This window comes from Patiria miniata, unplaced genomic scaffold, assembly GCF_015706575.1.
Source record: "Patiria miniata isolate m_02_andy unplaced genomic scaffold, ASM1570657v1 HiC_scaffold_6, whole genome shotgun sequence".
Taxonomy (NCBI): Eukaryota; Metazoa; Echinodermata; class Asteroidea; order Valvatida; family Asterinidae; genus Patiria; species Patiria miniata.
Genome location: NW_024037073.1, coordinates 4,867,942 through 5,156,299, shown reverse-complemented (window position 1 = coordinate 5,156,299; position 288,358 = coordinate 4,867,942). Strand labels below are relative to the sequence as shown.

Here is a 288,358-nt window from a genome sequence, read left to right as displayed (position 1 = left end):
GACAAATGAAATTGTTAGCAGGGTTCCCACAGTCATGGAAAAATCCTGGAAATTAAAGCTATGGAAAGTCATGGAATTGTGTTGTTTTACAAGGAGTCATGGAAAGTTGATATTCCAAGGAAAAAGTCATGGAATCCTGCATTACCCATATGTGATGATTCGTAATATTTGGCTATGGCAGTCTTCCAGATTGCATTCCAGTTTACCATAATTCCTCTTTATCGTTATGTATGTATGTGTATGCTCTGTACTTGTTGCTCCTTTGTGGTGCTTCTCTGTTGTGGTGCTCAGTGGTCTTGTGTGAAACAGGAAGGCCGAAAGGGAGTGGTGTTCCTTGCCTCAGTGTGAACGCGGGCCAGTTTCCTGGCCAGTTTCCAGTAAAATGCCAATACAGCGTAGGAACTGGTCATGGAAAGCCCTAATTTTGTCCTGGAAAATCATGGAGAATTCATAGAATTAAATTTAAGATTTCTGTGGGAACCCTGTATTACAATACTCTAATTACAGTTCGCTTGTCTATGACTATACGGTAGTTGGGGCTGTATATAACCACCAGAGCTTCATCATATGCACTTACCCAAGAGTCAGAATAACTTCCTCTTTGTCACTGTTTTTGGGATACTTTAGCAAGGAGTCCAGAGAAGGACATCCCTGACTGTAAGAGATTTTTAGATGCCTATTACTTTGAATGTGGATCGTAAAAGGATCCTAAATTCTGTGGTGAGAATCAGTGAGTTTGTTGGCCAATTTTCAAATCTTGACTTGTAATTTTTATTCCTGTTTATTCCAGTTTATGGTTTGATAAGTCAGCCACCCTAGCTACTGAGTCTGAACACATCAAAGAGCATATAAGTTTACTCAACAGGCAACTCCAAATTGAGGTAATCAAGTCAGTGGGTTTTTGGTTGTTGCTTTTTCTTTAGAAAATAAAAAATACAATTATTTTTTCAACTGATATATTTATTCTTTGACTTCATGAATGAAATTATGTTTCTCCCGTGTGTCATTTACATTTTTTATTCTTACCCTGTTTCCTTGCACTTCCTCCCCATCCTTCCCCCCCCCCCCCGATCACCCCCCCCCCCCCCCGATCACCCCCCCCCCCATCCCTCAAACACACTCACAGACTCACCTTACATGCCTACTGTTGAAATTGCTTTGTATTCGTGTAGTTAAGTAAAAACATAGAAAAAAAGTCATCTTACTCCCACTGTGAACACTCTTTCAACCCAATTTTTTTTTCATGATTTGCTTGAGTGTTCCTCTTCATTTTGCCATGGATAAAGCTAACCCAAAACTGCCTCTGAACCTGTTTCCAGGGAGGGGGAAAGCTAGTGTGGACGTGTGCAAGTCCACAAAGCGTTCACACTTCCTGCACCCTGTGGACCTCTTTTGTTCACAGGTCCACAAAGAGTATGTAAGGTTAGAGCACACACACACACAAAGGGGAAGAGGGTGGAGAGAAATCAGAACACAGAGACAAAAGAGAGTTTATGTAAATAACAATAAAAACAATAGCCAAATACCTGATGGCTTTAAAAAAAACTGTACATCCTGATTTTTCTTTCAACAGGCAATGGATGAAAGAGCCCAAAGGGAAGGCAAGCCACCGTTCAAAGAATTCCCCCGGAAATTCACATTGTACTTCAAGTCGGTCATCACCACCCTCTTCTATTGCTGCTACTATCATTACGGTGAACCAGAGGTCAGTTGGAGGCCACAATTCCAGACACGTCTCGTGATTTTCTTTCTTTTCTGATCCATATACTGCTAGTGTTCCATCGGATGGTAGGATTGGAGATTCCTCAGTTTATCCATTGCCAAAATCCTTATTTCCCACTTCTTATTATTTATTCCAGTTCAACATTTCAATGTCAACAGATTCCTTCTTTCCATTAAAACCCTGACCTTACCAACTCCATCAAAATCCATCCCCCCATTAGGGGGATTTTGGCAGATATGCCATGTGTATACCAAGTCCATCAAAATCCACCAGCACCAGTGGTGGATTTCAATGGATTTGGTCCTGAAGCATTATGTGAAGCAGAGTGAGTGATGGATTTTGACGGACTTGGTCTTCTACTTAGTAACATTAGGTAGGGTGTTAAGGTTTAATGCATTTTTTTTCTTTTGAAGCCAACACTCTGAGTTGCCCTTGCTTATAAGTGATGGCAAAAATACTACAAAAACAACATTTGTGATGCGATCAAGCTAAATGAGTTGTTTGTCGGGAAGTTTCATTTGGAGATACAGGCCAAAATAGGGCCACTTCATCACATCACTTCATCACATCTCTTGTGTTCCAACCTCTATAATTTTTGAACTAAAAATGGTATCAGCATGCGGTTTTCACAGCAGTAATGCTGAGATTGTGCTCTTTTCAAATCCGTAATAAAAATTTTTTTGACCAGGGTCGACAAACGACTCATTTAGCTTGATCGCATCACATTTGTCTTATTGATTTCCCTAAAGAGTTTCCATTTTCTCTGGCCTAAAGCCACATCAAAATCGTATATATTCCTTCCACCTTGCTGTAGACTGTGATGATCATTAAAACATACTTTAAGCTCTTTACATTTTGAAAGGATTGAAAGCATGTTAGAATACACCAATTTTAAATAGTCTATAAAAAAGGACAAGACACAACCTTGTTAACCAAAATACATTTAACTAGGGCTGAGTCAGTTGAATAATTCACTACTCGAATATTCAAATTCACAATCCCTTGAATATTGAGTATACCATCCTAGAAATGCAAGCCTGAGCTTGGACCTCCACTTTTGTCATGAATATTCAATACCCTCTGAATATTCAGTATACCTCATTATCTCTGTCAAAGGTCAGCGTTGGCAGTCCTCTAGGGATGCGCCAGTTTCACAAGTTGACGGAGAAGCAATACTTGTTTACAGTGTTGTTGTCTCGTATCATGCTGAGGCGGTGGCTAGACCTGGATGGCTTGCTGACATCAAAGGTGGGTTTAAGTCCGAAACCAGACCTTTTGAATCTTTGTATACTTTGCAAAGAATGACAGTATTACATCGTTTCAAATTTTCAGACTTTTTTTCAATTGACAATCACATCCCTGCCACATTTCCTTCAAAATTTTGATGTTTAACAAAGCTAGAAAAAAACCTAAGTGTAGCCCTCACGTTACACTTAACAGAAAAAAATAGAGAATTTTCCCTACCCAAAAAACAGTGGTCCACCACGCTTGGAAGCTGTGTGCCTTGACGACAAATGAGCAGAGCCATACCTTGAAATAAGCAATGCCACATTGGTTTATTGACCCTAACATTCCTACATCCTCCAGTTAAGGTATTCCTTATACTATTGTTCACCCCATCACTTGTGATCCGATTATTTATTGGACTTGTGATTTGGCTTATGATTGACTTGTGACTTGAATTGTGATTGACTTTTGACAGACTTGTGATTAAACTGTGATGGACTTGTGACAGACTTGTGATCGACTTTGTGACAGACTTGTGATTGACTTATGACAGACTTGTGACTAAACTGTAATGGACTTGTGACATACTTGTGACGGACTTGTGACAGACTTGTGACAGACTTGTGACAGACTTGTGATTGACTTATGACAGACTTATGACAGACTTGTGATTAAACTGTGATGGACTTTTTACAGACTTGTGACAGACTTGTGATTGACTTGTGACAGACTTGTGACGGACTTACTAACCACCCTGATGGACTCAATTTTTGTTATGACTAGAATTGGAGAGGGAAAGCCACCATGAAGTCAGCCGTCAAGTTTGAGCAAGTTGTGGAAATCCTTGTGCAGCAAAATGCACCACATGATGTAAGTAAATTCAATATTGCGTTTTGCCCTTCACCGAGTGTTTTATAAACACAGCACCCGATGTCACGAAGCGCTGTGACGCGTCACAACTCGAGTTAGGACGAGTAACACATCGCAACTCGTGACGCATCGAATAATCCATTTCACGAAACTTGCAATGAGTTGAACGCGTCGTAAGTTCCTTGACAATGGCTTACAACATGTCGCAAGTTACGACGTGTCTAGTGGTCATCACAAAATAAGAAGCGTCTTTCCTTAGCCAGTTTTATGCCATAAAAATACACAAACGAGACTACAATACCGAGACAATGCGTGTAAAGTTGTAAATGGAAAATGTATCAAATAATTTTGAATTAGCCTAGAATATTGCAGTTGAAATTTCAAAGTAGCTATACAGCCCACTGAGAGCGTATTTTCCTTTAAAATTGCATGACACGGCCGCCATTTTAACAAAGTTCGAGAGGAGATCCGATGACTCTTTGTTGAATGTCAGACGACTATTTACTGTACGCTGACTAAATACATAAAACAGTCACTGTGTTGTGCTATAAATACACCTACGACGCGTATGACGTGTTTTGTGAAGTGGATCGCAGGACGCGTTGCAGCTGCGACGCATCGTAGGGATACGACGCATCGCAGCGCTGCGATGCATCGCAAGTTACGATGAGTTTCATGAAATTGGGTGCTGTATACTCAGTGTTGTCCCGAGTGATTGTCAGAAAAAAAATCACTCAGGTGAGACACAAACCAAAGACCTCCTGCCTACTAGTGCAGACGTCTTACCCCTCGACCACCGAGCTTGCCGGGGTCTGTTGGCTGGTACGAATCTTATATAGTAGCGGGTACCGCAACCAAACTATTCATAAGATGGAATTAACATTGGGGTAATGTAAATTCAATATTGGGTTCTGCCCTTCACAGAGCATTTGCTCAGCGAAGGGCAAATCCAAATATTGAATGAACATCACCCCGACGCAAAATTCTATCTTATGAATGATGTATGTAACTGCTTTTTCATAGCCTTTGAGCATGTGCATTTTGAGACACATCTTTGAAAGTCGTACCCAGGAAATCTACCCTGCCTGGATACGACAAGAAAAGTCCTCGGAGGAGCAATGACAGGGTCGATTTCACAGAGCATGGCTTGTTTTCCCCTGTCCTGACCAGGCCCTGGACAAGTACCTGAAATACATTGAGGATCCGGAGTCTCGCATCTCGTTAGCCATGAAGCTCACCCGGCATGCCGTGGTGGTAGACGCGCTGATCCAAGTCAAGGACCGCCAGCGATTGCTCAAGTACCAGAGCAAAGTGCCTGGGGGAACACCCGAGGCGAGACGCATTGAAGACGTCATGAGGAACTCGGTGAGTACCTGTGAAGCGGTACAAATGTTTGAACGCTTGAGGATGCTGTAATGATGCCATTTTTGGGGTACAGACGTGAAACCACGTCAGTATTTAACAAAAATTGACTTGTTATACTTGGAAAGTTACTTTTTTACAATATATAATTCTTTAAAATTGAAGTTAAGTAACTGAATTGCTTTAGTCAGAAAGGTATTTCTACAGTTTGTATCCAGAAAACGGCGTTGGTACAGCCCCTCATTGACACAAAAAATTGCTTATTTGGTAGAAGGGGAGAGTGGCTAAAAATTGATGGCCAACATGTGATACCATTGGGTTGCTGTCCAATGCAGACAGAACTTGACACTGTCTGACATGTGGTGCTGTTGCCGACATGTACACAATTTTTTTTTCCATTAGGAATGAACATTTCGCTTCAGATGTTTTCTTAGAAGTTCTGTACTTTGACAACATGATCAGGTTTTAGAAGCCTTTAATTTTTCACGGTTTAAAACAACGTTGAAAATCTTCCAAATTAGTCTATGTTTGCCACATTAAAGGGACTGATCTTTAAGCAAACATTCCTCATGTATTTGTATTTTTCGTGACTTCGTGACTATTAGGCTTGCAGAAGTAACAACATTTTTTTATGTTCTGGTTTTTTTCCTGTCACATTTTAGACAGTCAAGTGGAAGAACTGATCTTCAGCAGCTTCATTCGAGACCATTCCATTCATCAACTTATGAAGAGATTTAAGAACCAATTAACATCCAACTCCAAGTATTAAGCAAGTTTTATAGCCTGCTCATATCAGTCATATTGAAACACAAAAGGTCAAGGGTCTTTCAGAATAGCAGCTTTGGATGCTGAGAAGTGACACCAACTATTTTCTTTTCTTTCCTTAACCCTAACTGTGATTTACTTGAAACCTTCCTCACTCCTGCAAAATCCAACACCATATGGTAAACTCAACACCCAAACTGTTGGACTCTGATTATGGTGGTATGCCTGACCCCATGTAAAGCATAATCGGTTTACTAATGCAGTACTCACTCCAACAGATCCAACAAAACATGCAGTTGGATTTTGAAGGGTTGGGTGGTTTAGGGTTAACATATTCACTTCTGTCAACACAACTTTTTTCACTTGGTGAGTTGCCGCTTCCATTCTGTCGCGATAATCAGTGAAAGTTGTTTATCACAGATGTTACTTGAACATGAAATGGCTCGATAGTAAATTTATTTATCTGTATATTTTGGTTTGCTAATATTTTGGCCGCCTGTGACGTACTTGTTTGAATTTCATGCACATTAAACCAAAATCACATTATTATTGTCAAATTTTGTGCTGCACTGGTAAAGGGTTAAGAATATGTTCAGCCACAAACAAAATATTCCTCACCTCCAAAAATTAATCCTTGAGTGCAATAATCAGGTTCTTTCTCAAAGGTGCGTAGGATCGTTTGCTTCTTGTGCATTTTTTCCTCATTTGAAGCAGCATTGCTCAAAATCTGAAGCAGGGTGAATAACAACTCACCTGGTGAAGTTTCAGTTCAGTGGATGCTATACAATTTGAAAAAAACAGAAAACGTGCACATTTGATTGGGTCTTGTAAGTGGATTCCTTTGCAAACGCGTAAAAACAATTGTGCCTTAGGGGGTTGGCATGGGCGTCGCGAGGGGGGGGGCGCTTGCCCCCCCCCCCCCGGAAAAGCGGGGGAAAAAAGTGCAAAAAAAGAAAAAGAGAAAAAAAAGAAAAGAAAGAGAGGCGCGAAGTCATAGTGGTGTAAATTTAATGAGTTGGGGGGGGGGGCAAATGTCCCTGCCCCCCCCTCTTAAACTGAGAAATCGAGAATATGTTGAGAAATACAGGAATTTTTTTGGAAAAATATGTTTTGCCCCCCTCTAGAAAAAATCCTGGCGACGCCCATGGGGGTTGAGTGCCCTACTTTGAGCCCCATCCAATGTTAGTGGTTTGTCTAAGAAATGATACCATTTATGGTGGAATAAATTTGCAGGGTACTTGGTACAAGTCCAATCTTCACTTTGATCGAGGATTTTCTTGTTGAATCGGTAGGTAAATTGCGAATGATCCTACGTTGCTTTAAGTTCCAAAGTATCTGAATATATGGTGGTTCAGTAAGAATCGAGACTTCCTTGACTGGAGTATGAATGTGTGCTTGACACGCAGCTTGCCAAAGGTATTCATGACATGAATTTGGTAAAGAAATTTGCAAAAGGACTCGGATTAGTTCTGTCCAAGTCCAATTGCAAAAGCTCATTTTCAGCGTACCTTTCACTGATTCTTACCCTAAGTACTTTCAAGTATTTGAATTTTGTTTTTATGGGAGTCTCCCATCACAAAGCCTATTTAAGGGCCAGTCAAGGTGAGGGCTACACACAGAAGGGATAGAAAAGGAAATCTAAGAAATATTGAAGTAGAAAGATAAGTATTTGCTTTGCTATCTTAGAATTTGCTTTGTTTGGAATGACGTGATTCGGACTCCTTCCGCAAATACTCAGACATTTTGAGCTTATGTCTTCGTTCAAGTACTCACAGCAAATTTGTTTATACAATGGCAGACCAATAAGAATGTACTGTTAAAAGGAGGGACTTCAAATCCATCTTGATGCCCAGGATAAGTTGTAAATTGTAAGTACTTTGGATCATGTCGGTAATTGTCACTGGGTGTATGAAAGTGGAAAGTGAAGAAATTCTGATAAATGTTTGAAAGACCCATTGCCTACAGCAGCCATGTTGGAGGTAATTTTTTTTGATATTTTAATTCAGTAGCAATGAATACACAAAAGGTCTACTTGTGTATTTCTGTGAAACAAAAGCACTGCATCTCCAAGATGGCCACCATGCAAAGGGTCTATGCACACACAAAAAAATTTCCTTTATTTTGAGGAACAGAATGTTATCATATTTTATGACAAATTATATTGAGTTGGTGATCATGAGTATTAAATTATAAATTCTGAGTATTAAAATAAATTTGTACGAAAACAATTTTGATTTGCAAAAAAAAAATGTTTAATATCAAGAATAAACATACTACATGCATAATAAACATATAAATAAAGGAAAAACGTTTGTTTTTATGTGGCTTTTTTGGTACAGCGTTGGCACTTTTAAAAATGACCAGTAGTTTTAATATCCCCCCACAATTGTTTTGGGTCATACTGAGACAAGAACATTGGCAAGTAGAAGTTGACAATAATAATTATGCACACAACTTGCAGGAACCCAACTTTACTGAAGATAAAAGTGGTGTGGTTTTTTTATCACACGTAACTATAGTTGGGAAAAATTAACTTTGTATTTTAATGAAAATTTGATGGGTTTTTGACACTTTGTCGTATTATAATCAGTGATATCAGAATACCCAATAAATACTCGAGGCCTTTCAATATGCAAGACTTAAGCAATTGTAATATCTTAATATTCAGAGAGCACTTTTAATAATACAAGTTTGTAAATGGATAAACATCTTTAAAACATCAACTGCAAGAATGTGCATATTTTTGAAATCACTGTCATGGAAATGCATTCACACAACATGAAAAACCAAAATCTATCAAACATGATACATAAACATCATGTACATGGACAGATTTTCTTTCCTTCGAAAAAATTTTCGTGACAAACTATCCATTGCATACATTGTAATATGTATAAATAACTTAGGAATACTTTAAGGTAGATTCAGAATTTTTATATTTGACTTGTAGCCTCTTGTCTGGAAATATTTTTTCAAACCTTTCACCTCCATACATTTAAGTACACATGTTGCATAGCAGAGTGGTTTTAATTGGTTCTCTAATTTTTTTAATTTTACAAAAAAAAACAGTACTGGTATCATGGTACATGCAGAATCAGTACAATGCAGCATATGTGTGAAGGACTTTATACATGTACAACACCTGAACAAATCCCCGTCATCTGATTGGTGGGTCGTTGATCACATGTCATTGAATTATTCATCCCAGCCCACAGCACGGCCATGCCAACCTCGTCCCCAAGGTGTCGAGCAGTACGCGCCCACCACTACCTGCTCTCTCGCCCTGGTATTGGATCATTTGCATGTGCAAGATTTTTGAACATGTATGCAAATGAGGAATAGTCTGGTGCCTGCCTGTGCGTTACATTTGCGTTTGTTTTTGTATGTGGTGTCTGGGGTAAAAACAGAATCAGTTTGTCGCAGCGCGAGCATGGCGTGAGTTACGAATACACAATTTTATTTTAATTAAACTGTTACGATCTTATCGAAACAACATGCAGTATCACATGTCATATTAATATTAACAGATTGGAAAGGAAAGGAATATTTTCCAGAAGGCGTGGAGGAATGATCACGAAAACACGTACTGCATATTGTGAATAACACCACCAAGTACACGATATAAATCGAATTCTAGCCAATTGCGGTATCGAATCAGGATACAGGAAGAAAGTTTCCTATCCAGGGCTTACTATTGGAAACGAGGTTGGAAATAAAGTAAGCACTGGGGACGAGGTTGCGGCTGTGCGACAAAAATATAACTTCTATTCCACGGTAAATAGAAGTCCCATTACACGGTCACACTTATTGTTGGCTCTGACCAATCAGATGACGAGGATTTATGCAGGTGTTGTATAAAACAAATAATGAATGTTTCACATTCGCACAATGGAAAGAATAATTTCATTCGGTGACAGGTGGAACGTTCCATTCCACGAGGCGATGATTCCATCTGTCGCCTCATGAAATTATTCTTACCATTGCACTCATAAACATTCGTTATATATAACATCGAATATATTTAGATCGAGAACAGAAAATTTAAGACAACAAAGATTACGCACACAATTTGCATAGGGTGGTCCAACTCCCTAGAAAATGTAAGTGTATGTATAACTCTATTGAGAGCACACTTCACTCAGTATGGGCTCTGTACATAAGTACCCTATCAACGGCCAGAAAAGGAGAGTTGGGGGTGACCTAGAGTGGTTCCCGATCCATCCACTGTGTATTCCGAATGTAGCCAAAGTTATTGGAGGCAGGGATTAGTCTCGGAGACCATCGCAAGTTGAATTCGAACGTATTTACACGCCGACGAACGCCTGACGCTCGTGTGAAGACGCGGTGGCTGTAATTGCTCATTCAGAAAGTCGTGCCTACTTCGCGCGCGAACCAGTACAGTACAGTACACGCAGGCTGTGTGTCTCGTCCATGGAGCTCTCAAAAGAAGTAAAAACGTGCCCTCGCTTTTGGCGCACGGAGCCCATTTTACGAAAATGGAGAAAATCCATCCACCAGATTAATATTTTTTCCTGAACAATTTACATTTTTTGCAAATAAAAATTGTCAAGAGTTCTCAAGATATGATGTGATGGGCAGTCCACATTTGTGCACAAATAATGGGCTTTGTGTTGTTTTAAAGCAGATTTTTTCAAAAGGTGAAAAATGGAAATATGCACATGAACTCTTCATGTATTTGTGGTGTTTGGCTGTGTATCAGAAGTTAGTTGGCTGAAAAATTTTGCCTTTGCGAAAATATAAATTTTTAGCAAAAATAATCCCAGCGCGAAGTGGTCAAGGGGGTACTTGCGCCCGGAGGCAATGGGAATTCACTGCTGGCTGATTCTGGCCCTGGTCACTGTATCTCAACACTAGAGGGCGTGATTTGCCACACCCCCTCGGTAGTGACTCCCGAGCATGGTAGCGTCCCCACACAGGGGAGTCTTCTCTAGCACGCCCTGGGCCTCCTCAAGCGAGGTGTGAAGCACATCCATACAGATCTTGGTCAAGGCTTCGGGTAACAGCACCTTGCTGACGTAGTCAAAATACTAAGTCCAAACGGATTGGGAGAGAGAAACAAAAGAAACACTGTTCAATATTTTCTCAAACATTTTATCTGATTTGGTTTTATTCACCCTTAACTGAGATATTGTAATGGCCGATTAGTAGTCTGGACATCTAGCAAACATAAACTGTGTAAAAGTTCAGTGAGCCGATAATACCATAAAATGGTGCCCACAGGCGATGACATGCAAATTTATCTCAGTCAACGAGTTGCATTTATTAATTGAATGCATTTATTTCTTGATTGCAGATATCTTTTTTATATTTGTTAATACTTTTTAAAAGTGACAAATTGTGACAATTATGAAAATTTTGAAAATTTCACTCCATGATAAAAGTAATTTTAAAGTTGGACAATTAAATTGAATGGAGCGGGGTATGAACCTGTGACCTCCGGATTGTCGTTCCAGTGTCTACCAACTGAGCTATCCAGCCATATGTTGGCAGTTCCCTATTTTGCCAATGTCTTTGTTCAAGGGGCGCTAGTAAACCTGTATATGCCATGTAGCCAGTGATCACACGCAAAGTCACAATGCTGCAAACCTTGGAATTAGCAAATGGGGATCACTCAGAGTGGATACAGCTTTTTGCCAAATATACCACAAAGGGAAACTGACCAGGTGCATGACAATGATTTTACAGTTGTAAAATTGACTGCAGCTGGGTTAGAACAGGTAACAAAAGTGTGGGACAACTTAAACTTATGATTGACTTGTAATAGATCTAAGACCTGATGACGTCACGCTTTGTTTACTGTGCGCTTTCTTACGAGGGACGCGTCCCACCTGGCTCTCATAGGAAAACGCACATGTAAGCAAAAAGTGACGTCATTAGGTCTCAGGTCTATTGGACTTGTGATGGACTCGACTCCAGCTCTGCATCATGTCCTACACTGGATGGTGTGAGCATGACTACACCTTTGAACTCACCTTGTTGTGACTAGCGCAGTAGATTGTGACTAACTCACTCATGACGCAGTCCACTTGCTCCTCAGAGTACGGGCCATACCAAGCCTCGTAGGCCAAATTGGCTATGAACAGAGAATTGACACAAGACCACTGATATTACACAAATCAAATTCTGTAGCATTATCTGTACTATTAATATTTTGTAATGTACTGTAAATTGTCTCCATACAGGAACATCTGATGGCACTACGTGGCCTACTTACAAGAACTTCTGGGAAAGGAATTATAAGAGCATATGCTCTTGTGTAACATACACTCCGAGGACAGACACAAAGAGAGAACAACAGATTCTTTGTTGTCCTCGAACGAACATCTTTTGTCGAAAACACTTCTCGAAAGTAAGTGTGGCACCCCGGTTACTGGTAAATCTGTAATTGACTGGACCCCCCAAGCACATGGCAATAATGGTACTTGTAGAGCTCCCAACATTCAGATTTCAGAAATAGTACTTTTCATCGAGCTGGTATTTATTGCTCGGCGCGTTACCATTTAACAAAAAGGTAGTCAAATCCCGTCACAACAGTACTAAGTAGTTCCCACAGAGTGTAACCCATTTCATTCTATTTTTTCTTAATGCTAACAATAGATCTTGTTTTTGTTTGTCCACACTGATACTGTTTGGCAATTTTGCTATCGGGAAACATTTTCCTGGGCCAGCATGATCAGAAGCAGCGATGGCTAGGTTGTGTTCAATAAGAAAATCAACAAATGGTACCTCGGTATTTATTATATCAATGTGTCCAAGCTGAAGTTGGTGAGTTTGGGGGTGTTTTTTAACATTTTCTGCTGCCCGAGCATGTTTATCCATTGCGATGTGCTTCTGGCAATCATTTTGGCCGGCGTGACTCACACAAAAATCCGCGTTGCACAGCGTACAAATACCGAAATAATCTGAACGTTTGCTTCAAAAATCTCTGTCGTGGCTTCGGCTGTATTTAGATTGTTTGGTAGACATATTTCCAACCTACACTACCACTGACTAACACAGAAAAACAACTTGATGAAACGAAGCATTCCACGGTACGTAACGTTAAACCAAGATGGCCGGCATATACATCCCGACCGCGGGACAACTCGACCCGTGGGACAACTCAACCGGCGCCTCGCCACCGGACCCCTACAAGCCACGCCACAATGTGTACCTGCCCGGCGCCCATCGTGCATGCCGCACCGTGCAAGTCGAGTTGTCTCACGAAAAGCATGCCTGCGCAGATTCTCATAGCGCACTTAGTTTCATAGACTGGCTACCCGTCCTTCGGACGTTATAAGCGAACTCCTTGCACGAACATAAGGCTGGAATGGCGTTTTTTTTCAATGAATAATTTTTTGAAAACGGCATCGTCAAAAAACGGATTTGAAGAATGAAAGCGTAAAAGCGTAAAATGGGTGGAAAATCGTAAAAAGTACGCCAAAATCGTACATGTTGGGAGCTCTGTACTTGTATCCAAAACGGCCACCTCAAGATAAGTGATGTAACAGATGCTTACCTCGTGTTGACCCACCTTGCTTGTAATCAGCATGCCTCTTGCAAGGCCTCTGCAAGACAATATTCAAGTCAACAAAGGCAACAGTAAATTGTTTTTATCAAACGAGCAAGGAAACATAGGGGGGGGGGGGTTGTTAGTAGGCTCTTTTTTGGCAGGATATTTGTGGTATAGTACACATTGTAACAAAACATTATTTGCAATTGAAGAGAAAATATTGAAATTGAATATATATGGACTTTGCTGCATAACTATGGCATATTGGAGGAAATGTACCTTTTTTACATGATGAGTGTCGTTGGCTTTCTGATGGACAGTGGGAATACTTTTATTGTAGCAGGGTTAACCAAAATTTGGATTCAAATACTTACAGGCAACAGTGATGCCGGTGACCTTACACAAAACATTTCCCCACATTACCTTGTCTCTAACAAGGAGTAAAAGTGGCACTCGTGTCGGCAAAAGAGTATGGGTTGGCAACATGTGATATTTTTTTTTTCCATTTATTTTTTCTAAGTGATTTTTTTTCTTTTTCTTTTTTTTTATAAGGAAACTGTTAATGCAAGCACCGTACTAAAAACTTGCAGTGCAAAACATATATTTTAGGAACAAAAATTATACTTTTTGGAGGTTTTTACCTTTCCGACAAAGATTTCCTTGAGGTACCTCTTGTTCCTGCTCACAAGTCTCTGCAGATGAAGGGAGCTGAGTTTACTCATACCTCTGCAGGAAAACATCAAACCCAAAACATGGAGACAATATTAACCCTAACTCCCTAGCATGATGTACTAGTAACCATACCCATCCTGGCAAATTCCAAGCCCAAATGGGAAAACTGCACACACATATTTCTGACTTTGATTCTGGAGGTGTGCCAACCCAATGTAAAAGACTGTCAGTTTAGGGGTAACTGTACCCATCCTGACAGATTCCAACAAAACATGCTGTTGGGGTTTGATGGGTTGAGTTCTGTGTTGAGAGCTATTTTACAATAAAGTGCCCAACCCAGGATTTGACTCTTTCCAACTGCTGCAGTAAAACCAAATTTTGTCACGTCACATTTTGAGTGGTATTCAACCCATAGACCGTTTTCAGTGATGCTGCCATCTTTGTGGTCGCGTGGTAACCCTGGGGCATTTCATTGTAAATACCGTATGTACCATCATGCCATTGTATCCTGAGCAAGCATAATGGAAATCTTTTCAATGAAATGCCCTGAAAGCTTACCCCGTGAACACAAAGATGGCGGTATCCGTGAAACGGTCTGTAGCTGTGCATTAAATGCATACATGAACCTGTATACTTGCGCTTGCTGTGCTGCAACTCAATTGATTGTAAAAATTGAGATGTAGTCATTGTGACAGCATGAAAATAAAGCTCCCTCGCTAGGGTCTTTGTTCTTCTGTGATATGCATTAGTAGACTTGTACAAGTTTCCATTGTCACTTGGTTTAAATAACAAAAGCTGTCCACCGTGAGGGCGCTCTTTGCAAGAGGTCTATTCACTTATCCGTCCATTGATTATATGCAGCATCACACAAACATGTTTCATCCGTACTCACATAAAATATTGAAATTTGAACTATGTACAACAAAAATTTGTAAGACCTGCTGAGGTAGCACAAAGTGAATAGACAAAATTGGCATGCAGAAGTCAATTTCTTTGTACATAATTCGTTGAGAAAACAAAATGGGCTTTCTGATGCAACCTCTTGGCAATGCAATGTATTGTGAACTGCTCCAGTTTAATTGCCATGAAAACACGGCTTCTGACTACCGGCCTTGGAACAAAGAGATTGACTTAATTGGGAGACCATCAACGTAGGGCTGGATACCTCAGTTTGTAGAGCGCCAGTACAGTGTTCGAGAGATCATAGGTTTACATCCGTCTTCACTAAATTTCTGTATTCAACTTAAAAATTATTACATGTATAATGCAATTATTATAATGGATGACAACCTTGTAATTTTTGGTAGTCTGTAAATATAGTCTCTGTCATTGTGTTAATATCTTATAGTACCTTTTGTTTTTTACATCAAATTTTATTTATTTTACATTTGTATATATCTGTGGTCTTATTGTACATGTATAATGCACACTGGAAATCAATTTTCATGTTTTTTTACGTGACGAGTATAATAAATTGAATTGAATTGATTGAATTAATAAGTTTCCCTTTGTGTTTTATTTGAAATGTTTCTAATGTTCCTAGCATCGTGACTTGGCGTGATACCTGGCTACATGGCATATGGGTTTATAGCTTCTGACTAGTGCCCCTTGAACAAAATAACACTGATAAATTGGGGAACCGCCAACATAGGGCTGGATAGCTCAGGTGGTAGAGCACCGGAACGGCAATCTCTTTGTTTCAACTTTCAATTTCTTTGTTCAACTTTAAGATTAAGAAATGGGTATTGATTAGTATCCCGTAGACACTTCAACAAATGGACTTACTCAACATCTTGCGTGATGTTCTCCAGACAATCTACATCTCCATCTGAATATACCTCCTCTGCGCACAGGTCCACTATCTCATCAGCAACAGCTGCCATCTCAACATCATTAGCCCTAGCAACCACATCGCTGGCAACTGCACCGAGTGTCTGCTTTCCGGTTCTTGGGTCAAGCTTGCCGCCTCTGCTGCGCACAGTCTCTGCTTCTCCATTGGTATCACTGGCTCTCTGTCTCTTCACTGGTTCCCGGGTTTCTCCGTCTGAAACGGATGCACTGGTGTGAGCTGACGTGGCTGAAATCTCTTCCTGGGCCCAATCTCTGTTCCGCTTCCTTTTCTTGGGTTGTTCCGGGATGCCAGCAATCCCTGTCGCCAATTTTGAACGTCCCCCGAGTCTCAAAGCCTCATGGTTTTTGATGATTTGTCCCAATGCAGTGTCACTCTTGGAGTCAACACTAGATTTCCCTTCAGCTTGTCCATTTATGAAACCGGCTTGAAAGTCTTGACTGCTTTGGGCATCTCCTCCTGTGGCTCCAGCTTTGTCCTGATGAGACACCAGTTTTGCAGATATCCCATCAGGAGTGTCATAGCCACTCTCTGTGGAGTCTGGCTCTGTCTGTGCTTGCACTGCACGATCCTGCCGTTTGACACTGAAATAAGAATAAGATTTTACTAAGAGGTAAAAGTGTGAGGAGGCAGTTATAACTCTGTGGTTTAAAGCTGGCTAGGGCCTGGCTACCGATAATGGCCTGAGCCAAAAGCAAGGGCTATTATTGACGACCAGTCCCCCTAACCATTTTTTATAACATCACGTTTATAACTGCTCCATCACACTAATATCCCCATTCATAAATATCTTTTTCGATCAATAACCATAAAAAATTGACAAAATTCCGATGATGTTTTGTTCAACATTTTACTAATGTTCAGGAAAATTCTATGGTGCACGTCCTGGGCGTGGTTTGCTGAACATTTTCTTTAATGAAGATCATATCAGTGGTTTCGGGCACCCGGTTGTAGGCATAATGCGCAATACGCGCATGTGGCACGGACTGTTTAAGACCGGTCTTAATCAAAGCTGACCAGTCTTCAAACGGTGGTTTAAGACCACCCAAGTGGCAGGCGCTTGACCATTAGGCATGGGTAAACTGTTCCAGGTATTTATGAACGGGTTTTTAAACTTTTTACGACTCCAAGCCACTGTGGGCAACGTGTCACGCATATGTCAGGTGTCACGATATGTTGACAATGCCAAGCTCCTCATCAGCAGCTAGTTTCATGAAACAGTGCAAACTTTCCGCTATGCGTGGGATTCGTGCTACGCATTTCAATCAATTTCACAAAAATTGACAGAGCTGCGCAACGCTTTGAATATTTTAAGCATCAATGTTCCCAATTCCACTTAGTTATGGCGCTAGGATGCCTGCCTGATTTGCATCACATCAGATCCAGCAGGGAATAAATAAAAACTTACATTCTCTTCAGTTTATTCCTCTTCTTTTGAGCAGATACTGTTGCCTTGGTGATGCTCTCCGTGTCAGGATTGGTCGCTGACTGAAAGTAGTTGCTGACGCCCACTGGGTTTGGGTCGGTCTCCCTGTACATGGTGTGAAGTAGCTGGGCGGTGGTCTGAAGCACGGTGGAGGGGTGGTACTCACAGACGTAGACGTGCAACGTCTCAGGGAATAGAGTGATGTGCTCGAATTTTGCCTCTGCATCAAATAATCAGATGGGTGTCAATTTATATGTTGCGATGCAACTAAGGCTAAGTGCATTTTTTGAATAATTTAGTATTCGATTATTCCAAGTTGGACTTGAACGAATATTTGAATATTCGATTGTGGAAATGCAGTGATCAAATTAAACATGCTGATTGGGATTTGCGTTCACCTGCGCTTGTCAATAATTGACAGGGCTTATTTATAATATGAAGAAGAGGTAGAGGAGTGGCTGATATTAGACTTATTTTACAGAAGAAATTGAGGTAATATTCTTTATGAAAGCTCTCAAATTATGCATTAAAGTGGCTTTCAACAAAAGTGTGGCATTTGACAAACAATAAAACCACAATTTATACGCTTATCATCATCTCCTCAAACTGCGCATATTTTTCTAATATTTGAATAAAAACAGGAAAATGCGATTATGATATTTCGTTGATGATCAAATATTCAAATATATTTGTTATATTTGGCATAAACCAAGAGCACTTTTGAACAATTGCATACTGATGGTATTTCTCATGGGCTTTTGGTTGAGCCTGGGTTAGTCTTGGTCCAAGACTGAATTTCTTTTTTATCCCTTCTCTATTTGCAGCTGGTCCCTGACATGCCTGGTCAAGCTGCCGTGGCAGTACAGGGCGCCATCAACAAGATTAATCATATACAGTCTGGGGAACGTTGGCACTCGGACTTTAGAAATTCCAAGCATACCTCACACACCCCATAAGCGCGAATACAGTGCGCAGGAGGTATATGCAGAATTTCTTGGGTAAGAGTGCAAAAGTTTCACCTTGTTGACAGCATCCTCCATGCTACAGTGGCTTGACCCTGATCAGGACCAGCTGCAAATAGCAAACAAAATCCAAATCCAATCTTGGACCTGTATATTTGTTCTGGATCCATATGAGCTCACACAAGTTAAATCACAAGTCAGGTTACAAGAGACAGGTGACAAATGATGACAAAAATTTGTAACAGATCATTTGAACAGCTTACCATTTGACTGAATGAGTTGTGATTAGGTTTTGAATGATATGCGGTGACTCGGTACCATCTTATCTTGTATCACGGAATTTTGCATCAGGGAGATGTGTGTCAGGTTTTGCCCTGCACCGACATAATTTCATAAACAGAACCTGCTGCTATATTGGATTCGAGCCAGCCAGCCAACCCTTTCAACCTCTGTGATCGAGTGGTTCACACGTCAGCACTGGTAAAAAGGAGGTCATGGGTTCAAGTCTCACGGTAGTCAGTTTGTGAATTTTTTCTTGCTAGCTCTCAGATAGCACTGAGTATGCAGTGCTCATTAAATTATGTCTGTAAAGGGCAAAACCCAATATTAAATTGCTAACCAAGAAGGGTTTCAGGAGTGTTTGCCCATTGAAACAGGGAAAATAATCATTGTAAAGCGCTTTGATACCCTGTTGCAGCGTACAAGCGCTATATAAATGCCTGCTATTATACGTGTAATGGTACCATTAAGGAGACACGGTATCGTAATTTCTTTGAACGATGGGAGACATCGGACATTAGGGAGACATTTTCATGTCTCCCTAATGTCACAGCCCCCCTTTAGAGGCACAATTTTACCGTCGCAATTAGATTATATTTGTTGCTTGTGGTCTAATTAGTAAACATATCGAAATTTGTGGAAAAAGGACAAGGGAATATTGGGTTAGGACACATTTAAGTTTGAAAAATTGTGTGCACAAGTCTACGGGGATGTCTCCCAAATGCCCAATCCAGGGTAATGGTAATTATCATTATTATTACGATAACTCCTATAATAAGTTACTGTACTCATGTGGGATTAAACATTAGAACACATATAGTTATATGCATGTATTTACTCATAAAAAGGCATCGTTGTGTGACAGGCCTCTTGGTAAACTTGTAGCCAATCTTCACTGTATTACCTGCAAAATAATTACAAACACATTGAATGCAAACAAATCCAGAAATCCATTAACACGTTATATATAGGTGGTTAAACAAAAAAACCTGTATTTCAAATGTGTACATTTGTTAATTTTCACAGGAGTGGCTATAATTGATAATTTATTAGGTATTTCCATATAATGAACTACACTGGACAATCTGCACTCAAATAATTATTGGATGATGCCAGCAAAATGTAGCATTTGTTTGGGGGAAAAGTAGGGGAATTGTGGGATAATGTTGTGAGATGGGCTAAGCTTTGCAGTAACTTCAGCTATGCTAAGGTTTGGTTTTGTTTAATGTTATTGGAGTTCTTATCAAACCAGCACAAGTCAACAGAAGGAAATTACAATTAAGTCATCCAGTCTCAAGTAAAGTCACAGGCTATTCCGATAAAGCTTTGTTTGTCCCCCCCCCCTCCCCCCCCCCCCCCCCCCCCCCGTTACTCGTGACCTTACTGATATTTTAATCTCTGATGGACTTGTGATTGGCCCAATAATACTCCCCGATTTGGGGAATGTATTTAAGCAGGAGGGGGGGGGGGAATGGGATGATTGGGGGGGGGAGGGAAATATATCAAGGTCTTTTGTTGTTTGGTTGGCTCACCCTGCAGCATCTTTGAAGGTTCTGCTTTAAGAACTTTTTCTTTGTCATCCCTGCGTGCCCGCGCTGCTCGTTTCTTGGCGTAGAACTGGCGGATCCTTTCAGCGATTACATCTTGCAATAAAGCAATTGTTTCCTGTAAATGGGGAATTTGAAAGCTTAATTTTTTTACTTCCGAAATATGATTAAACACTTGGGCATTAAGTAATTCCCTTTGCAAAGTCCAATCACAACGTATACCACATATATAGATATTGGGATCGTCCCAACTATCATGGGAACTGTCGCAATATAGATGGAATGATCGCAACAGTAGTTGGTACCACTGCTATAGTTGGGGCGTAACACTTACATGCACTTGTGTATAGTCCTGTACATTATAACAAGATATCGCTTCGGTACAAAAATTCATGATGATTGATGCTTTTTTTAATTGAGACCACAAATGTATTGCTATAAACGAACAAAGCAAAATTGTACATGAAACTGCCAAGAAAACGTCATGATGTCATGGATGTACAAGTAGCTAATTTAATTACCAAAACAACACAGATTCTGTATGACACAGATTCTGTATGACACAAGAATCTGTGTGACAAAAGCTTGTTTACTTACCTGTCGGTGTCTCTCTTGAAACCAGCTATCGTTTCTCTCTTGATTGAGGATGCAGAGATCTAAGGAGACCAGCATCTTACCTAGCTGAGAATTCAAAACGACAAAGTGACATTTATTACTGTAATGATCATATATGGGTGATGTGACCTGATATAAATTTTCAATGGGCTTATTTTTATTGTCTTTTTATTTGTTTCCAATAAAATGTAGATGTAGAAAGGGTTACGGCTCCTTTGGACACAGTTTTGTGTTAGCCGAGAAAATGGCAGAACCCATCCACCATCTTGGAAATTCTGCAATCTTAGGAAAAAAAAGATGAAAAAATGGATGACAAACAGCCTGCCTACAAAATTTCAAATTGCGCAATTATTTCTGAAGCACGCAAAGTTCACTGCACAATTTAAATTTATGCGGGCACTTTACAGTTTGTGTAAAGGTGGTCGTAAATTAGCTGGAGTTACCCAGCCCTAAATTTTATCATTGGGTTGTCATGGTTGTCCTAAATGACAACCCAATTATAAAATTTAGGGCTGGGTAACTCCAGCTAATCGTAAATTGACACCCTTGTGCAAATTTGGCTGGACAGGCCCAAAATTTTCACGGCGCTGTTTCTTGGCACATTGATACAGGCTACAGGCTGACAGGTCTCTTCACTTCAGCAGGCTTGCGAGCTAATTGGTTTCATTAATAATGGAAAGATTCCCATATCTGGCCATCACTAATTTTTCCCTTCAGTGACCCATCAGCCATCAGAAAATAATTAGGCCTAATGTCCTAAAACTAGTAAAAAGTAAAAAGTCAAATTTGGTCATGTTACTTTCTACTTAACTTAGTTAGCAGGGAAAATTAGAGACTAGTATTTACTGAGAAAACATTTGGAAATTTTCAGACCAGTCTCATACGGTTTGTGCACTGGGTGACAAGTGATGACCAGATATGGGAATCTTTCCTTAATAATAATTCTGACCAAATCTATTTTTGCAGAAAGCCCCCCCCCCCGGCTGAAATCTCCGCCCCTAACCGGTTCAGCAGTGCATGTTCAGTCCAAAACGTGTGTAAAAAAAGAACCTGTACTGTATAGGCCTATACGTAGGCCTACATTCGTTACGTTATTATTAGTCCCAAATTATACCTTCAAATAGTGATGCATTTCTCGTCCATGCTTGTTCATTACGCTGTAATATCATTGCAAGTTCACTTTTCAAATTCAAGAACATCAAAGCTGCAGCTGAGTCATGCCCACATCGTGCAAGATATAACGGAGTCCAAATCTCTGGTCAAGAAAATGAAACTCCGCGCCCCAGTGGACTTTTTAGTCAGAGGCCAAAAATGTTTTTTTTATGCAGCCTCATATTAAGTCGTGCATGACATGAACAAGGTACCAGACTGTCTGTTACATCATTTCGTAGGCAGGTAAGAAATGTTGATTGGTCATTTGTGTCGTTAGAAAAGTTCTGTTTTGAATGCCTTTTGCCATATTGCTCTGTAGAAATTATTAGCATATTATTTTCACCATTTTTGATTGGTCGTTATGTTGAAAAGACGTGAACGTCAGCCCTCGACGTCCATGAATTTACAGCAGTCTATGCCTTCCTCGATCGATCATGCAGAAACAGAATCATGTCATTGTCAATGCAGCCCAGCCAGGCCGACCAACCGGCAACCGGCCTAAGTCATGGCAAATGCACTTCAGAAATCTGTCACTTTGTCAGATTTATCAAAAATCGGCCAAATTCTCCAGAAATACACTATCTACACTATGATAAACACTTAAAATCACATGCAGATTTGTAGTATTGCCTTACTCCTAGAACTATGAGGCTCCACGTAGTGGAGCCTCATAGGTTCAGAAGCCCGCAAAATTGTTGTCAGCACAAAACACTAATTAAGTACAAAAACGTCCATCCCAAGCAGGCCGTTTTTCACAGAACCGCTGCACAGTTTGCCCCTAAACTCCATACAATACCTCATGACATACTCACGTTATGTGCACCCAACAAACATCGGTGGATTCTGTCTGTTTTTCGGCAAAAATGATGAAAAATATGCCCTTTCTGCACTGAGCCAACCTAACACTTGAAACGAGCACGCGTGCAGAATGATCGCAGTCATTTTCGGTTCGATCGCTCGGAGCGCGCCGCGGGGGGTACGTATTTGCACTTGTACGCATGGGCATACTATCGTTCCGCTCACTGATTTCTATATAAAGACTGGATAGCTAATAAAGAGCTGCACAATGTACGAATTTGACGCCATATTGGTGAGACCGGCTGGTGATCTACAAAGGACAAGTTGCCGTCTTTATAGACAGCATGATTTCTTTTGTAACGTCGCGGCTCACTTGACTTATATTTTGGCCACCACCACTGACCAACTGACCAAGGTTTACTACAATTTTTCTAACGTAGTGGTTACTTTTATAATGCCGCAAATCACTTTTTTGGCGTTTTTGAAAAAATAATCACTACGGAAATGTGTTCCTTTTAGAACATCATAATATGTGTACGTGACCAAAATGCGCGTCAACTGTTGATACAACGCGCGCGTATTTACGCGTAGAACGTTCGTATTATGCGCGGCCATCTTCGTGAGACCGGGGGCGAATTGGTCAATATGCAAAGTCTACTGTGTGAATGTTGTATGCATATCCGCTATCCAGTCTTTATATAGAGATCAGTGGTTCCGCTCCTACACCATACCCCCCGCGGCGCGCTCCGAGCGATCGAACCGAAAATGACTGCGATCATTCTGCACGCGTGCTCGTTTCAAGTGTTAGGTTGGCTCAGTGCAGAAAGGGCATATTTTTCATCATTTTTGCCGAAAAACAGACAGAATCCACCGATGTTTGTTGGGTGCACATAACGTGAGTATCTCATGAGGTATTGTATGGAGTTTAGGGGCAAACTGTGCAGCGGTTCTGTGAAAAACGGCCTGCTTGGGATGGACGTTTTTGTACTTAATTAGTGTTTTGTGCTGACAACAATTTTGCGGGCTTCTGAACCTATGAGGCTCCACTACGTGGAGCCTCATAGTTCTAGGAGTAGTATTGCCTTAATTAAGGTTCAAATTACATTATAAACAATCTAATCTATAGTCACATAAAGATGTTGTTATGTTATGCAATTGCGAAAAAATTCAGGCAAAATGTGGTTGCTTCATGACGAATTCCGGTGGTTCTAGCCCAGCCAACTTGTCCCAGAAAAGAAATGTTGCAACCTGACGCCACTTCTGTGGTTGTGTACAAAGTCTGTGGAGAGTCAAGAAAATTGTCTAAGTATTTCCTAACAAAATTGGAAATGTTTCTCCACTCCCAATTAATTTCATGTGTAATCCTAATTTTTGCAATGACTGACCATCATTGAGATGATATATGACGAAAAAGTGGCATCAGGTTGCAACATTGTTTCCCCTGTCCCATAATGCAAGGGTTTGTTTGAAAAGATTGAAATTTAAGCTTTTTTAAACAAATGTATCATCTTTTTTCAAATTTGCTATGTTTTTCTGTCAAATAACCGTTTTTGCATTTCTGCCAAAAATCTGCCCAAAAAATCCATTCTGTCAAATTTTCAGTAAAACTTGTTTTTTAACAAAACATCTGCCACAGTTAGCCGAAAATCGGCTAAAACGGTCACTGTGCACCATGTGCACTGTAAATGACAATAATGTGCAACTGACAGGGTGACCAGATGAAAATCGCAAAATTCTGCTAGCTGCACTTCAAAATCCTGCTAGATTTAACAAAAATCTGCTAAATCATCCTCACCATTACACGAAAAACTTTATAAACAAGTTATACTCGCATGCAGATGTTATAACCAGATATGCCTAACATTTCCTCAAAAAAAAATCCCAATTTTAAAACAAAATTGTCACGTGACCAGCGAATGTAAAATCAAGAAATTGTCGCCTCTGGTTATGTGATGCAAAAATCGACACAGTACGGCATGAGCTAATTATACCTGAAGTTTCAAAATGTTTAAGGATATAGTCCATTATTTTTAAATTTGTGCATTTTGTTCGTTGGAAGCAACAAAAGTGCTCAAAATCTAAAGAAGGGTACTGAACAACTAACCTGATGAAGTTTCAGCTCAGCTTCAGCTTTATATTCCGAGAAAAACAGCATTCTAGGATCTCAATTTCAAATCAAAAGTTGCTGAATCGTGTTTTGAATTGGGATTGAATTCAGCGTCCGAGACACGTTCTCACTGAGCCCATTGCAGCTACGCGATGTCGCGCACTGATCCGACGAATTATAGCAACCGCGCGTGCGTGTGCATCCTGCCAGTGCTTGCGCGCTTAGCCGAGAGAGACAAGTGGGGGAGAAGTGGCTTGCCCAAGGACACAACATACGGCCAGCAGCTGAATTTGAACCCATGACCCTCTGAGTCATGAGCCCTACATTGTATTGGTATTATGCATTTGTCCTGTACGCTGCGTTACTCCTACGCTGTAAGTTCATCTCAATAATTAATACTTTTTATCCATTCCCACAGAAAACCATCTGCCATCGTTCAGAATGAGCTTCTTCAGTCGTTACAGGGTGCTAATAGTCGGAGTTGTTGGCCTTGCCATAATTCATGCTGGCTGGTACCACATAGCCAGCAGTCCAACATTCAACCCCACCCAAAAACCCTTGGACATCACTCCTGCTTACTACAAGAGCAAACGTGCTAAGCAAACTGGTCAGGCAGCCGAGGCTAAGTAACATCGCATCCAAGGTAGGGCTGTGACTTCATATTTTATTTAGAAAAATAATTAAATAGAATTGGCCAAAGAAATTGACTGGTGCGGAGTTTGAACCTGCGACCGCCGGAATACCGTACCGGCGCTGTACCAACTGAGCTACTTCGCTCTATATTAGTGGTTCTCCATTTTATCATTGTCAAAAACCTGTGTATGCCATGTGTAGCCACGGATCATGCCCATAGTCACGATGCCAGCAACATTAACAATGCTGCAAACCTGGGAAATAGCAAACAGGGATCACTCAGAGAGGATGGCTTTTTATTACAATATTTACATGATTCTACTTTTTACCTAAATTAACAACAAGATACCAAAAATGTACATGCACATAATTAAAGTCCATATGGTGCAGTTGACCATCGCTATATCAAACACCACTATACTGAACATTTGGGCTATGACAACCATCCTTTTTGGCTTCCAAATTATATGCAAAAGTACATCAAGCATAATTGGCTTCCGAAAATCACAATAACGAATGCCCATTATACTGAACAATATTTTGTGGACCCCATCTTGTTCATTATAGTGTAGTCGAAACTATTATTATTGTAATCAACCATCTGTCGACTGCTCATACACACTCACTTGCACACACATGTTTACGTTACATACGTAGTGTGGACATTCCATTGCTTTCGTGTAGTTAAGAAAAACCAGTGAAAAAAATCATTTTTCTCAAACTGTGAAAACTCTTTCGACCCAATTTTTTTCTATGATTCCCTTTAGTGTTTCTCTTTATTCTGCCACAGATAAACCTAACCCAAAAATGCCTCTAAACCTGTTTTCCAGAAATGGGGAAACACTGTGTGGACTTGCCCAAGTCCACACAACGTCTCCTCTACCTGGTTTATGTGGACCTCTTTTGTTCAGAAGTCCACACAGTGAATATAATGCCTACGCACTACATTGTATGCCCAAAAGATCATTGCTTTAATAGTGACAACCACCGACAAATTATTTTGACATTTGATTCTTCCTTTTGGAGAAAATTTGGTTGCTTTTGCTGATTTAGTCCATGTCTCTGTTCAAGGGCGCTAGTCAGAAGCCTTTATTTGATTGTGAGCATAAAATAGGCTTGCAAGAAAATGAATTAACGTGCACACTTTTTTTTGTAAATTTTCAACAGGTATTTGTACATATTCACCACAAGCATGAAACTACCAGTCTGGGTGGCCAAACACAAGCTGCTGTCGGTGGGCATGGCCTTGCTGACCATTCACTTGACTATCTACACCGTCCAGAAAACGGCCCTCAGCACTTCTAAGACCAGACGCAGCCTGACCGGGCCATCACCGCCTGCTGACAAGGAAGACTAGTCTTACTTACCAGCAGTCAAGGTAAGATTGCTTTACGATATACAGTGCTTAAATATGCAGTTAGTGGTGCATTTATGGGCTGTACGGGTACACGGGTACCCTTTGAAGTAAAACACGGGTACCAGAGTATCCGTAAAAGAAACCCAACCCCAAACTTCAAATCCCGGAAGTTGTCTAAAGAGCATTTACAGTATAAACTGAAACTTTCGCGGGCACATAAACAAAACTTTTGTTTTGGTTTTCCATAAATCCCGGTTTTCATTTCGAAAAGTCCAAAAAAATAGCAATAGACCCTTGTCTGAGAAGAAGTTACTGAGTAATTTGTAAAGTTGGTTACGGATACCTGTTTCCATAATTTGGAACTGGTTCCTGACATCAACGGCAAGTACATGTACTCGGGTACCAGGTTCCAATGCACACCCCTATTTCCAGTGTTGTTAAGGCCATCACAAGTCTGTTTGTCCGGTCACAAGTAAATCACGCATCATATCACAAGTCCAGTCACAAGTAACAGGAGAGAAATATCTTTTGTCACAGTTTATTGGAGAAGCTCAGACTTGTCTTGGAACTGGGTGACTCATGATTGACTTGAAATGAACTTGTGACAAATTCACTCGGGTTAGCTACTCGACCGGAAGTGTCTTTAAAACATCATTTCTTAAAATATAATTGTTTACCAAATTGATGCATGCCAGTAAGCTGTTAATATAATGTTTAGATTAACATTTCCATTGGTTCAAGAGGGCCAGCCAACAGTCCTCATTGTAAATCGATATTAGGTTTTGCCCTTCTCTGACGTAAACACTTTTTACTCAGTGTGTTACTTCCTGAGTAAAAGTTAGAAAAATCGCTTGGGTTGGCCTCAAACTCACAACCTCCTGCTTTCTAGTGCAAACGTCTTACCACTCAACCACCAAGCTATACGTCGGAGAAGGGCAAACTCACTGACTCTCTCTGTTAAATTAGATTTCAATGAGTCTCTCCTTTGCCCATCTTTTTGACTTTTTTCTGGTCCCAAAGGATAAGCCTACAGTCCTCTTTGTGCGTAAGTCACTGAGTGACTGATGGACTGAGGCTGTGTCCGAAACAGGCTTCCAGAGCTGCGGCTACGTCTATTATAAGCGCATCCCCATGCATTTTCAACGGGCGCAGACCTAGACCTAGCTCTAGACAGCTGATTCTGATGCAGCCTATTTCTCACTAGTAAATTAGACTTGCATGAGCCTCACCTTGCCCCAAAAAATTACTCAGATGATAACCTAGACTCCTATTAAATACCAAATGAGCCTGGGACCAGCTTTACTAGTCTTGCCCAGTCTTGTTTAGATTAAATTGTATCTTTTTGGCAACTTTTCAGATGTCTGCTATGTCACCAGGCATCCCTCGCGTACAGCAGCAAAAGACTCTGACAACTGTCCAGAAGCTGTCACATAGTGACGTTGCTCAGGCCCTAGAGACATTCAAGCTGTTGATCCAATCATGTTATGGCCCTGCTGGGCATCTCAAGACAATCCAGAACTCCTGCGGTGGTCAGGTGACCGTTACCTCCACTGCATCCGTACTCGTGAGACAGCTCTCTGTCTCCAGACCCTTCCTGCGACTCATGTTAGCCGCCTTTGAGGGCCACGTGGCTTCCTGCAGCGACTGCGGCCTGTTCTGTGCCCTGCTGATGACAAACCTCATCCAGAGCTGCAGCGAATTAGATCTTCACCCCGTTCTATGCATTGACATCAACGAGCTCATGCTGAAGCTGTGTTTGGACTATCTGAACTCAGATGACTCCTGTCGAGTCGACGTCAACATCGCAGACTCGCAGACAATGATGAGTCTTGTTCGCTCGGTCATCTCCACAAAGCCTGCTTGCGGGCTAAGTTTGAGAGAGACTGACCTTATCTGTAACCTTACTCTTCAGGCTTTCCTCTATGGTCTACCATCCTCAGAGTCGAATATAAGCATCCCGTCATTAAAGTACGTCCTTGTCGAAGGCAGGACTCCGATGAATTCACACATTGTGGAAGGAGTTCTCATCGAATCTCCACAGATTCCACCATACACAAGTAAAGGATTTAACCTTCCTAGGCAAGACGATGGCAGCATCAAGGTAGCCCTCTTCAACACCTCCTTAGCTGGGGGCGGAGAAAGCTTCCCAGATGTTCACCTAGAGACCGGAGAGGGTGTAACCGTTGATAGAGCCTCAGAGAACCACCTCCTTACCCTTGGAAGCTGCCTCGTCCAGCTGAGGGTTGGGCTCTTAGCTTGTCAGAAGGTTGTCCATCCCTGCCTCAAACGCTTCCTGAGAAGCCACGGTGTCTTGACAATAGACAGGTTGTCCCTTGTCCACATTGATGCTGTGCAGATGGTCACAGGTACGGAGCAAACTCTGTTCTCGTCCATTTTTTCCATCTGAATTTTCTTAATTCATTATAAATTCTAAAAACAAAAATGGATCCCAGCAAATTTCAGCAGCTTCTTTTATAACCAAAACAGAGCTGTTGGTTTTTTTTAACAAAGGATTTTTGCAATATTTTGGACTCTAATTGTTTGGATAATGTAGGATTTTTCTTGGATGTAGAAGAAACTAAGTTACCCCTTTGATGAGTTTGATTTTGTGATCTTTAGCCAGGCATGATGTGTTTCTTACCCTGACTTCTTGGTACCATGTCATTTAAGCTGCTAAGCAAACAAACAAGTTGTCCTTGCAGTCAAAATCAATCAAGTGACTGTTTTCAACCCTTAAGAATTCCCAGCCCACACAAAGCAGGATTGACTGGCTTGGACTGATTAAGTAACCTGATACAGCTGTGCTTTGACTCCAGAGAGTGATAAAACAGCTGTGACCACAACTTGCCTGCTTTGTCTGTTTACCCAGTTTGACTAGATACAGTGCTTGCTGGACATACATATGTATGATCTGACTGCTGGTGACTAGCCTTTGTTAAAAGTATAGCAGGGGAAGTGGAAGTGAATTTTGCCCGACTGACTGCTTAAATAGCAGGAGGGTTAACACCTGACATCTGAATGGCTCTGCTAACAGCAATTCTGCACTCAAGATCCCCATGGGTTCCATGCACGAACAAGAGAGGGCGCTAATTTACCACTTTTGAGAGAACCAGTCTTTTCATGCATCTGGTCTACACAGTGGACCGGTTTTAGCCGGTTCATTGGTGTTACGGGATAATCCTGTATGAGCACTCTCTGGCTCACAAGTGACAGGTCAGTCAGGAAATCAGTCATTCAGTGAGATAGATACAAAGAGGACCTTATTATCATCATCGTTATTTATTCCTTTAGGAGCCAGACCACTAGGAGCTGTACAGTCAACCATTCCAGAAGATGCCCTCGGTGTTATAGGGAATCTGACCCACCTTGTGTTGTATGGCAAGAGTTACATGCATCTACAGAACCGCTGCCGTCCAGTGTGCACCTATGTCCTGTGTAACCGCACAGAATCGGCCTTGGAGGAGTTAAAGGTTGGTCATGGTTTGTTAAATTCGCTGGGGTGAAATAAGACACAAAGGGTCGTACAAAATGAAAAAGCATTATCAATTGTGTGCCTTCATACATAGAGTGATAAGCTCTGTCACTAATAAAGAATTAACTTTTATTGACTTATCATGTCCATTTTTGTTCAGACAAATATATTCAATAGATAACGTCTGATTTACAATTGTAATTTTACCCTCTGTGAGAATCCCCCCACCCCATTCCCCCACCCCATTCCCCCACCCCCATTCCCCCATCCCATTCCCCACCCCCATCCCCCACCCCCGATCTCAAAGGTGCAATGACCAGTTGCTGTGACCATAGACTGCTATTATGAATATTAATATTCAATGATATTGGATAATCATAATAATAAAAACTCCATGCTTCCATCTGTGAATGAGTAAGAATGAGTGTGTTTCTCCTGCACATAGTCAATAGAATAACAGACAGTTTTTGGTTCCCACTCCCAAATTTGAAATTTTGCCCGAATGCTATGTCACTTTCCTTTTTTAAATAAAGGAAATAATGCAAAACATCAGTCTTAAAACTCATAAAGGCTCTGCGTGCTTTAAAAAAAAATATTTACGGTGATGATATCAGTAGAAGAAAAAAATTTCTTCTGATTTTTCCGAACTTCCCATCCAGCTCACAGTCATGCCAACAAAAAGTGACAAGTGAGGTACTGCCTGCAATGCCCTCCACAATGATTGGGTATGCGTTGCAGGATTCCATGACCACAGGGCATTTACAAAAACACTCCAGAGCTGTAATGTTGAAAAATAGGGTGGGAACTCTCTGATCAGTCGAATGGCCAGGCTATTCATTAACCAAAAAGACTGCTAACGAGTGAATGCAATTACAACAGCAAATTGGGGATGTTCCAGTTATTTTCTTTAGTTTGTGTCACAAAAAAAGTGGGAGACTTAATTTTTTTAAGGTTAGTTACTCAAATTTGGTTTTCAAAATCATAACTGAAGAATGGAATTAAAACCAACTTTGAAAAAAAAATCTGGATTTTAATCCCACCTTGTAGTTCTCATTTACCACCTAGTCTGGTGTTTCATGTTCCACAAGAAATTGTCAACCAATGGATCTGAATCTTCACCACTGATACCGTGGCTGATTTCTGTTTGTGTAGATTGCCTGCAGTGCTGCCCACCATGTCCTTGCAATGACCCTGTCTCGTCCCTTGGCCCTGCCTGGGGCTGGCTGCTGTGAGGCCTGTCTGGCTGCTCACCTCAAACAACAGGTGAAGTCAGCTCGTCTTTATTGCCTCTTTTCACTTCCTTGCTCTTTATTTTGGAACACCAAAAGTATGACTGCCTGTATAGGCCTAGGGTATAAACGATTTCATTGATGATCATGATATGAGAATGCATGCTTTATTGTTTTGCCATGGAAATGTGTATCTGATACATGACTATGATTAAACATAGACTATTTCACGCATTAGACATCCCAACTTGTGGAGAACACATCTTGTTATTGTGGACAAAACTAAAATCGTGTAAATAAATGCACTGGTCTCAAAAATCAAGTGAGAATATAAATAAGAAGCCTGTGGTATTTTTACAGAAACAGGTACACATATATGAAGATGTAAATTGGACTTCTTTCAATAATGTTGTTTATCAGTGCCGTGGTCAAGTAACAAGAAAGCAAAAGAATAAGTACATGTATCAAGCTCGATCAGATCTCAGAAGCTGTTGACCAATGAATTCATGCTTGTTCATGCATGAGTCGCATGATTGTGCCATGTAATTTCAGGAAGGAGTAATGTTTTAAGTTAAAAAAAATTAGGTTTTGATCCGAGTGACCCCATGATGACCTTTGACCCCAGTTTGGTAATGTGACATGCTTGGGCTGGGATACTGATACTTTTGACAAAGTTTGGTTGAAATCGGTCAAAATATGTAGGAGCAATAGATAATGTCAACGTGTGTTACTAATTTACTAACTAACGGGTGACATGATGTACCAGGAAGTGACGTACATTTGTGGACTTTGTGCACACTATACATCACTTCGTGGTGTGTCCGACGATTTAATGAGTTGCTATCCAGCAGCTAAAAAGAAAAAGCCATTTATGCAAGTTTATGACAAATCATAAGAGAACATGTGTGCATTCAAATTTCAGCTTGTATTGGACTGAAGCAGAAAAATGAAACTTTTTCCTGAGCATTTTTGAAAAAAAATAGGCCTAATCTTTATATTAAGCATTAAAAAAAATATACCTTTAGTCAAAGGAAAAAAAATGGTCGAATAAGTTTCATGCTAAGAAGATATTAATCTTTTTTGTCTTGATTGCAGATAAAAGCCAAAGAGTCAGACATCTTAGATGATCTTGGATGTTCCAGATTGCAATTCAAGATGGCAGCTGACAACTTCATCCACTGCATTGAGTCGGTAGCGAGGGCCCTGGAACATGGACAAAACAGCCAAGTCACTGACGATGTCCATCACCACAGGTGGCTCCTCCCACTCAGTCAGACTAGCCCATCTGATTGGCTAGGACAGTGTGCATGTGGAATGAAGTCCTTTCAGGCAGGCAGCGATTGGCTGCTGTTGGGCTGCAGACAACAGACCAGTGACGTGAACCACCAATCGGGTGACCTGATACAAAACAGAACTCTGGACAAGCAGCCCAAACAAAAGGAGCTAGGAAAACTGCAAAGCAATGACACGCATTCACCAAATACTCCTGTTGCTGGCAAAAGCACACCTTTGGTTTTAGACTCCTTTGTTGCAAAGCTCAATGCATTACATGTTGCTGTAGACACAGCCAATGTCATTCTTAGGATTCATCAGACTATACAGGATAGTAACTCATGATACTACGATTGTGTTTGTCGTCTTTTTTTGCTCTAAACCAAAGATGTTCAGCAAAGAGTATGGGTTGCTTGTAGTTGTCTTGTGTACATTTAATGCAAGAAATGGGAAAGAAGTGATTTAAACATTAGGCAAGACTTACAAGGCTTCGGTCTTAAAATACCCACGGATTCGATCAGGATTTCATGTTAATTGGTTATTCTGGAAATCAACCCTCAAATTTTTAAGTTAGATGTTGAAGTTTCAACTGAATTGGTAGTGATTTCTGAGCTTGTCAAGAAAATCTAGAGTGAAAACTCCTGCATAATTTTGTCTTGTTATTATCGTGCAATCTTTAGGATTTCACTGATAACAAGCTGATCATGGCCTTAGATTTAGTACCCAATTAACAGCAATCTCTGTATCACAGGAAGTACCAAACATGAACCTCAAATTCATTCTTTTCAATAATCATAATTATTGTTGACAAATCTGGAGCCATATTGAGTTTGAAACCTGACTAATTAAAAAAAACAATTGGCATTTTCTTATTCAAAAATATCCACCAATTGACAAAAAAATTGACATGCATTTGTGAAATTGTTTGCCGGTAAGGGGGAAGCACTAAAGCATGGTAATGAAAGTATGTTTCAAATTATTGTGAAAGTTCCTCTTGGTTTTAAAACCATAATGATTGCTTACATATTAAGCAGAATATTGGATGTTGCACCCCAGGGTTCAATACCTACAAAATGAATTGCAATTAAAAGTGTATTAAAGATCTTGTGAATCCCCATTTCATCACATTAAGTCTTTTTTAGAGATATTTGTTTTCGATTGTGTGTCAATTATGCAGTATACATTGTGTAATATTTCAGTTATATGAAGAATAAAAATAAAGATTTACATAAAAAAAATAAACAATTTACATGTAGCTCATAGCATTTGTGTTTATTTGAATCAAATTCGTCAAAAGTGCTACCTCTCAACCACAAATACGACTACCAAGGGCGGATGGGGGGGGGATTCCCCCCAAAAAAAAAAAAACCATTTATTTTTTAAGTGGCGTCGCAATAAAGGCAGGCACTGCGTACACATCTTTTCCATAAGAAAAATTTGGTTAAAGTGGTCAGAAATTGCCTCAGATCGCACCACAGAGCATCTAGAAGCCAAAAACATTTCTGGCCCCGAACCCCACGCCGTAATTGTTTGGACCCATATGTGTTTTTTTTCTTCAGACAATGAGTTCCAATGTTAGAATTTTAGACGTGTTTATATTCCTGAATTTGCAGATGCCACTACATGTACATTTATCACATTTAGTGCATGTTACTCAGGCCAGTACACAACTTATGTTGAACGAATGACTTTAACAAGCTGTTTCTTTGGCCCTCGAACCGAAACATGCTGCACCTTTTTATATCAAACAAAATGTTCATATGCTAAAAAGTAGGATCTTCCATTTGCTACCCAATCAAAAATCCTTTTGTGAGGGGAAAGCTCAAATCTGCTGGATAAATTCCAAAATGTATATTCCTGTGCCCGCTAATGAGGCGCCATCTGGGACAAAAACACTCTATGTGTTCATGAAAATAACAATGATTAACTCTGCGCGTGGTGTACGTTAATGAACCACAAACCACTCATTAGCATTTGCTTCGAAAAGAACTGAATTGGTGCGCATAACTAAAGTGTGTATGACTACATTTTTACAAAGGCTCAAAAGTACAGTGAGATGGGTCGTGATTTTGCAAACAATTCGACTGAATAGCCCTCTGCATGAACCCACAAAGACCATCCCATGTTAAACTGATGCGGGTCTACGTATGCGAAGAAGAACAAGTCTTTGTCCATCTGTTTAAATATTAGCGCAAGAAGGCGTTATTGTAATCCGGGCTTCGAATTTGAAACACTGAGAAATCCTAAAGATAAACGTTTCTCATGCTTAGGACAAGTTGAAACTTGCAGCATATCGGACTTCGGAGGTGAATTAAGTCAGTCAAGTCACTATTTTTTTCCACATCTTTGGCAAGTTGAAAATATGAACCAATCTGATTTGATTTTTAAGTGATTTGATTTTCAAGTGAATCACTCTGTACACGTGTTGTTAAAATCTCTGATCAGTTGAAGTCGAAGTTTAATAACAAGTTGTCCCTTGTTTAGATGGTTTTTGAAGCTTTGTCTTGCAACAGTGGAAAGCTGGGAGCGCTTTCCGACAGATTCTGAAAATAAATCATCAGGGTTACTCGGATGGGACTCGAACCCGCAAGCTCTAGGGGAAAAAATGAGTAAGTTCAATCACCCAGAAGCAAATTTACAATAGGCAAGCCATGATATATACCGCTGGTTTCAGAGCGCACAATTCTATTTAATTGATCTAGAATGGCTAACAAATTCGTAGAGTTAGTTGAAGTTGTAACACGATAGAAACGAGTAACCAGTGTAATTCACAAGTGGCAGTCAGTCAGTCAGTCTATCGGATACAAAGATGACTAGGCCTATATACACGTTTTTCGCGAGTCGGCCATATTGAATTGAAAGCCAGGTTAATTCTTCATTTTTGAAACTTGCAAGTAGAAATGAAAGTAACGAAATAAAGTTGAATACTAATTAATACCAGTCTGCTCTGATGAATAAGTTTTTAAAAATTGATTAAAACATATCTTAATGTTTTAAGCCACATTTACAAAAAAAAATTGAAAGTGGCTTGGAACGCACACCAATTATAAAAAAAAAAGTCTGGCACCATCCCATTCAACAGTTTGCAGTTTATAAAATATATTCAGGGAACACGATCGAAAACGGCTTCCTCGTGAGAAGATATGGGAGCAGCCAAAAAAGTCAAGTCATGGCACCTTTCTCCTTAAAGGGAAAATACAACACTTGCAAACATCGAAAAATAAAATGACCAAGTTTTTACGAAATACCTTACAGGATGTCGGTAAATGACAGTCTAAAGCATCCTGTAAAATTATGGCACCTGGTTTGAAGTCATTTTCAAGAAAATTATTTTTTGTTTACATTTCCAACGGTGGTCGGCCGATCACCGTAGGAAAAACCTAACTTTTTTTTGACTACTGCTCCAAATTTACCATTTTTTTCAGTCCAATTTTGTTTGCTAATTGGTTTTATGTTCATGAATGGGTGCAGGTCAGCTAGACTGGTTCCCTTAGCGTACAATTTTCCGGCATCTGTAAATTGATCCATTTCATCTTCAGTGGAGTCAGGGAACCAGACTACTTGAACATTTTTTTTTCTTGGTTTTTCCAGCATTTTCGAAAACAAAACTTCTAACATGTCAGTGTAACAATAATTTGATATATTATACTAACCCCTCAAATAGTTCATTTCTGAAAATTAAAGCATAAGCCAATGATGTAGGCCTACATTCCCTTTAAACAAAAGTTTCAGACTGCTCAGCAATTTCAGCACGCACGTATAGTGCGCCGAACTGCTGTTACAAAGTTGTCTGTCCGTCCAGGCTGAAGCTGACCCAATTTTACAACGCGTGAGTGGACAATGAGACGGAATATTGGCAGGCAATAATGGTCAATTCCGAGCTGGTCAGGAATGACCATTCAACCGCGAATTGGAAATTCCAATAGAACCAAGCTTATCCTGTATTTTGTTAAAGAGAAATCACATGGGCTGTGGAAAGAATATCTGTGCTTAATTGTTTTGGAACATCACTACAGCTTTCCATGGCGAAATGCTTTGTATCAAATTTCTTTGTTACACACTTTTTTTATGGATATGTTTTGTGGAATGAACATTTCAAAAATTCATGGATAACAGGATTCTTGAAGTAAAGATGCACTGTCTTAACAGTTAAAGGGGATCTTACAAATTAAGACTAACTTTGAAGAGCATAATTATACTACAATTTCTTGTGTGTTTAACGGCAAAATGGTTCATTAATTTACCTAAGTTTCCGTTACTCCAATCGGCATCTGAACTCAGCATTAAAAAAAGGGAAGTGAAACTCAATAATATCGACACGATTTGGTAAATTTTCCCTATGCCGTGAAGTCATGAATTACCCCCTAGCCTATACGTCACGTTTACCTCAACGAAACTAAAGCCGACTTTGAAGTGAGTCTTTGCATATTTATACAAGACAAAAAATCCTTTTGTTCAGGTCATTGTCCAACGGAATTCCCGTGTAGTTTCGCTCTCTGACTGAATAATTATCATCGAAACTGCTCAAGATAATTTGATTTTTACCAAGGTTAGTGTTTTTTTATGGGTCTTTGTTAATAGACCCAATGTAGTGTCAACAAGGCGAGACAAAAGCGACCAGAGCTTGTGCCGTTTACAGCTTCAGGATGTATGCTCAGCACAACCCGGAACCTCATACAAGAGATAAAAAATGATGCGGGTAGGACCGGCAGCTGCAGCAAACAAAAGGCAAGGCCCGGCAACTTGTAGGGCTTTACTTGCGGAATGCCATTTGCTTTCGACTTCTTTTGTTTAGGGATTAACAGAAAAACCACCACTCGCGTGCCAGTCGCGTGGCTATAGGCCAATGCAATGTGAACCGAAGATAATGACGATGTGTAAGGGCAGGGGGTGTCGCTTGTGGTTGTGTATAGTCCGTGGTTTCATCCAATCAGATGGGAGAATGGCCCACAGCCGAAACTGCCGCAGACCAGTAGAATAATTACCAAGAGAGAGGGTAAAAAAAAAGGTTCGTTCTTACATTGAGGAATTCCCTCCCCGTGGTTCTTATCATATTATTGATAAAATTGCATACCAGTAGATCCATCTAAAACCGATCGATATGCTAATAAAAAATAAAGACTAGATCGAATTAGTTTGTGAAAGATAGTAGGCTGATAGGCAGCGGTAACCGTCCCAGTTTAATTCATTTATGGAGCAATATCAGCAGTTGGTTTTGGGGATCGACTCTGCATATTTCGCATTAACCAGAATAAAGAAACCTGTTCAGAATGAGTTGGTAAAAATGACTGTAGTGGTTGTGGTTTCCATACATTGAATGGTCAGATGCCAACACTGAATGAAAGGGGAAGTTCGTAATGATGTCCCTTGTGGCCGATGAGCCTCATCTGTGTCGCACCAGACTCGGGACGGTGGCACGCGCCGAGTAAACAATCCAAAACAAAGCCCAGCGCGTGCCAGGCCTTTTGGGACCCGGAGCTACAGACAACAAACACCGACGAACAAAGGGTGGGGGCCCAGGGGGCTACACCTCGGCTTTCCCCCAACCTCTGGGCCACCTTTTTGCATTAATATGTTTTCCTTTTCATCGACGCCTTGGTTAATGATATGCATTATTTGCCACACTGCATACATCAATTAGCTCGGACCGAGTGTACATAAGTAACAGCATCTTCATTTCGGAATCAGTGACGAGACGTGTCATCAAGTTGAGTGAGTATCGAAGAGAAATTGTGTCAACCACCCGGGACCTTGAAGCTCTAGCCTGAGATTCTACATCATTTATTAAGAGCAAACACTCAAATTTAATTCACTCCTGTTCCACCGGTAGACAAAATGCCGAGGGGATTTTTGGTGAAGCGAAACAAGGACTTTGCAGCCGTGTCGTATCGTTCCAGATGCCTCGACTACGATGGTGATCCGTGGGGAGGACTCGCACCAGACACGGGCAGTGGACTGGCCGTGCACGCGGTGCACTGCTTCAGGAGTTACCCCTACGATTCACCGGACTCTGGCTACGGGAGCAGTCCAGCAACACCAGTCGCCGGGGAGCAAACCTTCACGACTCAAGCTCCGTCACCCTCAAATGTCTTGACTCCCGTGAGTTGTCACACATGGAGCGCCTCCTCATCGCATGGACTACTTCACCAAACGTCCAGAAACATTGATGAAAATAATCGAATTTTCAAGCCAATTTTAAAAATACCTACTACCCCAGTGACGAAATCAACTCCGACCAAGTGTTCCACGATTCGAAAACGACCCCGCCCATCCACCGACAGGTCCGGAGACAGCGCCACAAAACCGCGCCGTGACACGGCCAAGAAGCCAAAGGCTGCCCGCAAAATCAACTTCGACAGGGACGACCAGTCCCCGATACTTGGCACTTTCATACGGGCAGCTGGCTGTGATATTCAAGAGAAGGACGGGGAGAGTAAGGCAACGGCTGGATCGATCCCAGACTGCGGTCAACCGAGAGGCCTGTTCGTCTGCAAACTATGCAAGCAGGACTATCACGACCCGCTCTCGCTGGCCCAGCATCAATGCTCCCGTATCGCAAACGTCGTGTACCAGTGCCCGGAGTGCGATAAAGTCTTCAACTGTCACGCCAACTTGGCCTCCCACCGTCGCTGGCACAAGCCAAGACCCGTCAGTGATCTACCTATAAACTCCCCCTCCTTCCTCCCTGCTTCCCCAGAATCGAAGTACCCCGGTACGGGAAGTGCAGGCAGCAGTCCCCGTAGCACACCCAGCCCCACCGGTGACACCACGGGCCGGTCGTCGCCCTACCAGTGCGAGCACTGCGGCAAGACGTACCAGCGGCCGGCCAACCTCCGCCGGCATCTACGGCGTCACGGTGAGTCGGAGACGCATTCGTGCTTCACTTGCGGGCAGACGTTCAACAGCTTGACGGAAAGGGCCAAGCATGTTCTCTCCCAAGCCTGTCAGGACAATGAAGATAGTATAGCTGAACTTTCTGGGGTCCTTTCTAGATAATGAACATCGCAAACTTTACCTGTTGAATTTAGTTTGATGTGTGTATGTTTTATTCATTATTAATTTTTACATTTAATTGCCTCTGGTTCAGCTGTGATGTGAGGGATATCTAACGGCTCAAATTCTAAGAAAGTACATGTATAGTCATACCTGCAAATTTGAACAACTTCAGCAAAATCATTGGTCCACTGTAAGACACATCCTTCCGCACAAAATCAATTAGGCCTAAGTTTTATTTCAATGACTGTTTTTCAATAGATATGGTTTTAAGTAGCACAGTTGTATCCCCTCAAAACAAAAATCGTTAGATTTTGTTTCGATTTTTATTGTGGGTTTCATTTTTTTTAAAGCTGTCATGCTTATTCTACCTTATGATGTCCGTTTCATTCATTTTCCTTTTTTGATTTTTTTTTTCACTCGGTACACTGTCTTGAAATTAACAGCTGTTTTGTGACCAAAAGTTACAGACCCTACTGTTGATTGTCAAAATTGGACAAAGATATACCAAAAATTCGGTGTTCAATTAAAAATAAAAAGAGAAACAAAGAATATATTTTTAAAAAATCTGTTTAAACGGAGGTTGGAATGAGTACACAAACTAAAACAAAATCAAAAAATCTGTTTAAATTAAAATCACACGCAAGAACGTGAATACGAACAGACAACATAATTTTTTTTTTACCATAGTCTCGAAGGCTGTTGCTAACTTGAAATATTAAATTTACTAATTTAAACTGTAAAGTAAGATTTTGAAATCAAAATAAGTGGAGCCTACCACGGCTTACTCCTAAATGGGATACCACCAACTGACATAACTGAACGGTGAGTTTCTAAATTTAATTTGAAAGCTATGGACGCAGTCTATGTGCATCATTATGATTTTTAAACATTGTTTATGAAAATGGATTTTGTAAGAATTATTATTAATTATTAAATCAACTCCGGAATGTATGTGCTAATGATGTGTGTGTTTTGTTTTTCATTTATTTTCTAATTCGAGCAAATTTGATGGCTTTTTTTGTTCTTGTAATACCAGTTTACATATTAAATCAGCATAAATGGGATCAGGTGCTATTGGTAGAGCAAGGCAACACTGTAACTCTCCTGACCAAAAAATATAATGAACATATCTATGCATTTGGCTGAACGAGGGCCCCAAGGGCATTAAGCGATGTCCAGCCATCCCCAACCCCCCTTTGCTTTTCTATTTTTCGCGAAGACCGCTTTACCTTCCTGTATGTAGAGGGCGACAGTCTATTCATGGGCATCGCCCGGATTGGGCAAGAGAGTCCCCCCCCCCCCCCCCCCCCCCCCCAGGAAAGATTAGGGGGGAAAAGGGGGGGAATAAGAAAACGAGGTGCGAAGTCATATTGCTGTTAATTTAATGCACATTCAACAACATGGGCTATGCAGGGGGGTCAATGGGGGTGGGGTGGACAAATTTCCCCTCCCCAGCCCACCCTAAAAAAATATGATCAATTGAGAATTTGCTACAGAAAGTACAAGGATTATTGGAAATAAAGTGCTTTGCCCCCCTCGAGAAAAAAATCCTGGAGACGCCCATGACTATTCCATAGTCAAGGTGGATCCAGTTAGATTTAGCTATACGTTGTCGGAGTCCTATGATATTAGCATATTTGAGGTACGGCCGACTTAATAGGAGGGCGCTGTTTGATTTGGGTAAAGTATTTGAGTATTTTGCAATTTACCCAAACCAAACAGCGCCCTCATATTGTGTCGGCCATACCTCGCATATTTGTTTCCACCGAGGTGGGTGAAAATGTTCATTGGAATCATTGCATCAAAGGCCGAATGAAAAGGAGGGGAAACTAATGATCTTACAAAAATAATTTAGATTCCGGAGCAGCTATAAAAATTGGCAAAGACAGGTCCACTCTATGATCACGTACAATTTTATTTATGTATCATTATTTCAAAAGTGTATACCGCTGCTGCATTTAATGAATACTTTCAATTGTTTGCACACAATTTGAAGCAAGTCCGCCATCTTTGTTCTTGATGTTCTTGATGTTCTTGATGTTCTTCAAGAGCGGATCCAAACACATTTTCTTTTTTGAGGGGGCCAACACAAAAATTGGTCCCCCCAAAAGTGGGTCCAATTTCTGGCCACTTTAACCAATTGTTTTGTTAGGAAAAGATGATGATGTACGCAGTGCCTGCCTATATTGCGACGTCACTTACAAATAAAAATCGGGGTTTTTTTTGGGGGGGGGGTGGGGGTGGGGGTATGGCCCCCGTTGGCCCCCCGGATCCGCCATTGATGTTCTTCATCTACTCCCCAGAAAGTGAGGAGTGAAAATCCTGTTCTCGAACACAGTCGCGTGTTGGTTCTCGTCACTTCGAAACCCCGTTCTCCTGCTCATTCAGCACGAGACGGGGTTTCGAATACGCTCTTACGTTCTCGTTCTCTTTTTTGCACCTTAAACAATTCCACCGAAGAAAAATGGACATCTGTGGATTCCCACTCGTTCGATAGCTCGTTTCACTATCCACTAGTTTCCTTCGGCAGGTCGATGACAGCTGTTCTTTAAAATGCTTTAAGTTGACTAAAAATGTGATATAATCGCACGGGGGGGGGGGGGGGGAGCTGGTAGTTATTTGACACAAGGTGGCGCTATTCATGGTGCTCTTCTTTGATTACCCTTTCCACCCTTGTCAATAAGTGAAGCAAGCGTGAGTTAGGATTTTGGCAATGTTGGTTCTGACCTCTAATTACTTTAATTTAAACTCTCATCCAAACTTTTTATTGATTTGTGATCTATTTTAACACTCTCATTTTCAACGAATTTTAAAAATTAATTAGAATAATTAAAAAAATAACGGAATAAGTTCAAGAAGGAAGTAAGAATTAAAGACGAAATTATTTTCCTAAAGAAAAGACGTAGGCCCTATTTATCCATTCCCGCCGAAATTGCGCCCATTGTTTTTGGTGATTCTCCAATTCTGCTTAAGCTACTGTAACACAAGTTATTTGTTCATAGGAGGTTGTTGTACCAGTCCTAGAGAGTCTTGGTTACATGGAGGTTTATAATGATATGTCTCCTAGTAGCGCGTACACTGTAGCCGGAGCGGACAAATTCATTAAGTTGAAGACGGAGAAGATACTTTCACTGAAGGAATAAAACTCGTGACAAGGATTATAGGGTTAGGTGTGTTTATTGAGAGCACCAACTAAAATCACTTGACAGAGAAAGAGAGAGTGAACGGAGAAAGTGGTAAGATGAAAAGTGAAGGACTGAGGGGAGAGGGGCTTATTAAATACAGGAATGGAACACAATGGATTGTGCGTAACTGTAAGTGAATTAAACCAAGGATGGTAAATACTAGGAATCTAGGATGTGGTTTTACAGGTCTACGACTGAGCCTAGTGTGACCACACAAATGGAGACAGGGTGTCTCTGTGGACCACAACGTAATTTGAAATAATCTTAAAGATGTCAACGGGTAATAAGTAAGGCTACTGTAATTAAAGTTAATTGGGATACTAAATCTGGGCTTACATTACTTTCATCTGTGAAAAAGAAAATGTCCTCATTTTCAAAATAATGAGGGAAAAAAAATGAAACACCAAGAAAAATATGAAAACCATTAAGATGCATGTATAGCTATAGAATAAACAAATTAAATGCAACAATGAATAGAGAAGAGTGCTGATAAATTCGGAAAATAATGAGAACACCTTATGTGTGACATTTAAACAAATAAAATAAGTATAAAATAAGCGAAATTGTTACAACCTAATTACTCCAGGAACTAACTACCTTATAAGGCTTTATAATACAAAACCAAATACTCATTGTTTCTTTGGCAGATAAATGTGGAAACAACAAAAAAGGATAAAAGTATTTATACATGTATAGTTATACAATTGTCTAATCAAGCAGACATGTACAACCTGAAAAAAGTGAACATAAATGAGGTATACTTTAACTACTGTGAAATATGTTAACTACATACTAATAATATGAATCGGTAGAAAAACCAAGATGGATAGGACGGGAGGCTATACGTCCGCTTCTTGTGCGAGTGAGAGGAATACCTATCCCAGTTTTGGGTGAGTGTGGGATGGAGTACTGGGGGGAAGGACATTTCGCAGAAAACAAAGTGAAAGGTGGCTGGCCCTACTCAAGGTCAGTTTGGGGTAAAATACACACAGGACACTCACTCCCGTGTCCATGGTTACGACACGTGGCCAGCGACCATAGACATGAACAGACAAACGTCCCTCGGTGTGTGAACATGTAGTCACTCAGTTTTTAGAGGGGAGGAGGGAAGCTAGTTAGTTTTCGGGGGGGGGGGGGGGGGGGGAGGGGGGGGGGGCTTGCATTAACGGCTACTTCTAGCCGGCGGCACCACACAGTAAAATTCTCTGTGCCGTTACCGAAAAACGGGGCCGGGAGGTCAGCCTTAAAATAACGTAAAGGAGATGTGGAACTAGAGGGCTGGGTGGAAGGAGGGGCCATGGCTAGGGAAGTCGGACAGAACCCAATAATAACAAAAATACTATATCGGGGAACAACTAAAGGGAGTTGATCAAAACTTAAGATACAACAGGAACAAAAATACAAGTAAATATATCCAATGAAATGAGGATAAAAACAAATATATCGGACGTGAGAATAATTAACAACTCACTATGGAAATAGCAAAATCTTGAAAGACAAACAATTGAATATAAAGCAAAGCTAAGGAGTAACGTCAACAGAAATCACAAAATACAATATGGAAAAATGAACAACAAATCAAAGCAAAACAATCAAATGGTAAAGAACAAGATTATGGGCAAAAAAAATACAATGTAACTTGCTATTAGGATGTCAGCTTGGCTCGCCAGGAGATGTTCCGGCAGGAGAGCAGATCGACGAGCAGAGCAGGAAACAAGAAGACAGGAATACAGTTCGATGATCAGGAACGGGTGACGAATTACGGGAAAGAAGAGCTGGATGAGATGGTGGTCGGCGAGCAGGAACAGTTCAGGAAAGAAGAGCTGGGCGAAACGGTGTGAGCTAGTGCACTGGTGTGTGGAGCAGGAACACTCACAGTTTAGAGGACGCAGGAAACATATCAGCCAGACGCAGGAAGAGTGATGGGGCGAAGGGGGCTAGAAGCTGGAAAAGTTTGAAGAAGGTGACTGGAAGGACGCAGGAAAAGTGGAGAGACGGATGCTAGAAGACAGGACACCGGACAGGCAAACGACGAAAACTTGTAGGGGGTATCAGGCAGTTTATACCTGATTGACAATGAAGAGGTGGACGAAATGAAGAAAGTTCTAGCCAGGATGACGATGACGACTGCAGGGATGTGGGAAACAGAAGTTCTGTTTCGTCTCTTCAGCAGCAAAATACACAGAGTTACAGAATATAGGGGCTAGAAGATGAAGATGAAGATATGGAGACAGATGTAGATTTGACGATGCCTTGGGCAGGTGAACCACCGCTGCCACCAATTGTAACACAAGTTATTTGTTCATAGGAGGTTGTTGTACCAGTCCTAGAGAGTCTTGGTTAATTATGCGCTTAAAATTAACGTTTTGTTTTTTCATATTTAACAATATTATTATCGGTTTTAAAGTTGGTTCAGCTCTATGTACAGTTCTAAATCGCATTATTTCCTAAGTTGGCCTTCGTGTAGGCTCCACTTATACTTCAGACAAAACAAGTTTACTTGATTTTCCGTGTAAACACCCATGCCTCCCGCGAATCTCCACGCGATGAAGAGCTCAGCTTAAACCCGAGCCTGGTGATTTGCTGGAATAACTGCATGAGATCCAGGGAATGGGTTCGAGGTGCCTCGAAATAATCCTCTGGCTTCTTCAAGCGTTGTGTGATGGAATCTCCTCTCATCATTCTCGGCTGGAAGTAGCTGTCGAGTATTGGGACCTTCTGGAGTGTGTCGTCGCTTCCCCGGTAGACAAGATTGTCGAATTCCCCGAATCGAGCATCTTCATCAGTCTTATATTTGACGATGATTTCAAGGAATTCCATCTCCTTCGCCGTTCTCTCCGCCTTAACTGCCTTCACTGCCGCTTCCAGTTCCTTGATTTGGTAGTAATCTGCCTCGGTAGCTAGCAGGTCCCAGTCTTGAAAATCCTCCGGAAGAGCGAGCTTGGATCGTCGGAGGAAGCTTAGGACGTGGCGGAAGATGGGACCGTCTCCATCGATGATGTATGCCCCGTGGTCGTCGCGAGCGGACGGTACCCGCCCGCTGAACATTGCCCCCAGCATGGACTCCGGATAACGGACCAGGGACGATGTGGTCGTCGTGTACTGGCAACCGCCGACATCAAGCCTGACAAAGTCACTCATGGTTTGAGAGTTTCTTGATGACGAATCAATGCGGAAATGTGGCTCAATTTATGTAGAAAACAATCACTGCTTTGTTCAATCTAGTCAGGTTTTCAAGCAGGTGCGATATTGATGATAGACGACGATAGCGTTTTGGTGTGCAATGTGCAGGTCATTGATCAAAGTGCAGCTTTTTCTTCAATGTTACCAAAGCCCGTTTTAACCTATTAACTGGCAAATAGGAACAAAGGTAAAACGGGAACAAACTTTGCTATAAGATATCCATGGCCCCTCGGGAAAATCATGACCCCAAACGCTCAATATTGCTGTGAAAATGAAGACGATTCTTCATAACTATAATTTTACTTAAACATCCGTACCTGCGCAACACATTTCCTGGGTCCCGAGTTTCAAAGTATTAAACTCAAGCAAACCATTACTTTAAAAATTATATAGATGCGGAGCCTTGACATGGATTCTTTCTACTATAGCTGGTTGGTTGGTTGGCCGGCCGGCGGGCTGGCTGCATGGTTGACTTACTAAACTGGCTTGTCCACTGGTTGCTGGCTGGCTGATTGGCCAGCTGACTGGCCGTTTGGCTAGCTGACTGGCCGTCTGCCCGAATGGTTGGCGGGCACAAAATTGAGGGGGGCGTGGAAATGGATTTACGTCCCTGCATGATAAGTTAATCTGCATATGTCATAATATCTGCATCTCTTTGGTGATACTTAAGAAGCCATTTTCTAAGATTATTAATTACTGCATGTATGATAATTATAGCACTATAACAATTCATGTACACAGACAGTATAGTCCGATGATTTATGCTGTTTTGTGGGCTATTTCGTAGATTGCATGCGATCTAATGTAATCGGGAGATAATCTTTCAGCCCCATTCTCGAACAGTTCTGCCTGGCTGAACACATTTGGGATATCAGTGTACACGAATAAAATGGGTTTTTTTTTGGTGGCTTATTTCCTGTATACGAAAGAAACAATCCTTCTTCCCTGTTCTCGAACAGTCAAAACATTTGGGATATCAATGTACACGGAGAAATATTGTTGTGGGTTATTGCCTAAACTGCATGCGATCCAAACTAACAAGGAAATAATCATGCAGCCCTGTTCTCAAACAGGGATATCAATGTACATGAAGACATTTTTTTGTGGGTTGACTGTTTCCTTGATTGCGTACGATCCAAAGTAACGAAACGATCACATGCCTTCGAGGAAGCAATATATAGCAAAGCCTCGTGACTGAAACCTATAAATATAATAAATGATAAGCATTACTGAAGAGGCCACCCTGATCATATTTGTTTGCATGCTCTATCAGAAGTTCAGCCAGTTGAATAACTGTTTCAGAGTACACACACGGAGTGGTACAAAGTTCAAAACTGGCACGAAAATATAATAGTTTTGTTGAATCATCATACGATCAGAGTTGAACCGGCGATTTCAGCCATCAGTCAAGATGCGTTTTTCCTGGCTGCAACTGGCGGTCTCTTGCCTCATCGTAGCCGCATCGGTAGCCGATGAAATTGACAGTAAGCACCTCTTGTTTAAGTTATCATTATTTCAAATGCTATGCATGGTATTTTTGTTTGCACTAAAAACAGTACTTGTTCTAGCGAAATAGATTTGTCCACAACAGGGGATAAGGGAAAAGCTGTAGGCCTAGAAATTATTCAACATAGGCTTAACCCAAATTATAACCACCAAATGTAAAACTACTTTGATTTAAGTCACAGTGAGATTCAAGATTTTTGCTATCGCGGGCATCGCTTTATTGTGCGTGTGTGGTTGTTTGACGCCGCCCCACCACCGCTGAACCACCACCACCATCGCGTTGTTCATGTCACTGCCAGCAAAACAAGCAGGGAAAAGACACTCCTAGTCATCACTATTTACTTTTTTTACATTGCGAAAAACGTGTATAGCAATTAAACATCTTTCTGAACACCTTCTTGCAATCACGTCGTAAACACTTTTAAAATGGGCCTGCTAAACAAGTTTAGAGCAATGATGGATAAGGTTTAGCAATAGAACATTGATGTTTAGGATTTTTTTTCGGACGCGTAGGCCTATGTTTAGCTTCTAAACATGTTTACAAAGTGATAGCAAGATTGTGCTTAATTGCTGAACACAAATGTTGGAGCGTATATCATGTTCTGCTTGCTACTTGGTACTCGGTTGGTGTCCTCCAAAATATTCCACCTGGGGAATTTAAACTTGAGGTCTGGTGAGAGTGGTCGAAATTTAGGTTTTGTCGCAAAGAGTATTCTTAAAGGAGTCTGGGTTGGTGAGCGCCACTGTTGATTCTGGGAGGTCATTCCAACTTTTTCAGTGTTCTTGGGAAAAATGAAGAAGTATATGTCGGCCTGGCCTGCCGTGTCGTCGTCGTGATATTCCAGTTTTGGAGGTGATGTTTATTTAGTATGGTTGATGTCCAATGTTCCATTCAGGATTCAAACAAGTTGGTACTATATTTTGTTTTGGGGAGCGGGTTGGTCATGATTCATTGTTTTATAATGACATACTGCAGTAATGACGACAGATATGTCAAGACGTCTATCCGTGAACACAAAACAATGCATGTAACTGACAAATAATGTATAATTCTGTGGTTTGAATTCAGGCTTTTGGGATAAGTATATCGCACTCATCCAGACCATGGACAAGTACGGCTACGGGGATCCTACACTCATAGATCAACTCCACCAAAATTCATCCAATGTAAGTCAAATTTGAGGTGATAATAGGTATCACTCCCCAGACAGAAAATGAAAATGCCAACACAGAAAATAGACAAGGGTTAAAACAGTGTTTGAAAGAAGTCTAAAGCAAGATTGAAAATGATTAGGAATTGGCCACACAAATGACGAAGTCAATCTTTCAATCAGTTTTTGTATGTAATTTATTGAAAAGAGGTATATAAACCAGCTCCCGAAGGCAACAAATTATGTGGAGTGCCGTGGCCTCGTGGTCTGGAGCACTGAATTCACGCTCTGCGGGTAATTCTGCAGGTTGTGGGTTCGAGTCCAGCCTGCGGCTATGGTGCATGTGCCCGTGAGCCAGGCGCTTTGTCACTCATTGCTTCTCTCCACCCAGGAATAAACGGGTGCCTGTTAGGGCAGAGATGCATGGTCATTGTAATTGACTTTAGCTGCTTTGCGCCAAAATGGCTGCATCGAGCTGTATACTTCCCAGGGAGCTGAGATTGTCTTTGGAATGTTTCAGTGGCCCAATGAGCAAGGTAATAATGATGTAGCGCCTTGAGCACCAATACTGGTGGATATGTATGCGCTTCAAACACGCATTATTGTTTCATATTTCTATTAAAGCTAAACTCCAGCCAAAAAAAAAAAAAAAAAATCTTTTTCTTGCTTCATACTATTGCCAATATTTCAATAGTTGGTAATAATTCTTAATTCGTTAATTCTGAATCAGATTGATGTCAATTTCGACTGTAAGCCGTCTGTGTCCCCGGAAAAGCCGACTTCAGGTGAGAACCAAAAAAAATTAAAAATTCAAACTTTAATGGCATATCTCCTGCGTTTTACGATCCAAGTTAAATGTATATACAGTCGACTCTCGTTAGTACAAACTCTGTTAATACAAATATTAAAGCCTTGGTCCCGACTGTGCATGTATGTGCACAATGAATGGGACTGATATAGCTCTTAAAACAAAATTCTGATATAACAAACAATTTCGCTAGGTCCGAACGAGTTTGTGTTAACGAGACTCGACAGTAGATCTATATTCTGAACATTTATCCTAAAGGTAACCTATACCGAATTATTATCAAAGAAGTTTACTTGGATTTAAGTCCGTCCTGGTACTAAACACCCATTAAAATTATTCTGTCTGGCTTGTTGCCGTCATTTATTAAAGAAATCAGTTGACTGATTGTGTGTGTGTTGTTTAGCTTTTTAAATAAAGAGTGCTGTCGACAAAATCGCATACAAGCATTACATTCACTGTGCGGACATCTAAACAAAAGATGTCCACATAAGCCAGGTAGCAGCGACGTTGTGTGGACTTGCCCACGTCCACACAAGGTTTCCCCCTCTCTGGAAAACTGAGGTTTAGGGACATTTGGGTTAGGGTTATCTGTCGCAAAAGGTGTGATTCCACTGAGCTGAAACTTCAAAGCCTGAGGTTTTGAGCGCTCTTCTTAGGATTTTTAGTTATTATTGGAAACGAACGAAATGCATGAATGATATATCTTTAAAGAGAGTATTAAGAAAATACTGAATGCATTCGCAAATAATGTTGTTTTAACATTTTTAACATTTGGGATATATAATGTGCACGGAGAAATATTGTTGTGGGTTATTGCCTAAACTGCATGCGATCTAAACTAACAAGGAAAGAATCATTCAGCCTTATTCTCAAACAGGGATATCCATGTACAGGAAGACATTTTTGTGTGTGTTGACTGGGTATAGGCAAATAATGTTGTTTTAACAGTCAAAACTTAGAAAACTTCAGGTGTATTTCATTTTATTACCTGATTCTACTTATTCCTTTAAATTATTATTGTTCAACCAGATTTGTCTTTCTCTCTGCAGTGAACAAATTGCGTCCGGGTGACATTAACATAGTCGGTGCGTTGGGAGATTCTCTCACTGTAAGTACAAGTCTCGTTTGTGGCTTAACTTGTATCAGTGTTACTTGTGCTCCAGGCCTCAGCCCTCGCTAAGAATTCTGAAAAGTTAAAGACCGTTCATTCATTAATTTGAAAGCATGACAAAACCAGATGAGTGCCTCCTCTGAAAATATGAGACCCCGCCCCCCCCCCCCTCCTCCTCGAAAATTGGACCGTCTGCCAACTATCTCCGAATTAGTCCAGTCATGGGTCATCAGCAAAAAGCAGTTTATGCATTTAATGAGGCCACATGCAGCACATGACTGTCATGTCTTGTCTTGATATAGATCAATCAGGTAATGGTTCCGGCAGTCTAGTTGTGTCACCAGACAACAGAAGCGAAAGTGGTACAGAGAGTGCCTGATGTAACCCGAACAAAACAGGAAACTCTAGCGAAACATTTGGTTTCTATACAATTCATGATGAATTGACATTATTTTGTAGCATTCCCACCAAGTTCACGGTCATGACTTCTCTAGCACCAAATTGTTGGTTGGAATGAGCTTCACTTTTCATAAGACGACAGAAGCGAAAGTGGAACAGAGAGTGCCCGATCTACTTTGCAAACAAAACGGGAAACTCCGCGAAACCTTTGGTTTTTACAATTCATGATGAATTGACATTATTTTGTAGCATTCCCATCAAGTACACGATCATCGGCGGGCTTTTTCAGCACCAAATGTTCGGTTGAATTGAGATTTACTTTTCATAAGACGACAGAAGCGAAAGTGTTACATAAAGTAGGTCTATACCATGATCTTCTTTGCAAACAAAACAGGAAACTCACGCGGAGCAGTTCGTGCAATCATGATGAATTGACATTATTTTGCAGCATTCCGAAGTAAGGCCTATTATCTGCGGGCTTTTCTAGCGCCAAATTCCAAGTTGGAGTGAGATTTGCTATTCAAACTTATCTTACAAGTAAATCTCCGACTCACCGTGGAGATTAGCACTGTGAATGTCACCTCAAAAGCCAATCATATTATATCACAATATTTTCATATCATCTGTTTAGTATTATTCATTGTGTTCTTCCTTTATTTTAGGCAGCCAATGGCGCTGGTGCGAAAACACTAATTGGGGTTGCCATAGAGTACAGGGGTCTATCAGCTCCGTGAGTAAAGATATAATGTCCAAGATTATTGCAAGGGATGAAAGGTTATGAATTTTAAACGAATAACAACAATTAAGAATTTGCCCACTGAATTACTCGATGCATTGTATTGTTATACCTTGGAAAGTAAATGAATCTGTAAATGAGACATTTGAGACGTATGGTTCCAATTTGTGACAAATTTCCGCGTTCGGTCAAATTATATAGGGCATGAACTTTGTACCTATTACCAATTTTTGTACTCGCTATAGAATCGTTAAAGGGGTTGTGATTCCTTTACCAACTTTTCACGTCGTCGTAGTTTGGATCTCACATTCCTTGTTCTGTTTGATTTTTTTGGTATTGACAGGATCGGAGGCGACAAGGACCTTTCTAGCGTCGTCACACTTCCAAGTAATCCACAATTTTTCTTACATTTTTAAAGAGTTAGTTTGCGTTTAATAAGTTTTCGCCTTCATTTGGAGCACTTTTTGTCATAAAATATAGTCATAAACCAATTAAAGGATTAGGCCTACACCTTGAATTTCCTTTAGATCTTCTAGAGCTATAATCCTTCCTCGGTCTGCAAACTATATTTATTTATAGATTCAGTAAGTCTTTCCAAAATGTTAGTGGAATTATGAAAAGTATCCTAGAATGAGTGATTGTTAATAATTACCTGCATTTCAATGCAAAAGAGTCAATTATTCGCGTGGTGAACAAACAAGAGAAGAGTTGATACTCTCGCATCGGTTGTCAAAGACTATTGACACTTTTTGCAAACATTCAAAACTGAAACTGCCAAAGTATTGTGAAAAACATTTAACCTACTATTTATTGCAAGTGAATGATAGGATCATGCATCCTGTGATATATGCTGTCATATTTAAGGAAAGAGGAATTACCATGTTTCCGCAAACCTTTCATTATTTAGGAATTGCCATCATTTTCTCGTGATGGTTGGGACTAAATCATCTTGAACAATATTTTCAAATACTGCCCCACAATTACCACATTTAATTTAGTCTAAACAATCGGTCACATATCCGTGAATGAAAATTACTTTCCCGAAAATCGACCTGGGGAGCATACCACTGGAGGCTCAATAAACAAAATCCTAATGTTTTAATGAGCATTTTGGACGGGGACTAAGAGAGGGCTTTCCACGAAAACCTTATTTTACGTCGAAAAAAAAAATGAAGACGAATTTTCACAGCTTTTCTCAAAAAGTATTTCCATTGAGCGGTTATTTCGACAGGTTAATATTTGAATAACCTGCTTTAGACTGATTGTATTGTTGTTCCTTGAATCGGTAAAAAAAAATACTCCCTTTTCTGGCAAATGGTGCGGTTAATATCGCTTGTTTTAACTTTGCAAAACTTATTTTCCTCATCATTGACAGATGTCGTGAAGAAATACAACCCGGCTGTCTATGGCTTCTCCACGGGTACGGGAGGCGTGAGCAACCCAAATTCCAAGCTAAACGTGGCTATACCTGGAGCAGTTGCTGAGTAAGTCAGTGTATGGAATAATGGGCCTTGTCTTTGAACGAGTGGGGGCGCCATCTTGGTACAAACAAAAACCGTTAATTGCATCAATTCAGTAAGTTAAACTTAACTTAAATATTTATATCGTAAAAATGCATTTTTTTTTTAGCTGTCGCAATAATATGGGGAAATTCAGTTTTCACGGCGCATAGCGCCGGAAAAGAATTTTATGTGTTTGGTATCAAGATGCGCAAGACTCGAGAATAAAAGGTCAGCACAGCTCGGGTCGCGAAAAAAATTGCAAGGGTATCGCGAAAAAAGTTGACGAAAAAGTTATCGATTTTTTTTGTACAGAGGGATGCCAGGTCAGGCCAAAACTCTAGTAGATCGCATGCGCAACGACCCAAACGTCGACTTCGACAACGACTGGAAGTTGGTGACTCTGTTCATTGGCGGCAACGACCTGTGTCGACAGTGCGAAAACCCGGACCGTTTCTCAACGGCCAACTACGTGGCTCACGTGGAGGAGGCTATACAAATTCTGTCTGAAGTGAGAGAATTCGAATTAAACTCTTACTCGATAAAAGGAGGTTTTTTTCTTCAAATAAACCACATATGAAAATTGACTGAGCGAATTATAACCATAATTTTGAAAAGTTGATCGAAGAAACGGGAGCGGAGTTTGAACCTTCGACTTTCGGATTTTACTATTGTAGTGCTCTAACAACGGATCTATCCAGCCGTATGTTGGCTGTTCCCAAGTCGTCAATGTCCTTGTTCAAGGGGCGCTAGTCAAAGGCCATAAACCTGCACATGCCATCCCGTAGCCAACATTCACACCCAAAGTCACGATGCAGACCTTGGAACAAACATAGGGCTGAATCCATGATAGCTCAGTTGGTAGAGCACCGGAACGGTACTCCGGAGGTCGTAGGTTCAAACCCCGCTCCAATCAATTTCTTTGTAGAATTTTTCAAAAAAATGATATATTATATCGATTTTCTTCAGAGTTTAGATTTTAATGGGGGAAAAGGACTTCATATCCCGGCTTCGCTGGAGTTTTGGAATTGGGAAATTATGTAACGTTTTCAAACGTTATAGACCGGCACAAGGCTTGTTGAATAGTGGCGCCGGCAGTTCGATCATGAGCTCCGGCTCGGACCGAGAAGTTGTTCATGTTGGGCTGCACTGTGGGATAGTTTGCACATGACAAAACGTTATATCAGAGCATATTGTCCCATAATGCTCTGCAACATATAACCGATCACTGCATAAGTTCCGGTCTGTCCTTAAAAGGGCCGATTTGCTTCAGCCCATGAACAGCTCAGAAGTTTGTAAAGTAAAGTCCTAAGGCTAAAATGGCATAGTTACTTTGGGAATGAATCTCACGCTGCTCTTGGTCAATATTGGTCAATATTTACGAACTTTCCAATTCTGCAGTATGGGACGCCTTAATTGACAGCACCCATTGTGTTGAACACTACATAATCCAGCATCGGTCATCATCATTGGAGTGATACCTGTCTATGTTTTCCACTCAGGTGCCCCGAACGTTTGTCAATGTCATCGGCATATTGGAGGCGTGGCGTGTCGCCGAGCTGACAGGAATAGTCTGCGATGTACTTCATCTGTAAGTGTCCATTTGCATAGGCCTAACGATACATGCAAACAACTTGGGTGCCGACCATGAATAAATATAGTTCTGTCACCATGACAACTCAGAAATGAGAAGGGAAGAGGGAACTTTTTGACACTCTGAACTTGACGTTTAGCTAAATATTTTACTTCTTTTTCTTTTCTTCTTTTAATCTCTTTTTATTTATGAGTACAAGTCTTCCTCTTGAGTGCAGTAGGCACCGTAGCTCGAAAGCCTGAAGAAACATACAGGACAAAGAGAAGAAACTACAGTTTTAGAGGTGGGAGGAAAACCCCAGAAGAATATTCTGGGGAAAACCCACGACATCAGGTAGGGACTGAAAACCCAATCCTCTTGCAGGAATCGAACTCGGGCCATAGCGGTGGAAGATGAGTAGAGTAACCACTGCACCAACCTGACTCTCCGTTCATGAGACAGTGCAACCCATAAATTGTGGATGCCATGTGGTATCCACTACCTCTGCCTCCCTCAATCGTTGAATGAATATTGGTCCTTGATCCGACTTTTGCATTTCATGTTATACGGCTTTGATGAAGACAGGAGAATAATTTTTGAATGATTTTTGGAATGATTATTTAGTGCTCTGTGCCCGTGTGGCATGAGTGAAGACGGCAAGGAGATGATGAAAAAAGCCACGACAGAGTATCAGGTAAAATATATCAACTTTCAACTTGATAAATTATTCACAAGATGAAATTTGCATGGCGTCTCTTACGCAACTTTGCAAGAGCTTGCCCAAATCATGTGATTAGCAACAGTGTCTTTGGTCTGGAGAATTCAAAGTTAACACCAAGCATTCTGAACAAGTCAGTTGGTTGGTTCGAATCTGATGTAGCAGCGGGTACCGCAATGAAATTATTCACAAATAAAACATAACCAAATCATTAATCATCAAGTTTTGTTGTCACACCGGAAATGTTTTCTGCACCTATAATATCCACGACAGAATTTGCTGCAAGATAGCATCAACAGCGGGAAATTCGACAGGGAGGATTTTGCCGCCGTCTTCCAGCCGTTTTTCCTGGACACAATTCTACCACGACACCCGGTACGTTCCTTCAGTAACGGTAACATTCACATTTCGGTGTACAGGACTTTTACCTATCTTTTGCAACTGCACAGACGAAGATTTTGCCAATCAGTGGTTCGGCAAAATATCGACGGCCGTTATTGCAAAACAAAAGTCAAATTTGCAACATTTTAAATGTATATTAATTACTTAAACTAATACATTGCATTTTTAATACACACTGATAAAACTAAATGAATATTCCCCTCATGTAAGAAAAAACAAAGGCGTTAATATTCCATTTTTGTGTAAATCTGTTGACATCCATGAAAAGTTCTTGTTTTCTGCACATGTGACCGTTATTAATCGTTTTAGAAACATACAGAAGTTGAAAGAATGCCATAGATCGTACCGAAAAAGGTAGTAAGGCAAAGTTACGTTTAAAAGCGTAAGCACTTGAATTCGCTGGAAATTCGCCGGAGAATGCAATCAACCATTGCGAATTTCCAGAGTGAATTCTTTACTTTAGTCACGTCGATGTGATGAACCGGTCTCGATGACTGCGAACTCATGTCACAAAAATGCAAAAGGTAAACACACAGCGATACGTTTGAGGTGGAAATGCAACATTGTCAGCAACCCTGCCTATACCCATTCAACATGTAATGTGTGCTGTGATTTTACTCTTCAGGACGGCCAGCCGGACTATTCGTACTTCGCTCCAGATTGTTTCCACTTCAGCGCTAAGGCTCACGGAGCACAGGCTGTCGCTACGTGGAATAACATGGTGAGTGGTTGAAATAAAGTTCTAATGAACTTCATGTAGGGGAGACTTGGGTGTTTAAAGTCTTTCTTTTTGCAAACATTAACATTTCGCTGATGACCACCGTCGTATGGAAGCTTAAAGAAATTAGACATACGAGCAAAATAGACCTGTACCGTTTTCGCGTCTGCGCCGGACAAGTTAACTCGATTTCATCTCAATCGGTATCATCGATAGAAACCGTCATTTCCTTTTTATCAGACATAAGTATGCTTTATGATGCCTATTTCAATTTAGGATAAACATTTTAAGTATTTGTGATTTTAAACAATTTTTCTGTATGCTTTACTGCTTCTATTGTTATAAACATGCAGAAAAAAGTAAGTGAACGACATCTATGGCATGCGAAGCTTCATAAAAGAATTACTCTCTAAATTCCAAAGAGTAAAATTAGGGACGTTTTAGAGCGAAAATCACTCTCATTTTCGATTGAAATAGTCTGAAAAAGAACCACTTCAGTCGAAGCTCGAGTGAAAACTCGATCTTTATGATTAAAGAAATTTCACTCTAAAACGTCTGGTCCCTAGTTTCCGACTGTGGGAGTGAATCTTCACTCGAATGGAGTGACTTTTCACTCTTTGGAATTTAGAGAGTATGACAACAAATCAGTGTTAAATACCGATCCTTTCTTCACCTTACCATTCCATAGCTCCAGCCGGTGGGGTCCAAGGATAAAAGCTGGAATCCTGGCGAGAATATGCGCTGTCCATCAGAGGTAGGTGGGCCGGGAAAAGTTGATTTGTTTTGTATCTTTTCGTGAAGAAAATTATTCCGAATTGGCCAACTTCTCCCAGAATTACCATCAAAGAGACGTGCCTATTTCGAGTATGCGAACTGTTCTTGGAGTGAGTTTTCTTTGAATAAAGACAGAAAGAGCAGAGCTTGCCGTCCATGTTGTTACATCGATAAATGGGTTTCACTGTCAGCCCTGTGATTTGAGCTACCTATTTGTGTTAAGTTTCTTACCTGTGATACTTCTCATACTTGGTTATGTTATTCTAATTATTAGTTTGTCTATTTTCTTTCTTGAAAACCAAACTTCCAATGTCACATCCATAGCGCTTTAGGGATTATCCTTATAACATAATGAAAGCGATTTGTTAAAATTTCAACTAACTGGACTTCCTTACTTCGTCCATATTCTGTGCATCTCTAATATTAAAAAGAGAGAGATGAATTTAAAAAAAAATTCAATTTTCAGTCCACCGTATACTAGACTATATAACAAGACGACGTTTGGGGCAAGGATGAAACCTTTGTTTTTTTTTACAATTTCCCCAAAAGGACTTCCCGTATATTTACACGAACGTGAACAGCAAGGAATCTTGGAAGGACCCAGGAAACGAAGATCAGGACCCAGACCAAAACCAACAACAAAACCAACAACAAGATGACCAACAGCAAAGTGGACCATCGGTGGCCAATGAGGGCGGGCTGTCGAGCGGCGTGGTGGTACTCATTGTCATTTCGGTCTTGGCTGTGGTAGGGGGCGTAGCCTTGCTGGCGTACCGGCGCGTTAAGAAGCCTAAACATCTATATGTGCAGATGCAATGATTTGTGGGTTTCCTTCAGAAAACAAAATTGCGAAGATGGTGTTTTTTTAGCGCTTTTGGGTGCAATATCGTAGTTAATTCATCATAAGTCACCAAAAAGCCGTCATAAATTGTCTCGATTTCAGTACTGTTTAAGAAGTGTGCCACCTCGTAAAATAATGTCCCAAATTGTATTGCTAAATACCTCCAATTGATTAAGTTGTAAGCCTTCCAATGGAACCCCACACGGAATCATCGGCCGGAGTACTATTTAATAGATACTAAGTTCAAAAAGATACTACCCCAATTGTGGTGTACCACTAGAAAAGCAGAATTTGAAATCGTTTATCTTTACCTGAATAATAATAAAGACATGTATAAGCAACAGTTAGATTTGTTCAGCTATATACCCAGTTGTTTTGCAATTTGTACAATCGAAACAATATCAGATTAGATTGAAAGACTTGCATTGTAAAGAGAACAATTTGAGTAAGTTTGCCGTTGCACCAAGTAACACACATCTTTGGTGAGATTGTGAGGCCTATAGACCATTATCATGTTGCGGCCATCCTGAGATTCCCCATTCAAATCAACGTAACCATAGCGAGGCTGGAAGGAAAAATAGTCTGGTTCCTTTTTGCACAAAAACCATTATCATTCAATACTGTTATTGCATACAGGGGACATGTCTGAAATGGTGGCAGCATGATAAAGGTCTATAGAACCGGGAAAACTCAACGTTCCGGACGGTATGTTCTGCCCAACCCGTCGTCGGGAGACTAACGGAGCATACTTTCCGAAACGGCGAGTTTCCCACGGTTCTTTTAAGAAGCAGAAACATCACTTTATTGTTATCGTTCAAAGTAAAATACCAGCAATAATATATGTTGTCCTGTAATTTAAGAAACAGGACGTCCATCATACAAAATTAACCACGCGATTCGACTGGTCAGAAATGCTAAAAGAGTCAGTGACTTTGAGTGTGTGTGCTTCGCCATCTGATCATTATTTCCTGTGATGTAATCCAGGAATTGATAGATTTACTGAAATATGAAGACTTTCAAAGACCAAAATCTCTGAAACCAAGGCTTAAATATAACGTCATGTTTTTTTATATATATAATATATTATTATAATGTAATTTGTGACCATTATTTCCAGCTATCTATACTCCAAAATAGTCTATACAGGGTGGATCAAAAAAGGAAACCGAGATATTATGGCTAATTGGAACAGAAGGAGGGCACATGTGAATCAAAGGGAGATATCCTCTGTTAGGCTTGAATCTCCTCTTTAAAGTGACACCCTGAACATGTCATTACATTCACGGTTGACTGAGCAGTGACCAATTTTATGAAAGGGTCTATTTAGAGAATTGCGCCACTTTTCAATCGAGGTTTTTGTGGTGTCATTTGTCACAGAGTGAAAGGTTATGGTTGCCAAACAAGGCAGGTAGGGGAAAAGAAGAGATTTCACCGTGAAAAGTGGCTCAATTCTCTAAATAGACCCTTTCATGAAATTCAGTCAACCGTGAAGGTAATGACATGATCAGGGTGTCATTTTAAAGAGGAGATTCAACCCTATCTCCCTTTGATTCACATGTGCGCAACTCTGTTCCAATTAGCAATAATATCTAGGTTTCGTGATTTTTTTTATCCACCCTATATATCTGATTGCCAAAAGCTTATTATTTAAATAACTTAAAAGTTAAGTTTCTTTTATGATATGAAGCGATATGAAGCGATATTTTGTTGTCGAACTTGCAAATTGTGTGCACGTCGTTGTTCATTAGGGCTTACTCGTCTTACTCCTCTCGGGCTTTTCAGCCAGTTCCTAAACTATGTCCTGTGAATGTGATCACCCATTTATGTAATATTTGTGTATTTTAAGAACTTTATGGAAACATTTAAATGAATATTATGAATCATTTATATTTGGAATGACGTGTAAAACTGGTTTTCATGCAATACACTGTGATAGATTAAATCTTTATATACATTTTATCATCATTATTAAACGCAACAGCATACAAAAGCGTCAGCTATACGGTGATTTTGTTCCTAGGAGCTGAGCCGATAACCACTAGGTCTTGGATCAAGTTGTGTTAATTTGACAGCGTTCAGTTAGTGTTGCTTCTGGTTCAAAGCCCCCCTTTTTAAAGTAGCATTTACCCAGCGGCTAGCCAGAGTGCTTATCCTTGGGGCGAGTGGGGGTCAGGGGGCGGAGAAGGGGGGGGGGGGAGGGGGTGGATGTTACAGTGAAGGGGCACCCATTTTTCCTGTGCTGAAAGTTGGACAGGTTTTTATTCACTGCACCCCCGGCCTCTGTAAAATCAAAAAAGTGTGCTCTTGTATTGTGTTACGCTCGAGGACAGACAACAAAAGGAGCACAAAGGAGCCTTTGACCCTCGGACGACGGTGCCTATTGTTAAAACCGGTCCTCGATCGTACGGTTATGTGCTTAGTCTATGGGAAAGTGTTATATTAGAGGGACAAAGGAAAACACAATAGTTGTCCTCAGGCGTATAGTAAAAAAAGACTGAGCTTGTCTTACATACGCAGTGTGGACTTCCGAACAAAAGACGTCCACACAATGTAGGTAGCACCGACGTTGTGTGGACTTGCCCACGTCCACACAGTGTTTCCCCATTTCTGGAAAACAGGTTTAGAGGCATTTTTGGGTTAGGTTTATCTGTAGCAGAATGAAGAGAAACACTAAAGGGAGCACAAAGGAGCCTTTGACCCTCGGACGACGGTGCCTATTGTTAAAACCGGTCCTCGATCGTACGGTTATGTGCTTAGTCTATGGGAAAGTGTTATATTAGAGGGACAAAGGAAAACACAATAGTTGTCCTCAGGCGTATAGTAAAAAAAGACTGAGCTTGTCTTACATACGCAGTGTGGACTTCCGAACAAAAGACGTCCACATAATGTAGGTAGCACCGACGTTGTGTGGACTTGCCCACGTCCACACAGTGTTTCCCCATTTCTGGAAAACAGGTTTAGAGGCATTTTTGGGTTAGGTTTATCTGTAGCAGAATGAAGAGAAACACTAAAGGGAATCATAGAAAAAAAATTGGGTTGAAAGAGTTTTCACAGTTTGAGAAAAATGAGTTTTTTCACTGGTTTTTCTTAACTACACGAAAGCAATGGAAAGTCCACACTAGTCATGTGAAACAAGTATGTCTGTGTGTGTGTGTGTGTGGGGGGGGGGGGGGAAGGGGGGGGAACGCTGTTCAAAACCGGCATTATGGTCAATGTCGCAAAAATCACGATTTTCCTGAAAATTAAACAACAAACGTGAAAACAATGTTTTTTTGTTTTTTTTATTAATCCCGCTAATCATGGTTACTTAGGAATGTGCTTTTCGATTTTCGGTTGCCAAATTTCCAGTGGAGGCGACTGAGGGGCGACTTACGGCTCCCATCCCTTGGTTATGCCGCTGCAATTAACGTCCTTTATTCAAACAGCTCATTACAGTACTGCAAACATTCATGTGGAAATTGATCAAAGAAATCGAAGCAGCGATTGGACGGATGCATTGGTCCTTAAGATAGGAACATCACATGCTTAACGCATGTTTGAGCCAGACTTTTTCGTCTCTTACTTTGTGGGCCTGTACGCAGCTTTCAGAGGGTGTTCTTTGCAATATTTGAACGATAGTTCACTCATATCTATCCCAGTGATTCAAATCCATTGCCCTCCGAACTACGTTTCAACTTTCAACCATTGTAATTCCAGTGTAATTCGTGAAAATTCCAAACCTTAGCTGGCTATCTGTGCATGTGAATGAAACGTATCTGAGATTGGGGGAAATAGTTTAGTCAAACTTTTTTCCCCAAGGATTGCCCCCCCCCCCCCCGAAAGAAAAACATTATGGGCAGGAACTCTGAGCTCTTTCGAAAAAAAAAACCAGGGCCGAACACAACACAAACTCACACTCAGTGGTGCTGTACAACATGAATGCCCCAAGTAAGGGCGTGTCCTAATTACTTGTGTAGGGCTTGAAATTACACACGCGCCTAGCCTATGGAAGCGGCTGCAGCCACTTCCCCATAGGTCCGTGTGCTATTTCCAGCCTTAGCCAAGTGATCCGGGCGCAGCTTACTTCTGATCGGAGAGAACTAGAAGTTGGGTGATTGGCGTAAAATTTCCTTTAAATGAAGGATATATCGCCAAGCTCTTCAGCAAAGTCTTTCCTCTAACGAACTATCAACTGGTTTGTTTTATTTTAACGGGGAAAAAAAATCCGTTTTTATTTTGGCGTCTGCAACCCTCTAAATAAAGGGCTTGTAGTAAATATTGCGTGTTCCTTTTGTGCCTCTTCTGATGCACAAAAAGATACGGCTGATAAGTCGACATGTGTGCAGCAAGTTATTCCAGAATTTGAACGTTAATTATTTTTGTTTCATTCGATGACTCATTACAAATTTGTTTTTCTACAAGAGGAATTCAAAAAACACACACTAGTTTTCAGGGTGAAACGCGAAAATAGCACGGAAGGTACTTCTTTCAAGGACGCTCTGCGTCCGACTTCGGCATTGTTGGAACGTTGGCGAGAGCAAGTCGGCTCCGCTATTGAGGAATAGCGCCCTCTGTAGTCTTGAGCGTTCCAGCAAACATCACCATGAACCGGTGATCTGAGAGCATAGCACACGACGGTTTCGATCCAACTCGGACCCAAACCAACTCGGACCCAAGCCAACTCGGACCCATGCCAACTCGGACCCACTACCAACTCGGACCCATGCCAACTCGGACCCACTACCAACTCGGAACCACGACCAACTCGGAACCACGACCAACTCGGACCCACAACCAACTCGGACCCACTACCAACTCGGACCCATGCATGACCAACTCGGACCAATCGTTTTCAATCATTCGACATCGTTTTCAATCATTCATTTCATAAAGTTTGTCCACTTCCCATCTGTTATTACAGTGATGCTGTTTAGTATAAATTTTCATTGTAATTGTAAGGTAAATTATCTCATATCTGTCATGTCTGTATTGCAGCAGTATAACATTTTTGTCGTTGTAAAGCGCATTAAAATGCTATTTTGAAATGCGCTTTAAAAGTGTAATTAATTATTTATTATTTTTATTTGTTTCCATTAAAACATATTATGCTTTAAAAGTTTAACCAATTATTTATTTTCATTCAAACATATTAATTTACATCGTTTACACCATCTTGCTAAATTTAACAGCAATTTATTTCTTTTTTACTCCAAACTTCAACATAACGAGTATACAAATTAAGAACAGATCTTCATAGAAAAATAAAATTGGAAAGTATGGCATTAAAACAAACACTTTCAAACATAACATTATTAACTCAATAAATATAAGTAAACATTAGAAATCAATAAATAAAATAAAGGTTCCATATTAAACAAAAAAGTTAAATCAAAAGAGTATAAAAAGTTACATTTGTAATCGGATTCGTAAAAAAAACCCACAAAATTCAAAGCCAGCATGTGAATTAAAAAATGATCAAGTTTAATCCCCTACAAATAGATGCAATGTCAATCATCAAAAAGGAGTATTGGAGCTCTGGGAAGATTATCCTTCAAGGCCTTACAGGTAGCTGCCTGTATGTTCCACTATGATGTTCCACGGGGGGGGGGGGGGGGGGGGAAGTTAAATCAAAAAATTATTAAAAGTTAAACAGATTCATAAAAAAAACCACAAAATTCAAAGCCAGCATGTGAATTAAAAAACCCCAAACAATTACATGAAATGAAAGGCCCAAATAGTTATTTTAAATTAATAACTTCCTCACTGAAACAAAATGTGCCACTTAAAACCATTTGTTACACGACACAAAGGCCTGCAAAAACAAACAAGTAATTTATTTTTTACTGAAAATTATAATCCTTTGATTTTCGTTTGGAAAAGAAAATCGAGATTTTGAAAAAGCACGTATATATCAAGTTGTACAAATGAAATACGATATGCCTAACCTATACTATACGCTATTAATACCTCTTGGTTTAGCTTCACAGGTCACGGTTTCAAAAAGCTAAGCACGTTTAGTTTCATGACGTTCAAAACAATAAGCGTTTAGCAACAGTATTTACTGTACGCATCATAAAATACCGCTCCACACAGCGGCAATACAAGAAAACAACAAAACTAAAAGCCCCATTCTGCCCAATGTAGTTACAGAATATCTTCACTTTATAAGCACTAACATTAAGATCACCTAAAAAATATAATCTCTAAAACTAATGATTGAGTCATTGCTGGGTCCGAGTTGGTCGTGCTTGGGTCCCAGTTGGTAGTGGTACCGAGTTGGTCGTGGGTCCGAGTTGGTCGTGGGTCCGAGATGGTAGTGGGTCCGAGTTGGTAGTGGGTCCGAGTTGGTAGTGGGTCCGAGTTGGCGTGGGTCCGAGTTGGCATGGGTCCGACTTGGCATGGGTCCGACTTGGTTTGGGTCCGAGTTGACCTGATACCCACACGACATGCACAATATACGTGACTAAATCAGACAGTAACACAACAAACGGAATGCAAAGTGCTGTCTGCTGAAACAACGCACAAATGTACACATATTTCAATTAATTCTACGGGAATATGAGCAACCGTAACAATCATGGGACCGGGATAGAGTCGTGTTATGCAACAGAACCACTGACGGAGAGGAGCAGCAGAGAGACTGTGCATTAAAACAATAAAATCAACTTGCTGTAGTGTTCAGTCACTCAGCTCATGTCATGGCTTCGGTGAAAGTTGCAGTTCGTGTCAGGCCCATTAACAAAAGGTAAGCCTTGAAAATATGAAAGCTTGACATGCTTGATGACATCAAGATTTGTGTGCAGTATGCGTGATTACCATTGTCACTTTATTTATGAAAAATACGACTATTGAGTATTGTATTGTGGGTCCTTCTTACTTTTTGGGAGATAAAAAAAGCAGCACGGTGACGAATATTGACCGTGAACCAGTCCCTGATTGATTGTTTTCAGTATTGTACCGGTGTCATATGAAAATCGGACTCGTATGAAAATCGGACTCTTTTTGCCTTTTATTGGTTAAACCCTCTCACGTGACCGGTCCCTCTCCTAATTATCTATGCATGAGCATGCGCAATACCACCAATGAGTCCGTATTTCATAAAACCTAAATTCATGCTACACCGGCATGGCACTGAACATGCGCAGTGACTGTTTTGGGGACTTGGTCATTTTTACCATGACGAATTAATGTCTGGTTGCGTGCTTAATTGTTGTTGTGACTTTGTGAAAGTTGGGAATCAGACCTATTACAATTTTGGACGAAAAAAAACAACCTCCAGAGCCACAAATCAGAAAAAGAAGATGAAACTCTGCAATAAGGTGTTTCACGGTAATGTGCGCCATCTTGCCCGTGGGGCAATTTTACACGCGTTGCTGTGTACGCGTCATCATTGGAAAGCTTTGGCGCTTCCAAGTCATCATGAGGTCATTCCAAAATGTGCCTGCATCTAGCAACACGTGTTCGTTTTGCCTCGCGAACAAGATGGCGCATATTACCGTGAAACACCTTATTAAATGTTGATTTAAAACAATAAAAGAAAAAAATTATAATTTTTGGGGGCACAAAAAATAAAGTTTCAAAAACATCAGTCACACTGGGACTTGAACTCAAGTGGCGTTGCTTGCGAGGCAGGTGCGCTATAATTTAATATCCTATATGGTGTTGGCCTACTTGTACGGCATGAGGGCGCTATACCATCTGCCAGCTTAAGAACGAAAAAAATGCGAGACAGGTTCACAGCTGAATAAACACTTCATAAAACTAACAATCTAATTTCTTCGGTATTCTCTGGAAATGGACAAGTTTGGTAATCCTTACTTTTAGGACACCTCTATTTTGTACGATTTCTGTTCAAAACTGACTTTTGCAGATGACTGTCCAGTACCAAAGTGACTTTTGCAGGCTGAAGCAGTCTTTTTTCTTCATATAAACTCATGTTAGTTGTAATTTTGAAAGCACTTTCAAAGAAAATGTGACTTTCCTACCTTTTTTCGCAGTCAGACGTGCATGTTGTAGTTCTCACAACACGAGTGAAAGCCCTACATAATGAAAGGCCGATGCTGATTGGCTGCTAAAAAAAATAAATAAGATGTTTATTTTTTATCAGCCAATCAGCATCGAGCTTTCATCGCATCGAGCTTTCACATTTGCCATCTTGGTTTTTGAGTCTGTTTTCTGGTTGTCATCGTCGTCTTTTACCCCTGAATTTCCCTCATAAATCAAAGCCCTGCCCTCTTTCCACAAAATTAAACCTGCTGATATTCAAGAAGGTGTCATTGCCAATTGTTTAGATGTGCCAAGAAATATCAGAATGTCACTTTTGAGTGTCATTTAGTCAACCGTTTTTGGTGAGTCTTTCCCTTCCTATAGGAACGGGGTCCTAAAAGGATTACCCAAGTTTCTGATTACCAAATTCATGTTGTTTTTTTTCCAACATGACAGATCATCAAGTTGAGGTTTATTATAATTGTGGTTACAAACACATTTTTTCGAGATACTGCATTGTGTCTACCACTCCGACCCTACAAATCACTTGTTGACAGATGCTTGCCATAAATACAGTTGACTTTCGTATAATACAAACAATATTAATACAAATTCTGGTTATAACAAACATAAAAGTTTGGTCCCGACAATGCATTTATGTGCACAATGAATGGGACCCGCACTCCTCTTCAAAATTCTGATATAACAAACATTTTGGTTAGGTCCGACTGAGTTTATGATGAGAGTCAACTGTAGGCAGCAGGGGACTGTGCCGGGACTGGTTCTACTTCAAGTCTGAAAGTTCTTTGACAGCAATACATACCGGTACATAAATAATGTTGGAAAATTGCGTTGGTAAGACTAGGCAAAACCCCTATTTTAAAATCAGGAAAGTTCTACATTGTAAGTAGGCCTATTTACTCACAAAATTGACGTAATTTTTGTTTAAACATAGCCAGTTCAAAAAATCGAAAGAGTTAACAAATTTCTGAGTTATTGCAATATATTATGCGTATGATATCAGTCCTATAGAGAGATGCACAACATGACCTCACTGAGGTCAAATCTTGCTTTTACTGTGGGAAAGAGGCTGTGCACACCCTCTATTCTCCTTTCATTTGAGTCAAAGAAGACGATGACAGCTTCTAAAAGAATGATTTCATGAGGAAACATTGTACATATATGCTGATTCATATCTATCTATAGGTCTGTTTTTGCCTAGAGTCCAAAAATGTTGGACTCTCAACACGGTGTACGATGAGAGTCCCAAAACTTAAGGTATTGAAAACATGCAATACAAAAATGAACAACAAAATTGACTGTCACTTGACTTGAAACAACCAGCCCAATACATCAATCATCTGTGTCAAAAGAAACATCTGGTACCAGTCTTTATTTCTACACATCTCTCCATAGTCTGCCACCAGACTATACTGAAGAGGTCAGTCTTTTCAAACAGTTGGATGCATTATGTACGGTACTATCTTGAAATTTAAATCAGTTGGCTTCACTCTCACTTTACAAAATATTGAAGACAGGTCTCCTTTAACAATTGAATTGAGACTTCAAATTTGGTTGGTGAAATACTGAGGACCTTGTTTGCTTCATGAAAATTTGTGGAGAATTTTGTCGGCTAAAGTGTGAGTAGGCCTAAAGTTGGCCTGAATTTGCTTTGCATGTTCTTCTGCACTCAAAGTGCCAGACAAATGGCATAATGGAAAACATTTTCTTTACCTATTGTAAATTTGTTGGTCCTGTATTTATTTTGTTGACAGAGAAATCAACTTGGGATCCACCTGCATTATTTCAACAGAGGGAAAAAAGACCAGCATAACTAATTTAAAAGTAAGTGATTGACAGACTGACAGCAATATTCAGTTATAAAATGTAAAGCCTGACGCATACCTTTTTGATTTTACCTGTTCACCGGATCACCCACTGAACTACGTGTTTTTCCACCGTTGCGGTTAGACCGCAACGCTACCCGCACACATGCCTGATTCCGTTCTGTAATCGGTCACATGATTAGTCACATGATGACCAGTCACATGATGACAAAATGGCAGCCGTCAGTTTTTAATCATGTGACTTGCTTCATGATTTGATTGGTTAACGTATTTATCGTGTCCGGTGAAATTGAAGTGCTACCCTTACACCTTCCCGATGACATGGATCCGGTGAAATCAGGTGTGAAAAAAACCAAACAAACATGTTTGATTTCATACGGCCGCCCGGTATACATGTACGGTCAGATTGGTCTGAATTTTCAGCGCACATCTCTGTACAATGATCCAGTGAACCGGTAAAATCAAAAAGGTGTGCGGCGGGCTTAATTGGTAGTTGTAGGACACCAGTCAATTCAGTAATTTCCCCTAACTTATTGTTTCATTGAGACCGTAGAGTTTGAGTTTTTAATAAATGCTGTTAAATAGAGAAACTAAAACAAAAACAAACATACATACATGTACACCAAAAAAATGAAAATGTATGTGAAATTGAACAATAACTTTGAAACTATTATTGAATGTCTGATTAAAAATCCTTTACTTTCACTAACTCCCTACTGTCGTTTACTAAGTACTTGACCAAATCCACCAAAATGCATCACTCACTCTGCTTCCAATACATGACGTAATGGAATCCACCACAGTACTGGTGGATATTGATGGACTTGGGACACATGGCTTATGACAACGGCAGTACAGGATGCTAGGCAAAATCTATCAGATACCCCTAGCACTGCTTCAGTGCCTCCAGGCCAAACTCTATCAATATTTTGTCAAACCAGGCCTGCAGAACCAAGTCACCCAAAAAGCACCAAAATGGGGGGGGGGGGGACTTTGATGGGATTGGGTAGGTCAGGGTTAAAGATTTTCTATGGCTAATTGGCCTTCTTATTGAAATTTGCTTCATTTTCAATACAAATTCCTTTCAAAAAAACCCCCAATTTCTTTATTTCCTCATTTTCCTGCATGTGTTAAAGTTCAACTTTTTTTTTTTCAAACATGAATTCACAATGTTTAACACAGTAGTTGGACTTTTGAACCCTGAATGTATGCAAACTAAGAAATAATGTTTGGATACTTGAAAACAAGAATGCCACAGACAGTATTAACTTATATTGTCACAAGAATAAATCTGTAGTGTTATCAAATATCAGGCTTAATCGGCCCAGAGCCCCTTGTTCCAGGGTAGTGTATTGTACCATGGAGCTATAAAATATAATGTTGTTTGTCTGTTTGTTTAGCTCCTAGTAACACTGCTGACTGACCAAAGTTTTACCATATAGCTCCATGGTTTTACAGGCATATCTAAAGATCAAATTTGCTTTTCATGCATTTTGTTCGTTGCCAATAATGACACCACTCAAAATCCAAAGAAGACTACAGGTTCAAAACCTAACCTGTTAAAGTTTCAGCTCAATGGATATTACACTTTTCGAGATAACAGTGAATTCCTTGCTCTATGAAAAAGCATGCAGAGCCTTTTGATCACAAAAACACGATAAAAAAAACCTAGCCAACTGATCGATTGTAGAGTTTCTTTTAAGTGACAGCAACGCAGACAGAATAATTTCAAGGGGGGTGTTAGTACCAGTACCAGTATGAAGTACGAAGCATTTTGATAACAATTTGGTAGTTTACTTTTGGGATAAAATGATCACGTGTGCCTTTAAGTGATCACCAAAACCAAATCGGATGGCTAGACATGTAACACACAGATGGCATTGTACTTCATTTTATAATGTTTACACCAGCCAAGCACATACACTACCTGTAGAGAGTTTTTATGGACAAAATGGTTTACCAGGTGCTGAAAAAATATATCAACTTCAATTTGAACCAACACCTTTGACACACAACACGCCTTTGTCCGGTTGCTTTATTGTATACTGCACACACTGTATATAAGCTAAGGGTTGTTTATGTTGCATTCTGTTGATGACATTGTACGTGTACAATGTACCTACATGCATGTTTTTAGGACAAAATTGTTATTGTTCATTTTTGCGTGCGCATCTGTGCATGCCTGCTTGGCCTTACATGGGACAATCACAATTTCCAGACCATCTGGTTTCTGAATCAGCACGCAATAATGAGGAAGCTGTACAGTCTAATGATGGCACGGTCCAGTGTTGAGAATGTTAACAAGCAAAAAAAAATTGTTTTGTTTTCCTTTTTTTTAATCATGGGGTATAGACCATTCCAATTTACTACACATGTGGGTCATTTTAAACTTTTTAATTTGCCTCTCCAGTACGTAGGCCTGTCATTTAAAATGAGTTCAAACTATTCTCCTTTGATGGTTAGGTTGATTGCTTTACATATAAATTATAATCACGCTAAGTTAGGGGGAAAAGGCATTAAGGAATGCATTTTTTACAAAATCATAGATGTCGGGTGTTACAGGGGCAGGAAAAAAGTGGACCAAAATTTATAGAATGACCAGTACAGTATGTTATTGTGTATACTAATTAAAGGGAATGTACATCATTGGCTTTTGCTGTACCGGTAATTTTCAGAAATGAAATATTTGAGGGGTAAGTATAATAGATCAGATATTGTTACACTGACATGTTTGAAGTTTTGTGTTCAAAATGCTGGAAAAACCAAGAACAACAAAAATGTTCAAGTAGTCTGGTTCCCTGACTCCACTAAAGATGAAATAGATTAATTTATAGATGCCGGAAAATTGTAAGGAAAGGGAACCAGTCTAGCTGGCCTGCACCCGTTCATGAACATGTAACGAATAGCAAACAACATTTGGACTGAAAAAATGGCAAATTTGGGAGCAGTAGTTGAAAAAATAGTTAGGTTTTTCCAACGGTGGTCGGCCGACCACCATTTAGAAATGTACACAAAAATACCATTTTCTTAAAAATGACTTCACACCAGGTGCCATAATTTTACAGGATTCTTAAGACTGTCATTTACCAACATCCTAGTAAGGTATTTCGTAAAAACTTGGTAGTTTTATTTTTCGATGTTTTGCAAATGTTGTATGTTCCCTTTAAGCCTGAGACCTAGATCTCTTAATAATGATCATGTACATGTATATGATCATGTGTACAGGTATGTATACAAATCAGTTGATGCAGTGTACCTTGTCTAAGCCCAAGGCCTATGTGTGGGCCAGATTGCCACTGCCAGATGTATGGTACAATGTTGTGTCAAGGTGGAATGAAAATAGGTCTTTGTTTGCAGCGCAGATACGTGTTCAGATGTGTGCCTGTTTAGAACTACATACTACATGTATACATGTACAAGTCACCTTGAACAGGTGTTAATACCCCCATTGTTTATTTTGTTTTTGAAGTGGATAATGTATTGTTATAAGCTGATACACTTTGAAGGGAAGTGATCAACAGTTAGCATTGAACCAAGTACTTGTAGCTGACAGCTTAGGACAAATTGACCACATGTGTACACAGTAAATAAACACCCCTTCTTGGAAATCAAAAAGAAAATAAACCTGGTAGGCCCTATTATTTTTGCTAATAAAAACACATCATAAAATCAGAACAAAAGTTTCTTTGTTGCAAAAGTAAAATTCTCAAAACGTAAAATTTTGAGTGACTCTGGAAGATGACCAAAAAAGCTGGAATTAATCATTCCCAACAACTTTATAGTACTGGTCATGTATTCAGTGTAGAATTAAGTTTCTCAAAAATTGAAAGGCTTTTGAATATAAATACAATGTATGGACCACAAATATGGATTGTGTTCTAAGTATAAATTTGTAAAGTGTTGGCACTAAATTTAGTACATTTTCGAATAAATTAGTGTTTCATTTATTCTAACTTGGACTTGATCCAATATTTAAATTTTTTTTGGGGGGGGGACTCAATGATCAAGTTTTACATGCACTAGCCTAAACTGGTCACTGATCGGGATTTGATTGCACCTGCACTTGTCTAAAACTTAAAGGGAATATACATCATTGGCTTTTGCTGTAATTTTCAGAAATGAACTATTTGAGGGGTTAGTATAACAGATCAAATATAGTTACACTGACATGTTTGAAGTTTTGTGTTCGAAAATGCTGGAAAAACCAAGAAAAACAAAACTGTTCAAGTAGTCTGGTTCCCTGACTCCACTAAATATAACATGGATCAATTTACAGATGCCGGAAAATTGTAAGGTAAGGGTACCAGTCTAGCTGGCCTGCACTCGTTATTGAACATGTAACCAATAGCGAACAAAATTTGGACTGAATTAATGGTGAATTTGGAGCAGTAGTTGAAAAATAGTTAGGTTTTCCCAACGGTGGTCGGCCGACCACCGCTGGAAATTTTTACAAAAATACCATTTTCTTGAAAATGACTTCACACCAGGTGCCATAAGTTTACAGGATGCTTTAGACTGTTATTTACCAACATCCTAGTAAGGTATTTCATAAAAACTTGGTAGTTTTATTTTTAGATGTTTGCAAATGTTGTATATTCCATTTAACTCTTTCAGTGCCAAACTCGTACATGTACGAGGTATATTTGTTAGTCCAATAGCGCCAACCTCGTACATGTACGAGGTAATGTTCGTAAATGTTCGTACTTAAAATTGCCAAACCTCGTACATGTACGAGGTAGAGTAAATATGTTATCAAAAGGGGGCGCTCTTGCTCTTTCTAATGGTACCATTTTCATGCATGTACGACCTGTATTTATTTTTTCATTCGAGTTCTTGAGAGAGGGCGCAGCACTAAATCTCGTATTTTCTGCAAAAAGTGCGGAATCTCCCTGTGTTCAGGCCAGTGTTTCAGGGTGTATCACTATGTTTGTGACTACTTTTGACTTTCAAATATATCAAGGATATACCAGAGAGTAACAACAACAAATTTAGTGAGTAAAACTTATTTACTTTTTTTTTTACAGAATTTTGAACAATTAACAAAAACGCTCGAAGTTGGGCGCTTTAGGGTTAAACTTTTCAAATTTCGCGGGCACTGAAAGAGTTAAGGAATTTTTTACGGGTATATTGAAGTATTTTGTCAAGGTAGTGGAACAGATATTTAACAGCTCTTAAAGAAGGAAACTTGAGCTGATACTACTCATGGAAGATCTCAAATCATGACGTAAAGTGGCTTTCAACAAAAGTGTGGCACTTGACAAACAATAGAACTCACACTTATGTTAATAGTTGAATAAAAAAAACTGCTATCTGGATATTTGGTTGATGATTGACCAAATTTTCTAATATTTGGTAAATTCGGCACAGCCCTAGCACTGTAGGGGATCGAAACTCTGCATTAAGGGGAAAGAAAACAAACAAAAACCGAAAGAGACAGACAAACTCTCAACAACATACATTGTACAATGCGCACTATTAAAAAAGAAGAAGAAGAATATCCTTGACAATTAGGCATGATGGGTGAATTGTTGTTTCAGTGGGGAAATGTCATCCAAAAAAAACAAGTTCAGGTTGCACTTCCTGCTTCCTACCGGTACAACTATGGAGGAAGGAATAGCGAGTGCAGTTCTATGTACTACCCATATGTTCACAAATAAATATATCAAAGTATTACAATATTTACAAATTTTTACATGTTTTTCAGAGAAGTGAAAACGGTAGAGAGGCCCATAAAAAGTGTAACTTGTAAAAGTGGGCCCCTAATACCTTTGACCTACCGGTAAAAAGGAATATTTATACAGTGCTTATTAAACACCAAGTGATAACAATATAACTCGAAGCAAATGCTGCATTTGTGAAAAGGTTGCATACAATAATACTAGTAAGGACAGACAAGGGACCTTACATACATGTACATATGTAAGCCAGCATGGGTATTTTGTAGAGAGTAAAATAACTAATGACATAAATCAACAATAACCATTCAATAAGATAGATACGCTTAAAAGTTGAGAGATTTGTACAATTTCTTAATAAATCACTCAGAGAGTTCCATAGCTTGGGTTTCTCATATCTGATAGCTTTTTGGCCAAAAGAAGTACTTGAGTTAATGGGGATGGAAGTGAAGAGCTTGCCCAGTAAATGAGTACATGTATACATTCCAAATGTTTGAGGGTAGATAGTTTATATTAGCTCCCCTTGGTATTGGAAGATTGCAAGTAAGTTCCGAGTCGAATCCTCCCGAAATAACTATTAGGCCTACCATATTTTTTTGTTTTCAATTCACCAAAACTTTGTCCAGTTATGCTGTTATCTCAGCAAAACATTTTTGTTTAGTGTCAACATTTTTCTGATGCGGGAATTTTCAATTTGAGTAAAAATCACAATGCAGTCTGTGCAAATTAATTTTAATAATTAACGACAGGTCATTTTTTTCAAAAAAATGGGAGACAAAAATGTGTTTCTGCATGTAAAGTGCTATTGCACTAAGTAACTCTTTTTTTGGTCATACATACATGAAGGGTTTTTTTTTGGGTGTGAGTATCATTGAGTTGATTAATGAGACTTCCAAATGTATGCAGAACTTTGTGTTTTGGTGGCACTGCAGTAAAAAATTAGGAGAATTGTAGACCAAAAATTTGGAATTCTCAATATTGTGTATTTGATGCATTACATCATAATACCTGTATGCCTTGTATTGAAGATATTCTAAAGCAAATGCTAGATGGTGCACTACATAAGAATCATAAATTGTAAACCAGGCTGATTTGAAATGCTAAGAGAACTGGTCTACCTATAGCATGGAAGGGGAGGGGGGTAATGTGTCTGATTTACATAAATTTTGGGCCAGAATGACGAATGAAGATTACTCCTCACAGTTAGATTATCCACGCATTGAAAATTAATCCAAAATGTGTTACATATACACCTAACTACTATGCCTTTTGTTTAAGACATTTTATTGTAAGAACACGCTCTGTACAACAATCTGTGAAAGAACAAGCGTTTAGATTTGTGACACAATTTGCAAAACAAGGGATTGAGATCCTCCTGCATGTACCACTGCTTTTCTGAAAGTGTTTTTGTGTGTTTTATTTCCTAGTGGTCCCACTTAAAATATTTTTTTGAGATTTTTTTTCCTAAAAACCTTGCAAGTGTAATAAGGGAATAATTTGTTTTAATGGAGCAGTCATAAACACAAGGTTTAAACCAGATAGGGCTGTGCATGGTTGCAGAAAATGGTTCGAGACTAAGTTAAAAACCCCCCAAACATTAACATATTTTTTGTTTACAATTACACACAACTCATTCAACCTCCTTCCCCTTTTTATCTGCAGATACCAGCCCATTCTGGGGAGGGAGAGGTGGGACTAGGACGAGAGCGAGTCAAAACATTCACCTACGACTATTCCTATTGGTCAGTCAATCCATCCGACCCACAGTTTGCATCTCAAGAAAGGGTAAGTCACCTCACTTATTTTTTTTTTTGGGGGGGGAGAAGGGGTTTGGGTTGAAGTGTTCTTTCAGCAAAACAAAAACAAATCACATTGGGATGTGTGTGAATTGTTTTCGTTTTCCCGAAAGAACGCACCCCTTTTTTTTGCGATCCGTGGACAGAACTTTAAAAACCGTGTGTTTAAAATTTCGTAACTTGAAAAGTATATCAGTGAGTGATTTGAATGATTCTTGTACCAGTTGAAAGAAAGCTTATGAATTGGGCTTTCATATCCTAGATTTTGAAAGTGCTACATGCAGAACTTCACTAAAACAGTAGTCCCGGCATTTTTTTGTTTTTTGTTTGTTACTGTATAGGCCATTTCACATTTTCACCCGAGGGTGTACCTGTACACTTACATACATGTATTTGCACACTGAATCGCTACGTGCCTTTCAAAACATTTTATTGTTGTCTTTATGTATGCATGTTTGATGTGACTTGATGAAAAAAAAAACGATTAAAATTGTACACAAGGCATCCATATTGATATAAACAACACAGCAACCTGACTGTTTTTAAATGAAATGAATGATTTACATGTATGTGCAAAAGTAGCCTACTCTAAATTTGTCAGTAATGTTAAAACTTAACTGTTTGAATTGGGACATGGTTTCACTATGAACACCACAATCAAGTCTGCAAGGCGGTGTTTCAAAGTACGAAGGTTACTTGATATCATTGGACTATTTGCTGTTGATAATTCAATGCAAACATGGTTAACTTCAATGCAATCATGCGCAGTCTTTTTGCAGTATGTCTGTTTGATTATTTGCTTTAATTTTTAACCGAACTAGATATTTAGTTCAAGTATCTACCATGTACAATTGTAATTGTAAAGGAATTACCAAAGTGACATAACAATGGAACTCTTGTTGCACATGAATTATGTACATTTGTGTATGTGTACGTGTACATTGTATACATTTCAAATGTATACAGGGCGATAACAATTGGGACTCGCAATACTGTGTATGAGAGTCCAAAACATGCAACTCAACAAAATAGACTGGCGCGTGACACAATCAGTCCAACAACCCTTTACTACTGCATCAGTCAAATGTGTCAAAAGAAACATCTGGTATTGGTACATAGTTTATATTTCTACACAGACATGTAGTCATCACATCACGTCACGTCCATTAGCAACCAAAGTAGTATTTCCACTGCGCGGTATTTGTGTGCTAATGGATGCTGATGTGCGCGTTGCGTGTAGCGCGTATTGTTCCAAAGACAGCGCGCCGCAGACTTAGGTTCATACATTTCGTGAAGGGGTAGTTTGGAAGAGAGAAATACATTTTCCACCAATTTTGTATTGAAATTGAAGTTTATTTCAACTGTGTTTAGATTTAAATAATTTAAAATATTAAAATCAAGCAGAATCTGTGGGTGAAGTGTTATAAAACAAATATTGAATGCTTTATCTCGTGGTGAAGTAAAACTAGCCTCCCTCAATGATCCATGGACCATTCTATTTTCCCTCGGCTTTGCCTCGGGGAAATAGAATGTCCATGGATCACCTCGGTAGGCTAGTTTTACTACACCACTCGAAGCATTCAATATTTGTATACCATCTCTTTGACTCATGACAATTTTATAAACACTTTGTCAGCTAAAGATTGAGTAGAGTTGGCCTGATGTTATTTTGCATGTTTTTCTGCACTCAAGGTCCCAGTCTGGACTTTCATCAACGAATTCTGAAACTTTCTCTTCCAATCTATGCATTTTTTTTTGTTCATCAGGTCTTCAGTGATCTGGGACAGGATGTTCTCAAGTCAGCTTTTGAGGGTTACAATGCCTGTATCTTCGCTTATGGTCAGACAGGCTCGGGCAAATCCTACACCATGATGGGAGAACCAGTAAGTTGACCTTCAGAGGAAATTGAATGCCATTTGAAAGTGACCTGAGTGACCTGAAATAAGACAAGGAATAAAAGTTAAAAGTCTAAGAAGAAGGCCTGACGCTTTAAGTTTTATAGCAGAATATTTCTCAAAGGCAAAGTGATATCAGAATAAGTGCTTTCATGGTAATGTGCGCCATCTTGCAGATTTACGCGCGTTGCTGTGTATGCATCGTCGATCAAAAAGTTTTGAGCTTCCAAGTCATCATGCGTTCATTTCAAAATTCGCCCGCGTCTAGCAACGCATGTTCTTTTCTGTCATGAACAAGATGGCGCTTATTACCGTGAAACTGCTTATAATAAGAGGTATGTGTAAAGCTGGGTCCGAACATAGAGCTATATTAAATTACTAGAGTGCTAACTTCGTGTACAAAGTAATGCCTGCTGGGCGCATCCATGTTTGTGCACAAACCTATGGAGACCTAGACATTTTGTACGGCTTTTGTACGGCTATTTGCATATCTGCGTTTGTATTCCATACCGGTGCGTTATCGAAGCCAATACGCCCAAAACCGAAACGCACGATCAGCAAATGAGCGTGCCATTTTGCTCTACGCAAACAGCGCAACGCGTGTGCGTATTCGCTGCAGATGCTTTTTGCCGTCACGTTTTTTGAACCGTCACTGACACGCTTAAGTTGTTTGCGTATGTTCTACTTGCGCGTTGCATGTAGAGTACACTTTCAAAATTCAATCCATCTAATTTCATTATGTTCTACAAACACGCACATGAATTCAAAATGTCTGTGCCCAGAGCAGCTTTAAAGCGTCTCCGCGCGCAGAATGTGGAGTTAGCGCTCTAGTAATTTGATATAGCTCTATGGGTCCGAATCACTTGGCTACGGCCAGGAATAATCAGTGCACCTACAGTATATGGAAGCCACTGGCTATTGGTTGTAGCCACTTTCCATATAGATTCATGTGATTTGGAAACAACCATGCATCATGTATTCATACCACATTTTGCCTTCTAGGCTCTCTAAATCTTTTCACAGCTTAAAAATGAAGTAATTTTTCACAGATTTTTGACAGCCTTTTCTTTAAACTTCATTTTAGAGTGTGAAAACTCCCACCACTGAATGCATTTTAAAATCAATGATCAGGCGTGCGAGTGAAGGCTTTGCACGCCAAAGAGCACAACTTGGGAGAAGCAAGTTGACACACTATGTAAAGTGGCCAATCCTAAAAACAGCTCTTGGTGGTTCTGAGATGAATCATTTGGCAAACTTGAACTTTTGATCAAAATGGTCTCAGTACCCCCTCAACGGGTACAAAGGGAGAGTTGGGGGAGACCACTGGGAGGGACATTCAAAGGAATTAATGACCGGGCCTGATGCTTACTTGAAAACGCTACGGGTTTGTGTACTTTCAAAGTAAACGAGTTATGCATTCTTGCCGTAGGTGCACAAACCAGTATGTGAACATGGTGTGCCCCTAGCATGGGGTTCTCGAAAGTGTTCACAAAGCATCTACTGTTCGTGCACAGAGCCCTTTATCTGCAATCTTCAGTTTGAACAACTATTCTAATAATCAACTTGTGTTGTATTGACCCAGGCCATGCCATGATACAGTTGAGGTTTACATTTACATGTATGCTAAGGAAAGACAAGCTGGCTTGATTTCAACATTTCAGACAGTTGTGTGTACATGCATGGAGGAAGGAATCCTCCATGGTACATGTATGTTCAGATTGTCTTCTCAAACAAGGACTGAATCTGAAATCAAGTAATTTACTGTCAATGGAGATTTTGATTGTCTGTGGATTATGCACTGTCCAAACAATCATAGAGCAAGCCTTGCTCTATGATACAATGTACATGCATCTACATGTACATGTACCATAGAAAACCCTAAATTCAATATTCTGGTCACGTACCACAGACAAGATAGATTGAGACCAGGTTGAAATCCTATTTTGGGGGCAAAGCACTTGTAATTAAATTTGTGGTCGCCCTGAGGTCGTAAACCTTTGATAGACAGATGGACTAGTGTCTCACAGCATGCTCACAGTAACACCACTGTACATGTATGTGGTCGACAGGATACCTGTATAATCTGTACCTCTGCAGATACCATTTTAGGATATGGCAGATCACTGCGGTCCAGGTTTTATCGAGTGTCTTTTTTTGTTGTAATTTTTGGGGTGGGCCGGCCAAAAGCACTTGTATTTAAAAAAAAAATAAAATATGAGATTGACAGAAGGTTTAAGGTTTCCACTGAATAATAGCCGCATTCACACAGACACTGAAATATTTGGCAAGAGTTTGAGAACTACTGGTAATGAACAGCTCACGTTGTGAACACACATGCAAGAAATTCTCTGTCTCTTTGTTTTCTTTGCCAACCAGACATCACTATCCAAGATGAAGTTGGAAATTTTGGATGCTCCATTTAAAAAAAAAATGGATATTCTATTGTCAAAAATGATCATCATTTACGCATAAATATATGTGCTATTTATTCCCTGCAAGATCACTTAATTGAAAAATGTGTATTATTACTTGGCGAGAAGGCAAAAAAACCCGTATTCCCTGTATATATGTAGACATTCTTGACTAACTTTTAGGACTCTTACTGGTAGCTTAAACAACCCGAAAAGATACTGTATAGAACGTTTGTATAATTGTTTGTCTGTGAACATAGAGTTAATTATGGCAACTTATCTTCAAGCAAACTTGCATCCTCGATCCTGATTGGTCAATCCATGGCAACAACAGTGTGATATTATACCGTATCGCACGATCCATATAGCACCCCGCGTATTGAGCTATTCCAAGATGTGAGCGACATTCCAGCTGCATGTGCTAAACCACAAAAACTTAAAGCGTGATAGTTCCAACTTTACTGTGCGTCAAGTTTGCTTGAAGATAAATTTGTTATTGCGCTCGCCCTTGTGTAACACAGAAAATGTAGTGCGCCTGTGTCCCACATACCACTCGGCCGTCGGCCTCGTGGTATGTGGGACACAGGCGCACTACATTATTCCGTGTTCCACTCACGCTCGCGGGACAACTAATATTGTCTTGCTCTGTGATCAGTAAGAACCAACACACTGAAGAATGTTGTGGTAATCAAATGTGCATGTAAAATTTCCTAATCATAATTTATGAAATCATGAATGAAGAAGGAATTATTTTTTCTTCACACAATCACTGTGGGATTGGTTGTGATAAGATTAAGAGTAAAAGTCACAGGATTATTATGACAGGGGAGAACCATTTATTAATTGGCAGCGGGATTGGCTGTCACAATGTTTGCTTTTTGAACTTCATCAAGTGTTGCAAGTTTTGGTGGGTCCAATCAATAAATTTATCAGTTTTAACCCTAACCCTGCTCAATCCAACAGGATCCAACTATTTTACATACACATCTGTTGGGGCCTTCGGATTAAGCTGTAAACCTGTTGTATCTGTTCCTGTCTTTGTTGGATCCGGCAGGCAACTGAAAAATAAGGCACAGTCGAATTCTGTTGGATTTAGTTCAGGTACAACACAACTTGGCAAGTTGGATTGTGTGGGACTGTGTTAGCCCATACTGGACTACCTCCGTAAATAAAGCCACATTTCCACCATGTACAAAAACGTGTCGAACTTTGTCAAATTTCGATTTTCACATTTAGGCTTAGTTTGTAGTTTATTTTTGCTTTAGAAGCATACTGACCCTCTTTATAGGCTAATCAGAAAGTGCTGCCTTTTTCAGATGTCTAATTTTCGTGAAATTTCATGTTGAAATTTTGATACGCAAATGTGTGCAAACGAATCTGGAAATTTCACGAACATTAGACATCTGAAAAAGGCAGCACTTTCTGATTAGCCTATAAAGAGGGTGAGTATGCTTCGAAAGCAAAAATAAACTACAAACTAAGCCTACATTTGTAAATGTGAAAATTAAAATTTGACAAAGTTTGACTTTTTTTTGTACATGGTGGAAGTGTGGCCTTTATTGACAGAGGTAGTCCAGTAAATTGGCCACATTTATGGGGCTAGGACTGTGTTGGATTGAGCAGGAAATTCATAATTAATAACCGTCAGACTGTTGGATTTAGCAGGGTAGTCCTGGGAAACTACCAGGGCGTTAGGATTGAGTATTCATTTCATGGAGTTCAAGGCAAATGTTTCACTTCCAATTTCTCTGCAGTAACGTGATCATTTTCTTTGTTTTTGTTATCTCCATAGTCATGCAAGGGATTAATACCGAGAATATGTGAGGTAAGTGAGCGCAGAGAATTCTTTCACTTTCATTTCAGTTTATTAAAGTTGTTTATATTTGCAAACAAATGAAGAACGTAATGAACACGCAAGTACATGTATTCATCAAGCAGTCAACAGGTTTTAACTTGGTTTCAGTTTTAGTTTCAACACGGTGCTCGATAAATTCACGTGAGTGCCTCGCGCATTTACACAAACTGTGTCCAACATTAGACAGGACTTATAAATATATGTTTATGATAGATACCATTTTTTTTTGGTGGCTTATTTCTTTGGATATTTTTTGTAACAAAGAAGGGGCAGGGGAATTTTACTCTGGATGTCAGTCCCTGCCACGCTTGAGATTTTACTTTATCAGTATTTGGGTATTTTTTGTTAGGACCAAATTCTTCTTATTGTCTGATGTGTCGTCATGCATTGCACACCCGTGTATAAAACCTGTAGGAGTTGAATTTGTGTGGGTGGTAGTTGCGAAATTGTTCGAAATTTTTTATTTTTTTTAATTCACTTCTTCCGATTACCTGTTAAGCTAAATGTACAGTCTTTCAAATCTTAAGGGCATTTCTAGGATCATTTTGTTCTTTTCCAATAATAACACCACTCAAAATCTAATGAAGAATGTTCAGAACCTACCTGTTAAAGTTTCAGCTCAGTGGATACTACACTTTTTGAGAAAACAGTGAAAAACCATGTAGGCCTACAACCGTTTGATTGTGAAACACTATTTCCTTATTAAAACTCTTTATTTACAACGATCAGTTAATCGACTGATCATCTGAAATCACCTACAGTTCTTGATTTCTTCTAAATGACAGCAAGCCAGATGGAACAATTTCACAGGGTGTTAAGTACCAGTGTGATCTTTAATTCAAATAAGCTTTTTGATAATAATTCACTTTTTGGATAAATGTAAATGATCCAATACAGCCTGTCCCCCAAAAATAAATGCTGCAAGCAGAAACGGGCTCTGTGTCCTTGGAATATTGAAAAATGTTTCATGATGCTTAGGTCTATATAATGTTAAACCTGGGATATTCAGCTTTCAAATGCTATTTGTTTGATCAATTTTGCTTTTGCCAAAACAGAGATATGGTCCGTTGAACACAAAACACTCAAAAATCGATTTGTGCCACTTTCCGTAAGTTGATACTATAAACAGCAGTATTGCCAGTATTATGCACATGTATGATCACGCAGAAAAACAATTAGTAATGAATTGGTGAAGAAACGCTTTTGTTATTCATATTATAATGTTCTTTTCATTATTTGTGACACACTCTCCAAATCATCATAATAAAAACATATCTTCTGGAAACTTAGCAAACCTCAGTTACAGTCGGGCTTGAACAGGTGCCATGTCTTGTCCTGTCATTATTAGGCCTAACAATGTAGAAAGTGGCAGAAATGGATTTTTGAGTGTTTGTGTTCAACGGACCATATCACTGGTTTGGCAAAAGCAAAATTGATAAAACAAATGGTATTTGAAAGCTGAATATCCCAGGTTTAACATTATTTCAGCATCATGAAATATTTTTCAATATTCCAAGGACACAGAACCCGTTTCTGCTTGCAGCATTTTTTTGGGGGGACAGGCTGTAAATGCCTTAAGTTGAGAATCCGTGGGATGCTTTCAAAACTTCTGGTATGCTCTATATTTAATGTTAAAATATAATTTTTTAATTACTGGTTTGACTGTTATGATGCATTTAGCATTGAGTGTATATCACGGTGACCGTTTTAGCCGATTTTCGGCTAACTTTGACAGAATTTTTGTTAAAAAAAAAAAAGTTGACAGAAAATTTGGCAGAATGGATTTTTTTGGCAGATTTCTGCAAAATGGTTATTCGGACAGAAAAACATGGAATTTTAAATGGTACATTTGTTTAAAAAAGAGCTCAATGTTTTGAAACAAACCCTTGCATAATGGGACAGGTTGGCTGATCTAGGTGCGAAGGTTCACTGGGTGACACAACCGCGTTTCGCCTGAAATTTACGCAAATTCATAACATCTTTATGTGACTAGAGATTGTTTATATATTGTAAAACTGGTATAACCATGATTTTAGGTGTTTATAGTGTATTTCAAGTAATTCTGGGGAATTTGGCAGATTTTTGATTAGTCTGACAGATTTTTGAAGTGCATTTAGCAGAATTTGGCCATTACCTTACGGTCACCCTGGTGTGTATCATCCCCAAGAGTGGCTTTTGTGATACGTTTAGCAGGAATCACTCCAAAATCGGTGAAAAGTTGACGAGTTGCAAGTCAAAGAAATATTATATGATCAAAATAATGTATTCTTATTTGGACGGAACTATAGGAAATGGAATTATTGGGGGGGGGGGGGGAGCTGGTAGTACACAATGCATGAGTCTTACACATGTATACTTTACCTTTTATGTTTGATACACTGATGATTACAGGAAAAGATTGGGAAAGAAATGGTTTCCTTCCCTTAACCCTAAAAGGGCCGGGGGGGGGGGGGGGGGCGGAATCCGCCCCCCCCCCAACATTTTCCGTGATAGCCTCTAAAAAAATTTTTTTCGCGACCCGAGCTGTTATGACTTTTTAGCCTCGAGCTTTGCGCATCTTTTGATACCAAAAACATAAAAATCGGACCACGGGTTGCCGGGTAGCGAAAAATTTTCCGGCGCTATGCGCCGTGAAAACTGAATTTTCCCATATACGTCGTGTACACAGAGCAGAATTGCCATTCGTACATATGAATAATTAATTAGCCATAATTCCAAAACCCTTTGACCTATAGTCATGAAATTTCTTGGGTATGTTTAGGAAGAGTTGCTCTATGCATGTGCAAAGTTTCAAAATTTTTCGTCACTCGATAGCCGAGATCTTAGGGGGGGGGGGCGGAATCCCCCCCCCCCCCCCCCCCGGCTGAGAGATGGTCAAAATAACCCGGCCCCTTTAGGGTTAAACTGGGAAAGGTTATTAATGATGTGATAAACAGTAATTAGTTTTCCACGTGGCCAGCAACAAAAAAACAGCAGTTAGACAATTACATGTTTCATGAGTCATCTTACTGTGATGTATTTTTAATGATCATGAAGCATTCATAGATGTTTTTGAGAACAGGTAACAGTTTGATGTGGTTGGTTTTGAATTTTCATCTTGAAAGCTTTATAAAGTGAACTCATCATTTGTACTTTACTCATAGGCCATATTTTTACGGCACGATAATTCATGTACATGTATGTAGATGTTGGTCATTATAGAAATTTAGGGTCCCCGTTTTTTCTGTCCCTACTACATCTGAAATCTATATGACTTTATAATTCTGATGAAAGCAGTCGTCCTCCAAGAGTGATTATGAATAGCAAACTACCTACCCAACAAATAAAGAATTGTTTGAAGTCATTCTTAATGATACTAGAATTGCAAATTACCAAGTACCAAGGTAACAGGGACAGGAAAAATGTCACACTTTGGACCCTCAATTTATAGAAATGTCTCATGTATATATTTTAATGGGCAACATTTAGTAGAGTTATTTGGAAAAGGCATGAAGACTAGATAAAGGAATAAATTTGCCAGATGGGTCCATGTTTTAGGAGGATTTAAACAGTTGTACTTTGGACTGCATTACATGTATCATTGTCATTGACGAGAAACATACGTAGTGCATGCATGTCTGAACAATATGTAAATGTACCATGCACCCTCTGTAATGACCATGGAGGAATATGAAACATGTGCATGTATTATTTGCTAACACACCAATAAATTAATAGGCATGGGTTCGTGTGTGTAGCCCCCTCACATTTATAAAGCAATGTTACTTGTAAGACGTCATTTCTTCCTAGACAATTAAAAAAAACCAACACACAAAGACAAATATGTGTACCAAACACATACATTTAGGCTATATGTGACCGGCTCCACAAAAAAGGGTATTAAGTTGCGCTGAGCATTATTGTGTAATGGCCTGCTCAACATTGAGAGGGTGAAAATTTCATCAAAATTTATTTTCATTTTTTGTCGTGAATGTCATCTTTAATACCTATAGTTTCAGGTTTCATTCACAGAAATGTTGATTTTGATGAACAAAGTGGAAAAACAACCATTTTGTGTTCATCGTTCTGTTGTTCTACAACAAAGCCAGCTATTTTAAAGCCTGTTTTCTCAGTTGTGTAATTAGGACTCCAAGGAAGTAATTAATATGCAAATACATCATATCTCCAGAACAGGAGGGGCTATGGAGCTCTGCTATATACCAAGTGAAAGCTTACAATGTGGGCTTTCCAACCATGTATTTAATTTCACTTTTTTTGCGACATAGTACCCTTCTTTGTGGAGCTGGTCACATATGATGTCATTGTTTATGCCAGCCCGTTAATGTAGTATACCACCATCATTCATTTAAAGCCTTGAATATCTTGCTTTGTGACTGTCCTGGTGTGAGTAACTATATAATATTGGATGGCTTTGAGGGGGATACAAGAATAGATTGAACGAGCTATTCGACTATTGCAATGTTGCTTTCCAGGTTTTTCAGAGTCTCTAGTTCTCACATTTTGTCAAATTCTTTGCTAATCGAAATACACTGATTTATGTTTACCACTGGAAGCCTGATTTAAATAATAATCACAAAAAATTGCAAAGTATGGGATATATTTACCGGTATTAAGCAAACACAAATTACAAGTCCATATGTTATTTAAATCAAGCTGATTTATATTTTTTTTCAAAATAAGTGCATAAATCATTATTTGACTTAGCAAGATTTCGTGCTTTGCCGCTCCATTAAATTGTGCTCTGGTTGTGTTACTCATCTGGAATTATGAAACCAGTCAAGCGTGACTTGTGACCTCATCAACAGTCATGCAGTCACTACCATCATGATCTGTACAATGTAAGGGTAGGAATAACAATTTGGAGAGCATGAATCTTTCTCTATGTTGATTTTTAAAATGAAAACAGGTCAGTGTTCTCCAGCCTGTAAATATAACCTGGTGCCCCGCAAAGCTTTCTGAGGCACCCGCCAAGCTTCAAAAGCTGCCGCCAAGCTTCAAAAGTTGCCCGCCATGCTTAAAAAAAAGGAAAAAAAAAAAGAAAAACAATGGGACTACCCTTACCCTCCAGGGTATATTTTGGCCAGAAACTCTGCCAAAAGTAGTAACATGGAACGTTTGTCAAACTGACAAGTCTGTCCATTGTAGCAATCAATCAGGGCCCAATTTCATAGCGCTGCTTAACAGTAAGCAGAAAAGTTGTGCTTAATATAGCAGAAAATCATGCTGCTGCTTAAGCACTATTTCATTGCGCGCACATGGTGATTTTTATTGTTACATCACTGATTTAAGCAAAGTTTTCTTCTGGGGTTAAGCGTGCTTTTGCTGTGCTTACTGCTTAACGGTCCCTATGAAATAGATGGACGCTCGGTAAGCACAAAGTCGGCTGTTAAGCAGCGCTATGAAATTGGGCCCAGGTCAAAAGTCTCAAGGCCAAACTGCCTCAGAGTCCCTGGTCACTGATGTGTTAAAAAAGATGATGCTGAGCCAGTATTGTACTTAATTAGTAGTGTTACTGTGTTAGAAATGGCTTAAAAGCTGTTATCCGTACATAAATTACATGTTCATCTGCAAATAGCGCCCCCTAGCATAAAGAAATGTATGGCTTCAAATAGCGCCCCTAACATAATTATAGCGCCCCCCCCCCCTCCGTTTTTTGGACGGCGCACCGACCTTTAATTTTCAAAGTTGGAGAACACTGATATACATGTATGAAGTTCACCATAAGAAAAAAAAATGAAGAAAAAAAAGAAGGATATTCTGTGATTAAATCAAGAAACTAAGGAGGATTGTTTTAATTATAAAATTGAACAAAGAAATTGACAGGTTTATGGCTTCTGACTAGCATCATTGAACAATAAACATTGGCAAATTGGGGACTGCCAACATAGGGCTAGATACCTCAGTTGGTAGAGTGCCGGTATATTAATCCAAAGGTCGGAGGTACAAACCCCGCTCCCGCCAATTCCTTGCTTCAAGTTATTGTAGTTTTGTTGTGTGTTATGACCTCTTTGTTGGAGCACGTTGATTCAATAAAAAGCTTTTGTCTTTTTATTTTTGCAGGGTCTGTTCAGTAGGATTAAGAAAGACGATGACTATGGTGTGTCCTTCAGAACTGAAGTCAGGTATTATTCTGATCAAAACTCCTTTAAACCATCATTCATAAATACCTAAGACAGTTCACCCATTCCTATTGGTCGAGAGCCTGTCACGTGAGTGGATTTAAATGGTTTGATAACACAGACTGGTTTTAAACACATTTTTCCGGTGTCACATGAAATTTGGACTCCTATGAAATCTGGTCCCTTTACCCTTTTATTTGTTGAACCCCCACACGTGACCAGTCACTCTCCTAATTAACTTCACGTAAGCGTGCGCAATACTACCAATGAGTCCGTACTTCATAGAGTCCGAAATTCACACTACACTGGCACCCCTGGGTTCTGCGCCACACACGCGCAGTACGCGCAATGCGCTCACCAATATCCATAAAAGGACATTTTTAGTACGACTCGCGCGAGGCACATACCATAAACCTGAGTGGCGTTTTACAAAACATGAAGTAAAATTGTCAAACAAAATGCTTAGAAAATTGTGAATTTCTGACTCGCTTTGACTTTCTGACCGAAAGGTATTTATGAATGGGATTAAATATTTGCTTGACCGGTAGCAAACAAGTACATTTAAAACCGGCTTGGAGCCTGGTCACCAATAATGTCCCTCGCCTTTGGCTCGGCCATTATCCACGTCCAGCCCCTTAACCAGTTTTAAATGTCTTTGTTTAAAACTGGCCAAGCATATATTTATTCCTTTATTATTATCATTAGTATTTAGTTGACAATCAAACAAAATACAGACAGTACTGCAGCAATAATGCAAAATGCATGTAAAAAAGTAGCTGTGAAAAGCAGCAGATTACAAAATATATGGAGTTTAAAAATAACTCTCGAAATATACCTGCACATGTAGCTCATTCTATACACATGTTCAATCTGTAGACTTACGAATTTCAAGGTTTGGAAATTTTATTCCGAGGTCCAGTAAACAGAAACACAAATCTCGATCCCGTTAAACGAAAATTAAGAGAAATACATATAGTTTTTGCGTAGACATACAAAGTTGGCGTTATCTCCTGTGAAGTCAGTATCCTCTCTGGCAGTGGCTGCAATATGCGCCGCAGCACCTTGTAAACCCTTATAAGGTGCTACATAATGGGTCTCATATTTCTCATCAACTTCATTTACCTGTCTTTAATAATAGACATAATTTCCAGCGCCTTGAGTACCTAATTGTTGGTAGATACGTGCGGTATATAAGACCCCGATATTATTATTATTATTATTTGCAGTAAACTCAGCAGAGTCACAGAAAATGCAACACCATTCATAAAGTATATTTCTGCAGACATACCTGCAAATATTATTTTTCGTGGCAACTTTCTAGACGGTACAATTTCCCTCAGTATTTGGTAAAACAGGTCCACTCTTTTGCTCTTAAGTGAGGTTTTTCTTGATAATTCCAAGTGCAAATTTCTGGGCAATTGCAAATGATCCTACAGACATTTAATGGAGACTAGCCATGCACTCCATGCCAAAATTTGCAATTCAGTTACAACGGTTCAGAAAATCCTTTACAAAAATTATACAAGTGAATACTGATTTTCACCGCCCACTTGTACCAATGGCATGATAAAATGCACACAGTATGCACTGTACATGGTACAGTTTGTGTAAAAACAGTCCATAAAAATACAGTCTGTCACGAGCCAATATTTCCCATCAGGTCAGCATTTATCTCCCCAGCTAATGCTGGTACCCGTTTATACTCTTGGGTGGATAGAGGCAAGTGGGGTAAAGTGGCTTGCCCAAGGACACAACAAATGGCCAGCAGCTGGATTCAAACCTCTGACCGTCGGATCATGAGTCACGAACCCTATAACCACTTCGCCACATCCCACAAATAACATGTACATGTATGGCCTTAAAAACAACAAGCGGTTGCAGAGAAATAATACAGATGGCAGAAAGTCACGTGCCATTGATTTGTGATGACCTTGGTTCCTGCTGTTGTGGATTTTGAGAGTCACATGCTTTCACTTTAAAAGCACGACTGCATTTACATGTATATGATTTCAGTTGCGCAATAAATGGTGTAAAGTCATAGATTAACAGAGGATGAAATGACAAAATGGGACAAGTGAGCAAGCAATAGTCAATTTTGGTTTTTATTGAAGCAACATTTGTAGACATGACACAGTTGGTTCTGGCATTTCATCAAGTTTTTAATTTCTAATGCAGTGATGCAGCATTGGCTTCCAACAGTGCTTAATCTACATCTAATTTTGACACGTTTGAAAGTGAAACCCAGATTTTGATACATGTACAATTTCACATTCATATAGAGTCAACACATGCATTAATTTTATAATTGTATGGTGTGCGTGAATTTGAACCGACTCGGTCAGAATCAATCCACAGATCTCCTGCATTTCAAGGCTAATGTTTTACCAATTATATAGGTTCATCTTTGTTGGTATTTACATGTAGATCTGAAACATGTTAACTTAAGGTAGAAAATCCAGATTCCCTGCCTGACCGGTGTACAAACTGTCGTAAATGTGAAGTTTCAGTATGCCTTAGTGACCCGTCAATCAGACCAAGTTCTGCTTATGGTGAGCCGAGTTGATTTCTACATGGGTACCGTAGGTGTGACAGTAGTGTGAAAAGGCCTATACTCCTGAGTTTGAGTTACATGTACATGTATATTGAATCGCCTGGGAACCGCATTGCGATACCAAAAGACACCCTGGACTGAGATTCAGGCAAGTGGGTGGGGGAGGCAAAGGGGGCCATGGCCCCCCCCCCCCAAACGAAACCAATTTTTTTTTTTTTATGTGACATCGCAATAAAGGCAGGCAATGAGTACACCACCATCTTTTCCTCAAAAAAACATTGGTTAAAGTGGTCAGAAATTGCCTCAGATCGCACCACAGAGCATCTAGAATCCAAAATTTGAATCCACTTTTTTGGGGGACCAAAAATTGTGTTCTGGATCCGCCCTTGGATTCAGGGTGCATGCAAACGATGGTCAAGAAGACAGCGTAACTCAGAGGCTGTAAGCCACCACTATAAACCTGGACAGGGGCTGGACAAACTCTTAGGAATCTTTATGATTTTGTCTTGGGATCATGTGCCCCAGTGGTCACTGATTTAAACATTTGGGTCATCCTGAGACCGAAGTTCCCTGCCGAAAAAGTTCCCAGGTATGGAAATCTGCTGGCATTCCTATCAAAAGTTCATGTATAGTTTTACACATTTATCAATTGATCTGTGTCATCTTTACATCTAGCTACCTGGAGATTTATTGCGAGAGGGTCCGGGATCTCTTGCGACCCAGCCCCCAGTACACCTTGAGGGTCAGAGAGCACCCACGAGATGGTCCCTACGTACAGGGTGAGGTTTACAACTCTTGCTGAATGCTCAAGAATTCATCGTTTTAAATCATTGTGCCTGAATATTTTTTAGAATTAAGAGCATATTATGCAAGCAAACATAGATTTTTTTGTGAGAACGGATGACACTTGAGTTAGAAAACGCAAGCAGAAGAATTAAATTTGTGGGGCGCTGTGGTCCAATGGCTTCGGTGTTCGACTCATGTGCCGTGGTACACGGGTTCGAATCATGACCGTGGGAACATGGTGCTTGTGCTCTTGAGCAAGGCACTTTACCATTATTGCTTCGTCCTTCGGATGGGACGTAAAGCCGTAGGTCCCTTGTGTTGTGTAATGCATGTTAAAGAACCCAGTAACACTTATCGCTAAGAGAAGGGGTTTGCCCCGGTGTTTCTGGCAGTGGCTGCAATGTGCGCTGAAGCACCTTGGAAACCCGTATAAAGGTGCTACATAATGGATCTCATATTTTCATCAACTTCATCTACCTGTCTCTAAAAAATAGAGAGCGCTTTGAAACGGCCTTAGATTTAGAAAGTGCTATATAAATGTAATATATATTAAAAAAATCTCAAATGAAGACAACATAACAATTCACCTTTTTTGACAGTTTTCTACTTTGATAATTTATCTAAATTGTATAATTACAGGTATTTCTACAATTTCCCTTCATGAGATCTATATTTTTTTTCACCACATGGGAAGTCCACTGTATGTCTCCCAATTCAGGGTTGTGTGTATGTCTCTCTATTTGGGGTTTGTGTTTAATGATGCATTTCTTTTCTGGCATATTTTGTTTCTTTTGGCAGACCTCTCCAAACACCTTGTGTCTGACTACCAAGATGTACAGGCCCTCATGGACAAGGGGAACATACATAGGTACAGTACATAGCAGTCAGCACCCTCCGCATATCTATTCATTTCATTACAGATACCTAAGGAAAGTGCAAGTTACCAGACCATTTTACAGGCATCTTTTTAAGTGCGCTTTTTTGTTTTCCACGGGGATATGCATGAATAGACCTTTGTATTAGTTGTTAAACTTGAAATAACAAGAACACATCCAAGATGGCTGCTATCTGCAAGTTGTCTATAGGTCTTATTCTTGAGGGCACTGTTACAATGTAATAAATATGTGTGTAAACAGACATGAATCCAAAGTTATTGGATTAGGTTTTCATATTGCTACAGCTCAAAATTTACATTTTTCAATCTCCTGCTCCCCCCCCCATAAACCTGTGTTTGCACCCAGAAATTGACATTATATACTTGTTTACCAGAAAAAAATGACTTTTTTTGGTCAATCATAACCACGTGCCTTCTCAGACGATTACAAATCTTCATATTTCAAGGGGATGAATTTCCCAAAAAAAATTCTTAATTATTTTTTTCTGTCCAAAAAACCTGTCTGGAATACATTACAATGAATATCATTCACAGTTTAATTTTGAAGAGTTTTCTATAGAATTGTATAATTAAATGTAATGATATTGATTTTCGTTTTGCACAGAACGACGGCTTCCACGATGATGAATGATACCAGCAGTAGATCACACGCAATCTTTACTATCACATTTACCCAGGTAAAGTCATTCAATAAGTTATTTGCCATGCTTTTTCACTTCCAAGTTGACCCCTTCGGAGTTTGCCATAATTAAAAAAATGTACACCAAAAAAAATTAACTGTAAATTATACTTTATGAAACTTGATTTTTAGTATACAAATATTGAGTGGCTCAGAGTGCAATGGGAGGAATGTTATCGCAATGTAAAATCTGGACTTTTCCATTTCACGAGGCGAAGCCGAGTGAACTGGAAAAGTCCAGATTTTACCAAGCTATAATATTCCTCCCATTCAATATTTGTTTTATATAACTGACATATAGATCTTTGTCATTTGATATATTTGAACTTTTATTTCACTACAAAATTGATGGGAAATGTATTTCTTCCAAACCACCCCTTCACTAAAAAGTTTGAACCCAACTCTGTAGCGCTGGCTCTTTGGAGATATACGCGCTACGCGCAACGCTGATTGCGCACACCAGTATACATTTGCACACAAATACCGCATCTTGGAACAAGAGCGATCCTAACTGTTCAATAGTAGTCCCCATGGGCGAATGGGACCTTTTGAGCTCCGGCGTGAATGGGAGTAAAAACGAATCTCACGTGATGTGAATTCCATCAATCAAATGACAAGGATCTGTGATTTTTTCCAACTTTCACTCGGGAGGTAACACACTGAGTATACAGTGTTTAAAAAACGTCGGTGAAGGGCAAAACCTAATTTGATTTATATCACCCCGGCGCAAAAATTCCATCTTATAAAAATTCCATCTTATAATGATCTGTATGTCGGTTATATAAACTGAAACATTCATGAATTGTGTGGAACGATAGCAAAGTGTGACATATGATTTGTATACAATTCAACTTTGATTTCTTTTGAGACCTTGATTTATAATTTCCGTTTTTTAATAGGTTGATTGAAGTCACCTTTCTTTCAAACACAGTCGTTTATATTTTGTATTTTATCTTTTATTTTACCAGGCCAAATTTCTTGATGACATGCCCAGTGAAACCATCAGCAAAATCAACCTTGTGGATCTTGCAGGAAGGTAAAGTCAACATTGAAAACCCTGAGTTTTAATACAAAAACAATACAATAAAACTTTAATGTGTAATACAGATCAATTTTTTTTCTGTCAGATTATATATTTCTTTCCTTCCTGTCGTTTTATATTTAGTGAAAGAGCAGATGCCACAGGTGCAACGGGGGACCGGTTGAAAGAAGGCGCCAACATCAACAAATCACTGGTAACCCTGGGCAATGTGATCTCAGCATTAGGTAAGTGACAATTTTCATTGACTTGTCTTGCATCTCAAAATATCTGACAAATTATTGCTTTAATACTTGAAAATATATCGAAGAAGCGAAATTTAGGTTGAACTTCACTTTTTATAGATGGTGTCAAGGAGTATAAACACCAGCATGACCAGCATTGTTGTAGTCGGTGCCATCACAAGTCAGGTCAAAAGCAAATCACAAGTAAATTCGCAAGTCCAGTCACAAGTAACAGGGGATGAACATGACATGCTTTTATAACTGTTCATTTGCAGTAGGGTAACTGGGGGGGGGGGGAGTGCAGAGTGGCAGATTGAAATAGAATGGAGATTTGAAAAGCAAAATTAGGATGGTGATAGAGGCAAAATTGGGACAGTGAAAATGGGTAACGGGACAAAAAGTGTATTTTGCAACTCAATAGTTTCTACTTTGCCCCTTTTCACGATTGCCATTTTTCACGAGCACCCTTTTTCCACAAGTGCCCTTGTTAATGCCCCGCAAATGTCGTGCCACGTTAAAGAGCGCCATCTTTCATCAGTCACTTTCCGGTTTGAACAGCGCCTCCATCGAAAGAAAGTGTACAACCCCCCCCCCCCCCAAACTCCATCCCCCAAACCACTCTCACCCTTTGAATTGACGGAGTCTGGGTGTCCGGTGAAAAAATCCTATCTACCATTCAGCAAGGATGCCGAGTGGCGTTTTCTCGTCACTGCAATGGGAACACCAAACCCTGGTTACGTGCCTGGGTTTTTTTTTTTTACCAAAGAGCACCAAGGAATGGGAAATTGCACCAAGGCAAATGATTGAGAGCACCAAGGCAAATTATGGAGGACACCAATGTACATGAGGACACCAAAAAAGCAAAATAGTACCCCACCTTGTCTGTACAATCCAAGCTTGAAGAAAAAAAAAGAAAAGAAAAAAAAAAAAAAAGCCGCGTCCCCGCGTCAATTCCGGAACTTTGGTCTGACCAGAGACCGAATATTTTTTTTTTTTGGCCTAATGTGCAGAACTTTTTAAGAAATTATTATTCCTTCAACTTGAAGGCTGTGAATTTTGTTTGATTGTTTTTGTTGTTTTTATGACAGCTGACATGTCTTCCATGGTTGGCCACAGTCCCATGTCCACGGCCAACAGGCGCAAATCCAACGTCTTCATCCCTTACAGGGACTCGGTCTTGACCTGGCTGCTCAAAGATAGCTTGGGAGGCAACTCCAAGACCATCATGGTAGCAAGTAAGTAGTCCCAAACAGATTTAGTCCTTTGACTAAACAATGGGGTGCGTTCCAATCACGCGAACGTTTTTGTGTTTGTTAGCTAGGCCCTGGGAACATGCCATCCCCAAATGGAACAATAGTGTCATCGAAAAACTGTTGTCAAAGTGGCAGTGCCCAAGATATCAATTCTGCAAGTGTCACTGTGGTAATAGCTTTCAAAATCCACGGAAACTTTATTGTGACTTGAAGTGAATTTTTTTCCAGTAACAAAATCAAGTTAACTTGGGATGTTGAAAATGGAACATTTCAGCTGTGACAGAATCATCACATTCATTGGGTGTGTCGTGGAATACATAGCTAACGGCTCGGGGGACTGTGTGCCTTTGTTGCTAACTCTCGCCAATGTTTGTGTCAAACAGTCGGTCCCTCTTTACAAGCAAAAGGTTGCCAACATTGGCAAACGTTATAATGCTCACATTAGTGGAACTCACCCATGGTTTCATGGTGTTGGCTGATATTGACTACCTCCCCACCACTTTGCATCAGGAGCAGGTCAATTCAGCCAATATCTCGCAAATGATGCGTACGCATCAGAGAGGTGCAAGTGTTGGTTGTCGACGTGTGCAGTGGGCGGGGCAAACAGGTTCGGTCAATTAAACCACCACATTTTAAAAGTGTCCATGTTCTGGATCTTGATCTATATTCACTTTTCTTGACAGCTATTTCCCCAGCTGACGTGAACTACGGAGAGACGCTCAGCACATTGAGGTACGCCAACCGAGCCAAGAACATCATTAACAAACCAACTATTAACGAGGTAAGATAACACTGAGCTCACTCTCCCCATGGCCACTTCCCCTCCTTTGAAGCTTTAGAATTTCTGAATTCCTAAGCCTAAAATCTAATTTCTGAGTTCCTATTCTTTAGGAAAAGCTTTTTGTGTGTGTTTTTTTCTTTTCCTTTTCCCGTTTTTAAACACTGACCTTTGGTTGGATTTTTGCTTCTGGTTGCAGGATCCCAACGTGCGGCTCATCAAACAGCTTAGGGCTGAGATTGCGCGGCTGAAAGCCTGCCTCACTGGAATGGTAAGATAAATGAAGCCTAGGTACCAGACCAACACACAGGAAAATAAGATGTTTTCCAAAGCAAGGCTTTGTCTTCAGTCTTGGCTTCCTTTTTATTAATCTCTGTAATCATTTGGAAGACTATCATGTCCAAACTAAAATGGATATCCTGTTTACTTTGGCCTCATACAATAAAATATGATGCTCTGAAACTAGGTCTATTGAGTTGAGTCCCCTAGGTAAGAGACCTAAAAATCTCAGGAAAAAGCTGAGGAAAAAATCTAAGGTTGGACATTCATGACAATGAATTTGGGAGTACCCCCAAAATGTTATCCCCATTCAACCAAAGAGAGTACTGTTTGAGAAGACAAAAATGTGACTCTATAATTCATTTTGTAGGTCCAGAAAATCCTTGTTACGTCAAATATTTCTCAAGGATTACTGTTAAAGCTGGCAAGAAACATGAGCACTCCCTCACAAAAAAGACAAGCATTTATGAAACTGTAATAAAAATACTCATTTTTACAGGATTCTACTGATCTCCAAACAGTGGACAAATTACAAGAAAGTGAAGCTATGGTAAGTTTTTAAAGAGGTAAAACAACAAAACAACATTAATTTAATAATAATCATGAGCATAATAAATAAATGAATAAAAATTATACATGTGCTACCGAATTAAAAAATGTCCCATGTGTGGAGTACAGGATATTTGGTGAGATTAGCTTGTTGGATGTTGTGGCTTTGGACATTTCAGTTTTTCATATGTTTGCTTATAAGGCCATGTAAACAAAATAAACAGTTTGTCGTCCCTGCCTGCTTCCTTCTTTCCCGGTCGCCTCCGTTTGTGAATTTATTTTCCTGATAATAATTTCCTTTGCTTACAGGTAAAAATGCTGACAGAAGAGTGGGCCACCAAGTGGAAGGAAACACAGAAAATCATGAAGGTAATTGGTCAAACTTGTGGACATACAAAAAAATTGTAACAGAACTTCACTTTAGTGTAACTTGCAGTCTGGCACCAGTCAAGTGAGTGGACTTGTGCTGTTTATTTTACATGCAAATGGATGACAACAAGAGATGGCATTGACTGTTTTGTTTTGCATTGTGTTGTATGCTTCACAGACTGTACATGTACATGTACAGAGTGTATAGGAAGGTATGCTATAATTTAATAAATTCAGGAAGAGATGAGAGTTAAGAGATAAGAGATCAGGCATAAAGTTGACAGGTGCAACTGTAGCAACTTTGTGTGTGTCTCTAAACCATTGTTGTGGTTGAGACCTTTCCAAAGCCCCAACCCCCCTCTAGATCTTCTACTGAAACTTGATGTGTAGTGATAAATCCTTGAAAATCTATCTGGTGTCATTTTGTACTTGATTCACATCTGATATTGCATCATATGAGCATTCATATGAGGTCTCGGAACAACTCTCTAACTTATATTAATTCTCTGTCTCTAACACCATTTTTTTTTAGGAGCGTACTCTAGCCCTGAGATCAGAAGGAATGGGAGTCGTTCTGGATTCAGCCTTGCCCCATCTGATCGGTGTGGATGATGATCTGTTGAGCACAGGTCTTAAGCTTTATCATATCAAGGTAAGGCAATCACATTAATAATCCAAGACAAGATTATCTGCAATAGGCCCACTTTATCGGGTATTGACTATGAGCAGCTCCTCCAGAATCTTCTTGCATATTAGTTATCAGTTTCTGAACAATGCTGATGATTCCATTGCGAGACATGTTTTTCAGAAAACTTGTCTTCAGCTTTTGTCCAGTATTTAATGAACTCAGGGTTCGACCTCAATTTGATTTTTTGTTCACTAGCCAGCCGGGCTACTGAAACAGACTCTTAACTAGCCCACAGGCATTTTCACTAGCCCGCATGTTTTTCTTTTATAAGAGTGTGTCACAAACAACAATGTGCATACGTGTAAAATGTGTATCCTGAGGAAATCTTGTCAGTGTTTTTAATAAACAGATATAATATTTAAGCCCTATAAACAGTTATTAAAATTTGACACAAATTGATACACGTTTGCTTTCTGAATTTAATGATTTATTTATTCCTGTCCTTTCATTTTTGCTGTATCTCAATAACTTTGGACTTGCCAGCCGGGCTACTTAAGGAATAGTTTGACTAGCCCGCCGCTGTTTTGACTACCATTTGGCTATCGGGCTACCGCTAAAGTCGAATCCTGGATTATTTAGACTATTAATCAACAACATGGTTTATTTTTGAGAAGTATTGCAAGATATTTTTTTAGTTTTATTTTGTCGTAAACTCTCCAGGAAGGAAATACAACGATAGGTCATCAGGATGCTGATCAACCGTGTGATATCGGTGAGTGATTGACCAGTGCGCAATGCCATGGTTCTGCTGAGCTGTGAAAAAAACACTAACCATTAGCTCCAAATTTTCTGCAGTGCTTAGTAAGGATATTTAGCTTACAGTGAGTGGAGCTATGAAGTTGGGCCCAGTTCAATAGACCGTATGCGTTGCGGCCTTCTTAGAGGGCATCTTTTGTTTTTGTTTTTTCAGTAACAATGAATGCACAACAGGTTCACTCATGCATATCCCAGCAACACAAGGGCATTGCCCAACCTCGTCCCCAGTGCTTACTTTATTTGCAACCTTGTTTCCAATAGTAAGCCCTGGATAGGAAACTTCCTTCCTGTATTCTGATTCAATACTGCAATTGGCTAGAAATGAATTTATATCGTGTAATTTGTGTTGTTAGTTCCAACATGCATTACGTGTGTTCATGATCATTTTATAATGTCAAAAATACTCATTTCCTTTCCCATTTGCTCATATTAATATGAAATGTGATATTGCATATTGGCGGGATAAGATTGTAACATTTTAACTTCAAAAACAATCGTGTTTTTGTAACTCAAGGCACGACGGATTGATTCTGTTTTTACCCCAGACACTGCATACAAAAACAAACGCTAATGTAACGCACAGGCAGGCACCAGACTATTCTCCATTTGCATACATGTTCAAAAATTTTGCACATGCAGATGATCCAATACCAGGGTGAGAGAGCAGGTAGTGGTGGGCGCATACTGCTCGACACCCTGGGGATGAGGTTGGCCATTGCCCCATGGGTGCTACGCCTAAGGTCTATAGCCATAAACCATAGACTGTGATATGTTTCTTTGACAGATGGCTTGTTGTATTCGAATTTGAAATGACACAAGTTGGGATTTTGATTAAGAAATCATTGAACCTTTTATTGACCATACTGGCTAAAAACTGAAATGTCATGATGAAGTCAGTGACAGGTAAAAAGTATGTACTGAAATATGTGGATACCTTGGTTCCATGGTCACTTCAGTTTTAACAAAATGTGTATATTTGTAATGGTTGCGAGAAACCCCAACATTTTTTGTGTGTAACCCCAACATATTTTTGTAGTTGTACATTTTTATCTTCAACCTGGCTGCCATAGCACATTGTCTTTACAGCTGTACAATCCAGAGAGTGAAGTTATGGTTGCACATTGGACAGTTTTAACCATTTACTGTATTTGTCTAAACCAAAAATGTATGTTCGCTGTCATTTTTGTTCATGTTTAAGTGCATTCTAAGTTCGATGGAAGAATTCAAAACTCTGAGTGTGACATCTCAAAACTGATTGTTCTATTCATTTTGTGGAACCATTTCCACATTTAAATCCTTAAATGGTCTATTTCTTTAAAAAGATTGAAATATGTTAACCTATTGGTTTTTTTTTTTCTACAGTACTGTTCGGGGTTGATGTGCAGGACAAACACTGCTGGCTGAGCAACAACGGAGGGGTAGTCAGGCTCCATCCCATCAAGGAAGCTGTGTGCTTAGTCAATGGTAGCAGAGTCAGGGAACCGTTACAACTAGCTCAAGGTAAAAAGAAAGCGTGGGCTAAAATGAAGTCTGCATGGAACATGAGAAAAATAATAGGTTTGATTTCTGAGCATGCGAGGGCGCTGTTACGATGTCATTCAGGGGCATGAAAAGACGTGAATCTAAGGTTATTGACGTAAGTTTACACAAATTGCTACAGCTCAAATATTACATTTCTACAATCTTTATTTTATAGTATCACATTTATTGAAGTTATTAAACTGCTTCAATAAGCGTGATTTTTTTGTGTCGCCTAAAAAGGGTAAATAAAGTTTTTGGAGGCACTTAACCAGTCCTGAATTCTGTATGAACGTATGTAAGTTAAAGTTTTGGTTCAGTTTTTAAATTTTTTTTTTTAACTTCTACATACCTCCTTGGATTTTGATGAAACGTGGATACAGTGACCCTTGGTTGTGAAGACACAATTCTTCATGGGATTACTGAGGTCAAAGGTCATGTAGGGGTCATTAGAGGTCATTCTTCAAATATACTTAAATGTTTTTGTCTACAGAATTTAATGGATTTTAATGTAACTTGGATGGAGTGATCCTTGGTTGGGGTTCATCACAACTATTCCGAAATTGGAGGTCAAAGGTCATCTAGTGGTCATTTGAGGTCGTTTAAAAATGCAAACAAAATTGACTTTTTTTTAAGAGCACAAAACATATAGGGATCGACCGCGGAAAATGTTGACACACGTGATGGGTGGATCACTTGTCTAGTGTTTGTACCCTGGAAATGGCGCCCTCATTTGCTCAAGAATATGGCGTATTGGGTTGATGAGTATGGACTCGGTGCGCAAGTACCCCCTCAGTGGTTACAAAGGGAGAGTTAAGGGAGACCACTGGGAGGGACAATTGAACACATAGTTGACAGCGCCTGATGCTCACATAAAGATGCTATGGGTTTGTGCACATTCATTATAAAATTAGTCAGGAGACCTTCACGCCATATGCGTGCGGACCAGTATGCAAGCACGTGGTGTCTCGCTCCCGTGGAACCCTCCTGGGTGGAGAGGGGCAAGTCAAGCGAATCAACTTGCCCTAAGATACAACATATGGCCAGCAGCGGGATTCGAACCTCTGACCTTCTGACCATGTGTCACAGTCACTCACCCTAACCGCTGGGCCTCACTCCCCCATTGCACAGGCTAAATTTAGAATCAGTCATTTCTTTTGATGGATGGGACGGAAAGCCGTAGGTCCCGTGTGTTGTGTAATGCACGTTAAAGAACCCAGTAACACTTGTCGCTAAGAGGAGGGGTTTGCCTTGCTGTTTCTGGCAGTGGCAGCAATTATGCGCCGCAGCACCTAGCAAAAAGGTGCTACATAATGGGTCTCATATGTTCATAAACTTCATTTACCTGGCTTTGGTTGCATTCTCCCCCAGCGCTTTGTATCCTCTGGCAAAAAGCGCTATATAAATACAGTTATTATTATTATTATTATTATTAATTTTTTCCTTACTTTGTGTGAAGGCTGCATTGTGGGTATCGGTGAAACCAACCTGCTGCGTTTCAATCATCCGGAGGAGGCAAAGCGCCTACGCAGAGAATTAAAGTCTAGATCCATGAATGATCTCAGCATGTATAGATCCACTGAGAACCTACTGGCAGCCACACTCCGGAACAGTGGGTAAGATTTAAAAAAAAAGAAGTCTTTTTAATGAGAGCCATTACCGTATAAGTTTGTGTTTACAATTTCAAAATAGCAAGTACTGTATCATTGACCCTTCACTCCTTGATATTTTGTAGTAAGAACTACCCCAGAACCCATAAACTCAAGTATTCTTGGGCTTTGGACATCAATCCAAATGAAACAAAAATGGCTCAGCTGTATGGTACTGTGTCAAACAAGACAAGTAGTGGACCAGGGTAACGTTAAGTGAGCATGTTTAGTGGAATACGGAACTGTTAATACTTGCATCATCATCAATTTTGCCTATTTGACATCAGAATCCTGGAGCCATATTATCACTCATGGAATTGGGGGGTCAAATCAGTGATTTCAATAGTCTGTGAGGTGCAAATGATTTGTCAGCTTTATTTTGTGCTTTTAATTTTCCTCTGATTTGTTTGTTCCTTTGCTTTTTAGAGCTGGCATGGAAAGAAAACAGCAAGAGGAATGGGATAAACTGGAACGCAAGAGGTAAGTTGAAAACAGAATCAAAAGCAAAATTGGATCTTGAACTTAAGTGCAATGGACAAGCTATCCAAAGCTGTCAGCACATTTTGAAAACTGACTTTCACTGACAAAATATAAATGACATTCTTGCATTAGGTTTAGTCTCTCATATGCATGTGAAATCCCAGATCAGTTTCCTAAGTATCAGAGACATTTTTGTTTAAGAATGAAATAATGGTGACATTTATAGCAACAACTTTAAAAAAAATGGAGAATCTGAAGTCAAAGTACAGATCAGGTTTCAAGTAACAGAGATGACGGGGACAATGCATTGCAGTTTTCACAGTTTACTTGTGACTGACTTGTGATGACAAGTGACTTGATTACAACTCTGAATAATTCTGCTTCAGAATTGAAATTCAAGAGCTGGAAGAGAAGTTCAAGCAGGCCGAGTCGCAGCGGCAGCAGTACCAGAAGAAGCGAGAGTCAGACCTGGAAGTTCAGCAGCAGCAGATCGAGCAAGTACGCCTGCAGTGGCAGCATGCCCAAAAGCAGGCCAGCGAGGCGGAGCTGGAGCTTGAAGAAGAGCGCAAGAAGCGGCACCGTCAGAGCTGCGACATCCTGAAGCAGCTGGAAGAGTACAACCGGGAGAAGGAGCGGCAGTGCCAGGAGTTCCAGGAACGCCTGGAACAGCTGAACAGGCAGCGGGAAGACAGTCAGCAGCGGTGCCAGGAGATGGCCGCGACACTGGAGTCAGAGAGGCAGCAGGCCAAAGAGCGGGTCCAAGAGGAGAGGCAACGGCTAGAGGAGACTGAGAGGAGACAGGAGAAGATGCTTCTAGAAAAGGAAGAGGAGCTTGCCGAGGAAAGAGTGAAGCTAGAAGACCGTCTCAGGGAGGAAAGGGAGAGGTTCCAAGCAGAGCTGACGAAAGTTGAAGAGAAGGAAGCAGAGATGAAGGAAGGCTTAGAGAAGGTAATTAAGAAAGGTTTTTCTCTGTCCCCTTGTGGACAACAAATTTTTTGACATCTTTAATGATTCCTGTCAGATTTGTGCTTGTCATAGATCACAGTGGCTTAGCTTTTATTCAGTTTTTGTCAAAAATAGTAAAGAATCATCTTGTAGTGTCTAATGCTGCCTTATTTTGTATCAGGCCAAGCAGGATCTCCAGAAGCAACAAGAACAAGTCCAACGGGAGCGGGATGAAGAACACCACTTCCTGGAGATAGAGCGGGAGAAGCTGGAAGCCTTGAAGGCCAAGCACGAAGTGGCCCGGAAACTAGCCACGACGATGGATGACTCCGTGAAGAACCAGCTGGCCATGGAGAACCAGCAAGTGGCAGAGGCCTGGGCCAACTTTGACAGGCTGAAGCAGCGACAGTTGGATGCTATCGAGGAAGCTGAGAAGAACATTCAGGCGAAGGCAGAAATCCGCATCGACAAAATCTGGCAGAGTAGGACTGAGTTAGAAAATGAGAAGACAGAGCTCAGCATGAGGAAGAGGCAAAATGAGTGTGCAATAAAGGCTGCGACAAGCGAAGAGGAGCTTGCGGATTTGAGAAAGGACTTGGAGAGGATAGAAGCAGCAGAAAAGAGAATAGCTACAGAAAAACTGTCCTTGGAAGCCAGGGAAGCAGATGTAGAAAAGGACATCGAAGCTGAGTTTGTCGAGCTGGAGAAACAGAAGCGCAGGGATGAAGACATTCTGGAAACAGAATGGAGCAACCTGCTTCAGATTGAGGCAGCTAATCTGCATTATCTGGAGCAGGAGCTGTCAGATCGTAAGATGGCCATCGAGAAACAGAAGGAGAAGCTGACCAGCACCAATAAGCAGCTGAAGCAGTTCAACATGACTCGGAGTCGAACGCTCACGTCCCTCAATGATGAGGATGTCGGCATCAAAGACGAGAAAGAGCAGCTGCGGGAGAAGCTCCAAGTCCAGGAGTGCAGCATCCAGGAAGAGCTGTCTGGACTGGAAGAGAGACGGGCAGGACTCAAAGTAAGCATAGTGCAGGACAACGAGGAAATGAAAGAGCAGAGGCGACTGCTCGAAGAAGCCGTAGCCACCCAGAACAGCTTGCGGGAGTCGGAGGAAGAACTGAAAAGAGAAACAGAGAAGCTGACTCATCTCGTGGAGCAAATCTCCCGGGAAAAGCAGGGTTTGGAAGAGCTGTTGCAGACCGAGAGCTTCAGTGAGAGCAGATTCAAGGAAGAGCAACGAAAATTGAATGATAAAATGGAGGTAAGTGAAAGCAACGAATAAAGTCTCAGAAGTTGCATTACATCACACCTCTATTGAGAACACTCAAGTTTGCACGTGCCGATTCTGTATATTTCCTACAATGTCACACAGACAACTTTGCAAATGCCTGCGCCGTCTGGGCAAGCTAGTGATCACTTTTGCCATTTCCCTTCTCAGCAGTACATGGTACATGAATGAACAACCTTCACAATCGTGGTACAAATGAAAGTAGATTTGCAATAAGGCTCTTAAACACTGTTTTAAAAAATTCAACTGTGTAACGATTTCAGACAAAAGTTAGAGCAATATTATCAGTTATACAGTTTTACAAACTGTAACTTGAATTATGTAGAATTCCACTCCTTTGACTTCTTAAAAACTGTTGCCACAAAACAGAGTCACAAATTGTACATCAAATCACTAGCTGACCCAACTGCCAACAAAATGTGCTTTACGTAGCTACACTGGGGGATTTGCCAAGTTGTCTATGTACATCCCCATGCTTGCCTTGTTAATAATACTGAGTAAACCAGTAAAGTTTGCTGTGCATAGTTGCAATAGTGTGTCACAGTTGCAATAGTGTGCAGTGTGTACTTACTTGTATGCATCAGCTCCCCATTTCCCTCAGAGTCCTTGAAGCACGTCAGTCCTTTTTGAAAATTGTTGACATAGAAATCGACAAAAGTGGAAATTGAACCTGTGTCCTCTCTGGACCAGTTTCCAGCAACTGAGCTATCCAGCCCTATATTGGGGGTCTCCAACTCTTGTCAATGTCTGTGCTCATTTGGTGTTAGTAAGAAACAATAAACCGGTATATGCCATGTGGCCAGGGTTCACGCCCAAAGCCACGATGCCAGCAACATGTGCAGTGCTGCAAACTAGTTGTGGGTGAGTAGTGAAGTTTTCAACTCAGGTACTCGCGATGAAATTACTTGCGAGTAGTTGAGTACCTGCGATACTCGTTTCGTGGTACTGAAATCATCGCAAATGGTAACAGGAATCACTCAAGAGAATATAGCCTGCTATTGCAAATCATAATGAAAAAAGGGGCTATGCACTAAATATTGATCACCACCGGTGCTTAGATACTTGGCACATGTAGTACAGTTGCGCTCCTTGACAAATGATGAACATTAATTTGTCCTGTTGGTTTCAGTGTGGTTCCACTTTATTCTTATTTTATTTGCTTCACACTGATTGCTGCAAAATGGCTTGGTAGAAATAAGGGGTTTTCTCTTTGATGTAAATTGCTGGTTCAACTTTGTTTGCACTTTGAGGGGAAAATGTGGGGAAATGGTGATGCCCATTGCTATGCATACATGTAGGTTTTACTTGTCATTGGCAAAAGCTACTGCAGCAGGCTATTGCACAAGAGTAATAAAAACCAAGAAAATTGTCTAGCTTCTTTAAAAAGGGAATTTTTCCCGCATTACATTTTGGACTGAATACCCCATAGAGAGGAATCATAAAATAAGGATAAAAAACGAACATTATGAATTTGTTAAAAGTCGACTCAACTGAAGAAAAAAAATGTTAGATTTGCGATTTATGCTTTTGTTTGAGAAATACAAAGCAAGAAACAAGAAACCTTCTCACAAGGCACTTCATCTATCAGCAGAAACATCGTCCTATTTGCAAAGTAGTGAAAATTAAAAGAAACAGTATCTTACTCAAAGCTTGTACTTGGACTTAGTTTATAGCCAATGTATGAAGTAGATTATGCTTTATCATAAACTATATTTGCAATGTGGAGATATTTTTTCAGCATTCCTAGTCCAGATCTCAACACTTACATACATACACTGAATACTATCAACATTTGACAAAAGTTCAAGCAAAAGCCCACGCTATTTCATGTGAACACTACATTGATCAAATACCATTTTCACACCAGACATGCAAGAAATGTATCCTCCTTCATTGAGAGTTTCCTTTCTTTATTCCAATGCAACCGTTGTCTCCAGAAGACATTTTCAAGTTCAGGGTACATCCTTTTTAAGGTTAGAAAATCACAGCGCATCCAATGTTCCTAAACACCCGGTACTTTTAAAAATTATATGTATTTAAAAGACTTTTCCCCTAGCTTAGTACCACTCATCCAAATTCCTGTCCTTTCTTACGGTCCTTCCCTCTCCATAAATATTTGAAGTACTTGTAGTCCAGTCCTTCTCTGAGTCTGACAAGAAACTCAAATATGTGGTGATGGTGGTGGAGAAATTAAGCCTGAGAAACTAGACAGTATGGTCCAAGAACATGTACGTACACGAATGTTCGTGTTTATGGATGTGGTTATTTGCACAAAAAGGTGCGTTTGTTTATGGTGTAAGTCGAGGACACACACATGCAACATCATCGGTGAATCAAGGACAGGAACCAAATCGCGGACGACCTCGATTAGAAAACGTGTACAAAACCAATGAGAGCTGTTGCGAAAAAGTTAAGGTACAAACAAAGGTTTAGGTAAGAAGAACAAAAGAAAATCCTTGATTTACACCATAAACAAACGTGGGTGTGCTTGTGAAAGTATCCAAGTACGTGTATGTACAAAAAGGGCTCGGACTGGAGTCTGAGTCCAAGTCCTTACCGCATGTTTGGTGTTCATTTCTTGCATTTCATTGCAAGTGAAAGTTGAATCCAATACACTGTACCAAATAGGAATGGGGAAAAAAAGCTGAAGATTGGATGAAAGGCCTGAAAGATGCATTCTTTTTATACCGATGTCTTTCTCGCAGATTCAAAAGGTCTGATTTCAGACTGAAGTCTGAAAAATGTCATGCCTGACCTACATGTACATAACATGTTCACATTCAAAGTGCATCGTACTTAGTCAGCCTTGGTACCAACATGTATACATTTCACACAAATAAACCATACTTAAGTATTACGTTTACACAACTAATAAGAAACGAATCATTATCTCAATAATTTCATCACAGCCAATTATTAAAAATTTCCTAACTTCAGTTCTTTGTTCAACAGACATGTGCATTTAATAACAATTGATCATTACCCAAATCAGTTCTTTTCTAACTGACACAGTGGTTAATACTGATACTGGGTCATTCCATGCCAACTCAACAAATGTTGCACACCATCACCTCTTGGATTTTTTTCTTTTTTGGTGTACTGAAAGATACTTAGGAGAAATGCAAATTCTGAAAATTTGGGGTCTCTACGACTTTTTGTTCTTGCGCAACAGCATTTTGAAATTTGAGTTGGGCGGGGCCAAAAGTGCGTCGCGTCACAAAATTCAATGTTTAAAGGGCCATATATTTAAAACTATACCCCCCAGACATTTCAAACTTGGTAATCTGGGCTATTTTTTGCTGTAGATTTCAAATATTTAAACAGAAAGAAAGTAGCTTGTTTCATTTTTAAGTTAGAGGGGCCCCAAAATGGCCCAAAACCCATCTGGACCAATGTTCGGGGGGGTGTAAGTCAAAAATTGAAAATATTTTTTTCACCAATTTTTTTGCCTGTAATAGCCCCCAATTGAAACTACTTTCATGTAAAATCTTACACTTATATTAACTTCATTGAATGAGATATAGCCCTTGCAAAAAGCAAATTGTTTATTTTTACGATAACTTGACCCCCCCAAAAACCAATGTCAGACATTCCGCACCAAATTTTGCTTCACATATGTTTGAGGTTGGTCCTTAGTGAAGTCCTCTGAAAAGTTTCATGTTGGTGTCTAAATGTCTTCAGTGGATAGCTGGGCTTTATAAAGAGTCTATATCTTACGATGCTGCAGGTTCCGTAACATACAAGTACATGTACTTGTATTTTACGGAACCAGCACAACAAAATCCCTGTTGATAGACTGTTGATAGACTTGGGTCAAGACTACCCATTTCCTGCTCAATAAACAGTTGCTTGTAGACCTATGTGTGCATTATAGGCAAATTAAGTTAAATGACTTGAGAGTCTTATTCTTTCCATGTGCTCATCACACAGCATGCATGTCATGTACATGTATACATTAACCAGTTCTCACTTGCACAGCATAGTATAGCACTAACCTGAACCAAAGAGAAGTGATTCAGTTTGAGTAAAGGGTCTATGGTTTTAACCTGATTGATCTTAGTTTTCATTATGGATAAGGGGAACCTAGTTCATGCAAGAAACTCATCATGCACCAATTGTAGCAGCTGACCTCAACCCAGGAAAATATGTTTGTGTGGTCTATGATGATGTTTGGTACATTGCTATTGTAGAAGATGTATCACAACTTCATGAGGATGTGTATGTCCGCTTCATGTACAGGACGGAATCAACAAATACTCTCTATTGGCCACAAAGAGAGGATAAATGTAACATTCCATTTGTTGATGTGTTGTGTTGCGTACCAACACCAGAACTTCTACATAGCTGTGGAAGGCAATACAAACTTAGTGAGCCAACCATCATGCAACTCATTCAACTTCATCAAAACTACATGACAAGGAATGCATAATTTCACCTGTGAAACTGTAAACAATTATATCAACTGATCAAAAGTCTACATGTACAAATGTAAGCTAAGTTTCATACCCAACTTATTCTTTATGTACCGACTGCTGTTATTCTTGGTACAATGTACGTGTACTTAGTTGTATGTTACGGAACCAGCATCGTAAGATATAGACTCATTATAAAGCCCAGCTATCCACTGAAGACATTTAGACACCAACATGAAACTTTTCAGAGGACTTCACTAAGGACCAACCTCAAACATATGTGAAGCAAAATTTGGGGCGGAATGTCTGACGTTGGTTTTTGGGGGGGTCAAGTTATCGTAAAAATAAACAATTTGCTTTTTGCAAGGGCTATATCTCATTCAATGAAGTTAATATAAGTGTAAGATTTTACATGAAAGTAGTTTCACTTGGGGGCTATTACAGGCAAAAAAATTGGTGAAAACAATATTTTCAATTTTTGACTTACACCCCCCCGAACATTGGTCCAGATGAGTTTTGGGCCATTTTGGGGCCCCTTTAACTTAAAAATGAAACAAGCTACTTTCTTTCTGTTAAAATATTTGAAATCTACAGCAAAAAATAGCCCAGATTACCAAGTTTGAAATGTCTGGGGGGTATAGTTTTAAATATATGGCCCTTTAAACATTGAATTTCGTGACGCGACGCACTTTTGGCCCCGCCCACCTCAAATTTCAAAATGCTGTTGCGCAAGAACGAAAAGTCGTAGAGACCCCAAATTTTCAGAATTTGCATTTCTCCTAAGTATCTTTCAGTACACCAAAAAAGAAAAAAATCCAAGAGGTGATGGTGTGCAACATTTGTTGAGTTGGCATGGAATGACCCTACTTTTCATGATATCTCAAGAACTTTTTTATTGAACTGTATATAATTGTCTACTGAAACCCCAATCCTTGTGTTCCCCCTTCCCCCCCCCCTCCCCCTCTCATGTCATTTCACCCTTGTCTCTTTGCACTGTGCAGATACTAGCCTGGACCCTATGGTGTATTTTATTCTGGGGTGTGAACACATTTACAAGCATGACCCTAATCCTTGCCTTTTCTATGCTGCGTAATCTTGTGAACGTAAGCCCCCCTTTGTTTGTAACCCAATTACAAACTTATACATTGTATACATTTGTTTGTACATAATGGGCGTCTTTTTTTGCTAGTACATGTATGCCATTAGTAGGCACCTGTTGTCTTTAAATTCCACCTGTATTAACAGAAATGCAGTCGCAGGTTGAGCATGACAATAAAGTACCGGGGTAACACCAATTTTTTTGAAGAAGCACTATATGTGGGCCATTCTATAAATTTTGGGTCCATGTTTTTTCCTGCTCCTGTTACATCTGACATCTATGATTTGAGCACTCCTTCATGCACTCCTTCATGCAGTCGTCCTCCGAGACAGATTATGAACAGCAAACTACCTACACAACAAATTTATAATCGTTTGATGTCATTCTTAATTTCTTAATGATTCTTGAACATTTCAAATTACAAAGTACGGTACCAAGGTAACAGGGACAAGAAAAATGTCACACTTTGGACCCTGGAGTTATAGAATGACCATGGTTCTGCTATAGAGTACCGAAGTGTGACGTCGTTTAGAAGCGGGAAGTGTCTTTTACACACATAATTGTGCGCGTGACGTATTCTCTTCGGTACTCTATAGAATTGGTGCACAAAGTACTGGTACCGGTACCCCTCACTCAGCGATGAAGAGTGAGTAAGGAGGGACTCAAATGCCTCGCCACCGTACACTTGGTGCTCATGCATATTTGTTTGTGCACATTCAAAATAAAATTACCGGTAATTGTGCATAAGCAATACATGCATAAGCAATACATGAACTAGTGTATGCATAGATGTATGCAATGTGGCCCTCTAGTGTTCATGCACCTGTCGACTAAGGAGACGAAGACGCCATTTCTGAAATTCCTTAACCCACGATCACCTGTACTACATTGTATTACATTGCTTTTACTCACTGAAGAAGCCATGAAATCATAGAGTGCTTGGGCAGTGTCGGGCGCTGTAGGGAGTAGGCAGTTAATGTATACAAAATCAATGGGTTAATACAAAATTTAAAAATGAAATTCATAGATTGTACTGTATGTTGTTTGTCATGCTCTCCCTGCTGCTGCTTTATCGCATAAGTTTTTGCATTTTGTTTTTGTTTGTTTGTTGCATGGTTGTGTGCTGCCTGTTCTACCCTTTTCAATGTTGCTCAAATATGTACAAATGACTTGGAGTCAGTTGGAGCACACTAGACACAGATTGGTCGAGCCTTTCACATTGTCTCTAAAAAATAAAAAGGATACAATTAATAAAGTACAAATCAAACTGTGATAAAACATACCGGTACTGCCCAGTGGGTGCCAGGGCATTGCTTGGAACCGACACGCTCCAGTCAAAGAAACTATGTTATTTACTGAGCAATAATGGCCAATGTGTGCCAAATGACATGCAATGTGGCATTTGACGGGTCTCAGCTGATCCACTCACTTAGCAAAAATATCTACTACAGGGTGTTCTACATCTACATGTAGATGAAACTTGGCAAATACGTGTAGTATACTCCAATGACAATTAAGGGTCGAACTACGGTCGACCATACTTTGTGCTCACACTTTCTCTAAGAGTTGGTGGATGCATGCATGAAACAGTCAAGGAGTTGGACAACACACAGGCCGTGCTTCATGTTAATGCTGGCAATGTAGTCTTGGTTCAAAGACCTTTGAGGTTAAAATTATCTTTGTACACAATTTTACAAAATCAATTCTCCACTTTACTTGATTCTTACCCACTTTGTTTTACACGATCCCTAGCTCTGACAAGAATCGATTCCGAATTCACTTTTATTTAATTCCTGACTTGCGTGATGGTTGATCAAAAAAGGGACGACCAGTAAATTGTGCCCTCTGTTGATGACAACACCAAAATGCAAAGCCCTCAAAAATGAATCACGACACAACTATCAGATAGAAACGTCTGAGACCAAGACTACTTGGCAGTGCTTTTTTATGGCTTATATACCGGTACATGAACCGGTAGTGCCTTGCAGGCAAGGGCGGATCAATTTTTTTTAGTGTGACTTCGCAATAAAGGCAGGCAATGAGTACACCACCATCTTTTCCTCAAAAAACATTGGTTAAAGTGGTCAGAAATTGCCTCAGATCGCACCACAGAGCATCTAGAATCCAACAATTTTTCGGGGCCCTTAAGCGGGCCCCGAACCCCACGCCATAATTTTTTTGCAAACACTTTTTGGGGATCAATTTTTTTTGGCCCCCCCCCCAAAAAAATTGTTCTGGATCTGCCCTTGCTTGCAGGCCCCTGTGTACTCACAAGCTTACATGTAGCTACCGGGTAACATAATATTCATGGTGGAGGACTACTAATCCTAGGAATTCATTATGGTTTCAAGTGAGCCATTCCTGCCTTGCTTTTTGGTCCATGCTTTACGGTCCCTGCTTTACATGTAATTGTTTTCCTCTTTTGAGTTTTGTGCCCATTGTGCTATAGGCCTATACTTAGCTTTGTTAATTGCATGCATTGTTTTATGCTAATTTTACCCCACCTGGAGCCTGTGAAAATCCAGGTACAAAATCTAGAGGCCTAGTTCAAAAATTAACTACATTGTGAAGATCTATGAACGGAAATATTTTGAACTTGCTGGTATCGTCGCGTCCTTTGGAATTCGGGATGACATTTTCGCTTGGGCAAGGTGCCAGAAGAAATTCTGATACACAGAATTGTGATAGCGGGTTATGTACGTGTATGTACATGTACCGGTATCTAGACAAAGGGCTTATTCTTCTTAACTGCAGTGGACACTATTAATTAATCACTGCTGAAGTATAAATTTGTACCTTACATTGTGCACAGTACTTGTACGTATGTACGTTTGTGTGGACAGGCAGTCACTGCGTTATGGGGAAATGTGTTATTGTTAGGCAAATTAGGACGAGTTGTGGGGACTTTCTGCTGTCCCCACAGTATCTTCGGTCCCCATAGTACCATAGGATAACTCTTGCGTAGTCTCCACAACTGTGGAACAAGACTGCATGGTGTGTGTGTGCTTCAATATTTGCCCCATTCCAGTCATCTGAGAAAGGAACACCATTGAACTACAAAGTACAAGCCACAGCTTTAAAGGGAAAATACAACATTTGCAAACATCAAAAAATAAAACAACCAAATCATTTTGAAATACCTTGCTGGACTGTTAGTGAATGACAGTGTAAAGCATCCTGTAAAATCATGGCACCTGGTACATGTATACTGTCATTTTCAAGAAAAGTGTTATTTTTGTATCAATTTCCAACGCTGGTCGGCCGACCAGCGTTGGAAAAAACTGGCTTTTTTCAAATACTGGCCCTAATTGACCATCGCACTTGTTTGTAATCGATTACACACCTATGAACGGGTACAAGCCAGCTAGACTGGTTCCCTGACCTTACAATTCCCCAATGTATGTAAACCGCTCTGTTTCTTCTTATATGGAGTCAGGGAACCAGACTACAGGGAAATGATTGTTTTTCTTGGTTTTTATAGCATTTTCGAACCCAAAACCTCAAAAAAGTCAGTGTAACAATATTTGCTATATATTTCCAACCCCCCCCCCAATTCCACCCATTTCGGAAAATTACAGCAAAAGCAAATGATGTATATTCCCTTTAAACTGCAATGACGGTATAAAATTCAATTCAGCAATCCCTTTTTGCCTTAACAGTACATGTACATGTCTACATTTACACATATAATGAGTTTTCAGACATATTGTAATTGACCAAGAATGTGAATTGCTGGAAATATTGCAAAGTACATGTCAATGTTGGATTTACATCAATAGACCAATCCACTGAGTCTGTCCCACCCACTGTACACGTGCACAACAACACACCGGCACCTCCCCAATGCTACACTGCGTACTAGTTCCAGCCAAGTGCATCATATGCGCGTTACAGCCATGTTGGGCTAACCTAGGCTTTGATTGATTAAAAAAAAAACAAATTGAGGAGGATTTCATGAAACCTTCCATTACAGTACCTTATGCCCTAATCCATCAAGCTAAATCATGTCGCTTGGAAGTCATTAATACTGAAATGAGTCGTTGTCGACCCCGATCAAAATATATTTTTATTTCAGTTTTGAAAAGAGCATCATCTCAGCATTACTGCTGTGAAAACCGCATGCTGGTACCATCCTTAGTTCACAAATTATGGAAGTCGGAACGCCAAGAGATGTGATGAAGTGATGTGATGAAAGTGGCTCTATTTTGGCCTGTATCTCCAAACGACTCATTTAGCTTGATCACATCACATAATAATAAAAGTTAAAATCAACTATAGATGATACGATAATAAAGAAACAAATAGTCATCAAAACTGACCATTTCAAAAATTGAAAGGAGAATATTGAAATATAAACATGCACAATTGACAACGTAAGTTCTTGGTAATAATTCACACAGATTATATACACAAAGAGTCTGAAGGTGCAGAACATTTAAGATTTAATTCCCATAAATATATACATGCAACCATCATCTATTCATATGCCCCATGTGAATTTGTGATTTGTCAAATTTGCCAAATCCAAACTTGAGTCTGATGTAAATCGCTTCTGATTAGAGAAATTATATTGATAGCTTTTTATATTAATTTGAATGTTATATTAATTATATTGATGGTCACAGGGTGCAGACAAGGGCAGATCCAGAACACAATTTTTGAGGGTCCCCCCAAAAATGGGTCCTAAAATTACGGCGTGGTGGTCGGGGTCCGCTAGGGCCTCAAATTTTTTTGGGATTTTAAATGCTCTGCAGTACGATCTGAGGCAATTTCTGACCACTTTGACCATTTTTTTTTTTTAGGAAAAGATGGTGGTGTACGAAGTGCCTGCCTTTAAAGCGACGTCACTAAAAGGGGGGTTCTTTTTTTGGGGGGGGGGGGCATGGCTCCCGCTAACCCCCCCCCCCCCCCCCCCCCCCCCCCCCGATCTGCCCTGGGGCGCAGATCATTCTTCCATTTAGTTCCTTATGGTCGTATTTTCATGCTGCATTTCTTGACGTTATGAGGTTCCTTCCTGATGTTCCACCTTATGCTTGCAAAAGATCGTACAGCACGGGCATAGTACTTACCATTAAGATTCGACTGGTAACAATAGTTATACCACCATGCCCCGTAGTAATTCATGGCACAGCTACGGGCTGGGTAATTGTCATTGTCCTTGTCTTTGGTTGAGAACAGATTGCCATTGTGCATGCTTGTCAGTGCATCTCCAGCCGTGCTGCTGTCATTATATGAGGCAATTTTGAGCTGATAGTTGTCTCCAGAAATTTGAAATTCTCTGTATTCTGCGTAGACTCTCTCATTGTCCCAGTCCTCTAAATCAACCCGTAGCTGCCAAGTTCCCTGCTCAGTCAGATTGCGCAAGATGTCATTCCCGATCCAGAACTCGCCAGACAAGTTGCCGAAGCCTACCTGGTAGTCGGTCCAGGTGCGGTAGAAGTCAACGCTGCCATCTTGACGCCTCTGGATGACGATCCATCCTCCGCCGTCAGTCTCCATATCGCAGTAGACACGGAGACCATGGCTGAATCCAGCAGGATAGATTGTGTAGATACCACTCACAACATGACCTGCCTCCAGTAACTCCTTGCAACTGTTGTGATGAAACAAAATTGAGGAAACTATAAGCCTACATTTTAAATTATGCTGATATGAAAGATGGCAAAAACAAACTATTTGGGAAAAAGAGTCTCTGTAAAGCTTTGTTTATACCCGTAAAAAAGATTTTTAAATTGTAAAATTACATCAAGCAGAACTCACTCCTCTTTTAAATTTGTGTAACTTATCAAATTGATGAAATGAAGAAATTGCGCAAATTGTAAAATTTAGAAATCAATCAGATCTTACTGAAATCTTTAGATATGTTTCCCACATCACAAACATTGCATGCCTACCTAGGCTTGCTCAGTACGCTGGCGACGTCCCTGTTTGTCTGTATTGCTGATGTAGTAATGCTGCAGTCAACCTAAATGGAGTAGAAAACAATATTATTCGCTCATGCTGGTATTTTGTCCTCTCCAAAATAATTTTGTTCCAGACTGAAAACAACTCGGCCGTGCAAATAGCAAAAACACCATTACTGCACATTTGTAGGGACTGCATGAGTTCCAAAAGACAGTGTTTATAAAGGAAACATGCAATTGGATTTTTATTACTTCAATACGTTTAAAACGGCTTTCTTGCCATGTTACTATGACTCTACACTTCCTTTGTAGCAGAGAAAAGGAGAACATTCAACATTTTAGGTTTTATGGTAATGAAAATTGACATATTCATGAGCCAAAGCGTGATGTCATTCAACGCAGAACAGTAGTGTCTCTATAGCTTTGGGTACAAATATATATCATTTTTTCCTTCATTTTCTTGGAGTAAGTTCCACTTTTTACTTGTTTATCATGTTAAACAGCTTGTTTGGACAATAGTAGTGGCCAATATTTCTTCAAAACCTTTTTGAGGGTAATTTTGAAGGACTAATTTTTGTACTGTTCATATTCACATTTGACAAGGAGTACCCTGTGTGGCAAAAGCAAAATAGCGCCCTTTTACATGTAATCATGAAAAGATTTGCTAATTATTGAAAAATTATCACATTCTTGGTACTTTCAATGAAAACAACTTTTAAGAACTTGTAAATTTTTGCAAAACATAGTAAGGTGCATGAAAACCAGATGAGCTGAATTTCCCCTGCAGTTTCCTTTAAAGTCAATCGATGTGACCAAAGAAATCATTTCCATTCAACATCATGATTCTTTGAGATGAAACAATTGATAAAGGCACTTACAGTTGGTTCACTGAAAGCATAGAAACTGCCAGATGCCATCTTCAGTCCCTGAGTGCTGTCCAAGTCGAGGTGTGACACATTGTGGAGAGCACACTGGCGTGTCTTCAAGAAGTAGTTAGTAGACGTGCAGTTGGGATGATCAAGACACAGATTGAAGCAGACTTTCTGCGTCTTCACGATGGATTGATTGAAACTTGGCATAGCCAAAGCATAGTCGACAAACCCACACATCTGTTGACTACCGAAACTTGGGTGAGCATGCGCCAGTATCCACATGAATGCAATGGGAACAATGATGGAAATCGAATACTGTAACAATTTACAACTAACGGTGGCCATTTTGGATGCTGGCAAGGGCTTTCAATTGAAAAGGCGCAAATTCTTTCAAATCTCAGAGAGAAAATCGTTTTAGTGTTTCTCCATCGACTGTCACACAAGGAGTGATATCTGGTCACACAGGCCTGTATCTCTATCCCAATCATCACTGGCGTCGTGCAACCTGTGCGCCGTTTCGTCCATCATTATCACAGACCTTTTATGCAAATCACGAAGTGATTGTCAGGTACGAAAAATGAACAGTAGCAATAAAGCTGAACATTAGCCTAATCCACCATCCTGCAATAATTTGTAATAACTGCAGAGTGGTAGCATTTGCCCGAGCCCTTGGTATTAAAACACCCAAGAGAACAGAAATGATGGGAAACAGTGGAACGCACGTGATGTACAGAGCTTTTTTCATACGCATTTTGAAAAATTGACAGAAGAGAAAAATTGGTGGCAATAAAGCGGAAAATAAGCCAATTCCACCATCCTGCAATAAGTTGTAATAACTGCAGAGTGGTAGCACCGCATACACTGTAGGTCTGTTTCATATCGTCTTGGTGAGAAATTGTCTTCAACGAAAAATGCCGGGAAAATTACAAGGAGAAACATCTGCAGACATGCGACGAGAACATTCCAATCATATGCAGAAAGTCATATCAGTAAAGAAGCATCTTGAGCGAAAGTAATTCGTGCTAAAAATATACCGCTATTTGCCCAAGCCCTTGGTATTAAAACACCCAAGAGAACAGAAATGATGGGAAACAGTGGAACGCACGTGATGTACAGAGCTTTTTTCATACGCATTTTGAAAAATTGACAGAAGAGAAAAATTGGTGGCAATAACCAACACTTCTTTTTGTATGGAAATACTTTAAAAAAAGGAAAAGAAGATGGCTTAAAAAACACACCAGTTTATTGCTTTAAACGTATAACTTCCGAGTAGATCCACAAAACTCGTTTTACTTTTATGTTATATTGATGATTGATCATACCTGTTCACAAGTCTCAGTAATTTACATGGCATTAAACACCTGAGAAGCATAACATACCAATAGCAGAGATACAGACCATCAGCATCCAGTATGATAGTTCGTCCTGCTTCGATCCACCTCAGCAGCTCTTTCAAGACGGTATCATCCTTCTTGGTTTCCTGACTCATACGGTCAAATTTACCCTGAACGCTGTGGCCGAGTATTGAGACGATGTGCTTCGGTTCTTGGGGAGTGAGGCTTGTTCCAAGCCGGGGCCAGCAGGGGAAGTAATCTATAATGGTTTTGATGCCGCTGTCGTCATACGAAAGCAGTAATGCCAGACATAACCTGAAGAATATTGACTAGTTCGCCCTGCATGAATGGCTGAAACTGATCCGTGGAGCCTAAACTCTTTCCTATGTTGTATGAAGGAATAAGTTTGGCTTCCTTGGGGGGGGGGGTAATAGCTGTGAAACGCATCGAAGGCGCGCCTGTGCTCAGGATGTATTTTGTTTGATGTGTATTTTTTTTTCAAGAATGAGAGGTTAAGGATAAGATTGTTTGAGGCGAAAATGATATAACAACTGCTCAGGGAGGAGTGAGGGTGAATTACGATTTTTATTTACAATTCCGAATATCGGTTACAATGCAGCAAGATCCATTCAATTAACAACTGAGTGTGTAATAAGCTGTTAAATTGCATCACCAATTTCCATTTAATGAATGGCATTTTTCTTCAAGTGGAAAAATTATGTGGTTTACTCCAAGATAGACATGAGAGCAAGCATACAATTGTAATGTGCAAACACAATACACTGTCCTGCTGCTCATAATGCATGCAGCTATGCCCATTTTTCATGGCACTAAGCATCTATTCCAAAGTATGGAAACTGTTTGCTTTTATATGCAGGGTACCAGCTTAAAATGCTATGCAATATATTTGACTTGTGTGATTGGTACTCAGCTAATTTATGCTTAGCAACTCTTTTAACCCTTTGGCTCTTGTATAAAGTTGTATTACGTTGAATTTACACCTCCATGAATCAAATAAAACCACAGAGTGTTCGGGCGGTTGTTGGGCGGTATGAGGCAGGGCGGTTTGGGGCGGTACAAGGTTTAGAGGGGGAAATTGGCTCCTGGGCCCAGCTCTGCTAACTGTTAGCAAACAAATGGCTGCTTACTGTAGCAGAAAATTATGTGCTGATGGTAAGCATATTTCACATGTCAGTGATGAATTTTGGATTTATGTGCGTGCACATACATCCAAGGATGCTCTGTTTACAGGTTTAGCACAAAATATTTTTGTTTGAACTGAATGATGATCATAAGCGCAGAATTCTGTGGTTAGCAGAGCCGCGAAATTGGGCCCTATGACCAATTTCATGATATTGCTTAGCAGGAAGCAGAAACATTGTGCTAACTAAAGCAGAAAATTGTGCTAATCTTAAGCACTTTTTCATGAAGTGGATGTGTTCAATGGTTAAATTTCTATAGTTACATCACTAAGTAAGCAACTTTTTCCTCTGAAGTAAGCGTGCCTATTGTATGCTTACTGCTTATGATCTCCATGAAAAATCGATGGAGGCTCTGTTAGCAGAAAGTTCTGTGCTTAGCAGTGCTGTGATAATGGGACCTGGTCCCTTAGTTCGACTAGACAAGTCAAATCATTGTAGACTAGATTTTTTTTTATCCAAATGAGGCACTGCTGTAATTTTCAAAGAGGAACCATAGTTTGAGATCAATCTTGCTCTCTGTCATCGAATTGTTGGACTGGAATGTTTACTCAGCACTTAACAAAGTTCAGGCTTGGTTTTCTGACATACGTTACCTTGATGATGTTGGCGAAATGGATTTTCTACACACCATTGAATGGCTGAACGAATTAATGCAAATTGCAAAACAACAAGACCATTTAAGGAGCTGCCAAAAATGTCCAACTGATAGTTTAGTTTTCCTCCAGGCAGGATGATCTGGCCATCAAGTTGATTTTCTTTCTGTTGCAGGTCTGGTGCCCTTTTCAACTTCATCTGCAAATATTACTTTGATTTCTAAGATAGTCAGTATTTTTCCTCGGCCATGCTCACCAAAACCTGAAACAAATCAGTGATTTTGACACCAGTGATACAGTGCAGAACTTTGTTATTATTAATCTTATGCCATCTCTTTATTTACATGTAGAAGTCTCTGATATATATATTCCCTGATTCAGGTATTCAAATCTTAGTAAAATGTCATTTTTTGAATCATCAGCCTGGTCTTCTCAAACAAAAATAAGAATTCTTTTGATGAATAACATCTTTGTTCTGAGACTTCAATTCTTCAGACTCTCTGTTCATACTTGTACACATGGCTGCTTTCGTCTTCGGGTCATTCAGAGATTGGAAGAACCATTTGTGTTTGCTGGGCTCATATATAGGGCTAGCCTAGTGTACTCTTGGTACCTGTACTGACTGACGCACTCACTCACTGAATAACTGTCACCTGTGAGCCCGGCAGTGCTATTGTATAGGATTACCCCATAGCTCAACGAATGGTCCAAATCCGGCCCGTTGCGTAGACCAGAAACATGACAAGCCTTCCTGTGAACAGCAATTCCGAATCAATTGAATAGAATTGTGTGTGCTTTGGGACCCGCTTTACTAGGCTTTCACCAATCTCTTTTTTTTTTGGAGTATTAAATCATGTCACTTACATTTTTGCATCCAATTCCCATCTCTAAATCTCCCATCTCACCTCCCCTCCTCACCGCCAAGCATTGTTTTTCTGACAGTAATATTCACTTATTATACCCACTAGACTCTCTGTACAAACAATAGCTAACAGCAAACTAATACCATCACAAGCTTTTCTCATTTGGTTGTGGGCAAATTAATTATGTACCTTACACCACAGATCCACTACACAAGGATAAACAACTCATGTGAGCTTGTGTACAAAATGCAGGGAATGGATTTTCTACTTGCGCGATATGCCGCGTCAACGCATAGAACAACGCATAGAACAATGCGCGCGCGCCATGATCGCCGACAGCTGGCGTCCTAACAGAAATTTGACCACTGAACATGCTGGAAGACCGTAGTCACGTTTGGAGTCTCGCGCATGCACACGCAAGACACCCAGTGCAGTATCACGCATCTAACCGGAAATTCGGGGAAGTCGTTATCCTTGTGTAGAGGATCTGTGCATGCACCTTCCTCCTAACCATAGCCTTGGTCAATGCTCTCGTCGTTATTCGTCCCGTACGCGGTCAATCGTCGGCATATATCCTCACGCGCTATGCACATGCATGTAAAAATAAAGCGCGAACAGCGACCTCATGCGGCCACTATTTTTTTATGCAAATCAGTTGGGGATGATCGATTTGCATAAAAAAATAGTGGCCGCATGAGGTCGCTGTTCGCGCTGTATTTTTACATGCATGTGCATAGCGCGTGAGGATATATGCCGACGATTGACCGCGTACGGGACGAATAACGACGAGAGCATTGACCAAGGCTATCCTAACCAGAGATGCTCATTCTGTTGATTTTTGTGGGTTTTTTTTTGGGGGGGGGGTGTAATCTATGCCAGATTATCTGCTTTTTTAATATGATATTTTGTTAATTCCATTAAGAATTAGTGGAATGGAGTACCGAAGTGAATACGTCATGCGCGCAAAATGTGTGTGAAAGACATTAGCGCGTGATTCAGCCGGTGAACCAATACGCGCGCGTGCTCCATTCGTTTGCACTACGTTTTCTGGTTCTAAATGACGTCACACTTCGGTACTCTATACATGTACATGTCGGTCATTCTATAAATTTGTGGCCCATGGTTTTTCCTGTCCCTGTTACACCAGACATCTAAGATTTTGTAATTCTGATGCACTCCTTAATGCAGTCATCCTCCAAGAGTGATTATGAATAGCAAACTACCTACCCAACAAATAAAACAATCTTTTAAAGTCATTCTTAATGATACTTGAATGGCAAATTGCAAAGTACCAAGGTAACAGGGACAGGACAAATGTCACTCTTTAGACCCTAAATTTATGAAATGACCATATCCAAGCGTTCAGCTGGTTTTGTCTCATTAGCAATCTTGTGGCACTCGGTGCATGTTACAATTTGTTTTCCAAAATCAACTAATCTGTTATTCCTTATTACTGTTCCATTTATTGACAACAAATTCTGTTGAAACAAAAACATGTACAGGTGCCGATGAAAATGGCACCTCAGAAATAGAGGGGCCAAAATGGCATATTGAGTTTTTAATTTTAGGCAACTCGATGAATAATCCTATAGAATTTTTAAAAATGATGTAAATTGTTGCCATCAAAGGAAAAAAGGAATAGATAATTGCCACAAAGTCATGAGATTGAGTACAGATAAAGCCAGCAAATGCTGTTATTGCAGGAGTTAGATTTTGTTCATGCTCACAAAAATGTTCTTTTACAACATCAACTCTTGTTGACTTGCGGTTCTGACCAAATTTTTACTTCGTTGGTGAACCAGATACTTCATCAAGCAAGCGTTTTTGACAGGGTCGTACAATTGTTGATCTTTACTCTGATGACCGTTTACAGAGTCTGAAGGAGCTGGAAGAACAAACAAAAGAGAAAGAGCACGATCTGTTGCAGCAAAGAGAGGAGTTTGAACGAGAGAGACAGGCGGAGAGGGACCAGATTGAGACAGAGAGAGTGAAACTACAAGAACTTGAGAACCAGGAGAGGTCAGAGTCTTGTTTTGTGTCTCAGTTCAGAGTGGATTATTGTAGATAATTTTTAAAGGGGCCATGCAATGGGATTTTGTTTGGCACAATCCTCGAAAATGCACCTTTGTGTCCCATTAAACCTTATTTTCAACTTTCGTTTTTCCACTTTCAGGGGTGTTTTGTTGCCTTTTTTGTTTTTATGCCAATGCAAATTTCCATATTCATGAGCAAAACTGTGATGTCATTCCGGGCAGAAATCTAAAAAGTACAATAAAGAACTTTCCGTGAAATAGCTCAGCAAAAAAAGTTGCTGGAGTTTTGACTATTTTGCTGTCGTGAATTTGCTTTTGTTTGGTGATTTGTTGTTGTGTCAGTACATTGCAGTATTAAAACCAATGAGCAAACCTTTTTTTCACAAACGTTTTCAACGAACAAATTTTGGGTTCACAATTTGAACAGAAAACCTCCAAACTGAACAGTGTCTTCCTGAAATGACATCACATCAACAGTGCCCTCAGTGGTCCGGAAAAGCATGAACATTTTAAAAATGTTTACAGAAGTGCGCTTTTCAATAAAATTAACCAAAAAAGGGATGTCAAATAGTTTTCACATATTTAAGAGGAGTAGAAAGTTGCACAAAATGTGATCCTGAAAAAGAATTCATAGCATGGACCATTTAACACCTATAGATTCACACTATTTTCTCGTCTACTCGTGTTGAAGTCAACGTGGGTATGCTTTGAGTGAAACATGAGTCGGCAGTAGATTTTGGATTTTCTACCTGGGTAGAGCCTCTTAACGCTTGTCCTTGCCAGGGTTGGATTTTACCCGAGTGCTGGACCCGTGTGAAAGCCATGTTGGATTCTTGCTACAGGGTGAGTAAAAAAAAGCGGAACCCAAACACCAAAAGTTATATTTCATATTTAAACAAAAATGTAGCACCAAGAATAATAATGACTGGAAAGCCAATTTCATAAGCTACTGTTAGATGAAAAAATCCGTTCAAAGAATATCACCATTTAAACACAATGACCCTAAAACCTGTCTCGTCCAAAAAATGCGATTTCAAGAATCGTCGTCACAATTGCCTTCAAACATCATCAGCGATAAAATCTCAGTTTAAATGTTAGAAATATTCATCAAAGTCCTTTTGAAGGCCCGTCTTTTAAAAAAAGTAGATTTTATAAATCATAATTGTTTGCATAAACAGGGTTGTTAATAAAGATATTGTGTACTACAGTTGTTGATAGTTGTTGAGACAAGTATTCTGTGTCATTCTCTTTGTTGTTCCAAACAGTCAAAACACACAATAAATTGTTTTTTTTTTTAACGAGACAGGTTTTAGGGTCATTGCGTTTAACTGGTGATATTCTTTGAACAGATTGAGCAATTTCAATATTTTTTTTATCTAAAAGTAGCTTATGAAATTGGCTTTCCAGTCATTATTATTTTTGGTGCTACATATTTTTTTAAATATGAAATATATTTTTGGGGGTTTGGGTTCCGCTTTTTTTGACTCACCCTGTAGTGTAGAAAGGGTTTGCAAATTCTCTTCAGTGGTTGTGAATTCTGATGAAGAACAAGTTAAGTACTTTTTCAATGTTTGAGCATTTCACAGTGTGGGGTAGTGCAGCAATATGCAGTGATGGGGCATGATCACTGCCCAACTAGAGATTGTCAAAACACTTAACCAGTGTGCCCTCTGGCTTTAGATCACATGTGAACTGTATGAGTATATGAACACCAACTTCATGAAGTGGTTTTCAATATTTGGCAAAATCTTCGTTGACAGGATCAGCAAGCTGGTTGAGGAGACGGTCAAGAAGCGACTGTCGGAGGAGAGAAGCGAGCGAGACGAGCAGCTCCATCAGGACCATGAGCGAGATCGGCTGGAGAGAGAGAGGCAACTGGAGCAACTCAAGAGAGATCACCGGCAAGAGATGGAGCAGCTTAAGAAACAGATCAAAAACAGGTGGGAAGACAAGTGTATGAGTCCGTAGCTAGTCTGAATACAGCCTCAGAATCATTGCACTGATGGTTGATTTCGAGTCTAAGACACTGGTGTAGTCAAGTCCCTCACAAGTCCAGTCACAAGTCCAGTCACAGTGGATGTAACCGTTGATGAACAACAACAAAGGAATGCCTTTGTCATAGTTCAGTTTAATAGCTTGTGAGTTGAATTGGGACTGGAGGACTAGTGATGGACTTGTGATGGACTTGCAGGGACTTGTGATGAACTCGACTACAGAATTGGTCTGAGACCAGCCAGCAAGAATTTGATGTCATGAAACATTAGCTGCAAAAATTGCCGAAGTTGCAATGTGCTCAACTTTTCGGAAATCTCAGTGGGAAAACCTGCCGCGACGTCACAAATTCGCGTTCGCATAAATTTGCTATGAACTATGTATGAACTGGCCTTAACTGCTTGTATTTGTTTCAGCAGGAGTGATTCCTATGGGGCTGTGTCACTGCAAGGGAATGGGAACGTCAACTCACCACCAAAGAGAAGATACTCCTTTGTAAGTACTTGGAGTTTTCCCTTTTGTTTAATTCCGATGATAAACTTGAGAAATTGATCAGTATTGGGTTTAGTAGGACAAATAATGTTGAATGTGTATAAATGAGCGAAATTCTTTCACGGACATGATAGGAAATGAAAGAAAATAAAGGGATCCTAATGAGAAGTGTAGTAGTACCCGTGTTGGCTCCTAAACTCCCATTTGTGCAACAGCTGTGATCACAGGTCAGGTTGGTAGTGGTACCATACCAAAACTTCCACACACAGAAATGTAAACTGTGCACTTTTTGGTACATTCTTGGAGGCTGACTAAAAATGGTATAATGATACGTAGAAGTCTGACTGCCACTTCTCCTTAAATTATGTTTGTGTATTATGAAACATCCGTTGTGACCCCCAAAGTTAAGCTACACTTACTTGACCTTAATTATTACTGGTGGATTGGAAGATGTTTCAGGCATGCAACTGTTCCTCAGATCTGCTGATTTCCTCGTTTTTCACTTCTCATGAATGGCATTACAAATTGAAAAACCACTATAAAAAGTCTTGTTTGGTTTGGAATTTCCTGGCTTTTCTAAAGTCCCTGTTGCATGCCTGATGTTTGTTGCAGCGACTTCTTCCCAAACTCGGAAATGATATCTTAAAGGCGTATAGCATCATTTGCATAATTTTTTCAAAAAAAGTAACCTACCAAATTATTATAAAAAACTTACATGGATTAAATATCGTCCTGATACTAAACACTCCATGAAATTATTCCATCTGGCCTTGCTGTCATTTTAAGAAATCAAGAAATGTAGGTGATTTTCAATGATCAATGGACGGATTTTTTGGAAATAAGGAGTGTTATTGTTTGTGCATGGCCATGTTCACTTTTTTTTTTCAAAAAGTGTAATATCTACTGAGCTGAAATTTCAACAGGTTATAAGATGGAATTTCTTTTTTCTTTGCGTCGGGGTGATATAAATCAAATTAAGTTTTGCCCTTCACCGACGTTTAAATACTGTATACTCAGTGTGTTACCTCCCGAGTGAAAGTTGGAAACAAAAATCACTCTGCACTAGAAAGCAGGAGGTCATGGGTTCGAATCCCACACGAGTGATTTTTCCAGCTTTCACTCGGGAGGTAACACACCGAGTATACAGTGTTTAAACGTCGGTGAAGGGCAAAACCTAATTTGATTCAACAGGTTAGGTTTTCTTCTTTGGATTTTGAGTGGTGTTATTATTGGGAACAAACAAAATGCATGAAAAGCAAATGATCCTATATGCCTTTCGTTATTCGTATGATTGTTTTATTTTATTTTATTTTTTTGGCAGTCCTCACCTATCACACCACACACAGAGGTGCTGCAAGACCCAATTATTATCAGCATTCTGGGACACATGTTACGGGGCCACGGCTGGGATGCCCACTATGTCTTTGAAGTACAGGTAGGTACCAGCTCAAAACTCTCCTTGTACATTTATGTAAGTATCCATGTTACGGGGCCACTGGGGTGGTTTTTGATACGTCATACCAGCTAAGGCAGATTATTCAGAATAACTTGTAAAAATGAATATATTGTTTTATCTTCTTCCCTGTGTATGTTATTTTTTTGAGTTGCATTCTGAAAAAAGTAGATTTTCTTCTTAAATTGCTATTTTTTCTGGCAGTACAAAAGTTGTTCACTTTTGAATGAGGCATTAACAGAAAAAAAAGCCAATGTTGAGTTATGGAATAATTTTTCAACAAATTGTAATTATTTCCATCTTGGCAATAATTCAATTCTCGCATGGTAAACTTGTTCCTGCCTCCTTATCAAAACTCATAATGAAGGGACTGGGAACCGGTCTACTCGGCCCATCTCTTTCTGCACAAAAGCAACCCAAAATAAATGCTTCTGGTTGCAGCTGCCCAAAATAGAAAAAAAAGGTGGTTTTTTTTCGTGAAAATAAAACATAAAAGTTGAAAATGTGTCATCAGAAAAAAAAAATTAATTTATTGAAGAGTGCAGAGAGTACATCTTTAATTTCCTGGCCAGGCCTGAACTAGTGTTGGGAAACTTGCAGCATTGGGGGCGTGATCATTTATGTAAATCAGGCTGTAAATATTAACGTCTTTGAACAAAACGGTGGCTTCCTATTTGATACCGGTAGTCACGAGCTCGCGCGGGGGCATCACTGCGTTGCATATCTAATTAGCGATGCTTGATCACCACATGTAGCGCATATGTTTACAACCGTCATGCGAGCGCGCGCGTCTGACTGTAAACCATTTCACGACCGCTGATTGGTTCCCTAGGAAAGCCTAGGGAGAAAATAAAGGAAAATTACATGGGTACTACAGGATTCCCAAGATGCTAGTGTGAGCAGGCGCGCTAGTGTACAAGCACTAAATTCACTGTGTGGACTTCCAAACAAAAGATGTCCACATAAACCAGGTAGCAGCGACGTTGTGTGGACTTGCCCACGTCCACACAAGGGTTTCCTCTCTCTGGAAAACAGGTTTAGAGGCATTTTTGGGTTAGTTTTATTCATGGCAAAATGAAGAGAAACACTAAAGGGATTCATAGAAAAAATAGTGGGTTGAAAGTGTTTTCACAGTGTGAGTAAAATGAGTTTTTAAGAGGTTTTTCTTAATTACATAAAAACAAAGGAATGTCTACACTAGGTATGTACTAACGATCCACTGTCATTCACTAGTGTCCTGGGCCAAAACTAGGCCTGAACCAAAAACTGTCAAAGTCCTTCCATCTTACAAGCTTTTAAAATGAAGTACAAGAACGTCGTTGCTTTTTTAAGGTTCAAGCCTTGTTACTTGTGACCTTTACTTGTGAATGACTTGTGATTTGACTTGGTTTGGATATTTGTGATTTGAATTGAGACTGGATTGGACTTCATTTTTGTTATATTCATGTATTCATATATTCATGTATTTAAGTATTCATATATTCATGTATTCATATGTCAACAGATACAGGTACTGGATGAGAGGTGGCAGGTCTACCGGCGCTACTCCAAGTTCAGGGAGCTCCACGACTACATGAAACGCAAAATGCCTGCAGTAAGTGCACATCTGTATTACTAGACCTAACAATGAGCTCAATGTCATCTGCTTCTCAACATTTAATTTAAATATCACTGGGTCCCAAAGACAAGTAATAGACATGATCCATAATATTTTCTTTGAGCTACAGAGTCCTAAAAGTGCTACTCTTCAACAGCACAGTCAGCACCCGGCAGTTATAGACAAAAGAAAAAAACAAATGCATTTAGGAGCCTTCTTAAAAAATTATTTCTCGCACAAAAGCAAAAATGTCCACAATTTTTTTTTTTAAACTGTCAGTGCAAAAGAAAAATAGAATTTCCCCCCAATATTACATGGCAAATATGACGGCCGTTCTGTGATCATCTTTTGTGAGTCTCTCCCATTGTCAACAGGCCTGCTTGTCCCAAAATGAGACTTTTTTAATTTTAATTTCACCACAAGTTTAATGAATATAGGCATTTGGGCCATATAGACCTGTTGTGAGTGACAACAGTAATTTGTGTGCCTGTCTGTCTACACCTGCTTTGCCAATTTAAGTCAGTCTGGCGACAGGGATCAAAGTCCTGTCAGTGATAGATACATGGAGTACAGATACAATTCGTGTACCTTTTGAAAAGGCCATTTCACTAATGACCAGATAGACCTTACCTGAGCCACAAACATCTTTTTGCCTTCTTATAACATGCAAGCTACGGGGTGAAGTGGTGTTTACCACTGTGGGGTGCATTTTGATTGATATCATGCCATGTTGTTTTGTTGATATGTTTTGCAAATAGCCTTAAAGGGCCACTATGACCTGAAATTCCCGAAAATTTCATGTTTTGGATTGTTTACTTTCCTATTTCAAACATCTGGTTGAAAGGAAACCAACCCAATGTCTTACCTTTTCCCGAGAAAAGAAAAGAAAAAACCCGGTTGTTTACATCGGCCATAACGGTGTACGAATACGTTTTTCCTGTCGTTTTCAGTCAATGTGCGATATACGCTGTGTGTGTCGATTGTAACACACGAGCACCGTGCACGCGAACAGCGGTGACCAATCACCAATGCACAAAATGTGGTTTCTTACACATCCGCAAAAGGTGAACACTTTATGGATGAAATCACAACTAGCACCCAAAGCAGTTCAACTTTTTGTCTCGCAAAAGTGGACCCAAATAACACAAAAACGTCCAGTTTTTGAAGAATAGTTGTGTGGATGTTTATATCCTACTTTAAAAAAAAAAAATTCTTTCTGATTAACATCATTTCGTTCAAAGCGCATTTTGTAGCCCAATTGGGGTGTGCCAGGATGCAGTATCCCTTTAAAAGCCCTCAGGGTTATTTGCACATAAGAATCTGGGAACCTACCAACCAAACTATTTAGAGATCTTTCCTCAAAGTAGGTGTATGTAACTATAGAACTGATACCAAACACGCTGCGGTAATAATCCGGATTGATAAACTTTTATGAACTGAGGCTTATAAGGTTGCAGACCAGTAAATAGAATGGCATAGACTTCAGAGATAACTACGTGCACTTCAAGGTGTGTGAGACACACATCAACTTAAAGCTTATTTCATCATCTTTCATTTTCTGTTCAATTTTTGGGGGGTTAGCCAATGACTTTTGGAAGAAAATTCCATCCAAAGATGCTCACCCCTACACGCAGTCCTGAAGCCCATCACCATTTTGAAAAAGAGCCATTTAAGGGCTTAATTTCATTACAAATGTCACAGAAATACGAGCTTGCTGTCCTCTGCATGGCTTGCACCCTTCTTTTTTACAAACCCTCAAGTTCATGGCCCTCACAATGCTCCTGATGACGAGCAGAGCACATTGTTCGAAACGTCGAGTTAAACCAACCGGTTCTTCTCAGAACCACACAACTCACTAAGAGTTATCATTCACATGGTGTTACCCAAACCTCCAATTCAGTGCTCTAATACCTCAGAATGTGAGGGCATGCAAATCGTGATTTGCCTATTAACTGGCCTGCACCCATAATGAAGAGGGGGGGGGGGTGTTCCAGTGGAGAATCCAGGTTTTTCTGAAGTGGGTGGGTTGGTTGGGGTGTTAAAGTTCAAGATTTTTCAGGGATGGGAGAGTGGTAGAGGGGGGGAGTGGGGATGGGGCGTTGAAGTCAGTGACTGAAAGACACAAAAAGCCTGAAGCAATCTGTCTGTCTATTGAGGTTTGCAGTATAGAGTGATGACATATACATATACATTTTTATAAATTTTTTGAAGTGTGTGTTTGAAATGATCGCTTGATTTTCCTGCAGATCGGCCTGTTGAACTTTCCTCCTAAGAGGCTGTTCACCAACTGGTCTGAGAAGGCCATCACCAAGCGCAGGGCAGACCTTGAGGTAAGATTCATATAACCTCTGCATTTTCAATCTTAATCTCAATTCTGTCTTATGAATTTGGATCTATGCATTGTTGAACCCCATGCATAAACACTCGAGGGCACCTTGTGAACAATCCTAAGGATGCAGCTCCCGATTTCATGAAACTCTTCGTAACTTACGATGCATCGCAGCGCTGCGACGCGTCGTATCTCTACGATGCGTCGCAGCTGCGACGTGTCCTGCGATCCATTTCACAAAATACGTCGTAAGTGCAACGCGTTGTAGATGTATTTAAAGCATAACTCGGTGACTGTTTTATGTATTTAGTCAGCGTACAGTAAATAATCCTCTGATATTCAACAAAGAATTGTCGGATCTCAGCTCGAAATTTGTTAAAACAAAATGGCGGCCGTGCGATGCAATTTTGAAGGAAAACAAGCTGTCAGTGGACTGTATAGCTATTTTAAAATTTGAACTGCAATAATTCCAGTCTAATTCATAATTATTCAACGAAATTTCTATTTACAACTTTACACACATTGCCTCTGTATTATAATCTCGTTTGGGTGATGTTTATGGCATAAAACTGGCTAAGAAAAGGACTCTTCTTATTTTGCGATGACCACCAGACACATCGTAACTTACGCGTTCAACTCATCCCATGTTTCGTGAAATGGATGATACGATGCGTCGCGAGTTGCGACATGTTACACCTCGTAACTCGAGTTGTGACGCGTTGCAGCGCTTCGTGAAATCGGGTGCAGACCAGTAAATAAATTCCCTTAGACACACATGATAACTACCCCTGCCTAAAAAATCAGGACAAATACACCCAACTCTCCAGGGTCTTCAAAACAAGTATCAAATGAAATAGGGTTGCTAAAATAGGGAAAAGATATCTTTCTTGTTTACAAAGACGACATTTTAATTATTATACAAAACACATTCTAAAGATTCCACAAAATTCAAATGAAATTCAACCACGGTATAACAAAACAATGACATAATTTGTTACAGTGTAGGAGAAGTTGATTGTGCCATGCGTCCTCAATATGTTAAAACAAAAAATTGTCACAAATCTTAGAAGAAAATAGATCACATCATTGCAGTGTCACCTTAATTCTTGCAAGGTTTTCTGCTGGTCATTCAAAGAATGCTCTTACACGGAGTTGCGGGGCACACACTTAGACTGTTAATCATTAATCTTTGAATGATGTTGTTGGCTATTAATGCACTAACCAGTGCAGAATTGATGTTGATTGTTCTGTGATTGTGTGCTTGCCCTGCTTGTCTTGTATGTCCGTTCCATCTTTTGTCACGTCTTAATTTGTTTGTTTCAGGTCTACTCTCTGATATTGTTGGGCTTTTAACAGATTGACCCTCAAGTCGGTTGGTTGGATGTTGATCGAGTTATTTTGTTAATGCATGTTGCTTTTTGGCTTTTTCGGCACATTGCCGAAACAGCCTTTGTTTTCGTTAAGATTTTTTTGTTGTTGTCATTTTGCCCATAGCATTTCTACACGTTTTTTGGGGCACTTTGGGCATTAAAATCAATACCATTGCCTTTTTTTACCTGGCACACACTTAGACGAGCACCCACAGATGTGTGCTGAACATTGACATCATCACGTGTCACGTGACGTCACAATAAGCGTGCATATTTTGAAGGCCTATATCTCCAGAACTATAGGTCCGATTGGATTGAAACTTGCTATGTACCGGGTACCTAGACCATGATGTGTTATGGATGAAAATTGAAGCGACTTCATCATGACGTCATCACGTGCCACGTGACATCACATTAAAAGTGCATTTTTCTATTGCCAGTATCGGCAGTTCAATTGGTCTGATAAGGTATGTACCTAAGCCGGGATGTGTTATAGTTGAAAAGTGAAGTGATGCCATGATGACGTCATCAAATGAAATATTACGTCATCTTAAAGGTTAATATTTATAAGCCTATATCTACGGACTATTGGCACTACTATGCGACTTTCTACTGATCTATGTCCCATCAGTCTACAACATAACATAGAAATACAACAAATTGCCGAAACAGCTATGTGTTTGTCCACAAACATAAATCTAGTTGTCAAATTGTGTTTTGCAGTTACATTTTGGGGCTTTTCCCGTCACTGTTACATGTGATGATTTTATACTTCGGATGCACTCCTCAATTCAATCGTCCTCCAAGAGTAATCATGAATAGCAAAATACCTACCCTACAAATAAAAAATCATTTGAAGTTCATTCTTAATGATACTTCAATTACAAACTTAAAGAAGGCCAAATAAAAAAAAAACAGACAAAGATGTTGAGCGTCCTGCCTTTTAAAAAAAAAAGGAACGACCACCTTTGTTTCCCCCAAAATGGCCGCCCAACCCATTTTCCAAATGACCGGCCGGGCTATTATTTAAGACGGCCGCCAGCTTTTTTTTGTTTGAAATGGCCGCCACTTGGACTCAGGAAATGACATACCAGCTTTTTGAGTCTAAAAGTACGACCCTTTTTTCCCCTCGAAAAAGATCATTAAATATATCATTTTTTCGGGCTTTTGTTTTTCAATTAAAAAAAAGGAGACGACCTCCAAAAAGGAAGCGGGCGGGGATGCTTAACATAATTTTTTTTATATTTTGCCTAACAGGGATACAGAAAAAATAGACTTTTGCCCTGTTTTCTTTTTTTCTTCTTTACTTCTTCTTCTCTTTTCTTTATCTGTCTAGTTGTCTTGTCTTAATGTCTGCTCTCATTTCCCTTTCCGTTTAGCATTTTTCTAAATTTTCGATAATTTTGTTTAAACTGTCATTTTGATCTTAGTAAACAAACATGTACTTTGATATGTATTGTAATTTGCAAATGTATGCCTGATATTACATGTATCCTATGCATTAATAAATGAATTATTAAATGTAATTACAAAAAGATACACTAGATGTTAAAGCTATGATGAAATTGCACATTTTTTTTCTGACTACTATGGTGCATGTATTAACAAAATAAAACGAAATTATTTTAAATTTAAGCACTGAAATTGCTATTCTGTTTTAAACCACATGTATAATGCAAAAGAAAATTGTTTAATCTTCAAATATTTAAAATCTATTTAAAAAAAACATGATGATGTCAGAAAAAAACGAAGATCAGAACAAAAACAAATGATTTTCTAAAAAATGGAGGCTTTTTTGAAAAGCCAATTGTAACTTAGGCCAAAAAGGGAATATTATGGAATACACATTTTATAACAATTTGTCCCCTCAAAATCAGTTTTGTCTTCGTTTTAGTGTAAAAATATATCTTCTTTGAAAAATAAATTCAACCAACTTTTGGGGCATTTTACTATTGTTCATGTCGGGTGTATCATCAAGTTTCCAAGCTTTGCAGTGTTTGTCCAAACTCCTTGTAAGCCTCCCTTGAATTGTGACTAAAATCGTCTCAGAGGCAGAGGGGAAACTAGAGCCAAGTTTTACTGTGATACCACACCCAAAGAACGTGTGCACAACAACTGAGTAACAACTTTCCTGTTTTGTATATTCTCATTATCCGCTTTAAATAGAAATTTATAACTAGCATCTCCCTGATGATGCACTCAAAAATAGAATACAAATCATACAAGGCACGGGTACATTTATCTTTCCAAGCAACAATTACAATGAGAATTGATTTCTTTCCAAACCTCTTTGATTTGGTACCGGTATCAATCAAAGAAATATGTTACCAGTCACAACGGTTTGCGAGGCAAATGTTTAATAGCGACAGCATGATGATACCATGCTTTGCAGGGTTTGGCGTAGCTCCCGGTTCCTCCAGTAATAAATGATTACATTCAGCCAGCAGTTGGTAAAGAAGCCAGTTTGTGCCACTGTAAGCCAATTATGAGATATTTGTATGTCGATGGCAAATAACAGTAGTGCAACAAATGCAGGGGTCCAGCAGATGAACACTGCGCCAGTTATCAGGAACACGGTCGTGGCAGACTTGGTGCCGATTGGCCGCCGAGTGTTCTGTTCGTCCAGAGAGTTCCCGACAGGATATTGAGCAGCGATGCGCCGGGCCTGGCGTCGGGCAACTATGAGAATGCGGACATAAACTATTAGGATGATCCCAGTTGAAAGGGCAAATATACAGTAGTAGGCAAAGAAGCACATCCTGCAAGGGAAGACGCAAAGACCTGTGTCGTCTACTTCACTTTTCATCAGTATCCCAAACCAGATGATATACACCATGAAAGTTGCCGCCCACACAGAACCGATCATGACTTTTGCCACCCTTGGTGTCATCAAACTTGGGTAGCGCAGCGGATGGATGATGGCGATATAACGATCAACCGTTAAAAGGATGAGAGAAAGGCAACTCAGAGTATAAAACGTCGGGATCACGATGCCTGATACTGTACAAAGAAAACCTCCCAACACCCATGTGTAATGATATATTAAATCAAGCAACAGTGGTAGTGCAACAAAAATCCCGGTGCAGAGATCAGAAGTGGTTAGCGAAGCCATAAACAACTTGGTCGTCTCCTGAATGCCGCTGGCACGGTGCAGAACAAGAAGGCAAAGTGGGTTGAGAACGACGATCAGAAGGATCGTCAGAGCCAAGAAAACGCTGCCTATAATAACAAGCCACTCTGTAGAATCCACTGTTGGCGTTTCAGTGGTCCATCCGAGTGTCTCATTAACGGGAGAGTTCATATTTGTCACGTTCATCTCCTACCAAATGCTAGTCTGTTTAATGACACTCTTCGTAGGTTGGGCAGTGGGGATGCACGAGTGTTATCATCTGTGTATGCCAGCAAAAGTCGTCACTGTAGTCGTTTACTGTAGATGGAAAGGTTGGTTATTAAACCAAGCAAATACCACACAAAAAGGGTTGTATTAATCAAAACTAGCATTGCTGGGAAGTTGCAGCAAATAGAAAGAGTATTTTACTTTGGAGTAAAGCAAATACTTGTATCCATGTGAATCAATGTTTTCTTTTACTCTGAAACGTTCACTGGACTGGTAGAGTTGAAACTGCTTCATACTGCTGGATTTAAAAAAAAAATAGTTTCTCTTTTGTGCAAGGAAGAAACACACAAAGGCGGCTACATGAAATGATTCAATTGTAATTAGAAATCAGAATGTCAGAATTGTGGTTTTTAAATAAGAATATAATATGCATGGATACCAAACGACCTGGGAATTAGCTTTCGACCCCTCGAGTAATAATTCATTCTAGGCTATACGTGGTATGCATTCATGGATTCAGACACATGAACCATACCGAGCGAGACACGTATTGCATAAGTGCCAGGTGTAAATATATACATCCTACTGATTCTTAGCCAATCAGAGTGTTCTGTCCAATTTGGTAGCAATTCTCATACGTTGTCCAAAAAGCTGAAAACAGATTATTCAAGTCTGTGATTGGAATCAAAGCACATGCATCTTGTGGTCGAGGATGTACATCATATCCCTGCACACTGGAACGGTATGCTGTATGTCTTAATATCCTCCCGGCGCAATGCGGTGCATGCGTGCGTCAATAAAACCTTCCAATTACCGACTTGATTCAAGTCTATGATGAAGAAAATTTGTCTGCAGTCATGTAATGCAACCAAGTAATTTTGTTAAAGCTGAAACTCGAGGTTAAATGATATTAAAGAAAAACACACTGCTCAGTTTCAATCCTAGGTAGGGGCTAGTTCACATTTTGTTTATTGCATAAATACAAGAAAGGAGGATTTAGCATGTGAAAGATCTGGAAAGCATTACCTTGTAATTCCAATCAGAGAGATGTAGGAGACAAAAGAGAAACTATTGTCACAAATCATTTGGCTGCGCACTCATAGCCCAACAGCATGAGGCAGTTGCTACCGCGCTGAATGTTTCACTGTAAAGGAAAAAAGTTTGAGATAGATTGATGCATGTTTTTTTTCCGTTAATGTTTTTACTCCAAACGAAATGCTTTTGCCCAATACATGTATTACCCAATGGGCCTGATTTAGCCCATTCATTGGTGCTACAGGGTAATCCTATACGATAGCACTGCCCAGCTTCCTTCAACAGTGTACAACCAGTCTGAGTCACAAATGACGGTCAGTCAGTCGACTGATCGGTCGGTTGGTTGGTCGATCACACCCAGAAATATCTTACAAAGTAAATTTTAAACAGGTTAGCCTAATTAAAAAGGAAACAAACAGGTGAACAAAATGTTCCAGGTTATACATAAAATCATAGTTTTTTCTGTTTGTAAATAACAAAATGTGTCTAATTCTCACATCAATCATTTTATATGAAAAAAAATCTATTTTACTTTTCATTAGGCCAAAAAAAAGAAGTCTTCGGTTTCTGGTATGCGCGCGCGTCGCCGTAGCCATGCGCGTCGGCAAAATGAAAATTTTTTTTTTTCAATGAAAGATGATGTCTCAAAACGCCAAACTCACTGGTTAGACTGGAATCCTGCTGCTGCACAATTTTAACGTGTTTTTAGATGGGGTTATGGTCGAGAATAAGCTTTATGTGGCCTCTCTGGACTCCCATATATTTGCTCTAAGTTTAGTCGGACACCATTTGCAGTCATCAGCCGACATTTGAAGCAAAAAAAACAGGTAAAAAAAAAAAAAAAGCCGCGTCGCCGCACCACTTTTTGGGCAAGCTCCATACCAGAAACCGGAGACTTTTTTTTTTGGCCTTACATTGCTTTTTTTCTCGCTTGTTTGTATGGTTGAGTTAAATGATAACTCTTCAAGTAACACATTGATAACATTTCATTAAAGCAGCTATTTCTAAATATTTCTGTACAGCACCATAGTACATTTCCCAGATCTTTTAAACCCTAAATTCTCCTTTCTTCTATTTATGCAATACAAAAACAAATTTGCTGACATCTTGCATAAATGTGATTGGAAATTAAGTATCTATTTCCAGTTGTACATTACAGACATACTTTTTCTCTTGTGCTGATAACATTTCATAAATGCAGCCATTTTTTTTGCACAGAAATAGTTGCCTCCCCTTTTTTCAAATATGCGTACCCAACCTTGAAATGTGACCAGTATCTACTTCAAATCTGAATCATTCACTCTTTTTAACTCCAAAAAAATTAAAGCAAATGCAAATATTTTAGCACTAAGTAAAAGCATTTGCTCCATATTTTATCATGATTCACAAAGATGCAGTTGCTTTTGAACAAAATGATGTAAAAGCAGTATGCTAGTTCGTTATTCGTACAGCCCAATAACAAAAGCTCCATTTACAATCTCACTAGCAACCACAGTCGGCTTGGCGATCTACCAATTGTCATGGTCTTCCATGCAGGAGGATAACTCGTTATCTTTATCAAGCCCCGTGTTTCTCTGAAGCACACTACAAAGCTGATTTCTCTGCCTTACCTTGTCAATAAGTGCCGTGTATAATGGTTCCCAAACCACAAGCCAGCTCACAGTGATTTTGCACTGAAGATGAGAGCACTCCTCTAAAAACAGTCTCCGTAAGGCAAACTCATCTCCGTAGAACACTGAACAAAGGCCAACTCAATTTTGCGTATCTAACTACCCGTTAATTGTATGATAAAACCAATTATATAACTGACAAACAGATCCTTGTCATTTGATTGGTGAAACTCACATCACGTGACATTGGTTATTGCTCCCATTCACGCCAGGGCTCAAAAAGTCCCATTCGCCCATGGGGAATGGGAAATACTGTTCAACAGTTACAATCATTCTTGTTCCATTACGCGGTATTTGTGTGCAAATGCATGCTAGTATGCGCGTTCAGCGTTGCGCGTAGCGCGTATTGTTCCAAAGAGCCAGCACTACAGAGTTGGGTTCAAACATTTTCGTGAAGGGGTGGTTTGAAAGAGAGAAATACATTTTCCACCAATTTTGTATTGAAATAAAAGTTCAAATATATCAAATGACAAAGATCTATATGTCAGTTATATAAAACAAATATTGAGTGGCTTTAAATTGTGAAATGGGAGGAATATTATCGCTTGGTAAAAAACTGGACTTTTCCAGTTCACTCGGCTTCGCCTCGTGAAATGGAAAAGTCCAGATTTTACCTTGCGATAATATTCCTCCCATTTCACTCTAAGCCACCCAATACTTGTATATTAAACTTGCTGTCCAAAGAGGGAGGCTGGCACGTTTCCTGCCATTTCAGGAAAAGCCCTGCCGATATTTTTAATCAGTGATGTCAGGCAGTTGAGTGATGGGCTTAATATAAGGGAACAGAATTGACCAAAAGGAGGATCCTTGGATCTGACAGGATAGATTTTTTTTGATGGCATTAGCGTTATTTACTTTTGGGGGGGGGGGATTGTTTTGTCATTTATCAATCAATTAATTTTCTGGGAAGTTGACCTGTTTGGAGTATCAACAACTTTCATGCATTATAAGATCCACCTTTCCCCCATTTGTTTGTTTAAACTTTAATGGTCAAGGTTTTTATTGACACACAGGTATGAGGAGGGCAGACCAGTGCATGTCAGAGCTTTTCATGTCTATCAGGAAAGTTGCAATGATTCAATTCATTTCATATGTTTTTTTTTCACTTATTGGACAACAACACATGCCCCTCTCTAATGGTATTGAATGCTCCAGACCTGCACATCATATGCAAGAGCACGCATGTCGGGCTTCAATCACAGTCAAGGCTGTGATTGTTCAAATTGTCTCACTATGGAGCTCCTCTCCTGTATGTTGTTTTCACAGTTGATCTTGATCTGTCCCAGTTTAAGCATTCTACTTGGAAGTATTTTTCCTTTTTAATATATTTTCTTTTCTATTCCTACTTTGTGTTGCCCTCACCTTGAGCGGCCCTTTATACAGTTCGCGTCGGAGGACGTGATAACAGGAACTGACTGGTTTTTATACACAGGCACAGCTGATGGGTTAAAACGTCAAGATTGCCTCGACTTGCCTCCTGCTGACGTCTGAGCATGCTAATCCCTCGTGTCTTTTGTACACACACAGAAAGTCCGTGAAGTCTATAGAGGTGGACCGTGTGTTGATCTTGAATTGGCCGTTGTGCACATCCTATTGTTCTACAATTTACGCTCCAGTGCACACATTCGGAGTGTTGAAACATATGAGGTTGCGGGAAGAAATATCGTACAAATACTGTTGAAATGACTCTTGTGAATCAGTATATGTGGCGTTTGGCTGTATACCAAAAGTTGGCTGGAAAAATTGTCAGCAAAAATAATACTGGCGTGAAGTGGTTTTTTAAACAGGACCTTGAGGTAGGCAACTCTCTTAAAGCAAAAATGGGATCTTGTTGATGTTTTATTTTCATTTTGTTCTTCTCGTCTTTCAGGTCTATTTGAGGAACTTCATCTCAATGTGCATGAAGGTTCCATCCTGTCCCCTGGCCCCTGGACCTGACCGAGTCCTCTCCAAACAGACACTCTGCGACTTTGCCATGTTCTTCCGCAAAGGAGCCTTTGAGACGACCAAATATGGAACAGGATGATGCAACCATGGTGACAAGATAGACTTCATGCGTTCAGTCGAGTCAGAGGGCAGTGGTTTTGTATCGCTGGGGTATTAAACCAGGTGTACATTTATTGTAAGTAAAAAGAAAAATGGAACCGCGCCCTCTGTGATCCATGCAATGCATAAGGTCCAAGTGGTGTTGACCTTGACTCTCATTGTGATATTTTTACCGTATACCCTCACAAATCGTTTAAAATCCACAAAGAAGGTTGTGTAGGATTTACCAGGATTTGAAAAAGATGGATCCCATTAACAGTTTGTTTTAGTAAGGTGTGATCACCATTGAAAATACAGAGAATGTGCCATTTTTTTTTGCCCCTGTGACATTATGTTCCTTAATGTGCATACTAGGACCTAGGGGCTTATAAATCTTGCAGTACTAGAAATTTGGTGAGGTACAGAGTGCTTTATTTTGCCTCAGCTTCACCTCGGGAAAATTGAATACTCCACAAAGTACATTGGGAGGCTAGCTGTACTACATCCCTCAAAGTAGTCAATATTTGTATACATTGTTGCTCAAAGCAGGCAATATTTGAATACTATATCACTCAAAAGCAGTCAATATTTGAATACTTTTATAGCACTCAAAAGCAGTCAATATTTGCGTATCTCTACCCCGGAATAAGTTAATTATTTCATCCCGGACTATATTTATATTATTGAATGACTCTATTTCCCATGGAATGCATACCGGTACCATTCCATTGCAGGTAGACGACTGCTAACTGAATGCCACTTAATTTCCAAGATCAAGTAACGTTACATGTACATTCCTTCTTCGTTCCTTCAGTACTCAACTCAAATATAATAAAAATGAAGTACAGGTTTACGTTGTTCCTTGATATTAAAATCATTAACTCTGAGTTACTTAGTAGATGGTGAAAGTCCAAACCCTGCTCCAGTCAATTTTTTTTTTCAACTTTATAAAAATGATAATTAAAGAGCTTAGTGTTTCCGTCTGAGGTTTATTTCAAGATAATTTTGTCAAACTTAGCAAATAACCTTATTTGTGTGTGTGCTTGGGAAAAAAGTACCCTCAGATAATTTAAAAACAATTAGCATAATGGTATGAGGATAGAAAGGATAGTTTTGTGTATCAAATATTGGTAAAAGGATACCATAGCATATAATACTGTTATGATCAGAGATAGATATCTTTGGATTATTTTTAAAGCATTATTTGTGCTTAAAAAAAAACTGTTTTAAAGTTATCCTAATAGCGTGCAAAACTATTTGTGAAATGATTCAGTGCAATATATTCAATAATGAATATAACTAGAGCTTATACAGATTTCTAAGGGAGTACATTCTTTGAATTCGCTTTATTCCATTACCAGCAAATTTAGCAAAATAATAAAGAAACAGCGGGGAACCAGTCAAAAGCAACATCCATTGAATTACACCTTGGCTGGTAACCTGTTAAGCGAATAGGTCTTTTGCGAGGTCTCATTCCAAAACCGGTCAACTTTTCCCTGTCTTTAAATTTTGTCATGTGTTGTTTTTATTTTAAAAGCTTTGACCTTTTAAAAAATTGCCATGTCCTCTTCTTAATACAATTCCTTGCCCTTTATTAGTTGATTTGTTAACCTTATTTTATTTTAAATTAACTTTATCATGCTATCAAAAACTTTAAATAACAATTATAAATATATACGTTGTCTCGTCCATTTTTTGTAGAACAAATTCCAATCCTGTCTTCTGTATGTTTTGTGATTTTTATGTGTGACTTAATCTTATTTGAATATATATCACAAAAGGGAATAATTAATGACCATATTCTTGTACTAAAACATATGTCAAGAAAAATCATGTTCATTGATTTGTCTGATGAAAAAACATTGTTCTATTTTGTGTGGCATTGTTTTAAATATAAAAATACATATTATTTTTTTTCAAACAACTCCTACAGGAGGGTTTGGGTTTTAAACATATTTTAATTTTATTAACTGAGAGCAGAATTTAAATTGTCCACAGTTTGTTGCCAGTGTCATAAGGTACATGACTTGGAAAAAAACGCCAACGTACGGCTGGGTAGCTCAGTTGATAGAGCACCGGAACGGTAATCTGGAGGTCGAAGGTTCAACCCCAGCTGTAGTCAATTTATTTGTTCAACTTTATTATTATTCAGTTACATAACACGAACATGTAATGTGTGAAATGTCTGTTGGCCTGTGGAGATTCTATTTGTTTTATTGGTTGAACTTTTAAATGATGACCTTTTTGAGAATTTATTGATAGAAAAACACTAAGCATGTCTTTACACGTAAGATAAAAATAAGTTTGCTTAATTAACCTTGTTTATGAGCAGGGTGTGAGGTAACCCTAGAAGTACTAACATTAAACAAAAAAACACACTTGTTGCGATGCCTTTTCATTGGCTTGTACAAAAACATGCAATTCTTCAATCACTGTGAAAGGAAAACATGTCAAAAGAAATTAATACGTTAGAGATGAGATAGCATATTACTTGCTTGACTGTATGAAGTGTGTGATACTGTCAATTCAGTTCTTTTTTAAGGATTTTGGTTATTTGCATCTTCTTGCATATACGTTGTGCACAGCACTGCTGGGTCCCCTTTAGATTGCTACAGTCTTGTGCAAGGAGAACACATACATGCACACTTTGAATTTCCCCGCTGCTTAAACTTTATTTGAACAACTCATTTGAATATTCTTACTAAATTAACTTATTATGAACTAGGAATTTATGCTTGAGTATGTGTTGTTTAATTTTTAAAATGTGATGAACAATCATGGAAGATGAACAAATTGTTGAAACATAATGGTTGTATAGACTTCAAGTTTTAATTTATATTTTATTCAAGTCAACATATTGCAGGCATGCAATTTTTTTTAGTAGCAGATGATTTCTGTGTTTTTAGTTACTTCTCTTGTATGCCGTTTAAAACTAAAACACGCTGCAGAGAGTCGTGCAAAGCATGGAATTTTGTAACTTCCCAGATGCAGGTCTGTTGTTGGAACAAGACAAGATGTGAATGGTTGATCCTGACCAATGTCAAAATGTGCCTTGAATCATTGAAGTTGATAATTGATGGCTAATAATGTTCGTATTTTACCGTCTTTGTTGTTTTTTGGGTAAAGTGTCAGTCAAGGGAATGCTCATTGGTTTGGAGTTCATGCAACTTGCAGTTAAGATTCCCGATTTCCTGGCTATCATCAGAAATGCTTAATTCTATTTTTGTACCAGTTCTAATTAAGGACATAATATAACAAGGCCCACGATTTGATTTCCACTTACTTCAAGGCAAATTTAGTGTTGTAAATTTGTTTGTGAGCCTGATTAATTAATGACCTTGCAGAAGTGAATCTTTTCAGTTCATGACTGAAATTATTATAGAGGTTTTCCATTGTTGTTTTGCTAGGAGGATTTGAAGTTGGTTCTGAATGGAATAATGACTCATGGAAGATTCTTTGTTATTAAAAAATTGTGGAGTTGCCCGATCCCATTGACCAATCCCAGTATACTACGACAATACACTGAGGCCCCCTTCAATGTGAAAGCATTGTGCATGTTAATGCACAAAGCAACTGCCCTGTGATGGAGTATCTGAACAATAGCTAGCACAATGCTTTTGCTGTTGCAGGGGCCTCAGTAATGGAGGTGTTAGGTACCCCAGAATGACGAAAGTAACTCCAGAATGACATGTACGTTTTGTACATAGGGCTAAATCCAGGCAAATTTTCTTCATATTCAGTTTGCCATTCTAGTACTTTTAATGTAGAGCTAATGTATAGAAATAGGTTATATATTCTATTTATGCAACACCTGAATAAATCCCCATCATCTGATTGGTAGGTCGTTGATCACATGTCATTGAAATATTCGTCCTAACCCACGGCCCGGCCGCATGCCAAAAATAGAAGTTCTGTTCCACGGTAAATAGAAGTTCCATTGCACGGTCACGATATTGGTGGATCTGACCAAACAGATGACAATGATTTATTCAGGTGTTGTAAATCAAAAACAAATAATGAATGTTTCACATTTGTGCAATGGAAAATATAATCTCATTCGGTATTTAACAGTTCCATTACACTCGGCTTCGCTGCGTGGAATGGAACATCCCATCTGTTATCTCATGAAATTATTCTGAACGTTGCACTCATAAACATTTGTCATTTGTGTAATGTTGAGAAATGTGGCTAATTTAATGTACTAATCTTGCCTTTCGATTGACTGATAACTGTTTTAATGTGTTACGTGTGCAATTTTGCATGTACCAGATCGGATTTGTCTATAGAACAAGCCATGGCAAATTCTGTGTGGGTTGTGTACTGTAAGGAAATATATCATGGTTGGAAAATTTCCTCGCCTTTTAAGATGAAATGGTTCTTGTTTAATTCCCTGATTTCTTTAGTTCGTTTGACTGAAATAACCAACTAGGTTTGCTGCAGTCTTTTCAGATATATTATCGGAGATAACCTTGGGGATTATTTTAAAATGGCATTAACAGCAATTTATATGATACATTGAGTGTAATTCTCTGCTTCATAAGATGTACAGAGCTAGAGAAATAAAAAAAAATATTGAAAACAAATAGTTGTCAGAAATATATTATTACTATTGTATTCCTTTCCTAGCTTTTATGAAACACCCCCCTCCAAAATGCCGAAATAAAAATCGCTTTATAAAAAAACTTCATCATGGTACCCAAAGGACAGACATGTGCCTCACAATTTGTTCACTAAAATAAACTGAAAACAACATATTCAACCTCTCATATATCTTTATTAATACCTGTTTTCCTGCTTCAATAACTATTATTTTAAAAGTGTCTTGTAATACTGTGCCGACTTATTCACATTTGACTTAAGCTAACAATCAGGATTTTTATACTTGATTTATTCAATAAATATTTCTCACATCTGGTAAAATATGGTAAACAACAACAGAGCAAGACAGCACCGATTTAAACTTCTGACATACCTTGTGACGTACAAAGCATAATATGAAACACATCTGCGCAGCAGAATTTATTGTAATGTCTGTAGCGATATAGACAATTGTCCAAGCTATGAGTATTCAATACTAAGACTGGTACTATTTATTTAGCTTCCCTTTTACGTAATGGCTCAAAACATATAGGAGTGACCTTTCTCGGTGAATTCTGTAATCGGCTTTAAAATGTGTTTTTCTACAAAAACTTGTTAATATTTGTAGTACAATTTGACCACTAGCACAACAATAATCAAAGTTTGGTTTTCTTTCGTTATCAAGCTTGCTGAATACTTGCAAAGCAAACGGCAATCAACAATAAATATTTATTTTTTTCTATCAACAGGAGTTGGGATGTTTAATTCTTTAAACAAGATGGAATATTCTTCCACTGATAAATACCAAAAATGTGCTTAATTTAATAATAATAAATAGTAACATGCAAAGAAAATTTTGTTTGATCTCAACAAATAAGAGCTTCGATCCTGAATACTTTACTTGACAAAAAAAACCCACTCAACAATAAATATTTTTTAAATTATCTCTAAATAAGAGTTTAAATGTCCTGATTCTTAAAAGAAGTATTCTACTGACTCATGAGATACATACAAAACCTTCTAAACTTAACATGCAAAGAAAATCGCACTTGACAATAGATACATGTATATTGTTATTGATCTATAAATAAGAGTTGCAACCAAAATAACAATAAATATTTATTAATATTTATATAAATAAGACAAGATGTTTTGATTCTTGAAACAAGTTGACATATTCTACCAATTTAAAAGATTAATATAAATACTGCTACATTAAACATTAACGACTAATGGGGACGGATGAAAACATACGGATACACCATACAAGATCTTATGAAGTTGTTCACAATTTTTTTTCATTCTAAAGCACACTCAAAATTTAAATAAATTACTATCATCACTCTTATACATAAGCATTCACAGATATCAATAAGGTTCTTCCTACAAAATAGTAGTAATTTGATACAGGACACTAATTTCATACTGTGGACTTGTACTTTTGTAAAGGCCAGTTCATACTTTAAATGCGAACGCAAAGCGAATTCGATGTCATGAAATACTTGATGCAAAATTCGCCAGCGTTTAAATGCGTCCAACTTTGCAGATTCAGTGTGAGTATCTGAAGGGATGTCACGAATCTGTGTTCGCATTCGCTTTGGCACTGAGTATGAACCAGGCTTAAAAAATGTTAATACATGTATTGGCAATGGTAATTAAGTATGATACTCATTGATGTGGACTACAATATTTGTTCAGAAAATTTACAGTATACATTTTAAGAATATATGGCACCAGATATGTAATATCTGCACTTTAAAAAAACATCAAATCATGTCATTGTAGACTCCCATCACAGCTCATTTAACTTGATAATATAGTTCTCTAAAGTTGGACCCTTACGTTTCAGCCATTTAAAAATTCAGGGTAAGGATTCCACAGAATAACGCATTTTAGGTAAAAAGTCTGTCACAAGCCAAATATGGCCCATCAGGCTGGCGTTTAGCTCCAGTTTCCTTGACCTGAAACGACAGAATATTCTCCCTAACCACTAGGCCACACTCCCCAAAAGTTCCACAAACAAAACTGAAAGTGTGTTTCTCCGTTATACTGGCATGAAACTTTTTCTTGCATCAGCGTTTTGCGGAATGTCCACGTTTTACTTTACAAAAAAAACGAAAAGAAAAAAAACCACACCAGTCTGGTATTACTGCGTTCCTACTCCTTTCACGTTTTAGCACTGCAGAATTTTGCACCGATAGCACTAGCACATGTATTAAATGTTAGGAAGTTGGGAGTAAGTGGAAAGACCTGAAGTGCCGACAGCTATGCAGCTAGAGAGAGAGGGTTCCCGGGACCAAAGTGCTTAATCCACCGCCGCCTGTTCTACGTCGGGGCAGCCACATAGGCTGGTAGTATGGACAGACAGGAAGAATTCAAGAACCTCCAGGCCTGTTGTAACAGCAATTTCTTCTGTGTGCATCGAATAAAGATGTGAAGGCAGAACACGCCAGGAAGTGGCTATGAATGACCATGGTGATCATCTCATAAAAGCATAACAACTTGCCAGACACTGCGTGCGCATTCTGTAACATACAGTCTGGCCCACAGACATATAAACGCAATGAAAATGGGTTTGTCTGATAGAACAAAATTACAGATTAAGGTCCACCGAAAAACAAATATCAAACACCCCTTCAAATGTTGGTTTGCTCCACTCTACTGCAATTTCTGACTTTATGCTCATTTTGTGATGACAGACAGGTCACAAATATCCATTACTCAGCTCAAATACCTTAGCCGTAACTATGTTTAGACAGTGTAGAATTGTGCGGCCGCAGAGGACTGTATCTCTATCTGCCCCATCTTGAACTGCAGTCTCTTCAGCCACTTCAGCAGCACAGAGGAATGGTAGGTGGTGACCTCCCCTTTGGTCAGACTTGGTGGGGCCCAGTTCTCACAGTTCTGCAGTCGCACCTGCAGGCTGCCTGGAAGCTACCATTTGAAAAAGAGGGGAGTACAAAAGTCATTTTGAGGAAATGAAATGATCAATGTTGATTTAAGAAAATGGTTGACATTAACAAAATACTTATGTTATAACACTCGCTTTATCGTCATGACTTTAAATATAAAAAAACAAAAGTTGTAAATGTGAGCAACAACTTTTCAACTCGACCACTATTGGACCCGATATCACTCGATCTAGCTTAGTTTAGTGACGGGCAATTGCTTTTACTCTTAACTGTAGCATCAGTTTTTTTCCTGAAATATCTGTTCTATCCACCTTGTTTTCCAACAAGCAGCAACTAACTTACATCTTTGTTGCTCAATTTGTTAATACTTGATTTATTTTTACATGTCGATTTTTACAATAAGCATAATTAGTCCTTACCTTGGAGGGATAGCTGAAAAGGATAGATGCCCACATTGGGAAAAGCTGTGACAAATAAAAGGATTTAAAATGTCAGTAAAACTACCTGATATTCTGACATAAGAAACAACAGGTCTATCCAATGCAACTGTCAGTCAGTCATAAGGGGGAAAGTTAAAAACACTGAACCACAGGCCAAATGCCCACTTTTCCACAAACACGAAAAGAAAAACAGAAAAACCAAACAAGTTTTAAAAAGCTTAGATACATTCTGGGATTACTATACATGTATTTTGAGTTTACCCTTAGGTCATGCACACACAAACACAAGACTTTGATTGAAACTTTGACCATGAAACGTAGGTTGAAAACATGTCACACAATAGCATAACACCAATACGAGAGAAATATGAGATTATGAGATTTTTGAAATCCGGGCTTTTTCTCCAGCTGTGGCCTCTTATCCTACTTCAGAGTCATTTGGAAGTCCTTACTGTTGAAACAGTCTTAGTCTGAACACAGACTCAAAATGGCAGATTATTGTGGACAGCCATTTAAAGTCTGATGCCAGCCAGTACGTCCATTGTAAGGTTGACCTATGATGTAGGGGTCAACCTCATTTCAATATCTAATCGGATGTGATGTACGGATAGCTCACACTACAGAGATGCGTATTAACCACGCATTCACGAGGAAGCCATTTTTGATCATGTTCCCTGAATGTATTTTATAAATTGGAAACTGTTGAATGGAATGGCACCAGACTATTTATGCATTCCAAGCCTCACTTTCATTTTTGTTTTAATGTGGCTTAAAACATTAGGGTATGTTTGATCACAAATTTTAAATTATGCATCAGAGCAGACTGGTATTAATTTGTTATGAACTTTATTTCATTGCTTTCATTTCTATTTGCAAGTTCCAAAAATGAAGATTTTACCTCGCTTTCAATTTAAATATGGCCGACTCGTGAATAAAGCCCATAAGATCTACAGTTAGCATGGTTAGGAAAATTTGTAAAAGGGCATGGCAACCAATAAGATATCAGAAGCACGAGGCCCTTGCTCGTCCTCATTTAAACATTTGTTATGAGGTCAGGTCTGCGGTCTAGAACCCATTTGGAGCCTGAAATCCCTTGTTAGCCAAACCTAGAGACCGACCTGGGATTTGGTAAACCCCTCATTGTAATCAAAAAGAAGTGACAACATGTACCTTGGTCAGCACAGAGGAGTTGCATTCCTGCAATGCTTCCATTAAACTTAAGAAGTGTAAGTTGACCATGTCTGCCAGCTACAACAAAAACAAGAGATAAAACATGGAAACTATTATTAACCTGAACATCCAAACTCCTCCAACTTTCCAGTGCATCAACGATGGTTACTTCCATCAGAGAATATCAGAGAATACAGGGTGAGTCAAAAAAAATAAGGAAGCCCAAATGGCGCCCCAACTTTTTTTTCAGAGAAGTTTTGCATGTAGCGCTTTCCAGATCTAGGATGTGAAAGCCAAATTAATAAGCTTTCTTTTAGTAAAAGAATCACTCATATCACTCATGTACTTTTGCAGTTATGGAATTTTGAACACAAGCACAATTTTAAAATTTTGTTCACGGCATAACATTTAAGGTACGTGATATTTCAGTCAAATAAAACCATGTTGTATCATGAAAACGATATCAGAATAATCCCACACAAATCGCCATGGTAGCAGGAGTATATACAGGCCAAGACTACAAACTCTTGACATTATAAAGCATGTTGTTTTAACATTTGAATCGGAACACGTTTAAATATAGGTTATGATAAGAGCCAGTTACCATGGTTGTGAGAGTGTTCCTGCATGGCATTACGCCTGAGGACAGACAACAAAAGGAGCACAAAGGGGCCATTGATCCTCGAAGGAAGGTGCCTATTGTCCTCGAACGCAGGTTTGTGTGCTTAGTCTATGGGAGAGTGTTATATTACAGGGACAAAGGAAAACACAAAGCCAATCCTCGGAAGCATAGCAAAAAACGACTGAGTGTTCTGATGTGTGTTTATATTTATAAGTTTTGGTTTTGCTGAAATACCACTTACCTTTATTGTGATCCGTTGACAAAATTTTAAAACTGTATTTGGGTTTAAAAGTCCAAAACTGGAAAAGTACGTGAAGATGTACAGGTTTGTTCAATTCAGAATAAAATTAGTCATGCATACTTTGCCTGTGCGAAGTACCCTCCCACTTGGGCTCTCAAAAACTGTCACAAAGCGCCTTGTACTATTCACACACTAAGTCCATAGATGAAATATTTCTTGGCCGTGAGAGGCGAGGTTACCTACCACTTTTGAATGTGAGAGTAGCTGCAGCACACCGGGCGTGACGCGACCCCAGAAGTCCATGACACTCATCATAGCGGTGTTGTGCTGGTCACTCTGCGGTGCGTTGATTGAAGCCATCTGCTCACAGTACATGGTCCATAACTAGAGCACATCAAAGAGATCAGGGTTTGATATCATGAAACTAATCGTAAATTAAGTAAGACTTGAAGATTTGCACGGTGGAAGTCTAAAGTTGTAAGGTTTGTGGTAACACCATGTATTCAAATCACTTTTGTGACTGTGTGTGGTTCCGAAAAGAGCCAGTTGTGTAACACGACATTTTGGACAGTATCCGCTCCGTTCACAAGTACCCCCTCACCGGCAAAGCAAGTACAGTTGGGGGTGACCGACCGACATCGTCTTGCCTGACTGCAATTCATTGCCGCGAAGCACAGCCACTGCGTGTGCATAGTACAAATCCCCTGGTGTACGTGCATCACACATAAGGAACGGTGCGCGTCAACCAGCGAAATGTCCCGCCCATGGGACGTCGTTGTTAGGTAAAAGGGCGCCCTCTTTTGTCGGCGCACGGAGCCCATGCTTCGCTTGTCTTCAAAAGACTTACAGGGTATCACAGGGCTTCTGTCAATCATAGCAATGAAGGGGTCTATGAAGGATTTCACTTAACTCAGTGCGAGTGTGAAGCACTGGAAGTGTCCTGTTAACCCTAACTTCAACAGAATTTATTTGGGTTGAAGTACCAAATGCTACAAAATACAATTTACCTGGCAGAGAATGAAGGCATGGAAGAGGGATGACATGTGCAGAACCGAGGCCTTGGATTGCTCCGCAAAGCCAGCCAGAATAACCTAAAACATCAAAGTGAGAAAATTAGTAACACCCCAAACTCTGCTAACATTACATTGAGCTGAAGTGACTCCAATTCAAAAGTTTCACAATTGACTAATGGTCAAAGCTGACTAACTTACACCATGCAGATGATTTTAAATTTATGACAATGTTTGCCGTGCAGTTGTGCAACATGCTCACAACTGCTTTCACAGTGTCAACTAAACAGAACTACGATCAATTTCAGCGACAATATTGACCAAATTAATCTACCAAGGCATTAACACAAGGTCTAGCAATCCATGCTTGCCAATTCCCAGGTTTGCAGCACTGGCAGTTATGCTGGCATTTTGACTGGTGGACATGATACCTAGCCACATGACACAGAAAAGGTTATGGCTGATGACTAGCGCCTCATGGACACAGACAAGACTGTTAAGTTCAGTTTGCAGGGTGCTGACATACATACATGTAGTGTTGTGGAGATCACAGTTTTAGATCCTTTGGTCAACACTAGACCGTATCAGAATCTCATTTCAGGGGCTATAGATCAACCGTAGTTGCCCACTTTTTGTGATCGCTGGGCTGGCTTTCCAGCTTTACTGGGACACTCCAAAGCTCGCTGTGGTATTTTACACAATGCATTCCCCTTTAGTGACATTCTAAGAGCTATACAAAATGCATGTATGATGGGTGTTCAGGCATGGAAGCGTTGAAGTAACGACAGACAAAACCGTCACTGTAATTTCAAAATCGTGTATTGTCTCTAGCTTTGACAATTACAAATATGTTGGAAAATGTTGACAATAGAAATAGCCACAGCACTGGACATGTGTTTGGGCATGACCCTCCAATGGAAACTTGCATTGTCAGCCTTGTTAGTACTTGGGTCAATATAGGTCAAGACCCCAATTGGTTTGTACACAGTAGGCCAGGAGGTGAGGAAGAAAATTTTGACCAGTTGTGACCTCTCAAATAGTAGGAGGGTTAATAATTTTTTTAAACCTAAATATTCTTGCAAAAAAGTAACATTTAAAATTTATTTGATAACAAGATGTACTGTGAATTACAAACATAACGGGCACCAGACTACTCACCTGTACGTGATCGGCGATGTGGTTACCGGCCTCTAGTGGGATAGGATGGCAGACGATGCCGGTTACCGATGAATTGATGGGACAGACAGCGGCGTGAGTCAGGGAACCAAGCAAGAGCCAGGACAGCAGACGCACGTGGGCGATGCAGTCAATGAATTCCTTGGGTCTGGGGGTAACAGATCGAACGACATTAGTCACTTTCAGGTCAAAAGTCTCAAAGCCAAACTGCCTCAGAGTCTGTGGTCACCGAATGCAGCAGGATACAACTGTGGCATTGTTCAATGCGACTAGCTGTCATTGTCTCAGAAGCGGCCGTTTATGCACTGGTGTTGGTAGCTGAATGCATCAAAGTGCACCAGACTTTTCCACCTGATGCACTGTGTTGCGTCTGGCAGGGTAAGGGTTAAACAATGACATTTATCAGGCTGATGCTCATTGTTGAAAATTTCCTTCATGAACCAGTGTCCACTGTTACGTGCTTCTTCTTAATAGCATTCAAAGATTTGCATGATGTCATCAGCAATGATGCAGTACAAGAAATGTGAGAGTCATTTCAGCCTTTGCCAGATTTTGGAAGAAGAAAGTGAGGAAAAGAAATGGATGCAGAGGGTTTTCACTGACTGTTTACCATAATTGTTCAATTTGTCTTTCACTGTAAATGCATTCTAAATACTGTGAAAGCTCAAACTTGACTGTACTAGGTCAGTTTTATCCAAACAGGTACACAATTAGGGAATGAAAAGTAAACGCCCTCCTGAGCACATCCTGAGACAGTAACAGTTAAACAAATTTAGGCATGAAACAGAGTACAGTGATACAAATAACTTGACTACTACAAGTCTGACTCAGGAAACAATGTAGTATCCTGATGCCACTTTATAAAAGTATGAAAAACAAAACTTCGATCTTGTTTCTCAGATAATAACTTTTTGTATGAACACTGTAAGAATTACATTTCTCTAAGCGAGATTTGAGATTTTTTGGGGAGAGAATTATTGCCACGATATTGCAATCTACCATGTTTACATTGATTGGAAAGAGGCCCTCTAGTGACCAGGCAAGTTTGTGCTGTCATTAGAGCGCCTCTTCACATTGATGTAAACATGGCAAACTGCAATATTGCGGCAGTATTTTTCCAAACATATCTCTTAGAAAATAGCATTTCATACAATGATCATTTGATAGATTATTAGAAGCAAGATATGACTACTCTGTTGCTAATACAAGTAGCGTAAAGTAGCGTCAGGATACTTCATTTCCCCCCTGATTTCTTACCCCTGTTGGACAGCAGACGGCGGGTGGTACAGCCAGGGTAGGTAACGGTTGACAGCCTTAGAGGCGTCCCGCTGACTGCTGCGGGTAAACTCCAAGGCTATGATCTGGGCAACGCCTGCCTTCAGCTGGCTACCTAGAGTGTCCTCGTTAAGGTTCTGATGAGAGCCTCCTTTCATCTTATCCTGAGAAAAAGAAGGGTGGGTGGGATGAACCAGGGCAGAGTGGAAAGCAGGGGCTTGGTCTAGCTTGGCCAGTCCAGTGTCCTCTGTTACCTCACTGACTGACTGTCACTTGTGACTCGCACTGGTCATGTAGCATCTAGACCACATGTGCGTTAGTCTGTTGCCCCTTGTTTCATGTACTTTCATGACACATACAGTGATTATCTTGATAAGTCCAAACCTGTTAACTCAAAACCCCTTCTACCTCAAAGTAAAATCTTATTCCCATCAATTGTTGTTGAATAAAAAATCCATTGGATATGAGCCAATTGCCTTGAGGTTTGACATATGGAGATTCCACTGTATGTAGACAATACATCAAGTCTCCATACGAATGGGGAAAGTGGATTTCTCATTTTCATCACGCTTACCGCTACAGCTTATTCTACGAACTTTTTAGCCGTTCTGAATATGTAAAATAGAATTCTGTGCACTCTGGGACCAGCTTTTCTTTGCTTGTCTATTTTGGGGTTCAATTTCAATATCAATGGTTGATACTTTGGTTGACATGTTTATCCGTTAAGCAAAACTAAACATCTTTACCAGCATCGCAAGATGATAATTTTAAAAATCAGATCAACATCTTCAGGAAAGGAAACTTTCAAAACGACACACATATGCTAATTGTTTTGAACAGAATGAGCGCATTTTAAAAACACAAATCACACAAATTTGCCTCATTAAGGAAATGATCTGAGAATAATGCTGCATTAATAAGTTAAAGGATGAAGTCTTCATGCGAAAAATGGTCGTCTTTGCAATGAATTGACAAATATTAAATGAGTTTCCAGTAATTGTGTCTGATACAGCAATACTAAGCAATTTATTAATCGACTGAAGAGTCCACAACAAAATTGTAGTGCAACAATCAGAAAATATGTAATCAATCAAGAGACCTTTAAACATTCAAACGAGTTTAAATCTTACGATAAATTTTTAAAAAAATAGGCTTTGTTCTTTCTCAGGGTTTGAACGTCTAACTGTAAAACCAATAAAACTAACAAAAGTTGGAATCTGACAAAATGTTTGTGAAGAGAGCTATTTTCTGTGCAAGCATTACATTCACATTTTGTGTGAGAACATGATATGAAAATGGCACTGAACAGCCCTCACCGGACACATTTTCACCCCTAGAGGGCAGTGTTGTACCCACGTACACGCGACACCATACCTTGACTTTAGTCAGCGTGTGTAGATCCCCGACATATTCGATGGCGTCGTTCAAGTACTGCTTCATACAGTCCACGGTGAGTCCAGAGGAGGACAGCTCGGCGATGCAGGCCTCTGAGATGTCTGCGTCTCCTACAAGGTTGCCAAAGTCACTCATCTTACCGCCAGCATCCAGGCAGATGAACTGCACCAGCTGGATCAGGTTGATGTCCGGCAGGGAGGACTTGAACTTGAGGGCGCTGACAAACTCCATGACGATGCAACGGGCCAGGGATTGGCGCTCACGCTCCTATAGGGGATAATGACAAATCCTTGATTCTTGTGCATTTTCTTATCAACCTGAATCCTGAATTCTCTTTAAATTTTCTAATGTTAACCCTTTCCTTACCGCATTGTTTACTGACTTGGCTCTCCCCGGGACCAAAATGTTTGCTCAGTCATGCGGAAATCACTAGAGCGTGAAAATGGATCACAAGTTGAAAACTCACTTTTTCTACCCAGATTTTCACTGCCAAAAAGTGATTAAAATCATAGGTGTTGTGTGTAAAGTTTGTTCCTTGAACTGTACACTTTTATGTGATGTAAAAAATCAAGTCCATATGACCAAATATAAGAATGTTATACCTGTTTGTTGATCTAGTCCCAGTTATCCAACTGCAAACCATTTCACCACATGACCAAATGGCTCTCCATACCTCAGAATTGTGAGTGGATACTTCTGAAGCATTTTTCGTAAATTTTGGTAATGGTAACACTACCAGTAAACTGCACCATTAGAACGATCTGAAAACACTCTTTTAGATGGTATATGGTTGATGTATGGGAGGCCAAACACACCAACATGCCGCCTTTCTGAAAATTAGTGAATAAATCTGTGTTGAGGGTGTTCTGTGTGTGGTTTGCTGGTCGACTAAAGTCGCCTATGGTAAACGAATCCCGGGACATACCGTTATTTCGTTTTACCGTTTTGCATTTCCTCAAAACAAAAACAGTAAACAAACCATGTACCGTTCTGTCGTTTTACAGTTTTGTAAAACGGTCAAACGGTATTAAGATAAATACGGTTTCTCTGTTTTATAAGTTTAATAAAATTCATTACAGCATAACGATCAATGATTTTTGTTTTACAGTTTTACACAAATAACTTTGAAAAACAGCAAAACGGTCAGTATTGAATACAGACTGTTTTTTATTTCAGTGTCATAGTGAGCAGTCCGTGGTGCATTTTGTGGTGCTGGGCAAGGGGGATGGAGGGGGACCATGCTTTACATGAAAAAGTATTACCTCGGCATAATGCGTGGTATGATTCCTGGCGTGACCCTGACCCCCTTCTCACGCGATTCAGTTGGTGGGGCTTTTAGTAAGAGTTGCAAGCAAAAATGGCGCTGGAAAACTTCAAGGGGGACATTACTTTTTACAATGGATACAGGATGGTAATACGTTTGAAGAAGTTGCAGATATTTGAAGGAAATTGGAGTTCGGCGCGGCTCTTCAATAGCCAGTTCGAAAACTATGTCGTGAGAACGAAATGTGAGGAAGGTAATTTGGGTCCCAGGCAATGACTCGATCCCATGAGGACGCATTAACATTCCTAGGTGCATTGCTTAATTGCCGAACCTAAATCAAAAAATGGTCGACAGGACTATTGACCGTTTTTCATTGTCATGCCCTTGTAAAACAACACTCTGAAATGAAGCAACTAACCGTTTATCGCTTTCAACAATCAAGAAAAACAACAAAAAGGTCACTGTTTTTTGTGACCTAATACCGTTTGACCGTTTTACAAAACTGTAAAACGAAAAAACGGTCAACGGTGCGTTTACTGTTTTTGTTTTTGAGGAAATGCAAAACGGTAAAACGAAATAACGGTATGTCCCGGGATTTAAACAGCAGGGGGCACTTCCTTGTCAACAAAAGTCCCCATGGTAAGGAAAGGGTTAATAAAAATAATATGGATTTGTAGTGCACGTAGGTGCTCACAGCGTGGTAAGATATTATTACCCCCGCTCATCAGGCCAATGAAGACATTCCAAGGAGCATCTTAGCTCCCTGGGGAGTATACAACACGATGCGTCTATTTAGACCAAAATCAACACTTATAACCATCTCTGCCCTTACAGGTACCCATTTACTCCTGGGTGGGGAGAAGCAATGAGTGATAAAGCGTCTTGCCCATGAATGCACCCTAAAAGATGCAACCCCAAGCTGGAAACGGACGGCTTATTCTTCATACCATGAGGATTAGCGAATTCTTGGTTACGTCTCTGTATTGAACTTCTGCAGGCTCCAGTTGTATGATTTGAGTCCCCTTCACATTGAACTTTGTTTCCAGTAACTGCATTTGAAGTTTCAAAGTATAGATAGCACCGCAAGTTTACGATTTTTTTAATTGATTAAGTTATCCTTATTCATTTATCCATTATTGATTAATTTATCCTTTTTTGGCTGCAGTTTTCGTTAATAGACTGAACGTTTTGGCGCACCTAAAACATCCGGAAAAAAACCCGGGTCTGCTTTCATTATATCATATTATTTTTACCTACAGCTTTCATGTGCCCCTGAAAAAGAGGTCATTTCCAGATAAATGAATAAGTACTCCATATTAAATATTTCAGTTACAGACTTGTGAAAAGGGTGAATATTGTCTGTCAAGAATACCGCGCCTTTACAATACTTGTCAGCATCTTCTCTATTGGTACGTTTATATCGTGGTGCTGGCAATGGAAGTTCCAAACTAACTTGTCTGACATTTTGTTTGGTAAGCATGTTGCATTTGTCCCACTTTTTAAAAGAGTTTCGTCTGTTGGAACGAGTGATCAAATAACCTCCCTATCAATGCAGGAACTGACTAATCATTGAAGCCTAGGTGTAGGCTGGGAAACGACGAATGAGCCAAAGTGGATACCTTGACAAAGATGCGATTGCAGAGGGAGCAGATTTCAATGAGCAGTTTGAGCTTGAAGTGGCACTTCTGCAGGACGAAGCCGATGAGTTTAGTCATGGGGTCCAGGAGAGTGCCCAGGGTCTTGGTAGCAGGGCTTTTCAAGATCACCGTCATGATGCGGAACAGGTCGTTGGTGTCACACTGTGGACGGCAGGTAGGAAAACCAGGGGTTAGTCAGTAATTTGGGCTGTTTGTGTTTAACCAAGTCCTGGCCCGAGCCTGGATTTAGATGCAGCAAGTGCAGGCAAGCTGCAGCGGACAAAAAAACTCTCAAGACAGATATGATTACAAAATATAGACAATAATCAATAATGAGCCCATGGCCCAATTTGATGGCGCTACTAAGTACAGATATGTGCTAACAGCAGAAATTATTTCCTTGGCAAAAAAAGAAAACCCAGGATACCAGCCTAAATGCCATGCAATGTATACTATCTCTGACTGGTTACCAGCTCTTCTTCTTCTTCCAAGCTCTGCACCAACTTCATAATGTTGAAGACTTGGGCACATTGTTGAGTTCGCAACTTGCGGATGGAATGCGTAACTGACTCTGGCTATTGCTGCGTTCCAATCACGTCGTGTTTCTCGTGTTCACGAGTTCACGAGTCACATTATAGCGTTCTTATCGCCTGGTATCTTGTATTCACCAGTGGTGAAGTGGAGGCGGGAATTTCTTCTTGACTTGACAAAAATACCAGTGGGGTCAATGTGCATGAAGGCCTGTGCGCGTGCGTGTTGGTGAGTAACATTAGAATGCAATCCACTCGTGAACTAGGAGTAATTTATGATGAACACGATAAACACACCGCAACTGGAACGCAGCATAAGTAGCAATGTCATAACTGAGTGGCTCCATAAAATGGAACCCAAGGCACTTACGTTTTCGGGCATGGCAAAGACCAGCTTCCTGAAGAACGTCTCAAAGAGAGGGATGAGGTTGCCCCAGGCCGTGCTGCCCTCTAGAGGCAGGTTCTCCATGTACTCGGCCAGGTTCATCAGTACGAGCAGGATACGCAGCGAGGGTAAGGTCTTCTTCTCATTCAGACCCTGGGAACAAGGAAACAAACACATCACGTTGAAGTGAAAAACCTGATGCTGATATCATTGCTTGAAAGGGTTCACTAGTGTTGAATAAACCAAAAGTCAAAAGTACATAGGATCATTTGACTTTTGGGGATTTTTTGTTTTCGTCTGAAGCAATAAAATTGCTCACAAAATTGCTAATAACTGACTTGTTGAAGTTTCTGCTCTGTGCTTGCTGTACATTTTGAGAAAACAAAGAAAACGTATGCAAACATTTGTGGGTCTCGTAACTGGATTCCGTTGCTAACGCATGTGATTGTTTTATTCCGAATGATACCATTTCAGGGGAATAATTTCACAGGGTATTTTGTGCCAGTCCTATATTCTTGGTACTAGGGCCAAGTTCGGGCAAGGACCATTAGTCGACTAGTGGTTGATTTGTGATGTACCTTACGCCTGCGCACTGATAGCAACGTGCGAACGTCTCTAGTCAAACGCTGGTCAAAATGTCATCGCAAAACTTCTGGATCCTGGCTCTCTGCTAGCGTTATGAATGCGCGCGGCTATTGGTTACCAGCGAAGCAACCAACCCCAGTAGGCTGGTTCCAAATAGTCGACTAGCGTAGTCAACCACCGTCGACTAGACAGAGTTCGGGCAAACGTTAGTTTAAAGCTATAGTCCATCATTTGTAATTAGAGCATTTTGTTCGTTTGAAGCAACAAAAGTGTTCAAAATCTAATGAAGGATACTGAGCAACTAACCTGATGAAGTTTCAGCTAAGCTTCAGCTGTACATTCCGAGAAAAGCAGCATTCTAAGATCTCAATTTCAAATCAAAAGTTACTGAATCATGTTTTGAATTGTTTTGAATTGCAGCTATACGCGGCGTCGCGCACTGATCCGACGAATTATAACAACCGCGCGCGCGTGTGCGTCGTTCCAATACTTGTGCGCGCTGCGCTGAATAACAAAACGAACTACTAATTTAAATTTTCCTACGGTGCTTCTTAAGAATCACCGTTGGAAATGCCTTCTTTCGTTGATTACTTCAAAATGACAGCTTTCCGACCAGCGTTGGAAATTGATACAAAAATACCACTTTTCTTGAAAATGACAGTATACCAGGTGCCATGATTTTACAGGATGCTTTACACTGTTATTCACTAACAGTCCAGCAAGGTATTTCAAAATGATTTGGTAGTTTTATTTTTTGATGTTTGTAAATGTTGTATTTTCCCTTTAACCACTAGGCCATGACACTCCACTTTAAGGAAGGTACGTTTCCGGGTAATTGCAAATGTTCCTACATGCCTTTGAAGAGCAAATGCAGCGATAGATGAATGTTTGTGATCTTGTGTGCTCATGAAGCCTTTACCTTCTAACTAACAAAAGTTTTACATTATTTTTGTAATTGCTACTGACCTCTAGAAGGAAACTGACAGCATCCATGGGAGACAGGTCACTGAAATCAGTCAGAGCTACAGCCATGGTCTTCAGAAAGTCTCCATCTGAAAGACGACATCACACATCGGACAATCACAGAAATAAATACATGACACATAGGAATGCAATCTTTGGGACATGGTACCGGTGTCACATGAAATGTGGACTCCTACGAAATCTGGTCTCTTTCACCTTCTAACCCTCACACGCGACCTGCTTACGATCCCTAAGACATGTGCAGTACAACAAATAAGTCCGTATTCCGTATTCACAGAGTCCAAGTTTCACACTACACTAGTACTGAAACTAAGTATTTGTTTCATACTTTGAATGAGAGTTGGATATAACCCAGTGCTTGAACCGAGGCGCGGGGGGGGGGGGGGGGGTTAAGCATTACCTTCAATCTTGCTGAGGAAGAGCTGGGGAAAGACTCCGTTGGGAGCAAGTTGATGCAAGGTGCAGCGCAGGAACTGCTTGGCGACGGTGCAACAATGGCCAGGGGGACTTCCAATACTAGACAAGGGAAAATATAGTAAATAAAAACTTGAGTATCTCACAACACAATATGACAAGCTTTCATTTGTACTGTGATAAACATGTGATAAGCTTCCATGTAATAAGCTTCCAATTCAGTTAACAAATTATTCAGAAAGTGAATCTATCACTGTATTAAGCAAGCTTAAAATGAAAGCAAAACTCAGGGAATGAGGAAGTGCCTACTGTTAAAATCAGAAATTGTGATTTACTTTAATCAATGAATAACATGAACATCCTGGCAGTACGTTCTAAGTGTTTTATGAGCACTGTTTTTTCTGATGATTTCATCAATTTTCTGTTATATGATATTTCTCTAAGCTACTCTCTCACCTTTCTGCTTGCCATGGAGAGAATATTCCACTTGCAATTCTAGAAATAAGACAAAAGGGGTAAATATATACACTATTAATAATGTGTTAATCAATTATAATGTATAAATTGGACAAGTACCTTAGCATAGGGCCAACATACTTATATAGTGTAGCTACAGGCACAGTCTGAAATGCATTCAGTGGTCCCGCCCTACTTTCTGTCAATAACCGTTGAGGGGTACGTGTCCTACCCAGCCCAGAGATGAAACTGGCCTTGGCAAAAAAAATCTGAAATTGGACCTGGCACAGCGTCGCGAAGTGCAGTGAAATGCAGCGCAGCGCATCAACGTGGGACCCAGTGAACTTTTCCAGGTCATAGGTCAGTATTTAACCTTGTCTCCAGCCGGAAAAGGATCTGATCAGCATAGGCCAAGGTGTGTTTCTACCATAAAATCACTCTGTTCATGACTGGTAAAAGAGATTAAAACTACTACACTTATGAAAAAAATGTATGTGCTGTTTTCATTGACTTTTCATGGACTTTTTTGGAAATTATAATGAAAAAAAAATTGTGGAAAAATTGTTGAATAATCATTTTGTGGGATTGTTAACAAATCTGAAATTTCAGTGGAAAAGAAAACAAAAATCTGATTTCAGATTAAAATCTGAAAAGTTTCATCTCTGCAAGCCAAGTCCTAGCCAACCCACTCCAAACTAGCCCAAATTATCCCATCCCTACCCAGCCTAACCAAACCCAGCCAAACCTTAACTTAGCTATCACCGTTTGCGAGTTAGTCACACCCCTTAGACAATACTATGGAATTTTGTACGTTAAGTTTGGATTGTCTCAGATTTTGCACGTCCCACATCCATTTGTACATCATTTAATTGGGCAATATTTTACAAGCTGCGTTGATGCAATTCTACCGCGATAGGTTATTTCGATCCAATTCAGACAGACAATCAAATGTAACTCAAGGCTTAACACACACTCCTTACACCTCAGCTTCAACCCAGCCCAACTATTACCTTGCAACCACTTGCAGCATCTCCAGAAGAAGAGGAGCAGCTAACTCAGGGTCTCTGTGGACAAGCGTAGACAGCACAACGATGGCCAGCGACACAGTGTCATCATCATACTCCTCCAGTAACACACCACAATCAGTGCATCTGAGGATCAAACCAGTTATGTGGTCAAACTGAGATAGACAAGACAAGACAAGACTCGCCTCTACCAAACCAGTGTTCTATAACCTGTCAAAATACCCTGGTGCCCGGCCAGCGGATTTTCTGTTCATAAACGACATCCACATATATGGTTGTTTAGCGCCCTCTGCGATACTTTTGTGATACGTACACAGGTATATGATTCTTAATTTCCCCAAGATTTGGCGAGCAGTGCGTAGCTCAGTGGAAACAAGGTCGTGATTTTGCACCGCGAGGTTGCGGGTTCGAATCTCGGTTTTGTACCCAAATTTATTTTCTTTCCTAACCCAAGGCTTTGGAGGATTTTTTTAAAAAGGGAAATAAAGTCTGAATTTCATAATGTTCGAAATCATTTTTTTCTAATTTTATATTTTTTCTCATGTTTTTAGAAAAGTGAATTCCAAAACGCCATAGCGTACACCCATATGCGGGTTTCGTTTGGGAGAAAAAAAATCGCGCCCGGCTACGCTTTCTGTGGCACCCGCCATGCTTCAAAAGTTGCCGCCACGCTTTAAAAAACTTTCAAAAAATAAACACACACAAAAAGCACTGCCTGTTACTTCCTGTACCACCCCAAACCGCTCTGCCTGTTACTCGCTGTACCACCCCAAACCACACTGCCTGTTACTCCCTGTACCAACTAAAACCATCCGAGCACTCTTTGGTTTATGCTTTCTTCAGAGAGTGAATACAATGAAGTACAGATGCCAATGGGTTCAAAAATCTACCTGGTTAAAGCCATGAAGTTCTTATCTTCATGATAGCGTTTAGCCGCCGAGTACACACTGCTGTTTTTCTCGGGCGTCTTCTGGGCTTGGTCCTTCAGCTTCTGAGACCGCTTCTTGCCCTTCTCCTTGCTCTTCCTGGTCATCCCTCCTTTGGTGATGCCGGCGTTGACGCCTCCTCCTGCCGCCGACAGGTCAAGGTTCAGATCCCCCTGCTTTCCCCCGCCTCCCCCTCCGCCCAGTTTGTTGTCGATGCGTTGGGACAGAGCGTTGGAGGAGATGGTGGCCACGCCCATTTTGCGTTGCTTCTTGGAGCGGAAGCGGGGCTGGAGTTTGCTCTTCTCGAACGGGGAGAAGAAGGATTCTACCTTGGCGGACATGAGGGTGGGCTCCAGGGCCTGGCGTTCCACCTTGGCCATCTCGGTCACAACCTAAGGAAGAAAGCCAGAAAGAAACAGGAAAATAAAATTGATTCTTCCCGAATGTAATTAGAACAGAGGCTCATTCAAAGCATGCAGACACTAAGATTGGAAGCCTGAAAAGACTTAGAAAGGGAAGAAGATGAAGAATTGTTTTGTTTAGTAGGGCAGGGAAACCCGAAACCCATAAGATCAAGTTGGAATTGAAAAACTAATCATTTTGTTGGCCAGGGGAGTTAGCAGGGAAGTCATCTGCGACAGAGATGTTTCCCATCCAAAGGAGAATGGAAATATTCTCAGTTGTTTCCAGCGCTGTAGTCAAGTCCATTACAAGTCATCCAGTCTCAAGTCAAATCACAAATTATTCAAACTATACACTGAGACAAATGAATCCTTCATCACCGTTAGTCCTGTATTACTTGTGACCAGACATGTGAAAGGACTTGAGTCAGGACTTGTGATGGTACTAGTGGTTTACTTGTGACCGGACTTGTGATTACTTGTGACCGGACTTGTGATTCACTTGTGACCGGACTTGTGATTCACTTGTGAAAGGACTTGTGATTTACTTGTGACCTGATTTGTGATTTACTTGTGACCAGATTTGTGATTTACTTGTGACCAGATTTGTGATTTACTTGTAAAAGGACTTGTGATTTACTTGTGACCTGACTTGTGACCTGATTTGTGATTTACTTGTGACCAGATTTGTGATTTACTTGTGACCTGATTTGTGATTTACTTGTGAAAGGACTTGTGATTTACTTGTGACCTGACTTGTGATTTACTTGTGACCAGATTGATTTACTTGTGACCAGACTTGTGATGTACTTGTGATTTATCTGTGACCTGACTTGTGATGTACTTGTGACCAAACTTGTGATGAACTTGTGAAAGGACTTGTGATTTATTTGTGACCTAACTTGTGATTAACTTGTGATGTACTAGTGATTTACTTGTGACCAGACCTGTGACTAACTTGTGAATGGACTTGTGATTAACTTGTGGCCAGACTTGTAAAAGGACTCCTCAAAAGAGTTGCGATTTCTTGTGACCGGACTTGTGATTTACTTGTGACCAAACTTGTGATTTACTTGTGCCATCTCAAAACAGCACTAGTTGTCTCATGCTAATGAAACAAGATAAACAAACCAGACTGAAGAGCCATATTGGCTCAAGACAGATATGTCTTTCCTGACTGACCCTGGGTACGGCTTGAGCGCTGACGGGTTCTTCCTTGCTGACCATCAGCGCCTTGGCTGGGATGGCTTCTACTTTGTTCAGGGGCTCCAGGGCTTCCACGCTCTCCTCATTCTCCTCCTCCACTTCCACGATGGTCGACGCTACAAAGCTCAGGTTGGACTTCTTGATGGTCAGAGCAGTCACCTTAAGAGAAATTCAAAAACAAATATTAGGATTCTTATGTCAAAAAGTTAGTTGTATTTATTCCTTGATGAATCTGAACGACCATTAGAGTGCTTGGGCGGTTTCAGATGCAACAGGGAGTAACAGGCAGGGCAGTTTGGGGCGGTAAAGGGAGTAACAGGCAGGGCAGTTTGGGGTGGTACAGGGAGTAACAGGCAGGGCAGTTTGGAGCTGTACAGGGAGTAACAGGCAGGGCAGTTTGGGACGGTACAGGGAGTAACAGGCAGGGCGGTTTTAGGCAGTACAGGGAGTAACAGACAGGGCAGTTTGGGGCGGTACAGAGAGAGTAACAGGCAGGGCAGATTGGGGCTGTTCAGGGTCTAATGGGCTTAAGCCAGGAATTAGCCCACTTTTGGAATTTGACCCTAGCTATTCTGTAACCAGTTTTGATGAGTTCAATGCCAAGATGCTAATTTAGTTAGTTTTTTTTTACACCATTTGCATGTAACTCTTACTGTCAAAAGACCATGTCATCTGTGCTGACAGGCAAAACAGTTACACAGCATTTATTTTATTTTTCCCATATAGTACAGCATATCAGTTTCTTTTAAACAATCCATATTCCTGCTTAAGGTTAGTACCTGTGGTCAGCAGAACTGATGTGCTTACTGGCACGCAGCATCATAAAATGAGAGAGGTTTCGCATCCGAACGGATGTGTACGCATACATACAGCAATCCTAAACCGTTATCGACCAGTCCATGTTTCACATCGTCTACGTCTATGGATAGACTTTAATAGTTATCAGAATTATTTCCAATAAAAGCAGAAATCCAAAATGGCTGCTTCGAATGAAAGCATTGTGTCTGCGGCAACACGCAGACAAATGGCACATATTTCCGTTCAGCAAGTCATCCTCTTTCAATCAAATCATACGAGATTAAATAACTTTTCAGAAAAGAGGGTGAAAATCAACATATTACTATGTGTTTCAAATTGATGCATAGTACCCAAAATAAATGTGCTGTGTACACACTTAGTGGATGACATTACAAGCCCACACAAACTGATGACCTATCTGGCAAGCGAACCATATCCTTTTGCTTGCGATACCTCTCTATTAATCCCACTGAGCCCAATGGTGCAGTTTACCTCTTCCTCGGGAACAAACAGCATATCGGGCTCACACTCCACCTGTTGATGGAGGCCGGCTGGGATCTCTCTAGGAGCCACTGGGAGGAGAGGGGATGAGGGTCCGGCCGAGGCGTTGGATGATACCTCCTCACCGTTCTCTTGCTCTTCATTCTCTCCCATGGCTTGGATCAGGCTGGATTCTGTCAAACCATGCAATTGTAACCTTTCTAAGGATTTGCAGGATGACTTTATACAACGTCTGAATAAATCCCCATTATCTGATTGGTGGGTCGTTGATCACATGTCACTTTGACCTGACGACCCCAAAAGCAATAGGCTTCTTAAGACTACCAAGAGCAACCCACAAACCAAAATTGAAGTTCCTAAGTGAAGTATTGCTCAAGTTTTCGCGCCCACAAAATTTATGTTTTAGCAACAGTGACCTTGACCTTTGACCTGTCGGCCCTAACAGCAATAGGTTTCTTAAGACTACCAAGAACAACCAACAAACAAAATTTCAAGTTCCTAAGTGAAGTATTTCTCAAGTTATCGTGCTGACAAGAGTTAACCTAACCAAAACATGACACACACATACATGTACATACTAGCATATTTGTTAGGGTGTAAACCGAGGATTTTCTTTTGTTCCTCTTCCCTTTTCCTTTGTTTGTACTCTAACTTTTTTGCAACAGCTCTCATTGGTTTTGTACAAGTTTTCTAATCGATTTGGTTCCTGTTCTTGATTCACCGATGATGTTGCACATGTGTGTCCTCGATCTACACCATAAACAAATGCACCCAGACACACAGCAGGAATACACTATCGCAACAGGTCTCTCTCAAATGACGTCATTTCCTACAGACCAGCCACGTGCATCAGCATTTTGAGCGTCAACTTGCATAACGCGCATCAGCTACGTCGTATTTCGAACACATTTCGAGAAGCGCGCATATTTGGAACACTTTCAAGGCTGTGCCATGCGTGCTTGATTGCGTAAAATATGTACTTGCAGTTCTCCTACATACAGAGATGGACGTCTTTGAGAGAGACTTATATCCCCCTTTGGGCTTAAAAGCCAGGGGGATAAAAATGAAGAGTTTACCTCGCTTTCAACTTAAAAAATGAAACTATTTTTCAGCATGTAACCCAAAAATAGCAACGGGAATGCAAGTTCAAGGATTTAACCTGATCGTTTCTTCTCCAGGGATGTAGTGGCTCCCCAGATGTCCTCGGGGGTGGGGGGCTCGGGGCGTTTGGGCTTACACTGGTGTCTCTGGGCCTCCAGGGTGTTGATGGTGATGCGCATCAAAGACTTCACCTCAGCTTTTAGCTCCAGCTGGTCAAAGTTGTACTGAACAACCAAATGGGCAGGGAAACACACGTCAAAGCAATCTTAGACAACCTTGTGCCGTTTTCATGGAGCTGCTAATCACAGCAATTTGCTTAGCATGAAAAGACTTCCTCAGCAAAAAGAGGATTACCAGCCAAATTGCCATTTGATGCTTATTGCTTGTGATTGGTATTCAGTCGTTGTTTGCTTAGCATGAGAATCACATGCAGTTTTGGCTGGTACCCTGCTTTTACTGAGCCAGACTTTTTTGTGTTAAGCAAATTTATGTGCTTACCAGCTCCATGAACTTGGCCCCAGATCTCAGAGAGCACAACATTCTATTCAATTGATTGAGAATGGCTATTCACTGGAAACCTTTTCATGGATCTGGTCGACACAATGGGTTGGGTTTGGCCCATTCGTTCCTGTTACGTGATAATCCTATATGATAGCACTGCCCGGCTCACAAGTGACTATGAGTCAGTGGGTCTGGACCAATATAGTGTTTTTTGTAAGGCGGCGGAACACTTTGCCCCAATGTAAAGCATATTAGCTCAAGTTGTCTACTGACACTCATTCAAATGGGTCCTGTGTTGTCAACCGTAAACTTGAAAAATGGACTCTCCATGGCAAACTCTTGGTGGCGCACTGCGCACTGCATTGTGAATCGCCCCAATTGTTAAATAACACAAGAGGCCCTGAGCTGTGACCTTACCTTGTAGAGTATGATGAGGACCGACAGGAGCCAGGAGTGCCTGCAGTGAGGCTCCAGGAACCACAGGGTGTAGTCATGGGGCTGCATGTCCTGGGGAGACTTCTGGGGCGAGGGACAGTAGGCAAAGAGCTCCATGATCATGGGCAGAAGAACGTTGCCCACCTTGACGTTGTGGTCCAGCATCTGTAGGATGCGAGGGGGGCAGGGATTATCAGAGGAGTTGTGATTGCGTTATCACAAGTCATTACAAATCAATCACAAGTCGTCACAAGTAAATCACAAGTCAATCATAAGTCACTCACAAGTCATCACAAGTCAATCACAAGCCATCAAAAGTCATCACAGGTCATCACAAGCCAATCACAAGTCAATCACAAGTCACCAAAAATCTATCACAAGTCAATCACAGATCATCACAAGTCAATCACAAGTCAGTCAGAAGTCATCACAAGTCATTGCGATCCTTAAAATAATTGCAAGATTTAACTAGAAGCATAACATCTCTCCTCACACTACTTCAGAAAGCAGAGTGTCTAACATTTTTCAGTGATTAACTTATCAAAGGGTTTCTGGCTCATTTCGTTTCATGACATGAGCTCTATAACTTCTTGTTAAGTAACTTAGCCGAAGGGGTCTCACGCCAATTTATGTAAAAGCACTTCGTTTGTTACTCTTTTATTTTAGATTGAACCAGAAATATTCTGCAGTTGGGGAGCAAATCTGGAGTTCTCCCGTTGGAGACAGATCAAGTTTTCTATAGATGCATTTTAGGATTATTAGATCTGGGTCCACCATCTCTGCCTGCCGTAACTGTGTATATTTGGTGAACATCCATGTGCATATTTGGTTGTCTGGTGAACATTGGTAAAAAGGGCTGATAAATTAACTGTTTAACTTCACTAGGACTATCAGTCTCACTAAGGATTCAATTTGTCAGATGTCATTAACCAGTGTCGATCTCAAGACAGGTAGGCAGAACAACAGTGTGAGAAGGCCTTTCAGGATACCTTCGGTGCCCCTGCCATGAAGGCATAGAAGACAGCCGACTCTCTCAGCTGCTGAGGAGCCAGGATGAAGCATTTCTCTACTTGATTGTAACCCATGAGCACACTGAGGTGGCGGAGGACTGTACTCTGCTCCAGACAAAAAGAAGAAGCATTAGTTATTTCATCGTCTCTAATAAAACTCTTTATTTTACATACATCTGGACTTCCACATTCTGAAGATGAACTCCAGTTCAAGTCTTCACTGGGTTTCTTCAAAAATCTGCCGCTTTATGTCAGAAGCAATGTAGAATTTTCAGGGCTTTCTTTCTTTCTTTCACACTTTCTTTCTTTCTTTCTCAATTCCGCTTTAACAGATGCAAGAAGTTTTTGTTGCACATTCTGGGATTGATTCTGCTCTGTGGGATTGAATCTGTCTCAGGTAAAAGAAAGAGACCGAATAAAAATCAAAGAATAAGAAGAAAAATCAAAGAATGTAGATGAATGTAGTGATAGAAGTGACAATCATAAACATTTTGGGATTTTATGCAGAAGTAGTATTAGTCTATTATTTAAAAGTAAATTCTGGGTTTTGTTTTTTTCAAAGAGAGAGTTTTCATCAGAGGAATTACGTAACAAAGATATAAAGTATAAAGTGAAATAAGAAACAAAAATTGTAATAATAAAAACATAATATAATATAGTCGTGAAGGATAAAAATGGAAGCATGCAGAACATAAAATATGAAACAAAGTGAGTCAACGCAAAATGATCTATAGATGATACAAAAGTAACATAGGGTTGTATGAATGATAGGGGCAGCAGTGGTCTGGTGTCTTTGTTAATGGAGCATACGGTACATCACGTGTTATTTCAGCAAGGGGTTGGGTACCGTCCTATATTAGGAAACAGTTTGGGAGATTTGGATGAAAACCACAAACAAGACTTGAAAGTGGTAAACCAAAAACAATCAAGAAATGTAAAAACAGATTGAATCTTTTGTTTTTCTTGTCTCCAATGAAGACAAGGGTGAAACATACACACCGTATTTTGGGATCTTAGAAATTAGCCAGCTGTTTCAAATATTCTGATTCTTAATCAGAAAACAGCGGATTCAGTGGCTTTGTTGTCAGTGATGGAATTCATGCATTCAAAATCTAGTGAATGAAGCTTTTTCAAAAATGTTTGTTATAGGAAAATTGTTAAATGAGGCTGATGCTTTCCAAATTCAAAGTTGGTGACCCTTAAGAAACGACAGGGTGCTCCCATATTTAAGACTATTCTCAAACCAACGATTAAAAGTAGGATTTTTTACAAAAATAATTCTTTTTTATTAAACTGCTGAATCAATCCGTTTCAATATTTACACCTCTGTGTGCAGTTTACAGAAGTTTGAACAAGCACTCAAACATTTGCTTAGTGGGAATACGGTACATCGTAGCTCACCTTTTACAGAAAATGATAAATAAAATTTGTATTAAAATTAATCGATGAATGATGACAGCATTTTTTAGCAACATCAACATTTTTTCCCCTAGTTGCAGTGGCTCAATGAGCTCAGAATGCAGACAAGCCTGTAAGTGATGTCAACAATTCTTGGGACCAATGGGCTTTATCCGTCTGTGCTGTGTGCTATGAGCATGCAATATCTTGCTGGCTGTACAAGTAGGCATTAGACCTTGATTGCACCAGCACACACTTGCCATTTTCAAACACAAATCTCTGAGGGCGTGATGAGGTCCAGTATGGTACACAGACTGCCGACGATTACTGGGAACGTGGACAACCAGCATTGCTTTGCAACAACAGGTGTATTTATACACTTACAGGTAGTACAGACAAATCGGGGCACACTTGTAATTATACAAACAATATATACATAATGTCATCCTTGGTCAATGAGATCGCCCTCCACTGATGTCACTGAGATATGTGGCAGGCAGAAGTCAACTGATGACGAAAAAACCCACATATTTTTGTGCACTGAATTTAGGCCTGCCACTTTCTATTTTCTATCAAGAGAGGGCGCTCGTGTCTTTTTAAAAAAATTCTTTGCACATATTGCGAACGGGATTTAACAGACGGACGATATTTGTAGGGGACAATGACGCACTCGAGGCCACAATTCATGACATAGGGACAATGCTTTTTGTACAGGACTGCTGTTAGCCAATTTCAGATCTCTTTCCAAAATGAATTTTTTTTTAATATTTGAAATTTTTTGCAAATATGAAGGTTTATTGAGGGCATAAAAGACAGAGTTAAAGTTGCTCTTCTTAATATTTTTTTCTCTCTTTTACTTGAATAGAAAAAAAACCAGTTTTGTTCTTTTTAGGACATTTTCAATTGCATCCAAAACGCTCAAAAAATATGCCTGAATTATTGTTTGGCAAAAATAATTTGAAATTTGTAAAGTAACTTTTCCACAACTTTTACATGTTTGGTGGATGTTTTGGCTCGATGCTTCGTTCAAAATGACTAAAATTTGTCTTGCTAAAAAAATACATAAAGCAATTTAAAAGCAAAATATTGCTTTTTATAGTTGAAAAAAAAAACACAATCCACTGTAAAATTGTATGGGGTGAGAAACTTTAAGTAAAAAGAACACATAACGAGCATCTTCTGGAAAACCAACTTTTATTGTGTAGTGAACCATTGGATGAATTTGAAAAAACTAAATTGTTCACTGCCAATTTTTTTTTTAAATGTCAGGAAAAATATTCACAGGCTTCAAACTTTACGCGTGGTTTCCATTGTGTGTGCACACTTGTGCAGCTACACTCACACATAAGTGCATGGGCATTGTCTTATCTTTTTAGATTTGAAAAAAAAGAAGTGCGAGTTAATGTAGATTTGACAGATCTAACATTGGCTAAAACGTGGCCAAAAAACAAGTGAAACAGGGGTCAGACGAGAGGACCAAATCTCCAGAACAGGACCATGAAACATTTCGGAGGGGGGTAATGACCGTGCCACAGGGCATACTCTTCGCTACGGATGAACATGACGTGCAGTTGGTACTTATCGGCTACACAATGGGTGGTGTGCGGCTTTATTTTTTTGTCCACGGACTCAAAAACAGAACGCCACGGGGATTTTCACACTGCCGATGAGATGCACAAAACCAAAGCTGGGAATGGAAAAAGGCTGGATTTTTTTCTGGATACTTTTATTTAATATTGTTTTCTTCTGTCTTTCATCAAATGTATTTGATAACACTGTAAGCAAAAACTACAAACGTCTATTGTATCGAGTATATTCACTCTTTTTTTTTCTAACACTTTGGTCAAAGTTACACCCCCGATCAATACACCTGTACCACATCAATTTGCAAATTATCAAATGGCATATTGGTAAATTATCATGCACTGTTCTAGTAATTTTTAAGCAATTTTTTAAAGCGTGCAATTAAAAAAAAAAAAAGATTCTCACAAAACAATATTCCCCTTAACTTGCCCCTAATATTACTCCTTAACTTCACCTACTACTCACTTCATTTCCAGCAAATGGCATTTGTTTGAAAACAAACTGCACACCACAAAAAAAAGATGTGTCAGAAAATGGGCCTGTTACCAAACCCATCCTGGATTCTTAAAATAAACCCAAAAAAATCCAGCCGTATTTTCCAACAGCTCCGACTTTGTACAGCCTCAAGTTTGCGCGTGATGGACACAGGACATGGCAATGGACGGACGGATGTGAATAGGGGGTGGGGGAGCCTCGCTAGGGGGCACACTAACCTTACGCATCATATTTCTCCCCTTCACAGAGTTCTGGAACGTGCACAGGTTTAATGTATACATACATTATGCGGATTAGAAAAGCAACGTAGCAGGCTTTGTCACACTGTACTCCCAAAGACTAAAATCTCCTGAAAACCGCTTTTAACTTTTAAACCTTCTTACACCCCTCGAAATCCACCCGAAGGTTTGGGAGGATTTTGCATGAATGAGAAAGACACAGAGGTCGAGTTTGGGTGGTCTGTTCTTGACAAGGGTATATTGTTCGTGCGAAACCCTGACAGATAGGTTGTGTGTGTGATCCTATGGTGCAGTGTTTGTGGGTCGTGTTCCCGCCGTTTGAGCACGAAAAAAAGATACCCGTGTCAAGAACAGACCGCCCGAACTCGGCCTTTGATGCCACTTAAAAATTCAAATAATGTGTCATTGGTTTCCCGCACAGCGGGGGAGTTTGGAGAGCTTTTGAAGACATGTTACAAAAATGCCCAAGGAGTATTAAAGGGTTAGTTATAGTAAAGGCTTTTCCCTTGAAATAATAGATCGTGCTTAGAAACAATTCAACTAGGTTTGAAAATGAAATCACACACAGCTAGTAAATTTCAGCTCAATGTGGTTTTCAGTGGTAGTTATGCTATATATTAATTTATTCAATGTGTCTTTTTTTTTCAGAAGGGTTACTAAAAAAAGTTTTTAAAAAAAAGTGCAAGCACATTTGGCCCATGGTTTTCCGTTTTCAAAAGAATAAACTCAGCTTAAAGTGGTACTTATTTTGATGTATTTAAAAAATTTTGGAAGACAGTGTGACAATGTTTGTAAATTAATTTAGCTCCTTCCAATGCACCATATGAAGACCAGGGTAAGATTTCTGTGAATAGAAATAATACTAAAGATTTCTCTATATATCAGCATTCTCTAAATGAAACATGTTAAATGCAATACTGCCCAGTCAACAGTACACCAATATTGAGGTACATGCTAATATACTGACCAGGCAATAACATATTGACCAGGCAATAATATATGGACCAGGCAATAATATATTGACCAGGCAGTAATATATTGACCAGGCAATAATATATTGACCAGGCAATAATATATTGACCAGGCAATAATGTATTGACCAGTCAGTAATATATTGACCAGGCAATAATATGTTGACCAGGCAATATATCATTATACCCCTATATACTGACAGGCACTGAGAAATTCCTTCAGCCACATGGGAATGAGGTGGTTATGCATGTATTTGCTGCTTTGCTAAACATTCTTTCTAAAAGCATTACTTATCAGTCCAACATACATTTGTAATAAATAACTGACTAATGTTGCAGCAAGTAAATATTAAAGCAAAATTGTAGATGTATGTTGTTGCACCCCAACTACAGCAGTATCCCAACTATATTCGGGAGGTCCCAACTATAGTTAGGGCTGTCCTAACTATAGTTGGGACCTTTGCTAAAGTTGGGATGTAACAATTATGTGCGTTAACTTTCATTGTTAAAGGGAATATACATCATTTGCTTTTACTGTAATTTTCAGAAATGGATGGAATTGGGGGGTTGGAAATATATAGCAAATATAGTTACACTGACTTTTTTGAGGTTCTGGGTTCGAAAATGCTATAAAAACCAAGAAAAACAATCATTTTCCTGTAGTCTGGTTCCCTGACTCCATATAAGAAGAAACAGAGCAGTTTACATACATTGGGGAATTGTAAGGTCAGGGAACCAGTCTAGCTGGCTCGTACCCGTTCATTGGTTTGTAATCGATTGCAAACAAGTGCGATGGTCAATTGGGGGCAGTATTTGAAAAAAAGCCAGTTTTTTCCAACGCTGATCGGCCAATCAGCGTTGGAAATTGATACAAAAATACCACTTTTCTTGAAAATGACAGTATACCAGGTGCCATGATTTTACAGGATGCTTTACACTGTCATTCACTAACAGTCCAGCAAGGTATTTCAAAATGATTTGGTAGTTTTATTTTTTTGATGTTTGCAAATGTTGTATTTTCCCTTTAAGCTAATTTGCTGAAGTGAATTTTCATATACCAGATTTAATGAAGAATTAAAAACCTTATTCAACAAGTTGGAATATTAAACAAGTAACACCACATAGGAATGACTTACCATGGCTCTGCCTGATGTCTGTTCCTCATCTGCACTACTGTCTCTTGTCATGAACTAATAGCGAGAGAAAGCAACAATACAACTATGTGTTTGCTAAAAAGGAGCACTGTGCCTTTATGGGTTCTAAAAAGTGTTTAAAACGAAACAGTTGGAAAGTTCAACAGGTAGAATATTAACGTAACTAAACCATGCAAATTTGTAGTCAGTAATTATTGCCCTGCCTGCTACATTTAGCATAGACTTGACGATAAGTCATTAGACAGTCTTGCTTTGTCTGTCGAGGCCTCCGATATTTACTAGCATGGCCCTTGCTGTGTATCGTGTTCATATTACGTCCTGGCCTCGACATGTCTAACTGGTAATTGGAAATGACGTACATGCATTTTGGAGCCGACGATGCATGACTCGTTCCCGCATGTGCCATACCCGCACACCACACGTAGCCCTGGGACGTCGACAGTATGCAGTATAACACGTAGTGTCAACGCAGGCAAAATTAAACCTGGCCAATTACTGACTTGATGTCAAGTCTAATTCTTGCACTGCCTAAAACCACTTCAGCACTCCATGGGTGTATGGATTCATTATACAAATATTGAGTGGCTCAGAGTGGAATGGGAGGAATATTTATCGCAAGGTTAAATCATGATTTTCCATTTCACGAGGCGAAGCCGAGTGAACTGGAAAAGTCCAGATTTTACCGAGCGATAATATTCCTCCCATTTCACAATTTAAAGCCACTTAATATTTGTTTTATATAACTGACATATAGATCCTTGTCATTTGATATTTGAACTTTTATTTCAATACAAAATTGATGGAAAATGTATTTTTCTCTTCCAAACCACCCCTTCACGAAAATGTTTGAACCCAACACTGTAGCGCTGGCTTTGGAAAAATACGCGCTACGCGCAATGCTGAACCCGCACCTCAGCATGCATTTGCACACAAATAGTGCATCATGGAACAAGAATGGAATGATCCTAACTGTTCAATAGTATTTCCCATTCCCCATGGGCGAATGGGACTTTTTGAGCACTGGCGCGAATGAGAGCAATAACGAATGTCACGTGATGTGAGTTCCACCAATCAAATGACAAGGATCTGTATGTCGGTTATATAATAACGAATAAATACAGTGTAGTACAATTTAAATACGAGTGCTAATTGGTTAAACTCTTTTGGTCTTATACTTTTCTAGAGCCAGGCAGTTTTCACTGTGGCTATGGATTATCTAAGCTCTTTATTAATGGCAGAAAGCCTAAGCCGTACTCTTGACTGGTTACTTAGCCTGTACCTTCATCAGGAGTGATATCAGCTTGTGTACGGTCTCCTTGTCCAGGCTAGATAGGTCCAGCGCACATGTAGGCATGTCTGGCTGTTGCTGCTCTTCCTGCACTGTCTGCAAATGACCATCTAAAGAAAGACAACCAATTACTTGTTTCTTTTTCTCGGAAAGGTTCGACTACAACACTGATACATAGTGAGTCAGTAAACCCAGTACTAAAATTATTCATATTATAAGCCAGCGAGAATGACAAATAAAAATATTCAAGAATTATAGACAAACAAAATTCTACTAGGGAAAGGCAGCTCCATGCACTGGCGGATTTCGTTTTTGATTTAAAACAGCAAAAATGACAAGTACACAAATAGAAAAAGAACTATAGAGCATACTTTCAAACAGCGACTCTCCCAGTGGTCCTGCAGACTCTGACTCTGAGGATTCAGAGAGTCTACTGTAGGTGGAACGATTCGCTGTAAGACAAACAAAAATATTGAAACTGTTAATGTACAGCCTCGACATGGGCAAACAAGGTCAAACGGATGGCATTTGTAAACTTTTCTCACAAACGGTTACATCAGTCCCAACCTAGATCTATATCACAAAATTATCAGTTTTGGACGGTTGACGTCTCATTTTAAAGTGGAAAGGTGTATCTTTCAAACCATTCATATATGATCTATATTGGTTACACATTCTACGTCTATCATTCCGGTATATTTTGTTTGCATTTTGTTTGAGACTGTATAAGCACAAAATTGTTGTTGTTGTTAACAGTGAGCACGAACTTACTTGATGCAAAGTAGATTCGGCTGAATCCGTTGGCAGTAGCCGGGGAGGACATGCTCCTGCGCTTGAAGTTGGTCTTCATGTTGAACGAGGACAGACGCCTGGGCTTGAGGGAGCTGTTCATCTCAGACTGGGACCTGGCCACCCGGGCCCGCGTCTGTTTGTTGAGGAAGGTATCCATCCGGTCCACCACCCCGGCCTGTGAGCGGCTCAGATCTGGGTAGACATTGGGTGATTGTTGTTTAATATATTTTTGAGTGAGCCCACTGTGACCAGACCCTAGAGCGAGTCGCTGTATGTTGATGTTGTGGCGCGTCCCCTATAAACATGGCCCACTTTGATATCTCTACCTTAGCGCCTTGTCTGAGAAAAGGTTTCACCCTCAATTTTCACAGGAAAAGAGTCTCGTGCACGCGCACGCACGATGCTCAAGTGCCGTATCAAGCATCTGGGGAAGTCGTTTATCCTTGTGTAGAGGATCCGTGGTTGAACGATCCTATAATGATTACCACAATACCAAACATTTGCCTACATCAAACTTCCCCTTTGGCTCCTGAATTTTATCTGCAACTGTAATGCGCATTTGATCATTTGATCACCAAATTTTGATATATTAACAAACAACCCATATCTTTTATACTATAATGATGTTCTACTTCAACTGTATGGCCCTAAAATTCTCAAAATAAGGTCACTTTCTACTGATACAACAACTTAATAAAAGGATAATATGAGTAAGTTTGCACTTGCACCATGTGACTTTTTTTTTTTTTAGTTTGTGAGGTTCTGAATGGAAACAGGGAAAACTCATCGTTCAAGGCATAATGCTCCACCTGTTATCTCCAAAGGGATAGATATTTCATTTTTGAACAAAACAAATACGTGACAAACTAAGAAACCCACCAATAGGGAATGGGAACTCCTTGTTGTGTTCCATCTCCACCTGTGCCTCCAGGGCCAAGGTGTCCAGACGATTCATAAAGAACTCCCAGGATAAGATCATCATGTCTGGCAGGAAGTGCTGCAGCTTGTACAGAGCATTCAGGATCATGACTCGGTCCTCCACTACGCAGTCCCATTGGAACTCCAGGCATCCAACCAGGACCTAGAAGAGAGTCCAAAGATCAATGAATTATCAGTATATCTTCCCTGTCTCGTGTCTGCTTACCATTGTAATGTTTTTGTTTGTCTGTTTGTTGGTTTTTTGCAAGTTTGTTTGTTTGTTTGTCCTGTGTTGTTTCTGTCGGCTGTTTTCCACAAGCTTCTGCTTATTAAAACAGCCTCATACTCTATTTGCGTCTTTTATTTTGCTGTTAACTTGATATTAACTGCTTTATTGTTTAACCCTTTTCTCTAAAGTTTGTATATATATATATATTTTTTTCTCTTCATGAAGCATGGAAATAAATGTGAAGTTGAATTGAATTGAATTGAATTGAATTGAATTTGTGATTGAACGAGGGTATCGTAGGTACCAACAGTTGAACCATAATGTTAACTGATGGAATTCAGCAACTTTGCTTCAATCTAAGAACAGTAAAATATCAGTAATATATGAAATTTATGTCAATAACCTGATATTTATGTGTGTTTGTACCCCCAAATTTGCATCATTACAGCCACGGGTGTCGCTGAGTTTGTTTCTGCATTCAATAGAGGACGTTGAACAATAGAGGACAATAGGGTCCACAATTCCCGAGAGGTCCCCAATTTGGATTTGTGTACAAAACATAAAGGAGGTCTTCCTAAAAAGTTAATGTACAAACAAAAGAGGGACAATTGGGAGTCCCGATTGCAGGCAAATACACACTTGTATGCGTTTATTTATGGTGTAAATCGAGGACACACACGGGCAACATCCTCGATGAATTTAGGACAGGAACTAAATCGAGAAAAGTTGGAAACGTGTACAAAACCAATGAGAGCTGTTGTAAAAAAGTTAGAGTATAAGCAAAGGAAAAGGGAAGAGGAACAATAGAAAATCCTCGATTTACACCATAAACAAATGTAGTATGCGTGTGTGTGTGTGGGGGGGGGGGGGTTGTCTGGTGGGGTGGGGTGGGGTTAACACCCCCATTAATAGTTTTTGTCGTCAAAATCGTCCACCTGTCAACAAAAACATGTGTCTGTCGGCAAATGCGTCAGAATAAAGAGCGCCACCTATTGTCGGATAGTGTCCACGATCTTCCACTTTGAACAGCACACCCTATGGGGAGCTGGCGTCCTGATAACAACGCCCTCATTCACTCTGAACAACCGCCTGTAATGAGCGTTGTACCAGTTTGGAGCTGGTCCATTATTTTTAATGTTACACTTTCATTTTGTAAGTGTAGTGCACATGATATGCGTGTTTACAACTGTCGCGCGACAACAATAAACATCCAAACAAAGACTGAGCGTTGACAATAAATCGGCCTTATTTGTACCTTGAGGACTTTTTTAGGGACGGTTTCCAGCATGATCATAGCCCTGGATGAGACAGCCGGGCAGATATCATCAGAGGCAGACACTAGGGTGCTGAAGGCACAGGCCAGGGAGCACATGATCACTGAGTTGTTACCAAGGGACTTCTTCTCCACGAACCGAAGGAGAGCCGTCACTCGCTCAACTGCAGGGAAATAAACAAGAAACTTTGTGTTCACTGCTTTCTGGGTTTTTTTAATGTAAATTCACCATAAAGGCAAAGACTACTGAATGTTGCAGTAGGGCTGTTCTGAATATATCAATATTCAAATATTTGATCATCCACCTTATATTGATACATACATGATGCTCTCTATACAGGGTGGATAAAAAAAAAACCAAAACCGAGATATTTTTGCTAATTGGAACAGAAGAAGGGCACATGTGAATCAAAGGGAGATATCCTCTGTTAGGATTGAATCTCCTCTTTAAAATGACACCCTGATCATGTCATTACATTCACGGTTGACTGAGTAGTGACCAATTTCATAAAAGGGTCTATTTAGAGAATTGCGCCACTATTCATGGTGAAATCTCTTTTTTCCCCACCTGCCTTGATTGGCAACCATAGCCATGACACCACAAAAACCACAATTGAAAAGTGGCGCAATTCTCTAAATAGACCCTTTCATAAAATTGGTCACTGCTCAGTCAACCATGAATGTAATGACATGACCAGGGTGTCATTTTAAAGAGGAGATTCAACCCTAACAGAGGATATTTCCCTTTGATTCACATGTGCCCTACTTCTGTTCCAATTAGCAATAATATCTTGGTTTCGTGTTTTCTTATCCACCCTGTATTATGTAACCCTGACTGTCAGGTTCCGACAAGTACACACAAGTTCAGATCAGCAGCCCAATCAGCACACGTAATTTTCAAGCATGCCTACAGTTTCTGACCAGCACGTGCAATTCTCAACTGGTTAGGCTGGCACATGTAAAATATAAATTGTCTGATATGTGTATTTATTTTCTAGTTTAATAAAGCATGGTCTAATAAGTCTCAGTTGGATCTTCACGTCAAAATGATTTTCCCTTGACGAAAGTTTAATGTGCATTGTGCCTGCCTGACGATAAAAAAAGGGGAATACATGAGGTAGACAAACGATATGTGTTAACATGAGTGTACTTCTCAGCACACAAATACCAAGCTTGTCTGCAATGGGCCCATTGTATTCTGAATTTGTTGCAGGATTCTAAACAACTTCCCATAAATCTGGGTAAAATAAAGTTAAACAATGCTAATAACTTCATGATGGGAAGGTTCCGGGGAAGTTGTTCAGAATCCTGCAACTTATTACGATACAATAGGTCTGCTGCTGCGGGAAAACTTTCCCGGAACTTTTCCCGGATATTTACTGGGATGACTCCTTACCGGCGCAGAAGCGTGCCTTCCAGTCCTCGTTTTCCACATCCCGCTGCAGCAGGTTCCACATGGCGTCGGATCCGTGGGGCAGGGCCAGGCTGTGAAGGAACAGCGGCACCAGGAGCTCGTTCACATGGCTCAGCTCACCTTTCAGTAAGTTCCAGAAGCTGGGTGGCGGAAGGGGACAAATGAGAGAGAGGATTAAGGATTGGAAAGATCAATGGTGGGCTTGTGTCCTTAATTTAAAACCCCAAAGGGTTCCTCAGGACTACCCTGCTAAATCCAACAGAGTCTGACGGTTACTTCCTGCTCAATCCAACAGAATCCAACTGTGCCTAATTTTTAGTTGTCTGCTGGATCCAACAGAGTCCAACTTGGCGTTATTTATCAGTACCCAACAGAATCTGACTCTGAATATGTACATGTACATTTGTACAATAAGTTTACTGCTCAATCCAACAGGCTCCAACAGGTTTATGATGAAGTTGGATCCTGTTGGATTCAGCAGGGTTAGGGTTTTAAGCTAGGCTTAATTCAGCAACTGCTTGAAGTGGGTGAAATAACAGACATTTACCAGACTAAAGACATTTTGTACTTTAAACTGATTATGGTTGGATCATCATTTGGGAGTTGTTTTTAAAAAATATATGCCCAACACACAATAGGGCCCAATGTCATGGTGCTGCTTAACAGTTAGCAGAAACGTTGTGCTAACTATAGCAGGAAGTTGTGCTGACCTTAAGCACTATTTCATGGCGTGGATGTGCTAACCGTCGCGCGCACATGGAGATTTCTATCATTACGTCACTAATTTAAGCATTTTTTTCCGAGCCAAGCGTCCCTCTTGTGTGCTTGCTGCTTATGGTCTCTATGGAATGGACGGAGGCTCCGTTAGAAGAGAATCACGTGCTTAGCAGTGCCATGAAATTGGGCCCATGCGTTCAACTGCAGTGACACTGATTGCCAATTAATCTGTGATGTAGTACTGTAGTTACCATGTTTATATCTGAAGAAGTTAGGATGGTATATAGTCTTATTGGACATGCTTGGGAAGTGAATATAAAGTGAATATTACATCAGGGGCCCTTGGTCAATCAAGAAAGAATTTGGCAATTATGAGCTTGGCTCGGGGGCTATGGTGTCACTGGATTACAGATAAGGGCTGTCAGGGAAAGTCTGTATTTTCAATACTTTTAGAGAATGATCATTTCCATTTTAGCAGTCATTTGAACTCTGACAATGGAACTTTGTTACCTTGGGATGAGCAGTTTATTCTGGGCATACTTCAGGAACGCGTCGTGATCTTTGGCCGCCTGGCGCAGACACTCCGCATTCAGGCACAGTATCTTGATGCAGTTGAAGAGGTTCAGCAGTACATCGGGGTCTCTCTGTCTGGGTACCTCCTGTACCATGACAGGAACAAAACAATGCAATCAAGACAAGGCAAGCCTAGTGAAGTTGGTTCCAGAGCACACAACATTCTATTCAACTGATTCAGAATGGAAATGAAACATCCACGTAACTTATTGCCTACACATGTATCATGAAAGTACACGAAACAAGCGGCGCCAGACTAATGCACATGTGTCGCAGACCCTACAAGCATTAGGCAGACCAGTGTAAGTCACAAGTGACAGTCAGTCGGTGATATAGGTAACCAGTCACGTGGAGCATCACTCATGCACTTGATTACTTCATCAACTTTGCACAACTTTGCACAACTTTGCACAAAACATATTCTCGAGCAACATTGTACATTTTGGAAGCATTCTCAAACAAAAACCCCCTAAACACATTAGATTTGTACAGATGACACCATCTTTGTAAAAATTCTTCACATAAAGCCTGTCACGAGTGATGACCATACAGTATTGTAAGTGCATTCTAAGTAAATTGTGACAGCTCAAAATTCACAATAATATGTTCCTATTGTCCAGGCAGTTTTTGTGTCTTTTTCATTCTGTTTGTAGAGATTGGGAGAAGAGATTGACCGACTGTACCCCTCACCTTAAGCAGCACATACAGTAGCTGGATTGACTTGGGCAGCTCCTCCAGTTTGAAGCGAGCTTCCTTCTGTGACCCATTATCACCGTCCTTCTTTCCCTTAGAAGTCTTGTCTGCAAATAAAAATAAAAGGTTAGTCGGGTTGGTACAGTTCCACTGCTGTGTGGCCCAGGTTTGATTCCTGTTCAGACCACATGTACAATGGGTTTTCAGTCCCTACCTGATTCCGTGGGTTTTCCCCAGAAAAATCTTTTGGAGTTTGTCTCCCACCTCTAAACTGTAATTTCTTCTGATTATCTTCTCTCTACAAGTTTCTTCAGGCTTGCGAGCTACAGTGCCTAAGGCACTTTTGAGGAATCCTTAGTTTCATTACTTGAACGAAACATATAAAAAAATAAATTAACCCTAACCCCTTGAGCACTTTTACTAGAAAGTATCCTGAATCCACCAAAATCCACCTATTGTTTCACGCACAAAAATGTTGGTGCTGGTGACTGTTCAGTATGGAGGTATCCCGAATCCATCAAAAGCCTGCAATACCGCTAGGCTTACAATTGTGAATCCATCAAAATCCCCGTTTTCAATATGGAGGTATCCTGAATCCAGAAAACTCCAAAACAGGGGTATGGATTTCAATGGATTTAGGTCCATTAGGGTTAAATCTAATAAACGCCAATCAGTGCACATTTGAATTGAATACCTATTATCAACAAGACTAGGCAAGCCTAGTAAAGCTGGTCCCAGAGCACACCAAAAACTGTTCAACCGATTCAAAATGGCTATTCATTTTTATGCATCTGGTCTACACAATGGACCGGATATAACCAATTCATTGGTGTTATGGGGTAATCCTATATGACAGCACTGTCCAGCTCACAAGTGACAGTCAGTCAGTCAGATAGGCACAAAGAGGACAGTGGGCTGACTCTCTGGGACCAGCAAAAACTGCTTGTCATTTCTGTTAAGAAATTGCCTGGAACAAGTTACCGGTAAATTACCTGGTCTGACACAGCCATCACCCCTCCCCCTCCTCCGTCTTACCTCCAGCTGTTGCCTTCTTGACAGCCTTCTCCTTCTCTGCCTTCAAGTCCTTGGCTGATGGCAGCTTGACCGTCTCGGCCGTAAACACCTCCACTGGCTTCATCTCTGTAGCACTCAAGAATCCTTTGCCGGGATCTTTGGTCTGAACGGAAGTACAGTATATGTATAAATCCGATTTCAAGAAACTTTACGCAATGGCATAAATCCAGTTGCGCCACAACTTATTGCGCAAATTGCGCAACATTTCAGTTATGACAATTTCACGAAAGTTTCATAGTGCGAAAGTCCTTGATTTGCGTGATAAATTTTGGTGTAACTTGCGCAATAATTTTAAGTGGCATAAGTTGTGGCGTACCGACTGAAAATGTCCTATTTTACCAACAAATCGTGATTGTCGTGGAGCCTGTTATTGCACAACTTATCAAGGATTATACAAGACACTCACAGCTTTGTGTTTTAAGTAAAAGAATTGCTATTTTGCTTGTGACATATTTTTTAGAGTTGCCGCACGATTAGCCTATTGCGGTAGAATCGCGTCAACGCAGCTTGTGAAATATTGTCTTATTACACACAATATACAAATAGAGGCGGAACGTGCAAAATCTGAGGAAAAAAATAATCCATAGGGTTGTCTAAGGGGCGTGGCTAACTTGGCAAACGGAGATAGGTCAATTCTGAAGAAAGTCGGACAGAAATGTTTTCACATGGAGCGTGGAGGTGATTCAACAGCTGTTCCATGCACAAATAAAAAGCACACACAGACAGCCATCATAAAAGCTGTTATTAACCTCACCAAGATTTAATATTTAAAATGTTGCACAGCTATGACAAGTTTCGTGAAATCAATTATAAGCTTATTGCAAGCTGTGCAAAAATTTGTTGCGTAAGTCCTACGCATGGCATAAGTTACGCACTGTTTATTGAATTCGGTTTCTGGAGAGAGCCACGTGCTATTCACTGTGTGGGCAATGGATGTGGGGGGGGGGGTAATGGATTGGTTTATAGGGCACGTAAGTCACACTTATTTCGGCAATGCCGGCTATGTGCTAGTGTCGATTGTGACGGTTCTTTTACCTTAGTAAACCTCTTCTGTTTGCTGGAACCTCTCTCAGCCATTCGGTTCTTCTTGCCTTTCACATCATTGTTCAGCGCTTTGGCCTTGGCTAGTCCGTCCTCTAGAAACTTCTCAAACTGGTACTCAGAAACCTGACAGTGAAAAGCAAGTTTCAAAAACATGTTTCAAGCTTCACGTTTACTCCCTACTACTGTTAAGCCAGTACAAGTTACAAAAAAAATTATAACAGAACTTACAATAATAAGATTTTGAGAGGGTATATTTTGGTAAATATAAAAGCAGTGTGTTTAAGATGGAATTTGCGTCAGGGTGATGTAAATTCAATATTGGGTTTGCCCTTTACCGACGTATTTTATAAATACAGTGTTGCCCCCCGAGTGATTGTGAGAAAAAAATCAATCAGGTGGAACTCGAACCCACAACCTGCTGCTTACTGGTGCAGATGTCTTACCACTCGACCACCGAGCTTGCCGGGGTCAGCTGGCTGGTTCGAATCAGATATAGCAGCGGGTAATGTGAATAGCTTTGATAGTGCTAGAAAATTTTAAAACACAATAATTATTTCGGTAAGTCACCCCCCTCCCTCCTCAAAAAAGAAGAAATTATTGAAACTAACCTCTGGCATATCACAGACTTTGGTCTCGCTGACAGGCGAGATGTGCTCCAACAGCTTGAGGGAGAGCTGGAAGTAGATACCCCAGAGATCACAGGTTGAGCAAGCCCCCAGGGCCCTGGGCTGCTGGCCGTGGGGCTGGAATTTGCCAGAGCGGTGGTTGGTGCACTGGTGGGGGTCCAGCCAGGTCATGGAGAGAGTCTGGGTCAGTAGAGAGACAAAGTCCTTGGACTGGCTGTTCTCCATGCCTTGGTGAAAGGGCAGATACTGGAGATCCACCTGGTGGGATGATGTCCAAAAGGAGAAATTACATGAGAAGCTTTTTTCCAATCTTTGGGAGTGTGGCCAAGTGGTTAGGGTTTATGACCCATGATCAGAAGGTCGGGGGTTCGAATCCAGTTGCCGGCCATATGCTGTGTCCTTGGGCAAGCCACTTCACCCCAACTTGCCTTTCTCCACCCAGGAGTTTAAATGGGTACCGACATTAGCAGGGGAGTAACCTGCGATGGACTAGCATCCCGTATAGAGAGAATTTCTCAGTCCTTTCATACTACCAAAATCGGAGATAAATGCTGGCACGTTACCGACTTCACTTTACTTTCACTTTTTCCCAATGGTATCTGTGCTCAATTACCCTCCTCAGCGGTTCACAAGAGAAGGGGTTGGGGGAGAGTGAGACCACTGGGTGGAACTCTTGGAAGCATTGCTGGCGACGCCTGATGCTCACGCAGAGATGCTATTGGGTTGTATACATTCAGAATAACAAGAAGTTGGGCGCACTATGCGCCATACGTGCAAAGACAATTTCGGACAATTACATGAGAACACTTTCAACACAATAAATAACTTTCAAAGTTAATAAAAACTATGCTCTAAAAAGCTGCAATTATTTTTCCAAAGTTGTAAAAAAATTGTTTGGCAAATATGTATTTTGTTACCATCACAAGGAAAAACACAGGTGAATCATGAGTCCTATCATAGTAGTCTGGCTTGTCATCTGACTTGAGACTAGATGACTTGTGGTTGACTTGCGATTGACTTGTGTTTGACTTGTGATTGACTTGTGACTGACTTGTGATTGACTTGTGATTGACTTGGATTGACTTGTGATTGACTTGTGACTGACTTGCAATTGACTTGTGATTGACTTGTGATGGACTTGTGATGGACTTGTGATTGACTTGTCATTGACTTGTCATTGACTTGTGATTGACTTGTGATTGACTTGTGAATGACTTGTGATGGACTTGTGATTGACTTGTGATGGACTTGTGAGGTCTTATCCACAACTCTGTTCTACACACTGTTATGATACTGACCTGTACTCTACCACCACACACCAACATTGTATATGGAGGAACAGGGCATCGTGCAGGAACACAGTACCTGGGTGAGTGCATACACGGGGTACTAGACACTGACTAAATGACAAAACAGCTGGGGAAAATGACAGAGGGAACCACCATATACCATGTCATGCAGGAAATCTGTGAGAAGGGAGAAGGGGGAATTGAAATAAGAAGTACAAATATGACGGAAAATGACAGGGGGCTTGGGACAAATATCTCATGCATGCTGAGATATTTTTGCAATACATTGAATCTCTTGAAGACTCGGTGTACTCATGCATTTGTTCAGATTTTTGGGACTAAATACTTAGTAATTCAAAAGAAAGTTGTTGATAACATGTAGATCAACTAGTAAAAAAAGACACTATTCCCCAAACAATGCATTACTGCAGATTTAACTTTAGGCAATACATGTAGTAAAAACAAATTACAACTCTTTGGATAACCCTGGGCTTTGAAAGGAATAATACAATAAATACTTTATTGGACTGAATTCATACAGAATAACAACAGTTCTCACATGTTCTCAAACTCGAGTTGCAAATGCATTTTGGTTACCTTATTGGTCAAATGGGGGTTCCCACAGAAATCTTCAAATGAAATTCCGTGACTTTTAAAGAACAAAATTAGGGGTTTCATGACCAACTCCTACACAATTTTGGCATCTTAGGAGCTTATTTACAATACACTGGCCAGTCACCCCACTGAGGCAAGGGACGCCACTCCCTTTCAGCCTTCCAGTTTGACACAAGACAGCACAAAAGCATCACAGTGTGCACTGAAGGAGCAACAAGTATAGAGCATACATGCATAAAGAGGAGGTGTAGTAAACTGGAATGCAAACTGGAAGCCAAGTACATGTATTACGCATCATCACATATGGGCTGTGCGGGACTCCATGATTTTTCCATGACCTTTGTTTCTTGGAATATCAACTTTCCATGACTCCTTGTAAAACATACAAAATTCCATGACTTTGTCATGACTTTCCATGATAGCTTTAAATGCCAGAATTTTTCCATGAGTGTGGGAACCCTGACAATGGGTGCATGCATACAACCTGCACATAAATGTGAGAAATTCTGGCAAAATGAGACAGAACTAGGCAGAGGTTGAAATGACGGTTTGCAGGTATTCGCAAAGAGATAAAATTCTCCTTACAAAAACGTTTGTTCCACTTCAATCGGATATTCCATTGACAAGTTATGGCTGTTTAAAAATTTGCACTTATCGACATGTCAAAAAAGTAAAATACTGTCAAAAAAAGGACTTTAAAGTTTTGAGTTTTGCAGTAGTGAAAATGAAAGGTGCCAATTGTTTTTCCTTAAAAACACTTTTATTCCATGATTTTTATTTTTTTTTTAAACATGTGTAGCAGACATATCAAAGATTACAAATATCAAAAAATCTGAAAATGAAAACAAAATCACCCCATTCAATGTTTGCATTTTTCTCCACTACGGCCTATGTCCAGTTCCGTCTCCTTTTGCGAGAATGCCTCACAAATGTGATTTCACCTTAATAATGGTTTCTAAGTTAAGTCTATAAAAATGGTCAATCTACCCACCTGGATGACCAGCATATCAAGCATCAGGACAAAGCATCTGAGTATCTGCTCCTCATCCTGTTCCTGCATGGGTCCGTCATCAGGTGAGGGATCGATCGTCACGTGTGGAGGTTCAACGGGTACCCCTCCCATCACCACCCCTCCCTCTGGGGGGCCTCCTGTAGGAGGTCCTGCAGCAGGGGGAGGAGTAGCAGACGGTGGATCAGCAGGCGGTGCTTCAATGGTCACTTCATCACAAGGCTGTTGTTGTTGGTGTTGTTGATGTGCCGTGTCGGCTGGGGCTTCAGAAGGTTCGCTGGAGGCCTGCTGCTGTTGGTTCTTCAGCTTCTGCTTGGCCACTTGGATCTTGGACATGGACGTCAGGCCATCACTGAAGATGCTCAGTAGCAGCTTGAGCGGGATGACGATGTCTGTCTCTGTTAAAATCTGTTATTGGCGTACAGACAAAAATTAAAGGTACAGTCCATCATTCCAGCGCATTGGGACCCCGTGTAAAATGCGCTTTATAAGAATGGTTTACTATTATTATTATTATTTGTAGCTATCCAAAAAGCAACTGACGTAATTATTGCTCAAAAGCATACTTGGTTTAAAATGGCACTAAACTCCCTGTGAAATTATTCTTTCTGGCAAGCTGTCATTTTGAAGAAATCAATGAAAGCCTTTCCAACGATTTGCTAAAGACGCATCATTGGAAATTTCCATTAGTAGTTGGTTTTTGTAAAAACTAAAAACCCAAGGCCAAATGTGCAAAATAAGAAAGGTATGCCTGTGTTTTGCTCTGGTCCCTTTAATCAACTTGCGAGGGAAACCTTCTTCACCACATGAACAAATGGCCCAATTTAGTTTAGTTTGCAATCGGCTACATATCCGTAGATGAGAATTATTTTCCTGAGGGACAAACTTGGGATCATACCGCAAGAGGCACTATTGAGCATTTTGGAAGAAAGGGCTTTTAACAGAAACCCTGCTTTGGGTCAGGAAAAATGAAGGTGCATTATCACAGTTTTCTCAACTCAGATGAAATTTTGACAGATAACTTTTTTAATAACCTGCTTCAGATATATTGTATTGAATTGGATTGTCAAAAATACATTTTCTAGCAAATGGTATCCTTTACCTTAAAAAAAATGTTATTGATCCCATAGGTGGGCGCATCATTAGAAAGCTCTTCTTAGAAGAGACTGAATTCTGTACACTCAGTAACAGCGAAATCTCATTTTTCAACAAAGTCTGAATTTTCAATGTATTTCACGATGTCAGGTTAAAAACTCTGGGTAGTTGTGTCAAGCAAGTGAAATGTTTATCCCCTTTTTTTGAGTTCACACACCTGAAGCCACAAGAGGGCCTTCTCTTGATCGTTGGCGGCCATCCCGCGGAACCGGCAGGCGACAAAGTTGAAGAGCTTCTCGGTGGAGAAGGGCAAGGGGCTCATGTCCACGTCAAAGAGGCGGCACAGGACGTCCTGGAGCTGGGGCAGCTCCTCATCAGGGATGTCACTGCAGATGCACTCCATCCAGTGGGGCATGATGTAGTCCCACACCTTGTCAGGAAAGTTTCTTTTGTCTTAGGCGTCATCTCATTGAATATATTATTGTGTATAAATTGCGGACACATTCACAGTATAAGTTATACATAATAGGCCCCGTTGTATCGGGTTTTGGTGGCAGGATTCTGAGCAACTTCCCTAGAATCCTTTTAGCGATGGGGTTATCAGTATTGTTTACAAACAGATCACCTTCAACTGCTTTTCCAAAACTTATCTTGGGGTATTTAATAAGTTGACTCCTTATAATTATTTCCATTCACACAAGACTCAGATAAACTAAAAAAGATGATGCGGTCATTGTATCTAACAAGGCAGAGACATTATGTGTAGCGGCCAACTGAGAAGCTGATCTTTGTTTGTTTTTTTGTTTTTAGATTCAGTAACACTGAATGTACACAAGGTCTCCTCAAACCTATCGCAGCAGTACAAAAACACTGACCTCTAGGATGGCGGCAATGTATTAGGTCTATTTCATTTTGAAATCTAAAAGACTGTTTGCCATTTAAAAGTTTATACAATTGTAATTTTTTCGCCTCAGTGGCATGATACAAAAAAAGCAGGCACATAATTATAAGACCACATAGTACATAGACCTTATATGACCATGCTACACTTCCACACACTCACACACACAAGAAGTAAAAGCCAATTAGATCATGGCCAAGTTACAACTGCTGAAAAATTGTTGAAATTTGATACACCATTTGGGTATTTTTAAAAAAATTTCAAACCAAAATAGAGAGTCCCATTTCTAGAAATTTACTTTTGGTTTAATTAATTAAATGAAGTTGCAAACAATAACCTTTTGGATAATAAGTTGGATTGGGTACGTGGGATTTTGAAGTGAAAATGACAAGCAAGATGTTACAATGAAGAAGCCTAACCTCAAAGGTGATGGCATTGTATGGTGTCAAACTGAAGACCTTTCTTAAGCCTCCCAGCAGCTCAGTAATCCTACTGCACAGACTGTCACTGTAAAGTAAATCAAGTCTCCATAATTACTCTATTACAGGGGTGTGAAAGACCACTGATAAAAATAGCTGGAAACAGCTGAAAAAGGTGTAACAAAGCTGAACTTTTGAAATCTTCTATACTTTTGTACACAGCAAGTGAGGAAAAAAGCTGAAATCCAAAACAAAAAAAGCTGAAATCAGCTTTAAAGCTGAGATTTCACACCTCTGGTATTATTTAAGTCAAACAAATAAAAGTATTTCAAGTTTTTGCAAGAACATGTTCACCCTGGACCTGCATTCCATCACAAGTGGTGACGCATTTGAAAGTCACCACATAACATGAAGAAAGATAGGATTAAATAAAAAACCTCTTTATTGAACATGTATACTACACAATGTTAACAAGTTATAAAGTTGATATTAAACTTTTCTTTGAGGTCACAAATTAGGTACTTTCATCATCAAAAGACTTCAGATGGCCAACTACAATAATTTCTCAGTGTTTTTAAAAAGTTCGTAGTTGAGTTGTTTATGAAATGTTTTGAGCATACACATTTAACTGCAACACTGCAAGTATTTCAAGCGGCATTGCCGTATGGGGTTTTGTAGAAATGTATAACTTATTAACTCTTCTTAATTCACATAAATGACTTCCTGGCTATATATATATTGAATTTCTTAATTTTACAACACAACAGGAAGAGATCATATGAAGTTTTTGTGCAAATAAAATGGCATGGGTGATATGAGGCACGTTTAACTAACACGGCTATGACTTGCAATGACACATGCGGCTATGGAAGCGGCTGAAGTCACATCCCATAGACATGTGCGGTATTGCCAGTCATAGCCATGATATTCAAATGTGGTCTCATGTGGACATGTAATTTTAACTTACTAGTCCCCACCAACCCTGGCATAGTCTGGTGGCAGTGGTAGCAGGCAGGACACAAAGACAGTGAAATGACTCTTCAGGATCTTCATCAGCCAGGTGGTTACATACTGCAGGAGACGGGATACCATACAACCAGGTTTACATTGTGCATTTCAGCATGGATGGCTTACGTTTTAAAGAATGTTTTAGCTATTTTTTAGAATGTATTCATTTCATGCATTAATCAGTCTGTATCATTAAATTTAAGCAATCAAAACAAACACTGAGTTGGTGATATACGTCATTGAGAAACACACCACCACCAACTGTGCACGTGGACAACAACACCTGCCCTTCTCCAATGCCTTACTGCATGTTTCAGACAAATTCACATTGCATGTGAGTGCACGCAAGTTGGACAATAGTGCACACATGTTGGACATGAATCACAGCTGTGATTGGTCAATACATCATGGAGAGCAGGGCTTAGTGGATTGGCCATCGGACATGAATCACGGCTGTGATTGGTTAATGCATCATGGGGCAGGGCTTAGTGGATTGGCCTATTAAGAGTCGGGCTGATGTCTCTCAAGTAGGTCAGTCTCGTTATTAAACCCAATGTGTCATTTGTCAAAAAGTGATTATTATTACTGAAATAACAAGATTTTTTGGGAAAAAAACTTACATCTGCTTTAAGACTCTCTAAGGCAACACTATCTGTGAGTGGGGAAAAGGAGGAAATGGTACAGAATGAATTCCATATTCACAAAGCATGAAATTAAGAAATATCAAAGACGGCATTAAAGTTCTTTCTGTGCAGAAACTTCATGACACATGAAGGATAACAAATGTTTACCTCAAATTAATTTTTTTATATATACGTTATAACAAACTCGTTCAGACCTAGCCATATTGTTTGTTATATCAGAATTAGGTATTAAGAGGAACATCAGTCCCATTCATTGTGCATGTAAATGCAGTCGGGACCAAGGCTTTATGTTTGTTATAACCAGAATTTTGTATTAACAGAGTTTGTACTAACGAGAGTCAACTGTATATTTTAGCCAAAACATTCCTAAAAACTGTCCATTGCAATTGAGCCATGGCAGTCATGAAAACTTGGGCATGACGTATGGAAAGTACTGTAATTACCTTGCGTCAGCGTGGCAGTGAACCCAAACCACTGGAAGGCCATGCTCAGCAAGCGACCCACAACCTCATCCGGAGTCCGATCGGTGGGGTTACACTTCTCAATCAGCAGCCACAAGCCAAAGCGGCTGAGCAGACGCGAGTCTCCCTCCACCCCTTCCAGGTCCACCACCTCATTCTCTGAGGGCTGGCTGTAGTTGTCTGTGGTGGTCTCAGCCTCGGCGGCTGCCATCAGGGGATCCTTCTCCACCACGTGGGCTTCCTTCAGAAGGCTAGAAACAAGACAAGGCAACATTGTATTGATTCAGAATGGCTATTCACTGGAAGTCTTTTCATGCATCTGGTCCAGATTTAGCCTATTCCAGATTTAACCTATTAATGGGACAGATTTAGCCTATTACAGGGTCGTCCTTTAAGAGAGCACTGCCCATCTCTGCACCGGCCGACAACTAGGTGAAGTCACAACTGACAGTCAGTAAGTGAGTCAGTGAGTCAGGTATACAGAGGACTATAGGCTGCCCCTCTGGGACCAGCAAAAAACCCAAAAAAACCATAACATTTTCAGGTAGACTAGTTTCTTTAACCCTTTTAGAATTGATATTTGGGGACGGGAACCAGTTAACTTACAGGGCAGATCTGTTTATGTGCAAAAATCGCCCAAAATATGAGCCTTAATTTTTCTTGGGGTTACATAGCCCAAACTAGAAAAAACGCAAAAATAAAACACTCATGGGTCAAAATTTGTTCACGTTTGTTGAAGAGCACGGATACTATATTTTCTGGTAAACTTTAACAACAAAATATTTACAGGACAATCACAATTACTGTGCAGGTGGTTCATGAACACTCCGAGCTCCTTCAACCAACTAAATTTTTCAAACTACTTGTGCATCTGAAAACAAACATGCATGAAGCATGCACATGGAGTGGAGATTGATGGCACCAACTCAGATCAGTCTAAGGTTAACCCTATCAGGACAGGGGGCACAATACCCCCCTCCTCCCCCCCCCCCCCAATAAAACCTCCTTTGGCCAATCGGCATGAAATTATTAACTCTTCCTAACTTTTATAAGGGTCAATATGGTAACTAAATAAACTTTAGGGTTGTCCACGGTTACCATCGCAACTGATTTAAAAACACTAGTAATCATAACGTTGGGTAAGTTTTGTATAAAGACAACAGAAATATGCCTTTTTGTGAGTCCGAACCAAGCGTTTTTTGCCTGGACCTATCAAGTATCCAGTTGAGACAAAAATTCATGGTCACGTGACCAACTACAATGCATGCTGGGAATCCAATATGGCCACCATTGGCGCAAAAAGCCACTTTAAATGTTCACCTTTTCTGCACAATTGTCTTGTTTGGGGGGGAAATGCAAACCATTTATAAAAATTCCCATAAGTACTTCCTAAGTGCCACTTTGGTTGAAAAAATATCAATTTTGATTTGAAATGATGAGAGAACAAATTGTTCTCTTTAAAGGAAAGGGGGAAGCGCCAAACTAGTAGTAATCTTACCTGATAATTGCCTCACACAGGTAACTCTGGGTCTCCTTGTCACAGGACAGCGGGTCCTGAGGGAAATCTTGCATGATGTGTTCCTTTCTGTCAGAGTGGATGTAGGTGTTGCAGCTGGTGCAGTAGCGGATGGGACGGTTCCCCTTGTAGCCTGTGCACTCTGAGGAGTAGCAGGTGAACAGGGCAGTTTTGTCGGGCGACGAACAGTTCTGAATAGGTGGGGGGGGGGGACCAAAAACAAAAACAAGGTTGAAAATCAGAATATGTTTGTGTGGGTTTTACTGGTTGCTCCATCGCTTAGATCTGTTTACTTCAATCTGACTCCAGCATTAGACTGGCATTTTAGAGTCGCATCAAACTGTAGGATTGCAGACAGTTTAATTTCAGTGGTCCGAATAATCACATGTCAAGCTTATAAAAATGGCTGTGACATCATTTACGTCACTCAAGTTCTGCCTGGCACATCATTTGCATAAAAGGGTTCAGCGTGTACTGCAGTATCTAACCAAACACATCATACATGGAGGCTACGGCATTCATATCTAGCCACAAAGCTACTGGGATGTGGGACATGTTCTTTGAACACTCTAGGATGTGCAGCACTTGCAGCTTCACAATGTGTGTCAAGCAATCACATACCTTGTTCTCACAGATCTTTGAGACGACCTCCTGGGGCTGAAGAACATTGAGGAATGGCTTGCAGTCACTCATCTCCCTAAGTAAAAGGATAACAAAAATAAAAGTGTCTTTCCACTGTAATAAGAATCATGCCACCAGGTCTCACGAAATGGTCTTTAAGGATTTTTTTTACTTGATAGGTTTTCATTTGCAGTAGAATGTTCACTGTTTCTTTTTACTTCCATTGTGCTTCTTCTTTAAATGCAGTCCTTGAGATTATTGATTTGTTTCGTCATGTTGTGTCACATATTAACTGTGTCCTTTCTTCTGACCACTAGAACCTCTTTTGTGGCACAATGTTGGCCTTTGGCTTGTGTGAACCAATCAAATGCAAAATTTGGATAATTTATGCACAGGGGGCAGGGTTTTCGATTCTGATTAAAGATTGTGTTGACCAATGAATCCATGAATTGGATAATTTATTCAAAAAGGGCTGGGTTTTCACATTTTGATCTAAGATTGTATTGACCAATGAAAGGCAAAATTTGTATAATTTAGTCAAAGGGGGCGGGGTTTTTCACATTTTGATTAAGGTTGTGTTGACCGATGAAATACATGAACTGGATAATTTAGTCAAAGGGGCTAGATTTTCACATTTTGATCTATGATTGTACTTACAAATGAAATGCGAAATTTGTATAATTTAGTCAAAGGGGGTGGGGGTTTTCACATTTTGATTAAGGATGTGTTGACCTATGAAATACATAACTTGGATAATTTAGTCAAAGGGGCTGGGTTTTTCGCCTTTTGATCTAAGACTGTAACGACCAATGAAAAGTAAAACTCAGATGATTTAGACAAAGGGGGCAGGGTTTTGCACTTTTTGATTAAGGTTTATTGACCAATGAAATGCAAGAGTTTGATCATTTAGTCAAAGTGGGCGGGGCTTACATACCTATTGACATAGTCACTGCAGACTTGACAGAGATACAGTGGAGGTGGGTGTTTGCTGTACTTGCCAGCTATCACTGGGTCCATGCACATCTGAAAAACAAAACACACCACAAACAAATTTGAGGCTATCTGTGTTGTATTACACCTCCTACCTAACACACACTTCACTGGTCAAATGCGTTGGGTATTAAGAAGTAGCTAATTCCCCACAGTGTAATGCATGTGTAGTCACTTCCAGCTAGTTGGTAGGAGTATGCAGTAGTAGTACCCCAGGCTAGCTCCTAGACTCTTGACAAGCCTATAAAGGGTCCGCATTGTAGAAGCCTTGACTTTTCCCTTTGCATGCAAGTTTCAAAAGCACACTTTATTTTATATTTCCTGCAGACACGACTGCAGACTGGTGTGCAGCTCGTCAGAACGGCACCCCAATGACTCCAAACGGAGTTAAGGGAGCAAGGCAAAGCAAGGCGCACTGCAGGCAATACAAAGGGTAGAATTATTTCAGCCTATAATATGGGCTTTGCATTAAGGGGCAGTGATTTTTATTGTTGCTCGTGTTACAGATCCCTAGTATAGCCCTCACAGAGGCACATTAAGCAATAAAAATGATTATATAGAACAGTTACGTGAAAAAGAATGAAGCCAAGGCTAACTTTTCACGTCCCTACCTTCACAGCGGCATTGTTAACAGGAGATAGACAGTTGGATCTCTGGCACATGATCGGCTTCCAACCTGTGAGACACAACAGAAAAATAAGTACGCATAGGAAGTCTCTGGTAACTTTGATTCAGTGGCATAACTAGGGTTCAATTTACAAGGAGACTATTGAGTCATGTTATCAACGTAAAACGTACAATTATTGTTTTCAAATGGAAATAACCTCTGCACGTCCAGAAAGTTGTACATCCACTGGTGGGATGTGCAATGCAATATGTGTTGCATAAAATCCAGTGTCAGTTGTCCCTTTCATGTGATACTTTACGGATGACCTCAATATGGACTCCGTGAACAAGTACCCCATCAACTGTTGGGGAGACCACTGGGAGGGACATTCAAAGGCATTACCGTCACGCCTGACGATCAGCCCAACACACTATGGGTTTGTACACGCTAAAAATAAAATCAGCTCACGCTACTTTGTGCATTATGCACGCTAACCAAAACACTCGAACGCGATGCGACTCCCACACAGCATTCAAAAGTGGTAAAAAATCACCATCTAGTGTTCGTGCAGGAGTCCATACCAAAATGAACGACCCAGAAGTTCTCATGTCGTCTTCAAATAATGGACTTTATGCAACAGTACATGTAACCCTCCAGAGTTACAGAGAGACATATGACAGACCCTTTAACCCTCATTTTGTTTGATCAGTCACAGACAGTCAAAAATTCAATCCTGTTCCCCTGCCATGCCTTTTACAAAGGCTAGTCACCAACAGTCAGATCATATTTCTTGTAGGCACTATGAAGGTCAACTTCCATCAACAGACAAAAGCAGGTGACTGGTAGACACAGTTGGCTTATCAATTTCATAGTATACAGTCAAAACATCCCCACTACAGTCAAAGCAACAATCACAGCCAGTCAATCCTGCTTTATGAATGCAGGGAGCACTCAACAGTTAAAAACGGTCACCTGATTTATTTTGACTGCTGGGTTGGCCTTGTTGAAATTGCCAGCCAGAGAGGGAGGGTTCATGTCATTACCACTATGAATTCCGTGCACAAGTGCCCCCCTCAACGCTTTAATAGGGATAGCTGAGATGGCCACCAGGAGGGACTCATAAACACATTGCTGACAGCAGCTGACATCAACACGAAGACGCTATGGCTTTGAGCACATTCAGATGTGCTCAAATATCTACTGTTTGTGCACGGCGTCTATACATCCAGCAAATGCACACTGCGTGTCCCTCCCACTGGTACTCTCATGAACGGTTCACAGTGCCTTCACTGGTATGCAACTAGGAATTTAGAAAAAACGAGGAAATTCCAAACCACACAAGTGTACAATTTTTTTTAATTTGTAATGGCATTCATGAGAAGTAAAAAAACGAGGAAACCTGCAGTTGCATGCCTGCTTCTAATGTGGCTGAAAGTCCATGAATGCTTTCTAGATTGCCAACACACTATGCTTACATGTATAGGAGAAGTCCCTATCTTCTACGTTGGCTGGCACGAGGGACGGCCAGTAGTGGAACAAGAGGTTGGATGCAGCACCGCGTGCCGAGGAAGGACCAAAGGCTATGGTGCACAGAATGTCCTGTAAGAATGGATCAATGTAACATCCATTCCTTTATTTATTCATTGATTGTTTATTTAAATGATGCAAAGACCTTTTTGTCAATTCCTTTGTTCAAGGGGCGCTGGTCAGAAGCCACACACCTGTATATGCCATGTAGCAAGGGATCACGCCCAAAGTCACGATGCTAGCAATATGGGAGAACCGCCAACTGGATAGCTCAGAGGTCGCAGGTTCAAACCCCGCTCCATTCAATTTCTTTGTTCGACTTTAAAATACTACATATAATTATAAATCGCATTGCACTTACTTTAAATATGTCTTTCTTGTACGTCATAATACATTCCATGAGCTGAGCATGGTGAGCTGCAAATAAAGAAAGTTAAACAATAATAACACGCAATTTCCATAATCTGACTATATCTGTGTTCCAAAACTTCAGGAATTTTAGAAGATCGTAAATAATAAAATAAAAAATCTACTGCTTGGAAAGCTTTAAGTCCATGCAAATGCATTCTTTTGCAGAATAAAAAAAAAAAAGTGTGACTCATTTGTCTCCCACCTTTGTTCTTGCAGTGCTGCAGAACCAGCATGATGACAGCAGATACTGACATTTCTGCATATGTGTCTCCCTCAATGGACTGAACTTCAGCTGCAAACAGAAAATGGGAGCAAGGATATTTGAGGAAACACGACAATCAGAGAAAACCATCCAATATTTTTTGGGATCTCATTCTTAAGTTCGTATCGCACGCTGTAGTCAAGTCTGTTTCGGTATCCCTCAAAATAAATAAAAAGGACCCCATTAGGCCAAAAAAAAAAGGCTCCGGTTTCTGGTATGCGCACGCGTCGCCGTAGCCATGCGCATCGGCAAAATGAAATTTTTTTTTTTCAATGAAAGATGATGTCTCAAAACCGCCAAACTCACTGGTTTAACTGGAATTCTGCTGCTGCACAATTTTGACGTGTTTTTAGATGGGGTTATGATCGAGAATAAGCTTAATGTAGCCTCTCTGAACTCCCATATATTTGCACTAAGTTTAGTCGGGCACCATTTGCAGTCATCAGTCGACATTTGAAGCAAAAAAGTCAGGTAAAAAAAAAAAAAAAGCCGCGTCGCCGCACCACTTTTTGGACAAGCTCCATACCAGAAACCGGAGACTTTTTTTTTTTGGCCTTATAACAGAAATATAAATTCTTGAATTTATATCTTCTCTCAGAAGTCTTACAGGATGAACGTTACTTTTCTTTTTGAAACGTTCCTCTTGCAGGGGAAAAACTACTTCTAGTCAAGTAAAATCTTTAAGCTGCAGTCAAGTAGTATTGAACCTGAAAATCAAGCTCTGCTTCAAACCATACTCATGCCACATTATTGTAATGTGTAGGGAAGTCAAGTTGGTGCAGTTTTCCTTTTCTCACCTTCCGACTCTGTGACCCAGGCTCGAATCCCACCCAAGCTGACACTGGGGTATTCAGTCCCTACCTGTTTCCAAGGGGTTTCTCCTGGGATACCATTCCAAATTAACCTTAACTCCCTAGGCCTTTTTGCTAGGATGCAACTTCAATCCTGCAAAATCCTTCAATTAGCCTCATGGAAAAACAGCATATATAGCCTGAATCCTGCAAATTCCTCCATTATTTCTTGAATATGGTCCATGGAGGGTTGACCACTGCCTGGATCCCGCAAAATCCTGCGGCAGTGACTGTCAATATTTAGAGGCTTGGCCAGTGACATCCTGGAGCAGTACGGAGGATTTCAAGCATAATCCAGGCCCATATTTATGCATGGCTGAGCAAAAACAACACAAAGTTCTGCCAAAGACCTTGACAAAGTGCATCCTACGAGATCAGTAAGGCACTTTTGCCATGTAACCTCAATCCTCACAATTCCTCCACTTTGGCAAAGAAGATTTTGAAGGAATCAGGGCGGTTGGGGTTAATGACTGGAATATTACTGATTCAGAAACAAAACTGCTTACACAGACATATTGGGAGTAAGGTGGTGCAGAGCAGATCCACCGTTTCTTTCTGCAGGGCCGTGGGGAATATCGCCAGCGTAGAGGCAACGGTGTGGGGGATGGTGTCCACGATCTCAGGCTCCAGGAACCACAGGATGCAGCCGAATAACTGCTGAATGGCCTGGCCAAGATCTGTCAATGACATGTATATGAACAAATCTTTAACACAATTCAATTTTGGGTTAGTTCATAAGAAATAGCCTGATAATCAAAAATTAAGAAATGAGGCAGTTTGCCACATGAACATCCTCCGTGAATGTGTGAAAGTTGTGAGTTTATACTGTGTGCATGTTAAACAAACAAAATGTAGTGTTTTATTGTTTTGAAAAATGTTCAGAATACATACAACACTATGCAGGATAAAATGATTTTGAGCAGGTTTTGAAGACTAATTCCAACAATAAATGACAAACATAAAAGAATTCTTCACTTTTGACATTTATTTTTTGACTTTCATTATTTTTTTTTTTTTTAATCAAAGTGGACAATTTTATTCTTTTCAAAACCGCATTGTTTATTTGCTTGACTTGTCCCAGATCTGTATTCTTTAATCATTCATGCGGAAATGAGTCTCGGTTGAAGTGCTACATTGTTTTTTTTAAAGAGTAGAAAATACCTCTAAACCAAGAATCCTATTTTAAAGATACGTTCCCTGTGCTATTTTTGAGTTTCAAATCGAATATAGATTTGTTTAGTTATACAATTAGAATTATTTCTGCATCAAATTCAAATTATTGGCTACCATACAATAATTCAGCTCTCACAGGGTGGGCTCATTTGTGTGCAAAATGAAAGCCCTTTTTTTAAGAGAGTTGCAGACGCCAACAATCAAAATACAGTAGTTTTTTGGTTAAAACAAACCATCCAGATTGAAAATTTGTGAGGAGAAACAAATACCATTTTTTTAAGAGCACGGTGTATGCAATGTTAAAAAAAAGAACCTCTTTTAATACCTGATTGGCCATACTGTACACTGGGTACAATCTCAATAAGGCTATCTAGGGTCTCATACAGGCAGAGATAGTCCAGGCTTGGGTAGTGAGGCAAGCGGGGATTCAGTCGCCTCCTGGCAGATTGCTTCAGGTCCCCAAGGTCAGCTGGCGCCTCTTTCAAGATGCTACAAAAACAAATCACACATTTAAAGTTTGGATGGAAGTCCAAACTAAAGAGTTGTTATCCAGCTAATTCCAAGTTTCTCACAAACTAATTTGAGAGACATCCAGGGAGCAGACATTTTCACTGAATGAGTGTGATCGTAAAAAGGTACTGTAATTAGATAGAATGGAATTTTACCGGTGAACACTAGGCGCGGTCTGGTAAGTTTGAAAACAAAATCATTGGAAACGCATCAGAGAGCATATCCATTGTTTAGGCAGAGCCATACGAAACCCGTATTTATTGATTGAGTATCTCTGTTTTGGGCCTTCTAGTTTCATTTGTTTGAAATAAAAATTAAAAAAAACAGATATGGAAATTGCCATACAGATAGCCATACAAAATTTCAAGCTCTTCGAGCAGTCCCAACTCCCAACTATAGTTGGAGCAATCCCAACTATGGTTGGGACATCCCAACTACAGTTGGGACATTCCCAAGCTATAGATGAGGCACTCCCAACTACAGTTGGGGCAGTCCCAACTAAAGTTGGGATATTCCCCAAGTATAGTTGAGCAGTCCCAACTATAACTGATACGATCTCGTTTGGCTACATTCATGTAGTAGTCCTTTCCTTACTTTCAGACAACTACTTCATCCTACCTGTGTATTGGAACATACCTTCTGAGTGTGTGTATGAAGTACCTCAGAGTATTGGCAATGTCTGTCCCTGTTGGCAAGGGGGCAATGTTGTGCAGGATCCGATTCTGGTAATCCGTCAGGTTACGGATTTTAGCCGAGACTGTCATTGAATATAAACAAAAACCGGTACAGTGTGATTATAATGCCAAGTAGGAAATATCCACACCTAGGACAGACATTACTGAATAAATTAAGCCTAAGCTATGTTTGTCACAAGAAACAATTTTAAGGTCCACGAAAATTGCAGTCTCCAAGAATAGGACAGGTATTCCTTAACTCTGTGTAAGATTTTTGCAGAATTTCCGTAAAAGGTTTCAAAATGTATCGTTTCTTTGGTCTGTTTATAAAGCTGGGAGTGCATGTACTTGCTTCTAAACTGCCTGTGAGAATTGCTTCTTGCAAAAAAGCTTATAGAATTAGAAACCAGTTTATACTTTTTTGGGGCATACCCAATGCAAAGAAATTCAATTTAAAAAAATGATAATTAAGAAATAAAGATGGATAATGCAATTTCTACCGGAAATGTATTATTTAACAACATAACTTACACTGCTCTGACTTGGTAGACATTTTGGAGTCTCATAGAATGAACAGCACTGTAATGAGTCTGATTCAACGGTGCATGCTGAGAGACTACATCAACCACACCTGTGACATGATGTATACCGAGGGAAATTATACATTAATAAAAATACTGCAAACATTTGAAGAAGTGTTTTACCACTTCAGGCCTACAAAATCCATTATACATTGTATTTTATATACGTCTCTAATGCTGCTGATTTTATTCAATTATGAATAGGATGCTTGGTTTGATTCAAATCAGAGGTCATATTATGAGGTCAGTTTTTTTCCCCGTAAACAATTCAGTGAACATTACTATAAAATAATTATAAAGTTTCATTGTGGTTGACCTTCAAAGATATAGGGATTACTGTGTCTTAACGGTGCATAATTTAATTACAGCTGAGCGCGAACATCCTGGAATTATGAATGAAATCATTAGGGAGACGATATCAAATGGTAGGGAATCCTGCGAAATTGGGGTTTCCAAATCGTATCAGCAACTGTGTAAAAATGGGTGCAAGTTTCACCTTGTTACTAACAGATCATTCAAATCCAAAAATTATATCAATTTTCATCTAATAAAGAATGTACTTTTCAATTAATTTTCCTGTTTCTAACCAAAAAGACAGTTAAATACGTCAATTGTAGTGTTGAAGTTGGCATAACTTCGGAGCGCATTTGCTGATTGGCAATGCCATCTTGAAGAATGACATGAATAACGTCTTTTGATACTGAAAATTTCGGCTCGGTATTCCTGCCTTTTAACTAATGACCTGTATAATGTGGTCATTTCTACAGAAAAAAAGTGGCAGCTTTCACATGATACCAAATTCGACGCAGAGATGTTGATAGGGAAATCGCTGACGAATTTGGAAAAAGCAATACAAAACCGGGTAATTTCTTCCAATTTTCCCCTGACAAAGTGTTAAATTTCTTTTATACAAATTTTTTGACACCATCTGAAACCATTATAAATTTTAAAAATGGACTCTTTTTTGTCAAGAATTACATTTGAAAGTTGCAAAAGACCTTTCTTAAAGAATCGCCATGGTAAATAATCGACATTGCACCCAAACTTTTACGTTGTCGCCATTTTCTTGCGTAGCGACAATCAGAATGATATAGTCTTGCACCATAATATGTTTATAGTGTAACTTAGGTTACTATTGGTCCATTGCTAGATTTAATACTAGTCTGGCATGCGGGAACAGCGATTGCACGTATGTAGGCCTATGTTCCGTGTTGTCACGTTGTGTGAAGCGGGATTGGAACTGTATTTTGCCTCTATCTCATGGCAGGCCGTCTTGGGCACTGTCTGGTCGTATCGCGGTGTGGGCACGGACATGGTTCTGACATCTTACGGTGATCCGGAAAAAATATTATAACTGCTTTTGTAAAGAGAAATAAAATTACAAATTTAAAAGCTGATTCAAAAATCAAATTATTGTTTATTTAATAAGCATTCCAATGATATTAAACTTTTGATAGGTTTGGAAAATTTAGAGTTATAAAAATAGTAGGCTAGTATTAGTAATGGCCCTATTTTTGACACTAAAAATTTTAAATGACCATGACACTGACATGACTGACACGACGGAATGTTTTCACTGAATTTTGCCATTTAAATTGTAAATGTAATATCTCCAAAACGCAAGCTCATATAAATGAAAATGATTTACACTTTATTCATTTTGTTGTGTGAGTCTCTTTCCAATGATACCAAAATTGTCCGTGTGTTGTGACAAAAACTCCAAAAAGGTGCCGGACTCCCTACAATTGGAAACAGTCTCACACTCACAGAATGAAACTCGAAATGATTGAACTGTCCGAGAAATGGGCAACAACACTAAATGCACAATATGCACAATATGCATCTTAAAAACTCACACTAATTTAGCTAAATCATCAAACGAACGATTTAAGTATTCTCCTTACAAACTGTGAGTAAATGAAGCAGTCAAAATTGGCTAAAGGTTCACACATTTTTGTACTCACTCTTTTCTTCGTAGTCGTACGGCCATCCCCTCATTATTATTATTTTTCACTGACCTAGATTTGACAGGTCAGTCTCGTTCAAAATAAAAAATAAAGTATTGATTGCACGGTCCTGATTGTATGCGATTCGATGTACTTTTTAGAAAAGAATAATATCTTAATGTTAAAATCAATATTAAAATTTTATTTTTTAAAAGAGTGAACAATATATAGGGTATTTTTTTCTAATCATAATGTCTAAGTAGTGTCGAAAATTTCTGCGCTATTTTGCGCGCGCGGCGCACATTATCATCGCTTCGCTCGTAGTCGTACCCGGGCCGGGCGGGGGGTGCGAGCGAAAGTTATCGCTGCATTTTAAATTCACGTCCCGCGTGGTCGCCGGTCTTGTTGTAGACCTACATGACCTAAGGGCATGCAGTTCAGAAAAATCAATGTTAAAAAAGTCGATCTTTTTTTCCGAAATTGTTTTGACCCACCTACCCACCCCAAATTTCGATTTTTAAATGCTGATTGACTATTCAATATATCCTATACACTGAAGAACAAAGTATGCTTCAAAAAATAATGATGCAGATATTTTACATGTAGTCAATGCCCTAAACTAGCTCACGAGTTTGCAATGGCTTTTTTTTCAGGCTTCCAGCATGCAACTTGGTAGTTGAAACAGATGGAAATTGCCAAGCACACAAAACTTTACACAATGTTTTTAGTTTTCTCAGACACTATAATTTAAAAAAAAAGAGAGCCTTATTTCGGCTTTGTTATGATTAGCCTTTGCCGTGTCCAATGACAGACATGACAGACGATCTCGAAGAGGCCGCTGGGTATTTTTGTCCCTTCTTCTTGTAGTATTTTTTCTATTACTTTAATTGAAAACTGATATTCGATTTTCACTTATTTGCTTTGACCCACCCACGCACAATTTCGAAAACGATCGAAATGTTTTAACATTGACTATTCAGTCTGAATATGGCCGGCCCCTAAAAGAATGCTCGTTTGGTGCATGCAATGTTTTAGTTCATCCGTGAGGACGGCTTTTCCACAGACAGATAGCTCTCGTTGTAGTCTGAGTAAATTACTCTTTGAACGGAGACTGCTGGGCCAGCGTCCATGAATTTGACTGCAAATTTATGTCCAGCTTGGCTGGCTTTGTTGTTAGTTCTATAGCATTACTTGTATTAGAGCCATCGAAGACGACAACAACTTTATGGTTAAATTTGGTATCAAAGCCTTGCGACCCCGAACACAAAATAAAATGGGAAAGAGTAATATATGCGGACAAAGACAGATTAGCCTACTTATTTGCATAATTATAGCCTGTCAATGAGCAATTACTGATGTATCGCACGGGTACCGGGTAGGCCAACTTGTACAAACACAGTATACGCGTGAACCATAATGGCATGGAGGAAGGAAAACACATACTTAGGGAACTAGCATACCAAACGTGAACTGCCTATTGTGCGCGTTGTATTATAAAATCAGTCAGTTGGAACGGTAATAATTAATTTAAACATTTTACATACATATTCTTAATTTGTTTAAAAAAATTAAAGCATGTAAACAATTACACTTATCCAAAAATATTCAAGTCCCTTTTCTGGGTCACGGTGCACAACTTACATTGAGTACCATTATAGGCCTATACTCAGTTCTCAAGTTAAACCACACATTACCAATGATGGTAATAATCACGCCCGTGCTAGCCGTAAAAAAATATGGTTACGCCCCGTAACCATTTTTTTTCCTTCACCATATTGTCGGTCCGTTATTTCACTATTCAACACTATTTGGTACCAATTGAATTGGTATATACACCATTCACTATAATAGTGGTTACCAAACCACCATAAATTCCGTCCGCTCATTCGGTACCATACAATGGATAACCTTTCAGTTCAAAACCAATGGTCACCATTATGAAGTCATACAAGTAAGTCTACGTACCATTCTGGACTTTTTGAAAAGCACACAGTGCTCCGAGTCTAGTGGTTACCATTCAATATTGACAACCATCAGAAATGGCGCATCGGCTTGGGCACCAATAATTTTGGTAGATACATTATTAGCATCATAATCTTTATCGTTATCATCTTTCTTGGTATTTTCGTTGTGTCTTCATCGTCACCTTCGTTTTTCTTTTCGTTTTCAAATAAAACATGCAAAGTGAATATTCATAAGGAGAAAAAAAAATCTAATTTGTTGGAGATCAAGAGTTTATTTTGGTCCTATATGAATGGAGCAATACAGCGTCGATGGCGGCATGGAAGACGGAATATAGAGCTGTACTGTAGCAATTAATTGAACCCTTCCGTCGACTTGTTCGACCCCTCCTAGTTTCTCCCTATCAACAGATATTATCGACGCCTTGTAGTATATAAGTATTAAAAATGTACAAATCCTGGTTGCGCGCTGGCGATGGGGCGCCGCCCCCCCCCCCCGGCCCCCGTACCTACCCGACCCCTAACTCCACCCCTCCACATTATTTTTTTACATCGTGCATTTATTATTGCGATCCACTGGTATTCGTCATGTCACAGGACGTACGCAGTCGCATAATGAATTGAAATGGGACCAGTGAACCAAGCCCATGCTCAAATCTACCGTGCAAAAGACGAAAACACGATATTTGCAGCTAGTGCAGGCGAGTCGAGAAAATGGCAGCTCCGCTTGCGTTTTTCGACGATCAAGGCGATCCACACACCCCAAGCACAGAAGAATATCCGGAATTTATCGAGTATAGGGGACCCTCTGCAGACGACATAAATTCCAATGGAAATGCCTTCCCGGTGTTGTCGATAAAAGAGGAAATATGCCCGGACAATTTCAATGAACGAACCATGTCGATTGAGGATTTGGTCAACAACTTTGACGACAAACTCGCCGTGTGCTTCAGGAATTATAACCTGAACACGGAAAGAATTGCACCCGTCAAAATTCTCACACAGGAGGAGGTTATGAAAAATTGCAAGTGAGTATGCCTTGGTATATGCGGCATATCGGCAGGTATCTTACATAATTTACATTTTGCTTTAGTTTATGTTACGTTTAAAGCACCGAATACCGTAGACGGTTATGACACTTGACAGATCCCATGCAAACAATTGCAGTCTAGGCCTATGCAGATGATCATTATGATGATCATGATGTGCATGCCCTTGCATTTAATTATATACCGGTAGGCCTCCTGTGGGAAAGAATGTTGTATCTTGACGCCACTTTTTTATCATATATTATCTCAGTGAAGGTCAGTCATTACAAAAATGTTGAAAAGACATGAATCTGGGACTGAGAAACATTTCCAAAATGTTACTTGTTAGAAAATACTTTGAAAATGCACTGAACTCTCCATAGACTTGTAGTTGTACACAATCAAAAAGTGGCGTCTGGAATCCTGGTAATACATTCTTTCCTTTGTATTAGCTGCACCAGTTTTCTTAAAACGCTAATTGCCTAGACCGTTTCCCGGCCCCCCACCCTCCCCCCCCCCCAAAAAAATATGGGGACCGGTAGCTAGCTCACATTTAAACCCATTGATTGGGTCACCTCTGTGCGCGCATCATGATTATTTATTTTTGAATCTTTGCTTAGCTTTGTGCATGGATGGTGAAAACACACGATTATCAAGAAATGGGGACAGGGAACCAGACTAGCTAATTGCCATAGGAATCAAAGACGACCTCCATATATCCGCCGCCTTCAATTTTGGATGGAAGTCAAGTTTTGTTCAACATTGCATTTTAGTTGTTTCAACCATTGAACCAATGCCATATCAATGTGGATAGATATCAAAACAGGGCGAAGTCCTGAAGAAAAAAAATACCAAAAAAATATAAACTAAATTTTTGAATAATGAAAGTTATTGTGGTCTACACATATTGATGCTTAAAATTATAAGTTTGTCATCAATACATCATCCACATTACACATTAATAAACCCTCCTGCTGTTTAAAGGTCACAAATTGTCAAAATGTCCAAGACTCCACTCCCCATGGCTTACTACTTTTAACAAACCAATGGGTCACTTGACCAATATTGACCCATGTAACAGCATGGCTCAGAATGGAGGTTTTCATAGGAGGGTTTTAATTAATTAATGTAAATCTAGTATTCCTCATATCATTAGGCCCCCCCCCCAAAAGTTCTGCTTCCGGTTTCCCTACCTACCCTATTCTGACAGGCCCTACCCGAATTTTTTTTTTAATTGGAAAAATGAGAAAATAACACCCAAAACCATCAATTTTTACCTTTTACCCGTGACATGCTTGACTACATGCAGAAGCCTCCATGTGATTGTACACAAAAAAAATGCACAAAAAAAAAAATTACCTACCTACCCTATTTTCAAATGCCATGTAATCGGAAGCAGAACTATTTTTTTGCCTTATTATCATTCCCCATCCCTGTCAGTTGATGTATCATAAGATTTAAACATTAATCGTTGACAGCAAAATGAATTTCTCTATCATCAAAAGTAAATTGACCATTTCTCATAAATCCATTCTCAGTAGATATCCATCAAAGCCAATCTGTCAAAAGTCCGAAGGCCTAATCGTTGACAGAAAAGAAAAGAATTGTCACTTTACATCATCTATTCCTTTCCTTGTTCCTCATCTTCATCAAGTTTTATTTTTCAAATAGTCATCTCTAGTTGTCATGGACAGGAAAAAAGTCAAGCTAAAGAAGTCCCTCCAAGATACATTTATCAAGACCTTATTAACCCTTAGAACCACCTCAACTCCATCAAAATCCATCCCCCATTTTGGTGGATTTTGGGGGACTTGGTCTAGGAGGCCTGGCGTGACTAAATATTGATGGAGTATGATGGACTTGGGCCTAATGGCCTGAAGCAGTGCTAGGGGTATCTGATTGATTTTGCCTAGCTTCCTGTACTGCTATTGTGATAAAAGCCATGTGTAGCAAGTCCATGAATGTCAACCAGTGCGTCAGTGGTGGATTCCATGTCATGTACAGTTTTGTATTGGAAACACAGTGATTGATGGATTTTGATGGACTTGATCCAGTTCCTAGTGAAAGATGGTAGGGAGATAGGGTTAATTAAAGTGTAGTAAGAGGGCAATTGTTTTGTAGCGCTTGGGTAGGCATGAGCAAACCTTTGTGTATTCATTGTTAACAAATTAAATAACAAAGAATCGGGCCTACATGTGAGACACCCACAAAAGGTCTATACCAGTATTAATCAAACAGTTATCACCACACACACACACAGTGATGTTTTTGTATGCGTCACCAATAGTGCCATTCTTCATCGTGTTCCTCTCCCATCCCATCATGCCCTGTGTGCCCGAAGTGATGTCTGTTGACCTTTAAGCCACTACCATTCAAACTGGATTATCAATGCCCTGCGAGTGAGTGTCCGTCTTGCACTGTACTACAGCCGCCAGTCATAGGACACGGACCTTTTTTTCCAATATCTATGCTGGTCCACCGACCGACGGACCGAGATCAGTGTATGGTTTGTGCAGTGCCAAGGGGCAACATTGTTGTGATGAAAGGGAACCGTACGTAGGAGAATTATGAAGGAGGAAAAAAGGAGTTTGGGTGAATGGGTTGCGAATGGTATGAATATATGAAGGGTGACCAGAGATACAAGATTGCATTGTTGGAGAATGGTCGCTTGAATTCTCTTAATCAAGACGTTCCTCAGGGCATCGAAATAAGAGGCCACTATGGAAGGTTGAAATCAGAGTGTTATATACACATGTATGATGAAAATGCCATACGTGTAATGTCAATATAAATTAACCCTCCTGCTTTTTGAACAGTCACAGACAGTCAAAAATTCAATCCTCTAGTCTTCCCCTGCCATGCCTTTTACACAGGCTAGTCACCAACGGTCGGATCATATTTCAAGCAAGCACATGTGACCAGTCAAATTCAGTTAACAGACAAAAGCAGACAAGTGGTAGGCACAGCTGGCTTTAGCAGTCACAGCCAGTCAATCCTGCTTTATGTACATGTAGGCTGGGAAGTGTTGAAAACAGTCACTTGATTGATAATTTGACTGAAAGGATAACTTTGCACAGAATGTAATGTTTGCATAGGAGGTTACATGTAAATGGCCCAAGAACCTATTGTCTAAATAGACGTAAGTTTCATTACATCACAATGAATGCATCTTAACCAGTTCGCGCCGGGATTATTTTGACATTGACTGGACCCAGGCGCAGGATTGTTTTTCATGAACCTCGATACCAGACGGGTCTGGCCGTCATCTGTGGGTTGCACACCCTGATGATATTTCCGCCTCGCTCGCTGCGAGCTGGTCGCTGACAGATATTTCTGGCCTCGCTCGTTGCGTGTTATCCGTCATCCGTTCCGAATACCACAAAACCTTTGCGTGTTTACACACGCATGTCACATTACATATGTCAATATGTGAACATCATACATGTTCTGTAGTGAATAAAAATCGTTAAAACAACAGTTCTTGTATAGCACTTCACACAAACTAAAATAACAAAAGAATCTGAATATAAATTGTAAACAATAAATTTAATATCAAAGGAATCAAAAGTGCTTTTAAAACAAATGAGTCATAAAACATTGATTTAAGTGAAAGCAAAAAGTAATATCATTTGTACCGGTACAGACTACAGTGTACATGATTGCTTTTTAATAGTGCGTATGCATGGACCAAATGCGATTCAAAATGTGATAACACAATTAGGCCTCAATGAATATTCTCTCCCGAATTCAACAGATTGAGCATTTCAATGACATTCCCAACGTTCCTGATGATGACTGCAGGTTGCCATATGAGTCATAGTGTGAATCAGTATTTGCATTCAGTGATGAAATAATGAACGAATCAACATCCTGAACAGTATAGTATGCACACACACACACAACGTGTGTACATGTACAGTACATGTACATGGTCCAGACTTAGCAGTAAGTGTACAGTATGTATGGGCACTATTAATTAAATGAAGCCGGTATGTATGTATGCCTGCAGGTCTAGGTGTAACAATTTAGTATTGCATTTATGAAAATGACTTGATCACGAGCAAAATTTATACTTTGCACATGGGTAACATCTAAGACACAAAAATTGCTCCAACCAAATGAATTGGCATAGTCAATTTGGAGCTGTCAAAGTACTTGATTGTAAAGTTTAAATTTCGACCGCAAACCCTCCTTTTTTCCTTCCTCTTTTTACAAATTAGGTTTTAAACTGTTGGAAAATGTCTGATTTCAGGTCGTTATTTCACACTCAGTACCAAATGTACCAATATACGGATACATACATTGTAGACTGCAACAAGTGTGTGTTATGCCTATAAAAACTAGGGGTGTGCCAAATACATGTATATACTAAATATTCGATCAACCAAATATCGGAATACTATTATTTTTTTTCGATTGAAATACTTAAACAATGTGAGCAGTCTTGAGGAGATGATAAAAAAACCATCCACGATGTAAGTTGTGTGGTTTTATATTGTTTGTCAAATGCCACACTTTCGCACATGATTTCAGAGCATTAGCTCAAGTTTCTTCTGTAAAATTGGTCAAATATCAATCATTCCGCTATCTGTTCTTTATGTTATTTTAAACAGCTCTTTGTCGAGTTCTGACCACTGACATCTCAAAAACCTGGACCAGCTATTTTGCCTAAAAATCCGTTAGCAAGGTACTGCGTCTCATCGAAGCGCATAAATGCGCAAGGAATATCAGAAGAATAAATGGCAAGGAGATGCTCTTACGACGCTTCGTTTTTTATTTACAAGCAGACTGAGCGTTCGCATATAGGCAGTAATTTGCTGAGGGAAACAGCAACTTACGATGTACAAAATATTATATAATTTGCTGGTCTAGGTTTGTTTAAGATGTCTGTGGTTTGGACAAGTGCAGGTGCAAGCAAATCCCAATCGGTTGCAAGTTTAGGCTGGCGCACGTTAAACCTGATCAGTGCATTTCGAAATCCAATATCGAATATTCAATCAAGTTCAAGTTGGAATAATCGTATACTAAATTATTTGAAAATGCACAGCCGTAATAACAAGCTCGATCAGATCTCGGAAGCCGGGGGCCAACGAATGCGTGTTCATGCATGAGTCATGTGATCGTGCCATGTAATTTCTGGAAGGAGTAGTGTTTTGGAAAAAAAAAATTGTTTTTGACCCCAGGTTTTTGACCCCAGTGACCCCATGATGACCTTTGACCCCAGTTTGGTCATGTGACATGTTGGGGCTGAGCTACCGGTACTGATACTTTTGACAAAGTTTGGTTGAAATCGGTCAAAATATGTAGGAGCAGTAGTAGACAATGTCAATGTGTGTATACTATTACTAACCAACGGACTAACAGAGAGACATGATCATTTGTTGAGCTGCTATCCCGCAGCTAAAAACAAATGTGTATACATGAAATTTGTTAACATTATGTAAAGTTCTGTTAAACATGTTTACATTGTAACAGTACATTGTACCAATACATTCTACAGAAGGACATTCTTAAAATGGGAACTGACGTTTGCAATTAGCATGTTATCCACTCCCAATAGTTGTTTAATAATTGAAGCAGGGCATTGCCTGATCAAATGACATACATCATACATCACTGCCGGGCCTTACTTACCGTAAGTGTCAGGGTGTCAAGTGATGAATTATGAATCCTGTATGGTAGTTGGGTATTACATTATTGGAATTCTTGTCTGCCGGAAGGCTGCAGGATCTCAAATATAAAGATGATCTTCAAATGACACTTAATTACGTTTACATCATGTATGGTTTACAATGTACATGTATTTCTAGGCTACGTGCCAAATATTTTCTAATTGGAACACCTTTTTATGGACAAAATATACATGAGTCAGGTTGGCGTAGCGGTACTTTCCTCGCCTTCCACTGCTGTTACCCGGGTTCGATTCCTGCCTGGGCTAATATGTGGATTTGGTTTTCAGTCCCTACTTGATTCCGTGGGTTTTTTTCTCAGAATATTCTCCTGGGGGTTTTCATCCCACATCTAAAACTGTAATTTCTTCACATTGTCATCTCTATACTGGGTTGTATGGGAGACCAGTGAATTCCATTGTACGTAAAATGAGAATTAAATAAAAAATAAAAATACCAGTAAACAAGTTGTGCAGTAAGGTGTTGTGTTGCAGAATTTTGAAGAATCGCTTAAGATACGCAAGTACCAGTGTACTTGTGTAAATTTAATGTGGCGTAGTCATTTAAGAGATTAAAGTAGGCTACTTTAACACAGGCATGCAACTTTTCCTTGGATCAGCGGATTTCCTAATGTTGACGTTTCTCGCATGCCGTAATTGCCATTAAAATATTGAAAAAGGCTGCGTAGAATCTTGTAAAGCTTGGAATTTCCACATTTTTGTGAATTCCTACTTTGTAACCCCCAGAACAGGCAACGTTTATTGAGAAATGTAAATTTATGCTGTTCTTGTTTTTTTTCCCCCAACAGAATATGGAAGAAAGTGACAGACAACATGGGGCAAGTAATGCCACTGGACTGGAAGAACTCACACACGCGGAAACTACACATGCCAACACTCCACCTGTGTACAAAGGTAAACTGTGGTCATTCATAATCTATGCTGACATCTACAATCCTGGCCAAAATGGTTGGGACACTTTCTGAGCCTGCCACGGTCACCCACTTTCCCGCTCCCCCAGTCAATGTTGTTCTCTCCAGCTGATGGAGCACAGTGCGTGAAATTAGACAAAAAAAGTGGTCAGACAAAATGTCCGAGCACAATCAAAAGTGTTCTGCCATTGTCAAGTTTTGATCTGCCATTTAGCGTTCCAAACCTTGCGAGACGAACTTTCAAAAGGCCGCGTTTACTATACTTCAAAGACGGTACATACACGTGTGTACATGTACAGTATGTATGTTTACGTACGTACGTATCCATCCATAATACACACTATGTAGTTGCAATGACAAGCGCCGGGCATTCACGCGCTCGTTTCTGTAGTAAGCCACGTTGTGAGAATTTAGTAACAATCACGCACTTAAAGCATACCGCGCAACACAACGTACTTTGATCTTGCTAAATTCTCATTACATGTATGCGCGTCAATGTCCTTATAATACTCTATAGTTTAGACTCGTCACTATACAGACTCGATTCAAGTCTGCAGAACACATAACTTAAACTGGGTGAAATTGCAGTTTTGAATGTCCAAAGAGGCTCGATCGAATCATTATACTATAGCAAGGAATAGAGGTTGAATCAGGTCCAATTTAACACTTTTGCCCAATAGAAATTAACTGGGAATTTCACAAACGGCCACTGCTCATTTCCATAAAATGACTTGAAAAGTACAAAAAGTTGTATTAACTGATTTGTAGAAGAAACACGAAGACTGCTGATCGAAACACAATTTATCGACTTGATTTCACGTCTATTTTTTTGCAAACGGCACGTACGTACGAATGCCAATCTATCGCTGTGCACGCCGCGCTGTACTAGACTGTGTAATGATTGGGGTGTAAACGCGTTGCATCTATTGCGTGAATATAAGACAACACGTACATGTAGTTAGCAGCCGCTCAGCGTACGGTAAGTATTACAAACCGGATCATCGGAAATAAACAACAAAATACTTTTGAGTGCAAGCGTTTATTTCATACTTCTGAAAAGACAACTCCACAAAGAATACATAAATCGCTCGGACATTTTGTCCGAGCACATCTGCATTTGGTCGGACAAACCATGAAAGTGGTCGGAAAATGTCCGATGTCCGACTGTAATTTCACGCACTGGAGCACACACCACGCAATGAGAGACAACATTGAACGGGAGCCGGGGGGTTGGGAGCCCAGCGAGATTTGGCCAGGATTGTAGCTAAAGGCTTTCACAATGTCGTAAATCTCCGTATTGGACGTGGGTAGAACCCTCAGATTTTGGCAAACCCTTTTACGCTTGGAAGAATCCAACACAGCCTCTACAGAGGTCTGGTGCTCCCACGGGTAATCTGCTCTGGTCGAGACCAGGGTAAGTGCTACCCGGGTAGAAAACCAACATTGTACAGCTGACCCATGTACAGAATGGTGTAAGTGTGACTGATATACGTTGTTAACCGGTTTTCGATTGGGGTCATGGTCCTGTGTTGATTTCAACACAGGTTGGCAAGACGATTGTGTGAAAATGTCTAAACTTTAACACTGCCCGAATGAATTAAAGCATTACTCTAGGTCTTCCCGTGCTCAGGGTCAAAGAAGTGTGTTGTCAAAGCAAATTTATGTATTACCCAACTTCCACCCAAAGTACATGTAAATGTTACATTTAATTGTATACCCAGTTGTACACAACTATGTAACACAAGCACTTGTGCAAGCTGAAAATATGCAGATCAAAATCTGAGCCGTTAGTCCCAATACGCCCAAGACTGCCCTGCGCCACCCAAAACTGCCTGAGCATGCTGTGGTCTTATGGATTCTTCAGTGAATGCTGCTACAACTTGCATAGCAGCCATCTTAGAGGCAATGCCTTTGTTTTGCTGGGATATGCACGAGTGAACCTTTTGTGCCTTCATTATTACTGTTCTGCATCATTGACAGGCACTCAACAGTGCTGACCCACCTATATCTGTCAATGTCAGTCAAGGCATGGTGCTCTCAATTATTACCTACCACAGCCTGTCAATTGTACCAATATAAGCCCAATTTACAGAACTGCTGTTACCTGATAGATTTGGACGTATAGGGAGCACAAAACATAAGAAGAGGCATCATAAAACAGAATCCCAGATGTTGAATACAGATTTCACAGATTTGGATATTCAGGCCAAAATGACCAAATCAGGATATAGGGATGTACGTATACATTGTACCCTTCTGCTTCCCTTTCTCCCTTTGATCCTTCGTCAAAGTTTGGTGAACGGTGCACTCCCGTTGTGTGTACCGTTTCATCTGTCAAGCAAGATGCTTCCTAGATGAACTTGTAATTCCTGTCCGGAGTGAACGACCACTTAACAGCGTTCCGTGGTGATTTGATACCTTGTTAAAGCGCTGCTGAGCGTCCAGGAAAAACAAGTCCATCTGTGTCATGTTCTGACACACTCCGCTCTCACGTTTACTCCCAAACCTTCTTATCAAAACAGCACTCAGACTTCTGTACATTTGCCTACCTGCACTTGGTGTTTGCATTGTAAAAAAGGTGATGTTGAAAAGATCACTTACATTGTACATGTACACTGTACAGTGCAGCATTTAATTCTTGCTACCTGATCCAGGAGCATATTACAGTAAACATCGTTATGCACAACAAACAGTCTCTACTGCAGCTGTCTAACTAGACTTTTGTTACAACGTAAGTTCAGAGTTGTTACATTGCAGGGCCAATTTGCATTGGCTAAAAATTGAAATGAAAATTGAGAAATTTAAGGAATGAATTTATAAAAAAATTATATAAAAACATTGTACAAGATTTTTTTGTTTTTGTTTTACATCTCTATACGCAAAAAAGTCAATTATTCATGTTCAATGTATAGTTCTAGATTATTCTGCCTCAATACATACGTAGTGTTGGAACAGTATCTGCCCACATTTATGCTTTTTCTATGTTTAATCATGGTCATGCACTAATCAATTTATAGCCATTAATTCATGATGCATGCCTGTAATTAATTAATATTTCCAATTTTTAGAAACAGAGTTTTTAAGTTGCAACATTCATGACTGATGGACTTGAAGTGTACAACTTTGACAAACCTCAATCAATAAACAAGCGTTTCTCTCTCCCTCTCTGTACAATTCCCGAGCAGAGAAACGGAGACAATCTGGACTTGCCGGAGGACCATGAACTGACCCAGTGTTTTGACATGCATTCCATGGTTCTGTCCTCGATGCCACCCGAAGACCAAGACCCATCAGTCACAGCGGATCGAGTTATCGAAGAAATTGACGAGATATTCCAGGTGAGCCAAGAGATTCATTCTTTCTTTCTTTTTTCTTCTCTTTTTTTTTAACTCTAATCCTCCGATATTGTTAAATCTACCTGGAGAATAAAAGTCTAGGAGTATATTTTAATTTGTACAAGAAGGATAATTTGTAATTTGCAATAGTGTGTACATGTATACATGTGTACAATACATGTCGGTATGTGTTCAACATGTACTTTCACTGCGCAGTATAGACTGATTCGGTGGCAGCCATTTTCTGAGGTGGCACCACGCCCGCGCTCAGGTAGTCGCGCTCAGGTTGTATACCGCACTCTGGGGTCCTTCGACCGATAGGGTTACCAAAATGCATGCACGCCTTGTCTTTAAGCGCGCAGACGTGGCGCAACCTCAAAAATGCCTTCTAATTTTGTACGGCAGATTACACTATGGACTTTTCTCTTGCTAACTCGTGGTTGGTACTTTTTTGCCGACCATGGGTTTAAAAACTATAGAGGGTCAAAAAAAGCAAAACTGAATAAGATTTAATAATTTTAATGATTGTTGAAAATAACCCCTCAAAAATAACCAACAAACCATACCAAAGACGTAATAAAACTAACTTTTTGCTACATAATGAGGGTTTTAATTTTCAATTTTTGGTAAAATCAAAGTCCTGGTAGATTTTGGTGGATTCTGGAGGATTGAGGCTGAATGCAACATACACTTTAGGAGGATTGTGGAGGATTGAGGGCACATGGACATTCAGTAGGACTAGTGGTTGATTTTGGAGGATTGAGGATGAATGGTGTTTGAAGTAGAGGAGGATTTTGAGGATTGAAGATGAATGCATTTTTGAGAGGCAGGACTGTTGGAGGATTGTAAAGGATTGAGGCAGTGGGTATCCTTCATTTGAACATGCCAGTATGTAAGTTCAACATTTGGGATGATTTTAGAGGATTGAGGATGGTTCCTAGCAGAACGGGCCTAGGGGGTTAGGGTTTTATACATAAATGCTCTTGTGGCAGCCCATGATGCAAAATGGAGCTCAGCGTTTACAAATTAAGAAAACAGTTGAAGTGACAGTGTAAATTTGTACTTGCACAGTCATGACAGTGTACCGGTACACACATACAGTAGAACATCTTTCAAAGTGTAATCTGCCTGCTGTGAATTTCCCCCTTAACTGTCTGGGCATTAAGTTAGTAGATTTTTTTTCCCTCTTCATTCTCACTGCCAAGGCCGGCATTTGCCAGGGCCTCCAATGCATCGCCACACATGAATCAACGGTTGTCATGTGGCGTGGAAGATATTGGTGCCGTTCTGTCTGCGACATTTTCCGTTGCAGAGTGATAAATTTTGTCAATAGGGCAAGAGGAGAATCTGGAGCCAGCATGGTGTGTGATGCTTCATTTGCATCTGCAAACATATCCAGGGTTTTCTGGCAGAAAACATCATTCTTGAAAAGCAGCTGGTTGAAGTGAGCGCGGATCAGTTAAGAGTAAGATCTGGAGTTTTCTTGAAGGTTTCTTACCACATGAAATATCTTAGAAATTTGCTGTTTTTGTAAATGTTTTATGGATGTAAATTTGCATCATTTACATGTACATGTATAGCATTTTCTCTTTAACGTTTTCTGTTTAAAAAAACATTTGTACAAACTGTACACTTGTATACATTTCTCATTCCATAGATATGTGGAATTCAGTTCCATCGCAAAGGACAAAGCACAAAGGGTTTGTGTGTGTCTTCACAAGAAATTCATGAGTTGATCGCGCAAAGCGGGGGCTCGCCCACTATAGGCGGCAAAGCAGCCTCCCCCGTGAAGTAGGCAATCCAAGCCTCGCCTTTGCTATTACTGTATATTAAGGACTTTCAGGAAATATGTACCGGTAGGGCCTACATTGCATTGCATGTTTGGGAAACCATCAGATTTCTCCTACCGGTACGGTAGTGGTCAGCCACAGTATTTAGTAAGCAATTCCAGTTTTGTATACATGTACATTGTACATGTACATGTATTTTTTTTTCAGTATGGCCATGCCCCAGGCCACGCCCTCATTACATAATTACTGATCAAACCTTGTTTTCAAACATATGCATTGTGGATGTGTACAAAGGAGTTGTGTATGCGAACATTGCTGTAAATCAAATTAAAATCATTTAGCTTCAAATGCCCATATTAAAGTATCAAAACTAAGGATGGCCTTTGTTTGCGTGAGCTAATTTTATTCAAAGGTGAATCTGTTAAATCCTCAGTGGTATCTAGATACTTCTGATTACCCCTTACCCAGAGCGTTCCCCCCCCCTTCCAAAATCTTTCAAAGTCTACAAGAAGGTTTCAATATTTTTGAAGGACTCTTAGTGACTGCTTCAGAATGTGGCATGGGTAGCTTTTTGGAGGATTCAACCACAGCACCTCGGGAGTTCAGGTTAAAGAATCAAGCCGACACAGTGAAAAATGTAATCAAGCAAAGGCTGATTCCGTCTCCGAGTTGGTTGGGATAGACTGATCCGTTAAGCCTCGCCCCCTTGTGTCTTGACCAATCACAGCCATAATTAATGGTATGCATAATCACGTGCAAAAGTCTGACATGGGCGTCTGCTTGTGCAACTGGAACATGCAGTGTTGCATTTAAAGGGAATATACATCATTTGCTTTTGCTGTAATTTTCAGAAATGGATGGAATTGGAGGGTTGGAAATATATAGCAAGTATAGTTACACTGACTTTTTTGAGGTTTTGGGTTCGAAAATGCTATAAAAACCAAGAAAAACAATCATTTTCCTGTAGTCTGGTTCCTTGACTCTTTTTAAGAAGAAACAGTACAGTTTACATATATTGGGGAATTGTAAGGTCAGGGAACCAGTCTAGCTGGCTTGTACCCGTTCATAGGTGTGTAATCGATTGCAAACAAGTGCGATGGTCAACTGGGGCCAGTATTTGAAAAAAAGCCAGTTTTTTTCAACGCTGATCGGCCGATCAGCGTTGGAAATTGATACAAAAATACCACTTTTCTTGAAAATGACAGTATACCAGGTGCCATGATTTTACAGGATGCTTTACACTGTCATTCACTAACAGTCCAGCAAGGTATTTCAAAATGATTTGGTAGTTTTATTTTTTGATGTTTGCAAATGTTGTATTTTCCCTTTAAGAGGAGGATGTGTTGTTGACCATGTGCGTTGTGGGCGTGGCCTACTGAATCAAGTCTATTGCACATAGTATAAACCAAGCAATAAACATACACTATTGCTCATGCACTTTGTCTGGCTCAGTCACGTAATTAGGACGTCTCCCATGAATGCTTCCCATGTGTGCAAAGTTGTACACAGTAAAAAAAAAAAAACGGCACCAGGAAGGTTGATGGCGTATATTGCCTCTCAAGAAACACGATGAGATGATGTGAAAGCGGCTCAGTCTTGAATGGGTAACTAGGGCGGGATTGATTGCCCTGAAATGAAAGAAGCGGAATGTCATTAAAATGGGGACTCTGTCAGTGTCAGTTAAGTGGTGAATCATTTACTTTGCTAACCTGGAATTATGTCTAATATGTACTGTATATACATACATGTACGTGTATACATGTGACCAGAACAACAAATTGACTTTTTAGGATTTTTGTCAGTAATGGTTTTTCAGGTGCATTAGAAAGAGAATACTGAGCTCCTTACTCTGATAAACCACTCGGGTTTCCGTATAGACTGTAGACGTGATGTTTGTGTTAATGTAGGTGGTTGCTCATGATTTCCAATTTTCCATTGTTCAAAGGCTTATTATTAGTTCTGTGCATTTACAAATAATGTACAGAAGTGTTTGTTTATTCAAAGATGAATTCACTCAAATATTGGAATATTTGAAACACGCCAATCAAGCTTTACATGGGCCAACCTAAACTGCATAGGTCTACCAGTCGGAAATTGCACGTGCAAAGTGCATGCACACACCCTGGTTGAAATTTGCACATCGATCGGGAATAAAATAGTCCAGTGATCAGGATTTTGTGCACAATGAGGTTTATAAATAAAGAACATCATGTACGGTGTGCATCGATATCATTTTTTTTAAAGGTACATGTAGCTCACTAGCTGATACTTGAAAGATTTTAAAGATGCACACAACATATGATTAAAACTCATCACTGGTATTGCTCTTCATCTTCTGAAGACTGTTCCTGTTTTTTCGAATATTCAAATCGTATATTTGGTCGTAGATTGAATATTTCAATATCCGGTATATTCTGCGCAGCCCTAAGGCTTACGCCTCAAAAGTGGATAAGCAGGTTTCTCAACTTCTGACTCATTTTATTGGATTGGATCGCAATTTATTTCATGGTGGCTATCTCTTTGCTTTGTTTTAAATTTCTATCCTGAACAGTCAACTAAATGACCTTTTGTTTCTCTCCTATTTTTTTGACTTTGTTGTTTTGCAGTCACAATCAGACTCGTCACCTGATGACCAAGTGGATGAAGACTCGTTATCCAACATTTCCCGAGAATTGCAAGCCCTAAGAGACCGTTCCATCACCACCAGTAGCTACGAGGAGAGTCAACTTGCCCAAGGTGAAAACCCAAGACCCTTTGAAGGTTTACTTTCTGAACGAATTTTGACCACTTTTGTTTGTGTCTGTAACATAATGCCTTTGTGGCAACCCTTCTCCCTTGTTGGTTATGCAGCTAAGTGAATGAATTTTCATAAATACCTGAGACAGTTTACGCATTCCGACCGATTTATTGAGAGCCTGTCACGGGGGTGGTCTTAAACCACCGATGAAACACCGGTTTAAAACCGGTTGCGAGACGCTGCACCCTGCGCCACATGCACGCAGCACGTGTCGCCCACGCCTACAACTGTACAACAAGGTGCTTGAGATATGGAACAAATAGACTGATCTGGGCAATGTGGTCAACAACATGTGCGCCTGTCCAATGCCACACTGCATGTTCCAGCCACATGTGCATCATATGTGCATGCATCCATGTCAAACATTTGTGCACTAAATAAGCATGCTGGCATAAGTCACAGCTAGTATGATTGGTCAAAACATTGTACTCGGCAAGGCTTTGTGGGTCGTTCTATTTTAACTTAAAAAGTTTATTTATTTCACAGCTCAGTTTATCAAGGTGAAGCCAAAAACATTGCCCAACTGAGAATGTTAAGGTCCAAACATGTCGGAACATCATGGCACTGTGAAAATGTCTTTGTCGGATTCTTGTACATATGTTTGTATACACATGTAGTCATGGTACAGTAGTTGCTATTGCCTGGGAGTGAGTGGGAGCACAAATTCTAACACCATGGCAAGTTTTCCGGCTTTTAATTTCCAAAAGTGGAATGCATTTTAGATTTTTTATACAATTTGCTTGACATTTGCATTAAGTTAAAGTATGAACTAGTCTTACTCCCTGAGCTCTCTTGCCCAGAAGCAGCCTGAATCCTCCAATATTCTCCAATGGCAAAAGAGTGGAAAAAAAACAAGAAAGCTCTAAGAACCTGAATTCTTCAATATCATCTTCCTGAAATCCTCCAGTGGGTTTGCTGGCATGTCATTACATTATTGGATTTTAATGCTCATTAGGCATTTATTGCAGTCCTCCGCTGTTATCTTGTATTGTGGATTGGCAATGCCAAGGCCCTAAATAATTTGAGTACAGAGGCTGTACCATAAGCACTGGTATATGCTGAATGCCTGCCCAAATTTTTGGGTGAATGGGTTCACTTTAATGACACGATTTTCATGTACCGTTACCGTTACGATTCTGTTTTTAAACCCCCAAATGTCATTTTTACTCCCCCACCAATTTCCTAAAAATATATGGCGTATTGTCCTTTTCACTTTCTTGTCTCCGTGTGGGGTACATTATGTGCACTCCCATTGCATGTACTTTCACAATCAGCCGATAGCCACACACTTCATGCACCCCCATGGGCCACTCCTATGCTGTGATTCACATGACGTGCATCTTGCCCCGCAGTCTGCTGATGATGCTCAAAGCCGTCATCGTCGTTGCCCGCAAGTAAAGATGATTGGAAATTACCGTACAAGCCCCAAACTCCGTAACTGGCGTCACTCATTGCTCATCAGATGGGCCAGGCAGTGTATGTAGACCCTTGATGATGTATTCATGTGCAGATGCTGGGGCCTTATGTCTTCGGTTCCATCTGATTCACTGTCTGACCTTACAATGTTACTCATTACAGCATCGATCCGCTCTGTTCAACTTGCGCCAAGGCAATCAACTTTTTTTTCTGGAAATGTATTAGAGTGCATGACCAATAATGTAAGGTACATGTAAGGACCTGTGTGCATAACCATACTTTTTTCTCTAAAGTTTTGACTGAAAAAGAAAATCATCCCTTGTTTTCTTATTTGCAACAGAATTATATATTATATTAATTTGTCTTCTAAATGGATAAAGTGATTAAGATGGATGAATTGATTAACTTACAATAAAAAATTTAAAAATGTGCACATTTGCATAAGAATCAAGACATCAAAACATTAAATAAAAAATAAAAAAAAATAAAAAAAATTACATTTTTATTTTTTGGGGGACAAATCAGTTGCCATTAATTGACAGCACAGTGGATGATTTTGGAAAAGTCGAAATGGTTCCTTTATAAAAATGTCTTTTGTAAGTGTGGATTGAAAATGTTGAAAATTTCAATGATGAGGCTGGCGACAATCCTTCTCACAAGTCAAGGCTGGTTTGTACTGTAAATCTGGAGTGAAATATCATAAAACTTTTGTCCTTAGAAGCATTGCTTCTATTGCCGGAGTTTGCTCTTATGAAAGTGTGGGCAAACCTCTATTTTGCAACAACCATTCAAATTATTTCCCCTTTTTATACCACTTGATGGCAGTTCGAGAGTGCAGTTACATGTAGCTTTTAACCAGTTTGCATCGGAGGACTCGATAACACGCACTGGCTGTTTTTATACACAGGCACAGCTGATGGGTTAAAACGTCAAGATTGATTCGCCTCCGGGAGACATCTAAACTTGCTGATCCCTTGTGCCTTTTGTACACAAACACACACACATAAAGTCCATGAAGTCTGTGGAGGTGGACTGTGTGTTGATCTTGGATTGGCCGCTGTGCACGGCCTATTCTACAATTTACGCTCAAGTGCACACCTCGGAGTATTGAAACATTAAACATACGTATGAGGTTTTGAAAAGAAAAATCGTACAAATACTGTTGAAATGACTCTTGCGAATTAGTATTTGTGGCGTTAGGCTGTATATCAGAAGTTGGCTGGAAAATTTTTCCTTTTGCGAAAATCGAAATTTTCAGCAAAAACAATCCCGGCCCGAAGTGGTTAAGGAAGAGATTTGTACACTGTACATGTACAGGTATGTATCGCCACTGGAAATGTAAATGTACATGGCCTAGCTACCCCTGGTACAATGAATTTTTTTTTATAACTGTGTGTAATTCCACGAATTAGAAAACTTTCATGTCTGATATTTAAATTCATTATTCCTCATTCAAGAAATGTGTACATGTAGAAAAGTGATCTTGAAAGTCAAGCTGGTATCCATCCGTTTATTAATTTATTGCGTGGTGAGCAGTAGAATAAGCACTTTTGAATGAGTCAGTTTTGCAGAACACCCACACGTCAACGTGCCATGTTTGATGATATGCTGGGTAGTTGTGTTGATTGAGTGCAATACATTGCTATCCACCTCCCACATTCCCCTCTCATAACATCGTCTTTGAGTATTATTTCTGTAGAATCGCTGTCTGCCGGGTAGCTTGCGTTACCTACCTGTATGTAGACGTACAATGTACATGCACAATGTACATGTATATACACGTAAAGTGGATCAGTATACAAATATTGAATGGCTCTGAGTGGAATGGGAGGAATATTATCGCAAGGTAAATTCTGGACTTTTTTGAGGCGAAGCCGAGTGAAATGGAAAAATCCACAATTTACCGAGCAATAATATTCTTCCCATTTCACAATTTAAAGGGAAAATACAACATTTGCAAACATCAAAAAATAAAACTTCCAAATCATTTTGAAATACCTTGCTGGACTGCTAGTGAATGACAGTGTAAAGCATCTTGTAAAATCATGGCACCTGGTATACTGTCATTTTCAAGAAAAGTGGTATTTTTGTATCAATTTCCAACGCTGGTCGGCCGACCAGCGTTGGAAAAAACTGGCTTTTTTTCAAATACTGGCCCCGATTGACCATCGCACTTGTTTGCAATCGATTACACACCTATGAACGGGTACAAGCCAGCTAGACTAGTTCCCTGACCTTACAATTCCCCAATGTATGTAAACTGCTCTGTTTCTTCTTATATGGAGTCAGGGAACCAGACTACAGGAAAATGATTGTTTTTCTTGGTTTTTATAGCATTTTTGAACCCAAAACCTCAAAAAAGTCAGTGTAACTATATTTGCTATATATTTCCAACCCCCCAATTCCATCCATTTCTCAAAATTACAGCAAAAGCAAATGATGTATATTCCCTTTAATTAAAGCCACTCAGTATATAACTGACATCCTTGTCGGGAACAATACGCGCGACGCTCAACGCGCACGCCAGCATGCATTTGCACACACATACTGTGGCATGGAACAAGGTTGATCCTAACTGTTGAATACTACATCCCTTTCACCATGCGCGAATGGGATTTTTTGAGCCCCAGCGTGAAAAAACCTGAATGGGAGCAATAATGAATGTCACGTGATGTGAGTTCCACCAATCAAATGACAAAGATCTGTATGTCACTTATATAATAGCCACTGCATCTACATGTACCGGTATGTGTATGACTATACATGTACCGGTACGTTTGAGATGTTTTCTTTCCATGTTAAGCATTGCTTAGCACAAAATTCTGGTGAATGTTTTTACATGTAAAGATACCATATGTTCCAGCATTTGTTTTTTGTGCATTTTTTTGTTTGTTGAAACAAAGAAATTGCTCCAAATCTTAAGAAGGGTGCTTAACAACTAAAACCCGGTTTATACTCGGTGCGAAAGTGAATGCGAATGCGAATTTGTGACGTCATGACAAGTATTCGCGCTGCGAATTTGTAAAAGTTGAACATATTTCAACTCAGGCGAATTTCGCAGCGAACGTGCAATGACGTCCAATTCGCTTCGCATTCGCATTCGCGTGAAGTATGAACCGGGCTTAACCCATAGAATTTTTTTGGATCAGTGGCCATTATGCATTTCAAATGAGAAAACAGAGAAAACATATGTAATTTTGGGGGATCTTGAAAATGGATTCTCTTGCCAATACACGTAAAAAAAAAGAACGTGTTTGCAATGAACAGTTCTTTTTAAAAAACCGTCACGCGTCAGTGATGATACCATTTCAGACAATAATTTTTCAGGGTATTTGGTACCATCCCTACATATATCGTCACTTTGAGCAAGCTTTTCTTCATTAAATTGGTAGGTCTGTTTCCGGATAATTACCAAGTTTCCTACGTGCGGATGTACATTTTTTGGGTGTACATGAACGTATGTATTTATTAAGAGAACATGTGTCCAAGACTGCATTTTTCTAGCACACTCTACACGTTTCGTGTGGCTCCCATTTCTTTGACTTCTTAATCCGACTCGTTCCGCTTATTTGTCAATCCCGCCACTTTCTGCACCGGCTGATTTCCCCTTTGGAAACGGCGTGTGTCAACGCTGTCTGGGGATTATCACGGATCTGTACCCGTACATTAGCTAGGAGAGTCGGTAACAGTCTTGTCTGGTTGTGACGCACACACACACATATACAGCCCAGCCAGTCCAGGTCATGTCGGTCGCTCCAAGACGTTAAAACACGTACCACGAATGCAAATATGATAGAGCTAGCCAAGTACGTGTGCGTCTGGGTGAAGCTCGCTCGACGCACAGTGCACAATTCACCAACGGGTCATGACGTTGGGAGAAGCTATATATCAAATATTCATGAAGGCTCATAGCCAGTCCAGCCTGTGCAATGACGATAGATCTACAGTGCCCCAGTACGTGACTTATTGAAAAAGGCAGGCACTGCAAAAAAATGGGGGAAAAAAAGAAAAAAAATTCACGATGACAGGGTCTGAAAAGATTCAACATAAGTGTCTTCAGTTTTTCTCGGAAGACGCATTGTGGTGGGAAATTGTTAAAAGTGATTAAAATGATGCCTCGAAAAAAATTACACAATGTATCACCTGTAACGATAATTGTGAATGTCACAATTGTACATGTATGCTTTGATTAATTAACCAAGTCAGCATATCTGCATTAATTAAGGTACAGTTGATACAATGTTATTAAGGAAGACATTGTTTTACATACAGTACATGGATACCTTTACTATTGTTCTAAATTAGATGCACTCATGCAGCACAATCCAATCTACGGTAGATGAGATCATAAGCGTACTCTCCATTATGCCGACTCTCATACGTGTACATGTACATGGTCAGCTGTACCATAAGTATAATATAAATATTTCAAACACTCCCTCACCTATACATATCCACAACTAGCAGGCCCAGCCTCTAGCATTTTTTTTTCATATTCATATTTTCCTGTCTCTATTCATTGCAGCAACTCCAGCGTTCATATCAGCATTTGCTGTAAAAACACCGAAGGGATAAATGTAATGCATGCCCTCTCTACGCGCATTGCTCCTATTTACCCTAGAATCTCTCAGTCAAATGGCCATATTCCTCTGATCCATTCATATGGGCCCCAGGGGCAGTGCATATCAAGTAAATATACAGGCATTTCTGCTTTCTTCCTTGTGTCAATAGTAGGTTTTTCCGATTGGATGGGGTGCGAGGCGAGATGATTGCATTTTGAAAAGTAAGGCAGCGGTTGTCTGGCATTTATTCATGAATGTCTGACGTTCGCAAGCGATGAATGGTCCGTACAATGTCATTAGCCTTGAAGGCTCAATTTCCACTGAGTTGACGTGTTGGTAAAAACAAATTAGCATGTCCCGGTACATTGATTCTAATAAATGTTGAACTACAAACAGTATCATGTTTATGGACGTGTTTGTACTGTAGGTGGTTCGTGTATATTTCATGACAAAACAGCACTCTTTTTCTTGGTTGTCTCTTAGTGTTATGAAAATTGTAATGTACCTGGAGGTTTTGGGGCTCCTCGTGATGAATGTATTTGTACATAGGATCTTCATTAAAGTTAAGACATATTTGACCCCTGGTTAAATAGTTTTTTTAAGCTAATATTTAAAAAAATTGCTGTTTTTGGAGAATGGCACATGTATATTGTAATTGTACATACCGGTGTAGCATGAATTTAGGTTTTATGAAATACGGACTCATTGGTCGTATTGCGCATGCTCATGCATAGATAATTAGGAGAGGGACCGGTCACGTGAGAGGGTTTAACCAATAAAAGGGAAAAAGAGTCCGATTTTCATACGAGTCCGATTTTCATGTGACACCGGTATGAACAGTTACTGGAAGGTGGCACATGTACATGTACTATGTACAGTTACATGTACATGTAAATTTCAATCAAAACACAAGGTTTTCTTAGCTTTTACAAACCTCCCCAAACTGTGAGGGTCACGTAACCTCAGTAACAATACCCACCCGATCCCGGACTCCAAAGTAACAGTAACAGGATTTTCTTACCTTGCCTCCAACCTACAAGATTTACGCACGATGTGCGCACTGTTTTGGCCAGTGTAGCTACAGTTACCAGTGCAGCGGCGTGGTTTATTTCATTAGCATTGATGTCGGGGTCTGGGACTCGCAAGACACCGTTGTAAATTCAATCAACGCCCTCCATCAAAACTCCATCATAAAAGTGTGGACTGGGTTAGTACGTGTCCAATGTATATGTCCATGGATGTAGATTAAATATGCAAACGGGATTCCGTCATAATTGTACACAGTGAATTATTGACATGGTGCATGCACACCTGTACATGTACAATGTATGCACATTCAGATGATATTGTTTAATGCACTTCAGTCATGCTTCCCCCCCCCCCCCTGCACTGTACTGTTCCTCATACTTTTCAGTCTTGGTCAGGTTTCATTTTTGTTTTACAATACCCAAAAGATTGGGGAATATGATCATCTTTTCAGTGCCAAAAAAACCGATATCTGCTGTGAACTAGTCAGCTGTGCTGCCATACCGACATGCAAGCCAATATTAACCCTTTGGTGCACAGATTATTTGGATTAGATGCACAGATTATGCCGTTTCCTGGGGCCGATTTCATGAAACTCATCTTAAGACTAAAGACAAGTCCCCGCTCTCAGATCAATCCTAGCTAAGATGCGTCCTAAGACCGATTTCATTAAATGCATTATAAGCAAGACGAATCAAAATTACCAATTTGATGGTTGTTGCATGTTTATTGTTACTGCTTGATGAAACGGTCTTTGAAAAGAAACGCGCAAAAGCAATTTCCTGCGCGTGTGCATAGAGCGCAAACTTTCACTTGAAAAATGTATCTGGTCATTAAATTTCACAACTGCTCAGAGATCAAGATGCGATAGAGTCATTAATACCCATATATGACTAAATGACTTGCTCCCTGGTTCTTCACTCTAATTATAGAACTCAGAGTATTTCTGTTTTAAAAAAAGTTGACTTGGTGTTGGTGTATAATTAAATTTTGTAAATACATGTAAGTTTATTTTTGATTAAAACTACCCACGTGTCAGAAATCTTTTCAAATCGGTTTCTACAGTGGTTTTCCTCCTCTGGCATTAAATTCGTAGCTACAGAAACTATCTCGAAACTATCCACTCCGTTCACAAGTACCCCCTCACCGGCAAAGGAAATACAGTTGGGGGTTACAGACCGACGCCATCTTGCCTCCGGACTGCAATTTTGCCGTGACGCGCGGCCGTACCACTGCGTGTATATAGTACAAATCCCCTGGTGTACGTGCGTCACACACAAGGAACGGTGCGCGTCAACCAGCTAAATATCCCGCCCATGGGACGTTTTTGCTAGGTAAAAGGGCGCCCTCTTTGTTAGCGCACAGAGCTCATGGCTCTAGGCCGACACTTGTCTGTAGCCAAAAAACAGTGCAATACTTTCCAGACGATATACAAATAACGCACGTACTGGTATTTATGAGAAGAGAGGACCCTCAGACAGACTGATCTTATGTTAAGATGAGTTCCGCCACGTTGCTAGGAAAGTTAGGACGAGTTGAACGCATCTTCAATTTGGTGAAATTGATCCTATGCAAGTTGCGAGTTACTCTTCCTAAGACACGTCTTAGCATTTTGTGAAATTGCCCTTGGGCAGTTGCTAGCAACCGCCCTCTTCACCAAACAGTCTTATATTAACACTTTGAAACGACTCATATTTCAGGAGATACATGCAGTGCACAGAAGAGAACAGTTTGCTGAAAGGTGACATCACATGACCACAACATGCAATTTCGTAAACAAATGTGACATGGTCTATACTTTTGTACATGTGTCCGTGCACTAGGGGTGGGGGTTGGGATTTGGTCACCCTGACAGTTACAATCCCCACCCCGGGGGTTGGGGAGGAGAGGTGTTGAGGGGGAGGGGAAGAATTGATAGATACCATTAACTGAGTTACATGGGCGTCGCCAGGATTTTTTCTAGAGGGGGGCAAAAAATTTTTTTGCTAAAAAATGCTTGTATTTCTCAACACATTCTCGATTTATCAGTTTTAGAGGGGGGCAGGGACATTTTGCCCCCCCCCCCAACTCATTAAATTTACACCACTTTGTCTTCGCTCCTCTTTTTCTTTTCTTTTTTTTCTTTTCTTTTTCTTTCTTTTTTTTTTTTTTTTTTTTTTTTGCTTTTCCAGGGGGGGGCAAGTGCCCCCCCTTGCCCCCCCCTCGCGACGCCCATGCTGAGTTATCTCATAGAAGACCCCCCCCCCAAAAAAAGAAATGAAAGTAATAGACATTGATTTGAATAATGAACAATACTATTTGAATATCTAAGAAAAATGAGATAACGCAGAAAGGAAACTTCTCAAAACCACAAACAAGGCAACCAATAATATACAAATCCAAAAACTGGCTAACGTTCACCAAATTCATGTATAGTGGCACTAGCAGAAGCCAGTTGCCTTGTATTGCCATGCCAAGAACAAAAAGCATGCATGAGAGACAAAAACCAGGAACGAAGAGGACCAGAAGAACGAGGACGAAAAACAAACATCAGGATAATGTATTCAAGAGAGATGTTCCTGCAAGTAGTAATACATGTAGTACTAATGTGGTGCTTGTAGCGCTTTATACCAAAGGTCTCAAAGCGCTTCACACTTATTACCCCATGAGACAACTTTCTGCAGCAGCACATTCTGGTCTCTACCTTCACAGGCACCCATTTATACTTCTGGCTGGAGAGAGGCAATTGTGGTAAAGTGTCTTGCCCAAGAACACAAGAACCATGTCCTCCATTGGTTAGGTTTTGAACCACGTACCACGGCACGTTAGTCGAACACTGCAACCATTGGACCACATCAGCACTTTCACAATATGCTCTATATGCTCTATGTTTTGTGTTTAATGTTGGGTGATTGGGCGCGACACTAGACAGTATTTGGTTGCACTTTGTAGTGTAAGTGAAGGGGCAAGCTCATATTAATTTTAATTGTGTAAAGTAGTTACCAGTCATATGTGGGCAGTCCAACTGTAATGTGAGTAACCATGTACATGTAATGCGAGTCACACTGTAATGCGAGTAACTAGACTTGCAGCTCTGCCTTCTAACGCCAAAATTGCATTTCAGTGATCTTTTGTTTGCATTAAATACATGTAAATGATACCCCATGTCTATTGTATTTTTTCAACCACCTGATTTGTATTCTTCCTGAGAATTTTTCGTTAAAATGTTTGTAATTTACTCACTTTGTTTTTCTTTTTTTGTTATTTAACCCTTTTAATTTGATCATTTTTGTTTTGTTTTCCTTTTTTATTGTTTTTGCTGCCTGCTGCCAAAAGGATCGCCAGGTACATCTTCAGTTCAGTTTGATTTCTTTCTGTTTTTGGTGATTGATTACTAAGTAGTATTTCTTCCTCAATGATGTTGATTAAAATGTTTATGTTGCACTGTAGTTTGTGTGTGTGGTTGCACTGTTCGCGGCTCATTCAGAAAGTACATGTATCTTGAGTAGAATATGTATGTATTGTATGTCTGTTCACAAGGCAGTGTGACATAGTTAACAGAGAAAGTTCTGTAGAATGTTATCTCTGCTTTTGTTTTATTCATAGATGCATATGTGCCAAAATTTTAGAATAGATTAGGGGGTAAAAGTCAAATGTGGCAGAAATTAGAATAGACTTTGGGAGTGGGGGAATTGCAATTAGAAAAGAAAGGATATTTCAGATCATCATCTGGAGAGAAGAAAAAGACAGTCAAATTTACATATGAAAAGATGCGTTACCCTTGCTCTTTAAAAAAATATTGGCGGTTTTTTTTCAAAAAAAAAAAAAATTAAATTGAAAATATATTTGTGGGCGTCGGCAACCCTCTGAAAAAAAAAGAGCTTTTATTTTGTGCACAAACTGAACCTCCGCAAATGTCGGGCCGCATATAATCCAAGTTTTGGAGAGAAATTATTCAATAAATAAACGGTGGTGGATTTTTTCATTGGGTGTCTTATTCAAAAGTGAATAACTTTGGTATTGCTAGGAAAATAGCAATTGATAAAACAAATCTAATTTTTTGGGGACTAAACTCGAAATAGCATGGGAAATGCATCTTTAAACTTATCATATACTTTTTGCGTTTCTCCGTTTCTGCGTTTTTTCGGCACGTACACGTTAGTATCCATCCTGATTGATTTTCCCCTCTGAATCGCTGGTGCTCAGAAAGAGTCGCTCTCGTGCGTCACGACCGACACACCGAGTGACCTCTATCTCTCCTTATAGCCTGCCATAAATTTCTTGAGTTGCTCTCAAATGTTCTTCACGTGCGAAGAGTGCAATTTTCTTTCCTCTCATATTGAACTTCAGGGGATTGGTATTCAGTCGTTGTCTGTCTCTGGGTACTGGACTGAGTCCCAGAGCAAAGCTTTAATTACGCACAGCCTGTTTACACTGTCAGAGCACTAATACTCCGCTTGATGCTTTTCATGTTGGTATTTTCAAACGGTCTCATTACTTGGCACTCTAGGCGTTTTGGCTTCGGGGGGCTTGAAATGGTAGGACTTACAGATAGATCCTCTGTAATTGTGTAAACACAAAAGTGTGATTGATTTCTTTATTGAGGGTGACACAGACATGCGATCCTGCATAGGATTGCCTTCAGGATATATGCTCTGGTACATGTCCGTGTATGTGCAAACTTTGCGTGGAATTACTTTTGAATAGGTCTTAATTACTCCTCGATTGTGTTACTTACATACCGGTATGTACATGTAAAATGTAGAGTATGTAGGAATTCGAAAAAACCTATATCATGCCATTTTCACCTTGGCTTTTTAATTGAAGTGACACAAACATGACAAAGACAATGAAAATATTTAAGTTGATGTTATACTGCCATTCTTGAGTACCAGTATTAAAAGTTACATTTACACATACAAATCGTCGCGTCAGTGCAACAAGGTCGTAACTCGATTCTGCAACAAAGTCGTATCTCGCGCAAATACGCTCCGTGCAACAAGGTCGTATCTCGTGTAACGCGGCATCCATTGACTTTGTGTGGACATCCAGGTTAATTTAAGCAATACTTGACCTTTTGACATTGAAAACTCGCGTTTCATGTACATGGCGTCACACGCCATTTTAGGAGATACGACCTTTTTGCACAGACACGACGAAATGTATGTTCAACTGTACATGCAAGTACTTATTTAAAAACAAAACAAACTTGATGTCACAGCTTCATTTACATATGATTGTTTCGGCCAAAAAAACCTTACAAGTGCCCCAACAACCAACATGCGTAAAATCAGCCAATGTTCATTGGATGTCAGAACAAATTGCAACATACTGATTTCTAATACATGTATGTGTAATATTACCCTACGTCTTGAAATGCTTGATTTATTTTGTGTAGTGAGTACTTACTATTACAGGCATTTAAAATAAAGTATAGTATTCTCTTATGCTTTCCATTTATGATTGGAGTATGTCTTTTACCCACTATGGTAGCACCTATACTTCATTGTACTCGATGAATTCTTAAAACCATACAGAGCTGGGATGGTTTTGGACAATAGAGGGAGTAATAGGCAGGACGGTTTGGGGCAGTACAGGGAGTTGTAAGTTAAAGGCGACAATTATCCAACCCATAAGTCATGTCTTACAAAGAACTGTTGTAGTGATTTTAACTTTTTGTTCTCACCCTTTTCTGTTCCCATCTTTGTGGTAACCAGAGCTCAAGTGCATGACGCTTTCAGAGCTGAACGATCTCCTGGAGGACCTAGAAGCCACTGTCAAGGAGTACTCGGAGGCCCTGGTGACAGAGCTTGCCCTGCGAGAGGAACTCTGCTTTGAGAAGGAGACCAAGAACCAGTTCATCTCGGCCCTGGTGGCCGTCCAGAACAAGATCAAAGGCTTCAAGAAGCAGCCTCCAACGACGGCCAACAAGAAGAAGGGCAAGAACAGCGTGGAGCCAGGAACGGTAGGGGCCTAGCAATGCATTTTGTTTTTACTGGTCCCAGAGGGCTGGTCTTGTGTCCTCTTTGCAGCGTTGTAGTTGTGTACTTTGCCATGAGTATGAGTATGAGAACCTTGCAATGAGTAAGAGTTCAGGTACATTTCCATAATGTAGGAATACAACTTGTACGAGTACATTTCCATGAGCACGAGAACAAGTACTTTGCATGAGAACAAGCAAATTTCAATTTCAAATTTCAGAGCACATTACAAATGTTCTCAAGGGCTTTTTGCTGTCAAAGTAGGCATTAGACGATGCAAAAACCTCCCGAACAGTAGAAAATTAGTTCTTTTGCTGCATGTACAGGCCTCTTAGAAAAATGTACAGTTCCAGCAGGAGAACATTTCCATGAGAACGAGTACTTTCCGGTAAGTACTTTGCCACAGGCGCAGTTCTAGAGCCTATAGGGGGGGGGGGGGGGGGGGGGGGGGGCTAGCAGGGGTGGATCCAGAAATTTTTTGCAGGGAGGCCTTTTGTCTCCGGACACTTAGGCCTCTGAAAATCAATGGGGGGGGGGGGGGGGGGGGGAGGGGGGCTCGTACCATTTTTTCAGTGGGGAGTGCTGATAAAAAAACTTCAATCATTATCAGTATTTATGGAATTTTGGGGGAGGCTAGACAAAAGGTTTTTTGGGGGGGTGAATGGAACCAAAAATGCACGGTTATGATGTAGGCTGTGCAATGGTTCGATTAATGAATGCCGCATGACCTACAATCCTCCAATCAAATGACAAGGATCTACTTGGGTGTTAGATAATATACAAATAATGAATGTTTACGAGTGCAATGGTCAGAATAATTTCATGAGGTGACAGATGGATTGTTCCATTCGCCTCCTGGATTGGAACATTCCATCTGTCACCAAATGAAATTATTCTTTCCATTGCACGAATGTGAAACATGTATGCATTTTTTGTTTCATATAAAACACCTGAATAAATCCTCGTCATCTGATTGGTCAGAGCCACCAAACATGTGACCTTGCAGTGGAACTGTGCATTGGAACTTCTATTAATCGTAAAATAGAACTTCTTTTTTGCAGTTTGGCCAGGCCATGGGTTGGGACGAATATTTCAATGATGTGTGATCAACGACCCACCAATCAGATGACGGGGATTTATTCAGGCGTTGTAATACAAAATATCACATATTGCATGTGTTTCAAAAACACAAGTTATATTTTGTTTTGCAATGATAGTGGCCCCCACTTTGTCAGTCACAGTTGTTGACAAAAGCTACGGCTGTCACGAATTACACGTGTAATCAGTGGACATGCTAGTATGTTTACATCTATGGTAGCAGTGCAAGCGCTCTACATGTAAAATTTACATTTGGAAACCAATGTTTCTAATCAAAACTACATGTTTACTATATGTACATGTACATTATGTCCCGATTAACATGTTTCAAGTATTGCAAATAAGGCACCTACGTACATGTACATGTACTGGTAAGTGTACTCACGCAGCTACGTATAATGAGCACAGACCAACCATTATGCTTCAGCAGTAGGAGTGACACATTCCCTAAGGATTTCTAGGGTTGCCTGCTGACTAACAATGAGCCATCCAGTGCTTAGAAATTTGCATTTTAAATTTACTTTTATGTCATCACTGGCCTATTTTCTGTTGGTGATGCAGATAGTTTATCGATGATTAGACATTTTAACTTTTCATAAAACCATTTCATTTTTTCATCGTGGGACATGTCATACATTTCATCTATAATGTTTGCATGCATTAGGTTTCAAATTTTGCTTGTAAATATCAAGGGTGAGATTTGTCAGGATTTTTTTTGTCATTTCAGGATTTTTTGGGGGGAGTCTGGAATTGAAATGTGGAATTCCTGAGGTTTTACTGTAAACAGCTTATTGACAGGTGTTTCTACATTGTACCTGTAAAAGTAAATGGGTGTTTAAAAGGGGGGCCTTTAGGCATATAAACTTCCACAGACCCTTCGTTGCTCTGGGGCCTGCGGCAACCCTCAAACCCTCTGTCGATTAGTTTGTGGATTTTTATTTCCTCCCCCCCCCCCCCCCATCTCACCCCCGAGAAATTAATAACATTCGAAATAGTCGCATTGTAACATGTGTAATGCAATGTGCAACGTACATACATGTAATGTGCATAGATGTAACACTTGAGCACATTACATGTAATAGAACATTGTCAGACTTATTTTTAGCATACAATTTGAGTGGAAGGAAATGAATCTGACTGACATTCACTCGGTTGTGTGGATCGGCTTCCTTTAGGAATTGCCTTTGTATGGAAATGGGACACGTACAAAATAATCAGGGAATACTGATGATAATTGCGCATGTGTATGATGTAGGCGTGTGCGACTGGTGAATTTCAATAGTCAACTTGTAGTGATAAAAAGTTGTGACTAGTCGCCTATCGGTAGTCAGGACTATTATTTATTTATCCAGTAATACATGTACATGTAACTCTGGTCAATGAAGCAATACCGTACATCTAAGATATGGGTCTGCACATTGGCAATAAGAATTTGGAACAATGTCACACCTATCCAGTTTCATGTGGGTGTTTTATACCTTTCTAATGGGTTATGAGGCAGTTTTGATCAAAACTCTGTTGGCCCGACGTAGTGAAATTATTAATAATTCATCATGCCTGTAATTACATGTACCAGTATGCACGTTGTGGACGTGCATGTACATGTACATGTACATGCACTTTTCGTGACTGTGTACATGTAGTTGCTTCAGACCTACAATGTGCAGCGCGGTGCGAATGTTAAGTCGTAGGGCAAAGATCGGTAGTCGCGGCGCAACTGCTAGTCCCAGCATAGTGGAACGAGTTGTCACGGCATAATGACTAGTCGACTAACTGAAAATTGATGGTTGAGACTACCAATACCATTTATCATTGGTGACTAGTCGACAGGTCACACACCTATCGGTAGTATGGATGGGGTAAAAAACAATGTGCAGAATGCAACAGTACATGTACATCATATGCATTGTACATGGTATTTACATATTTTGTTGTACATGTATAAAGCAGGGGGAATGAAAATATTCAAAAATCCCTGGAGTACCCGATGTGTGATGTATGCGCACAGTGTACCCTGCAGGGTCCGTTAGATGGTCATACATGATCTTCAGATATATGTGACCAGTTTTCATCCACTGAAGTTTTACAAGTTACATGCATGTGCTGTACGTACATGTATGTATCTATGGGGTGTCAAGAGGAAGACTTTTTGTTTTGATAAATTTCTGGGTCTGAAAGCCATTTCTTGGTCATTGGACTGTCTGCCTTAACCCTAACCCCTAGGCCCTTTTTGCTAAGAACCATCCTCAATCCTCCAAAATCCTCCAAAATTTTGCAACTCTGCCTAAATTTTTCAAAATTGTCAGACAGTCCTGCCTCAAAATGCATTCATCCTCAATCCTCCAAAATCCTCTTGTGCTTCAATCACCATTCATCCGCAATCCTCCAGAATCCTCATATGATTCAATCACCATTCATCCTCAATCCTCCAGAATCCTCATTTGATTCAATCACCATTCATCCTCAATCCTCCAGAATCCTCATTTGATTCAATCACCATTCATCCTCAATCCTCTAGAATCCTCCAAAACCGCCAGGAGGATTTTGGAGGAGTGAGGTGGGTTAGGGTTAAAACACGTTCAGATCCATGTTGACCACGCACACCTTGGGTTACACATGTACGTTACTTGCCATGTACCAGTGTTGTACAGTCACAAGTCCTTTCCCAAGTCCAGTCACAAGTATCAGGAGGAATAATGACAAAGGAATGCTTTTGTCACAGTTCATTTGAATAGCTAGTGACTTGACTTGAGACTGAAGGACTTGTGATGGACTTGTGATGGACTTGTGATGGACTTGTGATGGACTTGGGATGGACTTGGGATGGACTTGTGATGGACTTGTGATGGACTTGTGATGGACTTGTGATGGACTTGTGATGGACTTGTGATGGACTTGGGATGGACTTGGGATGGACTTGGGATGGACTTGGGATTGACTTGGGATGGACTTGGGATGGACTTGGGATGGACTTGTGATGGACTTGTGATGGACTTGGGATGGACTTGGGATGGACTTGGGATGGACTTGGGATGGACTTGGGATGGACTTGGGATGGACTTGGGATGGACTTGGGATGGACTTGGGATGGACTTGGGATGGACTTGGGATGGACTTGGGATGGACTTGGGATGGACTTGGGATGGACTTGGGATGGACTTGGGATGGACTTGGGATGGACTTGGGATGGACTTTGGATGGACTTGGGATGGACTTGGGATGGACTTGCAGGGACTTGACTACAAGTAGTTGACACTAGTGTCGATGGACTCGACACTCGACTACATTTTTATTGAGATTTGAAGGTTTGCATGGTGGAAAGATACTAAGACAAGATAAGTTTGCGGTAGCACCATGTGAATAAATCTCTTTTGTGGGTATGTGTGGTTCTGAAAAGAACTGGAGGGACTCAACGTTTCGAACAGTATGCTCTGCCCGTCGTCAGGAGAATGAGGGATTCTAACGGTTCACCGATTTCGAGCTTCACCAGTTTGCATCCTTCTCACGCCTCACCGCACCCATCCTTATAACATGGCAGCACCGTTGGAATCCCTCATTCTCTTGACGACGGGCAGAGCATACTGTCCCTCCGGTTCTTTTCAGAACCACACATACTCACAAAAGAGATTTATTCACATGGTGCTACCGCAAACTTATCTTGTCTTAGTACATTTTTATTGGGATAAAAATATCTAAAAGTCTTGGAGAACAATCAACGTGATGTGCCTTGGGTACATGAGGTGATGTACTCTACATAGTCTATTAGGTTGTCATACCGGTACATGTACTTCTGAAATTCGCTATGTGACAAGTTCTTAACCACTGAAATTTCCTAAGTTACCTACACGTGCCGGTACATACCATGGTACCGGTACATGTAACGATGCTGCATGTTTACTCCAGTGCATGCATTAGGACAAGACAGGTCTTTATATGGAAAAAGTAATGAAAAATGTTTGTTGTATTCTTGCAGTACTTGACCACCAGAATACCCTACCACAAGGGTAGCGGACCACCAGATGTCAACACATTGCAGAAAGTCACCAAAAGTAAGTATCTGTTTAAAGTGCAGGATATTTTAGACCTTTGTCTAAAACAAAAGTTACTCGGAATCAAAGGCAATGTTTTCCCTTTTGCCATCTTGAAATCACGTGATTTTGCTGGGTGCAAGTGTATACTCCCCGTGTTGATCGAGAGTATGCCGTACCGTACCCGCTGGTCGTACTCTTGCTGTTTGTGTGCTCGGGGGTATACCGTGTTAACACCAGTGACACGCTCGAACGTAGCCTGAATGCCTTGCCAAGTGGACGTACAAAACTTTCTGTGCAGTGTCACCAGTTTTCCTCAGAGTAAATAATAGTAATTTGGGAGGCTCATCATCCTTGCTCGCAGCTGAGAAGCTGAATTGCGAAGGAAGCGGCTACAATGTGGTCGAGCCGCAGGCATGTAAAAGCGCCTTTGGCAGCCGGCCACATCGACCCATGTCTGACCACAGAGCACAGCCAGAGATCGAAAGTGTTTGATTTTTTCGGAGGGAGGAAACCGGAGGGCCCAGAGAAAAACCTTTGTGGCACAGGAGAGAACCAACGCACAACTTTACTCACACATGGTCCGAACCAGGGTTACAGTGGTGAGATGCGAGCACTTTACGCACTAGCCACCCATGCCACCCATAGTCACACATCATAGCATAATTGCAATGTGTTTCAAAGGACAGGTACAGTTCATCAGATTTCAAATATATCCTATCTCTATTAGTGACGTAGCTTGGTATATCCCTCACATATACATTTCCTTTAAGCCCTAAATCCACTCAAGAAACGATATCATTCTGCCCTGGGGATAGGGAGCTTTGCAGAGCTTTTAAGGGGTAAAGCCGATACGGTAAAACATGATCGCTGTGAGGTGAAACACTACTGTATCATCGCTGTTCGTGTGAGGTGCAGCTGATCAATTTGGAGATATGGTAAATGTTAATGGATTATGTTTTGCATTTGCTGGCGGGCTGAGATTTTCCATGCACCTCCGAAAGACTTTGCTATAGTAGTACATGCACATGACTGTACATATAGAGGTCAGAAATTAATGACACAATTTCCTGGTAGGATTTTTGATAGAGGGACAGATCTGATTGAACACGGGTCAACAAGGCATGGCGTTCACACTTACGTCACTTGGTGGGTTGAATTTGACCCATGTAGAGCGCTAGACCCGTGTCGAAGCTGTGATGGATTCTAAGTGTGAAAATGGCCTTTCACACTGTCCAAAAATCTCTGTTGGACCCGGGCCCGACACAGAGATTTCGGGAACCCCTTTCACACTACTTTGACACGGGTTGAGGGCTCTACACGGGTCTGGCGCTCTACATGGGTAAAATCCAACCCTGGTCTCCACCGGGGTTGAGAAGCTCTACCTCTGAGGTAGAATATAAAACAAATGTACTTCTTACCCATATATACACACCGGTGTACTGTAAGTGTGAATGTATGCCTTGCCTACCCGGGTCCGATAGGATCTTGGACCCAGGAGAGTTTGCATAATGTGAACGACCTTCAAGAGGTTTGGATGTCTCTTGCATGTTTCCCCATCACTGATTTCAATTAGTATTGGAGTGTGTCAGACCTGTCACTGTAGTTACTCTGTGCTATGTCATAATGGAAATGATATCTGTATTTGACATGACAGTCACAGCGTGCTAGTAATATCCATCTCAAATTTGTCTTTAGCCGAAGGGGGTCTGTGCTTGTCTTTTGGACAAACCATGAAAAGTTGCAGTCACACTTCTTTTTCTTCTACAAACTAAAGCGGAAAGTTACAAATTCCTCCAGTGCTAATTTTTGCTGAGGAGGGCCAGCCTAGTGTTCTCTTTATACTTGACTTGCTGACTTTCCTGTAAGGCTGGTTTACAAATGTATACGTCACGCAAAAGCAAAAGTGAAGCAAATTTCATGACGTCAACAACTAAAGTTTTATTTTGACGTTCTCTGTTAGGCCAAAACAAAAAATAGTCGGTCTCTGGTCAGACCAAAGTTCCAGAATTGATGCGGCGACGCTGGCTTTTTTTGCTTTTTTTTTTTTCAAGCTTGGATTGTACAGACAAGCTGGGTACTATTTTGCTTTTTTGTGTCCTCATATACATTGGTGTCCTCCATCATTTGCCTTGGTGTCCTCCATCATTTGCCTTTGTGCAAGTTCCCCATTCCTTGGTGCTCCTTGGTACAAAAATTTGAGGTCTGGCAATGGAGGGCGCTGTTGTAGCTACCACAGAAAATTTGAAAAGAAAAAAAAAGGCTGACGCGCATGATTAAATTGATGTGCGCGCTGACCAGAAACTGACTTTTTTTTTTTTGCCTTACCTTAACAAAATAGCTTCACTGTCAACATTCGCATGAAGTACATACACACTGACTCACTGCCACTTGTGAATTAGACTGGTTACCTATCTCATGGACTGACTGTCGCTTGTGACCAGCTTTGGACCAGCTTTAGGAGACTTGCTTATTCATGTACATGTAACTTGGTAAGTCATGTACGTGTAGCATCTACACCACACGTGCTTTAGCCTGGTGCGACTTGTTCCATTTACTCTCATGATACATGCGTAGGCAATAAATCAAGTTTCCATGCGAATGGCAAAAGTGGATTTTTCATTTCCGTCACATTACCATTGTAGCTTATCCTACAGAAGTACAGACTTTTTAGCCTTTTCTGAATCAATTAAAGAGAATTTGTGTGCTCTGGGACCAGATTTGCTAGGCCTGCCTTGTCTTGTTTCTTAATCTAACCTGTGGAGGAAAGTTAAAAATGTTCCGGTGCTAAATTTGGATGATCAATATTTACTGATCATCAACACATGCACAGTATTCATTGGTCATGCATGCATACAAGTAGATTTTCCTCACTCTACAAATGTAATATATGGGTGCGCGAATGGTAATTGCTGCAGATAATCCATTAACTTTGGATTTCCCTTGGCAATTAAGATAATCCTTGTAGATCAGACTGACATAATCAGATTTCACTCTTTCGGGCAAATAAAATGATCGAATGACTTCAGTTGGTCTACAATTACAAACCAGATTACATGTCTGTGAATTTACAAGTTTGGTCTGCATTTGATTTACGGGAGACCTACTTCAAAATGAAATAATCCAGCCGAAATTTGTCATCTTAAATTTGTCTGACTAATTGACTGACCCAGCTTTTCGGAGGTTATCCTGGGACTGATAAATGTTTATTACTCCCTCGGTGCCGTGGCTAAACTCTCCTTGGTATCAATTCATCTTCATGAGGCAGTTTAGTTGTATTTCTGTACATAACGTTCAGTAGCCAGATGTGCGTGTACGTGTATCTTATAAGCTTTACCACAGGCGATTTGATTTGGAAAATCACCCCAAAAATAACTGGAACCCTTTAGGTCTTAGATTTGCATGAATTTGGTGCACATATGTATGGTTTGTAAAGTGATCAACCTCAAAAAATTGCAGCCACAAGTAAAGCTACTTTAGAGTGTTTTCTGAATCAATATTGAGGTTTGTTTCCTTCAAATCCATAATGCATATTCTCTGTATGTGTACTGCACGAAGAGCTAATTTCCTTTTATTCACACGTTTTTGTTTTGCGACACAAACATTTGAATGAACATGTACATGATGCTGATGCTGTACATGCTGAAGTCAATTGGAGTCACTTGTTTTGAAGATGTCTGGGCATGTACATGAAGTGTGACTGATTCAGCCTATGTACTAGTCGAGTCGACTACATGTACCGGTAGTTGGGGCCCAGCGTACAATTTAGAAGCCTCATTTGTCTCACGTACTTATGTCAAAATCAACCTGGGTCCACGATGAATGAAACTGGACCTGATCAAGCACAGGTCAGCAAGGCATATCGTTCATCCACATTACATACATGTACGTACATGTAGTCTGGATATTCTATTGTTTTCGTGTATTTAAAGGGAGATACAACATTTGCAAACATCAAAAAACAAAATGATCAAATTATCACGAATTGTAAGGGAATGACAGTCTAAAGCATCCTGTAAAATCGTGTCTCCTGGTGTGCTGACATTTTCAAGAAAATTTGTATTTTTCCAACGCTGGTTGGCCGACCAACGTTGGAGAAAACTGGTTTTTTTTTTCAAAAAATGCTTCGAAGTTTTCATAACAGTTGTTCCGCATTTTCTTTGAAATTGATTACACCTGTGAAGGGGTACAAGCCTGCCAGACTGATTCTCTGGCCTTACAATTCCCCAAAGTCTATACATTTCTCTGTTTCATCTTAGGTGGGGTCAGGGAACCAGACTACAAGAACTTGATTGGTGTATTGGTTTTTCCAGCATCTTCAAGCCCAAAACGTTAAACGAGTCAGTTTAGCAATATTTGCTATAACATACTAATCCTCCAAATCCATTTATTTCTGAAAATTGCAGCAAAAGCAAATGTTGTACATTCCTTTAAGAAATACCAGAGAAAAAAACTCATTTTACTCGCACTGTGAACACTCTTTCAACCCGAACTTTTGACCATGATTTCCTTGACTGTTCCTTTATATTTGGCGACTGATAACCCTAAACCAAAAGTGCCTCTAAAAGTATTTTTCAGAGAGGGGGAAACATTGTGTGGACCTGGGCAAGTCCACACAACGTCTTCACAACCTGCACTATGTGGACATCTTTTGTTCAGAGGTCCACGCAGTGACTGCAATGCCTGTTCGCACTTACACTGGTTGGCCGTAGATTTTGAATTTTCTACCTGTTTAGAGCATCTCAACCTTGATTCGGACCAGGGTTAAAATTTAACCCAGCCTTGGAATACATACCTGTGGGAAAGCCATGTTGAAGTCTGGGTAGTGTGAACGAAGTTGCCAAAATCTCAGCGTTGGACCTTATTCAACTAGAGTTTAAATAGTGTGAATGGGCCTCCTGGTCAGTTGACTTGCTGGCAAGTTGGTTCTCTGGCTGGTTGGTAATGAATTAATGTTTCTGACAATTATTTTTTTTTAAATGCATATGATAAAAAACTTCTCTCGACCCTTTACATGTATAAGAATGTACATGTACAATTGCACATGGCTTATCCTGTCTTTCTCCATGTGTACCTACATTGACCTTCCGGTATCTTGGACTTTCATGAAAAAGAAGCTCACAATTGGATATGGCAGTCATGGCATTGTGCAAGTGCCACATATTGGGTACATACACTATGGGTAATGTACAGGGTGAGTCAATGATCTGGACCCAAATGATCAAACCAAATGCAAATGAGATATGTTATAGGCTGGTATTTTGGACATATTTGGTGAAAGTTTCATGTGTATCCATTGTACCATTTTGAAGAAAATCACTAGCAAAGAACACACGCTTATAAAAACTCGAACCACCATGGTTCAACAAATTGATTGAAATCGCGTACTGATGTGAAGCAGTGTAATAATTAATAAAAACCTAGTCATGGTGCCTGACTCACTTGAAGTTTTTGACACATTTTAAAAAGGCAAAACCAATTCCGTGTGCAGACTGGAAAATGAGCCACTTCCATGAAAATGGCATAACTCCTCACCACAGCCACTGATTTGAAAAGTTCACAATTCCTGTGGAAGACAAGATAATAACCATTCATATGAAACACTCGCTTTTTTTTCTCAATGCTCAGTCTCTATTTGCCACAAAAAATGGGGAACTTAAAAATGGGGAACTTAAGTCCAGATCATTCTAACTCACCCTGCACATGGGTTTCAAGTTGAATTGAATTCAGTCCAATTGGACATCTGGCATGTCTGGTCAGGGGAGGTTGAGCTGAAAGAATTGATTACAGTAATGAAATCAATATGTCCTGTGAAGGATAAAAAGGTTTCTCTTTGATTAATAGCCCTTTAAAAGGGCAGTGCTTAGGCAGTTGATTAATGGTCAGTTTGGTTATAGTACCAATTTAGAAATAATTGACGAGTGTAATTTAATTATACATTGTTATTACAGCCATTTATCACAGAGAAGCTTTTAAGTAATATCAGAGCACGAGCATCGAGCAGTCTGATTGGATTTTGACACTGTTTGCCCCATCTTGCAGTACACACATTATTTTAATGTGAGGCCAGTATCATTCTCTGCGCCTCCCTTGCTAACACTTGTGATCCATCTCAACAAAAGGAGTCAGTAGTTACCAGAGCTACTTCTAGAGTAAAATAAAATTTGACTTGATTGCTGCACATCAACTAACGTCAATAATCTTGTAATTTGTACTTTGAAATATGTGCATGTAGCATTTGTTACTGCAGCCCCATTGGCTGCTCACAGCCACTAGCACTAGCCAATGAGAAAATCTTCGCTCCTGTCTAATCGTAAGACACTTTTTGCTGGTCCCAGAGGGCCAGCTTAGCGTCCTCTTCATGTATACCTTTCTCACTGACTAACTGACTGACCCACTCTCATTTGTGAGCCAAGCAGTGCTATCATATATGATTACCCTGTAATGTCAATGATTAGGCTAAACCCAACCCATTGTGTTGACCAGATACATGAAAAGGTTTCCAGTGAATAGCCATTCTTAATCAATTGAATAGAATTTTGTGCACTCTGGGACCAGCTTTACTAGGCTTGCCTTAAATAAAGTTTGTCTTGTCTTGTTTAATGATTTCCCCCTCCTTTTTCTCTTCCTCTGCAGTTCTGAGAGCAATCAATGAAGATAGCAAAGACGTTCCGGACCTTCTCACCAACTACATCCTCAAAGGTAGGCACAGACGGAAATATTGATTTCATAAACCCAAGCTGGTTGTGCAGTGCGTAACTTGCCTTGTGGTCTGTAGTATCAGACTCAAGATCTGTGCGTGATTCTGCAGGTTGTGGGTTCGAGTCCAGCCTGAGGGATTGTGGTGTGAGGAGATAAACAACATTTACGACAGCTGTTTGTGTATAATTTCTGTTCAGTCACAAAACAGTCGTTGAATCATCTCCACCTGCTATTTTGAAAATAATTATGTCTCACTTTCTTCGCAATCATGCAGCAACTCTAAAAAAAAAAAAAAAAGTCATCTACTTCACAAACAAAGCTGTGAGTGTCTTGTATCAACCTTGATAAGTCGTGCAGTGACAGGCTCCACGACAAGCACGATTTGCTTGTAAAATAGATCATTTTCAGTCGCCATGCCACAAATTACGCCACCTAAAATTATTGCACAAGTAATGCCATAATTTGTTGTGCAAGTTGCTGACTAACATGTACGCAAACTTTCAAGAAATGCATCATAACGGAAATGTTGCACAGCATGAAATGTTGTGCAACTTAAGTAATAAATTGTGACGCTAGTGGAGTATTTGAGACACATTCACGGGGCTAGATTCAGGCCGGGTAGTCCTTGGTTTCAATCCTGTCCATGAATGTTGATTAATCCCTGAGGTCTCAGCTGGATGTGCCACAATTGCTAATGAGACATCCGCAAAAAACCTACCTCATCGTCCGTGTGAGAATAATTACAAAGTCCAAAAGCAGTGATTGCATTATGGAAGAGGGATTTCATTTGATTTCAGGGTGTGTTCTTTTCCCCATTTTCTTGCTTTTCTTTCCGTGGATGACACATGCATTACCCAAAAATAAAAGCCTAAAAATGTGGATTGGGGGGGGGGGGGGCGGGGGCTCATAAGCTATTTTACTTTATTCTTCCACTTGGCTGAAATCATTCGAGGAACTTTAATTCCTAATTATCAATAGCTATTTCTTATGAGCACTTTGGGAATAATGGGAATTTTTAAGAGATTTAGCTATTACTGAGTTTTGTCTCCAAATGATTCTCAACCAGGGAATGATACCTTGTGACTTTGTGAGGTTTGTCAGGATTTTTCCTTATTTTCAGATTTTTTTAGAATTCCTTTTTGACTACTGAAATTCCTGAGGTTTTACTGTAAAGGTGTTTTTACAAGGTTTGAAAAAAAAATTATCAAGTGAACTGGGTATTTTAAGGGGTGACTTTAGGTTTTATACAATCATAAACCATAGACCCTACATGTACACGTACGTTGCTCTGGGCCCTCAGCAAATAGTCAAACCCTCTGCCGGTTATTTCATGGATTTTTTTCTTTTTTCTCACACCTGCATTTTTGCATAATTCTTGTGCCGTCCAGCTCTCATGAATTCATGAAAATTAAATGGAATTTGCTTTTATACCGTTTAAAAACTGTTTGGTCTGATATTCTCTGGCTCCCCTTTTCCCAAAACTGACCAGTAGTGAACTGAAACGCACCATTAAAAAAAACCAGAGATTGCATTCAAAACAATATGCAACATTTGCGTTTGCTGCATAATTTTCAGAAATAGATGGATTAGGGGGTTAAGGTTTTGTGTTCATAGATGCTAGAAAACCACGGAAAAAAATGCTGTTCTTGTCTGCTTCCCTGACCCTACCGCACTTTAACAATTGGTTGGCCGACCATCGTTGGAAATTGATACAAATTTTCACCTTTCTTGAAAATGACAGCACACCAGTTGCCATGATTTCACAGGATGCTTGAGACTATTATTCACTTACAGTCAAGTAAGGTATTTCATAATAATTAGGTTTGTTTTTTTAATGTTTGCAAATGTTGTATTACCTTTAAAGGGTCTCGAAGAAATGCACAGAGAAACCCACTTGAACATTGTACCCGTACTGGTGTAGTGTCTGTTGTTTCAATAAATGAAAACCACTGCATAGAGAGTTTCTTCAGTGCCCCAAATCCGATGTCTAACTGGAAATATCCCAGGAGAAAATCCCATACTGAATTAAATTCACATTATGATGATCAACAAAATTTGATTGTACCATCACCAGATCAATGGGTTGAGAGAATATATTACTCCAAAATACATTTATTTTTAGGCAGGGTTAGAAATGTTCTTCTACCTGGGGCAGACAAGAAGCCAGTGAGCATATTGCGTGCTAACTCGTTCAAAATTGCAAATTGCATTTGCAGGGGAAATAAGGGAGGAGATGAATAAAAACCAAAGACAGAGTCAATCCCTCGCAGTAAAGTGTTCTGCCGGCGTACATTCAACCTCATGCACGGTGCATTGTCCTGCGCAGGAGCTAAAAGATTTGCATCATTTTCATCGAGCTTCCAGATTTCCGTCTTGATTTGAATCCGTGGCGGCCCCAGAAAAATGGCTTAATATGTCACGCTTTGTGATTGGGCCCAGGAGGGATTTGTATCAGGACGGACAGAAAGCAGTCTCTGGAGAAAAACTGCTTGACATGGTTGAGGTGGCAGTCAAAGAGAACTGATAAATAGTGATATAGTTTCTATGGTTCATATGTTTAAGTGCTTTTAGAAATGCAAATTTTTCTTGTTTCTTAAAATTCTAAGCATGCTCTCAGCAATATATTTCATGTAATTTTTTTTTTTTAGGTTTTGTGGTTTTTGTTTTGCTGAGTCAGTGCCTGGACACTCCTGATTAGGACTGTGGAACCATTTTATATGAAATGTGGATTGCAAATTTTTAAAATTTTCTTCATGTACATCCTCTTCATCACATCCTCAAAATGTTGCTGTTATTCCTGTAAATGTACAAAAGAAGACTTTTTTTTCAGTCAAAAGTTATACCTTAGAGAGACAAGATAGATTAAGGAGACACTTTCATTGTCTCCTTAATGTCACAACTCCTATTTAGAGGCAAAAGTTTACAGTGGCAAATAGGCTAGATCGATTGTTTTGTGGTCCAAAACAGAAATGTACCAAAATTTGTGGGGGTAGGATTTACCATTGGAATCCCTTCAGTCCCCAGATCAAAAGAATTTCCCTCGTTCTTTTCAGAATCACACAAATTCACAAAAGAGATTTGTCACATTGTGCTACATTAAATCTTTATCTTATTGCTGTTATTTGGAACATATATTTATACCCCTTTGAGGATGCATGGCACCCCTTGGCTTTGCTTCAGATTCAGTGCAAGCCCTCAGGTGTGAAAAAAGGTCTTGTCCCACGTCACAGTCATCAACAATGGACTGATCAATTAAGCCCCGCCCCATGATGATGTGACCAATCACAGCCGTAATTAATGTTCAACATTTGGGCACAAGAGTCTGACATGCGTGCACAAAAGTCTGACATGCTTGCACAAAAGTCTGACATGCTTGCACAAAAGTCTGACATGCTTGCACAAAAAGTTGCCCATGGATGTGTGAAGTGGGTGGGGCCAACTAGATCGGTCTACGTGTATTTAACAGTTTAGCTGAGATCATGATTCAGTTGATATTGAGTATGTCTTTTTTGTTGTTCTCCAACAGTGTTGTTCAAACCGGAGAAGGATGGCGATATTCCACTGCCGTTGCCTATGGATGTGCAGGTCAGGTAAAAGGTCAAAGGTTAGATGTCACCCGTGGAGGTCAATCACACGATTTTATCATCTATGTCATCGCCATCAACATCATCTTGCCCATTTGCCGATCGGCCCACCCTTTCCTAAGAGTTTATTTGGAGGGGAGGGGCGTGGTTGAAGATCCACCCAGAGGGGTGTACCGTGGTTGGTTGCTCGCTGATGCAAGAGTATGCACTCTGTGACTAAAGGGTTGACAAGTTTTTGCATTATGCCGTGATTGTTCGTCAGCAATACAGCGCCAACCGAAATGTCGTCACTTTCCATCTAAATTATGTTATAAACACACACGTCCTAGTGGACTTTAGCATATGTAGCAGTATAAGGCGTCGTTATTACATGTAGTGTCAGTGTACTGTGCCGTGTCACGCAGGTCTTGTGCAGGGTTCTTCGGTAGTACTTAAGAGGTATTCGTATTTATGAATCTAGAGTAGGGTATTACAACTTCTTGTCGCTCTTTTGTAAAAAAAAATTTAAAAAATGATATTACTGTTAATATATTTACCTAATCATATTGCTTGAAATTTTAAAATCGACCATAAACATGCTGTTTAATGTGTGAGTTTTTCTTTTGATACCTGAAATTATGTCAGTGATTGGACTAGAGTGGATTAACTTTCACTTGTTTTTTTTTGTATTTGCGTCCTTTACGTTCACTTTCAATTTTATATACGTTTCTTGTAAATTTGTGTATTATAAGAGGAAGAAAAAGATTTAATTATTAATTAAAGATGCCCAAAGATTTATCCTGTTAAAAATATAAGTTTAAGAAAAACTATTGTTAATTGTTGAAAATTTGTATACTTTGAAGCCAAAACATTGCAGGTCGGGTAGAAATGATTGATGGAGGACAATGTGGACAAGACAGAAAAGGACTCAAATGGTGAAGCCTTTCATGAACAGGGGTGAGTAAAAAAAAAAGCGGAACCCAAACTATATGAAACAATGTTTCACATTTAAAAAACATGTAGCACCAAACATACTAATGACTGGAAAGCCAATTTGATAAGCTACTTTTAGATGAAAACAATTACTGAAATTGCTCAATCCGTTGAAACAATATCACCATTTAAACACAATGACCATAAAACCTCTTTCGTCCAAAACTGCAATTTCAAGAATCGTCATCACAATTGTCTTCAAACATCACCAGCAATAAAACCTCAGTTTAAAAGTAAAAAAAATGTTCAACAAAGTCCTTTTGAAGGCCCGTCTTTAAAAAAAAATTGGATTTTATAAATCATATTGTTTGCCTAACCAGGGTTGTTAATTAAGATATTGTGTACTACAGTTGTTGATAGTTGATGAAACAAGTATTCTTGTCATTTTCTTGGTTGTTCCAAACAGGCAGAATACACACTAAACTGCTTTTTTTGGATGAAACAGGTTTAAGGGTCATTGCGTTTAAATGGTGATATTCTTTGAAAGGATTGAGCAATTTCAGTAATTTTTTCATCTAAAAGTAGCTTATGAAATTTGCTTACCACTAACCAGTCATTATTATGTTTGGTGCTACATATTTTTTTAAATACGAATTATATTGTTGGGGGTTTGGGTTCCGCTTTTTTTTGACTCGCCCTGTATGTATGTGTAGGTGGCTGCTTTGGTGCACATTTGCCATTACGGTAACAGCATGGACAGTGTGATGCACAAGTACCGTACCCCCTTAACGGTGACAAAGCGAGATATAACAGACCAAGGGCATACATTGTACACTGTGTATTGTTGCTGGAGGCCACTCATTTTAGGCCTTGGCCTGATTCCATGGCTCTGCTATCCATTCCATGCCTGCAGCGTTTGCAGAGAATTTTTTTCGAAAGTCAGAAAGGCACGGAATCGTTAGGTTCGGGAGGCACTCATTGCACACAAGCCAGAATTCGGGCTAACCATTGTCAGCAGCTAATTGTAGCCGCTGAAAGCTATAGCCTCATTAGTCGTACAAATTACACTCGGGAGGTAGCACACTGAGTATACAGTGTTAATACATCAGTGAAGGGCAAAACCTAATTTCGAAATTAGGCCCTGTTTGATTTTCAGAATCCTAACAATTTAATCCAATCTAAACAATTATGCTTTCAATTAGTATTTTTGTACAAAATCTTGGCAGAATGCATGCACAGAAAGTGTATGTGTCTGCATAGAAAACACTCATCATTACTTCCAGCTAAGTGTTTATGACATTGTAACTACTTTGTACGTTTGCTTGTCCAATTTGTTTTAAGGCATCCCTGGATTCTACAGGGTAGATTTTGACAAACCAGTGTTTAAAAGAAAGAAAAAAAATCTGTAGTCTTTACACATCAAATCAATCTTGGAGGAACGTAGCACAGTCAACGATCGCTAATTCTAGCTGCCAGCTCGTATTAATTAAGTTTCAAATCCCAAGATTTCCGTCCCTTCGTTCCTGTTACCTGCGGCAGTAAATACATGCAGAAGCCCTGCCAGCATTTCTCACAACCACTGCTGACTAACTCCCCAGAGATCTGAACCAATTTACCAGGATCGCCCAGAACCACAAATCGTCTGATGCAAACTTCTAGTAAACACATTGCACTCTTGGGGCTCATTTATTGTCCATGGGTTCTGAAGTCGTATTTTGGGCCTGGATCATTTGTTTTTCCCCAAAGGTGTTTGTGATGTTAATCATCAACTGAAGAATTTGTGTGTTTTCCCATGAATAGTAATTTGCAAATCCAAGAAACTGGATTCTTTTCAGTTGGTACAGATTTTTCCATCAGGTATTTAGTTTTGGTAATGGGTAATGGGGGAAATATTCACCCAATGTAATGACGCTAACCGTTTGTAATAACAAAAAAAAGAAGAAGAAGAAAAATGGGTGTAGTTGGCGCAACCTTCTGCTGACCATGAAGCAAAATTTTCCAGTGATTTTCACCGCTGAAGGGGCTACTGTACTGGTGTACGGAGTGCATGTTCATTGAGCTGGCTACACAACTCTTGTCAGCAAAGGCTTTTTAAGTGTCTAAGATAGCATGAATTTGGTATTCATGGGTTGATCAAGTTGAAAGTCTGTCTTGGTCCACATTTTCTTCTGTTCTTTAGCAGTTGTCTTATTCACCAATGCACCAGGCTGGATCAGAAAATGATGGGGATATCTTGTTGTTGTTTTTACTAAGGAGAGCAAAAAGAAATAAAAGTTGAGGCAGTGAGAAGGTTTCTCTCTGAAAAAGAAAGTCTTTCTGAAAAAGAAGTTGGGTTTGAATTTTTGCAGAATATTCCATTTTTACAGCTTGGCGTTTGACCAAAAGCTTGTGAGCCATAACAACAAAGTCAAGTCTTGGTCAAAATGTTTTGCCACTTTCCCTGAAAGGTATATCTGAAGTCACCCACGATGAATACACACAAAAATGTCTTAAGTGTCTGTGTTTGAGATGAAATGGTCAGAAATTTCAGTCATTTCTATGAATGAGAACTATTATGCAAATTTGGAACATTTTGGTTCTAGACAAAGATATTTCACGTTTGTGTTTTTCAACACTTCAACAGTTGTAATTTTGGTGTACTGATTCAGCATGGGTTTTGAGATGAATAAGGCGACATTGATCACTTTTGCCATGTATTAAGAAAGAGACAAGTACTGCAATGTATCGGTAATAATTAATTGTAAATGAAGCTTTTTTTGTAGAGTATAAGCACATGTATGTAGTGTAGATTGATGCAGTGTTGGTGTTCAAGTCATCGTAAAAAAATTGTCAAATTATGAAATATCAAAATACATGAAAAGATATCAAAAAGTGACAGTTACCTTTTGCATGAATGCATGGTGTGTAAGAAAAAAAAATTCTTTCCACATTATTTGAAATTATTAATATTTTTATTTTTGGTTATGAAACCAAGGATTCCTCAAAAATGCCCCAGGCACTGCAGCTCCTGAGCTTCCTGTACAGAGAAGACAAGGAGAAACCCGTAGAGAGAAGACAGTGAGAAGAAATTACAGTTTTAGAGGTGGGAGGAAAACCCCAGATTATGCTGGGGAAATCCCACGGAATCAGGTAGGGACTGAAAAACCCAATCCACATGTGGACCAGGGAAGGAATCGAAGCGGTGGAAGGCGAGGAAATAACCACTGCACCAACCTGACTCCCCCAGCTGGGAAGTCAAGTTGGTTTGTGAGGGGCGGTGAGGGGCGGCAGAGTGTCATATAGCACACTCCAAATAAATGAGAATACGTAGCGAGCCAATTGGAATGTGTTATGACTCGTTCAAAAAAGGGGGAAATTAGTGAGAAACCTTCATGTTGTTTTCCGAGTGTTTTTGAAGTATCTCTTCTTTGGACTTATAATGTAAGAATCTTCCACGCCCATTCATGCAACAGGTAACGTGTCCACTGATGAGTCTACTGTAAATAAAAACACAGCTTCTCGATTGAAAAAAAGTGCAATTCCTTGGATTAGTGTTGCAAGGTGTTTAGGTAGAATGCAAAGATGATTGTGTAGTAAAAAAAAATTCATTGTGGCAAAAGATGTGAGAAACATTTCAAGAGTGACAGCTATTGTTGACTCACTTTTTTTCATGTAGATAGCATTCACATGGTATTACATGTAGATTCAAAGAAAGAACATCGTTCTTTAGTTTTAAGTATAACTTTTAATTCATCTTCTTCACAAATTAAGTGTCACATTATTACTGTTGGTGGGGGATAGGGGAGGTTTAGTATATAGGTAAAACTTGCGATACCCAATTTTCAAATGCTCAAATTTTCCTTACCCCAGGTAATCGAAGTCCCTTTCCTAAGGACGAAAAAAGTCTTTAGTGGGCAGACTGCTTGACAAGCAGAGTAACTTTTCAATTTTGTCCAAGTAAAAAATAAAAGAATTAAAAAAAAAATACATTTTGGTGCTGTACTGTAAGTCTGTGAAATTAATGACATTTTTTATAGTCTTTGTGTACTTTTTCAGCTTACAGCTTTATTATTTAATATACTCAGTTCAAGTTTGCAGAAGACTCATAAGAAACCTGGGCTATTATTTTTTATACTTGTGCCATATAATTTTTTGCTCAGGTGCGCTGCATTCATATTAAATGTAAATTTTTGTTGAAACTTTACCTCCGTTTTTGATTTATGTTGACATTTCAGTATTACGTATTTTAGGAGTAACTATTGGTGTTATATTTAATCCTGTTCATTATGTGAGGCTCACCATGCAGTTAGGTGGCTATGTTGCATTTGTACGCTGTGACTATTTAAGTATTGAAAACAGTGAATAGTCAACACACATCTACGTGTGCCAAAACCTGAATACCAAGGGTATGCACGTGTTGTTTGCGGCAAAAACATTTGCTTACCGTAGATGTGTACTGAGCGCATTTGATTAGCTCAACCGGATTGACTCGGGTGCAGGCAGACTGGTTAGCCACGACAGCCGGGCTAATCAAACACTAAAACATCGGCCATCATCATCCTCACATTTTGGCCATTGCCAAAACACCCCTTTCAGACTGAGTCTTCATTCCTTCCTCCTAAGCCTTACTTTCAGATTTACTGCTGCTCCGTCAATTGCACAAGTAGCAAAGTCGGGCTGACATTAGCAGCCTCTAAAATCGCAATGAGCTCAATAAGAAGTAATGTTTAGAATTCAAATAAAGTAGATTTTGGGGTCCACTTGATCTTTTTCACTGTCCAGCAGCCATTTTTTGGAATGAACAACACATGCGTGTGACGTATTTCCACCACTGACTCTGCTCCACGAGTAGGGTCTGTGGTGGCTGACCTGGGTGAGCCCAGAGAATAATGTCAGAGCTAATTGAACCGCACAGGGCTAACCCAAGTTAACCTGGATGAGCTAATTGAATGCACCCATTAAGTACGCGTGGCCACCAAAACAAAATGGCGCTCAGGTTTGTAAAACAAATGAACCATTTAGAGCCCTATACAGCATTTGCACTGCAGCCATCTTGGAGGTGTGTGTGTGTGGGATACGCAAGAGTGGGCCTCGTGCATTTGTTGTTAGCAGAACACACCTCCAACATGGCGTCCTAATGCTATCAGTCTATTATTTTGTACACTTATTTTTTTTCTTCTATTTTCCACAGATTGATTTGAGGAAGTCCATTTTATGTGTGCTATTTACCCAGACATTTTGAATTATTTACATGTGGTTAGAAAGATTGTAAATGATTGAGCATTTGTATTTGTGAACAATAATTGAGAAGGTCAGAATCCGGTTCGTAAGTGTGACGTCACTTCAGTTTAAACCACGCCCATTGCACAGTAGCATTGGAACCATTGGAACCGGAAGTTAACGCAACTGTTACTGTTGGTGTTCAGCCAATGGGCGCTGGTAGTCAGTGGTGCACGCCCATTTATGACAAAGTCACTTACAAACCGGATAGCTTTGACCTTCGTCCTTCGTCCTGATTGGTTGTACTGAGCACATGCTCAGTTAACTTTTCCATGGAGACATTAGCTTAGATCTATAATGGAAAGACTAACTGAATTCACAAAACAAATCAGTCTCACTAAATATGTTTCTTCCCGTTAGTTTTTCCCCATCCTAAAGTACTTGAGTAGAGAGCACTGAATTGGCACATAACACAAGAGGATTATTTCTAGCTAGCTTTAGCTTTTTATAATTAATGTTGGACAAATGTTGTTAAAAGCTCTCCCATTGTTTTATGCAGCTCTCAGTAAAATTGTAGAAGTCAGAGTGAAAAAAAAAATTGTGCACATCTGGTGCTGTTTAGTAAACGATTCACAGTGCTAGAAATAGGAATTTTTTTCACGTAAATCATTTTTTCTCCTTTTTTAATTGTCTCTTTAAAACCTTGAAGGAAATGACGAAAACCAGTTTTGTACTATATTTAACCATGCCCCAGGCATATTGCTTTTTTTAAAAGATGTTATCTTAGAAAAGAAATTGTCTTTGACTAGTGAACTCTCTTGTAGGTCTAAGACGAGCAGCCGTTTACCCTCGTGTACGTTTTAGTGAGTGTATAGTGGAGGTACATGTACCTAACCTGTGATGTATTCTAGAACTCTGTAAATGTGCATGTGCCTACATGTGTTCTATGATATTGTAGAACATTTAGAACGTATTGTAGAACAGTTTTTTTCCCTTCAAGTGCAAAGGACTTTTCAACGATAACACTGCAGTAAGACTTTCAATTCGGTGGTTTGTGATGAGTGTTTGTGTTTGAATGGCATCTGGATTTACAAACTGGCAGCCAAACTCAAGTATCATGTTTCCATAAGGGCCATTCTATAAATTGAGGGTCCAAAGTGTGACATTTTGTTCTGTCCCTGTCACCTTGGTACTTGGTAATTTGCCATTCAAGTATCATTAAGAATGACTTCAAACAAAATTGTGTTTGTTGGGTAGCTAGTTTGCTATTCATAATCACTCTTGTATCAGAAGTATAAAACTCATAGATATCAGATGAGATGTAACAGGGACAGGACGAAAATGGACCCCAAAGTTTACAGAATGATTCATAATGTTATTGTGGAAGTGGAAGCGCATGACTGTATTTACTGCTGTATCAAACTGAGTACGTTTAAAAAAGTATCATCGTCAAAACTGGTGTCATGTAGTAATTTAAACACATTATCTAACATAGAATGTAAAAAAAATTAACATTTAATCCATCTCCATGAACTCAATTGGTATGTTTACTGTAATGAAACATCATAAAATAAATGAACATGACGGTATTGTATTGATATGAATTTGCAAAACAAATGTATGTGATGTGAGAGTTGAAAGCTATGCATCAACCTCGCACTACGTTAAGACTTTTTGCTTGAATTGTTGAAAAAGTTCCAAGTAATTTATGAATTTTGATCTTTCCTTGTCACTGAACTTCAGATGTGAGGACGGAACTCGAGGAAACTGCAGGCAAAAACGTACATGCTGCTCTAAACTGACCAGTGTTTGGCTTATTATGTCGCCCATTGTCTTGTAATTAACATTCACAAGTAGTTACTGGCAAGTTGGTGATGCAACAAGCCAAGTCAGCCCTTAAAATCGAGAAACATACATTTGTATGAAGCACACACATGTACATGTATACGCATGTGTTTCTTTGAATATTGCGGGCAGTGGTCGTCATATTATGACTGCAACCAGAATTTATGCCTAAGATGTTGAGAGTTTGCAGTCGTTGAAGCCAGTGCATCCAGTATTTGGGGCGACAGATTTTACAGCTGTACTGTATGAATTAACGATGTGTTAAATCTATGTGACAGATATGAAGAAATGAATGTATTAAAAAGTCCAGTGATCCAATTGTGTGTGCATGGGATTGTTTGTTTTGTTAGCGTTAACTCCAACTCCATGGGACTAGTGTCCGCTTTGAACCAATCTCACTGTCTGACTGACTCAATGCCACTTGTGAATTAGTCTGGTCACCTATCTCACTGACTGACTGTTACTAAGGGAATAAATGTGTGCTTGGCCGGTTTTAAACACTATGTTTAAGACCGGTTCGAGTCTGGATGCTGATAATGACCCGACCCGATACCGGCCAAGCACATACTTATTCCCTTTCATAAATATCTTTTCGGTACGGAGAATGCACACTTTTTGGTCCAGAAGTTTTTTAAAAAAACGTAAAACATTATAAATTCCCAACGATTTTGTTCAACAATTTTACTTCATATTTTTCTTAGCACCCCTCTAGCTATGCTATGGTATGGCCCTCTGGCGAGTAGTCATAAACAACTCCACATATGGAGATTGGCGCGCATATCTTGCGTATTGTGTGATATGGTGCAGAGTGCAGCTGTGCCAGTGTAGTGTGAATTTAGGACTTTGAAATACTGACTCACTGGTAGTATTGCACATGCCTACGTTGTGAACAGTTAACCATTGTGAACATTTAACCAATAAAACGGTACAAATTGCACAGTCACCAGTTTCTCTAATTTTCTGTCACTAATGTCGACAATACCGTTAAATAATCCCATTCTTGCAACTATAATGACGTTCAAAATTGGTACCATACTTCATAAAGTCCAAATTGCATGTGACACAGGAAAAGTGTTTAAGACCAGCCAGCCGGTCTTTATCAACCGTTTAAAACCAGCCACGTGACGGGCTCTCGACCAATAGGAATGGGTAAACTGTCTTAGGTATTTATGAATTGTGACTTACACTGGTCTGCATGGGACCAACTATACAATGTTTGCCTATTCATGTATTGTGACATAGCATTTACACCACATGTGCGTTAGTCTGGCACTGCTTGCTTTATGAACTTTCATGGGTAGGCAATAAGTCAAGTGTCCATGTGAACGGCGAATGTGGATTTTCATTGCTGTCACATTACCACTAATGTAATGTTCTTTTTCCCACGGCGGTGTGAAGCACGCCGTGGGCTTGAGCTGCTTATGTTGGTTGGTTGGTATGTTGGTTGGTGGGTGGGTTGGTTGGTGGATGCTTTACTCAGCCCGTTATACTGTTTCCATGCCACGCATGTATCACAGCTAGTGAGTTTCTATGGAATACATTGTACCTGCAGTTTTGTGACACTGATGTGTATGCGTCTAATTTGCATATTATTAGATCACGCCCCATTGCATTGCAAAATTCGCGGTTGTACGGTTCGTGGAACCGCTGTGGGTTGTACATGTACCACTTGGTACTTGTTTAATGAACAAAACCCATTTTAAGTGTTAATTGCTAGGCTGTACTGTTCTGAATTCAACAAACCAGAAGATAGATTTTGGTAGAGTTGGGCAGTTCAATCTGTACTTTGACAAATTTTAACCTGAATTTGCTCAATTTTTCCCCTTTAAAAAGAATTCAAATAACGAAATGTCTTCTGAACAAAATAGAGAAAGCAATGTTTCCACTTATTCTTTATTCACTGCATTCAAACTTTATTCACATCTGTTTACCAAAAATACACATACATGATAATTAATTACTCACTCATATTTCTCTTTTAAGTATTTACATATAATGCAGGCACACACTTTTTATAGAACATTTTAAAGCACACATGCGTTTCGAAAACTTTAATCCCATCAAATCCATAATGGACCCAAGTCACTCCCAGCTGTTTAAGGCTTGTTGGAAGAACTTGAATTAAAAGGCAAGTTTAATATTTTGATCAAAGTGGCAATTTGGAAAAATTGGAATTTCGAATACTGTGGTTTTCATAAACCATTTGATACAAAACATCTGAAATGAATATTGATACATTTTAGTACGCAAAATAGCTTGGTCTTCAAAATGAAATAAAGTTACAAAAACGTTTTTTTTAACCCTGTTATCCATAACCTTCCAGATCCATTTGTACAATTCAGACAGTTACCATGGTTACTGTTTTATAAATGTACATTATCTAACCCTATAAAACATTTTTTAAAAATAATTATAACAAACAGGCCAAAATACAAAAGCACAAGTCAACTTTATGGCATGTTGAGTCCTACAAACTTTGAATATGTATCAATTTAGTATTTTAAGACATCGGTGAAGTGGTGGTTATAAATTCTTAAATTTGTGGACCAATTTCCTTTGCATGCTAAAACCGTGACCTGTCGACTTGGTAATTTAACTTACCCTGACATAAAAGTACCCCAAAAAATGAGTCCAGAAATTTATAAAAATCCTAGTAGTAGATACTATTTACTGACACAAGAGGTCTCAAAATGTTGTTTGATTTGTCAGTGTAATTCACCTACTGTTCTATTTGAGTTTTAAAAAAGTGTAAAGTGACTTTTGTCTTGCATTTAAAATATAGATTAAAAACCTCTTTATTACCATCTTGCTAGAAAATCATGGAAACTTGCATAGAGTAATGTTCGTAAGTAAAAAAGAAATGATTTATTAATTATAGTTTAGCTTAGGTGAGAACCCTGAGCAATTGTGTTGAAGTGTTTGAGATGTGCTCCTGCAAAAGAGGTGTTTTTTTTTTCATTTTCATGATTGTTTTGTTGGCTTTTTTGTGTTTAGTTTTGTGTCCTTCCCCCCCCCCCCCCAGGATATTGCTAATACCAAATACTTTTTAACATGAGTTTGATCAAGATGTAGCCTCATCCTCCTGTTTCTGTTTCTTATATTTACAAAAATATAAGATCAGAAATGCAAAATTTAAGAAAATAACTAGTTCACTTATTTTATTTAAGCTTTGGTTGTTCGTTAAAGCAGTAATTACAAACATAACTGTCAGGCGTCATTTTGTTATCAAAAGGTTGGAAAACAGTACAGAATCAAACAGTAAGTTCCTTTGCAAGTTTTGATAAGTGCTGCACACACTTTGCTTGTGCAGTGGTCGATATGTGTATTTTGATCAAAGATAACGTCAATATGACTATTATGCCATTAGAAAAATGTGTTGTGCACACTTTGAACTTCACAACAATTGACATGCAAAAGTAAGTTATGTTATTTATATTCTTGTGGACTGTCACAGAATGTCGGTGCTTAGGCTGTCCTTTGGAATAGAAGTGTAAAGACTGGTGCACACTTCACGAGAATGCGAAGCGAATCGAAGTCATGAAATTTACTGGAATTAAAACGTGTACATGTAGATACTTGCTGTGACAGCACAAATTTGCATTCGCATTGGCTTCAAGTACGAGCCGGCCTTAAACCAGTTTGTTGATTGCAATGAACCCGCTTTCAAAACCTTTAGTGATGCAATGAAGTCCTGATAATTGGATTCTGTACTTTTTCCGACTTTGTTCCCTCTGTTGATTGCAGAAACTGGGTAAAGAAACTAGAAGTTAATGCAACTTGAAGAGTCGATTGGTTAGGTGCATGTCATCAGTGTATCTGCAGAGGAAACGTAGACATTAATTAAATTGCAGTCTAATAAATTTAAAATGCACTATTCCATGCAGTACTGAATGTCTGGTTGGATTGGAAAGACTAGTGTTCTTCAGTCACGCCTTTGGGCAACCTGCATGCCAATTTAACCTTTCCCTGAAGTAAATGTAGACAGCCAAAAACACTTTTTAAGTTTAAGAGGGACGCCCTAGTTGTAAAAACCTAAACTGTAAAGTAAAAAGTTTGTTTTTTCGTGTGGAGAATGAATCGTGGTTGTGCTGAAGTAGACGGAATATAGCATGAAATAGAACTTAGTCATGGCCATGATGGCAGCAGCAATGCGGTATCAAGAGTCTCTTAATGCTTGAGAACTTGAGAAGGGAGAATTGCAATAATGTTTGCTTGCCACCAAAGAAAATAACTGAGAAAATATGAACATGATGTTGTTTTACAGTTAGGCTAGGCCTACTTTTGGACTGTCAGTCTAAATGCTAATGAATGGCCTACCCTCACTTTTTTTATAGCAGAATAGATTCTCTAAAATTATTAGGTCATATTCTAATTATACCTTGTCATTGGGCTGTTAAGATGTGGGAATCTAGTCTGCTTCTGTCGCACCATTCTGGGAGGCATCGCCATCCCGGTCCCCCAGTTGGGCGGGCTGTGGGTGATGGGCCGGCCGTTTGACGGTAAAATCTGCCTCAGCGTCGACCACTCCTCGCACCGCGTGTTGGGCGAGGACACACAAATCCCCGTTTCCTCCTTAGCCCGCGAGACATTGCGGAGGGACGGCTCGCCCAGGGGTACCCAATGCGGCTCGGCCCACGGCAGGGCCTTGGGGGCCATGAGTTTGTGTCGCGGTACGGGCGCCGTGCTGCGGAGATCGGTGGGGATGTAACGCTTGTTGACCCACACGGTGTCCTTGCTGTAGCCGCGGATATCGGTCTCGTTTTGCTCCTGTCGTGGCTTCAACACCCGGTCCTCGTACTTGTCCAGCAAGTATTCTGGGTAGAGCCACTTGTGGGAACCAAAGTTCCCCATACATTGGGCTGTCATGTTTCGAAATTCAAACGAACTTACGACAAATTAACTCTGCATCGCCGACTAGACTCGACTTTGCTAGCTGGCTGTGCGCATAATGCATGCAGATGTCAATTTGCGCATTGCATAGTACATGTGGTACTGGTACAAAAGGTAGCAGACGACGCTGCTGCGTTGTCATGACTATCAACTGGTATTCAGTAAATCATGTGCGTTTTGTGTTTAGTGTTGTTCGGTCTGGTTACCAGTTTTAATAGACTAATTTCCAGTCGCTCCATCTTGACGCGTCCGAATTACTTGACTACGGCTGGCCGGCAGTAGTATCTCCAAGCCACAGCCAAGTAATTCAGGCGCGTCTGACTTCGTATACTTTATGGGAGCGAGCGGGAACCAGTCTACAGTTTCAGAAGCTTAGACATGCGCCCTCCTTTTGGTGAAATAATGACCAGGCATTTGATTTATTCAATTTAATTTATTTCCATATCCGACCACAAACAAAATACAATAGCATGTACATTGAGTGCAATCAAGATAAAGCATACACACGAAAAACAAAAATATGGACCAATATAAAAGAAAATGCAATTAATTGATAGCCATAATAAGCCTAAGCTTGTCAATGGCAGGTGCTGAAAGAACACTGAACATAAAAGCAATCCATTATTGAAGCAAACGTTATTCTATAGTAAAACAATCATAAAACATAACACTCAGACAATATAAATGCCGGTAAAACAGGTAATTGCCAAGCAATACAGGGGAAAATGTAACTACTGTACCAACAATTTAACAACAAATTGCAAGGAGTATCTGGAGTAATGAAAAAAAAGTACAGACTAAAGTGAAAAAGGAAAAAAACAGGGTGATGAATCCACCCATGGGTACTGGCGCATAACCTGCGATGGACTAGCATCCCATCCAGTGGGAGTGAAAATATTCTCAGTCGTTTCATGCTATACTGAAATCGGAGATAAACGCCGGCCTGATGGGCCACATTGGCTCGTGACAGACTTTACTGTAAGCATATACTAGCAAAGTTTGTATGGAAAGCCTTTATAACAGAAAACAAACATTGGACACTGATGAACATGGACAAGACAAAGACAAAACGGGGGGGGGGGAACACAAAATGGAACAATACAAGAGTCAACTAAATAGCCCGTGCAGCGTGGAGAAAACAACAGACTAGATATAATGAGCAATGGCAAAGTGGTATCAAAAGAAGAGGAACACAGAGAGAAACAGAGATGCTATGCCACTGTGAGGTGATCAGATAGTTCCTCAGTAAACTAAGTAGGTAATCAGGCCCAAGGATGGTTTAGTTCTATTCTGAACGACTCATCCACAAGGTCCATACACGAGGTCCATGATACCTAAGGGTACTCGTGGAAAAAGATGTGTGAGTAATAAAAGGCAGGTGGAGATTATTATGTGGCCTTGTACAGTGACTGTGAATCTCCCATGTATGTTTGCAGGCGATACTATACTATGCGATAGCAACTTGCAAGTTCATGCGCCTAGCCTACGTATAAGTTCCGTACGTAAAAGCAAATGCCTTAAACAGTCATTTTCAGTCTATCTTTACTAAGGAAAACTGTGACAACATCCCAAACCTTGACAGTCCGAAGTTTCAACAAATGTCTTCTATTATCATCACAACTGCGGGCATCAGAAAGCTGTTGAAAGAGTTAAAACCACAGAAAGCACCAGGCCCTGATGGCATCCTTCCAACTATCCTGAAGGAATGTGCTGACAGTGTTGCTCCACTCCTACAACAAATTTTCCAGAAATCCATTGATACCGTGGAGCTGCCAGACGACTGGCTCAGGGCTAACGTCTCACCTATCTTCAAAAAAGGAAACCGTTCAGATCCATCAAATTACAGGCCAATTTCACTGACATCCATCCCTTGCAAGTTGCTCGAACATTATACAGAGTTGTAACGAGTCACTGATTTTTGTGACTCGAGTCGAGTCGAGTCATTTTAAAGAAGTGACTCGAGTCGAGTCGAGTCATTAGGTCAACAAGGTCGAGTCGAGTCGAGTCGAGTCACAGAGTGTGGTCGAGTCGAGTCGAGTCGAGTCGAGTCAAGTATTTAGCTCGAGTCAATTCGAGTCACAAATATTTGAACACTAAATTACAATTAAAAGCAACAAACACAAGAGAGAAAGAATACAAGGCACCAGTCTATTACGGAAATCCAAAGACATAAAGTATGCTGTATGGTACCCTACCAACAGTTTCCATTGCTAGCTCACGTCACAGATAAGAAGATGTGAAACTTCGGTCTTATAACCGGTTTGGCTTCGGGTCTAGATTTTGTTGTTCGCTGATCGCTGACAACGTTAAAACCTAATTGCATTATACAAAACTGTTTCTGATTATTTAAAGGTGGGCCCGTCCGTATCCATTTTTTTGTGTGAAATCGGGACATGAATTTAGCCAGCGTTCCACCAAGAACTTCAAAATCGCCCGAAACCAATGATGAAACCACGGATTGAGAAAAGTCTGGTTCCGGGTTTAGCATTACATGCTATAGAACCACAAGGTGGGAGTCCGCGACACGGTGTATGTTTGTTGTTTCATTATGGAGGAAGGAAACAGACTGCCGCTGTATATAAACGTACATTATTCGCGAACATTAACGTGACGTGAACAAAAACTGGCAACGCGAACGGCGCAGCGTAAGTCATTGCAAATATTTTTCGCAAGTAAGTTTTGCTTTTATTTTGGGACTCGAGTCTTATTAGCCTTCCTCGAGTCGAGTCGAGTCATTCTGATGAGGGACTCGAGTCGAGTCGAGTCATTTGCTCGCAGTGACTCGAGTCGAGTCGAGTCATTTACCCGTCGGGACTCGAGTCGAGTCGAGTCGCCAAAAAATGTGACTCGAGTCGGACTCGAGTCGAGTCATTGACTCGAGTCATTACAACTCTGCGAACATATTATCCACTCTAACATTATGTGTCACCTTGATCAGTACATAGAGCTAGCTAGCTCTATGATCAGTACAACGTTCTCAACAATGAACAGCATGGGTTCCGCAAAGGCCGATCGTGTGAAACCTAACTCACCCTGACCGTAAACGACCTCGCTAAAATCCTAGATAACCAAGGACAAGCCGATGTAATCATCATGGATTTCAGCAAAGCGTTTGACCTAGTTCCACATCAGAGATTATTGTCAAAGCTGAAACATGTTGGGATCTCTGGCTCTCTACTCCACTGGATCAACACTTTCCTTACAAAAAGATCTCAACATGTAGTCTTAGAGGGCAGTTCATCTAGTTCAATAGCTGTGACATCAGGAGTGCCCCAGGGCACTGTGCTTGGACCGCTACTCTTCATCTTGTATCTCAACGACCTTCCGGAAGGAATCTCATCTCAAGTGAGACTTCTGGCAGATGACTGCATATTATACCGTGAAGTCCAAACTCCAGAAGACAACAAGAAACTACAAAACGACATCGATACCCTTTGTAACTGGGAGTCCAAGTGGTAGATGCGATTTAACGTCACCAAATGTTACGCCATGCACATGACCCACAAAAGGAAACCTCTTCTGTCATCTTACAAGATAAACGGCAATTCTCTCCAAACAGTCACAAATCACACCTACCTGGGAGTAGAATTAAACAACAAACTGAACTGGGCCGAACACATAAGTAACTCTACTACTAAAGCAAACAAAGTTCTTGGACTGTTGCGCAGGAATCTGTTCAGCTGCTCCACCAAAGTTAAAGAAACTGCATATAAGACCCTGGTCAGACCCAAGTTAGAATATTGCGCCAGCATATGGGATCCATACCATCAGGACCACAAAAATAAACTTGAAGCTGTCCAACGCAGAGCGGCCAGGTTCGTCTGTAAGGACTTCAGGCGCACAAGTAGTGTCTCATCCATGATCACCCACCTCGGATGGAAATCATTGGAGGAACGCAGAATCATATCCAGACTAACCTTGCTCTACAAATCCATTCACCACAAAATCGCAATTGATGTTGATCAGTACCAAGTTGATTCCAAACGGGACAAAATGTCAACTAGAAAATCATCTTCATTATCCTTTGTTCACCCTACATCTAAGAAGGACTGCTACAGATACTCTTTCGTACCAAGAACAACAGCTCAGTGGAACCTACTTCCTCCAGAAGTCAGGGAAGCTACTTCAGTGGAGTCCTTTAAGTCAAGACTCCATGAGATGCAGTTGTCTTCAACACTAAGGGGGCCTACTAACAAAATTGTTTAGGGATGCTCCTAGCCACCACGCGCCTGCAACCGTATATCCCATAGTGGAGTTTGCTTGCAGTACGCTACAGATACAGATACAGATACGGGGTGCAGCCGTATGATGTACGTACGTGGTACTATGGTGGTACGTACGTACTACACGGGCACCTGTATTATGCATATTTAATTGAATAACGCATGCGCAGTATACTGAGCAAAACGACACTTACGGCGCTCCCGACGAAGCTTTTTTTTGCAACAGTGAGTAGAGTGTTACACGCAAAAAAAACCACCTAAATTTTTTATGTAACAGCATACTTACCTGGCTCAGGAGATACCGTGATCAAGCAGGCGGTTCTCCCATTGCGAGGCCTTACCATTGCACTTCGGTGGGCTGACTGATGCGATTCCCCCAAACGTGGGGAACTCGGGAGTACAATTTCTGATAGTGGGGACTGCGTTCGCGCTCTCCCCGTGCAATAAACCAAAGAAAGAATTTGCTCGATTAACAAGGCAAACAACTCTAGGAGATTTTTTTTTAATTAGCACGTGTCACATGAATGTAGTACTGAAGGAAATCACGTGTAAATCACATGTCGAGTATTCTCATGACATAAAGACTTTACGGGGAAACATTATGCATTTTACTCCAATTTCTGGCAGATTGCAGTGTTTCATTTTAATAACAAGTCAATTCCGTCATTTCGTTGACATTATTAACAAACTCCAAACGTTCATGTACATGTACAAGATGAAAAGACCCGTTTGGAGTTTGTTAATGCACGGACCACTTGGTCCGTGGTTAATGTCAACGAGCGTGTTGAGACGAGCGAAAATTGGTGCAGTGTGTTACGAGGGTGAGAATTGGTACATACTCTGAGGGCTCGTTTTTTTTTTAATAATAGAGAGAATTGAATTTGCTTGTGCTTGTGCGTGCCCAGACTATATAGCAGTAACTATAAGGAATGGCAAGATGGGTGTGCCATAGTGTGAATCGCAGTGTCGAAGATGGAAATAACGAAGTTTGGACAGAAGACAAATATACCGGGAGGTGATATTGGAAATAGAAGAAACGTGATCAGCCCACGTACGATAGCTTGTCATCAATAAACACAACCAGAAATTGAATAGCATGAACCCTTGTTATTGGGTCATCGTCTATTTTGATGGATATGTTTCAGCTGATGGGAAAACTCTCTGATCTGCTGAGTTAAGTCTCGCTTGAGTTCAATGGCAGCTTGTTAGCTCTAAACCAAGCAGGGACATGGGAAAGATCAGAGTTGATCGTACCATGATCGTATCAATTACGGTGGAAGGATCCGTGAGGGGGAATATAAGATCATCAGCGAATAAAGTGAGCGATAATGGAAGAAGATGGACATAGATAAGAAACAGTGGAGGACGGAATGGAGCGTTGGGGAAGCTCCTTGTTTTATGGTTTGAAGATTGGAAGAACATTTGTTAACAACGGAATATTGTTTCCTAATTATGTAGATAATCAGTAACCGCTCACGAGCGTGCCATTTTGTTCACGAGTGCTAGTTTCACGAACGCACTTTTGTCACGAGCGCTTTTTTTTCACGACTTCCCCTCTTTTCATGAGCCTCCACGAGTGCCGTTTAGCGCCCTCGTATAGGAAGACGGTGTCCACCCCCCCCCCCATGATCGTCTGGTTTGAACAGCGCCCCCATGGGAAGATGGCGAGTGCCCCCCCCCCCCCCCCCCACATTTTTATTTCACGGATACGAGGCCATGCAGGTAACCCGTGAAGAAACTGTTGACCTTTCAGAACGGATGATTAGGTGAGTGCTCTTTTTTTTACGTCTAACACCCCTCCCACTCCCCCTCTCCCTTAGGTATTTGCGGAAAGATTCGAGCGTGGAAACTGGAGTTTGAATCATATCAGCAACCTTTAACTTGTGGAGGGTGGGTGTGGCCAAAGCGAAACTTACCTGTCTTTGGAGCATTCAAAACCTCGACTTACTTCTTCTACTCGCCGTCCTCCCCCTCAGCAGATTAAACACTGAATGTACTCTTCTGCCCTCTACGTTCACAGCTGTGCAAATAGGCTAAGGTGCTGTGTATATATATCTCTAATTCGTAGTCTTTCACAGCATTCAAATATTTATATTTCATTTATTCTCTTAACAGTTCATAACAAAGATACATGTATTGATATTTCTTATTGTGTATTAATGACGAATATTTCTTATGAAAACTACAAGACACCTCAATCTGAGTAAATGTGTACGTTTACTATAAGCAGACAAGTCATTTCATGAAAAGGTATACGCAATAATATTGAACGAACCATAACTAACATAAGTTATATCAAATACAATCATTTCAATTTGAAAGCCATAACATTTTTACGTATAATATGACACGTTGGTTAAAAAGTGTTAGTCTTAAGTGTTTTGAAAACCCTTCAGATAATGCTGCAAATTGTGAATTTAATGTAGATTCAAAGTTGTTAAATAGCGATGAAGTAACATAAAAATATCGAATATTTCAGTACATCGTTTACTTCATCCAACAGCAGTTTCATCCATAATCAATATATACAGCGAAATATAGCGAACAAAATCCTCAAACACAATGCTATAAACCGTAATGGCATACGCGTCATCTGCATAATGTGCTCTCTGAGTTTCTTTAAGTTTTAATCAAATGACAGTTAAAAATAGGATCATAATTGCAATAAAAAATACGAAACAGAACATGTCTATCGAGTGCACAAAGGGGAGTAAATCCCGAAGGAGATGAAGAAGGTATATTCCCTCACTTTTTCACCTCAATTTTGTGATGAGAGACCAAAAAGAATGCCTATTGTCAGGTTTTATAACTTTCAAACAGTCCAGATGAATTACATAGTTATGAGAAAACGGAGAACAGACAGTTCAAAAGCTTAATGGGAATATACAACATTTGCTTTTCCTGTAATTTTCAGAAAAGGATGGATTTGGGGGGTTAGTATTTCATAGGATATATTGTTACACTGACTTGTTTGAAGTTTTGTGTTCGTAGATGCTGGAAAAACCAAGAAAAACAACCATGTTCCTGTAGTCTGGTTCCCTGACCCCATTTAAGATGAAACAGAGCAATTTATAGACGTCAGGGAATTGTAAGGTTGGGGAAACAGTCTAGCTGGCTTGTACCCGTTCATAGGTGTGTAATCGATTGCAAACAAATGCAACCCAACTAAATAATGGTACCGGTACAGTAATTTGGGGGCAGTATTTGAAAAGAGCAACGCTGGTCGGCCGACCAACATTGGCAATTAATACAAAAATACCACTTTTCTTGAAAATGACGGCACGTCAGGTGCCATGATGTTACAGGATACTTTAGACTGTCATTTACTAAATGTCCAGTGAGGTAATTCACATTAATGTGGTAGTTTTGTTTTTGATGTTTGCAAATGCTGTATATTCCCTTTGATGCATCATGTTAATGTAATGCTAAGCATAGAGCAAGGGATGTAAACATGCAAGTTTGAATAACATGTAAATTTGTATTATGAACAGCGCCCATGTCATTTGGTGTCCAACCCACCCCCTTCCCTCCCGCTTTTCGAATTTCCACGACCGGGCAATTTTAGGAGTTTTGGCCATCCCCCATCCCCCTCAACTCACCCACGCGGATTTACGACACTGAGTGCACAAACATTATGTCAATTTCTCTTCAGAGCACCTAGACTCCCGCAAAAAAAGTCACAGACATTAAAATCGCATCCCCAATATATCAAAATACTGGGTGTCTTCTAGACGTTTCTCCTGCAGTCTTGCACTGTTGTGTTAGTTATCGTCAAACTCTGGCTTGATCACGTGATTCGCAAAGAGAGACGGTATCACGTAGATCTGAAAAGGTATGACCAATTGTGGCTTTTTATTACTGAGAGATTTGTTATTCAAAATACAAAGAAAGAAAAAAAAACTTTAAAATACATTTCAGAATTGATACTTGAAGATCCTTGAAAATCATTGGCTTTCCTGTTGTCATCACAAGCCCTTTCCAATGTTTGTGATAAACCAACAAATGCGACAGTGTGGAACATGATACAAAAAATATCAGTGTACACACTTACGTTCTCATCTGATGGATCGTTCATTTTCTGGAGCGCAGCCGTGATTTCTTTGAAGCTTGGGCGTTGGCTGGGGCGTGGCTGCCAACACTTCATCATCAAATCGTAGCTAGAAAGAAAGCCAAACCCAAATAAGTAAGCTTACTGTAGGCTTTGGGACATGCGGTGACGTATGGAAAGAGTTCTTGCCGCTATTAAGCACACTCGTTCTATACCAATAGCAGACTTCATCTGCAGCGTACCAGAGCTAAGATTATAGTGATGCCACGCCAAAACTACTCTTGGTCTTGTTTTTCTTCCACTATATAAACGCGGTGACCATCAAAATGCAGTCCTGAATTTGTATGTTTGGGATATCAGATAGAAGCTGAGAGCTTTTTCTTTCAAATACTGGAAAAAAACGATGAAAACAGCTCACTGGGTTGCTGAGAAAATGCCAGTTATGTCAAAGAAGTGATCTTCATCCTTGCCAAATGTGCTTCAAACAGTGAAGCATGTTACTGTAGGCCCACTGTGCAATTGTCTTTCATTTTGTGCAATTTCTTTAATATTTTGACATATTTATGACGCTGAAAAGGTTTAAAATAGACACTAAAAAGGATAAGATACCTGTTCAGGTGGAAAATAAAAGGTATTGCCATCAATTTCATTTGTACTCTCTTCATATTATGTGCCGTGTTGTTTGTAAGAATTAGTACACAATGCGCCACATATGCATTTTATGCACAAATATGTACAGTGTAAATCTCTTAACTGTGGTAATGCCATTGGAATGCACCAAAAAAGAGTTGTGTTACATAATTGGCATTTTCTCAGCAACCCAATGTGCTGTTTTCATGATTTTTTTTCAGTATTTGAAAGAAAAAACTCTCAACTTTAATCTGATATCCAAAACATAACAATTCATGGATCACGTTTTTGAAAAAAGGCAAATGTTTTAGGGTAGCATTATTGTTTGGGTCGCCCTGTATATAGTTTGATAAGACTACAGGAGACACGAGGATCTGATTTTGTGATTTAAATAGAATTAATCCCTCCCTCTAAAAAAGGTTGTTTACATGAGCTGTAGTGGCAACCATTGTTTTCAAAATTTCTTGGTAAAATGAAATTTTAAAAATGCTTAATTACATTTCATCTGCACAGTTTTCCGGTTTGGGCATTCGATAACCTTCCTGTAATCGCTCGGCCAAGGACTTCATCTGAATCTCCGGATAAGGCGTTGCTCCTGCAATAAACATTTATTACAATAAACCATCAAATAATAGCAACCTTTTCAAAATTTCTTGGTAAAATGAAATTAAAAAATGCTTACTATAATTTAAAAATGCTTAATTTAGTACAATAAACCATCAAATAATAGCAACCTTTGAAATAAAATAAAGTGTAATACAATTTTTGCTTTACGCTGTACGTGATAATTAATCAGGATGAACATCCAAAGAATTTTCATTTTTGAAACTGAAGAAATGTGAGCAGTTCGGAAAGACAAAGTCATATTGACAAATGAGGATGCAACACGGTGTCATGTACGATTCTCTAACAGTCATGCGTAACAGCCATCTTAGAGGGCAATGGTTTTGCTTTTCTTGGATGTGCATGAATGAACCTTTTGTGCACTGATTGTTACTGAATTTTAATAACAAAAGAGGACCTCTAACATGGCCGCTGCGCCTAAGGTCTATTAAACCAATCGTAATAATAAACCAATCGAAAACTGCTCACACAACCTGCTCTATAGCATCTATTTATATGAACATTTGTGGAGTGTCATGGCCTAGCGGTTAAGAGCACCGGACTCATGCTCTGGTATTTCAGAGGCAACAGTGACGTGGGTTCGAGCCCGGGCCCGGACACTTGTGCCCTTAAGCAAGGCACTTAACCATCATTGCTCCGTCCTTCGGATGGGACGTCAAGCCGGAGGTCCCGTGTGCTGTATAAGGCCTAACCCACGTAAAAGATCCCAGTAACACTTATCGCAAAGAGAAGGGGTTTGCCCCGACGTTTCTGGCCTCCTAGTTATACTCTCTTGTGGAAGTCCTTAGGAGAAGAACCAACCGAGTACCAAGTATTTAGAAGCTGCACATATTAAGTTTTTTACCAAATGTAGCTATCTCCCACAGTACGATCCCAAACGACCACCTGGAATAAGATGATCAAAACCTCCGATTTAGAATAAAATAACTAGCAAATCTATTTTGCTTCAATTTCAAATTTGAAATTCTTGAAAGCTATTATAGTTGCGTTTATTACCAAAAGTAATTATCGAATTATTCTCAAAAGACTTACATAATCTGATTAAAGATCGTAAATCAGGGATCGTGCTGGTACTATATATACACACCCCGTGAAATTATTCAATCTGGATTACTGGCATTTAGAAGGAATCTGGAAATGTAGGTGATTTCCAACGATTATTCAACCGACTGATATTTTGAAAATATAAAAGAGTGCTGTTGACGAAAGCGTGTTTCGTGGTCAAAGGTTGTGCAATGTTTTTGTCACTGTTTTCTCGAAAAGTATAACACTGAGCTGAAACTGTAACAGGTTTGTGAATTTAACATTGATCTTGGGATTTTGAGTGTTGTTATTATTTGGAAGGAAACAAATGCATGAAAAACAATTTGATCCTGTATATGATGCCCTGTATGCTGACGATTACTTACACATCGCTCTTAGATTTGTACACCTGCCGGGTCAAAGACTCGATGGCCAACCAGCGGTAAGGAACTTTGGTCTAAGCCAGTACCAGTTGCATGCAAAGAAAACGAAGATGTGAAACAAGTGGAATTAAATTAGCTCAGTTAAAAAACAAAGACGGATATGGAGGTTTAGAAATCTTTACCAATAATTATGAAATAAGCTGCATAAAAGGACAAATTAATATAACTCATTAACTAATTGTATTTGGTGTCGATGGCATTAAACTAAAAGTGAAATAGAATGGTGAATGTTTGAAATCGCCCTCTAAAAGCGAAAAAGAAGTCTTGTAAACGAATCTGAATGAACCTAAACGAAAGGTGCTGCTCAGTCACGTAATTGATTGAACTGAAATGGAATCGAATGCTCTGGTAGCGAAAATGAAACGCGTGTTCAGAGCGATTCTCAAATTCAGACGAAAATAAATGACCGATTTTCAGAAGTGAATGAACATTTTAGGAATTTGGCCGGGAAAACCTATACTAAGCATTATTTTTTAGGGTAATGATGGATAGTGCTTAGCAATTAAACATTGATTTTTAGGCATTGGACACGTAATGTTTAGCTTCTAAACACGTTTACAAAGGGATAGCAAGAGTTTGTTTAATTGCTAAAGACAATTTTTGGAGTGTGTGTTTTAAGAATAAATTTCACATGAAGATCAATGTACAAATTTCACCTGGTGAAATTCTGGACCTGTCTACTTAATGAATATTCTAGCAATGAGTATATTGAGGAAGTGACAGCTTTACATGTGATTGCTGAACGTAGATATCCTCTCTTCGAGATAGGCCAAAATCAGAAATCTTGGCGGTCAAGTCTTCACCGAGGAGTATGTTCCTTGCAGCCAAGTCACGGTGAATTACCTATGTTAGAAATTAAGAAGATATTCATCTTTTCGATAATAAATCAACCGCCATTTAGAATGGTTGAACACCGAGAGTATTCGGCGCTTGGCACAAATGCCTGAGAGCTCTTCACGTATCCTTTACCCAATTGTTTGGGTACCGTTAGAATTTCTGTTAAATTCAACCAAAACTCAGTGTGGTCATGCAAGACCAAATTAAATTTAGTCCGGTATGATCACAAGTTATGGTTGAATTTAACAAAAATTCTAACCCAATCAATTGGGTAAAGCACAACCCAATTTTGGGTAGTTGAAATGTTCACCCTTGCTTGGGTAAACTTAACCCAGGTAATTTTTCAGTGATACGCGGTAGTTAGAAATCACGGCAACCTGTTCGCACCCGCACCGTTACCCATTTAAACATGTACTCCTGGAGGAAGGCAATTGAAGTAAAGTGTCTTGCTCAAGAGCACTGTCTGTATAACCACCATAATCCTCGTGTCGGGTTTTGAACTCCTATACCACCGTATTCATCGGACCATAGACATAATGATATTTTTTTCTCGATCTGTTAGAATAGCTTGACGCTGTTTATAAATAACTTAATTGAACACGGGAATGTATAGCTGGCAGAGCACCGCAACGGTTATCCGGGGCCTCGCAGGTTCAAACCCCGCTCCAGTAAGGTTCTTCTTTTAACCTTCAAGTAATCATAGTACACCTAGTCAGTTTCCCTGTGTGGTTTCTTTCAATAATATAACAATAATGTGGTGCTTGTGTATCGCTTGATACCCAACGCCTCAAAGAGCTTCACGACTTTATCCCTGTTCATAGGCAATGGACCATTTTTTTTCTGCAGCAGCTCGGGATCAGCGCAATCTGGTCTCTACTTTCACAGGTACCCACATATATCCTGAATGGAGAGAGGTTATCGAAGTAGGCCTAAAGTGTCTTTCCCAAGAACACACGCATCATTTCCCCGTCAGGGTTCGAACCCACGTACCACGGTACATGAGTCGAACACCGTAACCACTGCACCAAGGTGCCTGTATTCAAAGAAAAAAAAATTAGATCTTTGATTAATCTCGACTGGAAGTCCGTACCCCACTGTCGGAGAGGTGATTCATTCCTCGGGCTATGTCTATGCCGAATGTCAGCAAGTTGGAGGAAGTCAGCGGTGATACGCCATCATCCGACCTCATTGCCTCCTGCTGCCTCGGGCGAGTGCTCCTCAGGTAGTCACGCAGGTTGCCGTTGGGGAGATACTCAAGAGCAACGTATAAAATGGCTATGTAGTAAAAATGAATCGCTGGTCAGAATACATATTACAATTGGTGTAATTCACTGTCGGTAAGAAAAAGGGGTTGAGTTTGCCCTGATTAATATTTGGAATAATTTTTGTAAACAAGGACCTGGCATGCAGTTTATAAAGTCATCGCCTGAGAAGTGCAACCTTGACATGGGCAAATTCGTAAATTTCTTGTTCTCATCGAATGTGTTGTTTGCCAAAAGACTTCAATCCTGTATACCATTGATGAGAGTTCAGTCAAAAACAACCCGTTATACTTTTCAAAAGAAAGCAGCAGTGACGTAACTAGGGGGGGGGGGGGGGCACGTGTGCCCCTGGGGCCTGGGTGCCGCGTTTAAAATTTTGAATTGAACAACAATATATCTCATTTGCCTTCAATGCCCCCTTGCAAAAAATGTAGGCACCCCAATTACCCCAGAAGTTTAACCCTATATTATGCCAATGGAAAGCACATAGGGGTAAAAAAAGAATTTTCCTGCCAACCTAGAATTATGAAACAAAATAATGTTCACGGTATTGGTATCCTAAGAATGATTGATTAGATAGTTGATTACCTTCGTGCAAACAAGCGCCCATCAGACCAACTACGTTCGGGTGTGGCTTGATTCGTGCCATTGTCTTGAACTCGGCTAGGAAGTTCTCAGAAGCAGCCGTTGTAACTTCTGTGATAAAAAAAGAAAAGAACCTTTTGATTATTACTCTCTTTTGCATTAAAACGGAACACATCCCGCGCTATCAAAAATATGACATGATCAAAGTAATCACTTTCGATCTTAGGCGGATAACAAAGTCAATCTATACTTGCATTGAAAAATTGCCTGGGTTAATTTTACCCAAGCAAGGGTGAAAACTGCAACTACCCAAAACTGAGTTGTCCTTGACCCAATCGTTTGGGTTAGAATTTCTGTTTAATTCAACTAATACTTGTGGTCATACCAGACTAAATTTAATTTGGCGTTGTATGACCGTGCACAAGTTATGGTTGAATTTAACGGAAATTCTAACCCAACCAATTGGGTAAGCACAACCCAATTTAGGGTAGTTGCAGTTTTCACCCTTGCTTGGGTAAAATTAACCCAGGCAATTTTTCAGTGTGGTTGAATCGTGATTTTATTTTTTTACCTCTGATAAGGGTCTTGATGGCGACTTTAGACACTACTCCTCTGATTTGGAGACGGCCTGCTCTCACTACCCCAAAGTTTCCCTTGCCAAGGACCGTATCCTCAATCGTGAGATTCTGCCATTGGATTTCCAGTCTCTTAGCCCAAGATGGTAAACCAACGTCTTCGTTAATGTCCGTCTCAATGTCTTCTGCGATCGGTGACTCAATGCCACGCGCATTAGATTTGCTGATGACAGAGAGATCCTACATTTTGTCCAGGACAAAACAAAATTTACGCACTCTAAAGCTTCACTTATAGTGTGTACATTTCTCACCAAGAAATGTGAGAAAAACGGTGGTCCAGAAATACTTTTGGGAATGTTTTATGATCAAGGTCGACACGCCCCACCCCGTTTTTTTAACACTATCCAATTTTAAGCAAGAAATACAAATTCTCCATGCAACGGTTTTAATTGGATACACAAAAATTTGAATTTAGACGTTTTAAAAAAGCTTTTAAAACTTGTTCAATATCGTTCTCTCCCATCTTTACTTCTCTAAATACCAAGCGACCAAGGCTAAACTTGTACATATATTAGAAAAATATGTTATTACATATGCAAGATATTAACACTGCAAAGAGATTTTTTTCAGTTCGTCTTTAATCTACTAAAGTGACAACTGAAATACAAAAACTGCCCTACAACTTCTTGAGTGAGTTGGAGACTTACGAGTTCTTCAGTACCGCCATGCCTCGGTGTAGGAGTGCCGTTGTGGCTGCGTTTCCTCCGCACCACGCAGCCGATGATGACACAAACAGCGATCGCTAACAGTACCCCGAGAACGATAACTGCTATGATTGGGACTTCGATTGGTGCATCGGTTTTACCGGCTTGTTTAGGTACAAATAACAGTAGCTTGCGATTACTATAAGTTGCATAAACATTATACGCATTTGCTTTTCATGCATTCTTTTTCTTCAAATAACAGGCCCTAACATCACTCATAATTCAATAGAGAACTGTTCAAAACCAAACTTGTTGAAGTTTCAGCTCAGTGGATATGACACTTTTCGAGTAAACAGCTAAAACTTTTTAATCACGAAACATGATTTCGTCTATAAAACTTCATTTCTAAAAGTAAGTCAGTTGACTGATCGTTGGAAATCACCTACATTTCTTGATTTCTTCTAAATGACAGCTAGCCAGACGGAACAATTTCATTGGGTGTTTAGTACCAGTACAATCTTTACTCCAAGTAAGCTTTTCGATAATAATTCGGCAGGTTTGTGTTTGGATAAATGCAAATGATTCTATATATATCCCTTTAAAGGATATAATGAACACGTCGAACAGTAAGCAAAAACCCACCTGTGACGCTTAGCGGATCCGAAAATCTCACGTTGGCCTCCTGTTATTAAACGAAGCAGAAGAAATCTATCAAAATCAAGAACCCACAACATTGCCTGATGATGATCGTTGGTTCGTGGAAACAACAGCGTGTCTATAATTAGGGAGGATAATCCAATGTCATCTACGCATGATGACACCAATCAATGTCTTCGCACGGAGGAATTTTGTATGGCGATTTTTAGGTTTCATACCATATTGTTGACTTTGCTAACTGCCCCAACGCTTATCCGGTAGGAAGCACCAGTTATCAGAGGAGCGTTGTAGTAGCCGCCGTGCATCGAGGAATCCCCAACTGTGAATGGCATTGTCACATCAGCATTCGGTATCTCAGCTGTTATGTAGTCATCAGCGGAGTCGCGGTGGTGTATGGGAACAAGGGCTTCCCGCTTTGCCACTGAGAACTCTCGCTGCACTCTAATGACGTACGATCTTGACATAACAAAATTGATTTTAAGACCATTCAGTTCTTCAAATTTGGTGAGTAAAACACCTGTCAGTGCTTTGTAGATTTTTTTCAAGTGTCAGGTTCTTTCAATTCCAATCACATTAAACAATACCTAGTTTTGGAGGACTGAGTCCAGGACTCGGACTCGAGTCCTTGTCGAGTCGCAGTTTTGGTGACCTGAACTCGACTCGATCTACACCGCCTCACGCATTCTTTAACCAAAACAAAAACCGTCTTAAAAACGCACAATTTTGATGTTTATTTTCCGAAAATAACGCCGCTAAAGAATTTTAAGCACACGGACCGCTCTCCAGGTGGTTTACATGTAGTTTTGGCCTACGTATAAAATGAACTTGTGGGTCAATAGAGCATGAAAGTTGACCTCAAAAACTTGCGAGAAACAGCACTTCCAGGCACCATGTACATGTATATAGGATCTATACAACATGTGTATTGTCCTATTGTTTTTGCATTTATTTTGTGTACTGACTTGGCCCAATCAAGGGTAATAAATGGAAAGAAAAAGAAAGCATTTCGATTTACAACATATTGACACAATTGCGAATTGCTGACTGTTATAAAATTAAATATGTTGACCTCAACTTCCGTTCAATCGATCATCACGCAGATTACATTGGGTAAATTCAAACAGTGCTTGGAAGCAAGACCTTCACAGAAACAGGGAACGCGGACTCGCGAAACTTAGGTATGCACAACCAGTGACTCGGACTCGGACTTGAATCAATTATGACTCCAGACCGAGACTTCACTGTGACCCAAGTGACTCGATTACAACACTGGTGTCCTAATAGTATCATATGTATAATATTTTGTTGGCCGTAAGATGTGGAAAAATATACATTTCACCTGAAGAAAAGAAAAGAATAATTCTTACGCGATATATTTCGAGTCGACTCCTGTTAGACCAATAGTAACTGTCGTGTCTGTCGTTTCTTCAGGGAATGTTCTCACAGGCAAAGGTTGCGGTATATCTACATGCATTAAAAAACATATGGACAAAAACATTCGATTTTCAGCCCTAAATTGTTAAAATTCTGTGTTTTCTTAAATAAGAGGATTGCAAGATGAATAAATTACTTTATACAACACCTGAATAAATCCCCGTCATCTGATTGGTGGGTCGTTGATCACATGTCTTTGGCTTGTTCGTCCCTACCGGCCCCACGGCAAAATAGCAGTTCTATTCCACGGTGAATAGAAGTGCCATTGCACGGTCACACGACTGGTGGCTCTGACCAATCAATCGCCTCGAATGGAACATTCCATCTGTCACCTCATGAAATTATTCTTACCACTCACAAACATTCAGTATTTGTATATTACCATTCAATGGTTTTGTGAACACTCTACGGGTTGTTTGTTTTCCCGTGTTCTCCTGGTTTCTCGCAGAAACTCCAAACTCGTACTCAGTGCCAGGCTCGAGAGCATTATTGTCGTATCTTGGACCATCGACATCTGTTCCTGTGTATTCACTGCCTGCTACGAAATTCTCCTCGTATGGCCTCTGGACAACTCGGTATTTTACCTAATGTAAGGAACAAAACCGATTACAAACACTTTATCTGGAAAGGGGACGCAGCAATCAACGATGCAGCGTATTATTCGCCGGTAAATATTATACAAAGTGGGAGGAATATTCTCGCAAGGTAAAATCTGGACGTTATGGCCAGAGGTCGTGGTTTAAACTGAATTGACGTCACACTAACGAACCGGTAAACACCATGCCAAATAACTGAATTGTCGCATAATCAGAACACACTTCAAATCAGATAAAAGATATAAGACCTACTGTGTAACCCGCTATCTGCCCCATCGGATCCAGAGGCTCATCCCACTCCAAGGATATCGAACTGTCGGTTATATTTGTTGGACGAAGATTTCGCACAAATCCTGGGACTAAATAGAATTTCAAAAAAGGAAAAAAAATATCTTAAATCATACTTTTCTCAAGCCTTTACTGCATTACCAGAGGGTAAGAGTCAAATCACATCCGGAAGATAACTAAGAACATTGTATGTTTGAGAAAGTCTCAAATATGACAATGATTTGAATTAATTCACGTTCTATAAAAATGGGTTTTGTTCTCCTTCTTCTACCTTTATCTGTCAAATTTTCCCTTTACTTCTGGGGCATTATTAAATCTAAGAAATCTAAGTAGTTCTACATACTTTGTGATTTTTGTTAATTTTTGTGTTTTACGATTTTTACAGATTTTTATGAATACATGTAATGGAAAACATGTCAGTTAGAGATCACCATACCTCCTATTTGAGTGAAAGCTGTGACTGTGTTGCTCCATAGACCGGCACCTGCAGATGTTTTTGCCCGAACCTAGATTGTTGTATAAAATAATATAACATTATTGAAATTATTCGATGGCTTTAATAATACCAATTATCGTAATTTTATTTGACATTTCCACGGCCCACAGTCCTGAGGAGTGAGGGTTAGAATACACTGTCTACACAAAATGGATTTGTGTTATAGTTTTGTACCGTGTTATAGTTTTGTACCAAGCATGTAAGTTTTTGTAACGTGTTATAATTTTGTATCGTGCTATTTATGTACCGTGTTATAGTTTTGAACCGTGTTATAGTTGGGTACCCGTGTTGAAGTTTCGACCGGAGTTCGAGATGTAAACCTGAACAAAGAAGTTTGCAGCAACTTTGAAGCCTTTAGGTCATAATCATTTCACGAAAATGAAGTGTGAGACTTGTTTGTGTTAAGTTATATATACCTGAATATGATACGTAGTAGACATTTCCAGACCATCTAAGCGATACACGAGCGGCGTCACACCAACGTTATTTCGCAGAGTTTGTGTCCCAGCGTCAACCGACTTCCAGTAAGCAATGTCATAGTTGGTGATGTTACCATTCGGTGAGCTGGATGGTGACCAGGTGACGGTGATTGACACGTCATCAACGTTCTGAATGTTGACATTTACAGGCGCGGATGGCTCTGTGAGAAAAAAAAATAGTTGCAGAGAGTACTACTTTATCGTTTTGGCCTCCTTGACATGAGAACTTAACTATTGTTTTCTCAAAAACCTACCTGCTTCCAATGTGGTTATACTAATAGGTTCACTGTACATTCCCACAGTTCCTGCACTGATCATGGCGGCAACTTGAAAGCTGTACTGGGTGTATGGTAACAAACCGTCAATGGTCACTAATTTCTCTGTTGTATTGGAAAGTCGCAGCACAGCACCAGATCTAACATCGGTTAGTTTGTAAACGAAGCAAACGATAGCGATTGCGCATTGCGATTGCGGATTTCGCCAGGAAAAGCTGAGGCTGCGCTGCAACACGGCGGTCGGTGTCACCTCCACTGGAGACGTTTCGTGGCCTGGAGCTAGGAAGATGGAAAATAAAGTTTTTAACGGTAAGGCCAAAAGGCCGTCGATGTAAAAAAAAAAAAAACCACCTTTCATTCAATTCATTCTATGCAAGTCGTTTGATGTAGGCCAGCTATCTTACTTAAACACTGGCAGTTGATTCCAATGAACGACGAGTCACAAACGCCATTGCTGCATTCCCCAGTATCTTTACTGCAGGTGTCCCCAGGTACACAGTGACATGTCTGCTTACAGTCAGCTCCATACTTCCCCTCTAGACACTCTGACAAGGAGAACAATTCCAAGGAAAAATATGTTACAACGATTGTATACAAATTGTATACCTTAGGACCGGTAAGGAAGTGTTGTTTTAGAGGCTTCTCTACGGCCACTTTGTAGTGTGTCGGGTTGTAATGAGTGAAAAGTATGCACATTTATGCGCAACGTCCCAACCTGATTTGCATATATGAATATTTGTGGTATTGAGGTTCAACACACTACCACACCTCTCAGAGGAATACAGGTCCAATTCAGTAAAGTTGTGAATTCACACTCGGCACCATAACAGAATGGGACCTATTCTTATTTACCTTGCATGCAGTCTAGTCCCGTGAATCCTGCAGCACACGAGCATCCGTAAGGATCAGCAAGACAAAACAACCGACCCCGGCAAGCAGCGTCGTGTGGATCGGTACTATTGGAGCATTTCTGACCGGCATTTTGACCGAAAACATTTCGGCCAAAAACTAAATGAAAAAAAATCGAGCGTTGCGGTAATCGCTGGTTTTCTATCAAGTTATATCATTTCATTGCACTTTATGAAACATGGTTACACTTTCAAACATGCGTAACTTAAAAGCTCTTCTCCTACGTTTCTGGCAGGTTGAACTATATTCCTGTATGGACCAGAAAACAGAACAGGCCTAAACATTCTAGAAAAGAATTACTGAACAGGGTGAGGCAAAAAAGGGAAACCAAATGTCAGGACCATTTCTTTAATGAGGTTCTGCATGCAGCACTTTCAACTTCTAGGATATGAAAGCCTAAATAATAAGCTTTCTTTTAGTGCAAGAATCATTCAAATTACTCAGGTTCTTTTCAAGTACAATTCACATAGGGATGTACGTGAATTGTTTTCGTTTTGCTGAAAGAACACTTTCCTTTTTTGTGATCCGTGGAAAAAAGTTTAAAACGGTGTTTGTGTTCTAAATTCCGTAACTTGAAAAGTACATAAGTGATTTGAATGATTCTGGTTCTAAAAGAAACTTGTTGATTTGGCTTTTATCTCCTACGTTTTGAAGGTGCTACATGCAGAACTTCATTAAATAATCGGTCCTGCCATTCGGGTTTCCTTTCCCCCCCCCCCCTTTTTTTTTTTTTTTTTTTTTTTACTTTACTCACCCCCTGTATAATGTATTTGATTATGATTAACTTAGAAACCATGTTGAGAGTTATACCTTGCTGACAGTTTTCCCCGCTGAAACCCGGAGCACAGATGCACCTGCCCGTTTCTTCATCACAAACTCCTCCGTTGAAACATCGACGACAGGTGTTCAGACACAACGGTGGATCCCACATGCCTGCAGGACAACCTGGATGAAATCAAACAAAAAACGCCAAAACATTTGCAGCTTAAAGTTTGTACGGACTCTTTCCTAAAGCATCTGAACATTGCACACGCTTTTGTTGTATTTATATACCTCGTACAATGAGTCTCATGATGCCATGCAGTTGCTGATCCTCCTGGCCCGATACGAAGCAGCCGTAGATTCCTCCATCACTCACAGCAACATCATCAATAGACACAGTGAGCTGACCATTCCAAGATGTGATGACGTCACCTCCATTATGCCGCCATCTGTAGTTGGTGTTTGGTGAATTCACATTTCGCATTTCAAGTTGAACTGATTCTCCAACATTTGCTATCTGCATTCTGCTAACAGGACGTATATGAACTACACCTTCATGAAAGACAAGAGAAAAAAAACCAACTTAACAAAGCGTGGGTGATTAATCCCAATCTCAGAGGCGAATTTCTTTGAAGATGTCTGCTTTGCATGCGGCCATAAGGCTTTCACATATAATTTATACGAGCGACCAGATTTACCATCTTTAGGGAGAATGATGGTCTGTATCCTCGTGTTCATCCTGCCAGCTCTGGTCGCCTCACAATAGAAGACACCCGTTCTGTCGATCCCGCCCTCCTCAGGTAAATTGAGCTTTCTGACCTGACATCCGAGCAGTGGGTCTTGTAGCTGATTTGTCACTGACGGAAGGTCGTTACTACTTCCTCCTGTTGTCACTTGTCGACCGAATGAGACATCAGCGGAGATATCGTTGGGACCTTTGTAAGCTGCAATGATCGCATCATCGTCTCCAGTTTGACCGAGTAGAGCAGGGTTGGTGACAAGAGTAAAATCCACCTCCCCACCTATTTTGATAATTGAAACAAGGTAATGGCGATGACCAGCCCTATCCATACCGTTAATGGGCTCCTATGATTTTGATAGTCAATATATCTGTGCATTACGTGACACCTCAAAAAGGTAGGCCTACAACTTCTTTGGTTCCAAGGTGCTAACAGAAACAAACCTTTCCACCTTTTCTATTATATTTTTGTAAGACCGCGTACGTGTTCTTTGATATCACGTATAACCCAGTCATTTCTCAGGTCCTCGTCAGCTTTGGATGCAGTAAAATTACTACTTCAAATCATGTGTAGGCTATACGTCAATGGCGTATGGAGAAAAGGAGGCCTGAGGTTCAGGGGAGGGGTGGAGGATGTACTCAAACTAACAAGCTATAGCCTATTATCAACAGCAGAGAGTGTTGACCACTTCACAGTCACACAGTTGTTCGTTTTACAACTCACCCCCTCCTTCATTATCCACGTATTCTCCAACCATGACTTCACGCATGTGAATGATTTTATTGGTACCAGGGAGATCCACGCTGACGTAACGGGCGGTGACCGCTGGGTCTGCTATGATCTCAATGGGTCGCGTTCTATCGATGGCTTGCTCAAGTGTGACCGTTCCTATCGCTCTGTTCGATACGCGATCTGGATTCAGCCCTGCTCGTACTACTGCACCTGCTATTCGGGGAGCTGTAATGATGGGAGCACATTGACTTTAAGCTATGCTTTAAGATTGTGTGATTAGAGTTTTAGTTCGTTTAAGAGCGAATACCATTTTTACAGTAAAACGATAAAAAGAGCTAACCCAAGGTAGGTCTATACCAAACTTTGGAAACAAAAGAAGTTATTTCTGTTTATTCTTTAAAGTTACTAAACAGACGCGATATACTCTTGTAACTTTGTAGCTTTCAACTGTGTATTTCCATATACAAGCATTGGAGGAAGACGATAGACGTTATATACAACATACTAAAATTGGGGTGGTTAAATCAATGTAACACGTTTAAAAAATAATGTATTCAAGGGAAGATTGTGCAATTAAAGGTTTGCTATGTTTTTTGAGATTTTTTTCTCGTTTGAAGAAATAAAATTGCTCAAAATCTAAAGTGGAGTGCTTTATAACATACAGGCCCTATACCTGTTGAAGTTTCAGCTCAGTGAATACTGTAGATACATTTTAAGAAAAATAGAGAAAGTTTCCGTTGGTGGCGGCGTTTCATTTGGTCCTTTTGCTGTTTCGGTTGTAAGATGCAGTCGCTACGACTTGTTGGGATTACCCTGCTGTGACAAGTCAGTTTACAATATTCCTGCTCAAAACTATCGATTAACCATAGACAAAAATCAACATCACACAGATTAAACATCACACACATCACGGCGACATTTACCACAGTCGCTTCCAGGCTGATCGTCGCACGTGTAGTCTTGTCTGTTAACTATAGTGATATTTCTCAAGCAGTAGGTAGCTTCCAAGTCCAATCTCCACCACGGATTCGTCTTTGCTGCATCTGTGTTAAAAGCTGTGGACAATTCAGTGTACAAGACGCCATTTATTAATGCCTTCAAAATTCGTGTCGGTGTTACGTGTCCTATATAGGCCTAATTGATTTCTCAAGTGACGTCATCACTTTCCTTATACCATTGTATTGAAGCAACTAATCGCAGGTCCATTCTGATTCAGCTTGTGAACAAAATCGCTTAAATTAATGGCATAAGCGGCGCTACGTGCTCCATGTCGAAATAAATCGACAAATTACATGTGTATGGATTTTTTTACATTCATTTGTTTTATGTTATGTCTTGCAACACTGATTAAAAAAATCATTATAAAGGAAAAGTTGTCCAGGTCTAGACAAAAATTGGTAAAAAAACTGTCATCAATGATGTGTACAAACAAAATGAGTAAAATATGCAGCATCAATAGCTATTAACATAAATGTATAAAAAAAAAAAACACATTGAAAACAGGGAAACATTCAAACACAGCCGGTAATTAAACACACAGACAAAACGACAACTACACATTTGAGTGTTAGGGATCAACCTGCCTGTATGCGATCGGGTGCCAAGATTTCCGTCCACAGCATTCTCTGCTTCGTCATGAGGCCCAGCGGTTGAGCTCTGTGTGGCTGGTTTCCCAACAACATCCAAGGATACTCCTGTGGTTTCAACATACATACAACAGGATTAGACCCATCAACCGAGCGATCCGATATGTGTATCAGATCCAGCGGGGGTGGGGGATTTGTCTTTGGATGTGGGCTTGAAAAGTACAATCAAACTACCCGACCCATATAAATGCAAGTTGTCCATTATTTTTGTCCGTCTCATAAAGCTGGGGCCACCCCTATCAATATTATACACCCCGCCACCTCAATCTTTGTTTCTTTATCTAAGAACCAATACATATCTGACATAAGAGCAAAGTTGACTCATGGAGGTGTTCCCTACCTCCATGGTTTACTAGATCATGGCAATTCATACTTATTTTCATTGAGTATATTTTAGTGCATGTGCAAAATGTGCCATCACGGTAGGCCTATTGCGCGCGTTAGAAAACATCAAGCTAAACATTACAATGGATTCACATCATTTTTTTCTCACCATTTTCATCATTTCATGGTTTTAAAATGCAACAATCTATTTTATAGTTGATGGTAACCACTATTAATAGGCCTATTACGCAAGTTACCTCTGCTAAGAAGATACACAACCATCAGAAATAACGACGCACGGGCATGGTACGGGCGTATTAGATAGTCCGCCATGATCACTGAACAGGAAGTATAAGTCTAGAAAAATATAACGACGGCATATTATATATTTCGTTTCGGTATTATTGTACCAACAATGAATAAT

At 39.9% G+C, this 288,358-nt stretch overlaps 11 protein-coding genes and 1 non-coding gene across 15 annotated transcripts in view; 7 read left to right on the top strand and 5 right to left on the bottom strand.

Annotated features, from left to right (window-relative positions):
- LOC119742469 (spermatogenesis-defective protein 39 homolog) overlaps positions 1–6,141 on the top strand; it is a 16,919-nt gene extending 10,778 nt beyond the window's left edge. Inside the window, exons 11-16 of the mRNA XM_038218401.1 lie at positions 791–881; positions 1,574–1,705; positions 2,840–2,971; positions 3,734–3,820; positions 4,991–5,185; positions 5,845–6,141. Of these exons, the coding sequence (XP_038074329.1) occupies positions 791–881; positions 1,574–1,705; positions 2,840–2,971; positions 3,734–3,820; positions 4,991–5,185; positions 5,845–5,865 (658 nt within the window). The 3' untranslated portion in view covers positions 5,866–6,141. The remainder of the gene's footprint in view (positions 1–790; positions 882–1,573; positions 1,706–2,839; positions 2,972–3,733; positions 3,821–4,990; positions 5,186–5,844) is intronic.
- A 4,118-nt stretch (positions 6,142–10,259) lies between these two features.
- On the bottom strand, positions 10,260–22,043 carry LOC119742993. The gene is made up of 10 exons (XM_038219288.1): positions 21,925–22,043; positions 20,793–20,876; positions 20,181–20,313; positions 19,487–19,552; positions 17,390–17,627; positions 15,918–16,565; positions 14,102–14,186; positions 13,467–13,515; positions 11,941–12,041; positions 10,260–10,995 (listed from the first exon to the last, which is right to left on the bottom strand). The coding sequence occupies exons 1-10, from the start codon at positions 21,961–21,963 to the stop codon at positions 10,819–10,821; spliced, it is 1,620 nt and encodes a 539-aa protein (XP_038075216.1). The 5' UTR covers positions 21,964–22,043; the 3' UTR covers positions 10,260–10,818.
- A 71-nt stretch (positions 22,044–22,114) lies between these two features.
- Positions 22,115–33,910, top strand: LOC119742992 (McKusick-Kaufman/Bardet-Biedl syndromes putative chaperonin-like). The gene is made up of 7 exons (XM_038219287.1): positions 22,115–22,205; positions 25,286–25,510; positions 26,668–26,878; positions 28,215–29,223; positions 30,149–30,327; positions 31,482–31,592; positions 32,654–33,910. The coding sequence occupies exons 4-7, from the start codon at positions 28,215–28,217 to the stop codon at positions 33,173–33,175; spliced, it is 1,821 nt and encodes a 606-aa protein (XP_038075215.1). The 5' UTR covers positions 22,115–22,205; positions 25,286–25,510; positions 26,668–26,878; the 3' UTR covers positions 33,176–33,910.
- Positions 33,911–37,988: 4,078 nt separating this feature from the next.
- On the top strand, positions 37,989–40,788 carry LOC119743401 (insulinoma-associated protein 1a-like). The gene has a single exon (XM_038219792.1). It carries the CDS (start codon positions 38,666–38,668, stop codon positions 39,824–39,826), a length of 1,161 nt encoding a protein of 386 aa, XP_038075720.1. The 5' UTR covers positions 37,989–38,665; the 3' UTR covers positions 39,827–40,788.
- Positions 40,789–45,343: 4,555 nt separating this feature from the next.
- Positions 45,344–46,288, bottom strand: LOC119743441 (BTB/POZ domain-containing protein KCTD6-like). The gene has a single exon (XM_038219843.1). It carries the CDS (start codon positions 46,150–46,152, stop codon positions 45,508–45,510), a length of 645 nt encoding a protein of 214 aa, XP_038075771.1. The 5' UTR covers positions 46,153–46,288; the 3' UTR covers positions 45,344–45,507.
- Positions 46,289–47,424: 1,136 nt separating this feature from the next.
- LOC119743605 (phospholipase B1, membrane-associated-like) lies at positions 47,425–59,640 on the top strand. The gene is made up of 14 exons (XM_038220019.1): positions 47,425–47,678; positions 48,770–48,867; positions 49,582–49,636; positions 50,709–50,767; positions 51,832–51,899; positions 52,249–52,292; positions 53,281–53,389; positions 53,720–53,915; positions 54,907–54,995; positions 55,602–55,671; positions 55,969–56,070; positions 56,723–56,818; positions 57,504–57,569; positions 58,139–59,640. Exons 1-14 carry the CDS (start codon positions 47,606–47,608, stop codon positions 58,406–58,408), a joined length of 1,395 nt encoding a protein of 464 aa, XP_038075947.1. The 5' UTR covers positions 47,425–47,605; the 3' UTR covers positions 58,409–59,640.
- A 5,213-nt stretch (positions 59,641–64,853) lies between these two features.
- LOC119742632 (kinesin-like protein KIF16B) lies at positions 64,854–141,166 on the top strand. 3 transcript variants are annotated; one of them, XM_038218761.1, is made up of 31 exons: positions 64,854–65,154; positions 68,171–68,240; positions 75,580–75,702; positions 77,480–77,596; positions 81,812–81,844; positions 87,935–87,996; positions 91,220–91,323; positions 92,129–92,198; positions 92,830–92,902; positions 93,873–93,940; positions 94,070–94,170; positions 95,256–95,402; positions 96,104–96,201; positions 96,398–96,469; positions 96,977–97,027; positions 97,336–97,395; positions 97,928–98,047; positions 98,744–98,795; positions 100,202–100,339; positions 101,817–101,973; positions 102,433–102,486; positions 102,873–103,434; positions 103,613–104,701; positions 110,142–110,243; positions 122,880–123,025; positions 124,800–124,979; positions 125,451–125,526; positions 126,845–126,958; positions 128,481–128,570; positions 130,820–130,903; positions 140,185–141,166. In XM_038218761.1, exons 1-31 carry the CDS (start codon positions 65,108–65,110, stop codon positions 140,338–140,340), a joined length of 4,416 nt encoding a protein of 1,471 aa, XP_038074689.1. In that variant the 5' UTR covers positions 64,854–65,107; the 3' UTR covers positions 140,341–141,166. The 3 variants fall into 3 exon arrangements, with proteins under 3 accessions (XP_038074689.1, XP_038074690.1, XP_038074691.1); XM_038218762.1 differs by lacking the exon at positions 110,142–110,243 and adding an exon at positions 106,666–106,701; XM_038218763.1 differs by lacking the exon at positions 110,142–110,243.
- A 5,397-nt stretch (positions 141,167–146,563) lies between these two features.
- Positions 146,564–204,940, bottom strand: LOC119742985 (protein unc-79 homolog). The gene is made up of 51 exons (XM_038219281.1): positions 204,928–204,940; positions 202,914–203,013; positions 202,345–202,465; positions 201,524–201,687; positions 200,532–200,702; positions 199,115–199,204; positions 198,863–198,918; positions 198,450–198,573; positions 196,979–197,043; positions 196,312–196,400; positions 195,378–195,453; positions 194,739–194,947; positions 193,223–193,491; positions 192,756–192,787; positions 192,095–192,198; positions 191,128–191,215; positions 190,025–190,237; positions 188,695–189,120; positions 185,782–186,057; positions 185,165–185,296; positions 184,091–184,232; positions 183,053–183,162; positions 182,300–182,448; positions 181,055–181,212; positions 179,641–179,822; positions 178,118–178,319; positions 177,218–177,430; positions 176,818–176,898; positions 176,438–176,556; positions 175,141–175,194; positions 173,013–173,045; positions 169,297–169,422; positions 168,290–168,472; positions 167,430–167,595; positions 166,262–166,443; positions 164,948–165,130; positions 163,329–163,756; positions 162,424–162,564; positions 161,414–161,452; positions 160,944–161,059; positions 160,526–160,611; positions 158,960–159,127; positions 158,042–158,221; positions 155,138–155,425; positions 153,746–153,927; positions 152,471–152,636; positions 151,310–151,393; positions 150,546–150,686; positions 149,440–149,517; positions 148,249–148,293; positions 146,564–147,851 (listed from the first exon to the last, which is right to left on the bottom strand). Exons 2-51 carry the CDS (start codon positions 202,933–202,935, stop codon positions 147,669–147,671), a joined length of 7,335 nt encoding a protein of 2,444 aa, XP_038075209.1. The 5' UTR covers positions 202,936–203,013; positions 204,928–204,940; the 3' UTR covers positions 146,564–147,668.
- Positions 204,941–207,492: 2,552 nt separating this feature from the next.
- LOC119743029 (fasciculation and elongation protein zeta-2-like) lies at positions 207,493–251,761 on the top strand. Of its 2 annotated transcripts, XM_038219343.1 has the most exons (9): positions 207,493–207,898; positions 214,376–214,481; positions 217,684–217,836; positions 222,230–222,359; positions 232,740–232,748; positions 235,121–235,368; positions 240,456–240,531; positions 247,147–247,212; positions 250,739–251,761. In XM_038219343.1, exons 1-9 carry the CDS (start codon positions 207,585–207,587, stop codon positions 250,804–250,806), a joined length of 1,170 nt encoding a protein of 389 aa, XP_038075271.1. In that variant the 5' UTR covers positions 207,493–207,584; the 3' UTR covers positions 250,807–251,761. The 2 variants fall into 2 exon arrangements, with proteins under 2 accessions (XP_038075271.1, XP_038075272.1); XM_038219344.1 differs by lacking the exon at positions 232,740–232,748 and having other exon boundaries at positions 207,495–207,898.
- Positions 251,762–260,617: 8,856 nt separating this feature from the next.
- Positions 260,618–263,718, bottom strand: LOC119743095. Its single transcript, XM_038219447.1, has 2 exons — positions 263,131–263,718; positions 260,618–262,568 (listed from the first exon to the last, which is right to left on the bottom strand). The coding sequence occupies exons 1-2, from the start codon at positions 263,616–263,618 to the stop codon at positions 262,520–262,522; spliced, it is 537 nt and encodes a 178-aa protein (XP_038075375.1). The 5' UTR covers positions 263,619–263,718; the 3' UTR covers positions 260,618–262,519.
- Positions 263,719–268,143: 4,425 nt separating this feature from the next.
- On the top strand, positions 268,144–268,305 carry LOC119744132. Its single transcript, XR_005273542.1, has one exon. It is a non-coding gene; the product is annotated as a U1 spliceosomal RNA (small nuclear RNA).
- Positions 268,306–270,943: 2,638 nt separating this feature from the next.
- LOC119742762 (tyrosine-protein kinase receptor Tie-1-like) lies at positions 270,944–287,170 on the bottom strand. Its single transcript, XM_038218933.1, has 25 exons — positions 287,128–287,170; positions 286,888–287,019; positions 285,956–286,189; positions 285,191–285,514; positions 284,784–285,044; positions 284,541–284,675; positions 283,674–283,829; positions 283,226–283,366; positions 282,484–282,707; positions 282,008–282,077; positions 281,536–281,642; positions 281,070–281,271; positions 280,621–280,717; positions 279,472–279,709; positions 279,239–279,278; positions 278,600–278,760; positions 277,889–278,132; positions 277,321–277,428; positions 276,561–276,745; positions 275,363–275,476; positions 274,577–274,647; positions 274,012–274,052; positions 273,042–273,138; positions 271,917–272,022; positions 270,944–271,689 (listed from the first exon to the last, which is right to left on the bottom strand). Exons 1-25 carry the CDS (start codon positions 287,168–287,170, stop codon positions 271,627–271,629), a joined length of 3,594 nt encoding a protein of 1,197 aa, XP_038074861.1. The 3' UTR covers positions 270,944–271,626.
- Positions 287,171–288,358: the final 1,188 nt, after the last annotated feature.

Coding starts and splice junctions, on each gene's coding strand:
- LOC119742993 (XM_038219288.1), bottom strand. CDS start 21,963: ATGAACAAGCATGGACGAGAAATGCATCACTATTTGAAG. Junction 14,187..15,917: donor AACATCACGCAAGATGTTGA/GTAAGTCCATTT, acceptor GTTTTCCTGCAG/AGGTATGAGTAAACTCAGCT. Junction 10,996..11,940: donor ACTGCGCTAGTCACAACAAG/GTGAGTTCAAAG, acceptor GTTTGGACTTAG/TATTTTGACTACGTCAGCAA.
- LOC119742992 (XM_038219287.1), top strand. CDS start 28,215: ATGTCTGCTATGTCACCAGGCATCCCTCGCGTACAGCAGCAAAAGACT. Junction 30,328..31,481: donor CGGCCTTGGAGGAGTTAAAG/GTTGGTCATGGT, acceptor CTGTTTGTGTAG/ATTGCCTGCAGTGCTGCCCA. Junction 31,593..32,653: donor CTGCTCACCTCAAACAACAG/GTGAAGTCAGCT, acceptor TCTTGATTGCAG/ATAAAAGCCAAAGAGTCAGA.
- LOC119743401 (XM_038219792.1), top strand. CDS start 38,666: ATGCCGAGGGGATTTTTGGTGAAGCGAAACAAGGACTTTGCAGCCGTG.
- LOC119743441 (XM_038219843.1), bottom strand. CDS start 46,152: ATGAGTGACTTTGTCAGGCTTGATGTCGGCGGTTGCCAGTACACGACG.
- LOC119743605 (XM_038220019.1), top strand. CDS start 47,606: ATGCGTTTTTCCTGGCTGCAACTGGCGGTCTCTTGCCTCATCGTAGCC. Junction 53,390..53,719: donor ATACCTGGAGCAGTTGCTGA/GTAAGTCAGTGT, acceptor TTTTTTGTACAG/AGGGATGCCAGGTCAGGCCA. Junction 53,916..54,906: donor CTATACAAATTCTGTCTGAA/GTGAGAGAATTC, acceptor TTTTCCACTCAG/GTGCCCCGAACGTTTGTCAA.
- LOC119742632 (XM_038218761.1), top strand. CDS start 65,108: ATGGCTTCGGTGAAAGTTGCAGTTCGTGTCAGGCCCATTAACAAAAG. Junction 91,324..92,128: donor AGATGGTCCCTACGTACAGG/GTGAGGTTTACA, acceptor TTCTTTTGGCAG/ACCTCTCCAAACACCTTGTG. Junction 125,527..126,844: donor CAAAGAGAAGATACTCCTTT/GTAAGTACTTGG, acceptor TTTTTTTGGCAG/TCCTCACCTATCACACCACA.
- LOC119742985 (XM_038219281.1), bottom strand. CDS start 202,935: ATGTCTACCAAGTCAGAGCAGT. Junction 167,596..168,289: donor TCCTCATCATACTCTACAAG/GTAAGGTCACAG, acceptor TTGGTTGTTCAG/TACAACTTTGACCAGCTGGA. Junction 163,757..164,947: donor GCGCTCAAGCCGTACCCAGG/GTCAGTCAGGAA, acceptor TTTCTTCCTTAG/GTTGTGACCGAGATGGCCAA.
- LOC119743029 (XM_038219343.1), top strand. CDS start 207,585: ATGGCAGCTCCGCTTGCGTTTTTCGACGATCAAGGCGATCCACACACC. Junction 214,482..217,683: donor CACTCCACCTGTGTACAAAG/GTAAACTGTGGT, acceptor ATTCCCGAGCAG/AGAAACGGAGACAATCTGGA. Junction 217,837..222,229: donor AAATTGACGAGATATTCCAG/GTGAGCCAAGAG, acceptor GTTGTTTTGCAG/TCACAATCAGACTCGTCACC.
- LOC119743095 (XM_038219447.1), bottom strand. CDS start 263,618: ATGACAGCCCAATGTATGGGGAACTTTGGTTCCCACAAGTGGCTCTAC. Junction 262,569..263,130: donor CTTAACAGCCCAATGACAAG/GTATAATTAGAA, acceptor TTTCCTCTGCAG/ATACACTGATGACATGCACC.
- LOC119742762 (XM_038218933.1), bottom strand. CDS start 287,170: ATGGACCTGCGATTAGTTGCTTCAATACAATGGTATAAGGAAA. Junction 281,643..282,007: donor AGCTTTCACTCAAATAGGAG/GTATGGTGATCT, acceptor AATTCTATTTAG/TCCCAGGATTTGTGCGAAAT. Junction 277,429..277,888: donor CATCAAGACCCTTATCAGAG/GTAAAAAAATAA, acceptor TTTTTATCACAG/AAGTTACAACGGCTGCTTCT.